General features: G+C 41.4%; 1 protein-coding gene across 1 annotated transcript; it reads left to right on the top strand.

Annotated features, from left to right (window-relative positions):
- Positions 1-148514: 148514 nt before the first annotated feature.
- LOC126121826 (uncharacterized) lies at positions 148515-268596 on the top strand. The gene is made up of 8 exons (XM_049915086.1): positions 148515-149954; positions 152441-152521; positions 154979-155094; positions 157770-157857; positions 166677-166855; positions 187986-188096; positions 238965-239114; positions 267653-268596. The coding sequence occupies exons 1-8, from the start codon at positions 148515-148517 to the stop codon at positions 267834-267836; spliced, it is 2349 nt and encodes a 782-aa protein (XP_049771043.1). The 3' UTR covers positions 267837-268596.
- The last annotated feature ends 845 nt before the right edge of the window (positions 268597-269441 follow it).

Raw genomic sequence — 269441 nt, 5'->3', positions numbered from 1 at the left:
TTCTATGGTTGTCTCTGTCACATTCATTACTATGGAAATGCGATCTTTCTCTGTAATTATTACTACTCTGCCAACGGTTGTCATACGGGTGATGTCTGTTTTGGTCACGATGTGCATTGTAAGAATAGCCTTGTTGTGTCCAGTTATTATTTTTGTCATCGCAGAATTGTGACGGATGTGACATGTAATTGTTGTGTTCCTGTTTTCGCGTCACGCAATTGTCAGTGTCAATTTCTAATTCTTGTAAGAGTCCCTGAAAAGCTTCAATGTCGTCTTTGCAACGTCTTGCCAAAATAATATGTCGTAAATGTTCAGGTAATTTGATTAAGTAAATGCGGATGAGTTCTGAGGGGTTGTATAGGTTTGACAGGTACTGATTCTTGTGCAACAAAATATTTCACAATACTGAAAAATCCAGATTGTTCGAAATGTTTCATCATTATGATGCTATGTTTTACTCGGTCTTGCGTATCTTGAGACCAATATGCTGAGAGGAAGGCATGATAAAATTCTCTCCTTAACTGTGACAATCGTGAATGACCGATCGCATTCTTACAGCTGGTTCAGTCTCTAAATAGCCACACATAAATTCTAATCTGTGCTCTAATGACCAGTTGGAAGGAAAACAATGGGAGAATTGATGGAACCACGCTCGTTGACAGAATTCTTAAATGTTTTGAATTTACGTGTAGTAATGAACAGCTTACAGTCAAAATCATCGTGACAGCGAGTCGCATATTGGTCATTGTTACGTCGTGTCGGCGGTTCCATCTCAAAATTCGGTGCACCTTGCCAATTTCTTTCATAATTTCCGAAATGCCCTGTGTTATTATTTTGTTGCTTTTCCGTATTTCTAAGTCCCTCTTCCCGTGTTGGAGCGCGAGTGTCCTCTGAAATATGTAATTTTTGTATTACTTGTGCCAACTGATCTTGTACTTCCCGGATTTCTCTTTTGTGTTGCGTATTAATTTGATTCTGATTTTGTTTGAATTTCTTAATTTGTTCATACTCTTCTGTTTCAGTGATGGCTACAGGTCTTGTGTTATTCAGATCATCATCTACCTTTGTAGATAAGTTAGTGAACTGATCCGAAAGTTCGGCTACTTTCTCCGATAGTGAACTTATTTCCTCAGTGTGTTTTTCTGAACCAATTTAAAGAGTGTCCATTTGTGTTGAAATCGTATCTACTGTGTCCTTTAAGTTTTCCTGAGTTTTTGCAAGTTGCGTAACCGAATCGGTAGATGAAACTGAGTCCATTTTAGCTTGCAAGGTCTCATGATTTTCATGAGCAATAATTTGCAGTTCCTTTATGGCTGCTTCGTGATTCTGTAAAGCATTTTCATGACGCGAAAAAATGGGTTGGAAATGCTCACAAATTTGTGTTTTTACGTCATTACACACTTTTTGACATTTCGATTCGATTTTATGTAACTCAGTAGTTAAATCTTCACGTGTTTGTTCAAGTGTGGTGTCTAACCTTTGAAGATTTTGTTCCATTGTGTCTAACTTTAGAAGATTTTGTTCCATTGTGTCTAACTTTTGAAGATTTTGCTGTGTTTTTCCCATTTGTTGTATTAATTGTAATTACAATGCACTGGTGTCTGAAACATGTTCCTCAGTGTTTCTCGGCAGTGAATTTGCACCGGCAACATTCACATTTTGACAAGCACGAAATGTGTCTTGACTTATTTGAGAAAACAGTGAGGACCCAAAACCTGAATCAACAGTACTTGCGAGATTGTGTCCTGTCATTTCGGATTCCTGAGGCGAGCTGTTGCCGACCGATAGATTGATAATGCTTCCCTGTTCACTAATTGTTTCACTGTCTACGCCATTATTTGCCGCCCGCTCCATTTCCCTATGCACAATTACCAAATTACCACTTTGAATGTCTGTTAATTCATTACACAGTGGTGCTGATAAGCTACGCTCGTCGTCACTATTATTTCTCAGTTTACTTTGGAGCCTAGTGTTACGTTTTTCACACGCCATTATTGTCACAATATTTCACACGATAACACAGAAAAGCACAATTTGAAGAGCAAAATAAGAAAACACATTAACATAGCACTGAAAATAATATCTAGTTAATTGCAAGCGCAGCTGCGAAATACTTGGTGCAAATCTACGTGCATGCCACAACTGTTTTACTGTACAACAATGAAAAACTACAACTACTAAGGAAATTCTCTCTATGATTACGCACTAGCAATAAACAATAGCTACACTAATTACACAAACTACAAGAAAAAAATCAGAAGATTCCATGAGGTATCCTGGCAGGGTCGCCATATGCAACGTCCCCTTAGAAAAATTAGTGAATTAATGTGCTGATAAATCCCTTACCTTATTTGATTTTCAATCAGCTGAGCAGAACTGAACGTACTCAGACATTTCGCTCTTTACCTATTCTGTGACTTTCAAAAATCCCTGCAAAAGAATGGCCCTGACTAACATTAACCTATACCTTTCACAAATCACTTACCTCACAAAACAAAAATCTTCGTTACTCGAACTACTGCAATACAGCGACCGCCACTACTGCCAGCTAAATAAAAGATTCAAACTACTGAAGGCACTAACTACTGATAGGCATAGTTAGCAAATGAAAGATTTTGATAGAGAACAAACAATGTACACTCCTGGAAATTGAAATAAGAACACCGTGAATTCATTGTCCCAGGAAGGGGAAACTTTATTGACACATTCCTGGGGTCAGATACATCACATGATCACACTGACAGAACCACAGGCACATAGACACAGGCAACAGAGCATGCACAATGTCGGCACTAGTACAGTGTATATCCACCTTTCGCAGCAATGCAGGCTGCTATTCTCCCATGGAGACGGTCGTAGAGATGCTGGATGTAGTCCTGTGGAACGGCTTGCCATGCCATTTCCACCTGGCGCCTCAGTTGGACCAGCGTTCGTGCTGGACGTGCAGACCGCGTGAGACGACGCTTCATCCAGTCCCAAACATGCTCAATGGGGGACAGATCCGGAGATCTTGCTGGCCAGGGTAGTTGACTTACACCTTCTAGAGCACGTTGGGTGGCACGGGATACATGCGGACGTGCAGTGTCCTGTTGGAACAGCAAGTTCCCTTGGCGGTCTAGGAATGGTAGAACGATGGGTTCGATGACGGTTTGGATGTACCGTGCACTATTCAGTGTCCCCTCGACGATCACCAGTGGTGTACGGCCAGTGTAGGAGATCGCTCCCCACACCATGATGCCGGGTGTTGGCCCTGTGTGCCTCGGTCGTATGCAGTCCTGATTGTGGCGCTCACCTGCACGGCGCCAAACACGCATACGACCATCATTGGCACCAAGGCAGAAGCGACTCTCATCGCTGAAGACGACACGTCTCCATTCACGCCTGTCGCGACACCACTGGAGGCGGGCTGCACGATGTTGGGGCGTGAGCGGAAGACGGCCTAACGGTGTGCGGGACCGTAGCCCAGCTTCATGGAGACGGTTGCGAATGGTCCTCGCCGATACCCCAGGAGCAACAGTGTCCCTAATTTGCTGGGAAGTGGCGGTGCGGTCCCCTACGGCACTGCGTAGGATCCTACGGTCTTGGCGTGCATCCGTGTGTCGCTGCGGTCCGGTCCCAGGTCGACGGGCACGTGCACCTTCCGCCGACCACTGGCGACAACATCGATGTACTGTGGAGACCTCACGCCCCACGTGTTGAGCAATTCGGCGGTACGTCCACCCGGCCTCCCGCATGCCCACTATACGCCCTCGCTCAAAGTCCGTCAACTGCACATACGGTTCACGTCCACGCTGTCGCGGCATGCTACCAGTGTTAAAGACTGCGATGGAGCTCCGTATGCCACGGCAAACTGGCTGACACTGACGGCGGCGGTGCACAAATGCTGCGCAGCTAGCGCCATTCGACGGCCAACACCGCGGTTCCTGGTGTGTCCGCTGTGCCGCGCGTGTGGTCATTGCTTGTACAGCCCTCTCGCAGTGTCCGGAGCAAGTATGGAGGGTCTGACACACCGGTGTCAATGTGTTATTTTTTCCATTTCCAGGAGTGTATTTATCTTAATAGTTTTCAAAAGTCATAATATATATAGCAGTTCATGACATCCATTCTTACAAATGTACTGTTTCTGATGGACACACGTCCAGATCATCCGCTCTCAAAAATTCGCCATCTCACTTCCCCACATCCACCACTGCTGGCGGCTCACGTCCAACTGCGCAACGCTACGCGCTGTTAAGAGCCAATAGCCCAACACTACAATAGCCAACAACAATGCAGACCAGCCACAGACTGCACACAGCACAGTCAGTGATTTTCATATAGAGCGCTACGTGGCGTTACCAACAAAAAACCCAAACAGCCTACTTACACTACCAACCGATCCTTTCTTCTAGTCAGGTTGTGCCACAAACTCCTCTTCTGCCCAATTCTATTCAATACCTCCTCATTAGTTATGTGATCTACCCATCTAATCTTCAGTATTCTTCTGTAGCACCACATTTCGAAAGCTTCTTATGACGTCTTATGATGTTGTTCTGAGATCGAAATAACTGTTTGTAGCTCTGTCACAGATGAGGTACGAAGTTATTCTCACGTAAGTTTGGAACTGAGAGCCACTGCCTCTTCCTCTGCCTGTTTAGTACGCAGCTCGTGGTCTCGCGGTCGCGTTCTCGCTTCTCGAGCACGGGGTCCAGGGTTCGATTCCCGGCGGTGTCAGGAGTTTTCACGTGCCTCGAGATGACTGGGTGTTTGTGCTGTCCTCATCGTTTCATTTCATCATCATTCATCAAAGTGGCGAGATTGGACAGAGCAAAAGTTGGGAACTTGTACGGGCGCTGATAACCGCGCAGCTGAGGGCCCCGCAAACCAAACAACATCGTCATCTTCCTCTATAGAGTGCGTCAACATGTTCGTGGTGGAAACGACCAACTGTGATTGCTAATACAGATAATTCGCAATATAGACAATGAGACCAGTTGTAGTCGCTGTGTGAAAGTAATCTCCTCTATCTGCAAACACTAATTTGATAAGTCGATGACACACCAAAGTGGAATTCATTCAGAATCTTTTTTTGGTTGGTATACCACAAAAAAGTTAATCCTCTGTCATTCCAGGAATGACCAGACATGTTACACTATGTTGTCATGATCAAGACATAGTCATAATAGGAGAGTTATGTTTCTACATTCAATTTCTTTCTTGAGTGTTCGGCTGCGGTGGCCGAGCGGTTCTTTGCGCTTCAGTTCGGAACCGCGCGACTGCTACGGTCGCAGGTTCGAATCCTGCCTCGGGCATGGATGTGTGTGATGTCCTTAGGTTAGTTAGGTTTAAGTAGTTCTTAGTTCTAGGGGACTGATGACCTCAGATGTTAAGTCCCATAGAGCTCAGAGCCATTTTTTTTTTCTTGAGCGGGCTAACAATTTGGAAGTGCATCAGTGATGCAGCGGCTTACTTACTTTTCCTACTATGCCATGCGGAGTATTCTAGTATTATTTATGGCGAGGGCGAAGAATGGAAAGTTCCATAGACCAACGCAATACATACAAAAGAAAATAAATGTAAACCTCTGAGGTAGAGATCCATTTCATCGACATAGACATCTAGCAGGATGTGTGAACAAATACTTTGTTCCGACGTCATGAAATACCCCGAAATATATTTCCTATTGACATCAAACTAGCGTGCATTTGGAAAGTATCACTCTTGTGAAACCCAGCTGGCACTTTTATTTGCACGATGTATTGCATACAGGGGCTCTCAAATTGATTTCCGTATTTATAGAGTTCCAAAAAGGCATTTGATATCATTCCGCATAAGCGGCTTACAACCACATTACTTTCCTATGGACTATTGTCTTGATTGTGTGACTGGATTCATGATTTCCAGTCTGAAAGGTCAAAGTTCGCGGTAACTGACGGGATGTCAACTAGTGAAACGGAATCATACATACATACATTAATCCTTGTTCATAAATCATGAATACGACGTTTCGTAATGATGGGGAACGTGTCACTAGTGTGGTTCCGCAAGTGAAGTAATGCAGACCTTCTGCTATTTCTAATATATATAAATCAGTTAGCAGACAATTAGAACATTTCTGTTAGATTTGTGGCAGGTACAAAGTAATGCTGCCATCTAGTAAAGTAGATCTAACGATAGTTCTAAGGGCTACAAATATAAAAAACCAAACTGGTGAACATCACATGCTGTGGCGAAGGTGAAACAAATGTTGCGTTATTGACACAACTCTTAGAAGACCCAAGAAGTCTACTAAGGAGACTGCCAGCGCTACGATTGTTCGATCTCTTCTGGAATATTGCTGAGCACTGTGCGATCGTTACCTGAGGGGATTGACGGAGTAAGTGTTGAGAATGTGGATGATATCCTACATGTACACAATTATTTGGCAAGGTTGCCACCAAAAATGTTTACCTTTACAATCCGCTTAATTATCGTGGTTAAATACATATTTTCTTAAGGCGAGATCTACATCTGCAAAGATACTCCGCAAGCCACCGCATGTTTCTACGTACACTACTGGCCATTAAAACTGCTACACCACGAAGATGACTTGCTAGAGACGCGAAATTTAACCGACAGGAAGAAGATGCTGTGATATGCAAATGATTAGCTTTTCAGAGAATTCACACAAGGTTGGCGCCGGTGGCGACACCTACAACGTGCTGACATGAGGAAAGTTTACAACCTATTTCTCATACACAAACAGTAGTTGACCGGCGTTGCCTGGTGAAACGTTGTTGTGATGCCTCGTGTAAGGAGGAGAAATGCGTACCATCACGTTTCCGACTTTGATAAAGGTCGGATTGTAGCCTATCACGATTGCGGTTTATCGTATAGCGTCATTGCTGCTCGCGTTGGTCGAGATCCAATGACTGTTAGCAGAATATGGAATCGGTGGGTTCAGGAGGGTAATAAGGAACGCCGTGCTGGATCCCAAAGGCCTCGTATCACTAGCAGTCGAGATGACAGGCATCTTATCTGCATGGCTGTACCGGATTGTGCAGCCACGTCTCGATCCCTGAGTCAACAGATGCGGACGTTTGCAAGACAACTGTCTGCACGAACAGTTCGACGACGTTTGCAGCAGCATGTACTATCAGCTCGGAGACCATGGCTGCGGCTACCCTTGACGCTACATCACAGACAGGAGCGCCTGCGATGGTGTACTCGACGACGAACCTGGTCATGATGGTCGCATCTGTGTTTGGCAACATCGCGGTGAACGCACATTTAAAGCGTGTATTCGTCATCGCCATACTAGCGTATCACCGGCATGATGGTATGGGGTGCCATTGGTTACACGTCTCGGTCACCTCTTGTTCACATTGACGGCACTTTGAACAGTGGACGTTACATTTCAGATGTGTTACGACCCGTGGCTCTAACCTTCATTCGATCCCTGCGAAACCCTACATTTTAGCAGGATAATGCACGACCGCATGTTGCAGGTCCTGTACGGGCCTTTCTGGATACTGAAAATGTTCGACTGCTGCCCTGGCCAGCACATTCTCCAGATCTCTTACCAACTGAAAACGTCAGGTCAATGGTGGCCGAGCAACTGGCTCGCCATAATACGCCAGTCACTACTCTTGTGAACTGTGGTATCGTGTTGAAGCTGCATGGACAACTGTACCTGTGCACGGCATCCAAGCTCTGTTTGATTCAGTGCCCAGGCGTATCACGGCCGTTATTACGGCCAGAGGAGGTTGTTCTGGGTACTGATTTCTCAGGATCTAATGCACCCAAATTGCGTGAAAATGTAATCACATGTCAGTTCTAGTATAATACATTTGTCCAATGAATACTCGTTTATCATCTGCATTTCTTCTTGGTATAGCAATTTTCATAGCCAGTAGTATAGATCTAATGCAGGGCGCTTACAGGAAAGAATAGTTTCATGCGGCGTGCGACGGCTAGCTAGTTGAAATATTATGGGGTAGCTACATTTATCATGAATGTGTTCTTTAACTTAATGTTCGTTAAAAATTTGAATGAAACGGCAAACGTAGATGTGACTGCTCATGATATAGCAAAATAGCTCTGGCTGCATTAGTTTATACTACAGTGCTGCCCATTGTGACCGAGCGGTTCTAAGCGCTTCAGTCCGGAACCGCGCTGCTGCTACGGTCGCAGTTTCGAATCCTGCCTCGGCCATGAATGTGTGTGATGTCCTTAGGTTTAAGTTGTTCTAAGTCTAGGGGACTGATGACCTCAGGTGTTTAGCCCCACAGTGCTTAGTGCCATTTGAACTACAGACTTGGGTAGGATAGATCCTTCAAGGCATGAGCTGGCTTTGCAGCGTGGGCCTGCCTAGCCATGGCTTGCGAGCTACGGGCCAACCAGGCTGGACGGCTGACGGGCTGGCCAACCGGCTACAGCCTGGTGCTGAAGCAAGACCGAACTGTGTGGGGCAGCACGGTCGCAGCACATGGCTCTGCCTCTGCCTCCTTTGACGTAAATATGTTTACTTGCTCACCTGGTATCAGTATAAGAGCAGCAAGTAGAAATACACATCAGGCCGTCTGCTGCAGTGGCTCGCTGGTAGAGAGATCTTATTGAAGAAGGTGGATGTTTCATCAGAGAAGCTGCAGAAGATATGGCGTACCACGCACCACTGGAACGAGATGATGGAGGAACTACCTTGAAAGACGCACTACGAACAGAGCTCCTGGCTCAGGCAGGAAGAGAGTGAGCTCACAGGTAGTCTCTAAGAGCAGAGAAAACCCCTTTCTGAACGTGAAGCAGTTGTGGCGGCAAACCAATTTCCCCTGCTCCAGTGAAACAATTCGTCAAAGGCTGAGTGATACTGGACTGCACGCAAGACGATCCGCCATGAAAAAAGAGTCAGCGAAGACAGTGTTTTATACTGGCTGGCATTTGTAGGCCTCCATCTAAGTGCGCCATGGGAAAACATTATTTTCACTGAGAAGAAGGTATTTTCCACCAGTACAGCGGCTCAAGAGTCGTTCACAGGCCGCAAGGGACTCGTCATTGACCTGAATATCTAGCCATGACGAGAAGAAGTGGGCGGCTATCTGTTTCCTCCTGGGGATGGATTTCTGCGAGAGGAGCAGGAATTCTTCACAGGATAGAAAGAACTCTCGACCGCGAAGCCGTTCACCCACATATTGGAAAATATGATGCTTCCGTCAGTGTGAATGCTGTACAGAGAAGGGGACTTGCAAGAGGGCCATTCTCCTGTTCATAAGTCTGCTTTCGTTGAGCAGCAGCTCTCCACAATTGCCGTTAACGTTATGAACTGGCCGCCACGCACTGCTGATATGAGTCTTATGGGAAACATGTTGGCTGAGGGAGCCAGAACGCTGACAAAGAACTGGCCACGAAACCAACCAACTACACCTTACGCTCTTTGGGACTGTGTTCTTGAAGCCTGGGAGGAAGTTGCTTCTTCAGGCTGTTACATGCACCGGCTTATACATACTACGCCAAGACGCATGACGGAAGTCAAAATAATGAGGGATTCTGAAAAAGATATTAGAGTCCTTAAAACATATTGTTATGTCGTCTTTTTCTTCATTTTTCTCATTGAGAGCCACTGGAAGATCACTTTGCAACAGATAAATTAAAATTTGAGTTAGTTTTCCATTGAGTTGCTTTTCTAATTGTAGTGTGCTTGTTTTGACTATACAGTTTGTTAAATATTCTATTTTTATTTCATTTTTATCCTGTCTAGATATTATACCCCCCATGAACCATGGACCTTGCCATTGGTGGGGAGGCTTGCGTGCCTCAGCAATACAGATAGCCATACCGTAGGTGCAACCACAACGGAGGGGTATCTGTTGAGAGGCCAGACAAACGCGTGGTTCCTGAAGAGGGGCAGCAGCCTTTTCAGTAGTTGCAGGGGCAACAGTCTGGATGATTGACTGATCTGGCCTTGTAACAATAACCAAAACGGCCTTGCTGTGCTGGTACTGCGAACGGCTGAAAGCAAGGGGAAACTACAGCCGTAATGAAACTTTCTACAGCCGTAATTTTTCCCGAGGGCATGTAGCTTTACTGCATGGTTAATGACGATGGCGTCCTCTTGGGTAAAATATTCCGGAGGTAAAATAGTCCCCCAGTTGGATCTCCGGGCGGGGACTACTCAAGAGGACGTCGTTATCAGGAGAAAGAAAACTGGCGTTCTACAGATCGGAGCGTGGAATGTCAGATCCCTTAATCGGGCATGTAGTTTAGAAAATTTAAAAAGGGAAATGGATAGGTTAAAGTTAGATGTAGTGGGAATTAGTGAAGTTCGGTGGCAGGAGGAGCAAGACTTTTGGTCAGGCGAATACAGGGTTGTAAATACAAAGTCAAATAGGGGCAATGCAGGAGTAGGTTTAATAATGAATTTAAAAAATAGGAATGCGGGTAAGCTACTACAAACAGCATAGTGAACGCATTATTGTGGCCACGATAGACACGAAGCCCACGCCTACTACAGTAGTACAAGTTTATATGCCAACTAGCTCTGCAGATGACGAAGAAATTGAAGAAATGTATGATGAAATAAAAGAAATTATTCAGATAGTGAAGGGAGACGAAAATTTAATAGTCATGGGTGACTTGAATTCGGTAGTAGGAAAAGGGAGAGAAGGAAACGTAGTAGGTGAATATGGATTGGGGGTAAGAAATGAAAGAGGAAGCCACCTGGTAGAATTTTGTGCAGAGCATAACTTAATCATAGCTAACACTTGGTTCAAGAATCATGAAAGAAGGTTGTATACATGGAAGAACCCTGGAGATACTAAAAGGTATCAGATAGATTATATAATGGTAAGACAGAGATTTAGGAACTAGGTTTTAAATTGTAAGACATTTCCAGGGGCAGACGTGGACTCTGACCACAATCTATTGCTTATGAACTGTAGATTAAAACTGAAGAAAATGCAAAAAGGTGGGAATTTAAGGAGATGGGAACTGGATAAACTGACTAAACCAGAGGTTGTACAGAGTTACAGGGAGAGCATAAGGGAACAATTGACAGGAATGGGGGAAAGAAATACAGTAGAAGAAGAATGGGTAGCTTTGAGGGATGAAGTAGTGAAGGCAGCAGAGGATCAAGTAGGTAAAAAGACGAGGGCTAGTAGAACTCCTTGGGTAACAGAAGAAATATTGAATTTAATTGATGAAAGGAGAAAATATAAAAATGCAGTAAATGAAGCAGACAAAAAGGAATACAAACGTCTCAAAAATGAGATCGAAGGGAAGTGCAAAATGACTAAGCAGGGATGGCTAGAGGACAAATGTAAGGATATAGAGGCTTATCTTACTAGGGGTAAGACAGATACTACCTACAGGAAAATTAAAGAGACCTTTGGAGAAAAGAGAACCGCTTGTATGAATACCAAGAGCTCAGATGGAAACCCAGTTCTAAGCAAAGAAGGGAAAGCAGAGAGGTGGAAGGAGTATATAGAGGGTCTATACAAGGGCGACGTACTTGAGGACAATATTATGGAAATGGAAGAGGATGTAGATGAAGATGAAATGGGAGATATGATACTGCGTGAAGAATTCAATAGAGCACTGAAAGACCCTAGTCCAAACAAGGCCCCAGGAGTAGACAACATACCATTAGAACTCTAACGTGTCAGGCAAATCCAACACCTTCCATGAAAACCCTGACATGATAAGCAAATCCAGTAGTATGTCACATAGCTCCGAATAAATCGCTTCGGTAAATTGTAGTAAGAAGAAGTTAGGAGAGAGTTGCTTCCAAGACGGCGAGGTGAGCGGAGCTGTGCTGGCCGCCGCCCCCTGACGAAAACCGACAAGGTAATGAACGCACACGATGCCGCATAACAGCGCATAAAGCTTCACTCAGAACTGCAGAAGTCTCATCTGTTACACCCCCTTTTTGCTTAATACTAGTGTCGATCGTCAATTAAAGCTCATGGTGTTCACATTTGCCACTTGAATTAAAAATCTGAAACGCGATGATTTTTCTGTTTTATAGTTATTGAGAAGCCACATCAGCCACTGTAATTTACGACAAGTTAGATAAGTAATTAAAGATAATTGAGGGTCACTGTAGACCATTTTGATAGTTTCCTCTCTTGTGAAACTTAATTTAAACCTAGATTATAGATGTGATATGGCATAGGTCATCCTTCGATCCATTGTAGAACTTGGAAACCCACTCAGGGAATATTCGTTCACATTTTTGTTGAACGCAGTTGGTTTTTATCATCCAGTATTAAAACATTTCCTTTTATCAATAGTGCAATTTATAAACAACTAGCTGACCCGGCGAACTTCGTACCGCCTAACAGTCAATGAATGTTGTGTTACCTTTTAGAGAACTAATTTAGGCTTTGATGAACGTAATACAATGATACAAAATAATATTAATATAGATCGAAATATAAAAGTATTTTATTTTGATGAATGATGATGAATACATACAGAATGAGAAAAAAAATTAAAAAAATAATAATAATTAAGTATTTCAAACACATGTCAGAAAAAAAATCATTGAAAACTATGTTGTGCAGGTTGGGATACACACTGACTAATTCATTAATCGGATTTTCATTCAAGCACCTTGTGGTAAACGACATTCTTTGTTTTTTGGTCAGGCGCAAGAACAAATAATGCGGATGGTTTGCCGACACGTGAGCATGCCACATGCCATGTACAATTGACCATGAGAAAAACACGCATTTTCTAGATTGAGGCCACAAATAGTCAAGGACTGGCCCTGTGACTTGTTGATCGTCATGGCGAAGGCAAGACGAATCGGGAATTGAATTCGTTTAAACTCAAAGGTCATATCTGTTGGGATCATCGGAATCCTTGGAATAAGAACTTCCTCATCTTTAAATTTTCCTTTAAGTATCGACGCGTGAATCACATTGCTCATCAGTTTTCTTATCACCAAACGCGTTCCATTGCACAGTTTTGGTTGGTTTAAATTTCTAAGCATGATGACTACCGAGCCAACCTTCAGTTGTAAATTGTGCGGTGGTAAACCAGGCACATCCAAGGAGCTCAAAAATTCAGTTGGATAATTAGTGGCTTCTTCTTCGTTTGTTACACAGTCGATAGATTTGAATGAATACAGAGTACCTACGATTTGATTTTGAATTATAAAATTGAGGTTATCTACATCTTTATTTTTAGCCGCCAAAATTGCTCGCTCACTTAACCATTTAGTATTTTTGTGGTTAGCAATGATATCCGGAAATACTTTGTTGATAAGCTCGTCTGTTTATAAGACGAAATTGCAAAAATTTGGAGGAAATGAAATCAAACCGCTCGATTCGTCAACAGGAACACGGCCATTACCGATAGTCAGCAATTGCTTCGAGAAATCATCAGCAGATAGATCGTTCAACAATGCAACTCTCATATTTACAGACAGTTGAAGTTTGTTTACATATCGCCACAGATTTGATGCTTTGAGGCAAGCGTTTATTTCGTCGGCAGCAGTAGATCTTGGAATTACTGGTAGTGTTTGTCGGAAATCACCAGATAATAAAATCATTGAACCACCAAAACATCTCGAGTCATTGCGCAGATCTTTTAATGTTCGGTCTAGTGCTTCCAATGCGCGTTTGTGCGCCATTGTGCATTCGTCCCATATGATGATTTTTGATGCTACTAAAACTTTGGGCATTGCGGAGTGTTTCGAAATGTTACATGTCGGTTGTTCAGTAGTTTGAAGGTTTAATGGCAATTTTAACGCTGAGTGAGCCGTACGGCATCCGTCTAACAACGTGGCCGCTATTCCAGAAGAAGCAATTGCTACCGCAATTTCGGATCTCGCACGTACAGTGGCCAAAATCAATGACATGAGGAATGTCTTCCCAGTTCCACCGGGGGCATCCAAAAAAAATAAGCCACCATTTCCATCATCAATTGCATTAATCACTGTATCATAGACTTCCTTCTGCTTAGGATTCAACAGTGGTACATTCGTTTGAACTGATTGGATTAGTTCATGTGGATCATATTCACGTTCACGTTCCAATTCTCTATTAAATGCGTCATTCATTCCGCGATCTGGCGCTGGCATTCCTAACCTAACTAACAAACTGCCGTACATGAGGTAACACATATCTTCGATCAAGAGCAAAGCCTGGTTATGCATCTCCTCATTCGCCTCAAGATCGGGATTTCTTGAGCTGACACGAATTCGATATAAAATGTCTTCTGACATGTTATCTTTGTATTTGTTCCACAGGTCACTTGGGTTCGATGGGAAGCATGTCGAGATGATGATAGCAAATAATGTGCGTATCTGACGGAGATGCAGAAATAATTGCTTCAGCGATTGTCGTGTCCCAATGAGTATCGTTTTCAAGCAAATTCAGCTCTTGACATGCTGCACGAAATGTGGGGCACACTATACCATTAACAGTTCGTAGTGATTCAAATGATGTTGGCCCTCGAACATGTACCAGCAACAACCGCAAATAGAAACATTCATCATTCTTCGGATGAACTGTGTAAATACGACCAAGAGCATCAGCAGAACGCATATCTGGATGACCAGGAACTGCATCGCCTTGCTTCCGACGTTGAAATTTCTTCGATGTAGCGTTCCAAGTGTAATAACGTGGCATTTCCGAGTAAAGCAACGTTCGTGCGAACGGATCGTTTTGACAAATCGCAAAGAAACTGGTCAGTGTTGTCGCTGGAGGTGTTTCGGCACGTTGAGCAGCATTCGACGCTGTGAAATATACTCTCTGACCGTTCTCTAGATGCACCCCCAAATGTACAACAGTGGGATAACGTTCGTGAATAGGGAATGAGAATATACGCCAAATTGCTTCATTGCAGTTCACATATCTACCAACTTGATAGCGCGTGATTTCATCGTTGATATTGGATGTTTGGATACCAAAACCGCCATGTCGCTCCCTTTCGTGACATATTTGCAAATGTATTTAATAGATTTGACCGAATTGCAATACTCAACATTACAATGTGCCTTGAATGTTTTGGAAAGAAGTGGCGAATATGGAACAATCCAACTGTTGTCAACTATGAAATCGTTTCCTTTCACTTTAGTTGTGATAGTTCTACCATTATCATCGGGCGATCGACGCCGATACAATGGATAACCATTGTTGCCTGTAATGGTCTCTGCCGTGAATTTTCGCGGATACCGTTTGGAACACTTGCCGTCGACCATGCACGGTGATTGGCGGTTGATAGTGCCACATGGTCCATGAATCATATTCGTGATTACAACATCATGTAGGTCTGGTTCGGTTTCAGGAGCAGGAATCTCCGCACACATGATGTCATCTATTTGATCTGGCCGAATTCTGTCTACTAACCAAATTAGAATGTGAGCACGCGGTAGGCCTCGTTTTTGCCATTCGGCTGAATACATCCAGCATCGAGTAATCCCAAAGACGTGTTGCTTAACAATGTAATTTATTAGTGACCGAATTTTTTGCTTGAAAACCCGTGCGGTGATGTCGTGTCGATCACTTGATGTTTGTCCGGGAAGCAGCAATTGAATAATTTCCATCCATTTCGGATTACATGTAAATGTAATGAATAGATCTGGCCGACCATAATGACGAACATATGTCATTGCATCTTGCGCATATTCATGCATATGACGCGGGCTACCTGTGTATGTCGCTGGTAAAATAGTCAATCGACCAACATTTTCTGAATCTCCTTCTGTGATTATTGCATCGCGTAAATGAATATACTCTTCCGAACGCAATTTAGCTTGATTTAACCGGATGAAAGTCAGGCGCTCCGTTTCGATTTTAACGTACATGTCAACGCAGTATTGTTGAAGCAGTCGACGAAATCGCAACAAATAATTGTCAGAATTTTCACGAATCATCAAACGATATGCGTAATAATTCATCGAACTAACCTTCTTGGTAGTTTCCTCACCTGAAACAAATACAGTAAAAATTGTATTTTAGAACCCCTAATAGGTTAACGACTCTTACAGCTACTCTCTACTAAATTAGGAGTGACAACTTTTTTGTGTACCAAAAGCAAACAGAATAAAATGTATATCAAGTTAAAATGAAAACAATGATATTGATCTTACCATTCAATGGATTAATCATTTTGATATTAAAGTGATATCCATCGTCTCCTTGCCAAAACATCAGCGGGTATTGTAACGCGTCATATGAACGGTGTGTTTCATATATTCTTTGTAGTTGCCCAGTATTGCGTCGTGTAAGCACAATATCACGTGTTTCCAAGTTTTCACCAACAATCAGGATTGCCACTTCATCGATTGTTGGAGCATTAAATGTGCGTTCATGTGTTCCAGCTGGTCTTTTATCTGCTCTAATTACAACTTCATAGTCATCACTTGGCATTCGCTCTAAAGCAGTCTTGAACAGCCTGACCAATGCATGATGTTCATGAAGCATTTGCTGCAAATCTTGGAGAATTGATCTGGCCTTGAATCTGTAAATTCAAAGCCATAGTTATAGTTAGATTTACAAACACTTTATTTTTCAAATAATAACATACCATTTTTATTTTAGAGACAAATACAGAAATCTAACAAACTACATTCCAATTTTTTTTTACAATCATAGAAAATAAAGTTTTTAACGTAAATTACCTTAAATGTCGGATTATATCCGTGTTCTTCGATAATTTCCGCCCCAAATGAAGTCATTTGGAAACAGACATTGTATTTTTGATTGTTCGCTAGAAAATGTCGTGATTCTAGTGTTTCGCCATAAAGCAGGGAACGCAATGGCTCTGGTGGCGGGATCACTAATGGCAATGTCACTTTACCACTAAGGCAGCACAAACCAGGCGTTTCACCAGCAAACTTCAATGTGCCACAATGCTGGCAAACAACGTCCATTGGACCAATGCAAACTAAACGATGCAAGCTGTAGTCGATAGTGCAATCATATCGAAACGCTGCTCGATTCAGATCAATATTTGAACCATTTCTTCTTGCACTTCGAAGATTATTCCTCTGTTCATCTGCACGATAAGCTCGACGATTTCTCGTTTCTAATCTAGCCGTTTCACGGGCTGCCTCTCTTTGCTCTTGTGTTTGAGAAGCACGAATTAAGGCCCTTCTTTGCTCCATCCTAACGCGGCGCTCTTCTCGGGCAATTTCTCGTTCTTCGTCAGATAATTGACTCGCGGTATTCCGTTGCCTAATTGCATTACGGCTCCACTGGGAAAGATTAGATCTTCTAGGACGCGGCATTTCTATTAATAGTAATACTGAATATGCACTCACACAAAACCACATAAACAATCGAGACATAGACAATAGCTTATCAAGAAAAATCATAGACAACCCATGAAACTTTTGTTAACCTGTAGAATAAATCTTTAATTAATTTAATAAATAATTTACACAAATTAATGTCTAAAACAAACAAATATAGCAGTACCTACCTGAACTTTCGAGACATTTTACACAAAATAAATTTCTGAATGCACACATAAATAGTTGTTACAGTATTTGACAGGATTGGACAACAAATGTTTGACATGTAATAAACAAATGAGCATTTATTGAAATGATTAAGTATTCATTACACATTTCTGAACGCATGCGTAATATTTTTCAATCTTTTTAAAAAAAAATCCATAATAGTTTATTCATCCATTTTAAATAGTTTATGAACGCATGCATAAATGTCAATCATTACTTACAGATTTTGACAAAAAAATTTGACAGCTCCGAAACTAAAGAACTTTTAGGGAAAATAACGCATTTTTCAAGTATTCGTCAATTCTTCATTATTTTTAAGATGTATTCTGCTATTCGGGGCGGAGACAAATCCAACAAATCAAAAACCATGAAAACTTTAATTCGTCAATTTTTCATTATTTTTAAGATGTATTCTGCTATTCGGGGTGGAGACAAATCCAACAAATCAAAAACCATGAAAATTTTTATTCGTCAGTTTTTCATTATTTTAAGATGTATTCTGCTATTCAGGGCGGAGACAAATCCAACAAATCAAAAACCATGAAAATTGGTCCAGCAGATCTCGAGTTATAAGTGTTGTAACAAACCCGACTTTGTTTTATATATATAGATGTTTTGTGAGTAGAATAAAATTTCCAATGGTAAACTTAACTGCTTTTTCGACGTTATTTTACCAGCTAACTAAAAATAGGAAAGCCTTGAACCCCTTCCACTAAATTTAGTTAGTATTAAGATTCTTTTACAGGGAGTGCAGTGGAGCTGACGCTGAAATCATTAAGTATTTGGTTATATCATCGCTAGTCTCACTGAACTCTTCTGAACTCTACATGTCATGTGTGGTCTGGCGTCTCCTTACCAGCAACAGGTCCCAGGTTCAAACTAGTCAATTCCCTAAAAAACACGCTCAGAGCGTCGTTGCGCGAAAGTGGTAGGGAGACACGATATAGAACAAACAGACACCACGCAGAATGTTAGAGAACTACTGACGGCCTTGGGAGAGCCAGTCCTGACAAAACTCTACCATCGTTTAATTTCTGCTTTTTTTTTACTGTTCTCTACCATTCCTCTCAAAACATATTAAACCGCGTTCTTTTAATATTCTTAATAACCAGCCCTTCTTTGAACTTTTTCAATATCTTTCGTCAGTCTTACCTCGTACGGCTCCCATACCGCGCAGAAATGCTCACGAAGAGGACAGATAAGTGTATTGTAGATGGTCACTTTAATTGAGTTGTTGCATCATCTACGTATTCTAACAATAAAATGCGTTCTGTGGGTTTCCTTCCCCACAATATTTTCCATGTGGCAGCTCCAATTTAAGTTGTTCATCATCGTAGAGGCTAGATATTTAGTTGAATCGACTACTTTTAAATGTGACTGACTTATAGTGTCAGAAATAGCAGAAGGTCTATAATCCGTTCATCATAAAAATAAATCTTATGTAATCATTAAGTCATGTATTCTTCCGCGTTTGCTTGAATCTCATTGGATTTTGTTTGACGTGGAGCTGAAGCCAGACTATTACCAGTACAGTCAAGTACGATCATAATGATACGTTTTATGCTGTGTTACATGCACATACACTGCGATAATGCGGGACAACAGCTTTACCGGCGCATTAAATTTGGACAGCACTGGCCAGCCAGCGGTTCAATTGACCTGCAATGATTTGGGCCGTTGCAGTTTACACGTAAAACGAGACGATCAAAGAAACGATATAGCTTCGAATGTCATTTAATTTTTAAAGAGGATGAAATAATATTCGGAGAAACTCCAGCACATCCGCTCGCTTCTTAGGTGACCAGACGGAAAGCATAAAATGCACTCGTTCTCATCTGACATAGTATTCTAATTAAAAACAAGAGGGATGAAAATTTCTACTTAAACATAGCATACTGTAGGTATTACACCGTACTGTTGAATATTGAAGCCAGTCATCTGGTAATCTCTTAGCTCCTTCGTTATCCGAATCCGAGAAATATGTTTCAGTTCTAGAAGTGTCACCTCCTACGTTGATAACGAGCCTATCAACAACAGAGTCCAAGAAGCCAACCAGGCGCCGCATTTTCTGTTCTTTTACGACGAGCCGTTCTATATCCCACTAGCGTTCGGCAATGACATGTGAAAAAGCTTCTTGCGTTAGTTCCAGTACGTCTGGCAGATTGACAGTCTTGTTACTTCTCGGGCCAAATACCGCAACTTGGCTCCAGATCAGCTCTGTTGGGTTCATATTGTAAAGGTACAGTAGCAAACGTAAAAATGCAGCATTTGTATGATGTGCTCGATGCTGTGAAAATGATTGTTTTTCGGGTTTTACGATACTCTGTGGTATAAAACTATGGACATAGTCCAAACACAGAGCATCTGGTTTTTCATTTTTGCCTTAAAAATAAGATTTTCGTGTTTTCTTAATTTAAGTAACTTTTATGAACAGTCTTTCATAAAACATCGATAATTAAGAATTTGTATTTGGAATGAAAACAGGAATTTCGCGTCCAATATTTAATTAGAAACAAGAAAATAAAAAAAATGAGGCGTTTTATAATTACTAGATATTATGTATATGAAATTGAACGATGAAAAAAAAGAATGATACTGGTGGTGATTTGATGAATACGTAAATATGGTTACCATGAATTCACGCCACCAACTGCGCTACACAAAAACTCACCATTACAGTGCCAACTGGGACAACTTCAAAGCCGATTATCTCCGTAAATTTGTGAAAAACATTCAGAACAGCATATTTCTCGGCGCTTTTTAACCGTATTTCACACGCTTGTTTCACTACGGAAGAGAAACCAGCCTCAGCCATTTTCATACTGCACATTAACTGCGCGACAATCAGAGCACAACGCTGCTGAGGCTGTGACCATACACGATTTTTGAGATAAAAACTGCATAGCTAAAGCGTGAGTAAGAAAAATGTTGATAGCTGTTAATACATTTGAATATCTTAAAGTTTCATTTAACGTATCTTAGTAATAATATATCTAATACATATGAAGGACCTGTTTCCAAGAGCGTAACAATACCAGTGTACGTGTGCTACGACTTCTGACCAATCATCGCGTTTGTGTTTGTTTACATCAGATTTATTCTTATGATAAACAGATTATATATCACTTTACTTGCAAAATCACATTCATTACTTCCGCTTCACTAGGTGACGTCCCGTCAGTTACTGCGAACTTTGATATTTCAGACAGAATTCAGTCACACAACCGAGACAACAGTCCACAGCAAAGCAAAGTGATTGGAAGCCGCTCACGAGGAATGACATCAAAAGCCTTTTTGGAATTCTATAAATACGGAATTAGTTGAGGACATTGTGCGAAAAATGTGTCAGCTGAGTCTCACAGGAGTGATGCTTTCCAATGCTGTGCTGGTTTTACTTGAATAGGTAATATATTTCGGAGTTTTCCATGACGCTGGAACAAAGTATTTGTTCACGCGGCCTGTTACATGTCGATGTCGGTGAAATGGATCTGTAGCTCAGAGGATTACGTTTATTTTCTTTTGTATGCGTTGCGGTGGTCTGTGGAACTTGACATTTTTCAACCTCACCATAAACACTAGAACACTCCTTGTTGTAACTGACAATTCGAACGTTTTTACAACACAACTTTTATTTACGTGAGTCTACATGAAAATGACTGAATAACAACGAAAAGTCAGTAAGAATTTCCTTCTAGAGGCGACAAAAGATAACTTCTAACTTTCCCACAAGAGTCCGTTGTAACACACGTACACTTAATTCCAAGTCCTACTCGATGGCGAAAATGTAGTCTTCCAAGGAGACGTCCTTGAGGTCGGTATTCGGCTTGAACTGACGTCCGGTGTTTTTTTTTTTTATTTATTGTAATTTCATTCCCCTGCCCCAGGGGAGGGCTGTCAGCGGCACAATCCACTGCTCTTCAGCCGAGTGACATGAACTTAAAATAAGAATAAAATGGTACAGACATAACGCGATAAAGGGAACTTAAAACAGAATAATGGGAGAAAATGGAGGTAAAAAATATAGACTAACAGGGAGACGTTCATGGAGGACAGTAAAAAAAAGTTAAAAAACACAGTTGGCGATTCTTCAAAACTCAGAGAAGACACTGATTGGACATGCACACGTTAAAAGTAGGCCACAGTAGTAAAAACACTCCGGGAAAAACACACTTAAAACCCACTTGGAGCACACACAACGAAGAAGAAAACTGCCAGGCGGGACCTGCCGAGGGAAAGGGCAGAGAGGATGGAAAAAGAGGAGAGAGCAAGGGGCAGCAGGGGAAATGGCGGGATGAAGAGAGGAGGGGCACCCGTGGGACACGAAGAGGCAGGAGACATGTGGGGCGGGAGACGAAGAGGGAGTGCAGAGACACTGAAAAGAGGCACAAGAGATGGAGGGGAGTAGGAGGGGGAAGCCGCTCAGGAGGAGGGAGGGGGAGGATAGGGAGCCCTGAGGAGGAGGCAGGGAGATGGGGTTAGAGTTGGTAGGAAGGGTAGATGTCAGGGCGAAGCTCATCATCTGGGAGGGGTAGACAGTGGAAGTTGCGCTGGGAAAGGAGATGGAGGGTATGGAGATGGAGAGAGGGTGGGACACAATGGTAAAGGTGTGGCAACTGGTTGGGGGTGGAGAGGAAGGGAGACACCAGGGGGTGAGTGCGATCAAGGCAGCGGACAATATATAGTGTGCGGATGTGTTCAAGGAAAAGGAGAAGGTGGGGGAAGGGAATGAGGTCGTAGAGGATGCGCGTGGGGGACGGAAGGCAGATGCGGAAGGCGAGGCGGAGCACATGGCGTTCGAGGATTTGCAGGGCATTATAGAACAGGGGAGGGGCGGAAATCCAAGCTACAATGGCATAACAGAGGATAGGGCAGATCAAGGATTTGTAGGTGTGAAGGATGGTGGAAGGATGCAGACCCCACGTCCGGCTGCACAGGAGTTTCAGGAGGCGGAGGAGGTTGTAAGCTTTGCTTTGGATGGTAAGGAGATGGGGAGTCCAGGTGAGGTGGTGGTCGAGTCTGAGGCCAAGGTATTTGAGGGTAGGAATGAGGTGGATAGGATGGCCATAAATGGTAAGATAGAAATCATGGAGGCGGAAGGAGCAGGTGGTGCAGCCTATGATGATCACCTGGGTCTTGGAGGGATTAACACGGAGGAACCACTGGTTGCAGCAAGCGGTGAATAGGTCAAGGTGTGTTTGGAGGGTACGTTGGGACCACTGAAGGGTAGGATAAAGGGCTAGGAAGGCGGTGTCATCAACAAACTGGAGAAGATGAACAGGAGGGGGAGGTTTGGGCATATCAGCAGTGTACAGGAGATAGAGGAGAGGGGAAAGGACAGAACCTTGGGGCACGCCGGCAGAGGGATAAAAAGCACGGGTATTGGAATTGTGGATAAACACATGTTGTTGTTGTGGTCTTCAGTCCTGAGACTGGTTTGATGCAGCTCTCCATGCTACTCTATCCTGTGCAAGCTTCTTCATCTCCCAGTACCTACTGCAACCTACATCCTTCTGAATCTGCTTACTGTATTCATCTCTTGGTCTCCCCCTACGATTTTTACCCTCCACGCTGCCCTCCAATACTAAATTGGTGATCCCTTGATGCCTCAGAACATGTCCTACCAACCGATCCCTTCTTCTGGTCAAGTTGTGCCACAAACTTCTCTTCTCCCCAATCCTATTCAATACTTCCTCATTAGTTATGTGATCTACCCATCTAATATTCAGCATTTTTCTGTAGCACCACATTTCGAAAGCTTCTATTCTCTTCTTGTCCAAACTATTTACCGTCCATGTTTCACTTCCATACATGGCTACACTCCATACAAATACTTTCAGAAATGACTTCCTGACACTTAAATCTATACTCGATGTTAACAAATTTCTCTTCTTCAGAAACGCTTTCCTTGCCATTGCCAGTCTACATTTTATATCCTCTCTACTTCGACCATCATCAGTTATTTTGCTCCCCAAATAGCAAAACTCCTTTACTACTTTAAGTGTCTCATTTCCTAATCTAATACTCTCAACATCAACCGACTTAATTCGACTACATTCCATTATCCTCGTTTTGCTTTTGTTAATGTTCATCTTATATCCTCCCTTCAAGACACCATACATTCCGTTCAACTGCTCTTCCAAGTCCTTTGCTGTCTCTGACAGAATTACAATGTCATCGGCGAACCTCAACGTTTTTATTTCTTCTCCATGGATTTTAATGCCTACTCCGAATTTTTCTTTTGTTTCCTTTACTGCTTGCTCAATATACAGATTGAATAACATCGGGGAGAGGCTACAACCCTGTCTTACTCCCTTCCCAACCACTGCTTCCCTTTCCTGTCCCTCGACTCTTATAACTGCCATCTGGTTTCTGTACAAATTGTAAATAGCCTTTCGCTCCCTGTATTTTACCCCTGCCACCTTTAGAATTTGAAAGAGAGTATTCCAGTCAACATTGTCAAAAGCTTTCTCTAAGTCTACAAATGCTAGGAATGTAGGTTTGCCTTTCCTTAATCTATTTTCTAAGATAAGTCGTAGTGTCAGTATTGCCTCACGTGTTCCAGTATTTCTACGGAATCCAAACTGATCTTCCCCGAGGTCGGCTTCTACTAGTTTTTCCATTCGTCTGTAAAGAATTCGTGTTAGTATTTTGCAGCTGTGGCTTATTAAACTGATTGTTCGGTAATTTTCACATCTGTCAACACCTGCTTTCTTTGGGATTGGAATTATTATATTCTTCTTGAAGTCTGAGGGTATTTCGCCTGTTTCATACATCTTGCTCACCAGATGGTAGAGTTTTGTCAGGACTGGCTCTCCCAAGGCCGTCAGTAGTTCCAATGGAATGTTGTCTACTCCGGGGGCCTTGTTTCGACTCAGGTCTTTCAGTGCTCTGTCAAACTCTTCACGCAGTATCGTATCTCCCATTTCATCTTCATCTACATCCTCTTCCATTTCCATAATATTGTCCTCAAGTGCATCGCCCTTGTATAGACCGTCTATATACTCCTTCCACCTTTCTGCTTTCCCTTCTTTGCTTAGAACTGGGTTTCCATCTGAGCTCTTGATGTTCATACAAGTGGTTCTCTTATCTCCAAAGGTCTCTTTAATTTTCCTGTAGGCAGTATCTATCTTACCCCTAGTGAGATAAGCGTCTACATCCTTACATTTGTCGTCTAGCCATGCCTGCTTAGCCATTTTGCACTTCCTGTCGATCTCATTTTTGAGACGTTTGTATTCCTTTTTGCCTGCTTCATTTACTGCATTTTTATATTTTCTCCTTTCATCAATTAAATTCAATATTTCTTCTGTTACCAAAGGATTTCTACTAGCCCTCGTCTTTTTACCTACTTGATCCTCTGCTGCCTTCACTACTTCATCCCTCAAAGCTACCCATTCTTCTTCTACTGTATTTCTTTCCCCCATTCCTGTCAATTGTTCCCTTATGCTCTCCCTGAAACTCTGTACAACCTATGGTTCTTTCAGTTTATCCAGGTCCCATCTCCTTAAATTCCCACCTTTTTGCAGTTTCTTCAGTTTTAATCTACAGGTCATAATCAATAGATTGTGGTCAGAGTCCACATCTGCCCCTGGAAATGTCTTACAATTTAAAATCTGGTTCCTAAATCTCTGTCTTACCATTATATAATCTATCTGATACCTTTTAGTATCTCCAGGGTTCTTCCATGTATACAACCTTCTATCATGATTCTTAAACCAAGTGTTAGCTATGATTAAGTTGTGCTCAGTGCAGAATTCTCACATAGGAGGGACAATGGGAGAGGAAGGAAGCAACAAGACGGACGAAGTTGATGGGGAGAGCATAGGTCTGGAGTTTGAAGAGGAGCCCAGGAAACCAGACACGGTCATAGACGTTCTGGAGATCAAGGGAAACAAAGATAGCGGAGCGATGATAGTAAAGTTGGAGGGAAAGAAGATTGGTAAGGTTAAGGAGCTGGTCGTCAGCGGAGAAGGAAGGCCAGAAGCCACATTGGGTAAGAGGAAGGAACCGGTGCTTGTTAAGGTGGCGGTGAATACGGTGAGAGAGGATGGCCTTTAAGACCTTACTGAACACGGAGGAGAGGCAGATGGGACGATAGGAAGAGGTATCAGAGGGGGTTTGTTAGGTTTAGGGAACAGCAGGACACGGGAAGTCTTCCACAGGTCGGGGTAAAATCCAGTGGAGAGGAGGACATTGTACAGGGTAGCAAGGACAGACAGGAAGGATGGAGGGGATTCCTTGAGGTGATCGTAGGTGACGCCATCATGACCAGGGGTGGTGTTGTGTTTGGAACGGAGGACGAGTGCGATGTCTTGTGCGGTGATGGGAGTGTTGATGTCTGAGGGAGGTAACCGATCTAAGTACTGGAAGCTGGGGGCGAGCGGGGTGACAGAGGTGTCAGTGTGGTCAAGGACAGTGGGGAAGAGGGAGTAATCAAAATGGGGATCGTCAGGAATAGAGAAGACCTCAGATAGGTGGGAAGCAAAATGGTTAGCCTTACTAAGGTTGTCAGGAAAGGGTCGATCGTGGATGGGGTAATGCAGGGTGAGATGGCAACCAGTAAGGCGGTGGAAGGCTGACCAGTACTTGGAGTAGTTGACAGGGAGGGTGGAGTTGAGCCATGTGCATGTCTGGCACCAGTCCCAGCGTTTCTTTGCTGTAAGGAGGTTCTGGATATGTCGCTGTAATTGCCGGTGGCAGGTGAGAGTGTCCCGGTCACAGGTGCGGAGGATGGAGTGGTAGAGCCTGCGGGATTCACACAGAAGAAGGACGGCCTCTGGAGGAAGTGTAGGGCAGTGAGGGTGGATGAGTTTGGTAGAGACATGAGCCTTCACAGCGTCAGTGATGGTCTTCTGAAGGAAGGAAGAGTCATGGGTAATGTCATCAGGGTGGTGAAAGGTGAAGGAGTGGCTTTCGACCTCTAAGGCAACGGATTCCCGGTAGGCATCCCAATTGGCATGGTGGTAGTCATGGACAGACTTTGCAGGGGCAGCTGGGCAGGTGGCTGCAGTGGCGGGACGAGTAGAGGAGATGGTGAGAAGGACAGGGAGATGGTGAGAAGGACAGGGAGATGGTCACTACCGACGGGATCGAGGGCATCAACAGCGATGCGACCAAGGAGGTTGGGGGAAGTGAGGATAACATCGGGGGGTGGAGTTACTTTCAGGAAGGGTGTGCTGTGGGAGAGGAACAAGGTCACCATGGAGGGTGGCAGGATCACGGCTATGGATGTTGAGCTCAGCAGCAATCACATTAATGGAGAAGGTACAGTCAACATGGGAAAGGAAGTCAAAGGGAAGAGGAGCTGTGGGGCGGATATACACTCCTGGAAATGGAAAAAAGAACACATTGACACCGGTGTGTCAGACCCACCATACTTGCTCTGGACACTGCGAGAGGGCTGTACAAGCAATGATCACACGCACGTCACAGCGGACACATCAGGAACTGCGGTGTTGGACGTCGAATGGCGCCAGCTGCGCAGCATTTGTGCACCGCCGCCGTCAGTGTCAGCCAGTTTGCCGTGGCATACGGAGCTCCATCGCAGTCTTTAACACTAGTAGCATGCCGCGACAGTGTGGACGTGAACCATATGTGCAGTTGACGGACTTTGAGCGAGGGCGTATAGTGGGCATGCGGGAGGCCGGGTGGACGTACCGCCGAATTGCTCAACACGTGGGGCGTGAGGTCTCCACAGTACATCGATGTTGTCGACAGTGGTCGGCGGAAGGTGCACGTGCCCGTCGACCTGGGACCGGACCGCAGCGACGCACGGATGCACGCCAAGACCGTAGGATCCTACGCAGTGCCGTAGGGGACCGCACCGCCACTTCCCAGCAAATTAGGGACACTGTTGCTCCTGGGGTATCGGCGAGGACCATTCGCAACCGTCTCCACGAAGCTGGGCTACGGTCCCGCACACCGTTAGGCCGTCTTCCGCTCACGCCCCAACATCGTGCAGCCCGCCTCCAGTGGTGTCGCGACAGGCGTGAATGGAGGGACAAATAGAGACGTGTCGTCTTCAGCGATGAGAGTCGCTTCTGCCTTGGTGCCAATGATGGTCGTATGAGTGTTTGGCGCCGTGCAGGTGAGCGCCACAATCAGGACTGCATACGACCGAGGCACACAGGGCCAACACCCGGCATCATGGTGTGGGGAGCGATCTCCTACACTGGCCGTACACCACTGGTGTTCGTCGAGGGGACACTGAATAGTGCACGGTACATCCAAACCGTCATCGAACCCATCGTTCTACCATTCCTAGACCGCCAAGGGAACGTGCTGTTCCAACAGGACAATGCACGTCCGCATGTATCCCGTGCCACCCAACGTGCTCTAGAAGGTGTAAGTCAACTACCCTGGCCAGCAAGATCTCCGGATCTGTCCCCCATTGAGCATGTTTGGGACTGGATGAAGCGTCGTCTCACGCGGTCTGCACGTCCAGCACGAACGCTGGTCCAACTGAGGCGCCAGGTGGAAATGGCATGGCAAGCCGTTCCACAGGACTACATCCAGCATCTCTACGATCGTCTCCATGGGAGAATAGCAGCCTGCATTGCTGCAAAAGGTGGATATACACTGTACTAGTGCCGACATTGTGCATGCTCTGTTGCCTGTGTCTATGTGCCTGTGGTTCTGTCAGTGTGATCATGTGATGTATCTGACCCCAGGAATGTGTCAATAAAGTTTCCCCTTCCTGGGACAATGAATTCACGGTGTTCTTATTTCAATTTCCAGGAGTGTAGATAGTGGCACAAGTGATGGTGAGGCAGGGAAAACTAGGCTGAGGAGAAGGTGTTTGGTTGGGTCATTGAGGAGGGGTTGTGGCCGGACAGGGAGATGCCTGAGGTGGCCTATAGCGACCCCACCTCAGGCTAGGGGAAGGGGATTGTCAGTGCGGTGAAGGAGATAGGGGGAGGTGCGGACAACATGGTGGGGGTGGAGGAAGGTTTCATTAAGGATGAAAGAGTCAACCTGGTGCTGGGAGAGGGTATGCATGAAGAGGTATTTGTTTGCAGGGAGGGAACGAATGTTGAGGTAGAGGAGACGATACTGTTGACGCGCCAGGAGGTGTGAGGTGGGAAGGGTGCGGGAAGGGGAGAGGGGCTTAAACGAGGGTGTCGAGGTGGGTGAAGGTAAAGTGGGCCTGGTTGTGGGAGTAGGTGGCATAGGTGTTTAAGTGGAAAACAGAGTGTGCGGCAAGGGAAATCTTATGGAGTGTGTGGGGGTGCTGGAAGGGGTGGATGTTCTGCAGGACGATGGTGAGGAACCGGATGATGTCTTCTGCTGTAGAGGGAGGGCGGAGGGAATTGTTAGGGTGGATGGGTGGGTCAATGGGGCGAACGGGGACAGTGAGTTCAGGGTTGGTGGCAGGGGGCTTGGCTTTGCATTTGGAGGAATAGGTGGTGTGAGGTTCATTGCAGGTGTTGCAGGAAGGGGGGGAGGCGAGGTTGGGACACTGTTTAAGGAAGTGGGAGGCTTTACAATGGGGGCAGGTGGGTGGGTTCTTGCAGTTTTGGGTGAGGTGGTCATTGTACAGAAGACAGCGCTGGCAGCAGTAGGACTGAGGAGGGGAACAGGACGGGTCAACAGGGTGGTGGCGGTTGAAAATCAGGGCTCCCTGCGTGAGGAGGTGATCGATGGAGGAGGCGGACTCTATAAATATATGCATGAGGAAAGTAGGGCCAGAGGAGTTGTAAATACGGCGGGCAGATCGGACTTCCAGGGCGGGGTGGCCGTTCAGTTCCGCCAACACCTCAGCCTCCATGACCACAGGGCTGAGTTTTGTGATGACGGCAGCGAGGATCGGCGGACGACGAGGCGTTTGGGGCTGACAAGGAGAGGAGGATGTGAGGAATGGGGTGAGGGATGCGTGGGGCCCAAAGGTGATGCGGGGAAGTTGCCAGAGGAGATCAGTATGGAAGGACGGAGAGGGAGACTTGACGCGAACAGAGTCTCTGTGAGGGATAAGTTGGGTGATGGGTGCACTGGGGATGTACTTCCGGATTTCAAGGGTGGTGGTGCGGGCATCCAAGAATTTAGGATCAGGGTTGGCTAGGACGAAGGTATACAGGGAGGGGGGCAGGAGAGGAGGGAGGTGGGGTGGTATCCATAGTGGGGTCAGTGGGAGGTGGGGCGGGCAGTGGCTTTTTGGATGAGGGAGTAGAGGAGAGGTCGTCACTGGGCCGTTTGGAAGATTTTTTGGCAGGTGTTGCCTGGGAGGAGGAATGAGGGACTGGATGGATGGGGAGGTGGTGGGAGGCAGGGCCCTCCTGTGAGGCAGTAGCACCGGATGAGAGAGTAGTGCGCTCTGTGGTGGCGACTGTGGTGCGGCGGGTGGTGACTTGGGCAGGGGAAGCAGTGGCAGTTGCAGGGGGGAGAGGGGGAAAGTAGTCTTGGCAGGCTACAGGAGCGGAAGGGGGTAGGTGGGAGCAGGGGCAGGGGCAGGAGCAGCAGCAGGTGCAGTAGCAGGGGTAGGAGCAGGAATGATGTACAGGTGGGGATACAGTGATGGGGAGGAGAGAGATGGGGAGGAGACTGTGAGTAGGGGAGGTGGATGAGACGGGTTAATCCCAGAGGAAGCACTCCATGACGTTACAGTGGGGGCAGGTGAAGGGGAGGTGTAGATGACGGTGGTAGTTGGGGCGTCCATGATAGCAGGCAGCAGTGAACACCGAAAGACGGCGGCAGCGGCGGCGGCAGAAGAAGCAGCGAGCACCGAGAGACGGCGACCAGGCGGCGGCGGCGGCGGCGGCGGCGGCGGCGGCAAGCACCGGGAGGCAGCGACCAGACGGCGGCGGCGGCGGCGGCGGCGGCGGCGGCGGCGGGTAGCAGTGACGGCGTGCAGACGGGCAACAACACGACAGGCACGGTTGGGGCTCTTCCACATCGAAGATACACCCTGAGAGTAGCCCAGGCAGTGCGAGTCCTCGATGAGGAAGTGAGGGAATCCAACCCTCGAAAAGACGTCCGGTGCTGGTTCTAGCCTTTAAATAGTATTGGTCAGCCAATCAGATGTTGGTGTAGTAACACTACCTGTACTTCCTGCATGGCATCTCGAACTCCCTCTGCAGGAAGTAGTACGCAGAATGTCTGTTTGCAAAACAGCCGATGTTTACCATTGCTTACGCCTTTGGGCATAGGCAACCTCGGTCCTGTGTCACGTTAGATATGTTGCCGGCCCGCAGGGGCTACCTTGGCGACGGTGTAACACTCCTCATGACGTCATTGGAAAAGTAATTAAGCCCCTGTATCGTTGATGCGCTCCTAAATTATTATCATTCAAGAAAGACATTGCCTGTAGAAATGTAACCATCCTGCTACGACTATGATAGGATCCTGAAAACATAGCAGAACCTGTTTTGTGACACTATGATAGTTTTGTTGCTTCCTGGAGTGACAGAGAATTATCTTGCAAGAGTCATTTGATAAATTTATGGTATACCAATCAAAGATTCTGACGGAGTTTCCCTTTGGTGTGTCATCGACTTACCAAAAACATGTTTGCAGATAGGTGACATTGTTTTCACGCAGCAACTATGAGGATTGAATGAAAAGTAATGCCTCCACCTTCATTAATTGGGTTTGGATGCGAATATTTTGATAAATAAAACATAGAAATAATCCTGATCTTTAATTACCAACATTTACTTTTTCACATAATCACCAGTCAATTGGATATATTTCTGCCAACGATGAACGAGTTTTCTGAAGTCGTCACGGAAGAAGTCGACACTCCGTTTCCGCAACCACAGTCTCACAGTTCTCTCAACGTCTTCATCAAAAGCATACTTATGTCCCTGCACATCGTCTCCTGTCACAATTGAATGGAGAAGGGCGTCGCCTTCATTCTCGTAACGCGACAGGAGTTTCTCGCAAATTTCAAGTCTGTGTGCTTTCATTTCAGGAGTCAGCATCCAGAGTACCCATCGTGCACAATCTTCCGATAGCCAAGAAAAACAATAATGTGACCCACACGTTCTTGTGAAATGCCGATTGTGCTTGCAATTTCTCTCTGAGTGATACGACGATCGTCCTGAATCAGTCTGTCAACATTTTGCTTGTAAAACTCGGTGGTTGCTGTCACAGGACGTCCAACTCTTTGTTTGTCACGCAGATCAGATGTTCCCGCCTCAACATCTTTAAACGTACTCCCCAACGACACACAGGACTCACATCAACACAGTCACCATAAACTGCTTCCATTCTCTGATGAATCTCCTTTGGGGTGACACTTTCTGTTGTCAAGACTGCACTTTAATTAAATCGCATCGACCGACCGTCTGCGCAGGGTTTCATACATTACACTGTTACAGCACAACTGTTCAATGCTAAGGCTTCCCGCCAACTGGAGATGTAGAGAAGAGGCTACGGAACAAGCCAGTACCTGCTCCATACCAATGCTGCCATCCGTTGAAAAGTTACGAAGGCGGAGGCATTACTTTTCAGTCAATCCTCGTACTAATGTCGTTGTCCACATTACCAGTTGTCTGTATTAGCCATCTCAGGAGCAACGAGGGGGCTATGAACACTGCAGTTGGTCGCTTGCTCCATGAAAATGTCGACGGACTGTAAAGAGGAAGAGGCAGTAGCTCTCAGTTTCAAACTGGCGTGAGAATAACATTTCATCTCCTCTGTGGCAGAGCTACAAACAGCTACATCGACCTCAGAACGACGTCATTAGAAATTTTGTCGTTCTAAGACGTCTTGCGATGTTCAGTAACCTGAAGATCTACAGGTAAGAAACGTAAAATACTGCGGAACCACTACTGAAAATACACAAATCTGTTATTGAAACATTATTGCATTTACGTTACAGTCCGGTGAAGTTACTTGAATATGACAAAAGACTTCACGTTTCATTATTCGTTGTACATTGTAATAGTACGAGGTGCATTCAAGTTCTAAGGCCTCCGATTTTTTTTCCTCCGGACTGGAAAGAGATAGAAACATGCGCATTGTTTCAAATGAGGCCGCGTTCATTGTCAATACGTCTCAGAGATGGCAGCACCGTACGGCAGATGGAATTTTACCGCCAGCGGCGAGAATGAGAACTGTTTTAAATACTTAAAATGGCGACGTTTTCCTTACTTGAACAGCGTGCAATCATTTGTTTTCTGAATTTGCGTGGTGTTAAACCAATTGAAACTCATCGACAGTTGAAGGAGACATGTGGTGATGGAGATATGGATGTGTCGAAAGTGCGTTCGTGGGTGCAACAGTTTAATGAAGGCAGAACATTGGGTGACAACAAACCGAAACAACCTCGGGCTCGCACAAGCCGGTCTGACGACATGATTGGGAAAGTGGAGAGAATTGTTTTGGGGGATCGCCAAATGACTGTTGAACAGATCGTCTCCAGAGTTGGCATTTCTGTGGGTTCTGTGCACACAGTCCTGCATGACGACCTGAAAATGCGAAAAGTGTCATCCAGGTGGGTTCCACGAATGCTGACGGACGACCACACGGCTGCCCGTGTGACATGTTGCCAAGCAATGTTGACGCGCAACGACAGCATGATTGGGACTTTCTTTTCGTCGGTTGTGACAATGGATGAGACGTGGATGCCATTTTTCAATCCAGAAACAAAGCGCCAGTCAGCTCAATGGAAGCACACAGATTCACCGCCACCAAAAAAATTTCGGGTAACCGCCAGTGCTGAAAAAATGATGGTGTCCATGTTCTGGGACAGCGAGGGCATAATCCTTACCCATTGCGTTCCAAAGGGCACTACGGTAACAAGTGCATCCTACGAAAATGTTTTGAAGAACAAATTCCTTCCTGCACTGCAACAAAAACGTCCGGGAAGGGCTGCATGTGTGCTGTTTCACCAAGACAACGCACCCGCACATCGAGCTAACGTTACGCAACAGTTTCTTCGTGATAACAACTTTGAAGTGATTCCTCATGCTCCCTACTTACCTGACCTGGCTCCTGGTAACTTTTGGCTTTTTCCAACAATGAAAGACACTCTCAGTGGCCGCACATTCACCAGCCGTGCTGCTATTGCCTCAGCGATTTTCCAGTGGTCAAAACAGACTCCTAAAGAAGCCTTCGCCGCTGCCATGGAATCATGGCGTCAGCGTTGTGAAAAATGTGTACGTCTGCAGGGCGATTACGTCGAGAAGTAACGCCAGTTTCATCGATTTCGGGTGAGTAGTTAATTAGAAAAAAAATCGGAGGCCTTAGAACTTGAATGCACCTCGTATAGTGCCTATTAATACTGCTTCTTGTTAGGTTATTGAACAAAACAATGCATGTAGCGATTTTCTGATTTTGATTTAAGTCGCGTTTAAAGAGCACTCGCCAAAACAAAACAAACAAAAGAAAACAAGAACTAACCTTCTTGGTAGTATATCGATAACAGCACATTTTGTGGACATATACAGGCCATAGTTTGAGATAATGTTTGTTATGGCTTACTCACTATTTTTTCCTTCTGAAATTACCATACGGTACTTCAAATCGCCGTCAGGTCGCACTGATTTAGGTTTACCGTGACCTCCTTAAATCTGTTACGGCAAATGCCAGAATTAATCCTTGGATTAGATTAGATTAGATTAATACTAGTTCCATGGATCATGAATACGATATTTCGTAATGATGTGGAACGATTCAAATTTTCCAATACATTACATAATTAAGTTAATTTAACAACATACTTAAGTTAATATAACAACTTTTTCATTTTTTTGTGTTTTTTTATTTTTTTAATATTTTATTTTTAATTTATATCTAAAAATTCCTCTGTGGAGTAGAAGGTGTTGTCATTCAGAAATTCTTTTAATTTCTTCTTAAATACTTGTTGGTTATCTGTCAGACTTTTGATACTATTTGGTAAGTGGCCAAAGACTTTAGTGCCAGTATAATTCACCCCTTTCTGTGCCAAAGTTAGATTTAATCTTGAATAGTGAAGATCATCCTTTCTCCTAGTATTGTAGTTATGCACACTGCTATTACTTTTGAATTGGGTTTGGTTGTTAATAACAAATTTCATAAGAGAGTATATATACTGAGAAGCTACTGTGAATATCCCTAGATCCTTAAATAAATGTCTGCAGGATGATCTTGGGTGCCCGCATCTCGTGGTCGTGCGGTAGCGTTCTCGTTTCCCACGCCCGGGTTCCCGGGTTCGATTCCCGGTGGGGTCAGGGATTTTCTCTGCCTCGTGATGGCTGGATGTTATGTGCTGTCCTTAGGTTAGTTAGGTTTAAGTAGTTCTAAGTTCTAGGGGACTTATGACCACAGCAGTTGAGTCCCATAGTGCTCAGAGCCATTTTGATCTTGGGTAGACTCCAGCTATTATTCTGATTACACGCTTTTGTGCAATAAATACTTTATTCCTCAGTGATGAATTACCCCAAAATATGATGCCATATGAAAGCAACGAGTGAAAATAGGCGTAGTAAGCTAATTTACTAAGATGTTTAGCACCAAAATTTGCAATGACCCTTATTGCATAAGTAGCTGAACTCAAACGTTTCAGTAGATCATCAATGTGTTTCTTCCAATTTAATCTCTCATCAATGGACACACCTAAAAATTTGGAATATTCTACCTTAGCTATATGCTTCTGATTAAGGTCTATATTTATTAAAGGCGTCATACCATTCACTGTACGGAACTGTATGTACTGTGTCTTATCAAAATTCAGTGAGAGTCCATTTACAAGGAACCACTTAGTAATTTTCTGAAAGACAGTATTGACAATTTCATCAGTTAATTCTTGTTTGTCAGGTGTGATTACTATACTTGTATCATCAGCAAAGAGAACTAACTTTGCCTCTTCATGAACATAGAATGGCAAGTCATTAATATATATTAAGAACAACAAAGGGCCCAAGACTGACCCTTGTGGAACCCCATTCTTGATAGTTCCCCAGTTTGAGGAATGTGCTGATCTTTGCATATTATGACAACTACTTATTTCAACTTTCTGCACTCTTCCAGTTAGGTACAAATTAAACCATTTGTGCACTGTCCCATTCATGCCACAATACTTGAGCTTGTCTAGCAGAATTTCATGATTTACACAATCAAAAGCCTTTGAGAGATCACAAAAAATCCCAATGGGTGGTGTTCGGTTATTCAGATCATTCAAAATTTGATTGGTGATTTTCTGTTGAAAAACCTTTCTGGAAACCAAACTGACATTTTGATAGTACTTCATTGTTACAGATATGTGAAGCTACTATTGAATACATTACTTTCTCAAAAATTTTGGATAAAGCTGTTAGAAGGGAGATTGGACGGTAATTTTTGACATCAGATCTATCCCCCTTTTTATGCAAAGGTATAAAAATAGCATATTTCAGTCTATCAGGGAAAATGCCCTGTTCCAGAGAGCTATTACACAGGTGCCTGAGAATCTTACTTATCTGTTGAGAACAAGCTTTTAGTATTTTGCTGGAAATTCCATCAATTCCATGTGAGTTTTTGCTTTTAAGCAAGTTTATTATTTTCCTAATTTCAGAGGGAGAAGTGGGTGAGATTTCAATTGTATCAAATTGGATAGGTATGTCCTCTTCCATTAACAGCCTAGCATCTTCTAATGAACACCTGGATCCTACTATATCCACAACATTTAGAAAATGATTATTAAAAATATTTTCAACTTCTGACTTTTTGTTCGTAAAGTTTTCATTCAATTTGATGGTAATACTGTCTTCCTGTGCTCTTGGTTGACCTGTTTCTCTTTTAATAATATTCCAAATTGTTTTAATTTTATTATCAGAGTTGCTGATTTCAGACATGATACACATACTTCTGGATTTTGTAATAACTTTTCTTAATATAACACAGTAGTTTTTATAATGTTTGAGAGTTTCTGGGTCACTACTCTTTCTTGCTGTCAGATACATTTCCCTTTTCTGGTTACAAGATATTTTTATACCCTTAGTGTGCCATGGTATGTTACAAGGTTTCTTACGAGTATATTTAACTATTTTCTTGGGGAAGCAGTTTCAAATGGGCACAGAGGACATCCTTCCCCACCCTTCCCTGTCGATATTCTACTTCGCGTCTAATCTCGTTGTTGACGCTGAGAGGCACCCACATGCCTTGCTCATACTGTGGCAACAAGCAGTCAGGCCTGCAAGATGAGTGGTCTGCCAAGCGAGTGGATTCATTCTTATCTGTCGAGTAACATGAACTCTAGTACTCACAATAAAGTTACAAATTATCCTCCTGTATGAATAATGCGCAACGGAAACGCACATCTGACAATCAGTAATTTACAGAACTCTGACTGTTCACTATGCACTGGCAATACCACATTTTCTTTTTTTTATTTAACGGCTTTTATCAACACGTGGCCATCGCACTAAATATGAGTGGCGCACACATTATAAATTCTGGATATCATGACAACATACAATTCGAAGGAAAAAGCCACCAATCTTTTTCTTTTCACTATCTTATTTATTCCGATAAATTCTATAACCTAAACACACAAATTCTATAACCTACAACAATAACACATGAGAAATTCTGCCCAGTGGGCATGGCTTTACATTGGTGATTCTCTATCTTATGTTCTCGTAATTATTCAACGCTACAGTGCACTTTCTGGATAGGATGGTGGATCTTTTTGCTATATCTCACACTTCGACTCTCACAACCATCATCATGAAACTTTCCTCCAGACCGAGCGGTACAAAAGGAACACGCATCACCCACTACCTCTGCAACTACCTAGCTACTCTCCCATGCAAACCACACATACCCAAATTACATGACATACACCACACTACAACATGGAATACAACACAATAAATAGTCACAACACTATCACTTTCAGCTTTCCCACTTCAATTAGTATTTATCCCAGTTTCACACGACACTGCCCCACTTCGTAATTCTTCTTTCCTACTATGAACTCTGGAGATATATGCACGTCTTCCTGTGCAATGCAAACCAAGTGGCGTTGCTGGATAGACGGCCGACTCACCTTGCTTCTCTCTCAGAGTATTATAGTTTGAATCAAGCGTCACACGGAAACATAACATGCAAAGTAGTATTAAGAGCATATTCATCACACACGCGATTCCTCAACTGATACCAAGGACGAGTACTTCTCTTTATCCTTTGTCTCATACACAGATTGAGACAAACACAGTACTCACCACGTGGAAGTACTCGTCTCTAATTTCAAGTCCTGCACACGCCATTCCTTAAATATTTCAACTTATAGTACACAAGCTAGTAATTCAGCTTAACTTAAGCACACGGAAGTATTTCAACTTATTGCTACACGTGGTTTCATTGTGACCGTTGGTCACTTCCAAAGATTACTACGATCCCATTAATATTACCTGCCTGACATTTAATTCTCCCCACAAAAGTTCCTGAAATAGAGAAATTATTATTTCAAACTACTCTTAAATATTCCACATGCATACCATGTCTTTCACTCTTTTGTCTTTACGGAGCACACCTAAGACAGGTCTTAACAGCACAAGATCCAGCGGCAGAGTGCCAAAACATGGCCGTTCTTCAGGTCCTCTCGCACCTCTGCCGAAGTGGGGGAGCACCTTGCTACTGTATTGGTCAGCCACATTTCAGGCACTCAAAGCTCAGGCAAATTTCATCTCTTTGGTCCCACCAAAGGTGGCCAAAGGATCGTCTCAAAGATGATCATATATTCACATTCACTATCTGCAGTTAGCAGACGACCATACATTCATTAATTTCACAGATCTCACCAAACTGGATGTAGGGATTTATTTTGTGGGAGTGCACATGTGATCAATTAAATAAATAAATTGTCATTCTTTCCCACACTGGTATCTGGCTTCGCTGTATTAATTGAAATTGAGTTATTTTACAAAAAATGTGTTGTTCTAACAAAAATAATGAAGTATGTTGTACCTATTTTCAATGTCGGGCAGTACTGTACCCTTTCAACGCAATGTTGTGCCATAACCCTCCTTCCTTTCTTTTAACCTCAATATGACTACTGAAGGCAAGTGTTACACGAAGATTGTCATCAAACTTGCCAATTATCAGATACACTATCATTGACTGTAGTAGTGTTATTGTTGTCTTCAGTCCAGAGACTGGTTTGATGCAGCTCTCCATGCCACTCAAGCTTCTCCATCTTCGAGGAGCTACTGCAACCTACATCCTTCTGAATCTGTTTAGTGCATTCATGCCTTGGTCCCCCTCTACGATTTTTACCCTCCGCACTTCCCTCCAATACTAAATTGATGATCCCTTGATGCCTCAAACGTGTCCTACCAACCAATACCTTCTTCTAGTCAAGTTGTGCTACGAATTCCTCTTCTCCCTAATTCTATACAGTACCTCCTAATTAGTTAGTGTTGTGTGTGAATGGTGCCGAAAGTTTAGCAGTTTTCTTTTCTGTTCTGCAAAATTTTTTTACAATCAGACACCCCCATCCCACACAATCACACACACACACACACACACACACACACACACACACACACACATACACAAATGGAGGGGGGAGAGAGAGAGAGAGAGAGAGAGAGAGAGAGAGAGAGAGAGAACTACTATTTTTTGCCATTTTGCCATTTACTACTCTATGCGATTACTCAACGTCATATTCCAGACCATGTATTCTAGTAACATGGTGGCGAGTTGTCTGAGAAATCAAGAATTCTTAGAACTTGTGAGCAAGTTGAAATGTTCATTAAGGGAAGAAAATGTACCAAATCATTTTGTTACAAATCTCACTGAGGTTCTGCTTCAGATTTGCATAAGAAGGTTGAAAAAGTGCAATGAATTGTTGTAATCCTTGTTATTCAGCCATAGCTACCTGCAGTATACTCATTGACGTCGAAAGTATTTGTCATTTTCCGTGGACATCAGGTTCCAGGTTTGTTTCTCACTGTCTGATTATGTAATAGATGCATAAGAGTTAGCCATGTGCCTGTAAATTCATCATTTGCAGAAAAGCGAAGATGGATCTTGCACTTTTTATAAATATAAATATGCATTCATATTTGAACATGTAAGTTTCGTAGATTAGTGTTGAACATTCAGTGGTTTTTTTTTTTACTAATTTCATTCCAAAGTAGTGTTTTGTTGCTATTATCACAGTCTCCTGCTTCAGGTCAACAATGACCATAGCGTGGAGACCACCCACTTTGAAATATGATACGTCAATACTATCAAAGTATACTGATTCACGTGGCAATCTGAAGAATGCTCCTGTGAGTTCTTCTCATATACTTGAAGTTATCTTACGATGTTACAATTATATGGCACCTCACGGAATGGTGATGGATCATAGTAATAATGAAAGGTCGAGGGCAGCCATAGCTTATGGCTTCCAGAACTAAAATGTGCGTTGTAGTTTCTTTTCCCTACTGTTTCTTCTAATGTCATTAGTTTCGTCAGCTGGACTGTAAAAAATCCTACAGCAGGTTTAGGAGCGGCCACTACATATGTTGAGAACTGTATGACACACAGCTTTGTTTCCTATTGTTGCTGCATGTTTCTAAGCGCATAATCCGTTATTTTGGCGTATTCATTCCGAAAATTTCATATGGTCCTTTATTTGCCTGTAAATGTTTGTTTTGTTTTCTTCTGCTATACAATGAACAGAGTTATCCATCAGTATATTTATTGCCTGTGGCTTTACGTTTGCTTCTTTTAGTAGTCTAACAAGAAAAACATTAATATCATATTGAGAACTGTTTGGAACAAACAAGTAACTTTAAAGTTACAAGTGGACTAAATTACGAGCGAGTATGGCTGCCTAATTTAAAGCACCACATGGGACAACTGATGATCTCCAGTCGAATCTGGCCCCAGCTATGGATGGTTTACACCTTATGCACTTCTTTATTACATTATTGAGAGGAAGACATTGCTGGTGTAGCTGTGTTACAAATTATTAAATCTGAACATTATTTATTGGACATTAATAAAATCATCAGTTTCGTATATATCTTGTTTTCATTCATAGCTGAACTCTGAATAACCAAAAGTGACAACTCAGAAATTACTAAGGTAACACTTCCTCTTGCATACAGAAAAAATGGTTCAGTGAAATGTGGAATTTAAACATGAAAGTCTCAGGGAAATATTTTGATGAAACAAAGACTGCAGGCAGAAGCAACCTTTGCAGCCTACTTCTACAAGATATTGTTCACTTAAGACCTTGCTGTTGTACGCTGACACCAACACAGCATCATTGTAATTTGAATATATGCTAGCAACCAATTATAACCAACACTTGTGTACTCACATAATTAATTATGGGAATTACCTCTTTATTACTTGCTTTAATGCAGAATGTAAGTAGCTATTTTTTAAAGAAAAACCACTGCTCTTCCCATTATGCAACTTAGCTGCTGTTTTTTAATTGCTACTTCATATTAACTACTTATGTTTCAAGGAACACTATCTATGTACTAGATAAGTTAAAGTCTAGTTAATATCAATATTACTTTAACCAGAACTTATATTTTGAATCTAAATATTGTGGTACATTATAGAAATTCTTATGCATTATAAGGAATTCCTTCATTCCATCGTTTAGTGTCTTGGATTTTTCAGTAACCTGTCTCATGCTTGCCAGCAGTCAAGGACCTATGCAGTGGAATGTAAAACTCACTTTGTTGATATCAAAATAATTTTTACTTATATTATTGCAGTTGGGTATTTTACAGTTCACACTAAATTCACTTGAACCACAAGTGTGTGTGTATGTGTGTGTGTGTGTGTGTGTGTGTGTGTGTGTGTGTGAGTGTGTGTGTGTAAACTATTCTGGTATGTGATACATATTTTTCTTGGGTATGATCAATATTTGTTTCAGTAAGGATTTCTGTCTCTCTCTCTCTCTCTCTCTCTCTCTCTTCTTGAGACTTCGGTAACAAATGCATGTAGTGTTGTAAACCTCTTAAACAAGAACGTCATTTCTGTTACTGACAGCTTGGGGTTATCAGGTTCAGTGAACAGTGCAATGGAGTATCTGAGACCAGTCTTTAAAAATAACTTCAGTAAAATGGAAACGGCACTCGCGTTTCCCAGAGAAGTAGCATCCATCATAAAATCCTTAAAATCTAAGTATTCCAGTGAGTATGATAACATATCAACAAAGTTAATTAAAGAATGCTCATGCAAGTTGAGTTTTTTCTTAAGTTATTTGTGTAATCATTCTCTTATCAGCAGTACATTTCCAGACTGGCTAAAATATGCTGAAGTTAAGCGTCTTTACAAGAAGGGGGATAAAGAGATACTATCAAACTATCGACCAATATCACTTTTGCCAGCTTTCTCAAAAATATTTGAAAAGGTTGTGTTCAAGTGTCTCCTTAAGCATCTGCCTGCAAATAATATATTGTCCAAGTCATAGTTTGGGTTTCTGAATGGTTCTGATATTGAGAAAGCTATTTACACTTACAGTGAGAATGTACTTAATTCATTAGATAATAAATTAGAGGCTACTGGGATTTTGAGTGACCTGTCAAAAACCTTTGACTGTGTGAACCACAGCATCCTTTTAAGTAACTTTGAATATTATGGTGTCACTGGCAATGCTACGAAATGGTTTGAGTCTTATCTATCTAACAGGAAACAAAGGGTGTCTTTGTGAAATACCTGTGCCAGAAGCAGTTAGTCTTCATCTGACTGGGAATTAATTACATGTTGTGTTCCTCAGGGTTCCATCCTGGATCCATTGCTTTTTTTGTGTACATTGATGACCTTTCATCTGTTACATTGCCAGATTCTAAGTTTGTTTTTTTTGCAGATGATATAAACATTGCAATAAGTAGCAAGTCAAGTACAGATTTAGAAATAGCTGCTAATCAAATTTTCACAGACATTAATAAGTGGTTTAAAGCTAATTCACTGTCATTAAACTTTGAGAAGACCCAATATATGCAGTTCAGAACCTGTAAGAGATTTCCTTCCAGCATGATTATAACATATGAAGACATGTAGATCGAAGAGGTTGACAGTGTTAAATTTCTGGTATTACTACTCGATAGTAAATTCAGTTGGCAGACTGGCTCTGAGCACTATGGGACTTAACATCTATGGTCATCAGTCCCCTAGAACTAAGAACTACTTAAACCTAACTAACCTAAGGATGTCACACAACACCCAGTCATCACGAGGCAGAGAAAATCCCTGGCCCCGCCGGGAATCGAACCCGGGAACCCGGGCACGGGAAGCGAGAACGCTACCACATGACCACGAGCTGCGGACGAAAATTCAGTTGGGAAGGGCATATGGCAGAATTGCTTAAGTGCCTAAACAAGTCTGTATTTGCCATGAGAATGTCAGATGTAGGAGATATAATTATAAAAACTTGCATACTTTGCTTACTTTCATTCTATTATGTCATATGGGATCATATTCTGGGGCAGCTCATCAAACTGAGCAAACGTTTTTAGGGTGCAAAAGTGTGATAGGAATCATTTGTGGTGTAAATTCAAGAACATCTTGTAGAAACCTGTTCAAGGAACTTTGTATTCTAACCACTGCTTCTCAGCATATTTATTCCTTAATGAAATTTGTTGCAAGTAATACATCTCCATTCCCAACCAATAGCTCAATACATAGTATTAATACCAGGAATAAGAACAATCTACATAATGCCCTAAAATCACTTACCTTGATCCAAAAAGGGGTCCAATATTTAGGAATACACATTTTCAATGAATTGCCAGTAACCATTAAAAACTGGGTTTCAGTTAAACCACGATTTAAACAGAGTTTGAAAGACTTTTTGATAGGCAACCCCTTCTACTCCATAGATGAATATATTAACAGAGACTGTTAAGCCAGCTTAAGCAAAAATATCTGTTAGATTTCAGTTTTGACAACACTTGGTCACAACAGTCAAGATTAGGTGTTTTGTGTATGATAAATTTATTAATAGTGCATAACAGTGTTTCATTATGACAGTGTGTTAATTCTGTAAATATTAGCTTTTCCAGTTTACTGCATAGTATTAACCTATTTGTACTATCTCCTGACAAAGGATCGGGGTAGTAAGTATAATATTCAAATGTTTTATGTTTTTATGTTTTACTTACTGACATGTTCCACACCCACGAGAATCATCTCATTTTTTAGGTCTGTGGAACGAAAACTGGATGTAATCTCTCTCTCTCTCTCTCTCTCTCTCTCTCTCTCTCTCTCTCTGTGTGTTTGTGTGTGTGTGTGTGTCTGTCTGTCTGTCTGTCTCTCCCTCAGTCTCTCTGCTATTCACACACACACACACACACACACACACACACACACACACACACACACAAACACACACACGAAATCTATCAGCAGAAATAGAATTTTTCCTGCTTAACACATGCTGGAATAACTAGGATTAGGGTATCTCAGACCAAAAGTTTTGTAAAACCTAGTGCCTTGGCCAAGTAATAGAGGATACTGAGACACATACTAGGGATCTGAGTGAAAAGGAACAGGTGTTGACAATTACGGAAGCAGGCAACAACCTTGCCAAGGACAGAAAATATGATATTAGTGGCCTAGATAAGCTAGATACAGCAACCTCCCAGTCAAATGAGGGCTTTTCTGAGTTTCTGTGCGCGCACGATAGGCCCAGGACAAACGAAGCTGTCAGGTGAGTCATCTGGGTTTCCGGTGACATTTTTGTGTCAGTTGCTGCTATTGGGAGATGGAGATGCACAAGACACAGCATATATCTACATAGGAGGAGAAAGATGGATCAGCTGAGCTGATTAATTAAACCGATCAATTAATTAACTAATCGCCATCTGGGAAGTGCCCCAGCCCTCCTGTCCCATCCCCCACTTCTCCTCCCTGACCACATCTGCAAATTGCCAGCAAAAGGACTCTGTGCTGGAGATGAAGGATCTCAGGATACGAAATTGAAGTCATTGTCAATTATGTAGCAGACATACTGCTTATTTATAAAAATCCATTTTCAGAGGTTGAATCTCTTTATTTGGTGGGAAGAACTCACATCTAGAAACTACATGTCTTAATTATGTAATTACACTGTTGCAGATTGGAGATGTTGTCTTGCTGGGAAATTTTCGTGTGTGTGCTCACCTTGAGGTGCAGGGATCAACTGAGCTGGTGTACAATGCCACCACCAGAGGATGTCCAACACCCACCCCTCGACCCCTCCCCCCCCCCCCCAACACTCCTCCCAGAACAAATTGGCAAGACGAAGACTCACCCTGTGCTGGAGAGGAGAGGAAGGATCTCACAACACGAAATTCGAATCACTGTCATTAATATATGGATATCTACTCTTTATTTAATCAGACTGCGGGAGACAGGTTTCCCCGACTTAGGTAGGGCTCATGTCTGTACCCCACCCCCATCTCCTGTTCCCATGGCGTAATAACTATAAGCACCTACAAATGGCAAGAAGAGCAGTATAGCCACACTTTGGGGGCTCGTGTGTGTGTGTCTATCGTCCAGGTGCTGCGAAGGAGGTCAAAAACCGCCCAATGTCCTAATTACAGGTCATGATACTAAATACCACCGAGCAGAGACGGATATCGGCCTCCCTTGATCTTGTGGCCCAAACAAAGGATCAAATGGCGGCATTTCGTTGATAGGGAAATTCCAGACTCGCTCCTTGTGTCTGCATTTCTCAAGAGGATACTTCCTGCTTGTGTGTGTGAACCAACTTCTCCAAACATGGAGACAGATGTTTTCATCTCTCCTGAAAATACTGTGTCCCTCTTGGCGAATGTCAGGGACAAAGGGAGAGCTGATGCAATTTCGATGTCAAAAATAGAGGGAAATAGTACATTTGGACTACACTATCAAATTAATTGTTTAACAATTACAGGTTGTATACATGGAAAAAGCCTGGAGATACTGACAGGTTTCAGATAGATTATATAATGGTAAGACACAGATTTAGGAACCAGGTTTTAAATTGTAAGACATTTCCAGGGGCAGATGTGGCCTCTGACCACAATCTATTGCTTATGAACTGTAGATTAAAACTGAAGAAACTGCAAAAAGGTGGGAATTTAAGGAGATGGGACCTGCATAAACTGACTAAACCAGAGATTGTACAGAGTTACAGGGAGAGCATAAGGGAACAATTGACAGGAATGGGGGAAAGAAATACAGTAGAAGAAGAATGGGTAGCTTTGAAGGATGAAGTAATGAAGGCAGCAGAGGATCAAGTTGGTAAAAAGACGAGGGCTAGTAGAAATCCGTGGGGGACAGAAGAAATATTGAATTTAATTGACGAAAGGAGAAAACATAAAAATGCAGTAAATAAAGCAGGCAAAAAGGAATACAAACGTCTCAAAAATGAGATCGACAGGAAGTGCAAAATGGCTAAGCAGGCATGGCTAGAGGACAAATATAAGGATGTAGAGGCTTATCTCACTAAGGGTAAGATAGATACTGCCTACAGGAAAATTAAAGAGACCTTTGGAGAAAAGAGAACCACTTTATGAAAATCAAGATCTCAGATGGAAACCCAGTTCTAAGCAAAGAAGGGAAAGCAGAAAGGTGGAAGGAGTATATAGACGGTCTATACAAGGGCGATGTACTTGAGGACAATATTATTTAAACGGAATAAGATGTAGATGAAGATGAAATGGGAGATATGATACTGCGTGAAGAGTTTGACAGAGCACTGAAAGACCTAAGTCGAAACAAGGCCCCGGGAGTAGACAACATTCCATTAGAACTACTGACAGCCTTGGGAGAGCCAGTCCTGACAATACTCTACCATCTGGTGAGCAAGATGTATGAGACCGGCGAAATACCGTCAGACTACAAGAAGAATATAATAATTCAAATCCCAAAGAAAGCAGGTGTTGAACTATCAGTTTAATAAGTCACAGCTGCAAAATAGTAACACGAATTCTTTACAGACGAATGGAAAAACTAGTAGAAGCCAACCTCGGGGAAGATCAGTTTGGATTCCGTAGAAATATGGGAACACGTGAGGCAATACTGACACTACGACTTATTTTAGAAGCTAGATTAAGAAAAGGTAAACCTACGTTTCTAGCATTTGTAGACTTATAGAAAGCTTTTGACAATGTTGACTGGAATACTCTCTTTCAAATTCTAAAGGTGTCAGGTGTAAAATACAGGGAGGGAAAGGCTATTTGCAATTTGTACGGAAACCAGATGGCAGTTATAAGAGTCGAGGGACATGAAAGGAAAGCAGTGGTTGGGAAGGGAGTGAGACAGGGTTGTAGCCTATCCCCGATGTTGTTCAATCTGTATATTGAGCAAGCAGTAAAAGAAACAAAAGAAAAATTCGGAGTAGGTATTAAAATCCATGGAGAAGAAATAAAAACTTTAAGGTTCGCCGATGACATTGTAATTCTGTTAGAGACAGCAAAGGATTTGGAAGAGCAGTTGAACGGAATGGATAGTGTCTTGATAGGAGGATATAAGACGAACATCAACAAAAGTAAAACGAGGATAATGGAATGTAGTCGAATTAAGTCGGGTGATGCTGAGGGAATTAGATTGGGAAATGAGACACTTAAAGTAGTGAAGGAGTTTTGCTATTTGGGGAGCAAAATAACTGATGATGGTCGAAGTAGAGAGGATATAAAATGTAGACTGGCAATGGCAAGGAAAGCGTTTCTGAAGAAGAGAAATTTGTTAACATCAAGTATAGATTTAAGTGTCAGAAAGTCGTTTCTGAAAGTATTTGTATGGAGTGTAGCCATGTATGGAAGTGAAACATGAACGATAAATAATTTAGACAAGAAGAGAATAGAAGCTTTCGAAATGTGGTGCTACAGAAGAATGCTTAAGATTAGATGGGTAGATCACATAACTAATGAGGAGGTATTGAATAGAATTGGGGAGAAGAGGAGTTTGTGGCACAACTTGACCAGAAGAAGGGATCGGTTGGTAGGACATGTTCTGAGGCATCAAGGGATCACAAATTTAGGATTGGAGGGCAGAGTGGAGGGTAAAAATCGTAGAGGGAGACCAAGAGATGAATAAACTAAGCAGATTCAGAAGGATGTAGGGGGAGATGTACTGGGAGATGAAGAAGCTTGCACGGGATGGAGTAGCATGGGGAGCTGCATCAAACCAGTCTCAGGACTGAAGACCACAACAACAACAACAACAGGAGTGAAATAGGTGACCTCAAAGACTCACCACCACCTTACGATGGTTATTCTTCATAATAAAAACATATTTTGAACGTCTGAGTATCACATGCAAACATAATGCTAATCAAGTAATTAAATTTCCGCCACAAATAGATCGTAGCCCTAAATACAAAGGGGTCCAACAAAATCTAACCACTGTTTAAAAGTCCATAACTGGCAAACTAATTGACGGAGCTGTCTCATCTTTGGAAGTTTAATAGTTTGTAGTTCCGGCAATCGCCACAGAAGCGTTGCATTGCGTTGTTTTGTTTTAACAGATGACAGTCACCAGATCGTCAGTGTTTTGTTCTTAGTTGCACCTAGTCACTCGAGTAACCATGGCTGGCGCAAGGCTTACATTCGATGAAAGGAAGTCAGTTTTGAAGTGGTATTTTAAGTATGAAAACATTTATAAGGTTCTTCGTCAATGGCGAAATGAGTATCAAACAGAGGCACTGACACTTTTAACGATTCGTCGCATTCGAGACAAATTTGAAGCCGAAGGCTGTGTTAAAGATGTACACAAACAACGATCTGGACGACCTGTAACAGTAACAAGTCCAGCTAACTCCCGTCGTGTGTTACAACAATTCACTCGCTCACCACAGAAGTCTGTGAGACAGTGTGCCCGTGAAACTGGAGTGAGTGGCGCAAGTGTTTGCGAATTTTGAAGACAGTAAAGTGGAAGAGCTACATCCCACGATTGTTACACGCAATGAACGAGGGCGACCCAGATCGTAGAATGGAGTACTGCGAGTGGTTTACGAACATGGTGCGCAGCGATGAAGAGTTTGCAGAGATGATTGTGTGGTCTGATGAGGCACAGTTCAAGTCAATGGTACAGTAAATCGCCACAATTGCATCTACTGGGCCGTCGAAAATCCGAACGTCCAATGCAGACAAACCCGTGAATTTGCCAGGAGTAAATGTGTGGTGTGGGTTGTCTTACCGGGGCCTTATTGGGCCATTCTTCTTTGACAGCACAGTTGCCGGTGAAGTTATAGCGTCCCCAGCGAAATAATAATTATAAATGACTTAAAAGACAGTATTTATAAAGAAGAGACATTTAAAAATTGGATAATATACATTTTCTCATTTATCCGTATTATAATAATTTCTCTGTGTAAGTTTCGAGGGCAAAGAAATATAACAAAATGATCTAAAGAGACGACAAGATACGCTCTTCTGTTAATTTTTTAGTCATCTTCACTTCTTCTCTTGTCTTGATTGCGTGTAGACGGACATCTTGCGAGTGCTGGCAAATGTAAGCATATTTGTACTAATTAAGCAGATGATATATTGATTTAATATCATTGTTCACTTTTAATTTGTAAGAGATGACCCCGATTTCATGTCCGCCTTCCATGAATTAACCTGCATTCGAGTAATTGACAGTTCAACAATCGCAACGGCCGATGCAGCCAACGACGCCATTACGTGGCGATATTAACTTATAAAAAATGAGCGGAAGCGAAAAACTCGCCCGCTGTTAACATAATATACATTTTTCTCCACAGCCGCCCGACGTTGCAGAAAATACGTAGCTTTAAGATTCTTATTTTCAGTACAACAGCTGAGAGCCAGAGCCAGGACTCCGACTACAATGCAGTGGTTAACGGAGGTAAGAAAAAATACTCTCGCGCGTGTGTGGGCCGCAATTGTAATTAATAACTAAAGATTTTTCGCTTTAAAGTGAACTGACTAGCCGAGGAAATTAATATGAAAAGTTTATTCCATTGTTCAACTTATATGTTCATGCTTTAAGATTCAGTGAGTCTAACGTTCATTAACCTAAAAAATAATTTATACTGAAGATTAAATTGTTAAAAAAGGAGAACTTTACAAAAGCATTTAATTGTAAATCAAAATAAAATGAAATATCATTTTTATTAAGGTCCACCACGTAAGTCGGTAACAATCAACATAATAATAATAATAATAATAATAATAATATACTAAATTACGACGGACGCGAGGTGTACTTTCAGAAGCTTCAGACATCCATTATACCTGCCATCTGAGACTTGTATGGAGACGGAAGAGTTTACTTTCAACAAGATGGTGCCCCAGCCCACTACCAAAATCGTGTTAGGGCGTATCTCGACGAAAATCTGCCAGGAAGATGGATAGGCCGTAGAGGTGCTGTGGAGTATCCGCCACGTTCCCCAGACCTAACTCCTCTGGACTTTTACCTATGGGGAACACTAAACGACGTCGTTTATCGACAAAAGCCACGCACATTTGATGAACTTCGAGAGAATCCATCGTACATTCATGTGCAAATATCCAACTGAGCACGTTGTAGTCAGTAGTCCGTGCTGCAGTTCGGCGGCATAGTTTGTGTGTGGATGTTAATGGTGACCATTTCGAACACCTACAGTGATATCTTTAAGTTGGACTTAAAGCTACACTTTCACCAAAAATGAGTGAACTCCGTCAATTACTTTGCAAGTTATGGACTTTTAAACTGTGGATAATTTTTTTGGACCCCTCTGTAAATCTGAGGTCTTGTAAGCATAGAAATTTGAGAACACAAGCACGTTCCTTCACCGCAACGTTTCCACTGACCATATCTGGTGAAAAGACCAACTGATCACACGCCCTCGCTAGTGCAAAGAGCGCACTGTCAGCTGACTGTCGCGAGCCTCGGACGCGCCGTCCGTCGCCAGCAGGGACATCGCTTCATCTCGCGGGCGCCAGTCAGGAGAGAGCTGCATACGCATCGGCTATGCCGCCAACTGCACACTCATCCTCTGCAACCACACACCAGGTGTACCTAACACTCAGAGGTCAGAGAGAGACTGCCGCCAAGATGTCAGCCGATCAATTTATATGGAGGGAATAATCGTCCAGCGCAAGCACCCGGCATATTGAACCTCACCACGCAACACACACATCCGCTTCTGTCGCCGTTCACCCAACACTCTGGTCACTTCGATAACCCCTACTGCTGCGGGCTAGAGCAGACAGATAGCCACATTCTTTGTACCTAACCGCCAGTCACAGGCTGAACTAATCCACGACTTCCAGTCTCCGACTCCTTGTGACCACTCCTGCCGCCGGCCGCGGCACACTGCGAGAGAAGCAGCAGCTGATTGGATGTATCCATTAGGTCTAAAAAATTCCACCCTGACATAGATTCCCCAGTTTAAAAAAATCCACTTCACCCTATACGAGACAGTGATGTTCTTGACCATACACCTCGAAATTCTCACGTGAAATGTAGCTTTCTCCCTTTTATTCGAGTTATTTTCCAAGGCAGAAGAAATCGGGACATACACGCGTTTTCACATTGCTAAAGTATCGTTACTTGTTGCGAAAATTCTGTAACAGTATGGAAAATGCTGTTTTTTCTACGTATTCACTCATCAGGTAAAAAAGTCAGTTCTTATCTGCCACGTCCTGCATCACAGAACTAAAATATTAAACTGATTTTTGGCTCATGATAGATGCTAACAGAATGCTCTACCTCTGTCACAGGATGCCTCCTCACTTTCGAACTCTCTTGTTGTTGTTGTTGTTGTTGTTGTTGTTGTGGTCTTCAGTCCTGAGACTGATTTGATGCAGCTCTCCATGCTACCCTGTCCTGTGCAAGCTGCTTCATCTCCCAGTACTTACTGCAACCTACATCCTTCTGAATCTGCTTAGTGTATTCACTTCTTGGTCTCCCTCTACGATTTTTACCCTCCACGCTGCCCTACTATGCTAAATTTTGATCCCTTGATGCCTCAGAACTATCAACCGGTCCCTTCTTCTTGTCAAATTTTGCCACAAACTTCTCTTCTCCCCAATTCTATTCGATACCTCCTCATTAGTTATGTGATCTACTCATCTAATCTTCAGCATTCTTCTGTAGCACCACATTTTGAAAGCTTCCATTCTCATCTTGTCCAAACTATTTATCGTCCATGTTTCACTTCGATACATGGCTACACTCCAAACAAATACTTTCAGCAACAACTTCCTGACACTTAAATCTACACTCAATGTTAACAAATTTCTCTTCTTTAGAAACGCTTTCCTTGCCATTGCCAGTCCACATTTTATATCTTCTCTACGTCGACCATCATCAGTTATTTTGCTCCCCAAATAGCAAAACTCCTTTACTATTTTAAGTGTCTCATTTCCTAATCTAATACCCTCAGCATCGCCCGACTTAATTCGACTACATTCCATTATCCTCGTTTTGCTTTTGTTGATGTTCATCTTATATCCTTCCTTCAAGACACTGTCCGTTCCATTCAACTGCTCTTCCAAGTCCTTTGCTGTCTCTGACAAAATTACAATGTCGTCGGCGAACCTCAAAGTTTTAATTTCTTCTCCATGGATTTTAATACCTACTCCGAATTTTTCTTTTGTTTCCTTTACTGCTTGCTCAATATACAGATTGAACAACATCGGGGAGAAGCTACAACCCTGTCTCACTCCCTTCCCAACCTCTGCTTCCCTTTCATGGCCCTCGACTCTTATAATTGCCATCTGGTTTCTGTACAAATCTTAAAGTAAACAAATGTGTCGTCACTTACGACATCTCTCAAGGTATCAGTACAGAGAAGTTGTAAATATCAAGTTTATACTAGTATCACTTTATAAATTCAATAATATAGCTGATTTTGTTAGGATGATCGCATCTCCCTGTGTAGGTGGGAGATTGAAATTTCATTAAAAGATCTCGTCACAAAGAAACAACGCATGATTACCGCTCCAAATCTCGAGTCATGTCCATGGTGCCGTGGACCTCGCTTACACTCGCCAGGTGTCTCGTCATTGATACCAAATTGATAGGCTAATTAATTAAATTGTTCATGAGAGTCACTTTGCCTGGCGAGTAATATCCTTTTTCAGCAGTCGGATTACACTTTGCGCGTCCAACGCGGACCTGGTGAGTGCTGTCTTGTAGAGTGCATCGTCCAAGACACGCTGGCTCCACCCCAGGCGCTATGGTCTGGGATGCAAAAAGTTACAACTCTCGTTTCTGAAGGGGAGCGCTAACCAGCACATGGTACAAGGGTCACTCCAAAAGAAATACACACTATTTTTTTTAAAATCCATCGTTTATTCTAAATGTTTGAAAGTTTTACAGTGTGTAGATACATCCTTTAGGAACAATATTTTCATTGCTCCACATAATTTCCATCCCTCTCAACTGCCTTAGGCCATCTGGGAACCAGCGCCTGTATACCCGCACGATAAAATTCTGGACCAACCTGTTGGAGCCACTGTTTGTCTGCGTGCACAATGGAGTCATCATCTTCAAACCTTGTTCCACGAAGAGAGTCTTTCAGTTTCCCAATGAGATGATATTCACATGGAGCCAGGTCAGGACTGTAAGGCGGGTGTTTCAGTGTTGTCCATCCGAGTTTTGTGATCGCTTCCATGGTTTTTTGACTGACATGTGGCCGTGCATTGTCAGGCAACAGCAAAACATCCTGCTTTTGCCGATGTGGTCGAACACAACTCAGTCGAGCTTGAAGTTTCTTCAGTGTCGTCACATATCATCAGAATTTATGGTGGTTCCACTTGGCATGATGTCCACAAGCAAGAGTCCTTCAGAATCGAAAAACACCGTAGCCATAACTTTTCCAGCAGAAGGTGTGGTTTTGAATTTGTTTTTTCTTGGGTGAATTTGCATGATGTCACTCGATTGATTGCCTCTTCGCCTCTGGTGAAAAATGATGGAGCCATGTTTCATCACCTGTCACAATTCTTCCAAGAAATTCATCTCCACCGTTCTCGTACTGTTCGAAAAGTTCGCTGCATACCGTTTCTCTTGTTTCTTTGTGAGCCACTGTCAACATCCTGGGAACCCACCTGGCAGAAACTTTTTTTAACGCCAACACTTTCAGAATTCTGCAAACACTTCCTTCCCCTATCCGAACGTAGCATGACAATTCGTTCACTGTGATGCGTCTGTCAGCAGTCACCAATTCGTTAACTTTCTGCACATTGTCTGGAGTGTGTGTAGTACGAGGCCCTGCTGCTGCGAGGACAGTCCTCAATATTGCCGTGCCCACTTTCATCACGTAACCTGCTTGCCCACCGACTAACTGCACTGCGATCGACAGCAGCATCTCCATACACCTTTTCAACCTCTTGTGGATGTTTCCCACTGTGTCGTTTTCACAGCACAGGAATTCTATGACAGCACGTAGCTTCTGACGAACGTCAAGTGTAGCAACCATCTTGAAGACATGCTGTGACGGCGCCACTCATGGGAACAGGATGAACTAAGCATGAAAACAAGCGGTAAGGATGTATCTACACACTGTAAAACTTTCACACATGCAGAATGAAAACTGTATTTTTACAAAAATAGTGTGCACTTCTTTTGGAGTGACCCTCGTACTTACAGAATGCCGTGAGACACGTTCTTTTGCCATTCCTGCAACGGGACGGTTATGCGTCGTTCCGACAGGAAAATTCTCGCCCAAACGCTACCTGTGAAAACTCAACGTCCTGTGCAAGACGTGCAGCAACTTTCCTGGCAGCACGACCTCCAAACTAGTCTCCAACAGAGCACGTGCGGGATGTGATGGGCAAGAAGTGACTCGTGCGACTCACCATCCCAGAACTTTTACAGAACTACATGAACAGGTTGAGCTGGCGTGGCATGACGTATCCGAGAACAGTATTCGTCATCTGTAGGATCAACTGGATACCGATGTCAGCAACTGTACCGCCAACCATAGAGGCTACACCACATAGTAAAATGAGTGTTTCTGCATGGCTCGATACAAGGTACCTCAGAATTGCTTGTACTACTAATTGTACTATTGCAACAATAATTCTTGAGTGAACTGGAAATCTATAAAGTGGTGTACTAATTTTTTCCAGCAGTGTAGAAACGAAGAATTTTTCAAAATTATTACGTAAATGAGCAATATTGATGAAAAGTTAGTTCAAACTCCAATGGCTCTTAGTACTATTGGACTTAACATCTGAGGTCATCAGTCCACTAGAACTTAGAACTACTTAAACCTAACTAACCTAAGTACATCACAAACATCCACGCCCAAGGCAGGATTCGAACCTGCGACCGTAGCAGTCGCGTGGTTCCGGACTGAAGCGCCTAGAACCGCTCGGCCACAGCGGCCGGCTATTAAATGTAGTATTGTAGTAAATAAACAAACTGACTTGCTTGTACAGACTAACCTGCACGGTGCTAGGTTGTGAGAAAGGGAGATAAGCCAGATCCTGATCGAATCCGTATGGCAGATTAACTGGTACGCCAGACAGCTTGAAAATGGTTTTTAGGTGGTTTCCCACACTAATTTGGGCAAATACTGGGCTTGTCCCCAAATTACACCTCAAAGAGTACTGTACACAAATAGCTACAATACAATGACACAAGGAACAAAGTTTACACCAGTCACACACAGATGGTGCACACGACTTCCTTCCTTCGGGTCAGCTTGGCAACCAGGCCACAGAGTTAAACAATGGAATAAAATTACCATGTCCTGTAACGAACGGGCGCTCTACTAGACTGGGTAAACGCTGTAGTGTTAATGTTGCACTATTTACCAGTCAGTTAAGTGTTTTAGGCTTCCCTTGCAGACTGAAAGAACAATGAAAAATTTTGTACAAAGATTTTTATACAATGCTAACATTTGTATGGGTTGTCGTTTCTGGTGTAATTATAGGTGCTGATTTTTTCTGGAAATAGTTGAGATCGAAGTTTTGCCTCTTCATTGTGTGATTCACCTAGTTCTGTAATTTAACCGCGGTTCAGCAAAACGAATCTTGTTCCCGTGTAGCCTGGATTCGGCAGTCGGAGTAGCCTACTTTTTCGTCTCGCCGTCCTTCGTCTTCCTTCCACTAGAAATCCGTTTCTAGTGTCATGTAGATAAAGAAATCAGTTGAATGACTTTGTTTTCATAATGACTCGTATAGTTTCCTTTAAAGCGGAGTTTTTACTAGAGAGCGTTAATATACACTCCTGGAAATTGAAATAAGAACACCGTGAATTCATTGTCCCAGGAAGGGGAAACTTTATTGACACATTCCTGGGGTCAGATACATCACATGATCACACTGACAGAACCACAGGCACATAGACACAGGCAACAGAGCATGCACAATGTCGGCACTAGTACAGTGTATATCCACCTTTCGCAGCAATGCAGGCTGCTATTCTCCCATGGAGACGATCGTAGAGATGCTGGATGTAGTCCTGTGGAACGGCTTGCCATGCCATTTCCACCTGGCGCCTCAGTTGGACCAGCATTCGTGCTGGACGTGCAGACCGCGTGAGACGACGCTTCATCCAGTCCCAAACATGCTCAATGGGGGACAGATCCGGAGATCTTGCTGGCCAGGGTAGTTGACTTACACCTTCTAGAGCACGTTGGGTGACACGGGATACATGCGGACGTGCATTGTCCTGCTGGAACAGCAAGTTCCCTTGCCGGTCTAGGAATGGTAGAACGATGGGTTCGATGACGGTTTGGATGTACCGTGCACTATTCAGTGTCCCCTCGACGATCACCAGTGGTGTACGGCCAGTGTAGGAGATCGCTCCCCACACCATGATGCCGGGTGTTGGCCCGGTGTGCCTCGGTCGTATGCAGTCCTGATTGTGGCGCTCACCTGCACGGCGCCAAACACGCATACGACCATCATTGGCACCAAGGCAGAAGCGACTCTCATCGCTGAAGACGACACGTCTCCATTCACGCCTGTCGCGACACCACTGGAGGCGGGCTGCACGATGTTGGGGCGTGAGCGGAAGACGGCCTAACGGTGTGCGGGACCTTAGCCCAGCTTCATGGAGACGGTTGCGAATGGTCCTCGCCGATACCCCAGGAGCAACAGTGTCCCTAATTTGCTGGGAAGTGGCGGTGCGGTCCCCTACGGCACTGCGTAGGACCCTACGGTCTTGGCGTGCATCCGTGCGTCGCTGCGGTCCGGTCCCAGGTCGACGGGCACGTGCACCTTCCGCCGACCACTGGCGACAACATCGATGTACTGTGGAGACCTCACGCCCCACGTGTTGAGCAATTCGGCGGTACGTCCACCCGGCCTCCCGCATGCCCACTATACGCCCTCGCTCAAAGTCCGTCAACTGCACATACGGTTCACGTCCACGCTGTCGCGGCATGCTACCAGTGTTAAAGACTGCGATGGAGCTCCGTATGCCACGGTAAACTGGCTGACACTGACGGCGGCGGTGCACAAATGCTGCGCAGCTAGCGCCATTCGACGGCCAACACCGCGGTTCCTGGTGTGTCCGCTGTGCCGTGCGTGTGATCATTGCTTGTACAGCCCTCTCGCGGTGTCCGGAGCAAGTATGGTGGGTCTGACACACCGGTGTCAATGTGTTCTTTTTTCCATTTCCAGGAGTGTATATGGCTCATTCGCTCAACGTACTTCAGCAATGACTCAAATAGACAAAAAAGCTAGTTAAAAAAAAATGTAACCCAACTCCAAATTTCGTTCATGACTTCAGAGATGTTATGTTTTCTTAGTTCCCATTACTATGTACAGTTTACAGTAAGTGTTTAAATAGTAATGAAATTTGTCATTAAAAAGTTGCTTTTTCTCTCATACTTCCTAAGTACATTACGTATTCCCCTACTGGATACTGACATCGATCATTTCGGTTCCTTCGGTTACTGAATGCAGTAGAGTTATTATAACATTGCACGTATGAAAGTCACGTTTTATGTTTATGCCATCTTCATTACAAAAATATTATCGTATTGAAGAAGAAAAATATTTTTCAGTTCAAACAAGATTATTTCTACATTCTCCCTTTCATATGTAATCAGAATTATAAATTAGTCCAGATGTAATGTTTCCAAGTAGAGAAGGCATTATCATATTTCATCAAAATATATGAGGCATTTGAGATAAAGTTAGTGAGCTGCTTATAAATGTCGATTCTGAAATTATTGGTATATCAGAGCACCACTAAAATAATTTGACAATTCAGAGGCTTCCTTTACCAGGCTACAGTTCAGCAGGCTGTTTCTCATGGAGTTCTTATGGGGGTGGGGGAGTGGCTCTGTACATAAAAACAGTATTCCATTGAGTCCATAGACGTATGACGACACTGCACTGAACAGATATTTGAATGTTGTGCAGCGTTAGTTGAATCTAGTGAACCTAAAATTCTAATTCTAACTCCAACTTCAGAGCATTTCTGCTCAAGCTAGAGAGATTCATTGTTCATTACTAGATGGGCATTCTGTTAGTAAAAGCGTGAATGGCCTTTCAGAAAATGATGCACAAATTTTAACACTAAAAGGCTTTTGTACTCAAACCAATGTCATATTTAATTACAAACTATGTAGGAAAGTTAATCCAACAGTAATAGAGAGTTTTTTCAAACTTGTCAAGGAACAACAGTGGCAGGATGTTTATAGTGTCGATAACATAGATGGTTTCCTTAACACATTTCTCATGCTCTTTGAGAGTTGCTTTCCATTAGAACATTCTAAACGGGGTACTATCACTAATGGGCAGCCTGGGTGGCTGACTAGTGGGATAAGGATATCATGTAGAACAAAGCGGGAATTATATCAAAATGTTAGAAGTGATCACAATCAAGGTACAAACATGGTTCTAATGGTTCTGAGCACTATGGGACTTAACTGCTGAGGTCATCAGTCCCCTAGAACTTAGAACTACTTAAACCTAACTAACCTAAGGACATCACACACAACCATGCCCGAGGCAGGATTCGAACCTGCGACCGAAGCGGTCGCGCGGTTCCAGACTGTAGCGCCTAGAATCGCTCGGCCACTTCGGTCGGCCCAATCAAGCTACAGTAGATCATTTCAAACCGTATTGTAAGGTGCTTAAAAATGTTATTAGGAAGGCAAAGAGTATGTGGTATGCAAATAGAATAGCTAATTCACAGGATAAAATTAAAACCATATGGCCAGTTGTGAAGGAAGTGTATGGTCAGCAGCACAACGTCGACGATATAAAGTCAGTTCGCAGTAAAAATATTTCTCTTACTGATAAATCAGATATGTGTACAGTATTTAACAATCATTTTCTGAGCATTGCTGGTGAATAAAATAAAAATTTAGTTTCTACAGGAAATCATACAACTTTCTTGGCAAATGCCTTTACGAGATTGATGTCTGAAATACTCCTCTGTGATACAGATAAGAGTGAGGTTGAGTAAATAATTAAATCACTGAAGACTACGGACTCTCATGGTTATGATGGAGTGTCTAGCAGAATATTAAAGTACTGTGCTGCACATGTTAGCCCTGTATTTAGCCATATTTGTAATTTTTTTTTAATGGTCAGTTTCCTGAGCGATTAAAGTACTCAGTAGTAAAGGCGCTTTATAAAAATGGAGAAAGGGATAATGTAAATAATTTTAGAGCTATTTCTGTGCCATCAGTGTTTGCAAAAGTTATGGAAAAGGCTGTGTTTGTAAGGATAATTGATCATTTTATATTATACGATTTGCTATCAAATGTACAGTTCGGCTTTAGAAGTCGTTTAACAACTGAAAATGCTATATTCTCTTTCCTCTTTGAGGTACTGGATGGGCTAAACAAAAAGTTTCGAACGCTTGGCGTATTTCTTAAGTAAGGCATTTGATTTTGTTGATCACAAAATATTGCTCCAGAAGTTGGACCATTATGGAATATGGGGAGTAGCTCACAATTGGTTCACCTCTTACTTTAGCAACAGGTAGCAAAAGGTCATTATTCACAGTGTTGATAACGGCTGTTATGTGGGATCTGAGTGGGGTACTATGAAATGGGGGGGGGGGGGAGGTGCCCCGGGGATCAGTGTTGGGGTCACTCCTGTTCCTTATTTATATAAATGATATGCCCTCTAGTATTATGGGTAACTCTAAAATATTTCTGTTTGCTGATGACACTAGCTTGGTAGTAAAGGATGTTGTGTGCAACATTGGCTCGGTTTCAAATAGTGCAGTACATGACCTGAGTTCATGGCTTGTAGAAAATAAATTAACGTTAAATCACAGTAAGACTCAGTTTCTACAGTTTCTAACACACAATTCAACAAAACCTAACGTTTTAATTTTACAGAACTGGAATATGATTAGTGAAACTGAACAGTTCAAATTTCTACGTATTCAGATAGATAGTAAGCTGTCGTGGAAAGCCCACGTTCAGGATCTTGTTCAAAGACTTAATACTGCTATTTTTACTATTCGAACGGTATCAGAAGTGAGTGATACTTCGACACGAAAATTAGTCTACTTTGTTTATTTTAATTCGCTTATGTCTTATGGTATTATATTTTGGGGTAACTCTTCCCATTCTACAAGGATATTTTTGGCTCAGAAACACGCGATTCGGGCAATAAGTGGCGTGAGTTCACGAACCTCTTGTCGACCTCTGTTCACGAGACTGGGTATTTTGACATTGGCCTCTCAATATGTATATTCCTTATTGTCGTTTCTTGTTACGAATATTACTTTATTCCCAGGCAGCTTTCACTCGGTTAATACTCGAAAGAAATCAAACCTGCATTTGGATCGGACTTCCTTAACTCGAGTAAAAAGGTGTGCAGCATACTGCTGCATCCACTTTCAATAAGCTGCCACTCGAATTCAAAAATATTAGCAGTAATCCACGCGCTTTCAAATCGAAACTGAAGAGTTTCCTCATGGTTCACTCCTTCTGTTCTCTCGAGGAGTTCCTTGAAAAATTAAACTGATTGTTATTGTATTGCTGATAGTGTTTACTTAAATTTATGGACCGACTTTTTTCAGGTTCATGAACATTTATTTTTATCTGTTATTACTTTTAGGTTGCAATTTCATGTACTGACACGTTCCATGACCTTGGAGATTTGCTCCTCAGTTTGGTCCTACGGAATTTGACGTGTAAATAAAAATAAAAAAATATTCCGAGTTCATTTTCTCGGTGGATATAGGTTAGCTCTTTTTGATAATTACGAGTTAAATCTTAAGATTATTATTTTACAAATCGCATTTATACATTTCATAATTACATAAAGTTGACTCGCGTTTAGTATCACATTTACAAGTTTGGTAATTACATGAGATTGTCGCCCATTTTGTTAAGCCAGGTCACACACTCAACGAAAGTGTTGCCACTGATTGTGACATACTGCAGTTGTAACGAAATTGCATGTGAGAACTCCAAATTTTCAGTGGAGCAGTTTATGAGACGCAACTTTTGTCTTGCCACAAAAAATTCAATCTGTTCGTACCTTTGTTTGTTACGCCGCTTTCATTGCACAATTTCTTCCTGGTGGCTATGTTTCGAATCACGAGCACTCTGTCATAGTGATAGTGTAAGTAGTTGTTGCTGCACTCCATTCGTGTTTTCTTTTTGTTACTGAAAAAAGTAAAAAAAGTGATCGGCAGGTATTCTTTCGCAGCTTCTGGAACCACAAGAAACAACCTATCTTCCGTTTTTGGTGGCAGTGTGTGTGTGTGTGTGTGTGTGCAAACCCACGCTATAGGCCTCTCCCCCAATCTTGAAATATTTTTGGATGAATAAATAAATAAACTTAGCAAGTAACCAAAAAGGTAAGTCGTATAAACTTCGTATTTTTGAGACAAAGCACTGCATACATTTGTGGATTATATGCGGCAAATAGCCCCCGAGTGTGATGTGGCAGCTGTTAAACTAAAAATTGTTTATTCGAGAAAGCTAGATCGACGAGCACAATAACATTTTAAAATCTTCGTAGTGTGACGTGTCTGCAAGTGATATTTATACATACCAGCTATTGGCTAATTTGCCGCAGCAGGCAGCATTTTCGTCCGCGAGTGTTACGGGTTTTGCAAATGTGTTGGTGGTTCCTGATTTATGTACCTGCGAGAAATCTACTTTCGGATCTAACGTTTGGGTTTCGTCTCCCTTGCATTTAACTTTTGTCATACATTAATACCTGCGCATATGATTTCAGTTGACGCCATGTTGAACGCTATTCAACTACGTAGAATTTGTGTTGTTAGTTTGTGCACAGTAGCTCACGGTGCGACTACATAAAGCCCCACTGCGTGGCGTGACGTTTGTTGGTGTGTGAACCCGGCATTACGTAGGCATTATTATAGGTAATGTATCGTCCATCTTTAATATATAAATATATTTATCACGTATTTGTCAGCACCAGAGGTACAGGGTTGTTTTTGGCACTGCACACCTATTGTTCAAGTTTCCTTTCAGTTAAGTCGAATTGTTTCGTCCAGCCGCCAAAACCACATTGTTGTCAGCGCGTCAGCTAACAGTGCTTGCAGAGCTAGTGCGTCCGTTTGTAAGCCTGCAGTTCTTCCGTCCAATAACCCGTTCTTCAGGAATACGGCGGGTCATCTGTGGCCGAACGACCCGACGAAGACACCAGAACTGGTACAGACATCCGAAATCTTAGTGAGGTAGGTCTGCTACGTGATTACTAGTAGTTTTTTGAAGTGATTGTTCGCCTTCTCACAACGACAGGAATCTCATTAGCGCCCAGGACGCACTTCGTCGTACTACTTTGCTGGTCGTATTAGTGAATTCTGCTCCGTAATTTAAATTATTTAACACTTCAAGTACGATAACCACAAATGCACGTTGCAAATCATGCCGCTGTTCCGATTTATTGTTCCCGTTTTTTAGTTAGTGTTTCTTGCGGAGGCGTAAGAATCGCGTCACATTTTTTCCGCGCACCCTTACATAAATTTAACATAAAAACATAATAAAATAAAACTTTCGTTACATCTTTATTATAAAAATACTGCCGTACGCAGTTTATGACATGAATATATTCAAACCAACAGTTTTAAAGAAAGAGAGGACTTCCCGCATGCCAGTCTTCTTTACGTCATTTTAAGGGTACAAGGAAATCTGAAAGTTCATTTGGGTAATTCGTGGTTCTTTTCAATTTCAGGCGAATTAAAAAATGTTATTTGGACAATTATCTGCTGAATATCACGACTTTTATCAGAATTATGTCATACCTGTGTCTGTAACTACATTCAACAACATCTAAAGGAAGATTTCTACAGTACGTGCTTGGAAGCTGCGTCAAAGTTACAGGGATCACAGTGCATGTTACAGTGGACAATGGGATTACACTACAATAAAAACACCATAAATAGACAAAGGAAAAAAAATACAGTGTAACTAAATTTTGAGTTACTCTGATTTATTTACATGGACAAACTCGACGAAGATTCGGCATTGTGCCTTCCTTCTGTTTTGTCGAAGTCTCGTTTTTTCTCTTTACAAAGTGATATAATTAAAATCGTTTCAGTTTCATTGTTTCTCGTGTATATGCTCTAATATTTATCATTACTATTTACGCTGATGCACGTGTATGTTTGACTTGAGTCAGTTTATCCTTAATTATTCTCATCACTGCACATATTTAAAGAGTTATTGCCATTGCTTTTATGGTAAGTTGCCATCACCAAAGCAAATCTCCAATTCATTTTCCTGCACAATGTGTGTTTAAGTATTCCACCACGATAACATTTTCATATACTGACAGTATACTATATTTGAAATAGCATAATGTAACAAACAGTGCAAGACAAGTATGTATCTGATGTAATTCGTTCAACTTTCATAGGTGATTTTTGTAGTGCACTACATAAATTTGGTAGTCGCCAATCTGTGTGAGGGGAGACAGAATTGGCATTGCTCTGTATAATAAAATATTTTCTACTCTGACCAGAGAAACGAACGTTACCAAATGACTTGTAGCTCAATGTTTTGACGACCTACTGTGTGTATCACTTCTTACTTCACTCATTTCTCACTCTCTCATGATAACCACTGCTACTGCATTGTACGCGGTAATGAGTATCCGCACGCACTTCACTTTTCCACTTTGCATAAGTTTTCACCCACATTTACACATAACTATTTTTCTTGTCAGTGGGGACCTACCACAGAGCTTCTACTTATTTTTTCCTCAATTAATGGGGACGCACACTTGCATCATTGTCTTAAACTCTTTGTTTGTAAATAAAACAACTAATTGCTTTACTACCAGTGAGTTAGCCAGCGTAACATGCATACTTCAAACATTTTTAGCAGAGAAGCGTATGACATTTCTTATACTCGTAGAATATTGCTCTTGCCTCGCAGAGTCCACCAGTACTAAAATTATACGTTTTCCATTAAAGTTTATGCTAATGAGTTCACACATGGATGTTCGTGTTGTAACTGTATATTGCCCAACGTATCATATCCTTCATTACTAAACTTATCTTCTGATGATTTTATTCGGCAAGTTAAATCACTTGCCATTTGTGGTGTTACACGTGTTGTGTTCATAGTGGTCAGTGTCTCCCCTTCTCTACACTAGTCGTGTCTTAACCATGATACTTCTTGTTACATTCGTTTTCTGTAAGGCTTTTGTAACTGTTTGTATATAGTGTGTATTTAGTTAGCTATAAATGTAGCGTCGTCATGGCCGGATCTGTGGGGGGGGGGGGGGGGGGGTCAACAACCGTGGTACCTGTCCCGGGCGGCAATTCCAAAGGGCGCCAAATTCATATTCTTGAAGAAAAAAACCTTATGGCACAAAGCGCCTAGCATCCAGCGCACGTTGGTCTATCGATTATTCATGTGATTTTGAAACGCATCCCTCTTGGATTCTATCGATTATTCATGTGATTTTGAAACGCATCCCTCTTCGATTCTGAACCTTTTTTGAACACATTTTAAGTTGATTTCTGAACGAATGATGAGTTGATTTTTGAGTGGTTTGTAATGTACGTGATGCTTCTGCCAGGGAAATCCCCGTCGCACCTAGAAATAATAAACTTCCCCGTAGACAAAAGGGGACAGGGCTATACGGGTGCCAGTCGCTGTTTGTTTATGTGGTTGGGTGTGCGAATCATCAGCGTTGTTATAATTATTAGCGAAGTCCATAAATTAAGACTACCAGAGTGGAAATAAACGGCTAACAGGAATAACAGGTAAGAAAGATTAGATATTATCTTCCCGGTGTGTCCAAGAAAATGAAAGTTTGACCACTAAGGACCAGTTGTATGGTTCCAGCCTAGCAGCCGCTTAAGTTCATTTCTCAGAATAGCGCGGGAAACGTGTTGTTCGAACACGTAATAACGCCTAACCGGAGAATAAACACGAGATAACTGAACCGGTGATTCTAGCAGGGTTCAAAAATGGTTTGAGCACTATGGGACTTAACTTCTGGGTCATCAGCCCCCTAGAACTTAGAACTACTGAAACCTAACTAACATAAGGACATCACACACATCCATGCCCGAGGCAGGATTCGAACCTGCGACCGTAGCGGTCGCGCGGTTCCGGTTGTAGCGCCTAGAACCGCTCTCCCACTCCGGCCGGCTCTAGCAGGTTTAGTGAAGTTAACCAGAGAATAAGTTTTGACAACGGCAGGAAAAATTACAGAATTAGCGATGACAAAATTGTTTATTAGGACGAGGAAGGAGAAGGAAAGGGGACATCACACAAATTTATGGAACAGTATAACTATTCCAAATTTATATCAAAATTTCGTACTACTGCTTTTCAATCTCATGCATGAGAAACTGGAGCGTATGGATGAAATGTGAAACTATTTCCTAACGTAAAACTTTTTGTTTGAAGTAGGCCTAATAGGGCCATATAGTTCATATGTTTATTAAAAATGATTAATTTTTTATATTGTTTTAATAGCAGTCCTTATGAAGTGCTTGTTTTGCCCGTTTTTTAAATTATGGTCCTTATAAGCCCTTATTTTTTCTGGGCCAAAAGTCGACGAATTTGTCGAAGTTAAAAAAGTGAAAAAAGATTACATGTATAGGTCGTAGGCCAAAGCAGTTATGAAGGCCACCCAGCTGCGTGACGTGTAGGGCGAGAAGGGTTAAGCTATCCCAGCCTCAGACATGTAGAATAGCGAGAGGGTACGATTACACGCAATACTGGCAACTGACACAGATTGCTGTATGTAAACTCATTACTGCAGTGCCGGTAGTGGAGATACTATACGTTGGCAGCAATGGCAAGGGCAGCGGACACTTTAATTGGATAGAACACCTGTGACAAGAAAATATCTGTGACAAAGTAACAATCTGTGATTTATCAGCCATCCCTACTTGTAACAACACGTTCGGTGGAAACACCGCAGGACAGGTGTATTTTTAAAATTATGGTTAAAATGCCTGGAAAGTGCGCGTTTAGCCAACTGTGGTCTCGACAAGATGAATATAAAAAACGGCTAGGGTCATCGAAAGATGTTGACAAAGGAATGAGTAAGATTTGCGTAGTGGACATTGATACAGCGATGATGGAAGAAACGGCATTAAAAGCCCATACGGGAGGTGTTATTTCATGTTATAAGTAACTTCATTAGAATTACTTGACTTGATGACCTCAATTTACTCGAGTAACACACTAAATCGTGAATGAGTTGTTAATACCCTTCATCTCTACCCGCTCGAATAATAATTGTTTAGTATATGAGGAAGCGAGTGTCAGGAAGGCGAGCTATAAATGAAATAAAACAAACTGTGAAAGAGTAGTGCGCTAGCACGATCACTTGAAATTGTGAAAATTACCAGGGAGATGAGGTACTTTCCAATCGAAAGAATAACAATAAAAGTAACAAAGATACAGGCAATTACTTGGGGGCTGCAGTGAACGGCGTTCTACACCCACAAATTATATCCAGCGTGTATACGACCCGGGAGATCCGGGGAAAACCCGTGAATTTTGTAGAATTCCGGGAATTTTTCATTGTTTTTGTTTTCAGTTAAATTTTTGTAATTTTGACTGGTAAGAACCGATACTCTAACAAAGGATATTACTGTATCCCGCTACTGCAAGATAATACTGCAGCAATAAAACATGAATGAGAGAAAAAACGAAAATAAAACTTAACATTGCAAAGGAAATGCGCCATATACAGCTACAAAACACAGCGCTCATGCAAGCGTCTGACAACAGCAAAATGTGTTAAAGGCTTTAGGAAGACTGCAGTGCTTCGTAACAACAAATTGCCTCCGATGAGCGTGACGTCACAACTGTTTACATTAAATTCGTTTTAGCAGTTAGGAGCTAGAGATGGGCAAACTCGTTCATCCTTGGGAACTAGTTCACTGGTGATCGCTCCTTTTTGGGAACCGTTCATTTTTACTCGTTCACCGTTCATTTGTGCTCAGCATACCGTTCTTATGAAAAATTGAAAATTAGTAGCATAGGTGGATGGAAGGCGCCAAGAGGGGGCACTTGCCTCCGCCCTGGCGTACAGTTTTTATTCATAACAGAATTCTCACACACTTATAATTTTCGTGATTCTGCAAAACCTCTCGATTATCCAACTGTAGCGTTATGTAGCTGATCGCAGTGAAATAATGTAAGGTGGCGCACGAAAAGCCGGCCCCGCAATTACGCAGAATTTGTTGACCGCTACCAGCAGAATAGATAAACTTGTAATAATTAGGCAGTGAAGAAATAACAAATAAGCTAATGCAAACAACAATTTCGAAACAACAGGCGATTGGTATGCCACAATGAGCAGTCTAATACTCGTGGCCGATTTTTCGTGCGCCACGCTATACCACTGATATAATATTGTAGAAGTTATTCCGTTGTAAGGCCGTCTGCCTTTCATAACAATGAACGTGCTCTTCAACCTTGGATAAAAAAAAGACGGAAAATAGCCACTCGTGTGTGTCGTGCCGACTTCCTTTGCATGTGTAGTAAAAAAGCCTTCCATTTTTACAAGTATTTCTTCTGGTGTTTATCGAAATAGTGAAGTAAGCTGATATGCCGTTTTGTTACCTGAAAAGATGTATGTATTACATACCACACGTAATTATAAAATACATTTTAATTGCCGCTTATGGACGCTGAATAGAATATGAAAAGAACCAGAAGTTCAGAGTTCAAAAAAGGTATGAAACAGATATAGAATGGGCGTGCGCAGCGAACGAAACGAACAACTCTATACTGAACTAACTATGAGCAGTCGGCAGTGGAACTGCCACGAGAGAACACGCGGAGAAGGACGAGTCCGGCCGATCGAGACCGAGACCGACGGGAACAGGACCTAGGCTGGAACGAGACCGGCCGACGTGGCGATGTCGGAACGAGACCTACCCTTTCTCGTTCCCGGGAACTATAAGTAGAAAACCGCGACCGATGAGAACTATGAAAGACCGTTCCTTAGAATTCGTTCATCGCCCGTTTCGTTCATCTTGATGAACCGTTCCTTTGGACCCGTTAGTTCGCGAACTACCCATCTCTATTACGAGCAGGATCATGCGCATGTGCAGTTGAGTAGTACCTTCTCGCACTTCTGGCTACAGAAATGTGGCTGTTGCCTGCAGCAAGCAGCCAGATGCTTCTGGGAAAAATTTTACTGGAGCGCCCAAGCTGCCAGATTCATGCATTCGCAGCAGACCCAGATCTGTGGGGGGGGGGGGGGGGGGGGCAAATTCATATTCTTGAGGGAGTAAGGCCGAAGGTCTATCGATTATTCACATGGCTTTGAAATGCATCCCTGTCCGTTTTTGAACACATTCTAAGTTGATTTCTGAATGAATCGTTGTGAATGCGTGCATAGCGTTCTTGATGTCTCTGCCAGGGGAATCCTCGTCGCATGTAGAAACAAACTTTCCTACAGACGAAAGGGGCTATACGAGCTGAGCGGAGTAAGGCCGAAAGGATGAATGCCAATCGCTGCCTGATTGTGTGGTTAATTGGGTTTGCGAATGATGAGCATTGTTATAAGTGCTAGCGAAATCCATAGATTCGGACTACAGGAGTGGAAATAAGGAATAACAGGTAAGAAATATTACGTATTACCTTCTCGCTGTATCGAAGAAAATGAAATTTTGACAGATCACTATACTAGTAAGGGCCAGTTGTACAGCCTCCAGCTAGCAGCCGCTTTAAATTCTATTCTGGAAGACGCGCGGAAAACGCGTTGTACGAACATGTAACAATACCTAACCGGAGAATAATCGCGGATAACTAAACCGGTGATTTTTGCAGAGTTGGTGAAGTTTACCTTCGAATAAGCTTTGACATCGGCAGGAATCGTTACAGAATTAGTGATAACAAGACTGTTTGTTAGAACGAGGAAGGAGAAGAAAAGGGGACATCACACAATTTATGGAACAATATGACGATTCCAAGTTTGTATAAAAATTTCGTACTACTACTTTTCGATTTCTGCTTGAGAAACTGGAGCGTATGAATGAAGTTGAAACTGTTTCCTAACGTAAACCTTTTTACTTGTAGTAGGCCTAATTGGCATTTGATGTTGGTACATTGTGAATTGTATTCTGTCGTTACAAAAAAGACCGTTTGTGCCAAAGCAGTCTCGTTTGTTTGGTGTGTGTTACAATTGTTGCAGTATTAGAAAAGCCTATTTTGTTTTATCTAGCAGACAGTGACAAAATAGACGTAATCAGATCAGGAAACTACACCAGTCTTGGTTACTGTTTGCATTAACAGCTTTTTAAGCATTAAACAACGACATTTCGATTTTTAATGTAGCAAAACGTTTGACGAACTTCGATGAGCTAATAGATTCTTTTGCAGAAAGGAAAGCACGCCATGTAAAGCTGTAGCAAGATTAGAGGGAAAAAAAATTTAGGAGCTAAGGATTGAAGAAATGTGTGTTGTCTCGTGTCTTTACTGGGTTTATGTATCCTATATTTAATTTTTTGTCACACAAAGTAGCCAGTTGTTAGCTGATTCGGAATAAACAGTACAAATTTTCTGATGAGGCACACTTACGACCAAATAACATGTCTTACATTTCCTCGAACACATGTTTTATGCATCAGACTTTTCAGAAAGATGTGCGCTACAAAATGAACATATTTTTTAAAATTAGTTTTTTTTAAATTTTTGACGTCCTGTCTCAAACGCTCGTGGGAGTGGTGGGGTATTGCTCCGGTTCGGAAATATCGTAGATCGGGGCTGATGCGCAGAGTGAGGAAGTGGGTAGTCTGCACGTGACCCGTGTTTACATTTAGTGATTTTGTTGTTTCCTCTTCATTTACTGCTCTCACGTCAAGTGAAAACAAAACTTATTTCTGTGGCCGGGAGCTATCAAGAAATTAAAATACATTCACATAATTACGGAAGGCCGAAATGTGTTTTTAGTTGTAGATTTTATTTTATTTCCACCTTTCTGACAGTCAGGCTTTAATTGCCATGCAGAACAATGAAGTTATTTTTGTCGATTTCCTAAAGAAATTTTCTTTTATTTATCTTTTCCGCAGAGGCAGACAACATATTTGAAACGAAGTGTTTAATTCTACACACTGGTCGCTGCATTTCAAGTGCACGTTTTCAACTTCTAGCGTGTTTGGCATTATGCCATGATAAAGAACCAAACATGCGGTAACACAGTACAGGTACTCCAGAAAATTTACATCCCGAAAACCACATTGAAAAGCTTAATATTAGGTCGTGGCCTACTGCACTGGGAATCGGGACAAACGAATGTGTACTTTTAATATGCGCTTTAAATGTGCACATTTTAGTATGGGTCACGAAATTCCGATGCTCTTGGAGTATCCTCTGATGTCATGTTTCTTTTATGACATAATGTAAGATGTTTTAATGTTTTACACGTACGAACATACGGGCTCCCTACGACATCGTAGCTGCGCAAGCGCCGTGACGCCTGTCATCTGGCGCTCTCTGGCAACTGCAAAAACGAACCTATTTCTAACAGGTCGTGGGAAAATATTCCGAATGGTGATTTGTAAAGCGTTACCAGCAAAGTAAATTTCCTTTTACGCAAGTTGAACTATGTGCAAGAATGTACGATGAATTTCTTAAATCACAGAGCGTTTCACTCTCATTTAAAAATCAACTCTTTGATGGCGAGTCATATAGATGAATTCCGAGCCCAGAAGATCAGACATTTATGTCGTTATAAAAATTTTGCTGGCACATTTACGCGATATATCATAAATTATAACACACGCCTAAACGACCAGCATTATATGTGAAAGCTTAGCTTCTCTTGTAGCATATTAATCTTACAGACCAATGCGTTTCGTGTAGCAACACTATGTATATTAATTTGCTATTGGCTGACTACATCACGTGTGCTAAGCTCTGAATACCCGCTGTCATCGGCTGGTGAGATCACGTGACATGAGCTGTGACTGGCTTACAAAAGCGCATCGTAATCTCGATTTCAATGGTTCGGAAAGTAACATGCTGTGTTTGGTGGAATTCGAATTTATACTTTCTTAACACGAAAATATGCAGCTTACATGTTGCTGCACATCAAAGATCTTTCCAAAACGTGTTTTTTCCCCCTATGTTAAGTTTTCTAAAGCTCCGGAAAATTCTACGCCCGTGTATAAAACTATAATCATTCAAAGGACTGATAAGTTACACAGTTTCAAGAGAAAATATACTGTTAACTGACATCTGGGAGAAATTCGGGAATTTTTTTCCCTGGCCGCGTGTACACCCTCTACATCGCAAAACTTGTAAGAGCACAAGGACGTAGAATTCTCATAGCAAGATAATCTCAGCTTAAAAGTGTGAATTACGGACCGAATCATTCAATATGCTGGATAGTTTCTTGGCAGCTATCAAGACCCAGTGAGGATGGATGCGATGTTTATCATATTCTTGACGTCACTACAGCATTGAGTGCAACTATTGTCAGGAAAGATAAGGTGCTTAAAAGTCCTTAATTTTTATTTTGTAAATTCAGTACGAAGCCTGTAGGCATTTGATACTGGTACTAAGGGAATTATATTCTGTCGTGTTATTTATGTAAATGAGGCACATAAAAATGGCCATTTGTGCCAGAACAGCCTCGCTTATTTGGCGTTTGTTACAATTGCTGCAATATTTCAAAGACCTCTTTCATATTATCTAGCAGACAGTGACAAAATAGACGTAATCAAATCGAGAAGCGACATAAGTCTTGGGTACTTTTTTAGTATTACACAATGCCATTTTGATTTTTCACGTAGCAAAACGTTTGACGAACATTGATGAGGTAATAGATCCTTTCGTAGAAAGGACAGCATGGCTTGTAAAGCAGTAGCAAGGTTGGGGAGAAAAAAATGTTTGGAATTTAAAAATTGAAGAAATGTGCACTGTCTGTCTTGTCTCTTGACTTTGCCGGATTTATGTTTCATATATTAAATTTTACTTCACACAAAAGAGAAAGTTATTAGCTAATTGACAGCAAAGACTTTTTATTCTCCCGGTTACAAATAATACCAGCCAGTATTAAGTGATAGTTTTTTTTTTTTTTTAAGGGGGGGTAGGATGTCAGATCAGCCGACTGGGAGCAGGAGAGGCACAGCAGAACGTGCGATAGAAGAATGCTGTGTGAAGAGACTTGACACTGCAGTAAGGCACACTTAAGATCGAATAACATGTCTTACACCTCCTCGAACATACATGTTTTATATATCAAACTCTTCGAATATATTTTCAAAAAATCGATTTTTTTACTGTAGATCCGGGGCTGAGCGTAGTTCGGATTTCGTATGGAGTAGTTCTTTTGTAAACCGTTATGATAAGAGTCTAGTTCGGGTTAATTGTATAATAGCTCATTTGTAAATAGTCACACTTTGTACTTAGTAAATGCAATTAGTTATTTTAAGCATTAACGTAAAAATACTTGTTTTACTGTTGCGTGCCCCCATTATCCCCTTCGCTCGTCTTCATGGGGCCTAACGCGGCCAGTTGTTCAAATGTGTGTGAATTCCTAAGGGACCAACTGCTGAGGTCATCGGTCCCTAGACTTACATACTACTTAAACTAACTTATGCTAAGAACCCATGCCAGAGGGAGGACTCGAACATCCGGTGGCAGTGGCTGCGCAATCCATGACATGCGGCCAGTTGTTGTTTCCGGTGGCGGCATTGGAATGGCACCGTTATTGTCTACCTCTGCGACTATATTCACTGCGTGCTCTGGGTTATGCCATTCCGTCCCCTGGTTATTACGTAAACCCTGTTCTCCTTGCGCAGTTTCTCGACCATGTACTGGACCAGCATTTACTGGTCTGTACTCATTACAGTTCACGTTATTTGGACCGAGCGAGGTGGCGCAGTGGTTAGCACACTGGACTCTCATTCGGGAGGACGACGGTTCAATCCCGTCTCCGGCCATCCTGATTTAGGTTTTCCGTGATTTCCCTAAATCGCTTCAGTCAAATGCCGGGATGGTTCCTTTGAAAGGGCACGGCCGATTTCCTTCCCTCACCCGAGCGTGCGCTCCGTCTCTAATGACCTCGTTGTCGACGGGACGTTAAACACTAATCTCCTCCTCCTCCTCCTCACGTTATTTGATCTCCTGTGGTCTGTGGCATTTTGCCAGTCGTTGTACCTGTCTCTGTTATTCGGATATAGCGAGTTCCGGTGGTCTGGCTCATACTCACGGCCACATCTCTTTTGATAAACATTGTTCCCGCAATATCCGAAACTTCTGTGCCTATTATCCAGCGGTGGCACGTACGGGTGCCAGGAATGGGTGTTGTTGTTACTACCAGGTTGGTTGCTTTGATCATTTCACTGCCCATTCTAATTGACCCCTTGACCTCAGCCATCCTCTTATATGAGAGCTATAGAGTCCACAACCGAAAGAAAGTACTTAAGGTCTGGCTCAGGGATTAGCGGCCAACTTTTCTCGCAAATCTGGAGGCAAATCGATTTATGTATATATTTCTCGAAATATTTTCGCGTCTCCCCTTGTTTAATGTTGAACGATTGCGGCTCGAACACTTCTCATCGTAATTGTTCCTGAACACCGATAGACCAAAATTGTCTGTAAAATCTTCTTCAAACTGATCATATGTTTGGCAGTACGTTACTGAACGCTCTTACAAAAATTATTGGGTAAACCTTTTTTGATCCTGCAGAAAACACCTGAACTGGCAATGCATTAAGAGGCTATCATCTACCTGCTTTAATGGAAGGCAGGATCCTGTTCCCAGTGAGTGTAGTACTGTCCCGCACAGCAATGGGGGTAACCCATTTGGTTTGTCATTGGGGTCGGCGGTTGGTTATACGTTCCGAAACTTCATTCTCAGGCATCGTAAATCTGCTGAGGTGAAAAAGTATTTTCTCATTCTTTCGCTGAATACTCCTGCACGTTTCCCGCGTTAACAGTAGTCGTTTCGTTCGAACTAACTTTGCCAGTGGACAGTTCAGAACGAATTTGTTGACGGCAGCTTTGATGGCCACAACCACTTTGGTAACGATGTTCCTGTCCTTTTCGAACATCAATTTTTCGATTTTCTCTGTATACATCGGATGCTGCGGTACAAACTTTTCCGCGTGTGTGGAGTCATTGTCGAAAACCCCCCTCCTCCCTGGTCGTTCAACTTCTTTACGTCAGTTTCAGCACTTTTTTGTTCTAGTTTCATAAGCCCAGTCTCTTCCGACAGCTTTTTCACTTTGTCGGGGAGTTCGGTGCAAACTGTGGTTGTGAAACGTCTCTCTTTATGAGCTAACTCGTCACGCGCAGTTTGCAAATTGCTTTGCTCGTCTAACCTACATGACTTTTTTGGGTCTTCGAGTAGCTGAAAATTTCTTATCAAAATCTATCGACATATTTGCCGACCTTTGATCAAAATTGTTCAATATATTTGTAAATTTTTGATCAAAATTATTCGACATATATGTACTCGTACATTTTTTATCAAAATTGTTCGATATATTGTAAATCTTTGATGAAGTTTCCAGTCGAAACTCGTATATTTTGGATCAAAATTGTTAAATGTATTTGTAAATCTTTGATGAAGTTTCCAATCGAAATTATTGGACATATCGTTAAAGATATTTGTTAAAAACTGCAGCATGGCGTTCATATTACTTGGTACAGATGAGGTAGTGTTTCTTGTGTTTGTGGTATTCTGTTGCCCATAAACATTTTTTGTTCTCGCTACACTGGACGGAGAAAAATTTCAAGTCAGCTACAATGATTCTTATGAAATTACTGGGTGAAAAAGCACTGTCTGATGACAGTTGTATCGGCAGTTCATGTATTGTCTGCATTGAAATATTTCCTAATGAAATGTTTCCGTCTGTAGTTTTTGTTAAATATAAATCATGGCTATCCTTCATGTCATATTGTTGCTTCGTTGCGTTAGTCATTTCAGTTTGCTCATTCAAATTATTTCCTGTTCCTGGCTACAAAAAATATTTCCATTCATTTCGTTGTTTCCTTTCGATTCCCTTTTGTTTAATATATATATTTCCCTTAGAGTAACTATTGTTTATACTACTGATAGTTGTACACATTTTCATCGAAAATTCTAGTATGCTAACTGCCTGCAACAAGATGGCTGCGCTTCCCTGAGCCCAAATTAGATGGCGCGGAAGTCATTCCCTATTTGAATGTTAGTTTTCGCACAAGTAGTGGTACGAAAAAAATATTAATTTTAAAAAAAAATTGCTTAAAGGAAAGAAAGCAAGGGTCTATTGTGAACCTGGCTAAAGAGTGCTAATGATTACGCTAATTCATAATACTTGAACCTACCTTGACGTCCGCTAATTTCCTCCTTTCCTTCCGGGCTTTTGTTTCCCTCCTTCATTTTGTTATTGTCATTTCCTTGACGAACTGGTATCGTGCGACGAAGAGAATGTACATCGTTATTACACTGTGATCAAAAGTATCGGGACACCTGGCTTAAAATGACTTACAGTTCGTGGCACCTTCCATCGGTAATGTTGTAATTCAGTATGGTGTTGGCCCACCCTTGATGAGAGCTTTCACTCTAGCAGGCATACGTTCAATCAGGTGCTGGAAGATTTCTTTGGGAATGGTAGCCCATTCTTCACGAAGTGCTGCACTGAGGAGAGGTATCGATGTCGGTCGGTGAGGCCTAGCACGAAGTCGGTGTTCCGAAACATCCCAGAGGTGTTCTATAGGGTTCAGATCAGGACTCTGTGCAGGCCAGTCCATTACAGGGATGTTATCGTCGTGTAACCATTCCCGCCACAGGCCGTGCATTATGAGCAGGTGCTCGGTCGTATTGAAAGATGCAATCGCCATCCCCGAATTGCTCTTCAACAGTAGGAAGCAAGGAGGTGCTTAAAACATCAATGTAGGCCTGTGCTGTGATAGTGCCACCCAGAACAACAAGTGATGTAAGCCCCCTCCATGAAAACCACGACCACACCATAACATCACTGCCTGCGACTCATGTATTTACCCTATAAAGGGGAGCATTTATTACAAAGCGTTAATATGGCTTATTCGCTCAACACGCTCCAGCAACGACTCACATAGACAGAAGAAGCCAATTAAAAAAATGGAATGTAGCCCGATCTCCTACTTTCGTTCATGATTTCAGAAATAGTATGTTTTCTTAATTCCTAGACACAGTAGAACATTAGTGCGAAGATAAGATGACTGTAGTAAATATAATACAAATTGTACAAACTTTCTAAAAATGTAAATCAGCACACAATCTGTATCTTGTTGTTACGGCAGCTACTGTACTTTGATTTTAGTAGTATGTATAATAAAGAACAGATTTTATTTTCTTCCCATAGATGATTAATAATGCACAGCCTATTTATTAGAAGTAAAAGAAAAAGGGCTATAATTCAGAGACGAGAAAAGATCATTTTTCAGAAAACATATTTTCGTTATAATTTACATTTCCTTGTTATATTTGGCACCAAAATCATCTGCACAGCTTTGAAGATTTCCTGGCTAGAAACGACATTGGGGAAGACGACGGTTCAATCCCGCGTCCGATCATCCTGATTTAGGTTTTCCGTGATTGCTCTAAATCGCTCCAGGCAAATGTCGGAATGGTTCCTTTGACAGGACACGGCCGACTTTCTTCCCCATCCTTCCCTAAACCGATGAGACCGATGACCTCGCTGTTTGGTCTCTTCCTCGGAAATCAACCCAACCACGGCTAGAAACGAAAGAAAGGAAATAGTGTGAGATACGAGACATCTGTTTTAAACACTCTAGTTCAGAGAGTTCTCCAAGTGTGTGTAGCATTTAGACATCTCTTCAGCCATTCTCTTCAACAATCTCAACATTTCAACATCGAAACCTCTTCATGTGGATATGAATTCTTAAGCATCTCTGGCTTTGGATTTGTATTTTGGCACTCCTTCTTCACGCAGCTGTGCAATATTTTTCACCAAACAGAAAACTCGATGCTACATCTAAATACCTTATATATAAGGTCTTCTTCCAGTGGTCTTATTTCATCATACGCTTGAGCAGTGCAGCCGATGGCCAGTGGCAGAGTATACGTTTTTTTACACAGTGTACACAGCGGTGTAGACTCACAACCCTAGAAATATTATTAATCAGCCAAAGAAAGCTTATCACGAATAATTTTATTTACGTAATTTGAGAGCAGCAAAAGCATTGAAGAAGCAACTAAATTAGTAAGCCTCGAAATTTTTGGGTTCCTTACCCAACCGTCGGCTCTCACTCGCCCTCGGCTGGCAAAAATAGGAAGCCTTCGGTAAAGTAACATATTGTTGCCACGATATGTACGGCCCTGGAGAAAGGCGTGATTATGTGGACATATACACTGACGGAAAAAGAATCGCAACACCAAGGAGGAGGTGTGTGACACGAATGAAAGTTGGTAGGCGTGTTTCCACATCTGAAAGACGATGTCTCAGCGCCACTATGACACAAATCAAGTTTGCTTTAAATACACGCTGTAACGGTCGTGAACGTTAGTTACCTATTAGATTGGACGTGGTGAATTGATACTAGTCAAGAATGCCTCTCAGAGGACAAAGACGCCATTATCAACAGCTTACTGAGTTTGAATGACATCGTGTAATAGGGCTGCGAGGAGCTGAATGTTACTTTTGCGATACTGCAGAAAGATTTGGCAGGAACGTAGCCATTGCACATGATTGCTGACACGGGAATGTACGGTCGCAAGGAGACCGGGCTCCAGACGGCCACGTGGCAATATGAGAGCGATAACTGTCGTGTTCGGCACACGTCTCCGGCGCATCGTACTGCATCTGCAGCCGCAATTTGAGTATCAGGTGGCACCACAGTGACACAACGCACTGTTACGAATCGGCTACTTCAAGGACAGCTCTGTGTCAGATGCCGTGTAGCGTTCATTCCACTGACCCCAAATTACCACCATTTGAGTTGATGAAAGCTGGTTGTGCCTAGGTGTCACTGATGGGCGTGTGTTGGTTAGGAAGAGGTCAGTTGAAGGCCTGCAACCAACCTTTCTGCAGACTTAGACCTGTAGTGGTTATTCCATGAACGCTGACTGCAAGTTTGTACGTCAGTCTGATGATTCGACCTGTTGTGCTGGCATTCATGAACAGCATTTCACGGGATGTTTTCCAACAGGATAACGCTCGTCGACAAACCGCTGTTGTAGCCCGACATGCTTTGCAGAGCGTCGACATGTTGCCTTGGCCTACTTGATCACAAGATCTGTATCCATTCGAGCCCGTATGAGACATTGGCACTTGATCGGACGACAATCCCAGCGACATCCACAAACAGCAATAACCCTCGCTGCATTGACCGACAAGAAACTCCATCCCACAAACTGTCTTCCAACACCTGTAAAACACAATGCATGCACGTTTGGATGCTTGCATTCAACATTCTGACGGTTACACCGGTTATTAATGTATCAGTATTTCACATTTGCATTGGCTTATCTGGCGCTTACATCAGCCTGTGATATTGCAGTGTTAATCACTTAAAATGTTACCTAAGACAAACGTACCAGGTGATCAAAAAGTCAGTATAAATTTGAAAACTGAATAAATCACGGAATAACATAGATAGAGAGGTACAAATTGACACGCATGCTTGGAATGACATGGGGTTTTATTAGAACCAAAAAATACAAAAGTTCTAAAATTGTCCGACAGATGGCGCTTCATCTGATCAGAATAGCAGTAATCAGCATAACAAAGTGAGACAAAGCAAAGATGATGTTCTTTACAGGAAATTCTCAATATGTCCACTATCATTCCTCAACAATAGCTGTAGTCGAGGAATAATGTTGTGAACAGCACTGTAAAGCATGTCCGGAGTTATGGTGAGGCATTGGCGTCGGATGTTGTCTTTCAGCATCCCTAGAGATGTCGGTCGATCACGATACACTTGCGACTTCAGGTAACCCCAAAGCCAATAATCGCACAGACTGAGGTCCGGGGACCTAGGAGGCCAAGCATGACGAAAGTGGCGGCTGAGCACACGATCATCACCAAACGACGGGCGCAAGAGATCTTTCATGCGTCTAGCAATATGGGGTGGAGCACCATCCTGCATAAACATCGTACGTTCCAGCAGGTGTTTATCAGCCAGGCTGGGGATGATGCGATTCTGTAACATATCGGCGTACCTATCACCCGTCACAGTAGCAGTTACAGAACCAGAATCACGCATTTCCTCGAAGAAAAAAAGGCCCGATAACGGTAGATGTGGTAAATCCAACCCATACTGTGACTTTCTCGTCGTGCAATGGAGTTTCCAAGACAGTTCTAGGATTTTAGGTTGCCCAAATTCTGCAGCTGTGGGCATTGACAGACCCTCGGAGCGTGAAATGAGCTTCGCCGGTCCACAACACTTTACTCAACCAATCGTCATCTTCCGCCATCTTTTGATACGCCCACACCGCAAATGCCCACCGCTTCACTAAATCGCCAGGTAACAGGGGTTCATGATGCCGATGGGTTTTGTAAGGATAGCATCGGAGGGTACTCCTCAGTGCCAACCAAACAGTAGTGTATGGAATGCCGGTACGACGTGCGACTGCACGAGCGCTGACTTCCCCGTGCATAGACGAACCCGCTACAGTCTCCATTTCTTCCTGAACTGTCTCAGCAGCATTACGCCTTGTGTTCGGTCGGCCACTACGGGGTCTATCGTCTAAACAACTCGTGGCTTCGAACTTTGAAATCATTCTCACCACAGCTGCATTTGTCAACGGACCTTTACCCGTTCGAATCCCCTTCCTATGGCGATAGGATCGTAACGCTGAACTAGCACATTTCCCATTCTGATAATACAGCTTCACTAAAAGCGCCTTTTCAGGTAGCGTCAACATGTTGCGAGTGCTGGCGCATATGATTCTCTCTCTCATTACAGCTTCTTTTATACACGATTGTCATGCGCAGTCACTGACGTTTTGCTGTCCAGCGCCATCTGTTGGACATTTTGTGAACTTTTTTTTTTTGTTCTAATAAAACCCCATGTCATTCCAAGCATGTGTGTCAATTTTTACCTCTCTATCTACATTATTATTCCGTGGTTTATTAAGTTTTCAAATTTATACTGACTTTTTGATCACCTGGTACTTCCGAAATTTCATTACTCTACATTAATTATTTTTGATGGCGCATTTTTTCTCCTTTCAACGTAATTAGATATATGTTACATTCATTGAACAAAATTTCTGGACAACATGGGGTAGGTCTCTTTGCAATAGCGACCAGCCAGAATAGCCGTGCGTGTTAAACCGGCGCTTTCGGATCAAATCCGTCCGGAGGATTAACGATCAGAGTCGGTGTAGGGATCACACTAGATGTGGTTTCCAGATTGTTTCCCACTAGGTGAACAGCAGGCTGGTACGCAAGTCACGCCTCTGTTACCCAGCATTCGCAAACATCTTGAAAACTTTCGCTTATGAATAAAATTGAATGTAATCAGTTGGGGTACACATGTTCCATCTTGGGGGCTGGTACAGGGGTGTGGACAGCAAGTACATCCCTTAAACTAACCATGCCACATCCGCTCATAACCACGCCGACCCTGCGCCGACGTGGGACAAGGGTACTACTCGCAAGTGTTGGAATAATAAAGCCGAAATTTAAAAAAAAATATTATTGAAATAATATTACAAAGGTTTGTCTCCTGTAACAAAATATGGAGTGATAAATTGTTGTTATCATGTTTATGTCATAGCACACAACTGAAATTTGATAGAAAATGTTTTCAAAGTAATTTCCTGCCGCAGCACCGAATGTGTAGGTCCTGAACTGGATTCTGTGATGAACTGCTGAAGACCACCATAGCCGATTGCACGTATCTGCATCTACGGAGGCTCTGTGCTTGATATCATCCCAGAAGAAATAATCATACAGGTTCAGATCAGGACTGTAAAGGGGCCATTCCATACCATGTCCAGAAACTTGAATGTGAGGATTTACAGTACCCTGGGCTAGCCAGTTATGTTTCTTGACGTCCCCATGGAGATGGAAGTGTTTTACACCACCAAACCTGAACCTTAACGACTGTTGCATTTTCAGTGGGCTCAGTCATATCGTTTGCAAAAGAATATCTACATCTACATGGTTACTCTGCAACTTACACTTAAGTGCCTGGCAGAGGGTTCATCGAACCATTTTCATACTACTTCTATACCATTCCACTCTCGAATGGCGCGTGAGAAAAAGGAACACCTGAATCTTTCCGTTCGAGCTCTGATTTCTTTTATTTTATTACGATGACCATTTCTCCCTACGTAGGTGGGTGTCAACAAAATATTTTCGCATTCGGAAGAGAAAGGTGGTGATTGAAATTTCGTAAACAGATCTCGCCGCAAAGAAAACGGCCTTTGTTTCAATGACTGCCACCCCAACTCGCGTATCATATCAGTGACACTCTCGCCCCTATTGCGCGATAATACGAAACGAGCTGCCCTTCTTTGCACTTTTTCGATGTCCTCCGTCAATCCTACCTGGTAAGGATCCCATACCGCGCAGCAATATTCCAGCAGAGGACGGACAAGTGTAATGTAGGCCGTCTATTTAGTGGGTTTGTCGCATCTTCTAAGTGTTCTGTCAACAAAGCGCAGTCTTCCCCACAATATTATCTATGTGGTCTTTCAAATTTAAGTTGCTCGTAATTGTAATTCCTAGTTATTTAGTCGAATTGACAGCCCTTAGATTTGTGCGATTTATCGTATACCCAAAATATATCGGATTTTTTTTAGTACCCATGAGGATGACCTCGCACTTTCCTTGGTTTAGTGGTAATTGCCACTTTTCGCACCATACAGAAATTCTCTCTAGATCATTCTGTAATTGGATTTGATCGTCTGATGATTTTACTAGACGGTAAATTACAGCGGCATCTGCAAACAATCTAAGGGGGCTGCTCAGATTATCACCTAGATCATTTAGTTAAATCAGGGACAGCAGAGGGCCTATGGCACTACCTTGCGGAACGCCAGATATCCCTACTGTTCTACTCGATGTCTTACCGTCTGTCATTACGAACTGTGACCTCTATGAGAGGAAATCACGAATCCAGTCACACAACTGAGACGATACTCCATATGCACGCGATTTGATTAATAGTCGCTTGTGAGGAACGGTATCAAAAGCCTTCTGGAAATCTAGGAATATGGAATAGATCTGTGATCCCTTCTCGACAGCACTCATTACTTCATAGGAATAAAGAGCTAGCTATGTTGCACAAGAACGATATTTTCTGAATCCGTGTTGGTTATGTATATCGGTGCTCCACATTAGTGTCCTTCAAAGGCTGGTGCAGTTGAATTCTGTAAGGGAAACGGTTAAGCTTATGCTTCGTTATCCTCAGGAAAGGCTGTCGTAAATTCCTAAAGTTGCTGTGCTGAATGTCTTTCCGATGCAGTGGGCTCCTCAATGAATAGGGTTTGCACTCGTTCCACATTCTCCAGGGTTTCAAAAACAGAAAACGTTACACAAAATCCTTGTCAGAGGTTACTTAAATTTTGTCAGCGCATTTGGACTTCCTTTCAGCACTGTAGTTTCGTGGTCAAGTGGTAATGTGTGTGTGTGTGTGTGTGTGTGTGTGTGTGTGTGTGTGTGTGTGTGTGTGTGTGTGTGTGCGTGTGTGTGTGTTGTCCTTAGCGCAAGTTAGATTAGGCAGTGTGTAAGTCTAGGAACCGATGACCTCAGCTGTTTGGTCCCATAGGAACTCCACCACCTCTGAAAGGACCCATGATCACATAAGCGCCCAATAAAGCCTTGAAATGTCGTGTGATGTGGTTGATATCTATGAGGGTAATTATTTTGTTATAGCTGTGCTATTTCTCAACTGTTCCCATCTGCTTGGCCGTACGCAAACAGCCTCTCGGCTTGTTTCCGACATGAGTACTGGACCATTCTGCTGCTTTACGTTGCCGTCAATCACGCAGCCTGCAACACACAAGAAACACACGGCAAACAGTCAAGAGGAACTTTCATTCATCATCGCCATCTACTGTGGCTACGAAGCTTTTCCGGAAGCATGTTCGTATGACCTTTTTTCCTCAATTTCCAGTCAGGAACCCGTCCCTGCAGTTAGTAGGCTTCATTAATGTTCTCTCTGTATAATAGACTGACTCTTCATTCTCTAAGTCTGTTGTGTTTCCCACATTGGCCGATGCTAGTGAAATATCCTGAGTCCGGTTCCTGCTGACGAGTGTCGCGGGGACGGCGTCATCCGCTCGTTGGTGGTACTGCACTCCCCCCAGTACTGTAGGACGGCCCTATTTATGCGGCTTCTTTTGCACACTGCTCTTCTGGAAGGTTCGATGGTGATACGCTGTGCATGACTGATCAAGCGATTAGTGCGTGATGCCAGCCATATGTGGCTCTTCTGGAATGTGCCCTCGTTGCTACGCTGAAAGCTACCGGGAGCTTTAGTCACGTCGGTCGCTGTTGCATGTCACAAGAGCGGCAGAGCTAGCGTCCATTATCGAGTCCAAATACTGGTTCGCCGCTTTTGGCACTGAAACAGCTTGCCCAATGCCTTGACCAATATTTGCTTTCTAAGCTGTATTAATGAACTGGTCGGAATATTTTAACATTCGCGACACCTCCCTTCCCCCAGGGAAAATTTCTTAAGCTCGGACCCCTGAGGTTATAAAATTTTCGTTTCCTACTCACACGTGCCAGTAGACTTTTCCTCTGCTTTATTTCCGAACAGAACATATTTACTTATGATAAAGTTCATCAAAACAAGTTCATCAGTCTACCTGGAAGGTAGTTTCAGCATAATAAAATCTTTTCACATAATACCAACTTCCATGAATGGGATTATTGCTACAAGTACAGAATTAGTTTTCACGCGTATACAGCCTGTAATATAGCAAGACACATTATTTTGAATATAAGTTACAGTTTTACCTAATACAAAACTCATATTAATGAATCATTGATATATTTACGGAGCTACAATTATCATGATTACAACCATGTAATACAAGAGCACACATTATTTTGGGTATAGTTACATTTTCACACAGCAAAAAGCTCATATTACTGGAATCATTTATGTCACCATAGAGTTACAATTTTAATGATTTCACACCACATAATACATTAGCACACATTATTTTGAATATAGGTTACATTTTCACGTAATACAAAATTCACATTGATGGAACCATTGATATAAGTATATAATTACAATTTTCATGTTTACAGGCTATATAAGATTTTGTGTTAGCAGAAGAGCCAACACCGTTTTACGAGTGGAGGCCGAAATGCAAGCGCTTTAGCTCACGCAGGCTGGCGTGAGGAGGGAAGAATTATACTGACGTGAGGTCTGGAACACGACAAGGAATGTGAAGTCAGAAAGCGGACATAATTAGTTTGATACTTAACTTAAATCCATTAATGCTGAACGTCGCTCTTGACGGTACATGATTCACAATATTATATGTTAAGAATACATTCTTGAAGTAATTATAGTAACTGAATATGGCGCCTTGCTAGGTCGTAGCAAATGACGTAGCTGAAGGCTATGCTTAACTGTCGTCTCTGCAAATGAGAGCGTATGTAGACAGTGAACCATCGCTAGCAAAGTCGGCTGTACAACTGGGGCGAGTGCTAGGGAGTCTCTCTAGACTAGACCTGCCGTGTGGCGGCGCTCGGTCTGCAATCACTGATAGTGGCGACACGCGGGTCCGACGTATACTAACGGACCGCGGCCGATTTAAAGGCTACCACCTAGCAAGTGTGGTGTCTGGCGGTGACACCACATAAGACGTATTGTCTATGTATCGTTTGTCATCCTATCTTTTGTCAGCACTCAACTTGGGTGACTATAACATGGGCGTGTCAGCTCCCATCTTTCTGGTAGGTCGTGGCATCTGACTTCTTTCTTTACACAATATTCTGTCGAGAAGGGGAATAAGTTGAACTGCCCTAGTGTACACTCGACTAACTCCTCACCATACTGTTCACATGGAGGAGAATTGTATACCTTACTATGTCCTTAAGAGTGCTGCTAGTCACCACTGTATTAGTAACAACACATTTCTCCTACTTCACAAATCCGTTTGCCACATCTCCTGCAGCATTTATAATAAATATATAAACAACAGGCACAATTACAGCACGGAATTACCGAATCAGCACAGCCCCCAAGGAGTGCTCGCGTGTCGACAAACCTGTGGAGGTCGAACGTTGTTGGTAATCTATTTCATCTTGTAGGTCTTCTGCTTTATGTCCATATCGACCTTGAAGTCATCGAAATGCCTTAATTATATGCTCCATCGGTAAGAGTTTGGGGATCTGGGACACTTCCCGTTTGTCTTCTTCTACTAAGCAACAGTGTATGCCTCTATTTAGATGAGGAACTACGTTGTATTGGTGCGTATGATATGGTCAGACTGCAACATAATCTATGCAGCATATCCCTTACATTTTACTTATAAAGCATAGCTTTGCCGTGCCTCGCACAATGAGATTGGTGGAAGGTAGGTTGTTACACAGTTTAGTCAAACCTTCGTCCTTTAGAGCGACATACGATCATTCGTTGTTTTGTATCTGCATCCAGATACTTCCGTTCGACACTATATATTTAACACTGCTATCTTTTGGAATTTCTCTTACTGATCGCATCAAGTGAGCTTCACATCTTTCGTGATTGTAAGTGGACATCAGTAAGAAATTGTGTTTACATATCTGATGTCTCAGGGTGACCGTTATATTCTGGAGTTGGTCAGTTGACAGCTGGCGCGTACTGACGCTTCTCTTCTTCTATGATCAAAAATTCCTTTTCTGGTGCAGTATAAGTGCATAATCGCTTAGTCTTATTAAATTCAGCTGTTAAGGGCCAAACCTTATATAGAGTACACATCAGGTTCAGTCTTTAAGATCAAATTAATCAAAGTTAAGTCTAAGGCTCATTATTACCAACTATATTACTGTCGACTTACGTACATTCGACACATTACCGAGTACCTGCTAAAAATGTGTCTAAATCTAGCAACTATACCCTTGGTCCTCCGTAAGTTCAATAGGGAATTTTTAATCTGACAAAGCCTCCCTAAGTAGCTCAAGATACTTAACAAACTGAACAGGATTTACCAAGTGTGGCTCTAATAGACTCTTCTGCGCGTTCACTATGGCAGAAATCGACAAGTCATATTCGCTTTCTAATTCACTGAACATGACCATAAGCTGCACTAGTTGCTCTGTTATGTTTATTAGAATCATGGCGTTATGCATCTTCTTGCTCATACTGTTTTCGCGTCCTTTCAAAATCGTGCTCAGCATTCTAATCCCTTTGGCAATAATTTGCTCATTCATGGTTATCGAATTTATCATTTTATTATCTCCGTTAGTGAAGCTCTTACTATAGTTACTTGCTCTTTAGACAGTCGCAACAGTTCTTATACAGTTGCCACAGTTCTCACTGTTGCTCTTCAAACACATCTTTCGCCTTAAAGAATAATGAATCGTCTTCGTGTAGTGTATCTAACAATATCTCACCAGCCTCGCCAATAAAGTTTAATATTCCTCGCTTAGACCATGTTTCTTTCGAATGTCCAAAAGCCCAACTAATTCTTTTGCTTCCGTAATCTTCCCAAAGTGCCATTTTCTAGTCAGCTGCGCGTTTTCGCTCTCACCTGTGCTTACCTTAACCTAATGCAGTTTGGTAAGGCAACGTGTTACTGCCCTGATGGCTATCTGTGGCGTTTGCTCAAAATTCTCACATAGACCTCTTAGGTTGATATAGCTAACACTTCTTCGAGTTGCATAGATTGATTATACCGTGGTTGTCGTAATATAATCACGGTGTAGACTGGCACTGTTGTATTCGTGTATCTTGTGTTGGTGTTCCTCGTTCCGCGAGGTAGGACATCAACATAGGGGTTGTCATCCATAGTGCCAGTCTCCCTGCATCTCTGACAGAAAGAAACTCTCAACCTCCTGACTGTACTCTTATAATTCTTGCTGGTTAAAATTAGGTCACTCTGGTAAACAGCACTTCGTTTCTCTTACAGTAATCCAATATCGAATGTCTCCCTGTTGTTTCTCTTATTGTTCCCTGTACTTCTTTAGTAGCACGTCAATAAAAGCTCTGATTATGATTTATTAACAGTCGGAACATAGCCACGGAATTTTACGTAGTCTATGACAGTTCAGTTTTTTATGATCAAATTAATTGAAGTTCTGTCTAGGGCTCGTCATTATCACCCACATTTATGTTAAACCCATTTGAGAAAGTAGTTCAGTTTTTCCAAAAAAATTCCCATTAAGATTTCGGCGATTGTATTTCGGAAGTATCTGCTGCCTCTTTATGTCTGAGCCCATGTATATTTGACAGGAATTGTACTTTTTTTATCCACTATTGGAATGAAAGTATGGAAAACGTTTAATACATATATTTCCAATTAACACAACATTACAGATCTTTAGAACATCTCTTGCTCACAGCTAGCTTCTTTCATTCATTCAGAAATCCAGTCATAACATAAGCGAAGTAGTAGCAGCAGTAGTAATAATAATAAAGCAAGCACGCATTAAAATCTCTTATTATATTTGAAAAACAAAAACAAAATGGTTCAAATGGCTCTGAGCACTATGGGACTTAACATCTATGGTCATCAGTCCCCTAGAACTTAGAACTACTTAAACCTAACTAACCTAAGGACATCACACAACACCCAGTCATCACGAGGCAAAGAAAATCCCTGACCCCGCCGGGAATCGAACCCGGGCGCGGGAAGCGAGAACGCTACCGCACGACCACGAGCTGCGGACTTATATTTGAAACAGTGTGCCATTGTGATGATAACATTTATATCATTGACATATATTGCTCTCTCTGGTAGGCACTTTATGAACTCTTTACATAAAGTCACACAGTTTTATCAGATTACGAGACGTGAAAAAGAGTCATTTTTCTGTATAGGATGTACGCTACACTCGTTTATGTAGTTATATTTACGAATAATAAAAAGATATGCCAAAGCTACTACAACTTCGGTAATGTTTACACAAAAACTCAGTGTGGACTCGCTTGCTGGAAATAGGATTGTAGCTCAAGGATGTCACATGGACAGTCCTGACCTTCTGCTTTACCTAAGTACAACTGCATCTCACACATGTTGGTACCCGTATGCACTACCTATGTGGGGCAGATGGTTAAACTCTCGCTCTGACAATGTTTTAATTCGGTTAGCGGCATCACCGCATGACTAACACCATCTTCTGTAATCAGCTGTACCTCCCCTTGACTTTCATTGGACGAACTTCCCCAGTGATCCCCACTTTAACAAGTATGCACTTATGGTGTAACATTTCGGCCTTGTCGCTCATTGCTAATCAGAAATCCTATTTCCAGTAGCTGTACCCGCAGTACTCCAACTTCATTCCTGATGAAGGGGTGCAACACTGCCAGGATACTGACTCCCCTCATCTTTATTTCGACCCTTGGCAACCTGGGAACAGGGAACTCCAACCACTCCCCTCTCTGGGAGGTCTGCCACCTCACAGACACACAAAACGAAAACCCAGTCCTAAAATACCTAGCTAACACACAGATGAATACAGAAGTGTAAGACTACAATAACATGAACAAAACGCTCCCTCTGATCCTCACCCTCAACTGGCATGCCAATTACTTAATGTAACTAAATAACACTTTCCCCAACTTAACTTTCAACTGTATACATTCTAACACAAAATGTACATTGTCCTCTCCTACTTCCTTGATCTTAATCCAAAGAGAATCTCCTGTACAGGTCGTGCAAGGTATTCATGTTTCCTCTTCTTTGTACTACCCATAGCTGTACCCTCGTTGGATGACAACACTTAAGTCACTGTTTCTGGGGCACCATGAAATGGCTTCAGATGCCCAAACATGAACGACAATTTATAAGTCGGTAATTGAAGCTTTTCAATAGATGTAGAAGTCGGTAATTGTAGCTTTTCATTTACAGCAATGTTCTTTCAATTACCTGATATGCCCTTTGATATTGTGTTACAAATTTCTTGGCCTCACCTTTTGGAATGTAAAGGTTCGATAATATTACCTACTGACCGACTTTATACTGTGGTAATCTGCCCACACGATTCCCCGCTCGCTCTTGGCGTTCCAGGGCTTTGGTGTTTGCTCACTGAACGTGTTACCAAATTTCCCTCACTGTTTTAGCAAAATCCTTGGTTGACTCCCCATCCTTTCCAAATCTTCACCTTATTTTGGCAAATGGTAACATTTCACATATTGACTCAGTATCCTTCTGACTGCAATGAATTCTCTACAGCCTGCCATTATCCTAAAGTTTGATCCTTGATGTGTAATAATAATTTCTGCTACTTCAAATTTGAGCACCCAGCTGCTGACCAATACTTGTGCTATCGTTGCTGCCTGCTGGTTTGGGATTGCAGTCATTTCCACATCTAGGAAAATGATCAACAACAGTCAGCACAAAACGATTCCCAGCTAGTGTCTTGTTGAATGGCCCAAGGGCATCCAAACCAATCATTTTAAATGGCTCAGTCACTTCCAGTAACCTCTGCAAAAGTATTAACTTATGTCCCATATCTCTGTTGCATGCAATGTGCACAACCCCACATGTACTGATCATTGTACTATAGCCTCCATGCCTGACAATATGTGGTCATGTGCTTCTTTCAGCACTTCATCTTTGGGCTCCGCTAGCACTACTACCCACGGATCCCAAAAAACATGTCACACTCAGTGAATTGCAGCTGCAATGCACACTTTTAACATTTTTTGTCAGCTCATTATGCTGCTTGCCATTGTGCAAGGTTGTGACCCAGTGTTTGTCTCCATGATACTTTTTGGCATGATCTCTTCACTTTCATATCTTCCTCACAAAGCTTGTGTATGATTTCATACTCGAATTTGCTTAACCTCAAAGCCCATTTAATCAGTCTACTAGAAGGGTTCTTAAGGCCCAACCACCATCTTCAGAACCGCATTGTCAGTTTAAACTTCTTCCTATCCAAATAAACATTGGAAAAGCCGGCCGCGGTGGTCTAGCGGTTCTAGGCGCGCAGTCCGGAACCGCGCGACTGCTACGGTCGCAGGTTCGAATCCTGCCTCGGGTATGGCTGTGTGTGATGTCCTTAGGTTAGTTAGGTTTAAGTAGTTCTAAGTTCTAGGGGACTAATGACCACAGTAGTTAAGTCCCATAGTGCTCAGAGCCATTTGATTTTTTAACATTGGAAATATGTGATCTCATATATCACACTAATATCTTTTTCGCTGTTGTGGAGTTGTTCTTATCTGCTCTGTTCAACTGCCTCGAGGCATACTCTACCAGATGCCCCCCTTCGTTTGCTACTTGTCTGAGAACACACCCTATAGCTTGATTGGAAGTGTCAGTTGCCAAGATAAACTCTTTCTTGTGGTCCAGAAAAATTAGTACTGAACTTTGTCAGTCCTCTCTTTAACTCCTCAAACACATCTTAGCGTAACTTTGACCATTTGAACTTAACATCCTTCTTTAACGGTTGCATAAGTGGCCCTCCTACATCTGCAAACCTTTTATGAATTTTCTTTAATAATTTGCTAACCCTAGGAAAGATTGCAACTCCTTGGCATTACTAGGAACTGGACGTTCCCATACTGACTACGTCAACCTCAGATCCATCTCAACATCTTCATTTCTAATAACATGCCCTAAATACATGATTTTTTCCAATATAGAGTGACATTTCTCCATGCTTAATGTTAAATTTGGTGCTCGTAAACTTCCAAAAACCTCTTCCAAACATCGCATATGCTCTGCCACATCCTTTGTGAAAACAGTTATAGCATCTAGTTATGCCATACACTTTTGAAGTTTCATTCCCCTTAACACTACATCCAGCAAATGCTGAAACGTTTCCAGAGCGTTCTCTAACTCTAAATACCTGCAATACTAAAAATGGCCCCAGGGGACCATGAATGCTGTTTCTGGAATGTCCTCCAGGAATACTCCTATCTGATTATTCACATTCCTCAGATCTAATGTACTTTCACTGTCACAAATTGTCAATGGTTTTAGTGATATTCGGGCTGCATATGCATTGGTAACAGTTTCACTGTTCAGTAGTAACTACAGAATCTATATATTTTAGTCCCATCTGGTGACTTCTTTGGTACAACCACCATGGTTGCACTCAATGGGCTAGTACTTTTCAGTATTATCCCATCCGCTAGCTGTCGATCAATGAATTCTTCTAATATTAGTTGCAAATATTCTGGTATGCAGTAAGGTCTGCAATATACTGACAACTCAGTTCCTGTAGAGGTATGATGCTGGTAAAGGTCCTCGAGGAAAAAACAAATCCTCAATTTCAAACAATAATTTCTCCATTTCCAATCTATCTGTACCTCCAAGATGTTCCAACGTTCTACTCAATGCAATTTCATTGGTGGTTCGCACATTACCCAGGTGCACACTGACCGAGTCCTTACTCACATCATCCAGGACATCAAAAAGTAAGGTTTATTTGATGTGTGCCTGGACGCTAGTGGGTCTGGGGCTCAGAGCGGACTGCAGTGGCCACTCAAGACCAACTAGGTGCAGAGTCGAGCAAAGGGCTGGATGTGGGGAAAATCCCAGTACAGGGAATTTTGACAACGTTCGGTCGCTTAATAGGCCAGAAAATGCTCCAACAGATGGCGGAGTATCAGAGAATCTTCAAAATGGCCATGTTACAAACAAATCTATATAAGAAGCACTTCGAAGAAACGGCTCGTGCCGGCCGTTGTGGCCGAGCGGTTCTAGGCGCTTCATTCTGGAACCGCGCGACCGCTACGGTCGCAGGTTCCAATCCTGCCTCGGGCATGGCTGTGTGTGATGTCCTTAGGTTAGTTAGGTTTAAGTAGTTCTAAGTTCTAGGGGACTGATGGCGTCAGATGTTAAGTCCCATAGTGCTCAGAGCCATTTGAACCAAACCGCTCGTGAAACCGTGCACCCAAAACCAAAGGCACTCTAGCAATATGTGGTCAACACATTCGCCATGCGGCCTCCTGGCGCGAAAACCTGAAAGAATTTTTTTACCATCTTAACAGAATAGATACCAATATAAAGTTCACTATGGAGGTAGGAGAAAACGGATGCTTACTTTCCCTCGATTTCCTGATAAAGAAGAAAGCTGATGACACGTTGGGATATTCTGTCTACAGAAAAAAGATGCACTCAGACCTGTACCTAAGCGCCAGTAGGTGCCACCATCCACCACAAGGGAAATCCGAGCTCACCACTTCTTTGTGCGAAGCATGAGACATATACAATAAGGAGAGTCTATCCACTGAATTGCAGCTTCTTCAGGAAACCTTTCGCAGGAACGGCTTCTCAGAGACACAGATAAGACGTGCTCTCCAGCCAAACACGAAGAATAAAGAAGTATCTCTGGAAGAAGACACAAAGCGTCTGGCTTTCCTTCTGTACAGTGGACCACCCAAGGACAAGACTGCCAGTATTTTGAAGAAAAATAGCACCAGAACCATTTTCTGTTCATCGGCTAAAATCAAAATTATACTTGGCACAGTGAAAGACAAATTAGGACTACAAACACCTGGAGGCTATAGCACCATTTGCGAATGTGGCAAACAGGACATCGGCTAGATGCATTGGTGTATTTATAGCGCAGCTCAGAAAATGTAAGAAGCGTTCGCCTCTGCCAGACAGACAAACCTGTAGTTGCAGAGCACAGCCTCTGTGAAAAGTCATATATTTAACTGTGAACAGACCAAGGTGCCGTGCAAAGCTAAAAGGTTGTGGGATTCGATCATCAAAGAACCACTGGAGATGTTGGCCCATGATGATCTTGTCAACTGAGGTAGCGATTTCCTGCTGCTCTCTGCTTGGGATGTGGCAAGAATACGACAAGAGCGCTCTGGTGTGAAGGCGACAAAGGCAGCAGATGGAATAGACAGGCAGCGCCCAGGACCCGATGTCCAGAGTGTCACAGGTTTCCTCGCCTTACCGTCCACGGCTCTCGCCACCACCGTCTACGACGATCTCCTGGAGGTGCATGATTGCGGAAGTCGTTGCAGACTAGGCAGAGGAGCCTGTGGCCCAGCGGCTGTAAAGACACACAATGGACGTGAACCCTACACTTCACCTGAAGATAACGAGTAGGAAACTTGTCGAAACATTGCCTCAGAACGACGCCTTGGCATGGCTATAACCCGGCATCAATGCTTGAACTGACCCCCCCCCCCCTCCGCCCCTCGACTAGCGACAACCTGTGTTTGACACTCTGACATAGTAGAACCTTAATCTCCAATACACACGAAGGAACACAATATACGCTCACTTAATGATGTATGGCACAATGCACACTTACATGTCTTATCATCGTCCATCTTGATTCTGCCCACTGAGTAGCCATATGGCCATATCGATGACAATTAACACAAACTACTGGTACTAACTCCTTGTAAGGTTCAGAAGACTCTAGCAAATTACACTGATCACAACTCAAATGTCGTAAATAATACTCCTTTTTATTAACTTGGAATTGTGAGAGATCAATCACTTCCTCTGCCTGCACAAACAAATGGCTCAAATCCCTGCGCATCGTTCACTTCGACTCCATGCCCTCTACACATAAAACAGGGGGGAAAAATCAATAGTCTGTTCACTCACCCCACTTTACGACAAAACTTAAGTGCTGTGGTGGCAGAGTTGTGTTGTGTGGAGGTGCCTGTGCTGTCACCAGCTGCCAGATAATGTTCACTGATACCAAAATACTTCTGACGCCACTTTGTAGTGACCAGGGGTTAGTGGGGTTGTTACTGTGTAGGGGGAGTTTAGTGACAAGTTCTATAGGCGGTGGTATTGGTCAGGGGTGGCTAGGAATACCCAGCTGCAAGATATACTGTATTTTATTTAGTCTTGAGCTACAATGTTGAAATGTCCCCGGCACCTGGTCTACCAGCGGTACCGTCGATGTCAGGTCATAGCAGTGCGATGGCCATTTGATGACCGTGTCCTGCTTTGCTGAAACTTTGTGTCCAATCAGCAGCGTATACCTATCAATGAGTGAACAGTGCCAGTGATGTGACTGACCGCAGAATTCTCAGGGACGTTCGCCGTTACTGGATTAGAAACTCCCCTGGTGTGGATGAATGGCAGCAGTGCCACCATAACTGTGAACTTCTGTTCTCCGAGGCAGGAGTTCGGTTGCTACCGTCTTAGAACCGTGAACTAGTCTGGTGGAGATGGCTACCCAGTCTAGTATCGTCCGCTGGCTGGCCCATAATGTCGCGGAGCCTTGGCATGGATTCGATGTCGTGGAGAGTGTTGTCATATTACGAATAACTGACCTAGAATCGGAGGGTATTCACGGTGATTAATAGCGCTCTTGTTGTACTGATAGTTTGCTTCTAGGCACATGCAGACCCACCTTCGAGTCTCAGTGGAGTAGAAGTACCCTGGAGGTAGGTCTGTAGTTCCATGGCCTTTCTGTAATGCCACCACGATGGCGCAGCTCGGTCAGGTCGCCTTGTGGTGTACAAGGAAGCTGACTTGTGAATTTACACATCAGTGCCTTCACGCTTGGCTGTTTGCGTCACATACGGTGCCAATGGTGCTGCTCTTACCCATTAACACCCAGAATTAACGACCGTCTTACACCACCACCATTTCAGTGTCCAGCTGCAGAATTATATAGGCGGCTGGCTTGCATACCCCTTGGTTGGTTGTGACAGTCTGTCTGAGGTCGATGACGCTACAAAATATTGCAAAATGTTTTTATAGTTTATGAAATGGGTTACATTGGTATTTAGAGCAGGTGTCTCCAAACATTTTAATCCGCGGGCCACATTGACTCCTCCACGAAGTCATAAGGGCCAAGATCTACCTAGTGGGATTAAAGCACCCTTGCACTCTATGATCACCGTAATGTAAGGCTAAAGGAAAGATGAAATCGCAAAAATCTTAAGGTTGTGGGAATAGCTAGCATTGAAACGAACTACGATTTTTATTTAATTACATAATTTTGATTGGTGGACGTACCTGACCGAAATTCTGGCGTATTTTATTCTGACGAATTTCACCGACAAAAGAGTGTATCACTGCACATTCTATATGTATTTTACAACGTAATCAAACGAAAGTGAAACCTCGCTTAAGAAGCATCTTCCATAATGATTGATTACTAAGGCTAGTCGCCGAAGTGGCGTCCATTTGAAAGACTAGCACCAGACTCGTGAGTAGAATAAAACGCAAAGAATTTTTTTACTTTAAATGTTTTCGCCAAACTAGCCTGCTAAGTTCTTTCTTGTTTTTCCACTATCACACGGATAATGGTCGGTCTGTTTATTGTGGATAGCCACAAGTTTAACCATGACCTTCCGCTTTGTAAAGATAGAGCTCCGACATTGTCGCAGTGTATTGGTCGCGATAGACCTCGAAACTCAATTGTTGGCAGTATAGGTACCACCTCAAATATTTTGCGGGCCGGATACCGGAGATGTCCGGCCAGCTAACGCGGGCCGGTTTCGGCCCGCGGGCTGTAGTTTGGAGACCCCTGATTTAGAGAATACGGATACAGCTACAAAAGGCGTATGTGCGGTAACTAAGTGTACTTACGTCTACATCGACACCTACATGCATACTCCGCAAGCGACCGAACGATGTATGGTGGAGGATCTACCCACTAAATTGCAGCATCTTCGCGAAACGTTAGCAGGAACGGATACTCGTAGATACAGATAAGACATGCTCTCCTGCCGAACAAGAAGAATAAAGAAGACGACCTGGAAGAATACAAAAAGCATCTGACTTTCCTTCTGTACAATGGACCAACCACGGGAAAGATTACCAGACATAGTACTAGTAGTCATTTCCCTTCCTGTTCTACTCGTAAATAGAGCGAAATAGTGCCTCGTGAAAGAGTGTCGTCTTCGCGCTAGCGATTCCGCTTTCAGTTCAGCAAGTATTTCTGTAGTACTTGCTCGCAAATCGAATCTACCAGTAACAAATTTAACAGCAAGCCTCTGAATTCCTTCGATGCCTTCATTTAATGCGACCTGCTGGCGATTCCAAACACCCACGTAATACTAAACAATGTCACACTAATGTTCTGTATGCCGTCTCCTTCATAAATGAGCTACACTTTCCTAATATGGTCCCAATAAAACGATGTTGAGCATTTTACGAATCTGACGTGCACCTACTGTTTTGTATCGCTTTGCAACATTAGGCCTAGCTATTTAATAGATATGTTTGTATCAAGCAAGACTCTTCTAATACTGTATTTGAACATTGCAGAATTGTTTTTCCTAATCATTTGCGGCTGCAATTCATCACACCAACTAGAAATTCTCTCTTAGTCACCTTCTGTCCCCATACAGTCACTCAAGGACGACACCTTTCTGTATACTGTAACCTCTTCCTTCCTAATCGACCTACTAGATTGCGATATCTCACCGTGTTGTATAGACCTAATGAAATTTTGCAGTGAGTAAGGCTGTCGTTACAGGAAGAAAATAACATCGGTTAGTTGGAGGAAAGTGTACAACAGACCCTTTTGCAGGAACAATCTGTTCCAAACTTAAGCTAAATACTGATGATAATTTTGAAATGGGTGGAATATAGTGCAATCGCTCACAAACCGCTGGCCGGAGTGGCCGAGCGGTTAAAGGCGCTACAGTCTGGAACCGCACGACCGCTACGGTCGCAGGTTCGAATCCTGCCTCGGGCATGGGTGTGTGTGATGTCCTTAGGTTAGTTAGGTTTAAGTAGTTCTAAGTTCTAGGGGACTTATGACCACAGCAGTTGAGTCCCATAGTGCTCAGAGCCATTTGAACCTTTTTTGCTCACAAACCACACAGGGGGTGTGGGGAGGGGTACAATGCAATGTTTACTAAAACAATTACTGATAAATACAAAGAAAACACTGATTAGCTAAAAAGGGAACAATTAAACGGTCGCCAGCCCGCTAGGGCAATGAATCTCCAGAATCTTGAGAAAATTAATGGCAAGGAAATTCAAGCGAATAATCACTGGCGTGGCAACAGAAGGATGACACGCTTTTCCACAACGGAACAGTTCACGATAAAATAAATGAATGAGAAAGCAATGAGTTTGTAGTTGCTTATTCTGAAATACTAAATTTTGAAAGTAAAGTGAATGAAGTTACTGGATATGGCTTGACGTAAACTTTGTTATTTAAAAAAATGACTTTCAGTAACCTCAGTGTAACGTAAAGCAAAATTTCGGAAAGAGCGGGCAATTTACTTTTGATTATTGAAAGATTGAACTGAATTTACTTTAAGCAATTGAGCAACTGATTTTACTTTTAAAATAAGAACAATAAAATAGCTACCAAATCAGCAGAAGTCACTCGTTAAGCCGGCCGAGGTGTCCGAGCGGTTCTAGGCGCTACTGTCTGGAACCACGCGACCGTTACGGTCGCAGGTTCGAATCCTGCCTCGGGCATGGATGTGTGTGATGTCCTTAGGTTAGTTAGGTTTAAGTAGTTCTAAGTTATAGGGAACTGATGACCTCCGAAGTTAAGTCCCATAGTTCTCAGAGCCGTTTCCGTTTTTCACTCGCTAAGCTAAATACAGAATAAATAAAATAGCGCACTCTTAGTTTGTGTAGTACCTTGAGTTGTTAGTTTTGACAGTGAAATTTTACGTTAATTTCAAATTGCAAATTAGTTAAGGCCCTATTATGAAATACAAGAATGAATAGTTACTGGTCATTAGCAACGACACAAAACTGGCAGTAAATAGTCAATCAATTTTCATATTCTTACGACACTCGGTGATTGCATGGAAAGGGACCCTCCCTGATAATATGTCTGAAGACAAGGACACCACAGGTGCCCTACAAGTTTTAACTATAGCAAGTTATTATTCAGGTTAGTCATACACTCCTGGAAATTGAAATAAGAACACCGTGAATTCATTGTCCCAGGAAGGGGAAACTTTATTGACACATTCCTGGGGTCAGATACATCACATGATCACACTGACAGAACCACAGGCACATAGACACAGGCAACAGAGCATGCACAATGTCGGCACTAGTACAGTGTATATCCACCTTTCGCAGCAATGCAGGCTGCTATTCTCCCATGGAGACGATCGTAGAGATGCTGGATGTAGTCCTGTGGAACGGCTTGCCATGCCATTTCCACCTGGCGCCTCAGTTGGACCAGCGTTCGTGCTGGACGTGCAGACCGCGTGAGACGACGCTTCATCCAGTCCCAAACATGCTCAATGCGGGACAGATCCGGAGATCTTGCTGGCCAGGGTAGTTGACTTACACCTTCTAGAGCACGTTGGGTGGCACAGGATACATGCGGACGTGCATTGTCCTGTTGGAACAGCAAGTTCCCTTGCCGGTCTAGGAATGGTAGAACGATGGGTTCGATGACGGTTTGGATGTACCGTGCACTATTCAGTGTCCCCTCGACGATCACCAGTGGTGTACGGCCAGTGTAGGAGATCGCTCCTCACACCATGATGCCGGGTGTTGGCCCTGTGTGCCTCGGTCGTATGCAGTCCTGATTGTGGCGCTCACCTGCACGGCGCCAAACACGCATACGACCATCATTGGCACCAAGGCAGAAGCGACTCTCATCGCTGAAGACGACACGTCTCCATTCGTACCTCCATTCACGCCTGTCGCGACACCACTGGAGGCGGGCTGCACGATGTTGGGGCGTGAGCGGAAGACGGCCTAACGGTGTGCGGGACCGTAGCCGAGCTTCATGGAGACGGTTGCGAATGGTCCTCGCCGACACCCCAGGAGCAACAGTGTCCCTAATTTGCTGGGAAGTGGCGGTGCGGTCCCCTACGGCACTGCGTAGGATCCTACGGTCTTGGCGTACATCCGTGCGTCGCTGCGGTCCGGTCCCAGGTCGACGGGCACGTGCACCTTCCGCCGACCACTGGCGACAACATCGATGTACTGTGGAGACCTCACGCCCCACGTGTTGAGCAATTCGGCGGTACGTTCACCCGGCTTCCCGCATGCCCACTATACGCCCTCGCTCAAAGTCCGTCAACTGCACATACGGTTCACGTCCACGCTGTCGCGGCATGCTACCAGTGTTAAAGACTGCGATGGAGCTCCGTATGCCACGGCAAACTGGCTGACACTGACGGCGGCGGTGCACAAATGCTGCGCAGCTAGCGCCATTCGACGGCCAACACCGCGGTTCCTGGTGTGTCCGCTGTGCCGTGCGTGTGATCATTGCTTGTACAGCCCTCTCGCAGTGTCCGGAGCAAGTATGGTGGGTCTGACACACCGGTGTCAATGTGTTCTTTTTTCCATTTCCAGGAGTGTATTTTGTGATAGAAAAGCAACTGGGTAAAGCCATAGAAAAGCAACTGGGTAAAGCCTCTACCTTATTACATCCTTCTGTTAACATTCGTTACGACATTGTAGCTGTGCGAAAGTCGAAGAATGTAGCCGACGACAATGGTGAGCTGCCGCTGTTCCTGCTGCTGCAGTTTGAGAAACCCGAGTCGTCTCTAGAGCCACGGATAACTATGATGCAGGCAATAGTTAGAACTACAGCTTTCTCCGCCTGTCCACTCCTCCCGTGCTCTCAATACTAGGCGGGTTAACGAATCAGGTGCGCCTACACTGGCGCGAGCATAGCTCCACACTGCGTATGCGGGAGCGGCCAACAAACACTCCCGCATTCTTTCATCACCGAAGCTGCTCTGCTTCCTCTCTGCTCGCAACGCGACAGGGACTCCATAAGCAAAGATAAACAACGGCAGAGCTGCTGTCATTTCGTCACTACTATCGATACATTTAAATGAAGTTCCCTTGGCTATTACCCAGCAATTTACAATATTTTCATTATAATTACAATCAATTATATACAGTCAGAAATGAATACGCTATTACATATATTACGTATTAAATATAGTTTCTGTAATAAAGCTTACAGATTCAGAATCAGAAGTGCAGTACAAGTTATCAGCGGATATTAAACAGCGAAAATTTTGGATGGTGCAGAAGGTGGTGTATCTGCATTTTCGACGTTACAACACCACAGCGTCATCACCAAACACCCGTAAATTGTTGTTTACTCAGTCCATAAGATCATTTATGTATAAATGGAATAAGAGCGGCCGTGCCTCACTTCACTGGGGCCGTCCTGACTATACTCTTGTCTCTGATGAATACTCGTTGTCGAGGACTGTATACTGGCTTCTATTACTTGAAAAGTCTTCGAGCCACCCATATATTTGAGAACCTAATACGCATACTTGGACCTTCGTCAACATCTGGAGTGCGGCACCGCAAATCTAGGAATATACCATCTGCCTGTTACTCTCCATCCATTGTTTGCGGGATATCACGTGACAAAAGGACAAGCAGAGCTTCACATAAGCAATGCTTTCTACATTCGTGCTGATTTGCAGCTTTTCCGTCTCAGGGACGGCAGTCCTCGGCCCAGTCATGTTTGTGTCCGTCTGCTGCCAGCCTCAGTGATCTAGTCCGGAACCTTCCATATTATTTACTCTTCATAATCACAGCTTATTATCTGAAAAGCTAAAATAGACCACACAAATCACATTTCCTTGGACAGAAATAAAGTTATACGAGTATATCAACTATTTAGTGTTGAAACTTGTTGTGGTCTTCAATCCAGAGACTGCTTTGATGCAGCTCTCCATGCTACTCTATCCTGTGCAAGCTTCTTCATTTCCCAGTACCTACTGCAACTTATATCCTTCTGAATCTGTTTAGTGCATTCATCTCTTGGTCTCCCTCGACGATTTTTACCCTCCACGCTGCCCTCCAATACTAAATTGGTAATCCTTGATGTCTGAGAATATGTCCCACCAACCGATCCATTCTTCTAGTCAAGTTGTGCCACAAACTTCTCCCCAATTCTATTCAATACCTTCTCATTAGTTATGTGATCTACCCATCTAATTTTCAGCATTCTTCTGTAGCACCACATTTCAAAAGCTTCTATTCTCTTCTTGTCCAAACTATTTATCGTCCATGTTTCACATCCATACATGGCTACACTCCATACAAATACTTTTAGAAACGATTTCCTGACACTTAAATCTATACTCGATGTTAACTAATTTCTCTTCTTCAGAAACGTTTTCCTTGCCATTGCCAATATACATTTTATATCCTCTCTACTTCGACCATCATCAGTTATTTTGCTCCCCAAATAGCAAAACTCTTTTACCACTTTAAGCGTCTCATTTCCTAATCTAATTTCCTCGGCATTACCCGATTTAATTCGACTACATTCCATTATCCTCGTTTTGTTTTTATTGATGTTCGTCTTATATCCTCGTTTGAAGACACTGTCCATTCTGTTCAGCTGCTCTTCCAGGTCCTTTGCTGCCTCTGATAGAATTACAGTGTCATCGGCGAACCTCAAAGTTTTAATTTCTTCTGCATGGATTTTAATTCCTACTCCGAATTTTTCTTTTGTTTCCTTTACTGAGTGCTCAATATACAGATTGAATAGCATCGGGGATAGGCTACAACACTGTCTCACTCCCTTCCCAACCACTGCTTCTCTTTCACGACCATCGACTCTTGTAACTGTCATCTGGTTTCTGTACAAATTGTAAATATCCTTTCGCTCCCTGTATTGTATCCCTGCCACCTTCAGAATTTGAAAGAGAGTATTCCAGTCAGCATTGTCAAAAGCTTTCTCTAAGTCTACAAATGCTAGAAACGTAGGTTTGCCTTTCCTTAATCTATTTTCTAAGATAAGTCGTAGGTTTAGTATTGCCTCACGTGTTTCGACATTTCTACGGAATCCAAACTGATCTTCCCCGAGGTCGGCGTCTGTAAAGAATTCGCGTTAGTATTTTGCAGCCGTGACTTATTAAACTGATAGTTCGGTAATTTTCACATCTGTTAACACCTGCATTCTTTGGGATAGTAATAAAATTATTACATTCTTCATGAAGTCTGAGGGTATTTCGCCTGTCTCTTACATCTTGTTCATAGAGTTTTGTCAGGGCTGTCTCTCCCAAGGCTATCAATAGTTCTAATGGAATGTTGTCTATTCCAGGGGCCTTGTTTCGACTTAATATTTTTAAAATACTACAACTACTTCTACCATTGCAAAACTACAATAAAACCCTTAGCCAGTTACCCAATACTAATACTACCATAAGCTGTACAGAATTTGTTCTCTGTTTGTTCATTAATTTTGGTGCATTTAACTTGCACGTAATTGTTTCCGCTACTGGATCCTCCTTCATAGTACCCCGGTCAACGGCCATTATCTGCTGAATTCCTTGGGCGTCGTGCGGTACGTCAGCAGTTCCCACTATAGGAAGCAATTCCACCCATCACTGTTCCTTCGTCCGCAGCCCGTGGTCGTGCGGTAGCGTTCTCGCTTCCCGCGCCCGGGTTCGATTCCCGGCGGGGTCAGGAATTTTCTCTGATTCGTGATGACTGGATGTTTTGTGATATCCTTAGGTTTAGTAGTTTAGTAGTTAGGTTTAAGTAGTTCTAAGTTCTATTGGACTGATGACCATAGATGTTAAGTCCCATAGTGCTCAGAGCCATTTGAACTGTTCCTTCTTAAAGTCCACACTTCCATGATCACTTGCCCCAACGCAATGTAGATTCTTGGAAGCTATTTCATTCGGTTGTCGCCGACCTGTTATCGTCTCTCCATCTGCTGGGTATGTTGCCTATCCTGGATGGCAGCAGGCTGACTTACTGTTGAATGCCTCGTGAAGTCTTCCTTGGCCTTCCTGGATACTGTCGCTGCAGTATCGTCCAAGATTGGCCAGGTCGACTCGCTCCTTAGTGCTGCTTTGGGATCCAACATCATTAATACCTGATGTCCATTAGCCATCGCATCTTCATAGAACGCGTAGTCTCACAACGTGTGTTCTGGTGAGCCCTCACTGCCGCAGGCGAAGCCATCATTTATTTGTCTTTTTATTTTACTTTGAGGTTTGCCGATGACATTGTAATTCTGTCAGAGACAGCAAAGGACTTGGAAGAGCAGTTGAACGGAATGGATAGTGTCTTGAAAGGAGGATATAAGATGAACATCAACAAAAGCAAAACGAGGATAATGGAATGTAGTCAAATTAAGTCGGGTGATGATGAGGGAATTAGATTAGGAAATGAGAAACTTAAAGTAGTAAAGGAGTTTTGCTATTTAGGGAGTAAAGTAGAGAGGATATAAAATGTAGACTGGCAATGGCAAGGAAAGCGTTTCTCAAGAAGAGGAATTTGTTAACATCGAGTATAGATTTAAGTGTCAGGAAGTCGTTTCTGAAAGTATTTGTATGGAGTGTAGCCATGTATGGAAGTAAAACATGGACGATAACTAGTTTGGACAAGAAGAGAATAGAAGCTTTCGAAATGTGGTGCTACAGAAGAATGCTGAAGATAAGGTGGGTAGATCATGTAACTAATGAGGAGGTATTGAATAGGATTGGGGAGAAGAGAAGTTTGTGGCTCAACTTGACTAGAAGAAGGGATCGGTTGGTAGGACATGTTCTGAGGCATCGAGGGATCACAAATTTAGCATTGGAGGGCAGTGTGGAGGGTAAAAATCGTAGGGGGAGACCAAGAGATGAATACACTAAGCAGATTCAGAAGGATGTAGGTTGCAGTAGGTACTGGGAGATGAAGAAGCTTGCACAGGATAGAGTAGCATGGAGAGCTGCATCAAACCAGTCTCAGGACTGAAGACCACAACAACAACAACAGATATGTAACATACGAACTATGGCCAGTCAGGCATTGTATTAACCCAATCGACTGGTTAAGAAATTTCATTTTTAATTCGTATGTTCTCCTGTCTGTATCTGAAATGCCCCATTCATTTTGCCACAGTTGTAATATGCGATCTTTTATTAGCTTTTTCGAATTGGTCTCAGCTCCAAGCACCTATCGTACTTAAATTTGATTGCCTTTATCCAGTAAAAGGCCTCCCTTTTTCTAACCTTCCAGTTCCAGTGGCCATATTCCTAGAATTACTAACAAAGCATCATTCGGGGCAGTGCAGCAGGCGGCCGTTTATCTTAGCAGCACTCCTCGTTGAACTAATGAGGCTGGCTTCACTAGCTGCAATCTATGGGCACAGACGCTCGCACCACATCCTACGGCTGATGCTAATATAGATTGGTGGTATGCTGTGATTGTTCTCAATGGAAACAGAAATTGACTATTTGCAATTGTTTTAATTTTATTCATCACTATTGTGCCTTTCTGTTTGCTTCCGCTATATGATGTCCAAATCTACAACTTTTGTCCAGTAATACCCCTAGATATCTCGTTACTGCGTTTCTCGAGGTGCGTTGTTATGTGAGATACTAGTGACAATTCAACACTTCGACACCAGTCATCAAGTTCGTGAGGTACAAGTGACAATTTAACACTTCGACACCAGTCATCAAGTTCGTGAAACGCCGCATTACATTTGTCTTCTATAATACACTCCTAGAAATTGAAATAAGAACACCGTGAATTCATTGTCCCAGGAAGGGGAAACTTTATTGACACATTCCTGGGGTCAGATACATCACATGATAACACTGACAGAACCACAGGCACATAGACACAGGCAACAGAGCATGCACAATGTCGGCACTAGTACAGTGTATATCCACCTTTCGCAGCAATGCAGGCTGCTATTCTCCCATGGGGACGATCGTAGAGATGCTGGATGTAGTCCTGTGGAATGGCTTGCCATGCCATTTCCACCTGGCGCCTCAGTTGGACCAGCGTTCGTGCTGGACGTGCAGACCGCGTGAGACGACGCTTCATCCAGTCCCAAACATGCTCAATGGGGAACAGATCCGGAGATCTTGCTGGCCAGGGTAGTTGACTTACACCTTCTAGAGCACGTTGGGTGGCACGGGATACATGCGGACGTGCATTGTCCTGTTGGAACAGCAAGTTCCCTTGCCGGTCTAGGAATGGTAGAACGATGGGTTCGATGACGGTTTGGATGTACCGTGCACTATTCAGTGTCCCCTCGACGATCACCAGTGGTGTACGGCCAGTGTAGGAGATCGCTCCCCACACCATGATGCCGGGTGTTGGCCCTGTGCGCCTCGGTCGTATGCAGTCCTGATTGTGGCGCTCACTTGCACGGCGCCAAACACGCATACGACCATCATTGGCACCAAGGCAGAAGCGACTCTCATCGCTGAAGACGACACGTTTCCATTCGTCCCTCCATTCACGCCTGTCGCGACACCACTGGAGGCGGGCTGCACGATGTTGGAGCGTGAGCGGAAGACGGCCTAACGGTGTGCGGGACCGTAGCCCAGCTTCATGGAGACGGTTGCGAATGGTCCTCGCCGATACCCCAGGAGCAACAGTGTCCCTAATTTGCTGGGAAGTGGCGGTGCGGTCCCCTACGGCACTGCGTAGGATCCTACGGTCTTGGCGTGCATCCGTGCGTCGCTGCGGTCCGGTCCCAGGTCGACGGGCACGTGCACCTTCCGCCGACCACTGGCGACAACATCGATGTACTGTGGAGACCTCACGCCCCACGTGTTGAGCAATTCGGCGGTACGTCCACCCGGCCTCCCGCATGCCCACTATACGCCCTCGCTCAAAGTCCGTCAACTGCACATACGGTTCACGTCCACGCTGTCGCGGCATGCTACCAGTGTTAAAGACTGCGATGGAGCTCCGTATGTCACGGCAAACTGGCTGACACTGACGGCGGCGGTGCACAAATGCTGCGCAGCTAGCGCCATTCGACGTCCAACACCGCGGTTCCTTGTGTGTCCGCTGTGCCGTGCGTGTGATCATTGCTTGTACAGCCCTCTCGCAGTGTCCGGAGCAAGTATGGTGGGTCTGACACACCGGTGTCAATGTGTTCTTTTTTCCATTTCCAGGAGTGTACTTCTGCAGTCACCAGTTACAACGAACAGCACATCATCTGTATATGCTACCAATCCTCTTTTGTTAACGCTATCATGTAACTTCTATAGTACATCCTGAAACTCTTGTCCATACACTGGGCGCTGCGGACAGCCTCTTGTTATTGTCTTCGTTATTTTCTTTCTTGGGCATGTTAAAGAAGCATTTCACCCGCGGCAGTAACCTTTCATGCAATTGTACAGCGCTTCTAGACACTCCAAATCCCTAAGGCGACCAAAGAAATATGGCTACCATAGATTATCGAAAGCGCCAGCAATATCGATCAACATCGCTAGATCGCACGTAGAATGAATATCTGTCGCTAGTGAAATCGCCTTATTAACTGCCTCTTCAGTTGACTTGCCTCTTCTAAACCTGTACTGGTAAGGACTTATCCCGTGTAACAGTCTTATAATCTTTTGCATTATATTTTTCAATGCTGAGAACATTCAAAAGACAAATTTGTATGTATGATTTGGGTGTTGTTGGATCCTCAGCACTTCAGCACTCTTCCACGGTGCAGGGACCCTTCCTTGCAAGTGACATTCGTTGTACAGTTCGCGCAAATAACTAATTGCTCACACAGGGCTTGTATTTCTCCGGCAGGGATCCCGTCCGGTCCTGGAGATTTTTTTCATTTTCAGTCTTAAAATGATTTGCCTAATTTCTTGTTGTGCGAAGGGTTTATTGTTTTTATAGTCTTCCTATAACATTTTTCGTAACCTACGCTGATCTGTCTCGTCTTCCCCATCGTCAGGAAGTAGTGTTCCCATTAGCAGGACAGCTGACTGTTTCATCTTTCTGTTTCAGTCCCGTCTGTCCATTTGGGCGTCGATAAGACTTTCTAAGTTGGCCTCCACGCATTGCTTCCATCGTTCCATTTTTGTTTTCCATAACTTCCTTAAAATGTTGTATAACATACCTGTACCTATGCAACATTCGTACCTTTTCTTCTTCGGTCATGCTGCTCTGATAGCTTCTTAGGTCTTCTTGCTTCACATCTTAATTTCTAAGGCGCCTTGATTCATATGCAAGGTACTCCCTTAGAATGAGCTCTGCTGACAGGTATCGATGTCTCCATTGCTCTGTGTGTGGCCACTGTCAGATCTTGCACTTTAGCAACTACATCATCATCCAGCGATTCCTTCCCGGACACTGAAACACTCTTCTTAGTTCTTCTCAGTTACCATCTTTGATAATGTGTTTGGGCCTTGAATAAACATTTTCTGTGGCGTACTGAATTTCCCTTCCAGTGATGGTACGGTATACGATATTGTGGTCACTCGATGTCATTCCACTCTCTGTCTTCCACCCTTTCACAAGGCGCCCCGCTACCGTATTTGCTAAAGTGACGTCAATAAGGTTGGCGGATCGCGAGGTGCATTCAGTATCTTTAGGTTGAGTTCCGTAATGGCTTCTTCTAGTTGCCTTCCACGGTCTTCCGTCAGGTTGCTACGCCTTCGCATTTGCATCAATGGAGTACACAAGAGGCTAAGCCCGTCCTAGGTGACTTAACATCGTTTAGTCTTAGCAGATACTTCCCCATCTCATCACTAAATTGAAAATACAAGGAGATGCTACTCTTACTCTCCCTTCTGACTAACATTTCCACGCAGATTACGTGTTCTGAACGGTACTGTGATATTCTTGTCACTGTTGTGGCCTTGTTAAATACTATTATTACTGCCATAGGACTTTGACCTTGTATGGTTATCTGGGCTATTATTGGCATGCTGGAGATATCTCCTGCCTTTATATATCGTTCTTGGAGATACATGGTTCTTGGAGGCGCAATTCATCTAACTGCAACTCTTCTGCCACTCTTCTAGCCTCATGCAGTATGCCGACACTTCTCATGGCATTAAGCTACCCTATCTTAATCTTCATTAGGGATGATGAGTTAATATATTCGACAATCTTGCCCTACTCGCCCGTCATCCCATACGACCATGCATTATCACAAAGAACTTGTACAACATATCTAAGGAGAACGATTAACTCCTTCTGCTGCTTCAATAACTTCACCAGTTTTTCCACTTCCGTTTACAGATTCTTCACTTAAAGATGGATTCTATCTACGAAATGAAGTACAGGACAAGTCATATACTCCCCTTCTGGATGCTTATTCCTTACTAGATATCTTAACGCTGTAGTAAGCGTCATCGGTTCTTCCAGCCTACTGAGCTGCACAATATTCTCTATGCTTTCATAAATCTGTCGTGGATCTTTTCCGGTCTGTGTTTTATTGTTTACTTCTTTGTAGTAGATGTTTGTTTCCTGTACGAACTGGCTCTGAGTCTCGCACTGTTTTTTTTTGCATATTCACGTCCTGGATTGCCGAATCTTCCTTTATTTGTGTAGGCAGCGCAGAGTATTCCTCAGGATGTGTGCTGTCACATTCTATGTACAACTGCCCAATTTGTGTCAGCAAATGCTGATCGCTTGTAACATAAGTCACTCCTATATCCGCCTCTAATCTTGCTTCTCTTTTTCACCATACAGTTCTGAATTTTCGCCAAAAACTTCATTCCTGGTTTTTCGTAGGTGCTTGATGATCTACTTCGGTCTATGTCACATGCTCTTTTCTGTGGTACTTACTGCTCACTTCTTGTCAGAAATTCCTCGCTCTTTCGGCGTCCCTCCTCTCCTCGATGGTAATTTATGTGTCTTACATAGACTTGATGGTGTCTTTAGAGTCCTCATTGATTTGTAGTGTTATAGGACGCCTACCCATAATCCGTTCTTAAATTCTGCCTAGGAGGGTTTGATAGTGTGACATTCATCTCTGTTCCCTGTGTACTTTTTACCCCTATATTTAGATGGTAAACATACAGCCGCTTGTTTGATTTTATTGCGGACTTTCCTGATACTGACTTCTTGCCACAATGTCCACAAATTACTACTTGTTTATCACAATGTTTTGCCAGGTGACCAAGTCTTGGCATAAAACGCACCGCCTCACTACTAGGTAGTCTTTCACTGAAACCGAACGAAACCCCAAAGATATACTTTTTATCGCTTCGATACACTTTTTATCGCTTCAAGAGAGCTGTTCTAACCTCACGACTCACTTCAGTAACTTGACGGACCACTTTTTCCATTGGTCATGTCCTGAATCGTGCTGTAAAGCCGTCTTCGAAGCTTTCCTTAGTTCATCTTCAAGGTTCTGCATGCATATTGTATCTTCCGGTGTCTTTGCGTCGGCATCCTGTAGGATGTCTTACAGTATCATTAAAGGTCTCTTTTTCTTAGGCCGTTCACAAATCAGTGTCTTGTGCACCTTTTCCATGTCACTTTATGTAACCATTTTCGGGATGAGTACATTATTCGTTTGCTTAATCTTACTTAATACAATTTTTTTCTTTGGTGGGGTTTATTAAGGTCGTTAGATTTGGTTGCACTACCTTTGCCTTTTCGTTTGTTCTTGACTTGATGAAAAAGGTATTTTGTTGCATTGTTTGCGCTGCTGCGATTTTAGCTGCAGGAAGTTTTGGTTACATCTCTACTAGGTGGCATCGTTAGCAACGCACTTCATATGCTTTCGCTGGGTTTTGTGAAATTTCTCTATTAACTTTCGTTTTCTTTTTATGTTTGTTCCAACCTGTGCTCTATCGCCCATTGCGATATTTTCTCCTTTAATTCCACTTTCAATTAGCTTGCTGTTGCTGCGTAATCTTCTTACCAGAAAATTCATTTTCAATAAATGTCATCAAGTCTTCAAACCGCCGTTGTATATTCAGTGCTTCTCTGATTGTTTCAGTTTCCCCTTCTGCATCATCATTTAAATTAGCTATGTCAGTCACCACCACCATTCCTTTCCGGGTAGCCATCCTGACTGCATCCGTTTATCCATTTGATTTCGATCACGCTGCAGTGCACGGCCTCCCCACGTTATCTGCTCGGCTAACTTGCCAGAAGCAGCGCCGTACGTGTTTGGCGTGGCTCACCTCGCACCGGTCACGGCGGCAGAGCAGTTGCCGCCTGGCGCTACGCTGTGGTCCGCGTGCCTTACCTCAGCTTCCGCAGCGCAAACACCCGACGCGCACTCTGCGCTCTGCGCCAACCGGAGAGCGACGATCCCTTTACGCTGGCGGCGACCGATCCCACATAAAGCTTTTAGATTAGATTAGATTAGATTAGTACTTGTTCCGTAGATCATGAATACGACACTTCGTAATGATGTGGAACGTGTCAGGTTAATAAAAGGTGTCTATACAAGATATTACATTACACAAAATATTACATGACACTTAATATTTTTAATTTTTTGTGGGGGTCGGGGAAATTACCCACTTACTACATACAAAAATTCATCTAAAGAGTAGAAGGAATTGCCATTAAGAAATTCTTACTTTTAAATGCTATATGGCTATCTGTCAGACTTTTGATGCTATTAGGTAAGTGAGCAAAGACTTTTGTGGCAGCGTAATTTACCCCCTTCTGAGCCAAAGTTAGATTTAACCTTGAGTAGTGAAGATCATTATTTCTCCTAGTGTTGTAGCCATGTACACTGCTATTACTTTTGAATTCGTTCGGATTGTTAATAACAAATTTCAAAAGTGAATATATATACATTGTGAGGCTACAGTGAAGATCTCGAGCTCTTTAAAAATGTGTCTGCAGGATGATCTTGTATGAGCTCCAGCAATTATCCTGATTACACGCTTTTGTGCAATCAACACTCTTTTACTCAATGATGAGTTACCCCAGAATATGGTGCCATACGAAAGCAGAGAATGAAAATAGGCGTGGTAAGCTAATTTACTCAGATGTATATCGCCAGAATTTGCAATGACCCTAATAGCATAAGTAGCTGAACTCAAATGTTTCAGCAGATCTTCAATGTGTTTTTTCCAGTTCAACTCCTCATCAGTGCATACACCTATAAATTTAGAATATTCTACCTTAGCTACCACTTTCTGATCGAAGTCAATTTTTATTAATAGTGTCATTCCATTTACTGTGTGGAACTGTATATACTGTGTTTTGTCAAAGTTTAATGAGAGCCCATTTGCAGAGAACCACTTAATGGTTTTTTGAAAAACATCGTTTACAATTTCACCAGTTAATTCTTGTCTGTTGGATGTGATAGCTATACATGTATCATCGGCAAAAAGTACCAGCTTTGCATCTTCGTGAATATAGAATGACAAGTCATTAATATATATTAAGAACAGCAGAGGACCCAAGACCGAACCTTGCGGCACCCCATTCTTGATTGTTCCCCAGTTTAAGAAATCACCAGTTTTTTTTGCATATTATGTGAACTGCTTACTTCAACTTTCTGCACTCTTCCAGTTAGGTGTGATTTAAACCATTTGAGCACTGTCTCATTCTTACCACAGTACTTGAGCTTATCTAGAAGTATTCCATGATTTACACAATCAAAAGCCTTTGATAGATCACAAAAAATCCCAACTGGTGACTTCCGGTTACTCAGAGCATTTAATATTTCATTAGTGAACGTATATATAGCATTTTCCGTTGAAAAACCCATCTGGAAACCAAACTGACATTTTGTTAAAACTTTATTTTTACAAAGGTGTGAAGCTACTCTACAATACATTACTTTTTCAAGAATTTTGGATAAGGCAGTCAGAAGAGAGATTGGGCGGTAGTTGTTAACATCAGATGTATCTCCCTTTTTGTGCAGTGGTTTAACAATGGCATACTTCAGTCTATCTGGAAAAATACCCTGCTTCAGAGAGCTGTTACATATGTGGCTAAGAATCCCACTTATTTCTTGGGAACAAGCTTTTATTATCCTGCTGGAAATGCCATCAATTCCATGTGAGCTTTTATTCTTGAGAGAATTTATTATCTTCCTAATTTCAGAAGGAGAGGTTGGTGGAATTTCAGTTGTATCAAATGGTGTGGGTAAGGCCTCTTCCATTATCTGCCTTGCTTCTTCTAATGAACATTTAGATCCTATTTTCTCTACAACATTTAAAAAATGATTATTCAAAATGTTTCCGACTTCCGGATGTTTTCGAGTGTTTAAGTCACTCGCCCTGCCATGTTTACACTTAATGTCTCTTCGAGAAAACGCGCACTTGGATAATTGACACTTCAACTACTTGCGAGTGCAGGAACCACTTGCCAAAAGCTACACTTGCCACGCAAAACACCGTTTAAACACGGGGCCGACATCTTGTGTAGCGTACTTCGCCATTGCGAAGCGGTTATTGTGCCGAGTTGTATTATGTCGCACATTTACTAATGAGTGACGAAACAGTTCCTGGCCAGTCACGGGCACTTTCCACTCGTTGGAGTAGGGCAACCGATAGTACTTTATGGATTGGAGCAAGGACAATAATAAAAAAAACGTAAATGTCATGTGACTAGGTCCTCCCGTCGGGTAGATAGTTCGCCGGTTGCAATTCTTTCGATTTGACGCCACTTCGTCGACTTGCGCGTCGATGGGGCTGAAATGATGATGATTAGGGCAACACAACGCCCAGTCACTGAGGGGAGAAAATCTCCGAACCAGCCGGGAATCGAACCCGGGCCTCTAGGATTGACATTCTGTCTCGCTGACCGCTCAGCTACCGGCGGTGGACAGGACAATAATAATGACAGTGAATGTTGCGAACAAGAGAACAGAAATAGTTGTCCCACCTTCCTTCTCAGCCAATGAGACGAGTCCACGCATGCTCTGCTGACTGCCCACCTAACGGCCACAGTATTATGCGTGGACTCTACCCCTTCTCCTACCTTCCAAACTTCACAGAAGCTCTCCTGTGAAACTTGCAACACAAGCACTCTGAAAGAAAGGATATTGCACAGACATGGCTTATCCACAGCGTGGGGGACGTTTACAGAATGAAATTTTCATTATGCAGCGGAGTGTGTGATGCTATGAAACTTCCTGGCAGATTAAATCTGTTTTCCAGACCGAGACTCGAACTTGAGACTTTTGTCTTTTGCTGGCAAATGTTCTACTGGTTTACCTACCCAAGCATTATCATTATTTAGTTCCACCAGTACCTTGTCTCCTACCTTCCAAATTGCACAGAAGCTCGCTCGTGAAACTTACAAGACTAGCGCTCCTGGAAGAAAGCATACCTCGGAGACAAGGCTTGGACTGGTCACGAGTCGGGCTTGGGTAGCTCAGTCGGTAGAGCACCTGCCTGCAAAAGGCAGAGGTCCCGAGTTTGGGTCTTGGTCCGGCACACAGATTTAATCAGTCAGGAAGTTTCATATCAGCCCACACTCCAGTGGGGGGTGAAAATTTCAGTCTCTAATTACTGTGGTTAAGCCATGTCTTCGCAATATCCTTTCTTCCAGAAGTGCTAGTCATGCACGTTTCACAGGAGATTTTCTGTGAAGTTTCGAAGGGAAGAGACGGGGGTACTGGCGGAAGTAAGGCTGAGAGAACGGGTCTTCAGTCATGTTTAGGTAGCTCAGTCGGTGGAGCACTTGCCTGTGAAAGGCAAACGTCCTGAGTTCGAGTTTTGGTCTGACACACAGATGTTCCAGGAAGTATCATATCAGCGTACACATAGCTGCAGACTGAAAATTCCATTCTGGATGCCCAAAATACCGCAAAGAGGGACGCAGTCCATTGTGGTTTTGTACTGCACGACGTAGTTTTTGTGTTATATGTTCCACCATTACCACTTGTTGTCACATCCTTTCCGTAATAAATAACTAATCCGTCATTTATATTTTCATGTTAAAAGTGGGCTCAATCAGAAAAAAATAAGAAAGGGATAAAAACTGGTTAGAGCAACTTACAAGTGGTACTGCAGTAACGAAAAATGGGCTAGAAAGGATCTTACTGTGCCTGAAAAGAACTTATGACTGCCAAAAATTATGTAAAACTGAAAAGACTGCCAATACAGCAAAATATTTCTCATAACATTTTTACTCTTTTATGATACAAACCGTGAGGATGGCATTTTCTATGAATTGCAGTCGATGAGCAATCGAGAGGAAACGTAAAGCAAACTATTTTCTGTTAACCGTATATTATATGTTAATATGAAAATAAACTGTCAAAACTTTACTGGCCTCTAGGATATATGTTACATAAGCTGCATATGCAGCTGTAGCAGGAAAATGAAGGGAACCAGAGGAAAAATAATAGTATCAGAGCACGAAAAGGCAAATATGTTCCTCCTGAAAAGATTCTGACCAAAAGGTGGGGAACCGGCTGCCTAAATTCTCATTCCACCTTGTTTACCAAAAATTTTGGCATGAGAACACATTAACGCTTTTTTGTGCTGAAGTGCTGAAAGAGAATAGTAGAGAGACTGTGATGATGGAAGAGAGAGGAGACAGTGCTAGTGGAAGAGAAAGAGAGAGGAGACAGTACGTCAATGCAAGAGAAAGAGATGGCAGCCAAAGAGAGAGGAGGTATTGATGTTGAGTGAGAGACAGTGGCAATAAAAGAGAGAGGGAGAAAGTGAGAAAGGAGACAGTGGAAACGAAAAAGGGATGTGAGTGGAGACCAAATACAGGCTTTGGGGATATGGAACCACTCAGACCGGCGAACTTTGACACTAAGGTATAGGGGAGGGTGCATTTTGGACCGAAATTTTTAACATTTGGGTGTAGGCAAAAAAAAAAAAAAATAGTTGAACACCCGGCCCCTCTCCCTTCCCCCTGATTTTAGCTATCTTAAGTATGGTGAAGACAGTGGCAGTGCAAAGAGAGACAAAAGGAGACAGTGGCAGTGGGATAATGGCAAGGGAGAAAACTGATACGTTACGCAAAAATACAAGTTCGGCTTCAGATGTTTCAAAAAATGAGTTGTAAAATGTGTGTATGTTACATTTAATTTTAGTTTTTAAATACGTTTAATTTACTTTCATTTCACTTTAACCCTCCAGTTACCAAGCTTTTCCACACCTCTATTTTACCAAGCGGGGTATTTGGACTACCCCAAAAGAGTTTTGTGTTTTATTGTAATATTTGTTCTCAGATTTCGTTATTTCCATTGAATGGGTTTATTTAGTATTGATAAACAGCTTTTCAAGTTATTAGAAGTATTTAGGCCTAATCAGATCAGAGATGCAAAGTACAAAAAATTTTTATATCTTTCGCTAAATTCAGTACTCAACGAACAGAAAGTTAATAATATATGTACTTCAACAGTCACTGCAGTAAAATAACACAAGACTTTTTCCAACTTTTCAGTCAAGTACATTTTTGCACTGCATGCACTTCACAGTAACAGCAGGTTTCGTGCACGTTACACAACAGAATCTTGTTTTCCGATCTTCGTTTCTCTTGCAATCTTGACATCGTTGTGGCGTTGGTAACTTGGAACATTGGGTCTGGATCACTGCTGTAGGAATTGCAATACCACAAGCTTTCAGTGCATCTTGTACATCTTTATGAAGACCGTTGATATTTTTGTCTCTTTCTTCCATGTTGCCTTTGCTGGGTCCAAATGCCAGTTCAGTCATGACGAGTTATGTCGGCTTCGGTTATTCTTCTGCCAATCAGGAAATCTTTGAGTGTACAGAATATATGCATTCAGTGCTGCAATATATATCATTTCTATGAAGATTCTTAGTGGCCACTGCCTCGTTCCTCTAACACAACTGTATTGTCATTTTATCCCCATTATCGACAGCACCTTTGGTTTTGTTGTAGTGCAGTATGATTTCGGGTTTGTGTTCACTTTCTTCACCATTCACTTGTCTGTCATTATGCTGAGTAGAGAGTAGTATTACTGCCTTCCCCTTCTTTGGAACATAGGAAACTAGGGTCAAGTCATTTGTGAAACCAAACATTGAAGAGTGAACTTCTCTCTTTCTGTTTGGCAAGAATTACTTCGGAATATCTTTGTTACTGGAACACAAGGTACCAACCAATGTCGTGTTTCGTTTTAATAGTTCAGCAGCCAATGGAAAACTGGTCAAAAAATTATCAGTTGTTACACCATGACCGTTATTCAGAAATGGTTCCATCAGATCCAAAATAACTCTCTGTTCTTGATTCACTTCCCGAGTATTGTCCACCATTCCTGTGTAAATTTGGATCCGTAATAAGCAAGATGTCTTCACTTCAGCACAAATCCAAATTTTAATTCCATACTTGCCAGGCTTGCTCTTCATATAAACTCTAAAAGGGCACTTTCCTCGGGACATTGCTAATCGTTCATCAATAGTCACGTATTCATAAGGATAGAAGTTCTTGCACAAGTTAGATTGAAATTTGTCGAACACTACCCTGATGGCTTGTAGCTTGTACTTGGTTTCTTCAATTCCCTGTGCTCTTGTGTCTCTGTTGTCAGATCGCAAGAATTCCAGTATAGACAAAAATCGGTTTCTTGACATTGCAGCAGAAAAGAATGGTTGCCGAAAAGCAACATTATCTCCCCACAGATCGGAAGCACTTGTGTGATGTCCTACTAGAATTGCTAAAACAGGGTACACTTCAGTTGCATTTATATCTCTCCATGTCGTTTTGTTCGAAGAATGAGCTGCATTCCACAAAGAAATTACTCGTTTGGCTTCCCTGTTCGTTTCTTCTACAATGATGCCCACGATTTCCGGTGAGATAAATAATAAAATGACTCTGTTATTGTTTTGACTGTTTTTCCATCATTCACTGGGCCAGATGTTACGTTCAAAATGTTGCAACGTTGACGGCGCCCACCTTTTGGTGGTTCACTAGAAAATTGTAGTCCACTTCTAGAAACAAACAAATCTCCAGTGCCTTCGTCTTCTTCATCATCATACTCTTCTTCTTCTTCTACTTGTTCACGTGAATGTTTAGTGTCTTCTGATATTTCATCATCAGCTTCATCTGATGCTATGATATGGTCTTTGTGTAGAGGTTCCATATATTCATTCAGTTCATTATCAATGTCCCATTCACTTTCATCGTCACTGACATCATAATTGTATAGAATTTCCATGATCTCTTCGCTAGAAAGTCCTTTGGACATCCTTACTTGCAGATGAAATACTGACTTGTGTAATGTCAGCTCAACAGTGAACGTCAAACTCAACTCAACAGTAGTAACCAGCAACAATAACAAACATTGGATCTATGGCAAAACTCAACAAAGAAGATTAATGACAAATATATTTCCCAAAATCTTTTTTCTAGAAATAAGAAAATAAGACGTTTCAGACCAAGCGGGGTAGTCTCACAATCTAACAACCAATAAATCACTTGAATAACAATGATAAAGCCAAAAAAATTAGACAGTCATGAGTGTGAATTCAACGTCAATCATTTTAGTACAAAGTCATGAAACCACAGTCATGTGGCCCTTCAGATAACATTATTATAGGGAAAAAAATCAACCTGGGGTAGTCAGAATACCCCGCTTGGTAATGCGAGGGTTAAAACAGAAGACTAAATGTTATTCTAATTCTGACGCTGCAATGTGGTGTTATGTCCGCACATGTTCCCTGGCGTGCCCACATACTTCAGAAAATAGACACAGCGCACTCGCATGTAAACCGCCATGAGTCGTGCATGGCAATTATATCATAAGCTACTTGCATATAACAAGATCAGTGGCGCTTTGCAAGGCTTTCGTTCAGGAAATGTTTGGATCACAGCATCAGAGTCGAGCTGCCTCGCCAAGTTATATTCATTTGCCGAGGTTTCCAAATCTGTGAGACGTTGTTGATGCGTAGTTGATCTGAGACAACTTTTAACACGAGACAGAGTGCTGAATGACCTTTCTGCTTCAGCCACAGTCACTGGAAAAATGTAAAAGATGCTACGCTTACGTCAGAAGCAAGTTAAAATTTTAAGCTCGTGCATCTTATTCAAGAGTTCTAATGATTCCAAGGTAATATATTCAATGTTTGAAGTATGGATTAATTTCAAATATTTAATTTCTTCTTCTAAATCTGTTGTGACATCATTATGGTATTCATTGAAAAATAATTTGTGTGACTCAGCGACCTGATCGTCAGTCATCTTTGATTACTTCCATAAAAGCCAAATGTTTCATCTAAAATATTCAGTGTTTCATATCGGATTTTAAAGTTAGGAACAGATTGTCAGTAATGACATAAAATACACTTATCGTGAATAGGATTCCCAGATTCACGTCCGTCACTTCATTCCTGGTTTCATCATGGAATCTTTTTCTCTTCTTAGTGCGCACCTCTGTAAATTCAAGATCTGTATTAATTGCAGTGGCAACAATTTTGGTTCAGGGACAACTGCATCCCAATTTCCGCGAAGATAACTGCAGCATTATTTCGAGCTTCTAGTAATTTGCTTCTGGTTGTTGGTACCAACAACTTTAGCTAACTGGTGCCACGATTGAGCATTTGAATGATCTCACACAATTCAGAACAACCCATATCACAGAACGTGTTCCAGCTGACAAATGTAACTTATTGGGAGTTTCTCCAGCATTGACAGTCTCATCCAAGTGAGCTGTAATTGGTTTTACTGAGTCAAACCGAGCACTCCAACAAGTATCTGACATGGAATATAAAGAACTTCCAAACATTGTTTTAGAATTTCCCATTTTTATAAGGAAGGCGAATCACTCCGAAGACGTACCTGCTCATCACAACTCGCAGCTTCATGTACTCCTCATAAGGCTATGACATACACACAGAGAAAATTTTGCAAGAGGATTTACGCTGTAGAAAATGTGCCTGAGCTCCTTTATAAGACTAATGGTTCAAATGGCTCTGAGCACTATGGGACTTAACATCTGTGGTCATCAGTCCCCTAGAACTTAGAACTACTTAAACCTAACTAACCTAAGGACATCACACACATCCATGCCCGAGGCAGGATTCGAACCTGCGACCGTAGTAGTCGTATAAGACTAATATTAATTCCGTTATCATACCCTTGTCCGCGGCATTCACTGATAGGAACCGAGTGTTTCATAATTGTTGATTGAATTGAATGTGAACAGGAACTCTCGTTTCCTGATTTCAATCTACGATTTTTAAAACATCCCATTTTATTTGTAGTCATCATTTGCCTTCTTTAAGTAAATATAACTCAAAATGAATGTTGTTTGTCCAATATAATATGAATCAGGAGTTACATCAAAAATGGCTCTGAGCACTATGGGACTTAACTTCTAAGGTCATCAGTCCCCTAGAACTTAGAACTACTTAAACCTAACTAACCTAAGGACGTCACACACAGCCATGCCCGAGGCAGGATTCGAACCTGCGACCGTAGCCGTCGCGCGATTCCAGACTGTAGCGCCTAGAGCCGCTCGGCCACCCCGGCCGGCGGAGTTACATCAACAGTAACTAAATAATCCTGATTTTCTCTCTGTTCCAAGATGGCATTCCTGAATTGATGGGCACAGCTGGAAGTAAATTCATTCTGAGTATCACTTGGCAGATGATGCACTTCTAAACGCTTTCCAGCTTCTTGTCGGTCTCTGATTATGCTAATGTGTTTTTCAAGAACTGGATCGTAGTGACTCGAGAGCTCCAGTAATCCGAAGAGATTTTCGTTATTTGCGTCTAAAATTTTCTGAGCTGAAACTCTGAAGGCCAAGCCTCTTTGATCAAGGAAAAAGTCCTCTTGTCACATGAAAGTTCCTATGTAAGTTGGCTTTTCCTATCTAAGTTGTCTATTCTACGGATGAACAAAAGAAGAACATTACCTCTTTACTTCCGAGCATCATCATGTCCATACACTTATTTCGTGTCAATTTCATTTCTTCACTTTACCATTCTGTCAGGACACCTGTGTGCTCGTTTTTCGTGTAAAATCGTCTTATGATGGAATCAGAAGTTCTTTGAATGTTGTTGGCAAATCTACCAAATTATAACAACGTTTCACAGCCGTTGCCGTGTACATTTGTTGGGGAAATGTTTTGGTAGGACCTTCAAAAAAATGGTTCAAATGGCTCTGAGCACTATGGGACTTAACATCTGTGGTCATCAGTCCCCTAGAACTTAGAACTACTTAAACCTAACTAACCTAAGGACATCAAACACATCCATGCCCGAGGCAGGATTGGAACCTGCAACCGTAGCGGTCACGCGGTTCCAGACTGAAGCGCCTAGAACCGCACGGCCACACCGGCCGGCGGTAGGACCTTCAGCAGCATTTAAAGAAAGCGCATATTCGACTACATCACAATGTAGTTTTAGTGCACGATGTCTTAGGATAATATTCGGAAGGACGACGGTTAAACCCCGCGTCCGACCATCCTGATATAGGTTTTCCGTGATTTCCCTAAATTGCTCCAGGCAAATGCCGGGATGATTTCTTTGAAAGGGCACGGCCGACTTCCTTCCCCGTCCTTCCCTAATCCGATGAGACCGATGACCTCGCTGTCTGGTCTCCTTCCCCAAACAACCCAACCCAACCCTTAGGAAAATATTGTACATTTACGATTAAACACGAAACAGAATTGTATGCAATCGGTCTGTATGACTCCTAAAGCAAAAGAACTGAAGTTTAAGCGAAGAGCTAATTGGTTATGTTCGTGCCGATGTGATAATCTTTATTTTATTATAAGATATAATATTTATTTTACAATATCATTCCGACATTCGCAACTTAGCACCCTGTTGTAGGATCGGTACCCTTTAGAGACTTGAGCCTCCGATGATTTTGCCTTCTTCACCCCCCCACCCCCCACCCCCACTCGTCGGGCCTGATGAGAACTGATACGGGATTAGTAGCAACAAACGTCAGCGTTCAACGTGAAAATATCAGTTTCATTTCAGGAATCCTGTAAGCTTTTATTATGCCCCTATCCGTCTTCTCTATTTTTTACAAACATGCAATACGTAACAGTTGATAGATGGTACGGCGGTCAGTAGATGGCACTGTCAACGCCGCTTGGGTATAAATTGACACATGCCCCTGCCAGCACTGCTTGACAGTAGTGCGACTATATTCACATTAAGCATAAACACGATGTAAACACGAACACGATGATTGGCCAGCAGCAGTGTCACATGTGCAGTGGGTGTTGTCGCGCTTTTAGAAGAAAACCTTATGTCTTAGATATCTTATTACCATGTTAGCCTAAATGGAACTTGAGTTATTTTAATGTATTAACAGGCAACAACGTTTTTCTTGATCTTACTATGCCCACAGTCTAACATACCAGTCACGACATTTCGCCTCGATGTTGTTGCCTACTGGGGGTGGAGCGCGCCAAGCGGTCAGTAAGTAAAACTTGAGTTCGGCGCGATCGCGAAAGCGAATAGTAATTTTTTTATTTTCGTTTGTACAATGTTTTTTTTAATACAAACGGAAGCGTCTGTAGCGCAAAAAAATTGCTGTAACAACAAGAATAAGATACCACATCTGTCTTTTTTTAAGGTTTCTTAGGAACCCTGAGAGGTATCTGTCATCATGTTACTAAACTGTATCGTCAGGATTCGCTTGCAAACTACATATGTAAAGACCCTGTTTATCTTTTTCGAACGAAACCAGTTCATGAATGCAGACAATAATAATACGGTGTGGAATGCAGTACCCACACTGTTTGACATACCAAATAAGCCACCTCAACTGACGATGAAGAAGAAACTGCCGCAAAGATCCGACAATCCGTCTAAACCTGTAAAACACTCCTATGCCACAGAAGCAGTCAGTTCAAACTCTCCATACATCGGTGCCAGATTCATCTGAATCGACAACAAAGACCCACTTTGACGATGAAGTGGTTAGATTAATTGCAGTTATTCGTGTCTTGCAAAAGTGTCTGAAGTGTCAAAATGTGCTAGACTTCGGGCAAAACTATTACGGGACAAGAAAAGTACCTATCACTTTAAGTACGCACAGACAGCAACAGAAACTGTTTCAGAAGGATGAAGTGCAGAAGGACAAACAAATTTTGAAGATTATAGGATCCCGATATTTAAAAAAAGATGTTCTCGACTTGTATTTAATCCAGATTAGCATGCCATTGAAGGAGAAACGTGCTGCAAGACGGAATGACGAAAATAAGCTGTTTGCTCTAAATGTGTTGTATTACAGGTTTTGTCAGAATGTTTTATGTTTCCATTAGTGCGTACATTACAGAGGTATGGAAGGCATACAAATAAAATGTAGTATAAGTGCCAATATATTCCACCTTTCTCTGATACTGATAAAACTAGTGAATATGTCATTGGATCAAATGTCTCGAATGGCAAATGTAACATATGACAGTAACTGTAACAATATTATTGGCTTTGAGGACTTGGGGTTTACACACACACACACACACACACACACACACACACTCATACACACCACATTACTCCCACTATTCGGCAGTTGGTTTTCCCACTTAGAATAATATAAAGATGAAGGTCGTACTTACGGTTACAGGCGACAATTACTAAAACACAGTACGCCTATGGAATGACAAATGGGACGTTGATCGTGGTAAGCTAGCTGCAGTTCTATCCAACGTCAAAAGGGTTTCTTCACTAAAGTGTTGTAGCTTGCCACTGGATTCCTGATTTTATCCCTACTTGCTCTTATTTTAGAATCGTTTTTAGAAACACCTATATCGTCTGTTATTACACACACCCTTGGAGGCGAAAGAAAATTCAGATATTTCCTAAATCAGGGGGACCGATGACCGTAGCAGTTTGGTCCCTTTAATCCCACAACCAATCAATCTAAATCAGGTAGGAAAGGGATGCGAAACAACATAAGCTTACGACGCATCTGACGCTCTCCTTTCTCGCCGCTTGGAGTGCTACTGTCGCTCCAGCTGTCAAACGGTAACTATACCTGTATAATTTTTATTTAAAAATTGCTTATAGTCGCAGTCCCTCTAAACACTATTATAGTTGCGGTTTTGATAGTGATGTGAAAACGGCTTACGACGCTGTTTCCTACTTCGTAGTGAAACATGTGCGTGGGACATTGTTAACAAAGGGCAAGAAACGGCTTGTTCTTAATGATTTTCACAAGTTTACAGAGAAAATCAGCTTTGAATTTTCCCGAAAAACTGCAGTACCTACGTAATGTGTGAGGCGTTTTCCCAAATGACTTGCTTGTGACGTCCGCACAGCGCAGGCCAAATGATGTAAACAATGGCGAATAAAATCAAGGGAAACACTTTGAGGATTGTAACCGTTTTTCAGTGTATTACCGGTTCGAATCTCGCCTCCAATTTTTGTTTTTTCGTTGAATTCGAATGCCTAAATCATTTAAATATAAAAATACGTTAAATATATGGTAATTACTACATATCAAATCATCTTTCATGAAAAATGAACGTCTTTTTGTTTCTAATTGCACACACATCAAAAAAAGTTTTGCATCACCTCGATCCGAGAGTTTCGGAACCTGTACAAAAAACTGGAATAGAGATCAACATTTTAAACATCATTTTGCGCTCTTTTGATTGCTCATGGAAACCACACATTGCATGTTGTACCACCATACAGTGAGACCTTCAGATGTGGTGGTCCAGATTGCTGTACACACTGGTACCTCTAATACACAGTAGCACATCCTCTTGCATTGATGCATGCCTGTATTTGTCGTGGCATACTATCCACAAGTTCGTCAAGGCACTGTTGGTCCAGATTGTCCCACTCAATGGCGATTCGGTGTAGATCCCTCAGAGTGGTTGGTGGGTCACATCGTCCATAAACAGCCCTTTTCAATCTATCCCAGGCATGTTCGATGGGGTTAATGTCTGGAGAACATGCTGGCCACTCTAGTCAAGCGATATCATTATCCTGAAGGAAGTCATTCACAATATGTGCACGATGGGGGAGCGAATTGTCGTCCATGAAGACGAATGACTCGCCAATATGCTGCCGACATGGTTGCACTTTTGGTCGGAAGATGGTATTCAAGTATCATGCAGCCATTACAGCGCCTTCCATAACCACCAGTGGCATATGTCGGCCCCACATAATGCCAACCCGAAACAGCAGGGAACCTCCACCTTGCTGCACTCGCTGGACAGTGTGTCTAAGGCATTCAGCCTGACCAGGTTGCCTCCTATCATGTCTCCGACTCTTGTCTGGTTGAAGGCAATTGCAACACTCATTGGTGAAGAGAAAGTGATGCCAATCCTGAGCGGTCAATTCGACATGTTGTTGGGCCCATCTGTATCGCGCTGCATGGTGTCGTGGTTCCAAAGATGGACCTCGCCATGGACGTTGGGAGCGAAGTTGCACATCATGCAGCCTATTGCGCACAATTTTAGTCATAACACGACGTCCTACAGCTGCACGAAAAGCATTATTCAACATGGTGGCGTTGCTGTCTGGGTTCCTCTAAGCCATAATCCGTAGGTAGCGGTCATCCATTGCAGTAGTAGCCCTTGGGCGGCCTGAGTGAGGCATGTCATCGACAGTTCCTGTCTTTCTGTATCTTCTCCATGCCCTAATAACATCGCTTTGGTTCACTCCGAGATGCCTGGACACTTCCCTTGTTACGAGACCTTCCTGGCACAAAGTAAGGATGCGGACACGATTGAACCGCAGTATTGACTGTCTAGGCATGGTTGAACTACAGACAACACGAGCCATGTACATCCTTCCTGGTGGAATGATTGGAACTGATCGGCTGTTGGACCCCGTCCGTCTAATAGGCGCTGCTCATGCGTGGTTGTTAACATCTTTCGGCAGGTTTAGTGACATCTCTGAACAGTCAAAGGAACTGTGTCTGTAATACAATATCCACAGTCAACATCTGTGTTCAGGAGTTCTGGGAACTGGAGTGATGCAAAACTTTTTTTGATGTGTGTACATCACAAGAAAAATTCCAGTTTTCAGTGCAGGTTTAAATTCTTAGTTATCGATCTTTTATTATGGATTGTTGATAAAGATAGTTTAAATTAAGGAAATATAACAATTTAAATTTTTAGGGCAAAAATAAAAAATCAGATACCCTTTATTTGGATTGTGTCCATTGTTACATACCACAGATGTGGTGTCATTCAAGCCAAAGTGGTAGTGTTGTAGGCACATGGAATGCAATAATTTTCACATCGAGCACACCATACTAATGCTGCATTTTACAGTTGCTACCATACCGCTGCAATCTGAATCAAATAGAACTGATATGTATCCACGTCAAGGGATCTATTGCAAAAAAAATAACAATACATTTAAGGTGCCAGACGTACTGGGCTAATGCACGAAGCCTTGTTACACTTCCATGCCAAACACTGGCGGGATACAGAAGCGCATGTTATAAAAGAAATGGAGGAAATGTGGCACTTGGCTGGCTCCAAGGATTCTATTGTTAATCGCCTCATTATCAACGTAGTAAGGACAGTTCAAGTACTGAAATGAATTCCTCGGATTCAGATGTAGGTGTTCAGAGATTGCTGGATGACTGATTAATACAATGATCAGCCAGAACATTGTGACCACCTCCCTAATAGCCTGTATGTCCACCTTTGGCACAAAGAACAAAGGTGGCGCGTCATGGCATGGAAGCAATGAGAGCTTGGTAGGTTGTTGAAGGGAGTCGGCACCACATCTGCACAAACAAGTCACCAAATTCCTTAAAATTCAAGGTAGGAGAAGGGCGATGAGCATCGACATCACGCTTAGTCACATCCCAGATGTGTTCAATCGAGTTCAGATCTGATGAGTTGGAGGGCCAGCATATCAATTGGAACTCGCCACTGTTCTTCGAACCACTCCATCACATTTTTGGCCATGTAATATGGCGCATTATCTTGCTGAAAAATGGCACTGCTGTCGGGAAACATAATTGTCATGGAGGGGTGTGCATGGTTTGCTGCCAGTGTATGATACTCCTTGGGCATCATGGTGCCTTTCACGAGCTCCACTGGACTGATGCCTCTAGGAATGGAGCCGCTGCCAGCTTGTCACTATCCTGCAGTACAGGTGTGAAGGAGCTGTTCCCATGGAACATGACAGATTCGTGCCATGCCATTGGCATGATGAAGAAGGTATCTGGATTCCTCAGACCTTGTAATGCTGTGACACTGTGCCAACATCCACTGCTGATGGTCATGTGTTCATTTCAGTCGTAGTTGCTGATATCGTGGTGTTAACATTGGCACATGCATGGGTCGTCGGGTGCAGAGACCCATTGTTAGGAGTGTTCGGTGCACTGTGCATTCAGACGAACTTTTACTGTGCCCAGCATTAAAGTCTGATGTTCCACCACAATTTGTTGCCTGTCCTGTTTTACCAATCTGCCCAGCCTATGATGTTTGACATCTGTAATGAGGATTGGCAGGCCAAACCCATGACGTCTGGACGTGTTTTCACCTTGGTTTCGCCACGTGTTGAAGACACTCACCACAGCACTTCTAACACCCGACAAGTCTTGCAGTTTCCGAAATGCTCACGCCGAGCCTCCGGATGCTCACAGTCTGCCCTCGGTCAAACTCAGACAGATGGCGCACCTTTCCCTTTGTACATATGGACAGCATGCTCATAGATACTACATGCACCATGGGTGTGTCTGTCATAGTCATTCCTCGCCAGGTAATGCTGCTTTTGAATGGAGGGGTTTATATCGATAGTAGGTCGATGGTCATAAAGTTCTGGCTGATCAGTGTACCTTCAGTGGCTTCAGTATTTAACTAGACAGTGAATTGCCCACAATATGCTTTTACATCACACATAGCCCATGCAGAAAAATTTCCCTGTTCTAAGTTACAAATTATCATTCCTCTTGTTTTTAATTACTATAGTATGTTAGCTAGGCTTACCAAACATCTGGAATTAGCTTGGACAGTTCTGGACTTTTAGTGCTGTTTGGGGTTGCAAAAATGTCCAGGGTTTGTTAATTTTATGACTGACTAAAATTTTTTTAAAATTTTAGACCTATGTGTTTGACAACACCTTTTTAAACATTCTCTTATGGAAGTGCCTGTCTCAGCCGATCTGAGAGCAGGTACTGACGTCAGTGCGGAGGTGTGGCTATGGGTTCCGCCACAACTTCTCACTTTGTCTTTGGCAACACAACAACAGCATGGGTGATTTTTTTTTAAGACCTATATGTTTGACATCACACTTTTTAAACATTCTCTTACAACAATGCCTGTCTCAGCCGATCTGGGAGCAAACACTGACATCTGTGCGGAGGCGTGGCTATGGGTTCCGCACAACTTTTCTCTTTGTCTTTGGCAACACAACCACTGCAGGGGCAATGCATTTATGTTTCCTTGTGTACAGTGGTACGTCTACACAGTTTCGATCATTTTATTTCACTGTTTGTTTTTTGTCTTATCGTTCAGAAATGGACAAAAGGAAATATGTGTTTAATATTAACCTGCAAAAGGAGTAACAAATTTTAAAGTTGAGTAATAACAGAAACAGTGAGCTAAACATAGAAGTGCATTTATTGCTATTGCTTCACTGAACACATGAGGATTGTTTAAAGCAAAAGACAAGTATTAGTGATCTGCAGCATGCTGCTGAAGAGACTGAGGTTTCAAATCACACTGATAGATATGGACTTAGTTTCAAAAACATCAGGCTGCACATCTAAACCGGTTAAAAAGTTATGTGACCCAAAATTTTCGTCTGCTGACTCCAAAATTGTTGCAATTATTGTTGTGTCTAATGAAAAATTCAACTGAATAAATTAAGTTTGTTTCAGTAGACTGTTAAGACTTTTAAGTACACTCCTGGAAATTGAAATAAGAACACCGTGAATTCATTGTCCCAGGAAGGGGAAACTTTATTGACACATTCCTGGGGTCAGATACATCACATGATCACACTGACAGAACCACAGGCACATAGACACAGGCAACAGAGCATGCACAATGTCGGCACTAGTACAGTGTATATCCACCTTTCGCAGCAATGCAGGCTGCTATTCTCCCATGGAGACGATCGTAGAGATGCTGGATGTAGTCCTGTGGAACGGCTTGCCATGCCATTTCCACCTGGCGCCTCAGTTGGACCAGCATTCGTGCTGGACGTGCAGACCGCGTGAGACGACGCTTCATCCAGTCCCAAACATGCTCAATGGGGGACAGATCCGGAGATCTTGCTGGCCAGGGTAGTTGACTTACACCTTCTAGAGCACGTTGGGTGGCACGGGATACATGCGGACGTGCATTGTCCTGTTGGAACAGCAAGTTCCCTTGCCGGTCTAGGAATGGTAGAACGATGGGTTCGATGACGGTTTGGATGTACCGTGCACTATTCAGTGTCCCCTCGACGATCACCAGTGGTGTACGGCCAGTGTAGGAGATCGCTCCCCACACCATGATGCTGGGTGTTGGCCCTGTGTGCCTCGGTTGTATGCAGTCCTGATTGTGGCGCTCACCTGCACGGCGCCAAACACGCATATGACCATCATTGGCACCAAGGCAGAAGCGACTCTCATCGCTGAAGACGACACGTCTCCATTCGTCCCTCCATTCACGGTTGCGAATGGTCCTCGCCGATACCCCAGGAGCAACAGTGTCCCTAATTTGCTGGGAAGTGGCGGTGCGGTCCCCTACGGCACTGCGTAGGATCCTACGGTCTTGGCGTGCATCCGTGCGTCGCTGCGGTCCGGTCCCAGGTCGACGGGCACGTGCACCTTCCGCCGACCACTGGCGACAACATCGATGTACTGTGGAGACCTCACGCCCCACGTGTTGAGCAATTCGGCGGTACGTCCACCCGGCCTCCCGCATGCCCACTATACGCCCTCGCTCAAAGTCTGTCAACTGCACATACGGTTCACGTCCACGCTGTCGCGGCATGCTACCAGTGTTAAAGACTGCGATGGAGCTCCGTATGCCACGGCAAACTGGCTGACACTGACGGCGGCGGTGCACAAATGCTGCGCAGCTAGCGCCATTCGACGGCCAACACCGCGGTTCCTGGTGTGTCCGCTGTGCCGTGCGTGTGATCATTGCTTGTACAGCCCTCTCGCAGTGTCCGGAGCAAGTATGGTGGGTTTGACACACCGGTGTCAATGTGTTCTTTTTTCCATTTCCAGGAGTGTAATTTGGTTTTGGCCAAAAAATATGGTAATATGTCCTGGGTTGGGTCGAAAAAGATATGGTAAGCCTATTGTTAGCTAAGGATGTTCTGTTTTCTGTCTGGTCATCTAAGAAGTGTATTACATCTTTATCTACACATATCTACTTCTACATCTCTACTCTGCAAACCACCGTGAGGCTCTTGGCAGAGAGTATGTCCTGCTGTACCAGTTATAAGGGTTTCTTCCTGTTCCATTCACATATGGAGCGTGGGAAGAATGATGGTTTGAATGCCTCTGTGCATGCAATAATTATCTAATCTTATCCTCACAATCCATATGTGAGTGACATATGGGGGCTGCAGTATGTTCGTAGAGTAATCTTAGTAGATTTTCTCAAGATAGTTTACGTCTGTCTTCAAGAGTCTTCCAGTTCACTTCCTTCGGTTTCTCTGTGACACTCACCCATGCACTAAACAAGCTAGTCGCCATTCATGCGGCTCTTCCCTGTATATGTTCTATATCCTCTGTCAGTCCTATCCCCACACACATGAGCAGTGTTATAGAACCAGTTGCACGAGTGAGTTGTAAGCTATTTCCTTTGTAGATTGCCTGCACGGCCCCAGTATTCTAGCAATAAACCTAGGTCCACCATCTGCCTTACCCATCATTGAACCCCTGTGATCATTCCGTTTCATATCCCCTCAAAGCGTTACACTCAGGTGTTTGTATGAGTTGGCTGATTCCAACAGTGACTCATTGATATTATAGTCATAGGATACTAGGGCTTCATTTTGTGAAGTGCAAAACTATACATTTCTGAACGTTTAGAGGAAGTTGCCATTCTCTGCACCACATTGAAATCTTATCAAGATCTGACTAAAATTTATGCAGCTTCTTTCAGATAGTACTAAATTATAGATAACTGCATCGTCTGTAAAAAGCCTGATTTTACTATTAATATTGTCTGCTATGTCATTAATTTACAGCATGAACGTCAAGAGTCCCAACACACTTCCCTGGGGCACACCCAAAGCTACTACAAAATCTGATGATCACTCTCCTTCCAAGATAACATGCTGTGTCCTCCCTACCAAAAAGTTCTCAATGCAGTCAGAAATTTCACTTGATGCGCCATATGATAGTACTTCTGACAATAAACTTTGGTGTGGTACTGAGTCAAATGCTTTTTGGAAATCAATAAATACTGCATGTACCTGGTTGCCCTGATCCAAAGCTTTCAGTATGTCGTGAGAAAAGTGCAAGTTGGGTTTCACATGGTTGATGTTCTCGAAATCCATTCTGGTTGACACTGAGGAGGACATTCTGTTCAGAATACCTCGTTATATTTGAGCTCAGAATATGTTATAAAAATCTACAACAAATTGATGTCAAGGATAATTTTGTGGAGCACTTCTACTACACTTCCTGTAGACAAATGTGACCTGTGGCTTTTTCCAAGAACTGGATATGGTTTTATATTTGAGGGATCTACGCTAGATTGTAGTAAGAAGAGGGGCTAATTCAGCCGCAAATTCAGTATAGAATCTGACAGGGATTCCATCAGGGCCTGGAGCTTTGTTCAATTTTAACGATTTCAGCTGTCTCAACACAACTGACACTAATACTTATTTCATTCATATTTCAGTGATACGAGGATTAAATTGAGGGAGTTCTCCTGGGTTTTCCTATGTAAAGGAACATTTGCTCTGCTACCCCCAATTTCAATTCCTGTCTCATTCGCTAGGGACTGGACACTTAACCTCTGTGCCAGTAGCAGCCTTTAAATACGACTAGAATTTCATTGGGTTGTGTGTAAGATCACTTAACAATATTCTGCTACGACAGTCATTGAAGGCATAACGCATTGCTCTCTTAACTGCCAAATGTGTTTCATTCAGTATCCCTCCATCTATAACCCTACAACTTGTTTTACACCTTTTACGCAGTAATCTCTGTTCCTGTAGAAGTTTCCTTACAGTTGCTGTATACCTTCGAGGTTCCTTCCCATCATAAATTGTTGCACTGGGTACATATCTATCCAGTGCATTGTCAACTATTCTTTTAAACTTGAGCCAAAGGTCCTCTACGTGCTTCTGGCCTGTGCTGAAAGTTTCTCATGTTCGTCATTGATATGACACTACTGATTTTGTCATGTTCACTGATACCAGCTTCGATGTGGACATTCTCAGAGAAGTCAGGTCTGTATTTTGCTATTGGATTCAATATATTTCCATCGTGATTGGGGTTCTCAACTATTTATTCTAGGCAGTATTCTGAGAGGGCATTTAGTAAAGTTTCAGAGGATGTCTTATCATGCCCACCACTAACAAAACTGTAGTTTTCACAATTAATTGTTGGATGATTTAAGTCCCCACCAATGATTACAGTGTGATTAGGGAACTTATGTACAAATGAACTGACATTTTCTCTAAAGTTTTTGGTTACATCAGGAGATGAGTCTGGTGGGTGATAAAAGGATCCAATTATCATTTTCCATCCACCACTGATACGGAGTCTTACCCAAACGGTCTCATATGCGGCTTCAATTTCTATCTCACTGGATTTAAGCATCTTGTCTACTGCGACAAATACAACACCTCCATTTCCCATATACCTATCCTTTCGATATACACTTAAATTTTCTCCAAAAATCTCACTCCTATTAATTTCAGGTTTCAACCAGTTTTCTGTACCCAGTATTATGTGAGCTTCACTGCTTTTCACGAGTGCTTCAAACCCTCCCACTTCATTGCGAATGCTTTGCCAGTTTGTCATTAGGATTTTAGTACTCTCACATGTGAGAGGCATTTATTTTGACCTTACACTAATACTTGTGGGTTTCATACAGCTATCAGCTTGTCACAGAATCTTCAAAGTCTCTGGTTCAGTCCTTCCACTTGACTCAGGCCACAATCAGTTCTGAGGACAATGCTGCAGTTACTGGAATTCTGTCACATAATATTTCATTCTGTTTACCAATTAAATGACATTTTGAAGATACATTGTTTGTCTAGCCATCTCTTTTTACATCTTAACACCGGCTAGCCAGTGCTGTCCAAGTTAAATGCACCAGTAAAGCTGTTGTCCCACACTATAGCTGTTTCAGTGTACAAGTAAGGCACAGCCTAAAATATATCTTATTATCATACATGACTGTTCTCGAGACAGTTAGACTTCCGCTTCATGTGAAACGAAATCCGATAAGATTCCAGCAAACATGGAATGATTTATTTTTATGATGAATGCATTACAGCCCCCCCCCCCCCACCCACCCACACTGTCCCCTTACCACTCGGCAGCACATGTGCCATGAGCCGGTGGGCAGAGGGATCAAGCTCCATGCCCCACACCTCTAAAAATTTCTTTTGAACAGACTGTACTATGTGGGAACCATAATTCAGTGAGTTGTAGAGAGATGCATGGCCATCATTATGAACTTTGAACTCGGGACTTTTGTCTAGTACCTAGTCCAATTACGGCTCCACGGCCCCTGTTGCTGACAGAGCTGAAGGTGTACAAGACAGTAGACAAAAAATGCGCCAGACAGAGGCTTAAATTTGAGAAAAAGAATATTACAGGCCAGAGCCATTTCTATCATTATGGTAAGACCAGGTGGCCGCCTAGGGTGGCAAAATTTTAGGGGCCGGGATTCGAACCCGGACCCTTCTCTGACGAATGATAAGAAACCAATTGCTTACACCATTGCGCCACTGGAGCAGCCAATAAAAGTTGTAGAAATTTCAACAGCAAATGCAAACAATGTGCAAGAAAGTGGATGCTGGAAAAGATGAGATTTATTTCTCAGTCTAAAAATATTTCAGTTAACAAAATAGCACTACAATTATTCAGTTGATTAGTATGATGCATCAGCATGTCTCCCATCAGTGCAGCATAATTTCTAAATTTAAGGAAAAATTCATTCACACCAGAATATAGTTCCATGCCTTTATTAGTCTGTTTTCTTGCAATTAAATAGAATAAGTAATTGCTGCCAAATTTGGTTGCACTGCTATATTCAGTTGAGTTCTATTTTAAAAGATTCAGCATATTCTTCCTATTTTAGTTATTTTGGGAAATTTCAAAAACTGAGGACTAAAAATAAGATATTGAGGACATTTGTTGTCCTCAATCAGGTTTAAAGGAACTGGGGACAAAGCATGAAAACTGAGGAATGTCCTCAGAAAATGACATCTGGTCACCTTAGTCTAATGGTTATAAATATAATAGGAGATTTGCATTGTTGCGCCATGGATTTTGGTGGTGGTTGAAAGGGTGGGGGGACAAGAATATCAGGGAAACTGTTGGTAATAAAAAATTCTTGCCTAGGGTGGCAATACACTTTGCAGTGTCCCCATTAACAGGCAAGTCTATGGAAGTTGAGTGTATGGCTACACAATTAAAACTGCTAATATTTTAGAAATATTTGCATAGTTTGTCGTGAACAGTTTAATTGGGACCGTAATTTGGTGTGCTGCCAAAGAAACACAAGTGTGTCAGAGAATGGTATTACACTACTGGCCATTAAAATTGCTACACCACGAAGATGACATGCTACAGAGTCGAAATTTAACCGACAGGAAGAAAATGCTGTGATATGCAAATGATTAGCTTTTCAGAGCATTCACACAAGCTTGGCGCTGGTGGCGACACCTACAACATGCTGACATGAGGAAAGTTTCCAACCGATTTCTCATACACAAACAGCAGTTCACCAGCGTTGCCTGGCGAAACATTGTTGCGATGCCTCGTGTAAGGAGGAGAATGCCTACCATCATGTTTCCGACTTTGCTAAAGGTCAGATTGTAGCGTATCGCGATTGCGGTTTATCGCACCGCGACATTGCTGCTCGCGTTGGTCGAGATCCAATGACTGTTAGCAGAAAATGTAATCGGTGGGTTCATGAGGGTAATACGGAATGCCGTGCTGGATCCCAATCGCCTCATATCACTAGCAGTCGAGATGACACTCATCTTATCCGCATGGCTGTAATGGATCGTGCAGCCATGTCTGGATCCCTGAGTCAACAGATGGGGACGTTTGCAAGACAACAACCATCTGCATGAACAGTTCGACGACATTTGCAGCAGCATGGACTATCAGCTTGGAGACCACGGCTGCAGTTACCCTTGATGCTGCATCACAGACAGGAGCACTGCGATGGTGTACTCAGTGACGAACCTGGGTGCACAAATGGCAAAACGTCATTTTTTGGATGAATCCAGGTTCTGTTTACAGCATCATGATGGGCATGGCCGTGTTTGGTGACATCGTGGTGAACGCACATTGGGAGCGTGTATTCATCATTGCCATGCTGGCGTACCACCCAGCGTGATGGTATGGGGTGCCATAGGTTACACGTCTCAGTCACCTCTTGTTCGCATTGACGGCACTTCGAGCAGTGGACATTACATTTCAGATGTGTTAGGACCCGTGGCTCTACCCTTCATTTGATCCCTACGAAACCCTACATTTCAGCAGGATAACGCACAACCGCATGTTGCAGGTCCTGTACGGGCCTTTCTGGATACTGAAAATGTTCAACTGCTGCCCTGGCCAGCACATTCTCCAGATCTCTCACCAATTGAAAACGTCTGGTCAATGGTGGCCAAGCAACTGGCTCATCACAATACACCAGTCACTACTCTTGATGAACTGTGGTATCGTGTTGAAGCCCCATGGGCAGCTGTACCTGTACACGCCATCCAAGCTCTGTTTGACTCAGTTCCCAGGCGTATCAAGGCCGTTATTATGGCCAGAGGTGGTTGTTCTGGGTACTGATTTCTCAGGATCTATGCACCGAAATTGTGTGAAAATGTAATACATGTCAGTTTTAGTATAATATATTTGTCCAGTGAATGCCCGTTTAACATCTGCGTTTCTTCTTGGTGTACCAACCCTTCTGCGATCTTTTAGTCATTTTAAGAATTCTGTTTTCATTACTTGGCAATGAATCATGGTGTGCCAATCACCTCAGAAGATAAGCAGCAGAGTGAATGAAACACATCACTTAATGTAAAAAGCATGGATCATATGCCTATTATGCATCAGATCATGTCACACGACAAGTAACAAAGTACAAGGTCTCTGTCCTGCCAGCTTTGAAGTAACCAAGACTGGGGATGGTGCCTGTAAAATCAAATATGTGACTAGTCATGTGGGTAATCAGAATGTTACAAGACATTTAGGATTGACAAAAACGCGAAAAAATGCTAGCTGTTGACATCTCCAACTGAATTCAGTTCCATGAAGTTCGCAACAAAATAAGAGGACCTTTATCTGCTTCCAATTTCGAGTAAAAATTCGATAATGCACCTGAAAAGGATATTTTTTGTCTGTATTTTAATTTAATGTCATAAGAGCACTTCTCATTTCTTGAATAAACGTTGTCCAACATAATTCTTTTTCTTCTACATCAATTACATATGTTAGAATAGACCCCTGTTATTAAATTATTCATTTAACTTTTATGTTGTATTTCTGTGTATTTTATTGGCAGTGAATTACCTTGGGGAGGGGGGGGGGGGGGAATGAAAGTAAAGTAGGCTTGCATGGCTTGACCTTGTGACTACATTGAGCTAATTCTTTGTAAATAGAGCCGTGCATAGCCTAGATATCTAAAGCATGAGTAATCACAGGTAAAAATGCAACTGGTTTGTTCATATGGGATGCTCTTTAGAAGGGCAACTACACTAGCAATAACCATTAGATCCTATTGCAATTGGACTTGCGTATTTGGGATATGAATTTAATTAATCCTTTTTGAATTGCAACTGTTATTATAATACTTACCATATGCTGTGCTACAGTTCCTTCCAAACCTATTGCATGATAAGCAGTTTGCCTTGGAGCTCCCAGGCCTCCGGTGGTGAATGCTTTCACCGGAGGTGCTGCAACTCTCTTTGCGCCAGGGGGTAGCAGGAGTGATTGAGCACGTGCACACTGTATCTAGCGCACGTGCTGTTATACTTCCGATGTGTATAAAGGTGCTGTCATTTGTGAGTGGAATCAGTTATTGGCGAGAGCAGCATAGCTTTTCTCACCTGATGATGGCAGCCAGGTGGACCGCTGAAATATTGTGCTCAGATGACAGTTTGATTCAGCTAGAAACCCGACAAGAAATTGTAAGGTGTTTTGCAAATGATGGAAAATACCATCCAGTTGATTTTATTGCTGGATGTAGAGATAGTTTTGTGGGAGGAATGTCAGAAGAGTTAAAAATTAAGTTCACTTAAAGAGAACTTGAGTTCAATGCACAGTTATGGGCAAATTTATTGAGTGCTTCATTTACTGCCTGTGAAATGTTTGAGAGTTGTTTCCTAAACTAATTATGGAATGAAGTGAGAAAAATGTGAATTCAGAATGAGTTCCTAAATGGACCAAGTTTCAGACATGGAAGTGAGTCAATACATTATTTTTGTGTGTGTGAACTAGCTGAGATGACACACATAAATCATCCACTGGTAGTGTTGATGGAGATAACAACACTCAAGAGACAATTACTGAAATTTTTACAATGAGATCTTGTCCACATTCCAAAAGATTCCATTTATGAGTTTTTAGATTTTACTGAGAAAATTGAACAGGCATTGAAAATTAAAGGGGACAGTAGACAGGGAAATGGGTAACAGAATGGAAATTATAATAATCACCAAAGTAATTATCATCTCAATAGTAATAATAATCTTCAAAGGGGAAATGGAAATGGGAATTCTCACAGTGAAAATAAAAACCCGAACAAAGACATGAGGGCCAGGAGCTCTATGAAATGAAACGCCAGAGTACAAGGTCAGGAACTGCTGCACGTCAGGCGTGGAGGTGGCGAAATAAACCAGCTATGAAAAGACATTATTTTAAAAATTCTGTGAATATAAAAAAAATTTGGCAAATATGTATAAATGTTGGAGATGGGAAATAATTTTAAGCAGCGCAATCATTAAGAGAGCACAAGAAATATGGCAATATGTGATGAGAGATTTGATAATGAGGATATGGGGCTGAAAATTTTGTGAAAGGAAAGTGAATGAGGAAATGAAAGTATTTTTGTTGGAGGTGGAATATGTGACGAATTCTAGCGAGGCACTAGTCAGTGTCAACAATTACAGTAATGTAGGTGAAAGTAATATAGTAGATGATTTTGTGTTAACAGAAATATGTGAGAATATCTGTGAAGGCAGTGAAGCTGCAGTCTTGTCAGCTGGCGATGAATTTTTTTTGTATATAGGTGGAAGTGGGTGATTTATCATTAAAGGGAAGTAAAGGGCTAGATACCTCAGAGGAGGGAATTTGTGTGTTTACTTCTATTGATGGAAGTGAACCAATGGCTCTTGAGGAAACCATGAATTATGAGTGACTGTGGAACCATGAATGTGAAATTAACGTGTTAGACAGAATCCAAAGTGTCGGAGAAGTCTGAGATGAGAGAAAATTTAAAGGAGAAAGGTTTAGATCTAGGTTTGGCAGAATTCAAGTGTACTGTTAGACCTACGGTGGAGCAATGCAATAGTGGCAATGAAATAAGTCTTAGTGAAGGTTGATGGAGTTATTTAATGTGATTTGTATTATGAATTGATGGATGTAATGAATGTTTTAAGTAATGAAGCTTATGAGTTATGGTGGGTGTTAATGGAGTTAATTGTGATAAAGTTTTTAGTGATCAGTGGAAATAAACGAGGTTTTTTGTAAGGGAGATAAAGTTTTAAGGTGTGTGGCTAATTGTGAGTAAGTTGTAGCTACTGATATTGTTACTTCAGAGGAAGGGAACAGTATATTTGACACTTACGAGGATGATAAGATGAAGGATTTTGAGGGTGCTTTAAAGCCTACAGAGGATTTAGAGGTGGATCAGGAGAATATAGAAAAGGATAATGGGCAAAGCACTTGTTTAGGAGAAGATTTTAGCACCGAATGGTATGTCAAGGAAGAAAATGACTATAAATGATTGGAAATGTTACGGGAAAATTTTGAAGTCATTGCCACCTCACTGGTGGGCACAGGAAAAGTGGATAGTGGTAATAGGTCTTAAGGGGAGGAAAAATGAAACTGAGGCAAAGGAAGTGTTTAATGAATTGTTTGATGGAGATAGAGATTGGGTGTTGGTCTGATGATGTGATTTGTACCATAAATACAGAAGAAAGAGGAAGCGATATTGTGACTGAAGTTTTGAGGAAGTAATCTTAAGAGAGGAGTGAAATTAAATATGTGCAGCTAGTAAGTGAAATGATTGATGTTAATGAAGAAAGGAAATGGGCATTTCTCAAATCTAAAAATGGTGTTCTGGCGGTAACCACAATTATCTGTCTGGCAGTAGTCACAATTGTCTGTAAACATAAGACTACATTGATGAATGACGAAAGAGGCCTCAAATTTGATCTGTTCAGAAAATGTGAGAAAGTGAGACTCAAAAGATAATCACACAGATGAGAAAATGCTATTATAGGCAACAGTGGCAAAGTTTCATCCTGTGAATGAAGAACGGGGTCTGTGTAAATATGTTGTTGTTGTTGTGGTCTTCAGTCCTGAGACTGGTTTGATGCAGCTCTCCATGCTAATCTATCCTGTGCAAGCTCCTTCATCTCCCAGTAACTACTGCAACCTACATCCTTCTGAATCTGCTTAGTGTATTCATCTCTTGGTCTCCCTCGACGATTTTTACCCTCCACGCTATCCTTCAATGCTAAATTTGTGATCCCTTAATGCCTCAGGACATGTCCTACCAACCAATCCCTTCTTATAGTCAAGTTGTGCCACAAACTTCTCTTCTCCTCAATCCTATTTAATACCTCCTCATTAGTTACGTGATCTACCCACCTAATCTTCAACATTCTTCTGTAGCACCACATTTCGAAAGCCTCTATTCTCTTCTTGTCTGAACTATTTATTGTACATGTTTCACTTCCATACATGGCTACACTCCATACAAATACTTCCAGAAACGACTTCCTGACACTTATATCTATACTCGATGTTAACAAATTTCTCTTCTTCAGAAATGCTTTCCTTGCCATTGCCAGTCTACATTTTATATCCTCTCTACTTCAACCATCATCAGTTATTTTGCTCCCCAAATAGCAAAACTCCTTTACTACTTTAAGTGTCTCATTTCCTAATCTAATTCCCTCAGCATCACCCGACTTAATTTGACTACATTCCATTATCCTTGTTTTGCTTTTGTTGATGTTCATCTTATATCCTCCTTTCAAGACACTGTCCATTCCATTCAACTGCTCTTCCAAGTCCTTTGCTGTCTCTGACAGAATTACAATGTCATCGGCGAACCTCAAAGTTTTTATTTCTTCTCCCTGGATTTTAATACCTACTCCAAATTTTTCTTTTTTTCCTTTACTGCTTGCTCAATATACAGATTGAATAACATCGGGGACAGGCTACAACCCTGTCTCACTCCCTTCCCAACCACTGCTTCCCTTTCATGCCCCTCGACTCTTATAACTGCCATCTGGTTTCTGTACAAATTGTAAATAGCCTTTCGCTCCCTGTATTTTACCCCTGCCACCTTTAGAATTTGAAAGAGAGTATTCCAGTCAACATTGTCAAAAGCTTTCTCTAAGTCTACAAATGCTAGGAATGTAGGTTTGCCTTTCCTTAATCTTTCTTCTAAGATAAGTCTAAGGTCAGTATTGCCTCACATGTTCCAACATTTCTATGGAAACCAAACTGATCTTCCGCGAGGTCGGCTTCTACCAGTTTTTCCATTCGTCTGTAAAGAATTTGCATTAGTATTTTGCAGCCGTGACTTATTAAACTGACAGTTCGGTAATTTTCACATCTGTCAACACCTGCTTTCTTTGGGATTGGAATTATTATATTCTTCTTGAAGTCTGAGGGTATTTCGCCTGTCTCGTACATCTTGCTCACCAGATGGTAGAGTTTTGTCAGGACTGGCTCTCCCAAAGCCGTCAGTAGTTCTAATGGAATGTCGTCTACTCCCAGGGCCTTGTTTCGACTCAGGTCTTTCAGTGCTCTGTCAAACTCTTCATGCAGTAAAATATCTCCCATTTCATCTTCATCTCCATCCTCTACCATTTCCATAATATTGTCCCAAGTACATCGCCCTTGTTTAGATCCTCTATATACTCCTTCCACCTTTCTGCTTTCCCCTCTTTGCTTAGAACTGGGTTTCCATCTGAGCTCTTGATATTCATACAAGCGGTTCTCTTTCCTCCAAAGGTCTCTTTAATTTTCCTGTAGGCAGTATCTGTCTTACCCCTAGTGAGATAAGCCTCCATATCCTTACATTTGTCGTCTAGCCATGCCTGCTTAGCCATTTTGCACTTCCTGTCGATCTCATTTTTGAGACGTTTGTATTCCTTTTTGCCTGCTTCATTTACTGCAGTTTTATATTTTCTCCTTTCATCAATTAAATTCAATATTTCTTCTGTTACCCAAGGATTTCGATTAGCCCTCATCTTTTTACCTACTTGATCCTTTGCTGCCTTCACTACTTCATCTCTGAGAGCTACCCATTCTTCTTCTACTGTATTTCTTTCCCCCATTCCTGTCAATAATTCCCTTATGCTCTCCCTGAAACTTTGTACAACCTCTGGTTTAGTCAGTTTATCCAGGTCCCATCTCCTTAAATTCCCATATTTTTGCAATTTCTTCAGTTTTAATCTACAGTTCATAACCAATAGATTGTGGTCAGAGTCCACATCTGCCCCTGGAAATGTCCTACAATTTAAAACCTGGTTCCTAAATCTCTGTCTTACCATTATATAATCTATCTGATACCTTTTAGTATCTCCAGGATTCTTCCATGTGTACAACTTTCTTTTATGATTCTGGAACCAAGTGTTAGCTATGATTAAGTTATGCTCTGTGCAAAATTCTAACAGACAGCTTCCTCTTTCATTTCTTAGCCCCAATCCACATTCACCTACTATGTTTCCTTCTCTCCCTTTTCCTGCTGTCAAATTCCAGTCACCCATGACTATTAAATTTTCGTCTCCCTTCACTACCTGAATAATTTCTTTTATCTCATCATACATTTCTTCAATTTCTTCGTCATATGCAGAGCTAGTTGGCATATAAACTTGTACTACTGTAGTAGGCATGGGCTTCGTATCTATCTTGGCCACAATAATGCGATCACTATGCTGTTTGTAGTAGCTTACTCGCACTCCTATTTTTTTTTTTATTCATTATTAAACCTGCTCCTGCATTACCCCTATTTGATTTTGTATTTATAACCCTGTATTCACCTGACCAGAAGTCTTGTTCCTCCTGCCACCAAACTTCACCTATTCCCACTATATCTAACTTTAACCTATCCATTTCCATTTTTAAATTTTCTAACCTACCTGCCCGATTAAGGGATCTGACATTCCACGCTCCGATCAGTAAAACGCCAGTTTTCTTTCTCGTGATAACAACGTCCTCCTGAGTAGTCCCCGCCCAGAGATCCGAATGGGGGACTATTTTACCTCCGGAATATTTTGCCCAAGAGGACGCCATCATCATTTAACCATACAGTAAAGTTGCATGCCCTCGGGAAAAATTACGGCTGTAGTTTCCCCTTGCTTTCAGCTGTTCGCAGTACCACAACAGCAAGGCCATTTTGGTTAATGTTACAAGGCCAGATCAGTCAATCATCCAGACTGTTGCCCCTGCAACTACTGAAAAGGCTGCTGGCCCTCTTCAGGAACCACACGTTTGTCTGGCCTCTCAACAGATACCCCTCTGCTGTGAATGCACCTACAGTATGGCTATCTGTATCATTGAGGCACGCAAGCCTACGCACCAACGGCAAGGTCCATGGTTCATGGGGGGGAGGGGGGGGATGTAAATATAGGTGTGTATAAATGTGTAATTTTCATGTTTAGTTGATAATAATTTTGGGGGCTAGTTGGTGCAAAGGGTAAACTCAGTGAATTTAAGACATATGTAAGATGTGTGGAGGCACAACGTAGTACAACAAGAGTGTCAACTTTGGCCACATGAGCCTTGATGTGCAGAGGTTGGCAGAACACAATCTCATTATTTACATAAGTGGAAGTATAAATAATACTGTACATAAGATCTGGGGGGGGGGGGGGGGGGGAGATTGCAAGGGCCTATTTAAATGTGTTACTTATAATATTTTGGATAGTTTTTCCTTTGATACATGTACTTTATTTGTGATTTTTTTCACACAAAATATGGTGCATGGAGGTCATCAGGCCTCATTAAAATTGTAATTGTCCATTAGTATAGAAAATGTGGTGTGTGCAAGTATAAGCTATGTTTTGGGCCTATATTTCATTGCATTAATTCTGTAATATGTTATTTTGGATTGGTCTTTTAATATAATTATGTATGTATGATTCTGGGGATAAATGGTATTTTAGTGCAGATAAGAGTGAACATTTGCTGAATTAAAGATCCAGCTATCTGCTGAGTTAAAAATGAAAGTTAAATGGACAGTTTCTGCACAGGGTAGTATTAGTTTTAAATTTTCTTATTATATGGGTAAAATTACAGGGAAATGATAAAATGTTACTTGATTTAAGGTGTCGAACAAATTTCATAGCATGAAAGATATGTTTTTGATGAGGAACATGAACAGAGTATTTGAAATGTTGTGCTGAATCTAGCATTTGGCTTATGCTATAAATCAGTTTTTGCTTAATATCCTGTTTGTGATGAATGTGTCAATTCCACTGGGAGGGTGTTCAGTGCCTGATCTATAGGGATTTGTTAAGTCATATGATTATCTGTAACTACGCCACATCTGGTCTCCTTCCCCAAAACAACTCAACAACTACGCCACATTCGTATTTCGATGGCTATTGTCCTTCAGCACTGATGATGATGTTAGGTGAAGTGCTATGGTGTGGTCAAAGCAAAAAAGTGCTGTCAAATGAATGCAAAAGCACTAAAGACTTTTGAAAAAATAGGGCTGACTCAAAAGATACTTTAAATATATTTATTATGGCACTTAATTAATATCCTGTAATTTTAACAGTTTGCACTAGATTTAGTAAATTTATGCTTACAATAGATGTTATGACATATCCATGGAGTGCATGCTGTTTTATACACCACCAGAAAGATACTTACAGTATTGTTCTTATTCTGTGTCACATAAAATTTAGTATGACTTAATGTGCCAAGTTAGAAAGCTAATGTGACACATTAAGTTTAGGTGTGTAACATTACTTCTACATTTGTAGGTGATCAATATGGCTGCATGGAAGTAGTGTGAGAGCAGGTGAAATAGTTGTACTAGCAGGCCCAGCACTCAAGATATGCAACAGCGTGTATGGATAGGCAAGCGAATCCAGGTGCAAAGGCAACCAGTGTCACTGGAAATGGGTAAATCCCAAAGCTGGGAATTTGGATGGCTGTAATTTGCAAGGCCTTTGTGCATGAGATGCACCAAAAATGGCAGAGTGTCACACAAGCTGAAAGATGACTTCTTGTAACTGTACGAGAATCCATAGTAGTTTACAGTCAAATATTAAAGAAAATCTGAATATATTTGCAGTCTCAGAAAAATGAGATGCATCCAATGACACAACAATACGTTCAATACCTTTAATGCTAGAGAAGTTACTATTTCACACTGAATAAACACTTCCACAATGTACCTCTGAATTAACAACTTTTAAACGCTTCATGTGATTTCAGCAAACAATATCTCAGATGATAGCATTGCACTACAAGTACCATATTTGAAAGCTACGTATCTGTATGTATTTTATGTCTTGATTTATTACATTTTTTAAAATATCTTTTCATGGTGCAAATGGTTGTTAGATTGTTGTATCCTCCACAACTACACAGCAAATGAATACAGCATGAATACCTCAAATTTAGTAATACCCGTATATTTATTTAATGAACAGTTTACTATTTGGCCGGTAACTTGATTTAAATATTATTTACAATTAATAATACAAAATCATGGTGATTCAGGAATTGGTCATTCGCATGTGTTAGCTAACACCACCTTGTGAAAGAGTGTCAAAAGACACTTCTGACAAGCAGGCAAAATAACTATCTAAACAGTATTTAACAACAATCTTTTGCCATTTATCGTCAGTGCACTTGTGCAAGAATGCTGGCTAATTTATTTATGGACAAACCTTTATTTATATTTATTGTGAATGATCTAAATGTGACCAGATGGTTATAACATTTATTTATTTAAATACTATAGTAATATACAGGGTGTCTCACCTACCTCTGCCACTTCAAATATCTTTGGAACAACAATATATATTCAAAAACGGTTTTCACCAGCATGAACATACAGCAGGGGCTTAGGAAATCAAATACTATGCAAAATTTTAAAACGTAAACAAATACTATTTTCAACACAAACTTTTGTATTTTTAAATGGGCACCCCCTGTTATTTTGTATGCAATCAGTAGCACGAAAAATCTCAAAAATGGTGGTGTTGGTTGCATTGCAATATGTCAGTTACATACAAAGAAATTTCAAAGGGAAGTTGACACTTGAAATAAATGAAGTGTGCAGTTAGCACACATCCTGAGACTGAAGTGTGTGATTGACGTACTACGTCAGTGGAGTGTAAATGTATGGTGTGGTATTCTATGACAACACATCATTGGCCCATATTTCATTGATGGCACTACTAATGGGGGTAGTTTAGCCCCTTCTTGAGCTGTACCTTACTTGAATCAGTCCATCTCTTATAAAATGTCAAATAATGTGGTATCAGAATAATGGATGCCTTGCGCATAATGTTTATTGTTGCAAAATGACAACTATAGGTACAATTACTGGTAACACACTTGGTGTCATGTTTCTAAACCTCGTAACTTCTGTAATATGTGGCTTGTAAAGGGTAGCAATGGCATCACAGTTTCTGATGTCATGCTTTGCATGTAGTACTGTGCTCAGAGCATGGGTTGCCTACACTGGCACCTGTATCCTGCCGTAAACATACCAATATCACAATTGCATGCTCTGCCTTCAGTGTACAAGTGTCTCCTAACCTGGTCTGCTGAACTGCTCTCATACTGTAACGTAATTCACATATGCTGCCATATTAAAATCTGTTTTCTTGTGGCTTGTTACATTTGCCATCATCTAGTCGATATGCCGGCCTTCTGTACTGAAGGAAAACTAGATATTATTTTAATTTATGATGAATGTCACAGAAATGCAACCGCAGCTGTGACACTGTTTGCTGAACGCTACCCAGATCAGCAGTGTCCATCATGTCGAACCATTGGCAACATCTGCAAGACACTCACAGAAGCAGGAAGCTGGGCTCCCACAAAACGTCAACGTACAATGCCAGTGTCTGGTAATGGAAACGAAATTGCTGTTCTGGCTACTGTAGCGCACAAACCTCAGGCGGGTGTATGAGAAACTGCACAAGGTGTAGGAATAAGCCACAGTAGTGTGTGTAGAATCTTGCATCAGCATCGATTTCATCCGTTCCATATCTCACTGCGCCAAGAACTGTATGGGAATGACTTTGAATCCTGCATTGCGTTCTGTCATTTTGAACTTCAGCAGTTGCAAGGTAATCCAGTATTCCTAAGCAATACGTTGTTAACAGACAAGGCTTCATTTACAAATTGTGGTAATGTGAATCTGCGGAACAAGCACTACTGGTCCGTGAAAAATCCCCACTGGATTCGCCAAGCTGCTCATCAATGACAGTGGAGTGTCAATGTTTGGGGAGGTATTATTGCTAACTGTACTGTAGATCCCTAACTTTACTGTGGAACATTGAATGGACAGCAATATGCATCATTTCTTCAGCACACACTAGCGCTCCTCATGGAGGATTTAGGATTGCAAACTCGTCTATCAATGTTGTTCCAACATGATGAATGTCCCGCACACAATGCAAAAGTTGCCAGAGACATTCTAGATGCAACATTTCCAAATAGGTGGATGGGGCTGGGAGGTACTGTGCGATGGCCAGCACGGTCCCCTGACTTGACGTCATTAGACTTCTTTTTCTGGGACAGAGTGTATCAAGAACCCCTAACGACATTAGAGGATATGCAACATTGTATTACTGCAGCATGTGCAGCAATATCTGTAGAAACTCTACAATCTGTGCAACACTCTCTCGTTACCCATCTGCAACATGTATTGAGCAAATGGAGGGCACTTTGAACATATGTTGATGTGACACAGTTTCATTGGTCAAGATGGGGTTGTATTATCTATACTAGATGTAATGCACAAGAATACAGTTTCTGTGGGCAACAGGGCACTAGTAAATGTGTTTAGCAAAGTGAATTCAAGTGTGTTATCTCTAACTGTTGGTCTAGTTGTCATTTCATTAGAATTAACATAAAGTTACAATTTGAAAAATGTAACTTTGTATTGAACGTGTTACTTGTTTATTTTTGTGGATTGTGCATACCTTCCCATTGTGTGAGCCCCTGACACAGGCACTCTGGAGTCTCAGAGTATTTGTTTACATTTTAAAAGTTCACATAGTATATAGTTTACTAAACCCCTGTCGTACGTTCATGCTGGTGAAAACCCTTTTTGAATATCTGTTGTCTTTCCAGAGATATCTGAGGTGGCAGAGTTAGGTGAGACATCCTGTATATTGTTGTAATATATTATTTTAGTCCAGGAAGTGGTCAAGATGAATCAAATCGTGTCTTTAGAACTTAAGAACTATGTAATTTTGGTAGGGATTGCCTTGAGCCAATGGAAAAGCAGATGTCATCTCCAGCCATAGAAGCTGCCTTTAATAACTTTTTTTCTTCCACCTGGACCCACTTATTTCCCATTGCTATACACTTCACAGTATTATTTTAATACAAGTGTGTTATTTTACTACTTCCATCATTTGATTGGTCTGAGCATCGTATTGGCATTTGCCAGTTACTGGGGATGTAGGGGCACTTGTTGGAGGTGAAAGGTCTGCCTCCCATCTTATGGTCTCAGGAGCCTCCATCTGCCATTGTATGATGTACACTATTCTCCCCCCACCCTACCCCCCTACTCTCCATCATGCCTACAAAGCATGTTTACAATTTTAAAAAATGTATTACAAAGGCAAATGATGAAATAGCTTTGATTTGCACTGAATATAGTGCATCAGATCGTTAAGAATGAATCATAAACTTTAACAGACTGGAATTTCAAAAACAGTGATTAAATTCTGTTTGAAATGATACCCTCAGCTATAACTGCTATTTTCTGAATCTCTTGACCACTAGGGCACTTTATAGTTCACTCTAACAATGTAGTAATATTATAAATGCTTATACATGAATCCAAATTTCCCAAGTTTGGGAGTTGATCTTCCAGCGTTGTTACTCAGTAGGTGAACATGTCATTGGGAGAGTATGGTGACAGTACTAGTCTCTAGGTACAGGAGGTTATTAACTTTCAGTAGTCAAATGCCTAGAGTGTGAGCCGTGCCAACAGATAGTGCAGAGGGCCCAGCATGTGAGGAAAAGAATATGACACAGACCAGTATATGCATGGAGGTAGGAATTAGCCTGGAATAGTGAAAGCAAGTACAGCCCATAAATCTCAGCCAGGTGATGGAGGGCTGGCCCAGACAGAAGCAAGTGTGCTGATGGCTTGTGCAAAGTTGTGGAATTATGCAAAATGAAATTAACTTATGAACAGAAATAGATTACTTAATCAATACTGTTCATAATATTCACCAGTTAACTCACAATGCCACCCACAGCAGATTACATGATCTAAATGAACAGTTGATAATAATTTGCAATGAGTTAAGTCTGATTAGCTAAAGCAGACAGAAAAACTGAAGGACACTGCTGTCCTGTGTTCTGAAGACTGTATATGTGATGTGATACAGGAAACAGGATGCAGTTTTCATAGAGGGAGGATATGAGCACCCATAAATTCCAAACACACACACACACACACACACACACACACACACACACACACACACACATGGGAAGGGTGGTGCCTCCTGCTGCTCTAAAAATATTGATAAACTGTTCAGTTAATGCATTTAGAAGAGGGCAGCGTGTTAGAGGACAGTATTAAGAGTGGACAAAGCATTGGTATCATTTTTGGATTATGTTTCTGTGAGTTTTGTTTCTTATGACAAGCTGTAATACCATGTGGGTGCATTGTAGAGTCTTCTTCTAGACACACTAGTGCACTGAGAAGTAAAAAACTGTGTAATATTTTGCTGAGCAAATCCAGTCGTTGAATGCTGTATGAACAGTTGACTGTCAGTGGACTGATTCTAGTTGTGGACCCTTGATCACAAGACAGTTGGTTTGATATAGATGGTAACTCTTAGAGAGATGGTTATTTTGAGTGAACTGAGGACTAAAAGTGACTGATAACCATTAACACTTGTATGAAGAACTGCGTGTTAGACAAGTGTACTTGTTGTAGAGTACAGTCTTGGTGGTGGTATTTTTGAATTTTTGGTATGAAAACGTAATATAGTTAATATTCAAACTGCTTTCCTCATTTAAATAGTGAACCTGGACCTGAAGTCTGGAACAAATGTGCAGTAGCTTAACAGTCAACAGAGACTAGGTTTGATCTTCTTGAATGAGTTATGTAGTATGTTTTCCTAGACTAAGTAGTTAATTTTCAGGTTTACTGAGTTTAGTGAGGTATGAGAAAAACTAAACCACACTGCTGCTGTAGGAAACAAATTTTCATAAGTTTTCCAGTAGCATATAATCTTGATCTTGTTGATCCCCACGGCTAACACTAATTTTAACAATAATGAACACCACCTCAAGTGTATTATACCCTATTACTGTGCTACAACAGTTTAATTCTTAGAACATATTCAGGATGTTGAGTTGTGCTCAAGCCATCATATAAATTGTCTGATTGTCATATGTACTGTTAAAGACCAAATCGAGAAACAATGACCACAAACTTTCTGCCAACAGCCTGGTGGAAGTACGGCATTCAGGCATGCACAGTAAACTGCATACATTATACTATAAGTAGTATGCTACGCCTGCTCACCAAACCTCCTTAAGACAATCAACAAAATGTTTGTGATAAATGTTTCTCAACTTGGTCTTTAACATTGCATACGACAACCAGGCCATTTACATCATGACTTCACCATGACTTGGTAGCCTGAAGATATCCTAACAACAAAACTGGTCGTAGTACAATATGTGTCATAATACAGCTGAAATGGCTATCATTCCATTCCAGAGAGCATTTGTTCCAGGTTATGATTTTCATAAGCTTCAAAGGGACAAACTTCATTAGCTATGAAAGATAAAGAGGGGATGAGGCATGACTTTTATGCAGCTAAATATTTTGTTCTGTTTGCTTTGTTACAGAAATTGACAAAATGGCAGAAGCAATTTTGCTCCAGCAAGGGCATACAAGTGAAAAATTGATGGAAGAAGCCTTGCATATCCATAGAATCATTCCACAGAGAAGTATTGATGAGATATACTTATCACTTGAAACTTTCTGTGATGATCCAAAGAGGGTAAAGAGAGTTGTGCTCAAGTTTTTGGGTCATGTAAAGGAAGGCAGTGCCACTGCTGATGATGCCATTGAAGAATTATCTAAGAGACCTAAGGAAATAAACTATAATGATGAGCATAATCAACCATCTACATCAGGGATACCATCAAAAAAGCCTTCTGAAATTCCTGTTACGAGTGATGCAAATGGAGACAATGGGATTAAGCCCCTGACAACTAGAGATATACCAGTGGATGTTGATGTGTCAGCACATAGTGATTCTCTTCCTGCTGAAAGTGACAAATGTGTCATAGCAGATGAAGCATCAACTTCTTTTTCAGATCCTACAGTTCCAGGCTGTGTTGGAAATGGAAATCATAAGAACATGTTTGACAGGATCCTTCAAGCTGACTTAACACTGCCTGGACCATCTACTGCAAACTATGATGATTTACTTGTCCCTCCTCCTCAACTTGATGACAGCGATGTTGTATACACTGATGTTAATGAGGTGGATGGTGAAAAGAAACAAGCATATTACAATACTCTCATGAAAATTTTTCCTGATGCTCAAAAGGATTTTGTGAAAGGCATGTGTGATAAATGTTCACAAGATGCCAACTGGTTAAGTAATGCTACATCAAGTTTATTGGTAAATGGTTACCCAAAAGCTGCAGATAACAGTGAACAGGAAGTGGAGCTAGTAGCAAACCAGGAGCTTTCTGGAAGAATAGAAGAAAATTATTGTGACCTGCTTGCTATAACTCCAGATAACAGTGAACAGGAAGTGGAGCTAGCAGCAAACCAGGAACTCTCTGGAAGAACAGAAGAAAATTATTGTAATCTGCTTGCTATATTTCCAAATGCTGATCCAACTTATATAAGAGAGACCTGTGAACGGATTGCAGATGATGAAGACGCAATGAAAAAATTTGTTAATGACACTTTAGAAAGTGGCAAGTACCCAACACTAGCAGAGTATGAGGAACAAATGAAAGTAGTGGAAATTAGAGAGAAATACCTAAAAAATTTCAAAATTGAAGAGTTTTTGGAAATTTTTCCTGATCCTTTTAAGTACTTTTTTGAAGAAAAAAAGAATGACAAAATTAATTCTGAGTTAAGTTTAAATTATCTGAAATCCCATTATAAGGAAATATGTACAGCAGTTTTGCAAGAATGTTTGATGAAAAATGAATACAGTCTCACTAAATCGTGTGCAGAGTTAGATAAGCACCAAAATTTTACAAAATCATCACATGGTGAACTTGAAATACAGTACAGTGAAAATGATGTGAAGGATATTTCATTTATGCAGGAGGTAAGTGATCTATATTAGTATTAACAATTCCATTTGGTTTTGAAATTTGTGTGCGCATAATCTTAGTTTGGATGTTCTGGCGTATGTGAATTATTTTGTATGATTGAATTATTCCCTTACCTTTTGCCACTCTTATATTATAGTGATGGATATTCCAGGATGGAAAAAATATATAAAAAATGAGGAAAGACAACCACTCACCCATTTCTAATTGATGCATAGCATATAGACACATATAACACTTCAGGATTTGCATGCTTTAGAGTTACTGCTCCTTTTCTGGTTTAAATAACACATGAGTACACAGAGATTAAAAAAAAATCTCATGTGTGGCCACAGCAACACTTACTGTTTGTGGGCTGTTCATCATGCTGACTGGAGTGAGAGGAAATGGTACTAGTGCTTGGCGACTGGAAAGGGGTTAGATTTGTTTGACAAGGGAGATGAAGTGAGTAGGAGGCAGAAGAGGGTAAGAGAGATGGCTCACAGTGACAGTTGTAAAATGGCTGCAAGAGGTGACAATCATAACAACAGAGAGAGAAAGAGAAGGAGGGGGGGAGGGGGAGGAAGGGATATTGCAAAAGAGAGTAGAAGATTTGGACATGGAAGGAATAGTGTGGCAAATGACAGGATAAGGAAGAGTAAAGATAAGGAATGGAAAGTGGACTAGTGAAAGTTTTGGCTTGAGGGAGTTGGAGAATAAATTATATGCTGGTGGGTGCGATGCAAATGGCTCAGTTACTGGAGAAACTGCTGAAATCATTGGGGCTGTGGTTTACTGTGTGCTCTTTATGGTTTGCCACAGTTTGGTAGTGGTCATTCGTGCAGGTGGTTGGCTGGTTAGGTTCCATCCCTTCTTTGAATGCTGGATAGTAATTGCAGCACAGCTAGTATGCAACATGGCTGCCTTCACATTTTGCACTACCTTTTATGTAATGGGAAATGCAGGTGACTTCGACATTACTATGTGCACATGTTGGATGAAGTATACAGTTATAATTGAGGCAATGAGTGGTACGAAGATGGACTAGAATGTTGCCTAGGTTTGGTTGGGTGACAGAATACTGCTTAGGATGGTAGGGCATGATTTTGGAAAGGATACCACTTGTCTCAAGGCACAACAAGAAGTAACTGAAGCTATGGTGATAGGTGGTATAAACTTTCTTAAGGTGCAGGTGATAAGAAAGATACTGGTCACTGACTAGTTACAACAGTGATGAGTTTGGTGGTACAAATGGCACAGAAGAATCTGTTACTGGACTATTTTATAGAATTTTGTCAGACTGTAAAGGCTGACTACGCAACCTGTAAGTACAGTTCAAAACATTACTACTTAATAGGAAATACCAACCACCAGAACTGTTTATAACTTATAGGCACAGTGACAAAAATGTAAATAAAATAGCTAACATATGTACATATTCCAGGCCACTGATGATGCCTTGCAGAAAATAAAGGCGAAACGCGTATGGCACTAAAATTGTGTTTTATTCAGTTGCTGTCAGACGGTCCATAAGTGAAAATTATCAATATACCGTAGTATTACGCGCAACTGAGGAGGACAGGACCACAAAAGTTGAAGATGTCCACATCGTTTTGTCTTTCCCTCTCCTTCCCTCTTTCCTGACGAAGCAACCGTTGGTTGCGAAAGCTTGAAATTTTGTGTGTGTGTTTGGTAAGTCACATCATCTTTGTTTTTATATATCCCAATTTAGGTACACTACAGACGTCTGCTTCACTATGTGAGCATCCGTTTAATAAAGGATTGGACAACATTGGAGGGGAAGGGGCTGAAATCCTTGTCCAGCTGTACAGATTTAGATTTTTCATGATTTCCCCAATTCATTTAATGTGGATGCCAATAGGTTGGTTTCCTTCCCCATAATTGTGTTATCCAATACGCAAGCTTGTGCTCCTTCTCTGCTGACCACATTATTGATGGAAGTTCAAACGATAATATGCTTTGTTTGTTCCTTTAATGCAAATAAGCTGAAATTTACATGTTTTCTATAAACCTCATGGAAAAATAAATGATCTGCTCATTTTAATCATTTACGTGGAGCACACTGTTTTTCTAATGACCTGTGGTAAATTCTAGAAGAGAGAAGATATTTAATGTAGAATTTAATTGTACTCCATCAAGTGTGATGGTCTTTCCTTTATTAAATGACTTTGATTTTAATTTTGCCCTCACTTGATTCAGTACCTGTCACTTTACATCCATTCAGTGCCCAAAAGCAGGAATTAGAATGTGAGCTTACTCGTAAAGTAATTTCAAAAGACAGATTCTGGTGTGCCTTCTGCTTGTAATCTTTCATATTGGTGCTATCATAATCAAGTAGCACATGACTTTGGTCCATTGACTGATTTTTAATAAGAGAAAAAACTACTTTAGATTGTTTGAGAACTCGGCAAGTTAGGAATTTGCTTTTGAATTTGTTGATCCCTCACAAATGGAGAATAATAGAACTTTCTGTTTCTTATAGGTAGCTTTTATTGAAAACAGACAAGATATAGAAACTTATCTTAATGAAAAGGAACTGAAGAGAGTCGAATCACTTAGAAAGGTAAGTAAAGGTTTCACAGTACACTGTATTGACAAGGTTGTTATTACATTTACTTCATTTGAGTCATCTTGTACACCGGAATGGGACATATCATATTGTAGGATGGAAGACACTGACCCACCCCTGACCTCTCCATCCTCCCACTCCTTTCATGCCGATACTATAGAATAGGCAGTTAATTGAGGTTTTATTCTGATAAAAATTTAGAAACATTTCACTCATTGTTATCTTTACAGAAAGTTTAATGATTACTTTTGTGGCAAAAATATATTAGGTATTCATCAAATTATGGAACTTAAAAAACATGCTATCAGATATCCTGTATGTATTCAGTTAGTGCATAAGAACACTATGGCCATATAGGTAACTTACTAGTGCACACTTTGTAAGAAAGTACTCTTGATACATTCTACTTTGTCTGTTGATTTACAGATGCTGCTTTTAGCCTGTGGTCAGTAAATTAACATTCAAAGAACTTTATACAGATTTCCCAATGTGAACATGGGGCTCTAACTTTTAAAGAAAACTTGTTTCAAAAATTCCATACAATAATTGATAAATCTGACTCAGTCCATGAAATCTGTTGTTCATAGTGATTAAATGTTCAGTAATCAGTGCTGATAATACTGATATGTGAGTATGTAAGTGCAGTTGGTGTAAAATGAACATTTATGTATGTCAGACATAATATGAATAAGAAAGAAAGTGAAGCAAACAGCAAATTCCAAATTGGCTATATCGTAGAATAGCTGGATGGCAGAGAAAAGTATTTATGCCTGAAATGAACACAAAAAAATTTCACTAGGTTCATATACACTGATGGAAAAAAATCAACACCAAGAAGGAGTTGTGCTACATAAAAGTTGGTACGAATATTTCAGTATCTGAAAGATGATGTCTATTCAAATTTCACACCAGTCACATAAGAGTAGACCAGTAGCACCACTATGAGGATGCAAATCAGGTTTGCTTTAAATACGTGCTGTAACAGTTGTAAGTGATAATTACTTTTGAGATTGGATGTGGTGAGTTTATATTAGTATAGAATGCCTTCAAGGTGACTAACGCATCATTATTAACACCTCACTGAGTTTGAACAAGGTCATATAAGCTGGATGTTCCTTCTGCAATATTGCAGAAAGACTGTACACGATTACAGGTGGTGGTGGTCATGAAAATATATGGTCACAAGAAGACTGAGCTCCACATGGCACTACAGAGAGGGAAGATCATTTGTTTGGTGTATGGCTCATGGCACATCATACTGTATCTGCAGCAGCAATCTGAGCAGAACTTGGCATCACAGTGACACACTGAACTTTTACAAATCGGTTACTTCAAGAACAGCTCTGAACCGGACACCCTGTGGTGTGCATTCCGCTAATCCCAAACCACAACCATTTGTGGCTTCAGTGGTGTCAAGTGAGAGCTCATTGGAGGGCCGTGTGGAGGTATGAAAGCTGATTCTGCCTCAGTGCCAGTGATAGTCATGTGTTGGTTTGAGGGAGGCCAGTTGAGGGCCTGCAACCAACCTATCTGCATTTTAGACACACTGGTCCTACACCTGGAATTATAGTCTGGGGTGTGATTTCTTATGACTGCAGGACCACTCTTGTGGTTATCCCATGCACCCTGACTGCAAAACTGTATATTTGTCTAGTGATTTGACCTGTTGTGCTGCCTTTCATGAACAGTATTCCAGGGGGTGTTTCCCAACAGAATAAAGCTCATCCACATACTGCTGTGTACAGTGCTGTACAGAGTGTAGACATGTTGCCTTGGCCTGTTCGATCACCAGATGTGTCTCTAATTGAGCACACATGGGACATCTTCGGACAACAACTTCAGCACCATCCACATATAGCATTAACCATCCCTGTATTGACTGACCAAGTGCAACAGATATGAAACTCCCATCCCACAAACTGACATCCAGCACCTGTACAACACCATGCGTGTGCATTTGAATGCTTGCATTCAACATTATGGCAGTTACACTGGTGATTAATGTACCAACATTTCACATTTGAAATGGCTTATTTCACACTTATATTAACTAATGATCTTGCAGTGTTAATCACTTGAATATGTCACCAGACAAAAAGTATTCCTTAAATTTCATTACTCTGCATTATTTTTTGGTATTGTGATTTTTTCATCAGTGTATTATCCTTCTTGTGGCAAGACAAAATGTTATTGTTCTCTCTTGTATGCATACTACATCAATATTCTAATGGATATGGAGTGATCATGTAAGACATCTAACCATAGGCAAAGGTAGGAAAAGAATTTAAAGAATGAGACAGAGTACAAATTTTAATAGAAGGGCTTGTAGCTTTGGAATTTGGTACTGCTTTTTGGAATAAACATTAGACTTCACAATCTTTAATTTAAGCTCTGTATTTGTTTGATTTACATCTTAATAGCACGTTTTCATTGTTGTCTTGGCTTCCATAGGCTAAGGAAAATAATGAATTGCTGGAGTGTGGTTGTTGCTACGATAATGAAGTTTTAGCAGAGGACGTTGTCACCTGTGCTGAAGGTGATATATTCTGCAAAACCTGCTTACAGACGTAAGTACTGACTGAACTGTATACAAAGTCTGTTATAAAATATGTATGTCTTTGTGTAACTCTCTCCGACTATCACTGCAGCTCCCTCCTTCCTCTTTTGCCTTATTTTTTTCCCCATTACTCTATACCAACACTCGTTCCCTTTCTTTCTGCATTCCATCTTTTTTTCACCACAGCTTCTCACTGCCTACACCATTCGTTCTCCCCTCCACCTTCCTCTCTATGCCACATCGCTCTTCTCCTCCCCATCTCTTGCTCTATGCTCTTTTCTCTCTCCCTCCACCTCCCTCTCTACATCATTCCCTCTTTCCCTTTCTGTCTTCACCAATCACTTTTCTTCCATTTTGTCACCATTTGCTCCCTCCTTTAAGCACCTAAACTCACATCCTCTCAAAACATTTTTTTCTATCATTCCCCAGTTTCCTCTAACTCCCATAACATATCCCCCCTATAATTTCTCTTTGTTCACTATTGTATTTGTTTGTATGTCCTTTTTCATCTCTTCCTTGTCAAATGATATCTCTTCTGGAAGTTGATCTTTATCTACTCCCTCCTTTTATTATCTATCTCTCCTATGACTGTTGTTCTCCCTCCCAAGCCCAGTGAGAGAGAAGGGTGAATCTGGTGCTCTATCTCAGGGCCTGTACTGCTGAAGGGGGTCCAGACATAGTGAAATGAGCTCATCTGACATATGTAAGTTTCAGTTTATGGTGAGAAGAATGCTGTCTTTCCTGTCAGAAAGTATTAAGGAAAGGTCACACCAGGCACTTTATTATGGAATGTGGATTTCCTTTGGTTGTCTCATTCTCCCTTCCCTATTATTGAGCTCCTGTTGAAATACAGATGAAGAAAAGCTATTCTTTTTGTGCTGTGCTGACTTCCTTTAACACTGTATCAGTAAGAGTCTTCTCAAGATGGTTGTGGGGCATGTTCTTCTCATTCAGGTAATCAGTATCTCATTCCTAATCTTCTTATGTGACCCACAATATTGGAACATGGAGCTTTTTGGAGCATTTTTGGTTTTACAGAACATCTTGTGTGGTACTGTGTGTACTGCCACATGCCTCAGTGATCGCTAGCGCAGTAGCTTTTTTATTTATCTAATTAGAAGTGAATGTTTTTGCCTTGAGCAAATATTCAAATTTCAAATTAGGCTCATCCCACTGTTAAATCTAGAACCAATGATCACTCATATTTTTCAAGGCTGGCAATGCCTGACCTGAGCTAGTGAGTATAGTGTTAAACAAAAAGGAATGTGTTACAACTCACATGAAAGCTTTGATTCATTACCAGTTTTAGTTTTTGTACAGAATGATAAGATTCCACTTCATTACATTTAATGACATGTCAAGAAGGATCAAGAGAAAACTGCTGCAGTCATGTGTGTACTCATCCATATTCATGACTGTGATTGCTTTCTATTATATTTTCTTGATGCTTCCTTAAATGTAATAAATAAGGCTCTGAATATGATTGGGTTCAAGAATAAAAACTGGCAGTGAATTAATTCTTTCATGTAGTTAGTGATGGATTATGTACTATTATAATATGGTTGGGTTCAAGAATAAAAACTGGCAGTGAATTAATTCTTTCATGTAGTTAGTGATGGATTATGTACTATTTGATTATTCGTTTGTCAAATGATATCCTGGTATCCAAATGAACCAATAGAAATGGCATTAGAAATATTTTGACTTTCAACTAAGCTGTTTGCAAAATGTTCAAGTTTGTTTTCATTACTCCATGCTCACCTACATTATACTTAAGCTAGAAGAAAAGTGGTGTTACGAACACCACCATAACAAGAATTGCTATTAGTAGAAATATAAATATGAAATATGTTACTTTCAAGCTTATCAGAGCAACCTATGTTACAGAATGTTGGCAATAAAATAGCTGATGCAAAATCACCAGAGTATTTTCATCTACACTAGATAATTAAGGCTAAAATTTTTCAGCAGAAATTAACAATCTGATAATGTTAAAGTATGACACACTTCTAATTATCAGACCAAGGTTGACCGGAGATACCAAATTACCAAAAAATGTGGATAATCCAAATCACATGTATTTTTACTGGAAAATATTTACAAAAAATGCTACATGTCACATTTGAAAGCTCGCTCCATCACTTGTTTTCAATTCACTTTTGGGAAGTAGTCATTCTTCTTTTTTATGATTATGATTCTTAGTTTCCAGAGTGTCAAAACATCGATGTAATCAGAGTAATTTTGTCTGTTGTCTTAAATAATAGATCAACAAATTTCTGTGCCTCAGTGTGCATGATGATGGTTTCCTTGATTGCCTCATCATCACTGTCTTCCTCTGTTGAGCATGTTTTGTTCTCTATATCTCTATCCTTCACTTCTCAAGTGATAGTTCATAGGCATAAAAGTTAAGAAAATGTGCAAGCTTTCAGAACCTATGGCTCCTTCTTCTGGCAGAAGAACAGAAGGAGAAGGAGGAGAGATGAAGGAAAAGGGCTGGTGAACTTTAGGAAAAATGGGTCTGGTAAGTCTCCCCTGACCCAAGGTTCTGGTTGAATTTTCCATATCTCACCCATAACTAATAGCTATGTTACCGTGTTATGAAAACTGCAATACAATCATCAGTAAGCTAATAATACAACTAATAAATATTGTTGTGAAATTCTCATGGTTTAAATTTGTTTACAGATATGCTGAAAACCAAATTGGAGATGGAAAAACTGTCTTCACATGTTTAAGTAATTGCACAGCAGAATTCAGTCTCAAGATGTTGCAGGTAATTAATTATAAATGCATCTTGAATAATATTACAGTGAGGTAATCCTATCCCTTATGTAAAAGTGTAATAATTTTCCTTATAATTAATGCGACACGTTAATTTTTTTCCTTGAAATTCTTTGAGGTGGTGATGAGATTGTTTAGCATGTTTACAGTATGAGGATTCCTGTCTTCCATTAAGGGAAACAGCCATCAATTTAGTTGATAATGGACTAGAATTGCTTCCTTTTTTCTTTTTTCATTTCCCTTTATTGGTGTTTAGGTTGGATTTGTGCATTTCAGGATTTCTTCAGTATATAACAACAATTTTAATTACTGGATGGAATGCTATCTAAAATGAAGGAGAGGCAATCACGCAACAGAAAATAATATTTACACTAGCTTTTGAGCTCTTTCTTTAGTTGAAATGCACATATTCAAACACACAACCATAGACCCAAATGTACACACCCTCAGTCAGCGTGAGACTGACAGCAGTTGCCAGGGCAGAAGGAGGTGGGAAAGGTTTAGGAAAGGACACACAAGGTGAGGAGGAAATAGCAGGATAGTGTGAGCCACACCTTTCAACAGATGACTCAGCAGCTGTACAACAAGACAAAAAGAATTTCAGAGGATAGAGCACATAAGAGAGATAGAGAATGGCCGGGGGGGGGGGGGGGGGGGGGTAGAGAGAAAGGGAGAGGGGATGGTGAAGTTTGCAGTTTGCCATTCATGCAAACAGACAGTTGGTTACTTGTCATGCCCACATAGAATGCTGCATAGTAACTGAAGCATAGCTGATATATAACATGCCTGCTTTCATATGTGGCCCTGACTTCTATAGGGTAGGAAATGCCTGTGACTGGACTGTGGTGGGAATGGGTGGGTGTATGGGACAGGTCTTGCACCTGGTTTGACCACAAAGGAACGATGCATGGGGTGCAGGATTGACAGCAGGCTTGGAATAAGGATGAACAAGGATAAAACTTCCTGGCAGATTAAAACTGTGTGCCCGACCGAGACTCGAACTCGGGACCTTTGCCTTTCGTGGGCAAGTGGTAGAGCACTTGCCCGCGAAAGGCAAAGGTCCCGAGTTCGAGTCTCGGTCGGGCACACAGTTTTAATCTGCCAGGAAGTTTCATATCAGCGCACACTCTGCTACAGAGTGAAAATCTCATTCAATGAACAAGGATGTCCTGTAGGTTGTGTGGGCAGCAAAACACAACTTTGAGTGATGTCACTAAGTTTTTGGATAGGGTACCCCTCATCTAAGGGTATGATAGAGGTAGTCAAAGCACTGGTGAAGGATGTTGTAGATCTTTTCAAGACCAGAGTGATATTGGGTTATCAGAGGAGTGCTTTATTTGTGGCTGGTTGACAGGTTTACTAATGTCAGGAGGGGGAGACGACATGGGAGATCTGGTTTTGGATGAGCTGGATAGAATACTGTCTAACATAATAGGCTCTGGTAATGTTATTGGTAGATTTTGAAAAATCTTGCCTACCACTGTGTTGGTGGTAATGCTGTAAGAAAAAGACTTTTGACCTGGAACAATACGAAGATGGCCCGTTGAGTTGAGATCAGGTGAAGCGAGTTTGGGAGTAGGCATTGAGGTTATAGAGGAAAGAACAAAGGTTGCCCATGCTGTGAGACCTTACCATGAAAAAGTCATCAGTGAATCTGAACCAGACAAGGGGTTCATGTGTTGACTGGCTAGGAAGGATTTAGCCAGATGGCTCATAAATCGGTTAGCACAGGATGGTGCCATGCGAGTACCCATTGCAGTACTACAGATTTGGTCTTGAAAATGAACAATTCTGGGTCAGGATGTGGTTGGCAAGGAGGTTAGGAAAAAGGTTATGGGTTAGGTATTAGGAAGAGTCATGGGCATGGGGGTTGTTGGTATATAAGGACATTACATCCACAGTGACCAACAAGGAGCCTGTTAGTAATGGTACAGGGCATGTGGAAAGGCAGAGAGTTTGCAGCTCTGAAAGTGCTCAGCTCTAAAAGCATGTAGAGATAAATGTTCCAAAAACTAATGGATGTAGTGATAATGAGTAGCAGCAATTCCTAACAAGTAACAGTGAAACAAATTCCAGGGGTTCATGGAAAACTGTCAGTACCTTCTGTAATCTTCATGAAGCTGTGTAGCTCAGTGTTTTGCTGTCCCCTGAATGTATATACAAACCACACAACTGATGATAAATTATTTTTATTCTCTGATTTGATTATTGCAGTAACTGAGCTAAAGGGCAGTACAGTTTATAGGCAGAGTGTCCAGCATTTTGCTTGATGAAATATTTCATCAAAATGTACACTAACGAGCCAAAGCATTATTACCACCACCCAGCACGAGATTAAATGCCACCTGGTGGCATTGCCAGCGTGTGATGTTGGAAAGGAAGTAGACGAGTGGTAGAGATGAGTTAAAAAAGAACGACGATACAGGCTGCAAATGGCGGAATCCAATGGCATAAGCAATGTTGACAAACAATAGATAGGAATGAGCATCTCAGAAACAGCACAGCTGTTCACCTGTTCATGTGCTACTGTCATGAGCATATGTGGAAAATGGTTATAGGACATTAAAACCATGAGTTATGGAACAAGGTGTGGAAGTCCATGTCTCATCACAGAAAGCATTGGTTGGAGGCTTGCCTGCTCTGTAAAGCAGGATAAACTGCAGTCTGTGGCAATCCTGATGGCAGGGTACAATCCAGGTATAGGTGTTTCAGCACACATTGTTGAAGATGGGAGTTACAGCAGCTGTCTGTTTTGCATTCTGATGTATTGACATTATCATTCATGATTGCTGTGGACACAGGATCATAGAGAGTGTACCTGTGGATCACTGGAAATGTTGACTGGTCAGATGAATCACGTACCTTGTTACACCAGGATGATGGCAATGTCCATATATGCTGTCATTCAGGTGTACGGCAATCAAAATATGCACCACACCATGAATGCAGGCCAGTAGTGAGCAAGTATTATACTGTTGACCATCTACGTCCATTTACCCTTGATGTCTTCTCCAACAGTGATGATATCTTCCAGCTGGATAACTGTCCTTGTCACACACCAGAATCATGCTACAGTAATCTGAGAAGCATATATTGAGTTCACAGTAATGTCTGTGTCATCAAATTTGCCTGATCTGAACCCAATGTAAAACATCTGAGACGCTACTGGGCACTAGCTCCATGTTCTCAAACTAAGTGACCTGTAATTTACCGGAACTGCATGACCTGTGTGTATACATCTTATTGCCAAACACCTGCGGAAACCTATGAAGGACTTCTTGAATCCATGCCATGCAGAATTGCTGCAGTATTGTGTTCTAGAGATAAACCAACAAGTTATTAAGCAGCTGGTCACAATGTTCTGGTTCATCTGTGTTTGGCTTTACTACTCCGGTAATAGTATGTGTCAAATACAACCATTATATATATATATGTAAGGTACGCATATTCAAGTACAGAGATATGTAAACAGGCAGGATATGGTGCTGCGGTCGGCAACAGGCAGGATATGGTGCTGCGGTCGGCAACACCTATATAAGACAACAACGGTCTGGCCCAGTTGTTAGATTGCTTACTGCTGCTACAATGGCAGGTTATCAAGATTTAAGCATGATCAATGGGACACAGCATCTCCAAAGTAGTGATGAAGTGGGGATTTTTCCCATATGACCATTTCATGAGTGTACCGCGAATATCAGGAATCTTGGTAAAACATCAAATGCCCGGCAATGCTGCAGCCAGAAAAAGTTCCTCCAAGAATGGGACCAACAATGACCGAAGAGAATCATTCAATGTGGCAGAAGTGCAACCCTTTCACAAATTGCTGCAGATTTCAATGCTGGGCCATCAACAAGTGTCAGCGTGCGAACCATTCAACAAAACATCATCAATATGGGCTTTCGGAGTCAAAGGCCCACTCATGATTCTTAATGACTGCACAACACAAAGCTTTACACCTCACCAGGGTCCATTAACACCAACATTGGACTGTTGATGAATGGAAACATGTTGCCTGGTCAGATGAATCTCATTACAAATTGTATTGAGCAGATGAATGTGAAGGGATGTGGAGAAAACCTCATGAATCCATGGACCTTGCATGTCAGCAAGGGACTGTTCAAGCTGGTAGAGGCTCTGTAATAATGTGGGACATGTGCAGTTGAGCTGATATGGGACCCCGGATATGTCTAGATATGACTCTGACCGGTGTCACATATGTAATATCCTGTCTAATCACCTGCATCCATTTATGTCCATTGTGCATTCTGACGGACTTGGGCAATTCCAGCAGGACAATGCGATATCCTACATGTCCAAAATTGCTACAGAGTGGCTCCAGGAACCCTCTTCTGAGTTTAAACACATCCGCTGGCCACCAGACTCTCCAGACTTGAACATTATTGAGGATATCTGGGATGCCTTGCAGTGTGCTGTTCAGAAGAAAAGATTTCCACCTCCTCGTAGTCTTACGGATTTATGGACTGCCCTGCAGGATTTATGGTGTTGATACCCTACAGCACTGCTTTAGACATTAGTCAAGTCCATGCCATGTCATGTTTTTTTTGTATTTTATTTACTTATTGTTGCGTGGGACCACATTAAGAAGATGTCTCCATGGTCATGGAACGAGTCAATACATGAAATTATAACATGATTTAGAAACAGATAAAATGAAATATAAGAAACATTTTCAGGCGACACATCATTAGTTTCAATAAAGAAATCAAGAATGTAACACTGGAATTTGCTTAATTTTTTTACTCTTCCAGGAGCTCCTCGACAGAATAGAAGGAGTGAGCCATGAGGAAACTCTTCAGTTTAGACTTAAAAGAGTTTGGGCTACTGCTAAGATTTTTGAGTTCTTGTGGTAGCTTATTGAAAATGGATGCAGCAGAATACTGCAGTCCTTTCTGCACAAGAGTCAAGGAAGTGCATTCCACATGCAGATTTGATTTCTGCCTAGTATTAACTGAGTGAAAGCTGCTAACTCTTGGGAATAAGCTAATATTGCTAACAGCAAACGACATTAAAGAAAATATATACTGTGAGGGCAATGTCAGAATTCCCAGACTATTGAATAGGGGTCGACAAGAGGTTCTCGAACTTACACCACACATAGCTCGAACAGCCCGTTTATGAGCCAAAAATACCCTTTTTGAATCAGAAGAATTACCCCAAAAAATAATACCATATGACATAAGTGTATGAAAATATGCGAAGTAGACTACTTTTCATGTTGAAATGTCACTTATTTCAGATACTGTTCTAATGGTAAATAAAGCGGCATTTAGTTTCTGAACACGATCCTGAACATGGGCTTTCCACAACAGCTTACTATCTATCCGTACGCCTAGGAACTTGAACTGTTCCGTCTCGCTTATAACATGCCCATTCTGTCTGATTAAAATATCAGTTCTTGTTGAATTGTGAGTTAGAAACTGTAAAAACTGAGTCTTACTGTGATTTAGCATCAAATTATTTTCCACAAGCCACGAACTTATTTCACGAACTACATTATTTGATAATGTTTCAATATTACACACAAGATCCTTCACTACCAAGCTGGTGTCATCAGCAAACAGAAATATTTTTGAATCACCTGTAATACTAGAAGGCATATCATTTATATAAATAAGAAACAGCAGTGGCCCCAGCACCGATCCTTGGGGAACGCCCCATTTAACAGTGCCCCAATTGGGACTGAACATCATCACCACTCTCAATATTGCGGAGAATTACCTTCTGCTTTCTGTTCTTAAAGTAAGACGCGAACCAATTGTAAGCTCCTCCCCTTACTCCATAATGTTCCAACTTCTGCAGTAATATTTTGTGGTCAACACAGTCAAAAGCCTTCGTTAAATCAAAGAAAACACCTAATGTTCACAACCTTTTATTTAATCCATCCAAAACCTCACAGAGAAAAGAGACAACAGCATTTTCAGTTGTTAAGCCATTTCTAAAACCAAACTGTACATTTGACAGCAAATTATGTGAATTTAAATGCTGCAGTAACCTTGTATATACAACCTTCTTGATAACTTTAGCAAACACCGATGGCATAGAAATAGGTCTATAATTATCAACATTATCCCTGTCTCCCTTTTTATAAAGTGGCTTCACTACCGAGTACTTTAATCGGTCAGGAAACCGACCACTCCTAAAGGAAAAGTTACAGATATGGCTAAGTACTGGGCTAACATACATGGAACAATACTTCAGTATTCTGCTAGATACCCCGTCATATCCATGAGAGTTCTTGGTCTTTAGTGATTTAATTATTAACTCAATCTCCCTCTTGTCAGTATCATGGAGGAGCATTTCAGGTAACAGTCTCGGAACACTTTTTTCTACGAGCACTATATGATTCCCTGTTGGGACTAAGTTTCTATTTAGTTCACCTGCTATATTCAGAAAGTGATTATTAAATACTGTACATATATGTGACTTATCAGTAACACGTACATTCCCACTATGCACTGATTCTATATCCTCGACCTGTCTCTGCAGACCAGCCACTTCCTTTACGACTGACCATATGGTTTTAATTTTATCCTGAGACTTAGGTATTCTATCTGCATACCACATACTTTTTGCCTTCCTAATAACTTTTTTAAGCACCTTACAATACTGTTTGTAATGGGCTACTGCATTTAGATTTTGACTGTTTCTAACGTTTTGATATAATTGCCACTTTGTTCTACAAGATATTCTTATACCTTTAGTCAGCCACCCAGGCTGCCTGTTTCTGCTAGTACCCTGTTTTGAACGTTCTAACGGTAAGCAACTTTCAAAGAGCACGAGAAAAGTCTTGAGGAAAGCATTATATTTATCGTCTACTGTATCAGCACTATAAACATCTTGCCACTCTTGTTCCTTGATAAGGTTTACAAAAGTCTCTACAGCAACTGGATCAGCTTTCCTAAAAAGTTGGTAACTATATTTAACTTGTGTTGCAGCACAAAAATCTTTCAGACTTAAAATTTGTGCATCATGATCTGAAAGGCCATTCACCATTTTGCTAACAGAATGCCCTTCTAGTAATGACGAATGAACAAAAATATTGTCTATGGTTGTTCTACTGTTCCCTTGCACTCTCGTTGGAAAGAATATGGTTTGCATAAGATTATATGAATTAAGGAGGTCTACCAGCATCCTTTTCCTTGCACAATCACTTATACAATTTATATTGAAGTCACCACATATAACTAACTTTTTGTATTTCCTATAAAGTGAACCAAGAAACTCCTCTAGCTTTAGCAAAAATGTTGTGAAATCGGAGTCTGGGGATCTATAAATAACAACAGTAAGAAGTTTAGCTCCGCTAAATTTAACCACACCTGCACACATTCAAACACTTCACTTGTGGCACTTCTGCGTGTTCACGGGGGTCCTACACGATATTAGGCAGGTGTACCAGTTTGTTTGGCTCTTCAGCGCGCGCGAGTGTGTGTGTGTGTGTGTGTGTGTGTGTGTGTGTGTGTGTGTGGGCGAGCGAGCGCGTGTTTGTGTCCAGACCAAGCAGCCAATTTATTAAAAAGAAATAGGCCGCTTATGCTGGGCATCTTTGGTGTAATTCATTGAAAGACAAAGACAAAGAAGAAGCTTTTAAAAGACATTATATTTGTTGTTGACTGTAGAGAGTCTTTATTTTCACAACAACATTTTTTGCTGTAAAGCAATTATCAAATGGTGTACTGCAGACTCTAAAGAGCAGAGAACTGTGTGTATGTTTAGAATGGCATCAACATCACATGTATATTATAGTACAATGGTTCTCAAACGTTTTTGGTGGCCAAGGCCTTTTGAAATAGTAAATATTTTATGGAGCCATAAACTCTTGCTCTTGAAACTCTTGCCCTCCAGGAACTAAAGCAGTATGCACAATGCCACCACAAAAAACTCTCATACCTGTTCACCTCCTACTCCCACCTAGGACTAGCACAAAACTCTTGCCCTCCAGAAACCAAAGCAGCATGCCCAGTGCCACTACAAAAAAAAACTCTCCAACCTGTTCACCTCCTACTCCCACCTAGGACTATCATTATCCACAACCTTTACAAGAGCCTCCAGAGCTCCCCCACAACCCCTCATAGCCAACAAACAATGTCTTGCAGATCTACTACCATACAGAATCCAGACTCTAAACTAACCTGAAACACCAATGAAGCTTTCCTCAAAAACCCTTAGTTCCACAGAAATGTTCCATTACAACTCTTGCTCCCAACCTCTTGCCTCATGGCTCATATCCCTGCAGCTTCTTAACTCCATCGACCCTGCCAGAGAGTTTCTTCCATGAGGTACTGCTGCAGTCCACAGTCTGGCCCCAGCAGCTGGAGACAGTAGTCATGTTTGTATGAGTTGTGTTTGGGCAAATGTGTGTATGATTTCTAATTCAGAAAAAATGCCTGTTGGCTGGAAGGTTAAATGTATAGCAGCCTTTTTGTTGTGCCTGTTTGTGAACTCAACATCTCCTCTGTTTGGTGAATGATACTTCATCCTTTTCATAATACTGAAGTTATGTAATAAATTTTTTGTTTGTATGCAGAATACACATCTGCTGCCCTAGCACACATTGAAATCCTTGTGACACAGTACCATAGCACACTGTTACAAGGAGCCAAAAGAAAATGGCACAGCTCATTGATAAAGTGGGGATACAGTTCACCATTTTGTTTTGGCTAACACAACAGATGAAAATGTGTACAGTGTTAACTGCATCATTCAGTGAGTACAGTGGTAATTCTATATCTAAAAGAAGGGTGCACTTCATTCACCTAAGACACACACAAATTTAATTAATTTTTTTTTCAGCGTGTTCTCAAACCTTCAGTTTTTTCAAAAATGTTACAAAGGAAGCAAATGGAAGAGATTAAATCAGCAGCCATTTGTGGCTTAGAAGTATGCCCTTTCTGTGATTTTGCTTCCATTCCTCCAGAAGAAGATAAAGTATTTTGCTGTCTCAATCCAGAATGCATGAAGGAATCTTGCAGGTGAGTGATACTTCACCAGCAGAACTCTGCTACATTATGAAGTCAAACTTAGCACTTCATTTATATATAATTTGTCTTGCACAAACATGTAGAGACTGTGATACAGTTTGCTCCAAATGTTTTGAGAATAAAATTCTACAGCAAGGCAAAAGGGCCTAGACTGATGTGGTTTTCAGTGGGACTTTTGGTGAGGGGTCATGGCTAAAGAATGTGACTTGGCTTAATTATTTCTGGGCAGTGGAAAGTGAGGATTCCATTCACTCATAGTGTGTTTTGGTGATGTGTCAAGATTTAAGATGCAGCTATACACAATCAAATTCTGAGTTCAGCTAAAAGAATGAGGCTCTAAGACGACAGGTCTGGCCCAGGAAGATTTCATAGGGGAAGCCATGTCCCAGCTAAGAATTTACAAGTGGCTCAGGATGTTCCAAGAAGGTCAAGAAAACGATAGTGAGTGCTTGGGACATCTGTCAACATCCCAAATGCATGAAGATATGTAGCTAGTGCAAATATATTTGAATGAGAATCATCACTTGAGTATAAGAATGATAGCAGATGACCACAGTATGCCAAAATCAAATGCTTATAACAGTTTGAGGGATGAGTTATGGACCAGAATGGTAAGTACAAAGATTGTCCCAAAGCTGTGATTGATGAGCAGAAGGAAATTAGTGTGCTGTGAATCAGTGTGCTGTGAACTGTAAGAATGCCATGAAAGTGACCATAATTGTTTTGACAGAATAGTGACAGACGATGAAAGATGGATTTTCAAGTACGTTCCTGAATCAAGGATCATTGGAGGTTTTGGTGTGCTGTAAGGAGTTCCCCAGTGATACTTTCCAGGCTGCCTATGTGGGCTTTGCATAGCAGAAGCAGTGATGCATAGATTGAAGGAATGTACATTGAAGACCTGAATAATTTTGCATGCTAAAAAGCAATAAATATCTGTAAAAAATGTTCTTGGACCTTTTGATACAGCCCCTGTGTGTTCAAAAAAGACACAAAACGTCATTGCTAATGGAAAAAAAAACTGGACATCAGCTGGTCATACAGTGCATAGTAACTAATAAGTATAAACTGGGGAAGGACTTCAGATTGAGATCTCTATAGCGAAATACTCAATACCAAGGGGGTCCCTGGTTCAGCTACAAGTAACATTGAGGCATTTGCTATTATTACTTTTGAATACATTATGGGAAAGGCAGTGATCAATGTCTTACACATATTTACTATTAAAAACAGTCTTGATCACGATTTATTTATCAAGGTTACCGGTTTCGACCACTACTGTGGTCGTGGTCGAAACCGGTCACTACTAGCTAGTAGTGATTCTCCAACAGAAAGAAGTTCCTACTCAATGGTCTGAAGGTGACCACAGTAGTGGTCAAAACCGGCCACCTTGATAAATAAATCGTGATCAAGACTGTTTTTAATAGTACAAATTTGCTATTATTATTTAACAAAGTATGGAGTAGTATATGTTGCTGCAATCCTGGATACATGTACTGTACAACCTGAAACACAACCTTGAATTATGACATTGTACAGTTAATTTCACATATCCTTTCAACTGTGTTTTTGTTAGAAATCAAAGGCAATTAGTTCCAGTGAATGGTTTTATAAATCTGAGGGCAACCTAAAAACTCAGTCACAGCAACTTCTGCTTTTAGTCCATTCATTTCTCATCACACAGGCAATTCTTCTCCTGTTCACCAACCTTATAAGCAAAAAAGCTCACAGAATTTCTTCACAAGAGAATTCAATTTCTGTTTTTGTGTTTTCGAATTAAGTATTCACAGTTATAACAAAACGTATTTGTGCTGTTTACATAGGTATGGAGTATTTCTTCTTGTGTATTAACACAAAATGTAAACCTGACTACTGATGGCAGGAGTGGTTGCTTGAGAATGGAACTTTGATCCCAAAACTAGTCACAAAGAACACAATATAAACAAACATAAAAACAGTATGTAGCTGTGGAATGTCTGTTTCCAAAGCACAGCAGAATTATAATATACCATTATTAGTTACACAGAAATGATATAATGACACTGAATAATGTGTGTAGCTCTCTGTGACTGTTCTTGTATGGTAATTTATGTAGTGAAGTTGTAATGCCATAAAATTGTGGCAATGTGTGAACATCTACAGAGAATCTGTGCTTCATGCAGGGCTGGCAGTTAAGACTCAACATAAACAAAGATACCTAACTGCACATAACTATGCAGAAATAGCCATTACTGAATAAAAAGTTCACACCCCTTATATACACTAGCTGCTGTGTGCGACATCACTGGTGCCTGCACCATTGCCAAACACTGGCATATGTTGACTTGACATTCGATGTGCCTGCTTTAACTGCGTGACTGTTGGATCCCATGCCGTGTTCAGCTGTGGGCCACCGTCTCTATTTAGGGTGTTATTGGTGATTTTTATTTCTATCATTTCTTTAATGACACAATTCCAGAAGCTGCTTGTGCAACCTATGACAGATGTTTCATCAGGTTTTATCTGGTGTCTGTTTTCTAAAGCATGCTCAGCTAAAGCAGATTTCTTGGGGTAGTGTAGGCAATAAAATCCCTAAAGTTCCTTACAGCAGTGTTCCACAGCTCGTACTGTTATCCAACATAAGCTCACAAGGTATCTTGTGGACCCCAGGTGTTCTGAGACCTGCCACATCTCCAACTGGTCTCAGTAATTGACGGATTTTCATTGAAGGCCTAAAGATCAATTTGATCTTTTGTCGTTTCAGAAGGCAACTTATCTTGCCAGGCACAGAGCCACAGAATGGCAAGAAAGCAAGTTTCTTTTCCTGCTCCTTGTTGGTTGTTTTGTTGTGAATCTTGTGTGAATTCACTTCATTTATTGGGTGGGAGTTCCAGTTATAAGCATCTGATATCATTCTTACATGATGCATCAATGTTTGTAAAACAGTGCACTTTTGTGCCGGGTGATGATGGCCGATGGCTTGCAAGTACAGATCGGTGTGGGTGGGTTTTCTATAGACACTGTGGCCCAGGCATCCATTTTGTTTGCAGCAGATGAGAACATCGAGGATGGCAATGCGTTATCTTTTTCTACCTTCACGATAAACTGGATGTTATTGTTAATATCATTTTTGAGGTGTTCCAAGAACTCATCAAGTTTCTCATGCATGTGGGGCCAAATGACAAATGTGTCATCAATGTACTGAAAGAAACAACTCGTCTTGGATGACACTGTACCTATAAGGCAATACCCTCAAAATTCTCCATGAAGAGGTTTGCAACAACTGGTGCCAACAGGCTACCCATTGCAACACCAGCCATCTGATCATAATACTGGCCATTGTACAGAAACTATGAAGACATCAATGTGTGCCTAAATAGCTCAACCACTTCACTTACAAAGAACTGGGATACTAGGTCCAAACAGTCTTCGACAGACACATTCGTAAACATTGCCACCACATCAAAACTGACCATAATGTCACCCTCACTAAGTCGAAGATTATTAATTCAGTTGATAAAATCTGCTGAATTTTTAATATGATACTCACAGAGTTCCACATGTGGAGTGATGTGATCGACCAAGTTTTTCATCAGCTTTTAGTCGGTGAATCAATGGTTATTACAATGAGGCAGAATGGCATCCCGTCCTTGTGGATCTTCAGCAGAGCAAAAGCAGTAGGTGGTTTAGGTGCCTGTGGGAGAAGATGGTTGGTCACAATGTTTCCATCCAAGAGTGCTTGAGAAGTTCAAATGTCTTGCATATTATTCTCAATGTTGGGTTGTGTGGGAGTTTCCAATAAGTATCTTCATCCAGTAGTGTGCAGATCTTCATATCACAGTCTGCATATTCCATAATTACAGCTGCTTTCCTCTTGTCAGCAGGAGGGACCACAATGCTCTCATCATTGCATAGTGCTTGCAGGCCATTGTGCTTAGCTCTGGTCATGTTGGGTGCTAGTAACTTTTCTTTCATATGAATATGACTTGTTCCATTCCATATTTCATCCGCTGTTTCATTTGGGAGGTTGTGGACTGCCTGTTAGACACCACTCATTAAATCACAGATAGGAATGTCCAGCGGCGAAGGGGCAAAATTAAGTAATTTCTGAAGGGCTGACATTGTACCTGTGTCTACCTCCCTCACCGTGAAGTTGATGACAGTCTACCTCCCTCACCACCAAGCTGATGAAAGTGCATTTTGAGGATCTGTGGTCTGCACTGTGTTGTTTCTGCCTCTCTGTAGTTCATTTCTGTAAAGACATTTGTTGGGAAACAGTTGCATCAGCCCATTCCCAGTCCAAGGCTGTGAGTGTCCTTGATGGCTGTAGATGCAAGGCCATAAGAGCACGTCCTTTCGAATCCAGGCACTGAGTGTTATTGTGTATCCTTTCTCACAATAGTGCAAAGTTGGGATAACAAAACATTGTCCTGGAGGTGGTGATGTGATGGGATACCATAGCAAATTGTGGAATAGTTTTCTTGTCACAGCAACGCAGTAAGAAGGCTAGTGAACTCAGTAAATTAGCCTACTTGGTGTGCAAAACTTTTTATTCAATGTTACTGCTGCGAGACTCTGCGTTCTTACAATAGCCATTATTGTTTGATTGCACTGTTGGTGATGGAACACTAATGATACAACCACTAAATATCTAGGTGTATGGAACCAGAACAGTTTAAAGTGGAATCACTGCAGAAAATTTGTTAGAGAAAAAGTTTTTGCCTGATTGTCATTGACTGTAATAATAGCAAGATAATGAAGGAGATAACTTAAGGTATCCTTCTCAAACAGTTCTCGAGTAGTGCATGTTGGTTTGCATAACTTACCATGTAAGATTAACTGAAGATATAGACAAGAATCAAATGAGAGCAACGAATTTTGCCTGAGGTGTGTTTATTAGGAAAAAGTGTGTCATAGGTATGTTCGTAAAGTTCCAGTGGCAGGTGTTATGAAACAGGCATTATGTATCACAGTGTGGGTTACTGTTTCTGCATGTTTATTTCTAGAAGAATCAATTACTACTTCATGCATTAACTTCTTTGTGTTTGTATTTTATTCATCTCATAACATGCATTTACAGATCATACAATCATGCTATACAGGAGACATGTTCTGGCGGTTTCCGGTGATTAAGTGTGGCAGTGTGGTACTGGTGTGCAAGACTCACACTCCCCCTTGGCTGTTGAACTTACCTAGAGTTGCTTCGCCGATCTTCTTTCAGCATAGTCGGCTGCGATATTCTGCCCAGCTTCTTCTCCAAGGAATAGATGCTACTCTGGAGGAATTTTCTATACTTTTAAAGAACTCGTTACACTCGAGAATACTTTGAATTCAATCTCACTATATTTCATAACACATAACAGTTTTCATACACTAAACATTTCCCGTAAGCTCGACACCTTCCGGTCTGACAGAAGCTATTACAATCATCTTTCTACACGTACAGTCAATAAATCTCTCTCAAGTTTAACAAGACAACTGTCCAGACTTTACGGCAGTAAATGAGAGAATGAATGAATAAAGTCTCTTCTTTTCTTTCAACAACCTTCAAATGTTTACACCAACAATATTTTATATCTCACAGAGTATGACACGTTTACTCCATGGGCGGGACGTGTAGCTTCTTTGGCGGGCTTGGCGACTATCTGCTTGTGATCGTCCGTCCGATACACATCTGTCCTGTACACACATAATTGTGGGGCAGTAGATGTAGTTCTACTTTACCACACTTATCTCTAAAATAACGTGGTTCAAGATGGTGAAAATACGAGTGTCTCTAGAATTTATTCCAAAATTCTTGAGGCACTACAACGTCAATTTTAGCTTTATGATATACATGATTACATAATTCCCTAACACTACCTTTTACCAGTACATGTGGATATTGGACATAGTAATATTAGTTAATTGTTTTTCTTATTATGTAACAGTACATTATCTTTATATATGTATACAATATCATACACAATGCTATAACATTAAACAATTACACTATTCAAATGATGACCACAGTAATATTATTAAACTGTTTATCTTATGATGCAACAGTACATTATCTTTATATATGTATACAATATTATACACAAAAATATAATATTAAACAGTCACACTATTCAAATGATGATTTCATTGTTCATAAAGATTCACGCATATGCAACAGGCCTGGATATAGGGGTCAGGGGACAAACCAGGATATGTGCCCTGGGCGGAAATTTCTATTGCGGGAGGGGAGGAAAGACCTTGTTTCACAAAGTGCCTAGCACCCAGCGCACGTTGGTCTGTCGATGATTCATATGATTTTGAAACTCATCCCTGTTGAATAACAGGTAAGACAGATTACGTATTATCTTCTCGGTGTAACCAAGAAAATGAAATTTTGGCAGAAATTTTTTTGCCAGAATGCTACACTGGCAAGGGCCAGTTGTACAGTCTCCGGCTAGCAGCCGCTGAAGTTCTATTCTGGGAGTAGAATGGAAAACACGTTGTATGAACACATAATAACGCCTAACTGGAGAATAAGCGTGGGGTAACTAAACCGGTGATTGTGGCAGAGTTAATCAAGTTAACTGGAGAATAAATTTTAACCCTGGCAGGAATAGTTCGAGAATTAGTGATGACAAGATTGTTTGTTAGCATGAGGAAGGAGAAGAAATGGGGACATCACACAAATTATGGAAGAATATGAAGATTCCTAATTTATATAAAAAATTTGTACTACTACTTTTCAATCTCATGCTTCAGAAGCTAGAGTGTATAATGAAATGTGAAACTATTTTCTAACATGAAACTTTTTGCTTGTAGTAGGCCTAATAGGCATTTGATATTGGTACTTCGTGATTATATTCTGTAGTGTTATAAAAATGACCATTTGTGCCAAAACAGTGGCTGTGTGTGGTACAATTGCTGCAGTATTAGGCAGACCTATTTCGTGTTATCTAGCAGATAGTGACAAAATACACGTAATCAGATTGAGAAAGCACACCAGTCTCGGGTACTATTCATAGGTATTAATAGAGTTTTCAGTATTAGCCAACCAAATCTGGTTTTCAACGACATTTGGTTTTTTCATGTAGCAAAACCTTTAACAAACTTTGATGAGCTAATGGATTCTTTCCAAAAAGGAAAGCACTCCATGTAAAGCTGTACTAAGGTTAGTGAGAAAAGCAATGCTAGGACTTAAAGATTGAAGAAATATGTACTGACTTGCTTGTCTATTGTCTTTATTGGTTTTATGTATTCTGCAATTAATTTTATGTCACACAAAACATTAAGTTATTAGCTAACAGGCAATAAAGAGTGCAAATTTTGTGAAGAGTTCCTGTTCTCCCGGTTACAAATAAACCCATCCAGTATTCATTGTGAGTTTTTTAAAACAGGGGCAGGTTGTCAAACCCGCCGACTGGGAGCAGGAGAGGCACCACAGGACATTTTAATTTCCACTGTCCTTAATACATTTTGTTGGCACCCATTAGAAAACGTTACACGCTTGAGTTCCACGGAGTGAAATACAGTGATGTGCGATAGAAGAATGCTGTGTGAAGAGGTGTGGCACTGCACTTTGACACATTTAAGACCAAACATTTCCTCAAACGCATGTGTTTCACATATCAGACTCTTCAGAAAGCTGTGTGCTACAAAATGGAGATTTTTGAAAAGTCGATTTTTAAAATTTTTGGTGGCCTACCTCAAATGCTCTAGGGAGTAGGGGTGCCACTATCTAGTATTGCCCCGGTTCGGAAATACTGTAGATCCGGGGCTGATCCTCAGAGCAGTATTAAGTTGTAATGTAAAGAGTTATTAATGATTTTAATTAAAGGATGTCTTAATTGTAAGGGTTTATTCATTAGTAAATTATCTTATTTTACGAATCTCAGAGCAGTATTAAGTTGTAATGGGGAGGTGGGTACTCTCACATGACCCTTGTTTACATTTAGTGAGTTTGCTGTTTCCTTTTCGTTTATTGCTCTCACATCAAATGAAAACAAAACGGATTTCTGTGGCTGGGAGCTATCAAGTCAATTAAAATACATTTACATAATTATGGAAGGCTAAAACTACGTTATTAGTTTCAGATTAATTTTATGTCCCCTTTCTGACAGTCAAGCATTAATCGCCTTGCAGAACAATGAAATTATTTTTGTCAATTTGCTAAAGAAATTTGGCTTTAATTAATCTTTTCCACTGAGCCAGCCAATTTATTTGAAACGGAGCATTTAATTCCACACTATTGGCCAGTTTCAACTGTTTGCTGCATTTCAAGTGCACATTGTCATCTTCTGGTACTCCAAGAACATTTACATTCGAATCTAGACATACAAATGAGCACTTTCAGCTGAATTATGCATTTCAGTATGGTGCACGAAATTCCCATGCTCTTGGAGTATCCTCGAATGTTTTGCTTCTTTTATGGCATTACGTAAGATCTTTTAATGTTTTACATGTACGAACATACGGGCTTCCTGCGTAGCTGCGCAATCGCGGTGACGCTTGTTATCTGGCGCTCTCTGCCGACTGCTGAAACGAACCTGTTTCTAACAGGTTGCAGGAAAATATTGCGAATGGTGGGTTGAAAACACTTACTTTCAAAGTAAATTTCCTTTTACGCAAGATGAACTATGTGTGAGGAAGTACAATGAATTTCTTAAATCACAGAGCGTTTGACTCTCATTTAAAAATCAGCTCTTTGAGTACAATGATTTAGAATAATTTCGAGCCCAGATGATTTGACATTTATGTTGTTCTTAAAAATTTTACTGGCACTTTTGTGTGATGTATCATAAAGTGTAACACATGCAAAAAGGGCAACATTATATGTAAAAGATTTTCTTTTCTTGTGGTAACACTACCTATATTAAGTTAAACCATTAACTTTTCCTATTTGTGTGTTTGTGCTACTTAACAGTGATGTTGCTATTGCCTGACTACAACACGTGTCCTATGTTCTGAATATTCGCTGTTATCGGCTGGCCATATCACATGACGTGAGCTATGACTAGCTTACAAAAGTGCATCGCAATCTCGATTTCAATGCTTCGGAAAGTAACATGTGGTGTTTGGTGGAATTCGAATTTATACTTTCGTAATACAAAAATACAGTGTACATGTTGCTGCCTGTCAGACATCTTCCCAAAACGTGTTTTGTTACCTGAGTTTCTTTTGCTAAAGTGCTGGGAAATTCTACACCGGTGTATCAAACCATAATCATTCAAAAGACTGATAACTTTTACAGTTCTGAGGAAAAGTGTGCTCTCAATTAACACGGAAATAGTGTATTTTCACCCAGGAGGAAGGGTACTTTTAACCGGGAATTCTGGGAAAAATCCAGGAATTTTTTTTCCTTGCCCACATATGCACCTTGGCATACTTGAGGACATCAGAAAAGTTGGCTTGCTCAAACGACTGACTGATTATTAAGGACAAAGTGTGTTCTATTATATCATATACAAATTTAATTACTTTGGTGGGTATTTGATCCCACTCTGTAGTTGTTTTTTAAGGACAAAACAGCATTTTTTACATCTTTGGCTGAGATTTTACTAAATAACACAAGGGGGTCACTATTCTGGTCCAGGCCAAAGAAATTCACACTGTTTTGGTAAGTAGTCATGTTTGCATCAGATTTTGTTACATTTAAGAGAACCTTATTAAAACATTGAGCTATTTGAGCAGGGTTTGAAAAGGTGTCATTGTTTTGTTTGATTTTTAAAATTTCCCGGTGGTTAATTGTTGTACCTAACTCCGAATTAATAACTGGCCATGCTGCATTAGACTTATTCATATGTTCTAAAATGAACTTATCATTTGACATTCTTTTGGCAGCTGTAACAGCACTTTTAAATACAACTTTATAATATCTCACATAGTTAAGAAATTCAGGATTTTGATTGTTTCATTTCTTTATGTAGCTCTTGTTTTTGAGCACTAGATACTTTTAAGCGTGGGATAATGCAGTTTAGTTTACATTTAACTTTTTGGTGCCAGATCCTTGGTGGCAGTAAAATTAAAGAAATTCTTATCGACAGTTATCATCCACATTTACATTTACATGAAAGGCTTATTTCAATAGGGTTATCCTCATGTACATACTCACACTAGGCATTTGTAATTTATTTGAATAGTGAGACAGCTCCAGCTTCATCCTGCTGCCAACAGAGTGCACCTCAATGCTGATGCACTAGAGAAAGCAAGCAGGAATTTATTTCAGTAGTGGTACAGGTCCATGTGCTTTTGCGCATTGCAGCGTGTTGCGATTTCTTGTGAAGATGGTGGATTCATGAGAATTATCAAGTGAGTGGTATTTGTTGAGAGGCCAGACAAACATGTGGTTCCTGAAGAGGGGCAGCAGCCTTTTCAGTAATTGTAGGGGCAACAATCTGGATGATTGACTGATCTGCCCTTGTAACACTAACCAAAACGGCCTTGTTGTGCTGGTACTGTGAACGGCTGAAAGAAAGGGGAAACTACAGCTGTAATTTTTCCCGAGGGCATGCAGCTTTACTGTATGGTTAAATGATGATGGCGACCTCTTGGATAAAATATTCTGGAGGTAAAATAGTCCCCCATTTGGATCTCTGGGTGGGGACTACTCAGGAGGACGTTGTTATCAGGAGAAAGGAAACTGGCATTCTATAGACCAGAGCATGGAATGTCAGACCCCTTAATCAGGCAGACAGGTTAAAAAATTTAAAAAGGGAAATGGATACGTTAAAGTTAGATATAGTGGGAATTAGTAAAGTTCAGTGGCAGGAGGAACAAGACTTTTGGTCAGGCGAATACAGGGCTGTAAATACAAAATCAAATAGGGGTAACACAGGAGTACATTTAATAATGAATAAAAAAAAAGGAATGCAGGTAAGCTACTACAAACAGCATATTGAACGCATTATTGCATTATTGTGGCCAAGATAGATACGAAGCCCACGTCTACCACAGTGGAAGTAGTTTATATGCTAACTAGCTCCACAGATGACGAAGAGATTGATGAAATGTATGACGAGATAAAAGAAATTATTCAGATAGTGAAGGGAGACGAAAATTTAAGTGTCATGGGTGACTGGAATTCGATAGTAGGAAAACGAAGAGAAGGAAATGTTGTAGGTGAATATGGAATGGGGGTAAGGAATGAAAGAGGAAGCCACCTGGTAGAATTTTGCACAGAGCGTAACTTAATCATAGCTAACACTTGGTTCAAGAATCATGAATGAAAGTTGTATACATGGAAGAAGCCTGGAGACACTGGAAGGTTTCAGATGGATTATATAATGGTACGACAGAGATTTAGGAACCAGGTTTTAAATTGTAAAACATTTTCAGGGGCAGATGTGGACTCTGACCACAATCTATTGGTTATGAACTGTAGATTAAAACTGAAGAAACTGCAAAAATGTGGGAATTTAAGAAGATGGGACCTGGATAAACTGACAGAACCAGAGTTTGTAGAGAGTGTCAGGGAGAGCATTAGGGAACCATTGACAAGAATGGGTGAAAGAAATACCGTAGAAGAAGAATGGGTAGCTTTGAGAGATGAAATAGTGAAGGCAGCAGAGGATCAAGTAGGTAAAAAGACGAGGGCTAATAGAAATTCTTGGGTAACAGAAGAGATATTGAATTTAATTGATGAAAGGAGAAAATACAAAAATGCAGTAAATGAAGCAGGCAAAAAGGAATACAAACGTCTCAAAAATGAGATCTACAGGAAGTGCAAAATGGCTAAGCAGGGATGGCTAGAGGACAAATGTAAGGTTGTAGAGGCATATATCACTAGGGGTAAGATAGATACTGCTGACAGGAAAATTAAAGAGACCTTTGGAGAAAAGAGAACCACTTGCATGAATATCAAGAGCTCAGATGGAAACCCAGTTCTAAGCAAAGAAGGGAAAGCAGAAAGGTGGAAGGAGTATATAGAGGATCTACACAAGGGTGATGTTCTTGAGGACAATATTATGGAAATGAAAGAGAATGTAGATGAAGATGAAGTGGGAGATATGATACTGTGTGAAGAGTTTTGACAGAGCACTGAAAGACTAAAACTGAAAGAAGGCCCCGGGAGTAGACAAAATTCCATTAGAACTACAGACTGCCTTGGGAGAGCCAGCCCTGACAAAACCTCTACCATCTGGTGAGCAAGATGTATAAGACAAGAGAAATACCCTCATACTTCAAGAAGAATATAATAATTACAATCCCAAAGAAAGCAGGTGTTGACAGATGTGAAAATTACCGAACTATCAGTTTAATAATCCACGGCTGCAAAATACTAACACGAATTCTTTACAGATGAATGGAAAAACTGCTAGAATCCAACCTCGGGGAAGATAAGTTTGGATTCCGTGGAAATGTTGGAACACGTGAGGCAGTACTGACCCTACGACTTATCTTAGAAAATAGATTAAGGAAAGGCAAACCTACATTTCTAGCACTTGTAGAGTTAGAGAAAGCTTTTGATAATGTTGACTGGAACATTCTCTTTCAAATTCTGAAGGTGGCAGGCGTAAAATACAGGGAGCAAAAGGCTATTTACAATTTGTACAGAAACCAGATGACAGTTATAGAGTCGAGGGGCATGAAAGGGAAGCAGTGGTTAGGAAGGGAGTAAGACAGGGTTGTAGCCTATTCCCGATGTTATACAATCTGTATATTGAGGAAGCAATAAAGGAAACAAAAGAAAAATTTGGAGTAGGAATTAAAATCCATGGAGAAGAAAAACAAAACTTTGAGGTTCATCGATGACATTGTAATTCTGTCAGAGACAGCAAAGGACTTGGAAGAGCAGTTGAACAGAATGGACAGTGTCTTGAAAGGAGGATATAAGATTAACATAAACAAAAGCAGAACAAGGATAATGGAATGTAGTCGAATTAAATTGGGTAATTCTTCAGGAATTAGATTAGGAAATGAGACACTTAAAGTAGTAAAGGAGTTTTGCTATTTGGGGAGAAAAATAACTGATGATAGTCGAAATAGAGACGTATAAAATGTAGACTGGCAATGGCCAGGAAAGCGTTTCTGAAGAAGAGAAATTTGTTAACATCGATTATAGATTTAAGTGTCAGGAAGCAATTTCTGAAAGTATTTGTATGGGGTGTAGCCATATATGGAAGAAACATGGATGATAAATAGTTTAGACAAGAAGAGAATAGAAGCTTTCGAAAATGTGGTGCTACAGAAGAATGCTGAAGATTAGATGGGTAGATCACATAACTAATGAGGGGGTATTGAATAGAATTGGGGAGAAGAGAAATTTGTTTCACAACTTGACCAGAAGAAGGGATCGTTTGGTAGGACATATTCTGAGGCATCAAGGGATCATCAATTTAGTATTGGAGGGAACATGGAGGGTAAAAATCGTAGAGGTCAACCAAGAGACGAATACTCTAAGCAGATTCTGAGGAATGTAGGTTGCTGTAGGTACTAGGAGATGAAGAAGCTTGCACAGGATAGAGTAGCATAGAGAGCTGCATCAAACCAGCCTCTGGACTGAAGACCACAACAACACATCAAGTGACTGTTATACAGTTGATGGTTCTCAGAATAGCTGTATTTTATGAATATCGAATACATGTGAATGGTAACTGTGCAGTAGTATGCAAGAAGTTTTTCTTGAATACTTTTGACATTTCTAATGGACGACTCTCTAGGCTTTTAACAAAAAGTAAGGAAGAAGGTACACCACACCTTGATGGAAGGGGCAAACAGAACAGATTCTCTGTACTGGAAGGTCTGATGAATGATGTAAAGGAACACGTCAGAAGCTTTCCAGTTTCAGAGAGCCATTATGCAAGGAAGGATAATTCCCAGAAAAGGTTTTTAAATCCTGAGCTGTGTGTGGCCAAAATGTACAATTTGTACAAAGATAAATGCATATCCCAGAATAAAGAAATTGTGGGGGAGCACAACTATCAAAAAATCTTTAACAAGGACTTCAACCTGTCATTCAACCACCACATAAAGACACTTGGTCTTTTTGTGGCAAATTGAGCTTTGAAATGAATGCTGCTACCAATGCAGAAGAAAAAAGAAAGCTTCAAACTGAAAAGGAGCTTCACCTTAGGAGGGCTGAAGGTGCAAGAACAGCAATGGCTACAGACACAGCATGTAGTAAAGAGGCAGATTCCCAGATGTTCGTTTTCACCATTGACTTGCAAAAAGCACTTGCATTTCGTAAACTGACAACATCGATATTGTACTACAAAAGAAACATGTACGTGTATAATTTTGGATGACACAATTTAACTGACGGCAAAAACCATATGTATTTTTGGGAAGAAACATCTGGATGAGGGGATTCAGAGGAAACTGGTACCTGTTTATTGAAACATATTGAAAAGTGTGTCACTTCTCAAAAACAGGTACTTTGGTACAGCGACATGTGTGGTGTGCAAAATGGGAACATAAACATTTCCCTAACACTATGAAAGTGACACAATCTCCTCAATTTCAAGTCGACATTATTGATTTAAAGGTCACTCATACCTGTCAAATGACAGGGATTTTGTCCAGAAAGAAAAACAATTAAGTAAGAAAGAGTTTCTGTTTTCCCCAGATGATATTTTTGAAACAATTAGGAAAACTAGAAGAAAAAATTAACTTGTATGCACAGAAATGAAGCATTTTGACTTTTTAGCACTGAAACAGTTACAAAATGCAGTGGTAAGAAAGAAGCAAAATGACGAATATGTTCAATGTAATTGGCTGAAATTAAAATGCATGCTTTTTAGAGACAGAAGCCATACAAAATGCTCTACAAGGAAACACTGAATGATGAAATTGACTTCCACGTCCTAAACTTTGCTCCCAAACATTGGAGAGAGAGACCACATGCATATGGTACTATTGCAGTTTCACAACTTTACCCACACGTGAGAAAAGTGCTGAAAAAGAAAAAGCAAAATATGCCTGATTTGCTCCCTTATATTCCAGCTGTCAAACATAGTTACTTCCTTGCTCTACAAACAGAAGACAGAGGTCTGGAACATGAAGAAGAAGAAGACTGCAATCCTTAGTTTTACTGAAGTTAATTGACCTGAACCATATCTGACTGTGTAGTTCAATTATACATGTGAATATAATAAGGAGGTGTACATTAAAACTGTAATATAAATTATCTGCAATAAAAGAGTTAACAGGTTTATATACAATGTTCAGTTTATTTTATTTCAATAGTGGTACAGCTCCATGACCTCCACTTTTCTGCCTATAATGCTGCTGAAATTAATGATCGAAACAAATAGAAAGAAAGGTTCATCTCTATCAGCAAGCCATATACTTGAATATTTCTGGTATCTCAACTGCAGATTTATCAGCACTCATTTAACTTTAGGTCTCTGTATCTCAAAATTAACAAAAATGGACTTGTACCACTATTGCAATAAGCCTCTCACATCATACTCCGCAAGACACCTGATGGTGTATGGTGGAGCGCACTTTCGGTACCACTATCTGACACCACCAACCCAGTTCCACTCGCGAATAGTGCATGGGAAGAATGATTGTCGGTAAGCCTCTGTATTAGCTCTAATTTCTTGAATTTTCTTCTTGTGGTCAATACACGAGATGTGTGTGGGGGGGAAGTAATATGTTGTCTGATGCCTCATGAAAAGTGTTGTCCCAAAAGTTCAGTTGTAAATCTCTCCATGATACACAATGTCTCTCTTATAATGTCTGCCAGTGGAGTTCGTTTAGCATTTCTGTAACACTCTTTTTCCAGGTAAACAATGCCTTGATGATATGCGCCGCTCTTTGTTGGATCTTCTCTATCTTCTCTATCAGTCCTATCTCACAGGGATCCCAGATAGATGAACAATACTCAGAATCTGGCCAACAAGTGTCTTTAAAGTCACTTCTTACTTGGATTAGTTACATTTCGTTAAGAATCTTCTGATGAATCTGAGTCTGGTGTTGCTTTTCCCAGTATCTGTTTTATATGGTCACTCCATTTAAGGTCGCTCTGGATAGTTACACTGAGATATTTTATTGCAGATTCTGTCTCCAGCTGTTTGTCATCAACAGTGTAACTGTACAGCAGTGGATTTCTTTTCCTATGTATGCACAATATGTTACATTTATTTATGTTCAGGACCAACTGCCAGAGAGTGCACCATTCATCAGATCTCTGCAGGTCATTCTGCAAATTCTTACTATCTTCTGCCATTGCTACTTCGGTACAGACAACTGCACATCATCTGCGAGTAGCCTTAAAGAGCATCTGACGCTTTCTACTAGATCATTTATATGTATTGTAAACAGCTATGGTCCCACCACACTTCCCTGTGGTACTCTGGATATTACCTTTACATCTGTTGATTTAGTTCCGTTAAGACCGACGTGTTGAGTTATACCTTCAAGGAAGTCTAGAATCGTGGTCTCTGAGAGAATGAATAGATGATTTTTACCCATTTACTGATTTTACATACAACCAAAATTGCTTCCAAGTCAGTTGACAATGTCTTACTTTCAGAATCATTGAACACTTCTATCACTGCTCTCCTTACGCTCATTTTCGCTTCATTCAGCTTTTTTTTGTCAGCTAGGTTTTTACTTCTCTTGAATCTGAGATGAGATGAAGTGCTCTTTGTTTATGTGGCACTTCTCTAACATGGCTATTAAACCATGGTGGATCTTTCCCATCCCTCAAAACCTTGCTCGGAACATATTTGTCTAGGGCATATTGAACGATACCTTTGAATTTTTTTAATTTGTTCTGCATTTGTTCGTCCTCATCACCGAATATTTGATGTTGATTGCTGAGGTATTCTGAAATTTGTATCCTGTCACCCTTCCTGAGCAAATACAATCTTCCTACCTTTCTTAACATTCCTTGTAGGACCTGTCATCATAGATGCTGTCACAGTCTTATAATCACTGATACCTTCCTCTACGTTAACTAATCCGATAAGTTCAGGTCTGTTTGTTGTCTGGAGGTTTAAGACATCACCCTCACGAGTTGGTTGTCTGACTATCTGCTCAAGATAATTTTCGGACAAGACATTCAGAACAGTGCCACACAATTCCCTGTCTCTAGCACCAGTTTTGATGGCATAACACTCCCAATCTATTCCTGGCAAGTTGAAGTCACCCCCATATTACAACGGCATGGTCAGGAAAATTACTGACAATATTCTGCAAGTTCTGTCTGAAGTGCTCTACGACTACAGATCCTGACACAGGTGGTCTATAAAAGCATCCAGTCACCATTTTTGACCATTCTTTGGTACTCAATTCCACCCAGATTAATTCATGTGCAGGATCTGTGATAACCTCGCTAGATTTTATCGAATTTTTTACTGCAGTAAATACGCCACCACCATTGGCAACTAACCTATTCTTACGATAAACATTCCAACCTGAACTTAGGATTTCATTGTCATTGACATCTGGTTTCAACCAGCTTTCTGCTCCTAATACTATCTGTGCATTATAAACTTCAGTAAGCGATTCTGGGACCTTTCCTGGGACACTTCTGGAGTCATATTAATCTTTTATATTTCTGATCTGGGAGGACCAAGAGTTTCTGAGGTCGCTGTGGCTGATTTATCAGGCAAATCATCATTGATCCCAATGGAGGGATCTCTAACCTAAAAAAGCCCCATGTGCATGCCACTCTTACTCTGCTACCCTAGTAGTGCTTCCTTCATGTAGTGCACACCTGACCTATTAAGGGGAACCCTACAATTCTGCACCCAATAGTGGAGGTCAAGAAATTCACATCCGATACTGTCACAGAGTCGTCTGAACCTCTGGTTCAGACCTTCCACTCTGCACCAAACCAGAGGACCGTGATCAACTCTGGGTACAATGCTACAAATAGACAGCTTAGCCTGCACCCCACGTGCATTGCTAGTTGCCTTCACCAAATCAGCCAATTACCAAAAGGAGCCGAGGCTGGCCTCAGAACCCAAGTGGCAGGCGTCATTCGTGCCGGCGTGTGCCCCTACATGCATCCCATTGCACCCAGTGTGCTCAATAGCCACTGACAGGACCTCCTCTACATCATGGATGAGACCTCACAGGCAAACGTATCAAATGCACATTGGAATTCTTTCCCGCATTGCCTGCTATCTCCCTGAGGGGCTCCACCACCCGCCTAACATTGGAGCTCTCAATGATTAGCATACCCACTCTCTGTACTTGTTTGGACAGGGCAGGAAAATCAACTGCTGGCCCAACAGGTGAGGCATCCCATGCTGACTCAGAGTTATCATCAGCACTGGGTAGCATCTCGTACCTATTGCTAAGACGTAGGGAGCCAGCCGCACGGCCTGCTCCCTCTTTCACCTTCCGCCCAGTGACACGTGAAGCCACCACTGTCTGCCACCCACTCTGGAGTGAGGACAGACCGGTCAGATGTTTCGTATCAGAAGCCGCAGACGTCCGGGTCACCAGGTGATTCCAGTGGCACCAAAGATGTCACAGGTCTCTTCACTGGTGCCCCAATGTCACTGCAGTTTTGAGCATTGGCTAGAAGCTTGTTGATGGTAGCCAACATGTCTTCCAACAGTTTACAGACAGCAGCCAACTCTCCTTGTATCCACTCACAACAAGTACAGTTCGGAGCCATATTGTACTGCGTATAAAATAGATATAAGTTCTCAAATGGCGCTACTGAGTTTGAAATATATACAAAATATACCAAAGGAGAATAAAGTAACACTCAAAGTTGCTATCCAGATGTCTCACTGTAGTTTGAGACAGCAAGCTATTAAACAGAAATAAATTTCTCTACTGAAGTTGATGTATTTACAGATATCTGTTGTTAGAAATCCTGTTTGCCAAAAAGTTACTGCACAAGATAAATATTCAAACTCGAGCACTGATCTAAACTGTGTGCTGTCTACTAGCACAAAATTAAAACTTAGTGGCATAATGGAGTTTCTGGCGACGGGAAAATTTACGGTAGGAAGCCGCCCTACACAAGAATGTTCACAAGACTTACGCTAAAATAAAAACTATGATTAATTTTCTAACCACTAGTCTACACAGTAAATTACACATGTACAGTTCACTTCTTTGCAGAAGCATATGAAAAAAATAAAACAAAGACATAAGCGCTGCTGCTGCGCGTCCTCTCAGCTCAGCTGCTGCTGCTCCCCTGTACCATTTGAAACTTGAAAATGTAGAGGGAGGAGGGATGATGTAGGTATGTACTGTACCTTTGACCACACACTGTGAGGTGGCATGTGAAATACAATTGTTTATGTTGTGTAGACACTTATTCATGAGCCATGACTCATTGTCAGCTGACTGTCCATGACCTCAGCATTGTATTTCTGGAAGAAAGGAGCTTGATGATATATGACCTTAGAGGCTGTAGCTTGGTAGGATGTATTTAAGTGCATTTTGGAACAGCAGATGTCAAGAAACAAGACAATACATTCGGTATGCGGGAAACTGAACATCAAAAATCAGGTCAGAATATCCAACTGGTGAGTGTCACACTGAAACCTGTTCTCAAGTAAAATGCAGTTTATAAACAGACTGTTGTAATAACTTATTGCACCTAAATAATAGATAGAAATACCCATTATTATTTGATTACACTATTGCTGACAGACCTCAGGCAGCATAATGAGACTTATTCTTAGGGTTCAGAGAACTTGCCTCCAAAAAGGATGGAAATAATTGATTACTTCTTCCAAGTAATCTATTGGGTAATGGTGAGAATTGTAAAACTAGCAGAATCTTGCCTAATGCTGAAATATGCATCTAGTTATTCTCCTACAGTATTCATACATGGAGTAAATATGAAGATTAATGATATTGGTACACTATGTACTCCCTGTGCGACAGCATATGCTTACTTGCAGTATGCATATGCACATGTAAAGTCCCTTGCCTCAACTAACAATATTGTAGAGGCAAAAACTATTTATTAACAACAAATGTATATACTGTTATTATTTGTGACATTCTGTGCTGTTTACTTCTGCCCACTTTCCTTACACTTGAGTTATAAATTTGCAACATAATTTACTCCCATTATCCATCTTGGATAATGGATTTACCAAATCTTTTAATTACATGTTAAAGAGTACAATGAAGGAGACATTTGCATAAATGAATTTATGTTATCACCAGTGTAACCATATTGGGCATCAATTTATGTGGTGGTGTCTTATTTTCACCACTTCAAGGAGATGGATTACAGTGATTTGTGTTGACATAGCCAGACACTCTTAAGGAAATCACTACCATGTGTCCTTGGGAACTGTCATAATAATTTTCCTTGCGAGAACACATATTGTTCAAAGCATGAGAAGCTGTGCCAGTATCCAGTAAGGGCATTAATAACAATGCTGCTGAGCACCACAAAATAATAATAATCATCTTCATCCAGTGATTCTGTAGTGTAGTAGTGCCAGATCTGTTGGCAGTGCTCTCTGCAGCTGTAAGTCATATAATGGTGGCAGTAAACACCTCCTCCAAATAAGACATCGTCAGTAATGAGAAGAAAATATGACACAAATTTCACAGCACATAGAAAGAACTGTGTAAAAGAGAGGATAACCTTTTTGAGATTGGTTTTAGGTATGTAAGATTTCGAAGGCTAGCTTCGAATTTGATTGAATGATGTAACGTTGTGAGAGATCTGGAATGTAATTAAAGATACACTCTTACTGCAGTAACATGAAATCTACTGTATGCAATCTTCCTTTTGTTAAAATCATTAAATTTATTGTTTTGAGATAAAGATGATAATTTGAAGTTACCAAAAGGTATGTCCCACTTAGTGTCAGCTTTCATTAATAGTTTTGATACTTAATGGAATCATGAAACATATAACAGTAATGGAAATTCCTGAATGGAGCAATACGTAGAATAAGGAAAAGGCAACCACTCTCCTGTAGTGGATGGATGAGTAGAGCACAGAAACGTTTAACAGAAAACAGTATTCACCCTAGCTTTCAAACACTAGCTCATATTCTGCCTAAAGTACACCCACTCACACACACCAGCACAAACACAAAAACATACACTCCTGTGGCTTCTCAGTTTTGTTGAACATTTCCCAAAGAGTAAATAGAGGTTCTAATCTTAACTGGGTTGTCATCACCATGCTTGATATAATTATTGATGGATACAGTTCATTGCTGATCACTTCTTGCTGATATAAACAATACTAATCTGTCATGTTTCTCATTTACAGAAAATGTAAAGAACTTAATCATATACCTCTGCGATGCGAAGAAGTTGAGAAACCAGAAGAAGTGAAGATAAGAACTTACATAGAAGATAGAATGACAGAGGCTTTGATAAGGTAAGCAAATTAACATTCAAAATAATTTTATGAATTTTAATTTGTTGAGTGTTCTATAACTTAAATCTGAGATTAGAACTACAGATTTTATTTAGTGATTGAGATGCTGAAATAGTGGGGCATTTGAGAATCCAGGATACTGACTCTACATTGGAGAACAGCATACACAACAGCTTACTGTGTTGTAAATATGTGCAACATTCCCTCACTTTTGAGAAAGAAAGTACTCTATGAACAAGAAAGCAGCAATAATATACAAGGTGCAGCAGAATGAGTAGCATGATGTGAGTCATGTAGTAAAATGCACAAAATATGTACACATGTGCTGCATTGAGGAATGAGTGCCGTATGTAAATACGGCCTTGTGAAGTTCAAAGCATTCAGCATTCACCGGTGTGGTGTATTTAAAAAATAAAGAGTCTTCCATCGCAGTTCAGTGACTCTTTCATTGCCATTTTAGTTGGAATAACATGATCAAGTCCCGGATAACTGGATGACTGTACAGAGGATGTAGCAATTCAGGACATCTACAGCTGCATACGTACTCTGCAAGCCACCGCACGGTGTGTGGGTATGCTGTGCCACTACTAGTCGTTTCCTTTCCTGTTCCACTCACAGATAACAGCAAGGAAAAAATGACTGTCTATATGCTCCCATATGTGCCCTCATTTGTCTCATCTTATCTTTAGGATCCCTGTGCATAATGTGTGTTGGCGGCAGTAGGATTGTTCTGTAGTCAGCTTCAAATGCCGGGTCTCTAAAATTTCTCAGTATTGTTCATCAAAATAAACGTCTTCTTCCCCGCAGGGATTCCCACATGAGTTCCCAAAGTGTGTCTGTAACACTTGCATGCTGATCGAACCTACCTGAAACAAATCTAGCAGCTCGCCTCTGAATTGCTTCATTATCTTTTTTCAATCCGACCTGGTGCATATCCCACACACACAAGTAGTACTCAATAATAGGTCACACTAGTGTCCAATATGCTGTCTCCTTTATAGATGAACCAAACTTTCCTAAAATTCTCACAATAAGCCAAAGTCTACAGTTTGCATTCCCTACCACAAACCTCATATGCTCATTCCATTTCATATCACTTTGCAACGTTATGCGCAGATATTTAAACTATGTTATTGGATCAAGCAGGACATTACTAATGCTGTATCCAAACATTACAGGTTTGTTTTTCCTACTCCTCTGCATTAACTTACATTTTTCTACATTTAGAGCTGGCTGCCACTCAACACTCTTAAGTAGAAATTTTGTCTAGGGCTGTCACTGATCTTCGACACCTTTCTGTACACCACAGCATCATCAGCGAACAACTGCGGAATGCTGCCCACCCTGTCCACCAGATCATTTATGTGTATAGAAAATAGTTAGCAATGGTCCTGTAACACTTCCCCAGGACACCCCTGATGTTGCCTCGTCTCTGATGAACACTTGCTATTGAGAACAACATACTGGGTTCTTTTACTTAAGAAGTCTTAGAGCCAGTCACATTTCGAGGAGCCTACTCCGTATGCTCATATCTTTGTTAACAGTCTGCAGTGGGGTGGTGTAGTGTACTCTGTAAAACTGAATTTGGATTCCATCCGGGCCTGGTGACTTGTTTACTTTCAACTCTTTCAGTTGTTCCTCTACATCAGGGATGCTTATTACTATGTCATCCATACAGGGCTCTGTGTGATGGTCAAATGATGGTTTGTTTGTGCGATTCTCCTGCATGAATGGTTTTTTAAAAGTGGAATTTAAAACTTCATCCTTTCTTTTGCTATCTTCTTCTGTGAAACGAGATTGATCAATGAGTGATTGGATGGAAGACTTAGACCCACTAAGTGATTTTACATAGGACCAGAAATTTTTTGGGCTCTCCGCCAGATCTTTAGGAACAGTATGACAGTGGTAGCTGTTGTAGGCTTTGCACATAAATCTTTTCACAGATGCATAAATGTCTCTTAATCTTTGTCATCATCTGCACGCCCTCGTTTGAACCAAAAGTGCAACAGCTTTTGCCTCCTCAGCATTTTTCAGATTTTGTTGTTAAACCATGGTGGGTCTTTTCCGTCCTTAACCCATGTACTAGGCACCTATTTGTCCATATCATGATTTACAGTCTGTTTAAACTTTGTCCATAATTCCACTATGTCCATCACTCTAGGACTAAATGATTGCAATTCACTGCAGAAACACTCCCCTAGCCCTTTTGACTGATTTATTAACTTTCGTAACCGTAGTTGCTGTGATGACATCATGATCTCCCATCTCCATACCGACACCATCAAAAAGGTCTGGCCTGTTTGTATGCGTGTGGGGTGCTCAAGACAGTTTTTGGAAAACATTTTTGAAAGTACTTCACAAGTCTGTCTGGATCCCCTGCAATGAATCCATACATGTCCCAGTCTATATTCGGTAGGATAAAGTCACCATCAGCTAGTACTGCAATGATCTGGGTGTTTATGAACAAATGACCATAGACTTTCCCTGAATGACTCTAGAACTGTCACAGCCGAGTCGGGTCATTGGTAAAAACATCCAACAATTAACTTGGTTTCTCATAGATGTGTTATTGTGACCAGATAAAGTCACTATCACACTCAGTTACAATCTCAATAGATACAATATTTTTGTCGATTGCAATGAACACTTCCCCTCCTATGGCGCCAACTCTTCTGTCTTTGTGATAAACATTCCAAGACTCACTAAATATCTCAGAGCTTTTTACTTTGGGTTTTAGCCAGCTCTCAGTCACAAGAATAATTTGAGGTTGAGAACTTTTCTGGTAAGCAGTAAATTGGAGAACTTTGTTGTGAATACTTTGAAAATTTACTGATAAAATTTTTACAGTCATACTGTCTTTACTCCAAACGTGGTCTGGTTTCTCTCAATGTGTATTGACTGGCAAGTGTTCATGAGAGTGCCTCAAACTACGGCCTGGCCTGTAAAACCCCCATATGCCTCCACAAGTAATCTACTACCCAAGCAGCTGCTTCCTTTGTGTAGTGCACCCCTGATCTATCAAGGGGAGTCCTACAAATCCCCACATGATAACACAGATCCAGTAATCTGCAGCCAAGACCATCACCGAGATGACAAAGCCTTTGGTGAGACCCTCAACTTGGCTCCAAACCAAAGGACCCTGGGTCAACTTCGGGAAAGATGCTGCAGTTTGGAAGCTCTGCTTGCACCCTGTGCGCGAGGCCAGCAGTTTTCACCACCTCTACCAGCTGCCTGTAAGAACTGAGGATGGCCTCAGAAGCTATGTAACAGGCGTCATTGGTGCCAGTGCGAGCCACAACTTTCTAACGACTACAGCCATTACGCTTGACAGCCGCAGACAAGGCCGTCTGCTCATCTTGGATGAGATGCCTTGGCAGACATACCTAGTGCCTCTTGTGCATAGAAGAAAAGTCCAGGGCAAAGAAGGGTGCAGCAGACCTGTGAGTGAATGGAGGATAAGCATCAAGCACTTTTCTGAATCATCTATGGTAACCTCATGGTCTAGCCATACAAACTGCAGAGTGCATGGAAACTAAGCAAACTGGATAAAGTTGCCCTATTAAACTTATTCTTGCACTTCTTGGCTTCTTCCATATTTCTTCTTGTGGGGATACTTGAAGAGTGAAGTGTTTGCTACACATCCTCATACTGTGGTGAACTCAAGGATAGGAAAGGAAACCTGTGGAAGAGACCCCATTGAATGTGCTGAATAAATTGATGTAAGCTTTCATTCGCCACCTGGAGTAACGGGCAGAGAGTTATGGCGACTAGTCAAAACCAGGTAAAAGGGGTATGTAATATTTAATGGCATATGTGTTTCTTTGTTTTCAGTGCGTATTTAAGTAGATGGTCAGTTTGTCCTTTTCATACCCTACTTTTCATTCTGAGGAACCCTGTGTAGTAGATTCTTTTTTTTCCCAAGTCTTTAACAGAGTGTAAAAAATCTTGCAGAATGAGAAAGTTTGGTTTTGAATAGCTTCTCGACAAAAAGTTATGTAAATGATTAAAAATGATATCCTCTCTCTCACATATGAATGCACATGTACAGGAGGGCTTCTCTGTGAAAGCAGAGTGCCTGTTTGAGAGTATGAAAAAAGAATTGATTGTCTTACATCAGCAAGTTTGTGATGCTGTAATGCAATAGCATGAGACGGAGAATGCAGCCCTAACAGAATCTCGTTAACTCAAGTGTTAGAAATGGATACTGCATACTCCTTGCATGTTCAGGATATGGAGTGTGGTCATCAAAAGCAGATGATTATGGCACAAAAGTCATGGAAAAAGAAAAGGATACTAATTGATGAAAAACATTTTGAGACAAATACCCTAAAAGAGGCAGAAGCAATTCAACATAAATCAGATCAGAAGCAGCAGAAAATTAAATTTTTTTGTAATGAAGATCTGTATATAATCAGTGACAGTAAAAAATATAGTATATATTACAGGACCCTACTTGTCAAATTAGTTTACTTTTATATTTCTTACAACAGTGAAAATAAACCATTTTTAACAGTATAATGTAATTTGATAGATAAAATATCGACTCATCAAATGGTGGAAGGAGCCACTGGCTCTGAAAGCTTGCCTAAGTAAAACACTTTTTTATGTGTGTGTTCTCTTGCCACTGCTTGGTGAGAAAAATTTTTATCTGTTCAATATTTCTTACAACACATTTACAGATTTCCTTAGTACTTTGAAAAAAATCAGTCACTAAGGGAGAAGTAATGTAACGTGTCTGTTCAAGTTCTGGCACAGCAGAAATTTTATTTACTGTGTAAAAATTCCGCTGCTTTACAGTAACTCAGTGATTTTAAGGATCTGGTGCCAGAATAATGGAGTTTACTGATGATTCATTTTGTAATACATAAATTGTTTCAAAATGTAAGTTCATACAGCGAAACCCCTCTTTTACGTTTTCGTGGGATCCAGACTTAAAAACAGCGAAATTGAGGAAAATGCAGGGTCGATGAAATCGTTAAAACCCCCAAAATACGAGCAATAACATATCTAATTGGCATATATGATTAAAAATCGCAATCCTCGCCAACAAATTGTATAAAATCTATATAAGTGAAGGAAATTAAATGTACGATACAATGTTTTACAGTAATTTATGGTAATGAATTTCATCATTTCTTAAGAAACAGCAAATAAAAACTCGTCAAAAAATTGAAATTTTCATCTGTGTACTAGGTAATAGAGATATTTTTCGACATGCCACGACTACAAATTACATGTCAAAACACACGTTTTTGAGACATCTTTCCTTTGTGTTCACCCAGAGAAAAGCAAAATTTAATGATCGTGATGAATTAAACGGAAAACTGTGAAGTATGGTGAAAGGTGTCCCAATCTTTAAGAAGTGGGAGCGTGTGTGTCCTTCTGTAGCCAGTGGCATTTTAGTTGAATGAATGCATGAATTGAATGAAATTTTATTGTCGTTTAGCTATTACAGCAATTGACAAAGTCTATGTAAAATACAAGTTACACAGCATATATACATGGGTTGAAGGTCAATATGTCACTATTGGTTTTCCATATAATACAATATTTAAAATCAAATAATATGAAAAGCATTGCCTCATAAATTACTCAGTTAAAGAAATTATGCTGAACTCTCCAAACCGGTACCACTATGATATTTTACAGTCATAAAGTTCCTGAAGTGAGTAGCAAGTATTTGCAGCTAACCAACTGAATAATTTGGCGTTAAATAAATCAAATGGAGCTTGTACCCATTCTAGTGACAGTTTGTTAAACATCTTCATACCCACCACTTCGTAGCTGTTCAGTGACTAGGATAATTTGTACTCTGTAGTAAGGTATGGATGATAGATGGCTACTATTTCTGGTTCCATGAGAGTGTACATCTTTTCTACGCTGGTATTCTGGTAAGTTGCTCTTTATATGCAGTAGGGCAGTGTAAATATACGTTTATAAAAGTTAATATTTCTAAGTTGATAAACAGTGGTTTGCAGTGGGCCAGTCTATCATTGTTATAATTCGAATTACTTTCTTCTGAAGTACGAAAATGTCCTGAAGGTGTGAGCTATTGCCCCATATTAAAGGCCCATAAGATATAATGCTTTGAAGAAAAGCAAAGTAGACTTAAAGACGCGTGCACACTTGGGTTGAAACAGTTTTCCAGCTAAGTGATGTGGACACCATTTGGAAACATGTTTCGAAACATCATACAGTAGCGGTGTCAACACGGGTGAAAGGAAACAAATGTCACCGCTTCAAGGCGCAAAAGTGTGTATGTACGTCGCAAAGTGTCGTCTGTTGTATAGAGTTGTTAGATTTTATGTTTTCTCAAAAAATTTTAAAAATGCAGAGGTCGAGGCTGCAGATCTTATTGTAATCGTTGGTAAGTATACGAAGAAAGCAGTACATGAACAGCAGTAAAACGCGTCAGTCACTCTGCAGAGAACTGCTGCTACATTTGGTAGAACACCGACAAAGACTGCGAAAAGAAAATAAGGTCGTATGCCGTAGCTTACTTTGAAATGTGAAATAAACGCTCTCCCGTTGACAAAAAAAAAAAAAACAAGACTAACAGCAAGTTTGGTTGTAATTGCTTTCCTGAAATTTCAATCGTTTTGTTAAGGAACAGTGATATCGTATTTGCCAGAAATTTAAAATTATTAGATTATATCCAAGTGAAATTACGGAAACTAGAGCAGTCTTCCATATTCAGTTCCCATATGTAGCAAGTATTTCCCGCCAGTTTTTCTATAGTATGTTTCAGCTCACCACAGACAACAACTGTACGCAAACTAACAAATTGATTTCAAACAACTAATCGTATTTTGTCAACCATTACCAACTACCATACAAACACACCATCAAAATAGTATCGAAACCCTTTGATAAACGCAACCTATTATGTAAAACTACCAAAAACACAGAGATGCTTACGACCTCACAAGTTGCGGTAAATAAATAAATAAAAAAACGAATGAACAACGATGACGTCTTTTATTTTGTTTGTGTGAACCTTCGAGAATTAATAATGCAGCGGCACATATGGGGACTAGTGCAGCAGGGGATACAACCCGTCGGCTTTGAACAATGACGTCACAAGTCGCCAGAGAGCATGTATTACAGAGATGAAAGAGCTGAGGAGAATGTTGAGAAACAAAGGAATGCGAGAGAGATAAACATTGATCTTGTCAAAAGCGTAAGTGTTTTTTGACTTAAAAAAAAAAATCTCACGAGATAGAATAAACTGATCCTACTTTATTAAGCAATATCTTGTCAAAAGCCGAGAAGCGATTGTTCTTAATGTTCTAGCTCCCTTCAGTACATAATAAGTGTTTTTTGACTTAAAAAAAAAATCTCACGAGATAGAATAAACTGATCCTACTTTATTAAGCAATATCTTGTCAAAAGCCGAGAAGCGATTGTTCTTAATGTTCTAGCTCCCTTCAGTACGTAATAAGTGTTTTTTGACTTAAAAAAAAAAATCTCACGAGATAGAATAAACTGATCCTACTTTATTAAGCAGCTCCCTTCAGTACCTAATAAGCGTTTTTTGGCTTAAAAAAAAAACTCACGAGATAGAATAAACTGATCCTACTTTATTAAGCAATATCTTGTCAAAAGCTGAGAAGCGATTCTTCTTAGTGTTCTAGCTCCCTTCAGTACGTAATAAGAGTTTTTAGGCTTTTTTTAAAAAAAAAAATCTCACGAGATAGAATAAACTGATCCTACTTCATCAAGCAATCAGTAAAGAAACGATTTTTTGACTTTTTTAAAAAAATAAATCTCACGAGATAGAATAAACTCATCCTACTTTATTAAGCAGCTCCCTTCAGTACCTAATAAGTGTTTCTTGGCTTTTTTTTAAAAAAAATCTCACGAGATAGAATAAACTGATCCTACTTTATTAAGCAATATCTTGTCAAAAGCCGAGAAGCGATTCTTCTTAGTGTTCTAGCTCCCTTCAGTACGTAATAAGAGTTTCTTGGCTTTTAAAAAAAAAAATCTCACGAGATAGAATAAACTGATCCTACTTCATTAAGCAATCATTAAAATGATGCACCCAATATCAAGCGATCGCTTTTAGATTTACATTCAATTATTTTAATGATAGTGCTTATTAGAACACAGAACTGCTTTATTATCTATGCCTCGAAATGAAGACATTACGATCTATGACTAAGGAATGACGTCATTGTTCAAAGCCGACGGGTTGTATCCCCTGCTGCACTAGACCCGCACATATTACAGTTTCCTCGTCTCTAGACATGAAGTGGCAGACAGTGCTAAAACAATACAACAAATAGCGTTGTAGACGAAGCGAATACAGTAAGAAATATTTGCTGCCAGTGTGGACAGAAAAAATCCGGAACATGTGAAACATAGGTTCGTTGGGTCTAGTGCAGCAGGGGATACAACCCGTCGGCTTTGAACAATGACGTCACAAGTCGCCAGAGAGCATGTATTACAGAGATGAAAGAGCTGAGGAGAATGTTGAGAAACAAAGGAATGCGAGATAGATAAACATTGATCTTGTCAAAAGCATAAGTGTTTTTTGACTTTTTAAAAAAAAAATCTCACGAGATAGAATAAACTGATCCTACTTTATTAAGCAATATCTTGTCAAAAGCCGAGAAGCGATTGTTCTTAATGTTCTAGCTCCCTTCAGTACGTAATAAGTGTTTTTTGACTTAAAAAAAAAATCTCACGAGATAGAATAAACTGATCCCACTTTATTAAGCAGCTCCCTTCAGTGCCTAATAAGTGTTTTTTGGCTTTTTTAAAAAAAAATCTCACGAGATAGAATAAACTGATCCTACTTTATTAAGCAATATCTTGTCAAAAGCCGAGAAGCGATTCTTCTTAGTGTTCTAGCTCCCTTCAGTACGTAATAAGAGTTTTTTGGCTTTTTTTTAAAAAAAAAAATCTCACAAGATAGAATAAACTGATCCTACTTCATTAAGCAATCAGTAAAGAAACGATTTTTTGACTCTTTAAAAAAAAAATCTCACGAGATAGAATAAACTGATCCTACTTTATTAAGCAGCTCCCTTCAGTACCTAATAAGTGTTTTTTGGCTTTAAAAAAAAAGAATCTCACGAGATAGAATAAACTGATCCTACTTTATTAAGCAATATCTTGTCAAAAGCCGAGAAGCGATTCTTCTTAGTGTTCTAGCTCCCTTCAGTACGTAATAAGAGTTTTTTGGCCTTTTTTAAAAAAAAAAAATCTCACGAGATAGAATAAACTGATCTTACTTCATTAAGCAATCAGTAAAATGATGCACCCAATATCAAGCGATCGCTTTTAGATTTACATTCAATTATTTTAATGATAGTGCTTATTAGAACACAGAACTGCTTTATTATCTATGCCTCGAAGTGAAGACATTACGATCTATGACTAAGGAATGACGTCATTATTCAAAGCCGACGGGTTGTATCACCACCACCTAGAGACAAGGCCGCGGCGCGAAATTCATAGCAGGTCGTGACGTCACTCCAAGCGGGCCACCATGTTGTGTTTCGAAGCGTTTGTTTATCTACACGTTTGTTGGATCGAGTGCTATATTCGTGCTTAAAACTAGCGATTACAGTGTTTACGTGTAGTGAAGCTACTGTGAACATGGTTTACAAGTGTTGTGTGCCAAGGTGTCGTGGGAATTACGGAACTCGACCGAAAGTAATGTTTTCCTTTCCGAAAGATGCGAATCTGCGTTGGAAATGTCTTTCAGCGATTCATCGGGACAATTTCCAACCCACTGAGCACACGAAGGTATGTAAAAACTATATACCTAGTACAATTATTATTTTTTTCTGGTGGAATATCTTGCATTTTGGATACATTTGACTAAAATTGTGAGCAAAAGTTCGCAGTAAATAGGCCTAGTATTCGTTATCAAGTGGCTTTATTTTGATTTTGAAAACGAAATATAAATTTGTGGCTCGTGTTACTTTTTATTCGTGTTTAAATTTCTCTGCAGTTCGTATTTTGTTACGCATTACCGATACGTTTTATTCTCTGTTTGTGAGTGGGTGTTGTTTTTCACTCTCGCATTAGTTAGCATGAGTGCTAACAAATGTTGAAACTGCTGTTTTCATGTTTCAAAAGCGATCTCTCTGTATGAAGCATATCTGTGTTATTTTTCGATGTGTCAAACAATGGAACAAATTAATCTAGATAAAGGTTAAATTTATTATTGACGTTTTTAGCTTGACACATTGTCTCATTCCAACTGCTGCAAATGTCTGTTGAAGATTTGTAGATTTTCACTGTTGACTTATGCTCAAAATCTGCCATATTTTTACAGGAAAGAAAATTTACATTACAATAACAACGCATAATTGTTTTTGTGAGGTGAGTTAAAAGTGATTGTTTGCTTGGGGAATGTACTCAGCTTTCCTGAGGGAGCTCTATAAACAGTTACACAATATTTATTTAGGATACTGAAGGCAGAGGAATTTAATATTATACACTGTATTAGTGCAGAATTTTTCAAGTGAGTGTAAATAATAGTTGTCTGGTCCAGAAAGAATGTACTTTATCACAGTGCATTTTTCACAAATGTACGTGGTTTTACCATGTATATCGCAATATTATTTACATCCCGCACTCGTACGTTTTCACTGGTTATTGATAAGTCTTATGCAATTACATTACCGGTAAAAAAGAATTATAAACTATAGTTTCTGCTATATCGCGATTGATAAAGTTACTTATTTTAACCATTCGGCAAAGTACTCTCCTCTTATCTTGGTATCATTTGCCAAGATCTCGTTTCGTTATCTCCAGCGGTTTACGAGATATGACAGGCGTTATGAATATTTCATTCCCGCGCGTTGCGATCGGAAGTAAGTTGCTGCAGATGCTCAATTTTTCCGAGATTGGAAGCAGATATTGATCCAAAGTTTTACGAAAATTTCAAAACCTCATCTGTATATCATACTCAGCAATAGAATGTGTAATATGCATCAAACACAAATTCATAGCAACCCCTATTTTTGATGGCAACGTTCTCAAATTTGATACTCATCTGTGAAATACCACAATAGTTATGACCATTATCGAAATGATTGGCACTTCATCATGAAGCTGCCATATAAAGCTAAAAGTATTTCAGAAATTAATTATTTTTTACGGAATAGGTTCTGTAAAACCGTTTGACAAATATTTGCAGGCCGTGCGTCTCGATTCTTTAAACGCAGCGCCAAGCCAACCCTGGCCCGCTTTGCGTGACGTCACAAGAGCGCACCGCGGCCTTCTCTTTAGGTGGTGGTGGTTGTATCCCCTGCTGCACTAGACCCGGTTCGTTTAAGCAGCCGCCAGACAGCTTGAGGCGCATGCCAGGGGCTGAAATCTCATATAAGCAGCGCTTCTTCTCGCCTTTGACTACTTGGAGTGTGGCTGTTTGATGTATATGTATAAGCAGTGGAGCAGCTTTTTGATGTATATGTATAAGCAGTGGAGCAAGCAGTGAGAATCTACCCGGAAAATTTTATCTGGCGCTGCAAAATTCGCGCATGAGCATAACTATCCGAGTTAGAGGCGGAGGCTACACTTCACGCGACTCGTGTTTTGTTTGTGGCGCGTTTTTCAATCGTGTAAAACCATTACAGGACCGCTTTTGGCTATTTCACGTTCACACGTCATTGTTAATAGTAGGGTAAGTAAATCAGATGTTTTCACCACTATGTGCGGGAATCTAACCAGAAATGGGACGAGAAGCGTTTAAACAGTGCAAAGACCAAACACGGAAAACAGGCATACGCACTACCCACTTAGCGCTTGAAAGTAGCAGTTTGGCAGTTACTTAAACTAACCTAATGTTTCCAACAGAAACATATTTACAGTGGCGGTAGCGCTTGGAAGTAGCAGTTTGGCAGTTACTTAAACTAACCTAATGTTTCCAACAGAAACATATTTACAGTGGCGGTGTGGACGCCGCTTCGCTTGAAGACGTCAGTACTGGGCTTTCGGCTATCGACGTTTTGCGAGCGGCTATGCACGGCCCCTCTGTGAGCTTCGGTTATTCACCTCGATTTGGTTGCCAACTGCGCCAGCAGCGCAGGAAGTAAAACTTTTTGAGTTCGGCGCGATCGTGAAAGAAAAAGCGAATAGTATTTGTTTATTTTGGTTTGTATGGTGGTTTTTGCAAACGGGAGCGTGTGTAGCGTGATAAATTGCAGCAACAACAAGCAGTAGACATCTCATCTGTCTATTTGTTTCCTAAGGACCCTAAGAGGTATATACCATCATGTTACTAAACTGTATCGTTAGGATTCACTTGCAGACTTCATGTGTATTAATGATTAATTTTTTCTTTTAGTAGCATAAAATAGCTAGTGAATAGCAAATGAGAAGATCTTATGAAGAAAAAAAAACCTATTTGCTTTTATAATAACGTTAATTTCTGTTCGCTACACTTCGAGCAAAACCAGTTCATGAATGCAGACAATAATAAACTCGTGTGGAATGCGAGAACCCAGAGTATTTGACATCCAAAGTGGCGGATTTAAAAATTTTGCCCCTCTAGGCATACCATATTATATGCCCCCCCCCCAGAAAAAAACATGTTTTGAATAATAACTGTTACCCGATCACTTAACAATTGCCGTTTTGGGTGGGTGCGCTGTGAGCTGTTTCTGTACTCTGCTATTCATTGTTCAGAAGGCCGCGTCAGCGGTCTAGTCGCGCTCACTCAAAATGTAATATGGTTCCTGAACTGTACTTGGTGTACGGCAGCGGATATAACAAACTTAAAACTGCATTGTGTTAACACACTCTTTTGTCGAACGACAACAGAAACGAACACAAGGAAAACAACTTTCCTTTTATAGCAAAAAAATTCAGCAGAGCGTGTAGGAGACAACGGATTTTTGTTACACATTCATATTTAATATGTTCATTTACATGAAACCGTTGAGAATGAAAATAAAAAAGTTGTCTTACGATCTAAAAATTTAAGCCAACGGTCATACATTAGAAATTAATGCGTACTTATACAGAGATGCGTTCAAAATTAAACTGTCGTTTTACGATATAATAACTTGATAGTGTAAAAAACCACATTCGGTATTAATACGTGAATCTATAGGATGGTGTAAGAAACGAAATAAGAGATTACATAACTTTACAGACTAGTGTGGAAAAATTGAATTTGATTTATAATGTAATAGTTAACGTGTAAAGCATTAGGTCCCGTATAGCTAGGTGCTGCATAACAAGCTCACACAATACCTTTAATCTATGTAAGGTATGAACAGTTTTGTACTGCAGCAACTGTTCTCACGATAGCTCTTTCTAACGGTATTAGTAAAGCTTTTACGTAGTTATTGATAGAACCGAACTACATTATTTATTAACACTTTTTCATGTGAGCGTACTCTCCAATAACGTATATTTCCGCGATAGCTATACATTTCAGCAGACGCTAAGAATACGCATCAGTTGTAATATAGTACAGTATCAGTATGACTTGACTGTACAGCGCCGAGCGGCTTGGGTCATTCGGGTATTGTTTAGTATTGTCGAGCGCCTTCGCTGATATCTGCACGTAAACGAGGTTAGTTCCGCGTTCTGCCATTGGCAATTGTCAAATAAACAGGTAATACGTAGTTTGTAAATCCAATGTATGTGCTCTAAGTTGTAATAAAAATCACATTATAATCTTAAATTTTAACACTAATATGGATAAATAAACAAACTAACCAGTCAGCGAAGTTTGCGTCTGGCTTTGATGACAGAAAACTCGTTGATCATATCTGCATAGTTCAGACGGTTATCAGTTGAGGTCGGCTTCGATGTGAAGAATGGACAAGACGTTCAATCTCTCCTCAGATAATGTAGAACGTAGGTACGAGTTCAGTCTTTCAAGTGCCGAAAACGAGCGCTATGCTGAACAATTTCTAAGTGCCATACATAGAAATATTCTAAGAGCAATATCAACATTCAGAAACACGGACTGTAACCTCACTTTTCATAAAAATTTGCTCATTTCGACTGATACATCACTAATCTCAGATGATTTCAAAATATCTGGGAAATGTACACATTCACTGGGAAGGAATGCTCTAAATCTGTGTCATATGACGCTTGGAGTTTTGCTACACGTTCAGCAGTATCGTGAGGTGAACTGCTCTTAAGATCACTGAAAGCTGTGAAGGAGAGTCCAACAGTGTACTATAGATTTCCTTCCTCCTTTTGGCGTACAAGTTGTCGAGTACTGGGAGAAATGTTTCGACACTAAATTTTTCCCTTCCAGCTAGAAACACTTCTTCAGAGTCTGCTTCTTCGTCATCATAAAGTTTGCGTTTTCGTGATATTTTATACGTGCATTCATAGACCATATCAGTCACAATCTCCCTGGATTTACTTTCATAATAGTCGAACATGCCGCGAATAGATGCAGTAAATCCTACAAGTGATTCATATAATTCATGCACTATTTTAGTATGAATGTTTACACTTTGCTATTTCAAATTTACACTTTTAAATCTCTGGAGTATGTCCTTCCAAACTGTTATCACGTATACTGTTTCTAGTCTGCTGAGTTGATTCATTAAAGCTGGAGCCTCATTTCGAACTCAAACGTATTATTGGCAATAGGTGTGAGGTCATTGAAACCGCACTCCCAGTTTTCATATAGACTTACACACGCTTCGTCTCTTGCTGACCAACGTGTTTTTGATAAAAGCTTTTGCACTATATTGAGAACTGAACTCGCTACCTGACAGCAGCTTGAACACTAGTGCCGACTAAATACAAAGAATGTGTTGCACAAGGCACATAATGCGCTTACGGATTTCGTTCTTTAATGCGTGCCTGCAAACCAGTGTAGGTTCCTGACATATTGCTTTGTCATATGACTGGTCTCTACAGTCAGTAATATCAATGGAATTTGTAGACAGGACTTTTAGCATGGCCTCAGCTAAGTTTTCGGACTGTGTCCCGGGTTTGATAAAAACAGAAGGAAACGTTCAATAGGTTCACCATTCTCGTTCACATATTTTAATATGAAAGATAATTGATCAATATATGAAGTGTCCACAGTAGAATCTACTATTATAGAGAAATATTTGGCCTATTTTATTTCACTTATGATAATTCGGAATAGGTGTTACAATCCACGGAGAAGAAATAATAACTTCAAAGTTCGCTGATGACATTGTAATTCTGTCAGAAACAGCAAAGGACTTGGAAGAGCAGGTGAACGGAATGGACAGTGTCTTGAAAGGAGGATATAAGATGAACATCAACAAAAGCAAAACGAGGATAATGGAATGTAGTCGAATTAAGTCGGGTGATGCTGAGGGAATTAGATTAGGAAATGAGACGCTACAAGTAGTAAAGGAGTTTTGCTATTTGGGGGGCAAAATAACTGATGATGGTTGAAGTTGAGAGGATATAAAATGTAGACTGGCAATGGCAAGGAGAGCGTTCCTGAAGAAGAGAAATTTGTTAACATCGAGTATAGACTTCAGTGTCAGAAAGTCTTTTCTGAAAGTATTTGTATGGAGTGTAGCCATGTATGGAAGAAACATGGACGATAAATAGTTGAGACAAGAAGAGAATAGAAGCTTTCGAAATGTGGTGCCACAGAAGAATGCTGAAGATTAGATGGGTAGATCACATAACCAATGAGGAGGTATTGAATAGAACTGGGGAGGAGTTCGTGGCACAACTAGACTAGAAGAAGGGATCGGTTGGTAGGACATGTTCTGAGGCATTAAAGGATCATCAATTTAGTACTGGAGGGCAGCGTGGAGGGTAAAAATCATAGAGGGAGACGAGGAGATGAATACACTAAGCTGATTCAGGAGGATATAGGTTGCTGTAGGTACTGGGAGATGAAGAAGCTTGCACAGGATAGAGTAGCATGGAGAGCTGCTTCAAACCAGCCTCAGGACTGAAGACCACAACAACAACAACAACAACAACATGATAATTCCTTTTATTCGTTCAGAAAGAAGCTCTATTATTTCATCACAGATTGTTGAAGAAAGATAACTTGTATGTCCCTGCTCTGGATTTCCATATCATTCAGTGTGCTCTGCGAGAAAAGGATCAACTCGGCTATAAGTTCAAGAGACATCATAAATTGACCATTATGTAATGAATGGAATCTTTCAACATGTTCACGTATGGTAAATCCACGACTTGTTAGCTTCTTCACTACTGCAAACACCCTTTTCAACACACTGCGCCAGTACATTTTTTCCGTCTCAACATATGACTCGAAATGGTTATCTATTGTTCCAAGGGACTTTTTTCTTGTCAAGAGTGATAACTCTGAATTTTAGATATAATTTTCCAACCTGCAATACCATTAGTAGCAATCGCGGCCTTACCTCCGAACAATTTATATGGTGCACAAAAAACAGCACCGGTGTTACAGGAGTATACTAGAAAATCACGCAAAGTTGATTCACCATTTAAAAGTTTACGGTAAATACATTTTTGTTCAAATAACTGGTTTTATCGCCTATTGATCTTTTTGAATTAGAAAAATCAGAGAATGTCGATTGTTGATTCATTGACACACCATTCTGCAAGATCATCACTAACGAGGTTATTTCTTTTTGTAGTGTCTGACTTGACGGCTTTTCGTGAAACTCGAAATCAGGAACAATTTGCTTTTCTTCGTTTCTAACTTTTGTTTCCACTCTATTTACGCCTTTTACGACAGCTGCATTGTCAGAAATATCATCCGTACTACTTTAACTCGAAGTCGAAGCAGCAACATTTTTTGCGAAAAATTTATCTACTCTGCGAAGTGTTTTTAGGACATCGGCGTCCCGTTCTCGCCTTTCCTTCGATAATTTTCGAATAGCCTCCCCACTTAATTTTGCACGTTTGCTTTTTTCACTGTTAATCATGTTAAGGCACTTACAAAATTGTCAACCAACAGTCAAAAGAAAGGAAGAAAATTGTAAAAAGAAAGAAAGAATGACTGTATCCAGTTCCAATCGTACTACACCGCACATGAGCACAAAGCTTTTTAGTTTAAACATGGAGCAATGAACTGACCAACTCGGATTACTCGATGTAACTGTGTGATGAAAGAATGACAATGCAGAAAAATTTAATTTCATTGTCGCCTGTTTCTCTGGTGTCAGTGAACTTATAAAGCGAATAATTTTTGCAATTTCTTGCATTGAGGTGTGCTGGATAGACTCTTATTCTACTTATTCTTATAACATTTTAGCGGATTCTGTGCGCAAAGAAGACAGATTACAGAGTTTAAGTAGTCTTGTGATTCTTGAAGTTTTCGCGGCGTATTGAATGTTTGATGAGATTTCGGGATTACAGACGGATCATGTTGACTTCTTGCCACGATATTTCGGCTGGCAACCATTCAGTCATCTTCAGGTGAATTTCCGTCACAGTGACGATGGCTGGATGGTTGCCTGCCGAAATATCGTGGCAAGAAGTCAGCATGATCCGGCTGCAATCACAAAATCTCATCGAACTTACGAAGTCTTGTCGGCAGTTGATGTGATGTGTTGTCATTTGTGTGAACACTGCTATTATGTCTACATGCAAATGCACCTTTTGTTCCAATATAAAATAAAAATAACCTTTCCTCTAAGAAAAAAAGGTGAGTTAAGAAGTTTAATATAAAATTTGCAATGCCACGTTCTATTTGCACAGAGTGGGAACTTTGATATCATGCAGACTGCAGCACAATAAGTGAGAGAAACAAAAGTTGGTTTCTTCTTCTTTTTTCGCCAAAAAAAGTAAATAGGTAAATAAATAATACAATTTTTAAACTATTGTGAAGTGTATTTCACACATTATTAGATAGTCTTCTTATTTTCTTTTCTTATAAACGTGTTTAACAATGTAAAACATTCCCAGTATCAACGTGTTTTGTTAAACGGGTGTCATTAAATCAAAGCTCAGATATTGAAGACCATAGAGCTTCCACATTAATTACAGTAATGGAGGGTTGACATGATACTTCCCGTAATTTCTACAATAAATTTAGGTTTTACATACTGAGGTCCACACATGTTACAGTATTTAAGAAACTGCCGATTAGTTTATCACAGCTTTTCAGGGGTCCCGGTATTTTCACGGGGGAAATATGGTAGGGTTAAGTAGAAGCAGACAACATTCTCGCAATAGTAGTTTGAAACATTGTATTGTAGATCGTCGTCCTGACAGGTTACTTCAAAATATTTTGGACAATCATGGAGATGATACCAGTCACCATGTAAACAATGTATATTTCCAAGCTTGTATTGCCGAATTTCGTTCTCAAGGCTTGTTTAAACTAGCAATTTGTTTAATAATATTAAATTTTTGTGCCGTTTGTAAACGCAGTTATTTTAAAACGTAAAAGGTTGAAATGGAGTACAGAGCAAAAAATGCCGCCCCCCTTAAGGCACCGCCCCTAGGCCCGTGCCTTGCGGGCCTATACGTAAATCCGCTAAGCTATATCAGTGATAGATTAATCTGAATCGCCAACACGGACCAGCTTCGACGACAGATTGGTTAGATTCAGTGCAGTTCTTCGTTTCTTGTAATAGCGTGTCAAGTGTCAGTATGTGCAGATCGCTAGACTCCGTGCAAAGCTGTTACAGGACAACAAAAGTGGCTGTCATATTAAGTACAGACAGCAACAGAAACTGCATCAGAAGGATTAAGTGAAAAAGGACAAACAGATTTTGGAGACTATAGGATCCCGATATTAAAAAACAGATGCCCTTGACTTGTTGTTAAGCCAATTAGCATGCCATTGAAGGAGAAACGTGGTGCAAGATGAAAAGACGAAAATAAGCTGTTTGCTCTAAATTTATTATATCACAGCACTCAGGCATACAGGTTTTGTCAGGATATTTCATCCTTTCACCAGTACGTACATGACAGAGGTATGTGGAAGGCGTATAAATAAAATGTGGGATAAGTGATAATATATTCCATGATTTAAAGCAGAAGGTGCAGTATTTCTCCATTACTGATAAACTAGTGAATATGTCATTGGATGAAATGTCTCTAATGGCAAACTTAACGAACGCCCACTATTTGGCAGTTGGTTGCCCTACTTAGAATAATATAAAGATGAAGGTCGTACTTGTGGTAACAGGTGACAATGACTAAAACAGAGTAATCGTATGGAACGACAAATGGAGCGTTGATCCCTTTTGCACATAGAGGTATATGTCTGTTCTTCTTACGTGTGGATCTGTGTGTTTATATTCTTCTCATATCAACGTGGTAAGCAACAGTTCTATCCAATTTCACAATTGTTTCTTCATGAATGTGTTGTAGCTAGTCACTGGATTCATGAATTTTAGACCTAATGGCGTTATTTTAGAATCATTTTTAGAACCATTTCTGTCTTCTGATATTACACTGACTGTTGGAGTCAAATAAGTAATTCAAATATTTCGTAAATCACATAGGAAAGGGATGCAAAACAAAGTACTTACGATGCATCTGACATTCTCCTTTCTCGCCACTTGGAGCGCTAGGGAGCTCCAGATGTAAAAAGGTAACAACTTTTACAGCAGTGAGTTTCGCGACTCTTAAGCGGGTATTAGTCGACGATCTGCCACAAACGGTACTGGTGTAGCGCGACAGCCATCTAGCAGTAGAATGGGTGAAACTAGAAAATTAGTAGGCACATTATCTGCGCGCCAGAATAGAGAGCAGTTCCAAACTGCTGTCAATCTGCGAATGCACACTAGGTAGTGATAACTCGCTCATGCGCAGAAGGGGGTATCACATGTAGTAGGGCAACAAAGATGTCAACCCACCCAGCACTGTTTCCAAATTTATTCAAGATGGCGGATCCAAGATGGCGGCGAAACATATGACAACATCGGAATGACATCAAGGGGGAAGTTCAAATTTTGGTCAATTGGTCAATTGGGCTACCTCCACGAACCTAACCCACTCCCCTCTCTCCCTCCCTGCCCTCCTCCAGAAAATGGCCGGAAGATCAAATTCCAGCAGGACAATGCAACACACCATAGCTACCTCCACCAACCTAAGAAAATGGTGGGAAAATAGGTCCTTGGGCTTCCTCCACTAACCTAAGTCATCCGACTGCCACCTCTTCCTAGGAATTGGCGGGAAAAGGACTCAGCCTGTTCTGGATAGGATGGGTGTAAGTCTTTATTTTGCATGCAGTGTTTATTTAAACAGTTTGAGACAGTAGCTCCATCCAATGACCTGTTACTCAGCACTGCCACCAGAGGGTGCTATTGTCCCATTGCAGTTGGGGGGGGGGGGGGGGGAGGGGAGCGAATGTCGGAAAAGGACTCAGCCTCTACTGGGCTACTGGAGAGAGGAGGGAGTGTACTTTATTTATTTTGTAACCATTCATTTAGTGACAGGTTTCACGTAGTTTATTTATTACACAATTACAAAACACTCACTCTGACGTCTTGGGGTCACAATAAACAGCTTACACATGTGCAAACTCCTCGTAAATCACCGAAATAATGCAGTACACTGATGTACAGACACGCAAAAGAACTCGTAAATTGTCAAAATAATGCATGTATAATGCTCTGCAAATATGCTTGCTAATTGTAAATTACCAAAATAATGAAGTACACAGCATACTCGTAAATCACCAAAATAATGCAGTTCACTGATGTGCAGGCACGTTCACTAATTATAAACTTTGAAAATAATGCATGCAATTTATTTAGGGACAGATTTCATGTAGTTTATTTATTACACTGATACTAAACACTCACCCTATCATGCTTGAGGTCGTAGTAAATAGTCTACAGACCTGCAAACTACTCGTAAATCACCGAAATAATGCATTACACTGATGTGAAGAGATGCAGTCATCTCATAAATAGTCAAAATAATGCATGTGAAAGGCTCTGCAAACACGCTTGCTAATTGTCAACTGTTGAAATCATGTATTGCGCTGCGTGCACACCTGTTCACTAAATAATGCAACAGACACGAAAACAACTCATAAATTGTCAAATGATAATGCATGTGTAATGCTATGCAAACATGCTCACAACACTTAAACCTCATTGCACGTAAAAAACACTCTCGAACTATCATCAACCACGACATATCAGCGAACTGCCCCCTACAGACCTCCAAGGCACGCAACCCGGCCAGTGTGCTCATCCTAGTCCCATATGTGAGACACTTCTGGGCCGCACACGCGTTTACCGTTGCTGGCGCGATACCTCGCTACCTGTCGATACTGATGTCACAGGTCGCACTACAGAAATCTGTTCTAATGTTAACCAGAATAGCACAGGCTGCATTGTTGCTAGCGATCCTAACAGGAGATGCAAGCTGCGTCTAGCTGTGCACAGACGTTTACCTGCCCAGCGAAATGTCAGTGTAGTGACTCACCATTGGATTCGCATCTAAAAGGTTCTCAGTGTTATATGGATGTCACATGGCTATGTAAATAAGAGCCAAGTTGACCTCTCGGAAATCGTAAAGTGTTGCCGAAATAGTTAACAGGTGCTTTTGTAAGTGCTTTCATGATGTCTCAGCTTGTCCACATGGAAATTCTTGTCCTAACAGAACCTGTTTACAAAAGTAGCCCAGAATAACGCCAAATGCATTCCTCCTGATGTTCCTAATGTAGCACCCCGTCCATCACATGCTACCCATCCTGGTAATCGTTAAGTCCTGCTTTCAACAAACATTTCCGAATCACTAACGTTCTCACCACTATGTAGAGGCTCCTATGATCCGGCACAAAGGACGTCTTGTGAATGAATGCGAGGAGAGTTTCAGCGGCAAAACTATTTTGTAGAGATCACCATATTGCACTGACAGTTAAACCCTGCAAACTTGCCTACAGATAGTCAAATACGGAAAGACCCTCACTCAGTTACACTGCTCTGTCACTGTGGGTTGAATCTTGAATATTAGAGTGGGAAACTGATCTCCAATGCAACATATATTACCACATACCGTTCAATGTCATCAACATATAAATCGTATCCTGCACCATACAAAATCGCCACTTTTGCACCATGCATATAGCTATTGACTGCCAGACACTTGTACATATACCGTGAAGATAGACAGCATAAGCACATACCTACATATATCATATACCTACATATATCAAGGTATACTCATCGCTGCACTCGCAAGGTTGGGCAGTCTTCCACTCCCGACGTGTGACCAAAGCGCCCTCAGCAGACTGAAGTCACTCTCAGAACTGTTGTTCAAAGTTGGAGACGACTCCCTTCGGCACAAAGGCATTACTGTTTTGGCCCCGAGATGCTTGCTTGCTTACTTTCCCTACCCATCTCCAGACTCTGGGATTACATATGTAATGTCACATGGTCTGCCAGAATATCATCCAATTTTCGCTTGACACTCATACATATACTGCAAAGACTGTTTGTTGTTCAAAGGCTGGGTCGGTTCCCCTCGGCACAAAGGCGTCACCGTTTCTGGCCCTGACCTCCTTGCTTGCTTGCGTTCTACACCAATCTCCAGATTCTGGGATTACAAGAACACATGTAATTTCACATGGTTTGTCAGAATGTTATACCATTTACGCAATACTTATCGATATCAAGCACACAGCAACATCGCTTGCATAGCAGTAGTATCGCTCATACAGTATAATTCCGAAGATACAGACGAAATTATTTCTCTAGAAACCTGAAACTTTAGCAAGGTGGAACGTGCTGTAAACCACTGACTAACTAGAAGCTTACCCTGCCTGCGAATAGCGAGGTGGAGCGTGCTGTAAACCACTCAGTAACTAGAAATGTACCCCGCCTGCAAAGATCTTTACATGAGAACTCGAAAAAAAAAACAGAGGGAACTGATATTTCCACTCACGAATACTGATGTCAGTGATATTCCAAATCATTCTTATAATTTACAAAGTCAACTAAGGTGTTTCTCATGTCTATAGAATAAACAAACATGTCTTCCACCTGCTAGATGCGCACACCACAATTGATGTTCTCTCAACTAAATAAAAACGGGAGACGTGAAGAAGCAGTCAATCGGACAATTTATAAGGGAGGAAATAATATCCAGCGCAAACACATGCCCATATTGAATTTTCTCAAATTTCTACTTGATCATAAAAGCTGTCCAACACATACTAAGTATTAGTTTGCTATTCGGCTATCTAGAGGACAACACGGTTAAGTCAGCTACATTCCTGCATCCCAACATGCCTCTCCATTCAGCAGCTCCTGCCATTAGCCGGAGACATGAATCATTCCTGCCACAGGTCAGCGGCGCTGCGTGCTAAGCACACATAGAATTATCCTGGGAAACCAGTCACATATATACACTATTGGGCATTAAAATTGCTACACCAAGAAGAAATGCAGATGATAAACGGGTATTGATTGGACAAATATAGTATACTAGAACTTACATGTGATTACATTTACACGAAAATTGAGTGCATAGGCCCTGAGAAATCAGTACCCAGAACAACCATCTCTGGCCGTAATAACGGCCTTGATACACCTGGGCATTGAGTCAAACAGAGCTTGGATGGCATGTACAGGTACAGCTGCCCATGCAGCTTCAACACGATACCACAGTTCATCAAGAGTAGTGACTGGCGTATTGTGACGAGCCAGTTGCTCGGCCACCATTGACCAGACGTTTTCAGGTGGTGAGAGATCTAGAGAATGTGCTGGCCAGGGCAGCAGTCGAACATTTTCTGTATCCAGAAAGGCCCATACAGGACCTGCAACATGCAGTCGTGCATTATCCTGCTGAAATGTAGGGTTTTGCATGAATCGAATGAAGGGCAGAGCCACTGGTCGTAACACATCTGAAATGTAACGTCCACAGTTCAAAGTGCCGTCAAAGCGAACAAGAGGTGACTGAGACGTGTAACCAATGGCACCCCATACCATCACACCGGGTGATACACCAGTACAACGATGACGAATACACGCTTCCAATGTGCGTTCACCGTGATGTCGCCAAACAAGAATGCGACCATCATGATGCTGTAAACAGAACCTGGATTCATCCAAAAAAATGACGTTTTGCCATTCGTGCACCCAGGTTCGTCGTTGAGTACACCATCGCAGGTGCTCCTGTGTGTGATGCAGCGTCAAGGGTAACCGCAACCATGGTCTCCGAGCTGATAGTCCATGCTGCTGCAAATGTCGTCGAACTGTTCGTGCAGATGGTTGTTGTCTTGCAAACGTCCCCATCTGTTGACTCGGGGATCAAGATGTGGCTGCACGATCCGTTACAGCCATGCGGATAAGATGCCTGTCATCTCAACTGCTAGTGATACGAAGCTATTGGGACCCAGCACGGCGTTCCCTATTACCCTCCTAAACCCAACGATTCCGTATTCTGCTAACAGTCATTGGATTTCGGCCAACGCGAGCAGCAATGTCACGATACGATAAACTGCAATCGCGATAGGCTACAATCCGACCTTTATCAAAGTCGGAAATGTTATGGTACACATTTCTCCTCCTTACACGAGGCGTCACAACAACGTTTCACCAGGCAACGCCGGTCAACTGCTGTTTGTGTATGAGAAATCGGTTGGAAACTTTCTTCATGTCACCACGTTGTAGGTGTCGCCACCGGCGCCAACCTTGTGTAAATGCTCTGAAAAGCTAATCATTTGCATATCACAGCATCTTCTTCCTGTCGGTTAAATTTCGCGTCTGTAGCACGTCATCTTCGTGGTGTAGCAATTTTGATGGCCAGTAGTGTATTTTATCACTGTACTTACAGTTAAATATTACGATCATGGTCTCAATTAGACGACATTTGACAATGAGCTAAACATCGGAAATGCACCCTGCTGATGGCTGTGGCTCTGAAAATAGAAATATCTGTACCATTCTTATGACTTGACATACTCTTTCCTTTGCTGTCACAGTATTCCACGTCTTATCCATACATTCCTTACTACTGGACATGTCAGAACACACACACACACACACACACACACACACACACACACACACACAAACACAAACACACACACACCCTTTATAAGCCTGATGTTCTAGGTGAACCCATCATATACCCCCTACTACTAAGTATTATACTTCGCCAATAACTGATTGCTGGTGATACCAAATAATACTTGGAGAAAATCAGCGATGGGAGGACATGTCTCATACGTTTTCCTTGCGATTAGTACTACTGTGTCTTAGAAAGAGAGATGTAATCATCTTACAAACCGCCAGATGTTAAGAAAAACACCATCACAACGACCATATTACTATCATAATTGGTCTTGGTTCTACAGGTGCACACAAGTATCCATGTTAAAAGCTATACCTTCTCTATAAATCGAGGTATGGCATTACCTCCAAATGAAGTGGTTTTTCCAGACAATTACCGCGACACTGAATATAGACGGTGATCCCTGGAGTGTATATTATCAGACCAACAGTGCTGTTAGATGTCCCTGATGGTGTAAGCTCGTGATAAAATTACCGAATACAAAAATATACAGCATACGCGTTGCTGCACATCAAAGATATTTTTTTCCCCTGAGTTTTGTTTTCTGAGGTGCTGGGAAATTCTTACACTATATATATAAGACAAAAACTAATCCGAGGACTGATAAGTTTTACAGTTCCTAGGAAAAGTATACTGTCACTTAAAAAGGAAAAAGTGTATTTTCACCCGGGGAAAGAGTATTTTTAACCGGGAAATCCGAGAAAAAAACCGGGATTTTTTTCCTTGTTCACGTATACACCCTGATGATGGAGCTGCAGACAGATGGAGTACTATGCATTTTATGTAAATCAACTAAGCTATCAATTTTAAAGTATTGTTCTAGTATCTGGGATCACTACCAGGAGGGTATTGGTAAGAGAGAACATTAGGACACGCACTCCTAAGGCTACACGGTTCTACACTTAAAATAGACTATAATGTTAGATTGCTCGAGTTTCCGACTTAACATTTGTGTGAAATGCAGCGCTGTTAATATTCCAATGTAAGAAATATATTTCCAGCGCATGACATACATCCTTCTTGCATATTTCTCTATGATAAACGATGGTAACAAACTGTAAAATGAAGAAAATGACTTCCTTAAAACATTGGCTCTGTGTGATATGCGCACAATATAGTTTTCCAGAGATGTATTGCGTCCACTATTCACATCCGATCACGGTTCAGAAATTATACTATGCCCTCATCGGTCCTATATGAAATGATCGTTAGTTACAGAGAATACCCCTTACATGGATACAGATAAACGCATAGCAGCAGCGTCCGACGTGAAATTACAAGTCATGCCACCACTAACTCTGTAAACAGCATATCTGTCAAGCAGAGTATACACGGGATTGCAGTGTCTCACAAACACATTCCGCTAACTTAGAATCATCTTACTTATTGTGACCCGGGGGGGGTGGAGTACATCGCATAAATCTTCGTTCGTTTAGAGGAATGGGTCGAAACTGGATGGTCAGGTTTCATCACACATGAGATGAAAGTACTTTGATGACCGAGAGGTTTGACGTTAACTATTTCAAGTAGACAGTGCTCTAAATCACATACAGAACACATGGTTGTATACGAACCAAATGCAGGCTATCTCAAGGTATAATCAGACACAGGCTATGTCTAGCAACTGATGCATCCTGACAGAACAGCGGAAAAAATGGTCAAATGACCTGCAACATCATCTCCCTCTTCATAATGCATCATCAGTCTGACATTAAATCGTACCTTGTTACCATCTCAATCGATCTCCCCGTCCACTCTCTGCTATCCTTTAACGCAGATGCATGTAAGTTTAGAGGCAGATGGTTCTCTGTCTTCCTGAAAAGTATCAAATATGGTAATCAACTCGCATGTATCACTGTTATCTCAATAGACATACAGTGGAATGCTGCCTTGACGGAAAAAAAGTTACTGTTTCCCCAGTTCCCTTCGCTTCCATGTCGACGTTTTCTCGGATTCCTCTAGCTTCGCATACTTGTTCCCATGTACAAATTGTTCTGCGCCAACTGGAAGACATGCAAGTACTTCCTTAATTTTCCCACATTTTGGTGTATATTCCCTCAATTTATATGTATTCTCCCATCATTTTTCGCAGTTATATCGATTTTATGTCCGTTCTACCCATGCGATCATGACGTAATCTGTATAAAATATTCTCAGTATTCTTGCCGCGTCAGTTCTAGATAAAATCTCGAGCTTTCGACGATTACCTCCATCGTCATCGTCAGGAGCTGACTGTCTCCACTGTTGCTATGGTAGCCTCTATATAGCCCGAAGACGGCTTCTGATTGGTCGGCGATTACGTGCTGCTGTCTCAGACGGTGTCACTGTGTGCGCCGGTGGCGCCACCGCTTCCGTTTGAACGTAAACCTTGGAAGGAACGTCTCTGCTGCTTCTCTGCATCAAGCGCTCGTTTCCACGCACAGCTCAGATGGTATCCGCTATCGCGGTTAAAGTTCTTTTAGCTCATTCTTATTTCAACAGCCTCCTTAATAACAGAATCCCAGTACGTGGAGGCATGGGACAGAATTTTAGTTTCATCGAACAATATTTTGTGTTTGTTCGTGAGGCTGTGCTCCGCAATTGCCGATTTCTCCAGCTCTCTATTTTTAATATGGCGTTGGTGTTCTGCACAGCGGTCGGAAACGGTACGAATAGTCTGACCTATATAATTGCTTCCACACTCGCAGGGTATATTATAAACTCCAGGGACCCTGAGGCCAAGATTGTCCTTAACAGGGCGCTTCATCTCCTTAATTTTCTTAGGAGGACGAAAAATCGGTCTTATACCACGTCTACGCAGGACTCTTCCTATTTTGCTGGAAATTGCGCCACAAAAAGGAAGAACCGCAATCGGTGTTTCATCCTGTGAGGTTGCAGCATTATCACGTTTCCTTCTTTTGGAGAACGCTGCCTTTATATCGCGTGCACCATAGCCGTTCTTTCGGAACACGTTCTTCAGGTGATTAATCTCGGACCTTAAGTGGTCCTCGTCAGAAACAGTTTTGGCTCTATATACCAACGTGTTCAAAACGGCTCTCTTCTGAGCAGGGTCATGGAAACTCTGTGCGTTCAGGTATAAATCGGTATGCGTCGGCTTACGGTATACAAGAGTCGCCAACCAATCAGAAGCCGACCAATCAGAAGCCGTCTTCGGGCTATATAGAGGCTATCATAGCAGCAGTGGAGACAGTCAGCTCCTGACGATGACGATGGAGGTAATCGTCGAAAGCTCGAGATTTTATCTAGAACTGACGCGGCAAGAATACCGAGAATGTTTTATACATAAGTGCCGCCGCGAAAAACTTCGTTCTCATGACAAAATCTCTCGTTCCATGCTCTGAAATTGCTTGTAAATGTAGCGCAGCTGCCAACACCTAGCGCAAAAGCGATATTTTTCTGATCAGAAGGCATAGTATAGCACTGTAGTCGATTGCATCCAGTCGCCTCCACATTTGCAGAGCGTTTACTCTGTTTTCTGTATGTCTGCGTATATGTATGTGTTGCAGATGGCTCCCAGGACCCGCAGTAGAACCGAGTTAGCATTCGAGTGTCGATCCGCCGCGCATTATATCCGGAGCTATGGTGGCATGCGGATCCACAATATGCCACGCCCGGGATAGGGTTTGAAGGTGTATCCATCATACACAATGTATGGAGCGATGTTCGGATGCAGATCCGTAATATACCTCATCCGAGTTGGCTTTCGAGTGTGGATCTGCCGCACACTGTATTTTCAGACCGATGTTCAGAGATTCCGGCCGATGTTCAGAGGCGGATCCACCACACGTCGCATCTGGGATAGGGCTCGCAGGTGGACCAATCATGTCCAAAGTTGGGCCCACCATTGGGAGGACTGGATCACGGGAGCCATCCGCTTTAATCCCCTATTACATGATGCGCGTAAACTGTACACTTATCCGCCAGTGCCCCAAGTGTGTATATCTGTAACTACAGACTGGTTCACATAGAGCTATTACACCATCCACGCGGGATATGCCTGGCGCACATGTGCAGTAGACAGTGATAACGCGTGAAACGCAGACAGAACTGTCTGATCTCTTGTAAAGTCATTCCTTCTACCGTGTGGAACATGAGGGGGGACCATGTGGCATATTGGAACATCATTCATTCAAATTATTTGACTCAAGAGTTAGTTTTATATTACTACACTCGATTTCACAGGTATACATATTTATACAACATTTTGCACATGGAGGACACACTTGTTTGTGGAACTATTGCCCTGGCAGTGACATTAAATCTTTGGATTAGGGCACAATGACGAAAACAAACCGCCAGACGTCGTTGAGTTCGACCCTGGCTGAAACAAAGGGACAAAGAACTGAGACTCGAAGATCCACATGAATTTCGGAGCTTTGTGAGGATGGACATGGCCAGGTTCGAGAAGCTACTGTCAATGATGGAAGAGGGAATTAGCAAGTGTGACACAGTCATGAGGGAGGCTGTCTCACATTCTTGAAAGTAAGAATTAAATCTTAGGTTTGTACGTGTTGTGATCATACCGCCGGCCAGTATCATACCGCTTCAGTCTGGAACCGCGAAACCGCTACGGTCACAGGTTCGAATCCTGCCTCGGGCATGGATGTGTGTGATCTCCTTAGGTTACTTAGGTTTAAGTAGTTCTAAGTTCTAGGGGCTGATGGCTTCAGATGTTAAGTTCTATAGCGCCCAGAGCCATTGTTGTGATCACACCAGTCTAGATCACAAATAAAATACCGGTAAATGCGCTGTTATGTTGCAGGCTGGTTGTAACATTACGTTTCCTGGCTACTGAGGAATCATTTAAGAGTCTGGAATATAGCATACATGAAAAGTGTTGGCCTCAAAAGTGAGTTTAAATTGATAAGCATTCTTGGTACGTCTCAAGGCTTGTTTTGACACATCCGTGTCTAGATGAGAGCGAATTTGACAGACAAGTTTGCCCTTTTAGGAGGTCCATAACAAGTTTTAGAAAGTTTCATGTCTATTTGAAGAAAGTTGATGCGATCGTCTGCTTCTGAGAGTAATATATCCCTTGGTTAGACTTTCATGAGTAAATTGCTCATTTTAAGCCATTGCCTATGCCAGAGACATGTTTTCTTCTTCTTTGAACATAGTACCAAAGGCAATGCCAGAACTTCTTTTTCTGCGTTCGTAGCCATTCTCACTACAGTCAAAATACTCATGAACATGAACAGCATCTGCTTTAAGGTGAGGTTAAACCAGCTAACACTGTTTGAACGTGTACGGTCTTGCTCGGCAAATCCGTGGCTCGATGAGAGCAATTTTGTCAGACACGTTTGGGGACCTGTAGATGTATCAGCAATAGCAACAAGTAGCCAGATGCCACGTGGAAAATTTTTTCTGGCGCATCCAAGCTGCCAGATTCGTGCATGAACTTAGCAGTCTGTGTTGTAGTGGGCAGGGAGTTAGTCTACACGTAAGCCGTGTTTAAGCCATCTTTATTGCAGAGCAATAATGTTGTTGTTGTGGTCTTCAGTCCTGAGACTGGTTTGATGCAGCTCTCCATGCTACTCTATCCTGTGCAAGCTTCTTCATCTCCCCGTATCTACTGCAACCTACATCCTTCTGAATCTGCTTAGTGTATTCATCTCTTGGTCTCCCTCTACGATTTTTACCCTCCACACTGCCCTCCAATGCTAAATTTGTGATCCCTTGATGCCTCAAAACATGTCCTACCAACCGATCCCTTCTTCTAGTCAAGTTGTGCCACAAACTTCTCTTCTCCCCAATCCTATTCAATACTTCCTCATTAGTTACGTGATCTACCCACTTTATCTTCAGCATTCTTCTGTAGCACCACATTTCGAAAGCTTCTATTCTCTTCTTGTCCAAACTAGTTATCGTCCATGTTTCACATCCATACATGGCTACACTCCATACAAATACTTTCAGAAATGACTTCCTGACACTTAAATCTATACTCGATGTTAACAATTTCCTCTTCTTGAGAAACGCTTTCCTTGCCATTGCCAGTCTACATTTTATATCCTCTCTACTTCGACCATCATCGGTTATTTTACTCCCCAAATAGCAAAACTCCTTTACTACTTTAAGTGTCTCATTTCCTAATCTAATTCCCTCAGCTTCACCTGACTTCATTTGACTACATTCCATTATCCTCGTTTTGCTTTTGTTGATGTTCATCTTATATCCTCCTTTCAAGACACTGTCCATTCCGTTCAACTGCTCTTCCAAGTCCTTTGCTGTCTCTGACAGAATTACAATGTCATCGGCGAACCTCAAAGTTTTTATTTCTTCTCCATGAATTTTAATACCTACTCCGAATTTTTCTTTTGTTTCCTTTACTGCTTGCTCAATATACAGATTGAATAACACCGGGGAGAGGCTACAACCCTGTCTTACTCCTTTCCCAACCACTGCTTCCCTTTCATGCCCCTCGACTCTTATAACTGCCATCTGGTTTCTGTACAAACTGTAAATAGCCTTTCGCTCCCTGTATTTTACCCCTGCCACCTTCAGAATTTGAAAGAGAATGTTCCAGTCAACATTATCAAAAGCTTTCTCTAACTCTACAAGTGCTAGAAATGTAGGTTTGCCTTTCCTTAATCTATTTTCTAAGATAAGTCGTAGGGTCAGTACTGCCTCACGTGTTCCAACATTTCCACGGAATCCAAACTTATCTTCCCCGAGGTTGGATTCTAGCAGTTTTTCCATTCATCTGTAAAGAATTCGTGTTAGTATTTTGCAGCTGTGACTTATTAAACTGATAGTTCGGTAATTTTCACATCTGTCAGCACCTGCTTTCTTTGGGATTGGAATTATTATATTCTTCTTGAAGTCCGAGGGTATTTCTCCTGTCTCATACATCGTGCTCACCAGATGGTAGAGTTTTGTCATGACTGGCTCTCCCGAGGCCATCAGTAGTTCAAATGGAATGTTGTCTACTCCCGGGGCCTTGTTTCGACTCAGGTCATTCAGTGCTCTGTCAAACTCTTCACGCAGTATCTTATCTGCCATTTCGTCTTCATCTACATCCTCTTCCACTTCCATAATATTGTCCTCAAGTACATCACCCTTGTATAAACCCTCTATATACTCCTTCCACCTTTCTGCCTTCCCTTCTTTGCTTAGAACTGGGTTGCCATCTGAGCTCTTGATATTCATACAAGTGGTTCTCTTCTCTCCAAAGGTCTCTTTAATTTTCCTGTAGGCAGTATCTATCTTACCCCTAGTGAGACAAGCCTCTACATCCTTACATTTGTCCTCTAGCCATCCCTGCTTAGCCATTTTGCACTTCCTGTCGATATCATTTTTGAGACGTTTGTATTCCTTTTTGCCTGCTTCATTTACTGCATTTTTATATTTTCTCCTTTCATCAATTAAATTCAATATTTCTTCTGTTACCCAAGGATTTCTATTAGCCCTCGTCTTTTTACCTACTTGATCCTCTGCTGCCTTCACTACTTCATCCCTCAGAGCTACCCATTCTTCTTCTACTGTATTTCTTTCCCCCATTCCTGTCAATTGTTCCCTTATGCTCTCCCTGAAACTCTGTACAACCTCTGGTTCTTTCAGTTTATCCAGGTCCCATCTCCTTAAATTCCCACCTTTTTGCAGTTTCTTCAGTTTCAATCTGCAGTTCATAACCAATAGATTGTGGTCAGAGTCCACATCTGCCCCAGGAAATGTCTTACAATTTAAAACCTGGTTCCTAAATCTCTGTCTTACCATTATATAATCTATCTGATACCTTTTAGTATCTCCAGGATTCTTCCAGGTATACAACCTTCTTTTATGATTCTTGAACCAAGTGTTGGCTATGATTAAGTTATGCTCTGTGCAAAATTCTACAAGGCGGCTTCCTCTTTCATTCCTTCCCCCAAATCCATATTCACCTACTATGTTTCCTTCTCTCCCTTTTCCTACTGACGAATTCCAGTCACCCATGACTATTAAATTTTCGTCTCCCTTCACTACCTGAATAATTTCTTTTATCTCGTCATACATTTCATCTATTTCTTCATCATCTGCAGAGGTAGTTGGCATATAAACTTGTACTACTGTAGTAGGCATGGGCTTTGTGTCTATCTTGGCCACAATAATGCGTTCACTATGCTGTTTGTAGTAGCTAACCCGCACTCCTATTTTTTTATTCATTATTAAACCTACTCCTGCATTACCCCTATTTGATTTTGTATTTATAACCCTGTAATCACCTGACCAAAAGTCTTGTTCCTCCTGCCACCGAACTTCACTAATTCCCACTATATCTAACTTTAACCTATCCATTTCCCTTTTTAAATTTTCTAACCTACCTGCCCGATTAAGGGATCTGACATTCCACGCTCCGATCCGTAGAACGCCAGTTTTCTTTCTCCTGATAACGATGTCCTCCTGAGTAGTCCCCGCCCGGAGATCCGAATGGGGGACTATTTTACCTCCGGAATATTTTACCCAAGAGGACGCCATCATCATTTAATCATACAGTAGAGCTGCATGTCCTCGGGAAAAATTACGGCTGTAGTTTCCCCTTGCTTTCAGCCGTTCGCAGTACCAGCACAGCAAGGCCGTTTTGGTTAATGTTACAAGGCCAGATCAGTCAATCATCCAGACTGTTGCCCCTGCAACTACTGAAAAGGCTGCTGCCCCTCTTCAGGAACCACATGTTTGTCTGACCTCTCAACAGATACCCCTCCGTTGTGGTTGCACCTACGGTACGGCCATCTGTATCGCTGAGGCACCCAAGCCTCCCCACCAACGGCAAGGTCCATGGTTCATGGGGGGGAAAGCAATAATACATACATGAAATGAAATTGGTACATAGGTGTATAGTACCTTACCAGTACTCCCACCACAGTGGGAGCTTACATTGGGCAACACGCCTCAGATGTATATATTACATAACAAAGACAGATAAACATAAACATAACAAATTTACTAAATAAGAGAAGAACAGGAAAGTGGAACAAAGACGTTATTGCTCCTGTGGCAGACCCCAGGAGTCAGGAAGAGAGAAGACAGCACTCTACCCAATGCCAGCCCTGGGCATTTGGCGCTGTGCCATCATACGCTCAAAAATTCTGAGTGATGCACACTACTTCATCAGCACCTTGGACGAGGTGATGGAGAATTCCTGCACCTTGAAGCCCAGCTTCAGGAGGTCGCTCGCAGACTGTGGGGACCACGTTCCCCTCCAATTCAAGGTGGCCGATGAATAGGTGACACTCTGGACACCGGGACGCAGGTCGAGAATGGCACGCCTGATGGACGGCGTGTTGTACTTCGCTTCCTTCGGCTGGTGGCACCAATCAAGCTGGAGGTGGTCGCTAACTATCTGGGTGTCGACTATGTGGGCCTGGCCATCTTAGACTGCAATGATGTCAGGCTTGCGGAGTCCTTCCAGTGTTTGAAGGTGGGCCTCCATCAAGACGTCAAATCCCCTTTGCACGAGTCATGCTCAAGGTACTTCACAACAGCATCATGAAGTTTCATGTGGGACTGGTGCATTTGTCGGCAAACTTGAATTACATGGTTGGCGATCCTGATGGCTCAGCAGCCCACGCGGCATTGGTTGTCAGCCATGCACCGGCAACTGCGCTGCACCTTGGAGGCGCTGCACCTTGGAGGGCAAGGCATTGATGCAGGCAAAGATGGCATTGACAATGTCACGCTGAGAGAGGAGACTACTGGTGTCGGCGACCCTCTGGTGCTTCCCTGTGACAGCGGCAGACTCGGAGATGGCCACATCGTCGAAGGCGACGTGTAGGCAGGCCACTCACATGTCCCCGACCTGCTCCGACATCGTGAGCAGATTACGTTCCCACGTAAAGTGCCACTCAAGCCCACGACCTCGCTCTGCACCTCACGCAGGCCCACATCATCCGCAGCTGGCACCATCTTCTGCAGCATCAGGAGTTGGGCCCGCTGTAGGGTAGGGCCCATCCATCGGGCTGATGGAATGCCAAGGCCCCCATGGGCTACAGGAGAGTGGAATCAGCCCAAGGGAGTGTCCGACGGGTGGCGGAACCATCTCCTGATGGCTGCTTGCACTGCGGAGCCTGAGTGATGATGTCCAACTGTTCCTGCAGATGGCGGCAAGGATGGAACAAGCATTGACCAGAATAGGAGAACTGCAGCCCCAGGTAGCGTAAGGTCTCAGCCACATGTAGGACCGGCATGGTGGCATTGCCGGCTGTTAAGGCGATGGAGTCATTCGCCTTCACCTTCTTCTTGTGGCCGGTGGCCACTAAGGTGTGGGTGAAATACTTTTGCACGTTGATGTGCAATGGCTGCCGTGGCTGTATTGATGAGGGACTGCAGGCCTCTCTTCGTCGATGCGAACAGTAGGACATCATTACTGAAGGCTGCAGCATTGACTCTGAGACCTAAAATTTGGGCTTCTGTGTGGGAAGGCAAGATGTTGACAATTATATTGATTGCCTTGTTGAAAAGGAGGGGAGAGAGAGAGTCCCCTTGACAGCTGCACGACCACACTAATGCCGCCGCCACCACCCATTATCACCGTCGTGCTGCCCCAGGAGCAACTTTTCACATAGTCAGCAAATTCACTTGGGAGGCTATGCACTTTTAGCAGGGTACATACGGCAACATGGTCTAGTGAGTAGAATGCCTTAGACATGTCGAGAGACGCAGTCAAGACGGAACGGCAGGAGCAAACTTCGTCGACGAGAGCCTGGCCCAAGATAAACATATTTTCCAACATCGCAAGGGAAGAAGGTCTGCTGACCTTCACTCACAGCACACAGACACATCAGGCACGAGGCCAGAACCTTACGGAAGGTCCTCACAAGCACCGAGTAGACGGTGAGGGGACAAAAGTCAGTGGTGGTGCTGGTGCAGCCGTTTTGGTCAGTAAGGTGGTCCGGATGTGGAGGAGTTGAGGAGGAGGTGCTCGCGCAAGGAGGAGGAGGTTCATGATCTTCACCACCACATTGCATGGCAGGCGGCGCAGCTTGGCAGGAGTTAGGCCATCCGGGCCCAGCACAGAGGTCCTGGGTGGCAGGGAAGTGCAGTCCCTCCTTCTTCTGCTGTGACCGGCCTCCACAGGCAGTCAAAGTCTACAGGGTGTGAGAGCAACAGCAGGTGGTCACTGATGGCTCCAGTGGTGGATGGCGTCTGCTGTTGAATGAGGTCGGCCCAGAAGTTGTGCAGACCGGGGATGTCAGGTGGCACCTGCAGCAGGGTGCCATCCAGGAGACCCCACACATAATGTGTGTGGGACAGCTGGAAGGCCTCCTGGGTATGTGTGAACTCCCACCGGTGCTGCTTCCACCGGCACTGAGGCGGTTGCTGCCACTTAGGTTGCAGGCGTGGTGTGGACCTGTGAAGCTCCCTCTCCTTGGAGCAGATAGTGGTGAGGTCATCTGGGAGCATGTCCAAGATGGTGGCGGACTGTGTCCCCGGCCCCAAACTGATGATGCAGTCCAGAGCCAAGAAGCGCTGTGCGGATGCAGGAAGCCCTGCGAGGTGCTCCCAGATGGCCACATCAAGACTGGCATCTGGCAGTGGTGTCCCCAGTGGTGTCGTGCTGTCCCCTCAGCCTCAGGCGGCAACGACCTCGCCGGCCCCGGGCTGGACACTGGTCCCTCCTTGTCCCTCTCCTGTGGGATGGCCAGAAACTCCTGCACACACTGGTGGTGTACAGGCTTGCTTCTCTGTCCCTTGATGGTGTCGAGTGTCCTGTCGGAAAAACATGGAGGAGCTCCTGGTTGGCAAAGAAGAACCAGCAGTCCCTCCATTGGAAGAGCGAGTGAGAAGGCCTCCTCCTACGTCTACCTCATGAGTTTGCAGTCCATGTTGATGACGCTGTTGGTTGTTACCTGGTGTTGTCAGCAGTGGTGGACTCCCAAGCCAGACTTGGTGGTGAAGGTGTGGGCGCATTTAGGGCATTCGTGTGCTGCGCCTTATACAGGACCCTCAGCACGGAGGGTTGGCTGGATAGGCGCTGGGGTAGCAGGGTTGGCGAGAGGGCCAATTCCCCTCTTTTCTGTTTGACTGCCCCCAACTAGAAAGGGTATAATGCGGGGGGGGGGGGGGGCTGGTAACCTCCCCGAAGTTCACTTAATGTCATCTTCTTCCACATCTGGCATTATGCCATAATAAAGAACCAAACATGTGATAATACAGTACTGGTACTCCAAGAAAATTTGCATCCCAAAAACCGCACTGAAAGGTTCAATAGCAGGTTGGGGCCTACTTCATTGTGAATCTGGACATACAAATGTGCACTTAAGCCAAAGTATGCATTTTAGAATGGTTTACAAAATTCTGATGCTCTTCGAGTATCCTATTTCTTTTATGATGTCATGTAAGGTCTCTTAATACTCATACGGGCTTCCCATATCATCGTAGCTGCCCACGCTCAATAATGCCTGCTTTCTGGCGCTCTCTGGCAACTGCTGAAATGAAGCTGTTTCTAACAGGTCACAAGAAAATATTGTGAATGGTGCTTTGAAAAGTGTTAGTTTCAAAGTAAATTTCCTTTTGCGCAAGATGAGTTAGTTATGTGTGCGAATGCGCAATGAATTTCTTAACTCACAGAGCATTCTCATTTAAAACTTAACACATTGAGGAGCGGCCACTTGAAGAATTTCAAGGCCAGAAGACCAAACATTAATGTCATTATTTCAAATTTTACTGTCACATTTGTGTGGTATCTCTTACAGTGTAACACATGCAAAAAGACAATATTATATGTGAAAACGTAGCTTTCCTTGTAGCTTATTAATTTTTAAGACCAATATTATATGCGAAAGCTTAACTTTTCTTGTAGCTACACTATGTATATTAATTTAAACCATTAACTTTTCCTATTTGTTGTGTTCACACTACTTAACAGTGATGTTGCATTTGGCTGACTACATCACGGGTCCTATGTTCTGAATATCGGCTTTTGTTGTCTGATGAGATCACGTGACATAAGTTATGCTTGGTTTACAAAAGCACATTTCAGTCTAGAATGCAGTGCTTTGGAAACTGACATGATGGTGTGTTTGGTAGAATTCTAATCTGTACTTTCGTGATACGAATACAAAAACATGCAGCATATCATAATATGAAAATATGCAGCGTAAATGTTGCTGCACATCACAGATCTTTCCAAAACTTTTTTTAATGATTTTTTTCGTTCTCTGTAGTTCCATGCTGGTGTATAATACCCTTACCATCAGAGGATTGATATTTTTATAGCTCCAAGGGAAAGTATACTGTCACTTATCGTGGAAAAACAGTATTTTTTTCACCTTGGAAGAAGTGTATTTACACATGGGAAAAAAGTGCATTTTTCACCAGGAAATCTGGAAATTCTTCTCTCTCTCTCTCTCTCTCTCTCTCTCTCTCTCTCTCTCTCTTTTTCTCCCTTGTCCATATATACGCCCTGCTTTAATTATCCCCAGTTTTTTGGATAATACCGTTGGATAATGTTTCAATAACTGTGTGAGTTTTTGCCACTGTTTATCATTGAGATAACTTGATTCAGTGACCTTTGCACCTATGTTTTTTCCTATGGAGTTGACCTCACTTCTACCATTTTTACTTATACATTGGAATTTTTCCCGAGTATAATCATTGGCTATGTACAATAGTTGGGGTTTCATGTAAGTTACCTTATGTCTTCTACAAACTGTCCGTGTAAGTGACCATACAGCTCGAGAAAGGTCGATCTTTGCTCCCCTTTCTCTTAAAAGTTCCCAGCATAGGATACACGAAACCACTAAATTTTTCACAATGGGGAATGAGCAGCTTATCACTTCATTTCCAATTTGAATGACAGCCTGTACCTGACTGAATTCACTGCATACGTCCACGTATGGCTTCTACAATTTTGAACTGGTAATTTTGGCAACTTATTCAGCTGATTAATGCACTTGAATAGGTCGTAATCCATAATGGATACACTGGCATCAGTATCAATAATTACATCCTCAGGCATGCTGTGAAGGTTTACTTCAATTGTGGCTTGTACCAACTCAGGATTTTGCTGGCTGCACTTTCTCGGATCAGCACAGAGTTGTTCTTTCAGTTCCAACCCTTGTTGTATCTGAATATGGATACATTTACGAACCGATACCTCCCTCCCCCTGTGCAGAAGGCATACATTGGTCGTGTGGAGTTTAATGCTTGTGATGTACTTTGTTGTGGGTCATCTACCATTGCCACTCTTCTGACATTATGAGATTGTCGCATATGATGTGGCACCTCATTCTATGGTTGTTGCCATTGGGATCATCAATTAGGAGCTGGCATTAGTATAACATTAATGTTATTCACAGGATAGCTCCTGGCCTGTGGTGTTTCATTTGAATGGCAGGTTGCTGGCCCTGTCTTTTGTCCTAGTTCATTCATCTCCTCATATTCTTGGGTTGATTCTCTTTCTATTAAAATTGTTGCTCCTGTTCTTAAACGGATTCCCACTGGAATTTTTGTTATTATTACTTCTGTAATTTCCTTGACACCCTAGCCTGTTTGTGGTGGTTGCCACTGGCCCAGGTACAGAAGTCTGTCTCTTTGTTTTCTGGTTTTCCCTGGGCTGTTTCCATTTTAATTTCTATTTTTATTATATTTATTATTACGGGCCACTGTTCCCTGTCTCATTTTGCTTTGCATCCTCCTGTATGAGGTCAAATGAGTCAGCAGTGGCCATAAACTGTTCCAGGTCCATATCAAGGACATGGAAAAGTTTTTCCCTAATAGCAATTGGTAGTCTGCCTTTCAGTATTCACAGTATGTGTCTTGGAGACATTGGCTCATCCCGGTATCAAGTCTTATTTAAGTATATTTCAAATTATTTGCACAGGTTTCCCTGTCTAGGATTGAATGGTTTGGGACTGTCAACCTGCTTCCTCAAGCATTCTTGAACTCACTTGAACCAGAAGTGTGATAGAATAACTTTTTAAATTCTGAAAAGATCTGATAGGTGTCAGCAATTTCCATTGCCCACAATGCTGCATCGCCAGTTATGAAGGAAATCACAAACTGAACCAACTGAATGATATGCCTCTATCACCAAGAAGCAGGCAGTACATCCTAAAACTCTTAATGAACTCTTCTGAGACTGTGTGGAACTGTCTGTATTTTATAAGCAACTTTTCATGCTTTATATGCGTCAAGGTCACTCCATCGTCAGCGGCTGTCACACCAACAAAGCAATCATCACTGCTCGGGCTGTATCTGCCAGCTTGATTGCAGTTTAAAATCTCTCAATGTTCACTGTTGATGAGGCTGTTACCATAGTGATAACTAGTAGTTGGGATTTCATTAGGTTCTCTAAATAGGTCCTCGTTGGTCTCACGTCGTACCATAAACATTTGTTTCAAACACATCCTGTGACAGTTGTGCATTAATGTCACATTTCATGCAATTTGGTACAATGTTCAAACATTTTAGTGTAGAGATAACTTCAGTTTCTATTTTCTTGTCTAGATTACTGGACAAATCATTCACAGTACTACTTTTAATCTGTTTACTTGAATTCCCAGATCACTCACTTTACTAGGGAAATACTTATTTGAGTAACTAATTCTCTCATTTGCGATTAGTACGCTATCTGTTTCCTCATTTATGTGGTCCATGATATACATATCACAAATGTCGAGAATCTTATTTAGTTATTTGGTTGGCTTATTATCTCTTTCGAATTTGCATATTCTTTCTCTTTCTTCTCACTCCATTTCCTTTACTCTTTCCCTTTCTTCACGTTCCTTTTCTTAGTCCTTTCTCTTTCTTCTCATTCCTATTCCTTTATACTCCCTCCCAAGTCTAGCTTCTGTAGCAACAGAGGAAGGAAATTGTTTGCTGTCGCCTTAAGTAACAGCACCTTTTCTGTCGGTACAGCTTGTGCAGTATTAGTAGCATCGTCAGCTGATCTGGTGCATGTCTGTTGATCCAGTGTTCCTACACTAGAACCAGAGATCTGATTACCTATCTCAGTTTCCAAAGTCTGGAATTCTGAGCTATTATTCTCTGTTTTGACATGTCATTTGTTAACTCTAACTCTATCACATTATCTGCCTCTAACATTTCTTTTCTCTTAAACCTACCCATGTTGGCTATGCAAGTACACAATGAACAGTACACAAACAAAAATACAATACACAAGAAATATCGACACACTGAAAACAGCACAATAATCTAAATAAAAAAATCACTACCTGTACTAATCCAGGGTGTATACGGGGACAAGGAAAAAAAATTCCCGGATTATTCCCGGATTTCTCCCGGATACCCTGTTTAAAAAATATGCTTTTTCCCGGGCGAAAATACACTTTTTCGGTGCTAAGTGACAGTAGGCTTTCCGTAGATTTTCCCTCGGAACTGTAAAACTTATCAATCCTTTGAGTGGTTAACGTTTTATACAATCGCGTAGAACTTCCCGGAAAAAAAAAGACGAGGCAGAGAAGTTTTGGAGAGACTTTTAATAAAGGAGAGGAGAGAAGTTCTGAAAAGACCTTTGATTTGCAGCAACATATACGCTGCATATTTTCGTATTACGAAAGTATAAATTCGAATTGCACCAAACACAGCGCATTAGTTTCCGGAGCGTTGAAACCGAGGTTGCCACGTCCTTTTGTAAGCGAGTCATATCTCAAGCCACGAGATCTCGCCAGCCGTTGACAGCAGCTATTCAGAGCATAGGACACGTGTTATAGTCAGCCAATAGCAAGATCACTGGTTACATAGCGCGAACACACAAGAGGAAAGAAAAGTTTACGGTTTACATTAATGTACACAGTACCGTATATCTACAAGAAAAGCTAAGCTTTCACAAATAATGTTAGTCTCTAAGATTAACACGCTACAACATAATCTAAGCTTTCACACGTAATATTGATCTTTTTTTGCGTGTGTTATATTTTAAGACATCACACAAATGCGTCAGTAAATTTAAAAATGTCTCGGCTCCAAATTCTTGTAAGTGGCTGGTCCTCAAACTGTTCAGTTTCGAACGCTCTGTGATTTAGATATCCATCCCACTTTCTCACACGTAACATAATTCATCTTGCGTAAAAAGAAATTTACTTTGAAAGTAACGCTTTTCTAACTACCGTTCGCAATACTATGCGGAGACTGTTAGAAATGAATCGGTAATTGTAAAAACAACACATGTACACTTTTTGGCAAAAATTAGATATATGCAGAGAAGCCTTCAGGAGACTTAGATGCAGCGTCTATGCAAAAATCACACTTGTCCTACACAATTTAATGCTTTTACAGGCATACAGTTTTTCGTGTTCATTGCAGTAACAACATGAGTCCAGGACTTACGTTATTATTGCAAGAAATGGCAGATGGCAGCAACAAACGAACATACTCGGATCTTTTTCCATGTAGTGAATAGAATGCATGCCAGATGACAGCATATCTGACGCCTGTGATCTTATTACCTGTGTGCATTGTTGTAGCAGCTGCGTATACATTGCCGTTTAGTTTTCTTTATGGAACACGTTTCTTTGGATTATCTATGCACAATGTCGAAGAAGAGAGGTGCGCAACCTGAACTATATAAAAGAAATGTCATAAAAGCTGCCAGAACGAAGGGAATTGGTTACGTGAATCACAGTGGAAGAGAAATTAATGCTGTAAAAATAGGACCTGACTGTGGGTGAGTTCAAAGGCTATGTGAATTAATCTCCTGTCTATGTATTTTTCACTTCTTAGAGGTTCCCATCTGTTCTAAGTTTTATGGTACGTAAATATCATATGGATAATTTACTCTATCAATAAAAAATAACTGATCTTACGTAAATAATTTTTTTTGCAACTCTTTTACAATTCCTGACATTGGTGTTCATGTATTAATATGTTTCAGATGTAAGAAACTGTGTTCCAAGAGGATCTCTGAACATGAACAGATATATATGTTCACTAAATTTCACGATTTTGAAAGTAAGAACACACAAGATGGTTACCTTGCAGGGCTGATCGAAAAAGCAGTCGTGGTACGCAGAAGACCCCGGAAAAGTGATGGCCAGCCTAAGCCAAGAGCACTAAATTATCGATATCACGTGGAAACTGGAGATGCTGGGCGGGTCGAAGTGTGCAAAAAGACATTTTGTAGCCTTTTTGGCATTACAAATGAACGTGTGCGACGAATTTGTAACTGTGTGAAAAATAATGTTCGCCCATGTGACAGTAGAGGATGTACTGCTTCAACCAATGCAACACCACAGGAAGTCCTATCGATAATTGAGGAGCATATTAAAACATTCCCTACGAAAATCTCACATTATTCAAGCAAAGAAATGTATTACTTAAATCCTGAATTATCTGTAAAAAGTATGTACGAACTGTTCATGAAGTTATATCCTCATACCAGAGTGTTATATGGAATTTAGTTAAGGGTTTTCAATGAGCGTTTTAACTTACGCTTTGGGCGACCGCAAATCGATACTTGCTGCTCTTGTGAGTCACTTTCAGTGAAGATTAAGAGTCCATCATTGAACGATACTGCAAAGCGTGTGGCTGTAGCGGAACTCATGGTACATAAAAGAAGAAGCAAAAAATTCTATTTAAAGATGGATGCTGTTAAGGAGAAGTGTGCATAAAATGAGCATGTGGTAGCATTGTGTTTCGATTATATGCGAAATCTGCAGTTGCCTAAGCTCCCAGTACAGGAAGCTTTTTATTTACGGCAAATTAACGTTAATGCATTCTGTATTACAGACCTAAAGAGCAACAAATCCAAGGTACTGCCCACGAAGGGCCTAACGAAGTATGCTCGTTTTTGGTTGATTACATCAACACAGATATATCTGATAGTGTTACTGAATTATACCTGATCTCGGATGGGTGCCCTGCGCAAAATAAGAACAACATAGTGGTTTGGGTAATGAACTGCCTTGTAAGTTCTGGCAGATTTAAAGATGTATTCCAGTATTTTCCTGTGCGTGGCCATTCATTTTTACCATGTGATCGTACATTTGCTTCCATAAAGAGGGTGATAAGAAGAAAAGACAGAATATATTCTTTGTATGAGTATGTTCAATGTATGGTGACATCGTCCAAAAAAAAAATTTTAATGTAAAGCTTGTTACCTCGGAAGAGATTTTGGGTTACAAAAAATGGTGGCCCAAATTTTATAAGCGATCCTGTTTGTCTGACGACAGTTATGGGACAAGACAGAATATATTCTTTGTATGAGTATGTTCAATGTATGGTGACATCGTCCAAAAAACAAGATATTAATGTAAAGCTTGTTACCTCGGAAGAGATTTTGGGTTACAAAAAATGGTGGCCCAAATTTTATAAGCGATCCTGTTTGTCTGACGACAGTTATGGGACGAATGTAGACAAAAGCAGTAAAGTGAAATTCGCAGTGTCCTCATTTATGAGCTTCTATCACAGTGAAATGCTTCCAGGTAAAGTTGACTGTTACTATCATATTGATGGTCTCGTAAAACACCGCTTTTCATTGCGACATTCATTACAGACAGAACCAAAGTTGCCTGCAGAAATTGCATATAATAACAAAGTTGCAATCGATGTCAAAAAATTGAAAGATGTGGGACAATTAATGCAATATATTCCTGATGAGCACAAAGCCTTTTATCTGGAATTGACTGAGTGGCCTTCCGTGGACACTCCTGAAGATGATTCATAATACATTTTTGGTATAAAATAACCTATATAGTGTAGTGTTAATCCTTCATTGTCCTGTTAAGTGAAATAAGAAATTTAATTCCTAATGTCACGACTTACATCGTCATATCTTTAGTTTTTAAATACAGTGTGTGCACACATTAACAATATTTTTCAATTTCTCTGTAAAAAAATATTAGACAATGCACAAGTAATATTGTATATTAAATTTATACAATAAAGTAATTTTTGATAACATAAACAAATGTTGATGTTAAAATGTCAGTCCTAAATGTTCATCCTGCAATAACAACATAAGTCCGTACAATTAAAAAAAATCGTTCATGCAAAGGTATTACATTTAAAGTACTTTGTTTTATTGTTAACGCTTACCTAACATACACAGTCAATATTAAAGTTAATGGATTTATCCTTGTGTCCATTATTTAGCCTGTATACAGTTTTTTGCTTCTCCTGAAAAATTTACTTTTTTGGACTAACGTTGTTTTTACAATTACTGATTCAAATAGGTTAGATTTACCAGTTCCAGAGAGCGCCAGAAAACAGGCATTATTGTACGTGTGCAACTGCAGTGGTGTAGGAAGCCCGCATGTTCGTGTGTATAAAGCACTAAGAGAGCTTACATTACACCATAAAAGAAACAGTGCATCAGAGGATACTCCAAAGAGCATCGGAATTTCGTAAACAATTCTAAAATGCATAATTCGGCTTGAAGTGCAAATTGGCTTTTTCCAGATTCTAAATGAAGTAGGTCCCATCTGATATTAAGCTTTTCAGTGTGGTTTTTGGGATGCAAATTTTCTTGGAGTACCAGTACTCTACGATCTCATTTTTGGTTCTTTATTGTGGCATAATGCTATATATGGCAGAAGATGATAACGTGCACTTGAAATTCAGCGAACAGTTGGAACTAGCCAATACTGTAGAATGAAACACTTCGTTTCAAATAAAATGATTGCCTCAACGGAAAGATTAATAAAGCCAAATTTTATTTAGCAAACTTGCAAATCTAACTTCACTGTTCTGCAACGCGATTAATGCTTGACTGTTACTAACTCGGAAATAAAATAAAATCAGAAAACTGAAATTAGTAATATATTTTTGCCCTCCGTAATTATGTGAATGTATTTTAATTCACTTGATAGCTCCCGGCCACAGAAATCCGTTTTGTTTTCATTTGACGTGGGAGTTGTACACGAAGAGAAGCAGCGAAATCACTTAACGTAAACATGGATCACGTGGAGGTTAACCCCCTCCCCACTACAACTCAGACAACTCTGAAAGCGTTAATCTGGCAGCTAGGGCGCGCGAGAAAAATTTTTCTCGTTTGCACCTGGCTGCTTGCTGCTACTACCGATACAGCTAACAGCCAAACTTCAAGTAGCGGGAGAAGGTACTGCTTAATAGGCGAGTCAAATGCGCATGCGCAACAGACCGCTGGCAATTGGTCAAACGAACTTAATGTGAACAGTTGTGACGTCATGCTCATAGCAAGCAGTTTATTCAATAAACTGCTTTATTGTTACGAAGAATTACAGTCTGCGCCCTACGGCATTTGACATATTTTTGCTATTTGCAGACGCTTGTGCGTGCACGGTTTTTTGTTGTTGTAAATCGCACATTTCCTTTGCCATTAAAGTTTTATTTTTTCCCCTCTCGTTTATATTTTATTTTGCAGTATCATTCTCCAGTAGCAGGATATAATAACATTCTTTGCTAGAGAATCTATCCTGCAGTCAAAGCTGAAAGCTAAAACAATGAAAAATTCCCGGAATTCCGAAAAATTCCCGGGTTTTTCCCGGTTTTCTCCCGGATGAAAAAATTCCCGGGTTTTTCCCGGATTTCCCGGTTGTCCCGGGTCGTATACACCCTGTAATCCCTACTCTTTGATGAAACTTTCCCACACAGCACTGCAAATTGTGTAGCAACAAGAAGCAATTTTGAAAATGCACAAATAAAATTTCACTTGTTGCATGCCCCCAAAGACACTCATTACCTTTATCCTTGAAGCTTTGAGTTGCATGGCACCAAATAATTACCTTGGATGCTATGCAGTTTTATAATGTTGCTCAGAATCTTACTAGCAAAAGCTTTTTCAGCCTAGGGTTTCTGATCAATTTGTACTCTCATTGTTGTAGTCAGTGGTATACCTAAAAGAAAATAAGAAAATACATCATAAATTACAATAAAATACACATGATGTGTGTGTGTGTGTGTGTGTGTGTGTGTGTGTGTGTGTGTGTTGGTAATAATAAATCGTAAGATTGTGAAGGCTTTCTATATTCTAGTGCTTGATAGATAAATCACTTTGGACTATCTGGATAAATGTAAAATAATTTAGGAACAACTTGCTGTGAAGCACCTTAGATTATACTTTTAGAAATATCTCAGGATTGTAATGGGAATGTTTTTTTTTCACATGATTAATAATTTATACTTTCGTAGGTTCACATGGAGAAACACCTTTTGTATGGTACACTTATTATTAATTCAAAGCTGAGCTCTTTTTTAGTTGTGAAATTCTCATCACTTGAACAAAAGATAGACGTGACGTGACAGTTACAAGAATCTGTCTTGATATTGATACCACTCTTTGCAAAATGAATGAAATTACTTGACTTTATTCTGTTGTTTGAGAAATTAATTGTAACCCATCTCCTTTTTGCTTTACACCACATAATATTGGGGTAATTTGAAAAAGAATCTGCTGTCTTGCCAATGTCAGCCAACAATACTAATTACAATTCGTGCTTTACTGCACGTTATTATCTCTGAAAAATGTACCATTAATTTTTCATACACGTAGGAATGGTAACGTTACTGAAATAAGTCATTTGCTTATCAGTAACCACATATATTTACCAGAAATATGTTACAAGATATGTACGTTTCTATCCGCATCTTTCTCATGGGAAGATTCAGATCAGAGTAAATAATTATGAAAAGCTATTTCTGTTAATTTCATTGTTCTCAGTGTCTTTCATACTAAACATAGATTATCATGAAATATCAATACTGCTTTTTATTTACATCACAATGAGATAATTAATATTTTTACGTAACCTTTTGTACACTGAATAACAATTCATTTTATTACTTCAATATTTCATGTCAACCATTAATTTTTTTCTCATTTCCTGAGGACCAGTACAGCACTTCAGTACAGACAGATGCAAAGAACAGGAACATTCATGACATGAGCAACAAAAGGAAATGATACACAATAACAAACAGAGGTGTAGAACATGACCAGGCTAAATAAAAAGTTATCTTCCACCACAAACACTTGACAGTATTTGCATCCTCTACACTGAAAATTCCCCTATTCCCCAGAGTCAGCCCAACTGCACACAATAACACATGCACATACATAACTGATGGCAACGGCGTTGCTGCGGTGGTAGTGTAATTTCTCATCATATCGCCAAAGTAAAGGTCTGTCAGCTTGGCTAACACTTGGATAAGTGACCATCTGGATTGCCGAGCACTGTCACCAAGCGGGTTGCATTCAGTCCTTGTGAGACAAATTGAGGAGCTGCTCGACTGAGAAGTAGCGACTCCAGTCTGATAAACCTCACAATGGCTGGGAGAGCAGTGTGCTGACCACATAACGACATACCTCTCCATATCCCCATCCAGTGATACCTATGGGCTGTTGGCCCCCTGTCCAAGGCCTGTTTGGATGGAGTTCAGAGGTCATACATACCTGATATCAAACTACATACATTATCTGATCAAAATGTCTGGACACCTATTAGTTGGCATTAATTTGGGGTGTGCCCATCCTTCACTTTTATATAGCTTGATCTCTGCTGAAAACACATGCAATGAGGTATTTGAATGTCTATGGAGGAATGGCAGCCCATGCTTCTTTGAGAGCAGAAATGAGAGAAGTTAGTGGTGTTGAAAGTTGGAGTCTGGAGCAAAGCTGGCATTCTAACTCACCCCCAAAGGAGATCCATTGGTTTCAGTTCAGGACTTTTGTTACTAACCATTACCTCACAGATGCTGTTTTATGACACAGTGCATTGTCATACTGATACAAACAATCATTGTCTCCAAATTTTTTCCTACTGTATGCAATAGACAGTGCTGTAAAAGAAGGGTCACAACCTTACCACACTATGCTGTTAGCAGTACATGTGAAAGCAAATAATGTTTTCCAGGCAGTCACCAAACTTAAATGTATCCATCACAGTGGCAAAGGTTATAGTGTGATTCATCACACCAAATTCGTGTTATCCACTGTCAAGTGGCATCACTCTTTATCTCATCTCAAGTGTCACTTTGCTTTGACTTAATAAATGTGTGGCTTATGATGAGCTGCTCAACCATTATACTCCATTCTTTCTAACTTCTAAACGTAGTCAGTGTGCTACCTGGATTGCTATTGCACATTGGAACTTCAGAGTGATCCCTTCTGCTGATTTCATGCAAATTTTTACAACTACACTCCTTAGCGGTTGACAGTACCTGTCTGCCTGTACATGAGGTCTGCCTGGTTTTGGTTTAAATATGTTCCTTTGTATTTGCAGTCCACAAACACATCACAAACAGTCTACTTAGACAGCTTTAGAAGGGTGGAAATGTTCCAAATGAATTTGTTGCTCAGTCAACCATTGTCTAGTCCACATTCGGAGTCACTGACTCTCCAGATTGACCCATTCTGCTGTTACTGGTTCTCTGCTGACAACACAACAATCCCAACCTCTTTTTATACTTGCAGGTCCACCTGTTGTGACTTCTAGTGGTCAGTCCTGCATAACACAAGGATGTCCAGATATGTTTGATCATATAGTGCACGGACACCACAACACAAACAAAAGATTACTGAAAAACACACAGTAACAGTTGGCAACATGGTATACTGTAAACATACAAACCAAAATACAGTAAAAGTGAAGTGTTCAATTGAAATGTGTTAAAATTGGACATCCTGGTGTATGCAGGCCAACAAAGTACAACTCCAGGACAACACATATCCAGTAATGAGATCACAAAACATAGTAGAACCGAATAGTAACTTAATCTTACAAGACTTGTACTCCAAAAAGTCATGCCACAGAACAAACAATCTTTCATTTGATTGCTTAGATGGACTACATCTCAAAGAATAGAGAAACGACTAAGGAATGATGGAAAAAGTAGAAAGTGACAAACAATTTGATTTGGTAATCTTAGAGTCCAGGGTACAAGACAGTGACCCTGGATGTTCTAAGTGCTGCTAGATGTATTCTCCATTTTTAGTCCTCACTTGCAAGAAAACTGTTTATCTATCACAGCAGTTTTGTTGATTTTGCATACAGGAGTCATTTCTTTAAACATTCACTTTAATAGGTCTGATGACTCCCTTAATGTGAGTGTGTCAGTGGGTTGGCACTACATACAGTCAAGAAAGATACTGACCTAATTTTTTTTTTCATTCATATTCCAGACTGATTATGCAAAATTTTAGCAAAATCCTTGACAATGAGCTGGGGCTTATTTTGAATATTTCATTAAACTATCATGGAGTATTCAAATTACAATTTTTTGGAACATATAACTCATAAACTTAGACTTAAAAATTGTATATTTTATTTACAAGTTGTGTAGATTTTTGACAATTCTGTACAAAACAGCAAATCTGCAAAGATTTCTTCTTGAAAGATGCTTATCTCTTTGTACATAATAGATATTACTTCGATCAAGCACTGTACGCCATTAAGGAGCGCCTACTTTTTTCACAATTGCAGTTTTAGGAATTGATCAATTAAAGACTTAGTATCTTATTATGTTTGTACTTCATGATATTTGAACGCCTGCAACATGTTTTCTTCTACCCTCATATCTGATGTTTTAACTCCACATCACGTTTCATTGCTGTTTTAGGTCGTCAAGTTACTTGGTAACTTCCATCTAGCGCAATTCATGATGTGTTTTTATATATTTTACTGACTAATATATTTTATGTTTGTTTATGTTTAATGCTCTGCTATCTCCTGAACACAGGTATCATTATTGACAAGAACTAGTACTCATACAGAGGCAAAATTTGAGTCCTCAGAAATCAAAATATATTTGTTTTTAAAACAACAACATGGAAAGACTCACCACAAGAGGAGGTGTCAGGTAGCATTCAGGAACAATGAAAAAGAATGCTAGGAAATATTCAGCATCCAGACAGTTCTCAGAAGAAGAAACACACACATTCACACAAGCACAACTCACACACACATGTCCACTTTTTTCATTGTAACTGTCTGTGACTCAACACCTGCCATATGTGGTGACTGTCAACCTATCCTTTCCGTTTTGTTGTTATTCCATTCTGGACTTTTCATTTGTTGTCAAAATATTCTTTTACAGAACATGTTGGAGATGTGGAAAAAAATTTATCAAAATTGATGGTTGCAATAAAATGACATGCACCTGTGGGGCTCTAATGTGCTACATTTGTCGCAAACCTGTAAATGGTTATGATCATTTTAATGAAGAAGGTGGTACAAACTATCATAAGTAAGTATATTATGTTATGTTGAATTTCTTATCATAAAAGGGAATAATTATATGGATAGTTTAGCAAATGCCTCAGACTTATTTATAAATTATTTTTGGTACTTGTTCCATAAATTCATCAGGCAAGTATTTTCAGTCAATTATCTTTCTGGCAGGTACTCTGCAATGCCTACATTCCAGTCCTTCCTAAGTGTATCTATTTTCTGCCTTCCTAATGGTTTCCATGCTCACACTTTTAGAGGTATTAACTAATGTCCAATATCCTTGATATCAATTTGTTGCAGAATCTTACAACATATTCTGATCGCAAGTGTAATTGGGTAGGTATCTTGAACAGAATGGCCTCCTCCATGTAAATCAGTATGAATTCCAAACATGTCAATCATGTTAAGCCAGACTTCCAAAAAGCATTTGCCTCAGTGTGATTATATGAGATACCAAGCAGACTTTGTGACTGGATTGAAAATTTATCAATTGGGAGGATGTGGCATTTTACCATGGATTGGGAGTTATCAACAGATGTAAAAGTAACTTGAGATGCACCTGAGGGAAGTGTGTTGAGATCTTTGATGCCAGATATTTATGACCTTACACACAATATTAATAGTAACCTCAGACCTTCTGCAGATGATACTGAAGCGGGAATGTGTGGTATCTCCGCTTACACTCACTCATGTGCAGTGAACCGGCTTTATCGCCGCGCCCACGCACTATGCTCAAGGGAGAGGCTTGGTGACAAAAAATGACTAAAGCAGTTTTGGGACAGGACACATTTATTCTTCCTGGTGTTACAATAAATGACAAATACCATTCGTCGCTAATGTCCGTCCATACAGGTGCGTTGCACTGGCGGCACGGCTCGATCACCGATCCCGGAGGGTATACACTCCAGTGATGAGCCGTGGTGCGACTGCATGGACAGAGCGAGACAAAAGGCCGCGTCACTGAATGTTCTGCTCCTGGCGCGACCGGAGGCGCCGTAATGTCTGTGAAGGAGCGAAAGACACTTGAACAGTATGGTGCACAGTGCAGGACGGCGACTGCGTTTATGACCCCGCATATGCATTTACAGCGGAGTCACATTGACTTGAGGCACGTGGTCCATGGCAGGAGAACTGAGAGACGTGTGTCGCGTCGCGTGGACTAGCTCGCACTGTCCGCCTGCTTTTGTCCCCGTGTGGTCCGGTGTGTCACGCACCGTTGCCGAAATTCGGTGTAACAGTACAGCTGCCCCTACTTGTGTCGGCAGTGCCATAGTTCAGCCCTTCATGCGTTGGACGGTGCTGCTGCCACACAGATCCCCCCTTGGAGAGCGGAGCTCCGTAGCTGCGAAAACGCAGTGATCGTTCGGTGGCGCGCGTGTGTTTAAAGTTCGCGCACTGCGTGATGGCAGTGCGGCAGCATTGGTGGGGGTCGGTCGGTGTTGGAAGGGTGGCGGCCCGTGACGTCAGCGCACCGGACCGGTGAGCGTTCGCAGGCGTGTCCTTGCGCTGTCGGCTAATGACAGCGGCAACAGGCACTGGCTGCAACTGTCCGTAGTAATGCGCATGAAGGCACGCATTGCAGGTCATTGGTGGTGACCTCTCGAAGGCACTTGCGCGAGTGCGGTACTGTCTGAACTTGAACGCAGGTCCGGGAGCTGCTACGGACAAGCCGGGCGGTGTGGAGCGCGATGTCCGGAGCTCGACGGCGAAGCGAATGCGGTACACTGGCGCGGATGCCGATCTGGCCTCAACGCCCGACGCGGCGGAGGCAAAGCGATGCTCACGCGGGTCCAGGAGCTGTGACAAATGCAGGAGACGGTGTCCGGGGCTTGACTGGAGTTACCAGCCGAAGGCACTTGCAGCTGGAGGCCGGATTTCTACAGCGGACGGCGGCTCATGGGCGCCGGATTCTGATGGCGTTGGGCGGCTCGGGCACGTGATTGCCGGTTTGGGTGTCATGGCATGCTTGCGATGCAGCACGGCCGTTTGAATCGGACGTGGTGGCTGGTGCGCATGACGTAGTCCGCTGGCAGTTGTGGTGGGGGCGACCGGTGCGCCTGTGGTGGGTGCGGTCCAGGTGGCCGTGCCAGCTGCCTGGGCGTGGCGGTGGGAGGCGCACATGGCGGTGCGAGGACAGCAGGCTGCAGCTGTGCGTCACCGGCAACTATGGGTGTGGGTTCCGTCTGACCGCTGGCAGAGGGAGTGTCGTCCGTGATCAGATGTTCTGCCGGGTCGAAGAAATGCGTGGCTGATGGAGCGGGCAAGACGTAGGCTGGTTTGACGCGGTCGACAGACACAGTCGACAGCTTCCCGTTGCACTCGATGACCAGCGTTTTGTCTCCTCGGGCGATCACATGGTGCGGTCCACTGTAGGGCGGTCGGAGAGGTGGCTGTACTGCGTCGGTACGCAACATGACGTGCGTGCAGTGCTACAGGTCGGCATGGACGAATATCTTCCTGGTGCTGTGCCGTGTCGGTGCGTACACTTGGAGGCCGGCCATGTGTGTGCACAGACGTTCTGCCACAGTGGGTGCCACAGTGTCATGTGGGAGTCTTACATCTTCGACAAAATCGCCCGGGATTGTCAGAGATTGCCCGTAAACGAGGTCGGCAGGTGACGCGCCGATCTCCTCCTTCGGCGTTACTCGTAGGCCGAGCAGCACCAGTGGGAGCGCCTCTGGCCATGAGGTGTTGTGGCAGGTTAGAGCGGCTTTCAGAGTCCTGTGGAACCATTCGACCATGCCATTCGATGTCGGATGGTAGCTGGTTGTCCTATGTAACCGGGTGCCACACAGTCTGGCGACGTGCATAAACAACGCGCAGTCAGACAGGCGGCCGCGGTCAGTTGTCACGTGTGTCACCCAGGTGTCGACGAATGCGGTGGCGACGGTCTCGGCTGTGATGTCCGCGACGGGCGTTGCTTCCGGCCAGCGAGTGAAGCAGTCCACCATAGTTAGGAGGTACCGCTTGCCTTGTGAGAGAGGAAACAGGCTGACGAGGTCCACATGAACGTGCGCAAATCGGCGTGTCGCGTCCAGGAAGGTGCCCACGGGTGTGTGGGTGTGCCTCCCGACTTTGGTGCGCTGACATGCGGTGCAAGTGCGCGCCCATTCGCGACTGTCCTTCCGAAGCCCGTGCCAGACGAAACGCGCGGCCACGAGTGTCGCAGTGGTGTTGGTGCCGGGGTGTGACAGTCCGTGGGCACGGTTGAAGGCACTGCGCCGGAATTTCTCTGGGAGGAACAGTCGGTGCATGCCGGTAGAGATGTCACACCAAATCATCTGTGCGGAACCGGGGACAGGCACCAGCTCTAGTTGAAGGCCGCTGGAAGTGTCGTGACGGAAGCGGTGCAGTTCTTCATCACTCTCCTGTACTTGGGCCACGTCCTCAAAGTTCACAGGGGGTAAAATAACGGCACACGCTCGGGACAAACAGTCGGCGACGATATTTTCTATCCCCGAAATGTGTCGGATGTCTGTCGTGAATTGCGACAGGTACTCCAACTGCTGGAGTTGGCGCGGTGAACACTTAGTGTGGTTGTTCTCGAACGTGTGGGTAATGGGTTTGTGGTCGGTGAAAATGACAAATTGTCGGGCTTCTATGGACGGTCGGAAGTATTTCACCGCCGCGTACACCGCAAGCAACTCTCGGTCATAAACGCTCCAAGCACGTTGCGTATCGGAAAGCTTTTTAGAGAAAAAAACCAAGAGGCTGCCAACTCCTGCCGACGTGCTGTTGTAACGCCGCACTGATGGCGGCCTGGCTGGCGTCCACGACTACAGCTAAGTCAGCGTCATGTACCGGGTGCGCGAGCAGCGTCGCTTCCACAAGATTCCTTTTTTAGTCCGTGAAGCTCTGCTCCATTGCGTCTGTCCAATTCACGAGGCTCTTTCCTTTTGAGGTAGGACCATGTAACGCCTTAGTCAGCGGCTCTTGCACGGCTGTGGCGTTGGGCAGGTGTCGACGATAAAAGTTCAACATGCCGAGGTAACGTCGTAATTCTTTGTGCGTCTGCGGACACGGCATGTTCAGTATTGCTTTCACTTTCTCCGGTAGTGGTGTCGATCCGGTGGGCGTAATTAAATGGCCAAGGAACTCGATTTCCGTCACACCGAACTCGCATTTAGTGGGGTTAATAACGATGTCGGCTTCACTCGGGCGCTGAAAGATGGTTGTTAAGTGGCAGCGTTGGAATCCGGGCGACTTGGAATACACCAGGATGTCGTCGAGGTACCCGAAACAAAATGGCAAGCCTCACAAGACGCCGTCCAGGAACCACTGCCAAGTCTGGGCAGCATTCCGAAGACCGAAAGTCATAAACAGGCTTTCGAAAAGCCCAAATGGCTGTTTTTTCAATGTCTTCGGGCGCCACCGGAATTTGGGTGTACGCCTTTGCGCAATCTATCTTGCTGAACACCGCGCAGCCCGCCAAGGCGTAGCTGAAGTCTTGAAGGTGTGGGACTGGGTATCGGTCCGGCACAGAATTTGGGTGTACGCCTTTGCGCAATCTATCTTGCTGAACACCGCGCAGCCCGCCAAGGCGTAGCTGAAGTCTTGAAGGTGTGGGACTGGGTATTGGTCCGGCACCGTTCATGAATTAAAGGCGCGATAGTCCCCACACGGGCACCATGAATTGTATTTTTTGGGCACTAAATGCAACGCCGATGACCATGGGCTGCTTGATAGTCGCACAATGCCTTGCCGCAGCATGGCCTCAAACTCTGCCTTTGCTGCTGCAAGTCTGTCAGGCGTGAGTCGACATGGGCGACACGATGTTGGGGGTCCGGGTGTGGTTATTATGTGATGAAATGTCAAATGTTTGATGTCTCTCGGTGCACCGGCTGGGCGGGTGAGGTCGGGGAATTGTTCAAGGATGTCATCGTATGGTCCAGGGCACTTCATGGGTTTAACACTGTAGTATGCAGCCTGCCAGCACTGTCCCGCTATCTTTAAATTTGTTGTCACGTCGATGAGCTGGCCGTTTGCGATGTCAGTTAGCAGCCCGTACTGGCCAAGAAAGTCTGCGCCCAGGATCGGCTCATTGACATCGGCCACAGTAAAAGTCCACGAGAACGTACGACGCAGACCTAGAACTATATTGCAGCTGTGTGTGCCGTAAGTTTTAATAGCGAAATTGTTCGCCTCTGTAAGGCAGAGTGCCTCGTGTCCCCTGTGGTCTTGTAACATAGAACGGGGGAATATCGAGAGGTCCGAACCCATGTCGACGAGTTACCTCATGCCTGCCCCCCGTTCCACAACAAACAGACGCTTCGAAATCACACTGCAGCCGAATGCGCCTAGGTCTGGTCGCAGCTGGCGTTTGGGTGTGAGCAAGGAGTGCGGCACCTGGTTGCTTCATTGCCGAAGCAGGCGTGGTACCAGCAGTAGCTGCTTTGTGCGTGCTCTGACGTCTGCAGGGTACTGTTGGTGCAGCTGTTGCCAGCTGCGCAAGCCGCGCCGTCTGTCGCCCGGTCTGCTGCCGCTGTGGCGCGTGCTGCCCTCTTGCTGTGAGTGCGCCAACCGGTCAACTTGGCGTCAAAAGAGCTGCTACCTGTGCAGTCAAGTTTTGCACTAGATGGTGCAGGTCTGCATCCTATGCGGGTGCGGGAGGCACGTGCCGCCACGGAGGTGGGGGGACGGAGTCGTAAGACGCCGCAGCCGCGGTGCTAGGCGCCGTTGTCAGAGCGTCATGCACCCTGTCGGCCAAGCTAGCGACAGCGTCCAGCTGCATCTCCGTCTGTGCGGCTATCACTGCCTGCACCTGAGCTGGGAGGTTGCGCACCCAGATAGTGCGTAACAGCGAATCTGGCACCATATCGGACTGCGAGGGCCTCCGATCGCCGCATTCCTCTTGCCGCAGCAGTTGGTGCGCTCGTTGTTCCTCGGATGACGAAATCCACCAGATCAGCTCTTCCTTGAGCAGTTTGTAGCTTGACTGCATCGGCGGGGCGGTGATTATATCCCGCACTTAGGCCGCTTAGTTCTGGTCCAGCTGGCTCACTACGTGCCCAAATTTCGCCAGGTCGCAGGTCACGTGGTTGCTCATAAATACCACCTCCATTGGCTGAACCACATTACAGGGTCGTGTGGCCAAAAGGGAGGCAGCCTGATCAATGCCCGTCCAGCGCTTGTCAGCGTTCCAGCGGTCGTAGGAGGCGTCGGTGTGGCGGGGATTTGTGCGCCAACATTGTCCTGAGTTGTTTGTGGCTGCACGGCGTCCGCGCGTGTAGTCCGTGCTTGTAGCTCACTCTCTAGCCTCGTGTTGCGTGCGAGCAGTTCTTCAACAGTCTTTTGCAACTCCTCTAATGTCTGCATCTTAGTTCAGAGTCGAATCCTCGTACTAGAGGAAAGTACACAGTGAAAATAACACGACAAGGGAAACACACGAAAAAAGAATAACACTAAGCAGTCCGCGATCAAAACATACGCGCACAAAAACAATACAAAAAAAAGAGTTAGTTTAAAAAAAATTTTACTACAGAGCACTGTTCGGCGCGGGCATATACGCGCAAGCCTACTCGTGGTTCCACGTCTCTCGTACCGACGAACGTTCCTCACCACGTTTGTGTTTTTTCGCCTCAGATCACGTCGGGGTCACCAGTGAAGCGGGAATGTGTGGTATCTCCGCTTACACTCACTCATGTGCAGTGAACCGGCGCTATCGCTGCGCCCACGCACTATGCTCAAGGGAGAGGCTTGGTGACAAAAAACGACTAAAGCAGTTTTGGGACAGGACACATTTATTCTTCCTGGCGTTACAATAAATGACAAATACCATTCATCGCTAATGTCCATCCATACAGGAGCGTTGCACTGGTGGCACGGCTCGATCACCGATCCCAGAGGGTATACACTCCAGTGATGAGCTGTGGTGCGACTGTATGGACCGAGCGAGACAAAAGGCCGCGTCACTGAATGTTCTGCTCCTGGCGCGACCAGAGCAGGGTGTATACGACCCGGGACAACCGGGAGATCTGGGAAAAATCCGGGAATTTTTTCATCCAGGAGAAAACCGGGAAAAACCCGGGAATTTTTTAGAATTCTGGGAATTTTTCGTTGTTTTAGTTTTGAGTTAAATTTTTGTAATCTTGACGGGTAAGAATCGATATTCTAGCAAAGGATATTACTGTATCCCGCTACTGCAGAATAATACTACAACAATAAAACGTGAACGAGAAAAAAATATGAAAATAAAACATAAATTGCAAAGGAAATGTGCCATATACACCAATAAAACACAGTGCTCATACAAGCGTTTTCCAATGGCAAAATGTGTCAAAGGCTTTAGGAAGACTACGCAATGCTTCATAACAACAAAATGCCTCAGATGAGTGTGATGTCACAACTGTTTAAATTAGATTCTTTATAGCAGTTACCAGCGGGCTCATGCGCATGCGCAGTTGAGTGACATATGAGTTGTACCTTCTTCCCCTTCTGGCTACAGAAATGTGGCTGTTGGCTGTGTAAGCAGTCTCAGCAAGCAGCTAGATGCTACCGGGAAAAATTTTACTGTCGCGCCCAAGCTGCCAGATCCACGCATGCGTAGCATGGAGGGAGGGCAAACCGATTTATCTGACCCGGATGACAATTGGGTGGGTGGGGGGGGGGGGGGGGGGGCAAATTCATATTCTTGAGAATAAAAAAACCTTGTTTCACAAAGCTCCTAGCATCCAGCGCACGTTGGACTATCTATTACTCATACGAGTTTGAAACGCATCCTTGTTGGTTTTTTAACACACTCTGTAAATTGATTTCTGAATGATTCATAAGTTAATTTTTGAATGCGTGCATAGTGTAGGTGATGTCTGTCAGGTTGAATCCTCGCCGCAACTAGAAATAAACTTACCTGCAGGCAAAAGGGGACGGGTTATGCGAGCTGAGTGGAGTAAAGCCGAACCACAGTCTGATTATGTGGTTGACTGGATTTGCGAATGATCAGCGTTGTTATAATTACTATTGAAATCCATAGATTCAGACTACCAGAGAGGAAATAAATGACTGACAGGAATAATGGGCAAGATAGATTACTTATTGTCTTCTCAGTGTATCCAAGAAAATGAAATTTTGTCAGAAAATTTTTGGCCAGACCGATACATTAGTAAGGGCCAGTTGTACAGTCCCCGTCTAGCAGCCGCTTAACTTCTATTCTGGAAGTAGCGCGGAAAGTGGTTTGTATGAACATAACAACGCCTAACCGGAGAATAATCAGGGCTAACTAAACCGGTGATTCTGGCAGGGTTAGTGAAGTTAACCGGCAAATAAATCTTGACAAAGACAGGAATAGTTCCAGAATTAGTCATGACGAGACTGTTTGTTAGAACGAGGAAGGAGAAGAAATGGGGACATCACACCAATTAGGGAAGAACATGACGATTCCAAATTTATATAAAAACTTGTTCTACTACTTTTCGATCTCATGCTCGAGAAACTGGAGCGTATGAATGAAATGTGAAACTATTGCCTAACATTAAGCTATTTGCTTGTAGTAGGCCTAATAGGCATTGTATGTTGGTCTTGGTGAGTTATATTCTGTCGTGTTATAAGAATGACCATTTGTGCCAAAACAGTCTCGTTTATTTGGTATGTGTTACAATTTCTGCAGTGTTAGAAAGGCCTATTTTGTTTTATCTACCAAACAATGACAAAATAGACGTAATCAGACCGAGAAACCACACCAGTCTTTGGTACTATTTGTATTAACAGCTTACGCAGTATTAGACAACGATATTTCGATTTTTCATGAAGCCAAACGTTTGACGAACTTTGATGAGGTAACAGATTCTTTCGCATAAAGGAAAGCACGCCATGTAAAGCTGTAGCAAGATTAGGGAGCAAACAATGCTAGGAGCTAAGGATTGAAGAAATGTGTACTGTCTTGCTTGTCTGTTGTCTTTACTGATTTATGTATCCTATATTTAATTTTATATCACCCAAAACAGAAAGTCATTAGCTAACAGGCAATAAAGAGTGCAAATTTTCTGAAGAGTTCTTGTTCTCCCGGTTACAAATAATCCCATCTAGTATCAATATGAGGGGCAGGATGTCAAACCGTGCGACTGGGAGCAGGAGAAGTCCCACAGGACATTTCAATTCCCACTGTCCTTAATATAGTTTGATGGCATCCAGTACAAAATATACACGATTCAATTCCACGGAGCGAAATACAGTGACGTGCGATAGAAGAATGCTGCATGTAGAGGGGTGGCACTGCACTCTGGCACACTTAAGACCAAATAACATGTCTTACGTTTCCTCAAATATATATGTTTTATGTATCAGACTCTTCAGAAAGATGTGTGCTACAAAATGAACATATTTAAATTTTTGACGTCGTATCTCAAATGCTCGAGGGGCAGGGGCGTGGGGCACTACTATCTTAGTATTGCCCCAGTTCGGAAATATTGTAGATCCGAGGCTGATGCGCAGAGTAGTCTGAGTTACATTGGGCAAGTGTGTAGTCTCCACAGGACCCGTGTTTACTTTTAGTGATTTTGCTGTTTCCTCTTCATTTACTGCTCTCATGTCAAATGAAAACAAAATGGATTTCTGTGGCCAGAAGCTATCAAGTGAATTAAAATACAGTCATGTAATTACAGAAGGCTAATACACGTTATTAGTTCCATATTTTATTTTATTTCCACTTTTCTGACAGTCATGCATTAATCGCCTTGTAGAGCAATGAAGTTAGTTTTGTCGGTTTGCAGCAGAAATTTGACTTTTATCAACTTTTTACACTGAGGCAGTCAATATATTCAAAACGAAATGTTTGATTCCTCACTATTGGAAAATTTCAACTGTTCGCTGCATTTCAGGTGCACATTTTCATCTTCTAGCACGTATGGCGTTATGTCCCAATAAAGAATCAAAAATTAGTTAATAAAGTACTGGTACTCGAAGAAAATTTACATCCCGAAACCCACACTGAAAAGCTTAATATCAGGTCGAGGCCTACTTCATTGGGAATCTAGATATACGAATGTGCTCTTTAAGTATGCACTTTAAATGTCCCATTTTAGTATGTTTCATGAAATTCCGATGCTCTTGGAGTATCCTCTGACGTTTTTTTTTTCTTTTATGACATAATGTAAGATCTTTTAATCTTTTACATGTACGAACATACAGGCTTCCTGCGTCGTAGCAGCTGCCAAAGTGCTGTGATGCCAGTTATCTGTTGCTCACTGATGACTACTGAAACGAACCTATTTCTAACAGGTCGCAGGAAAATATTGCGAATGGTCGTTTGAAAAGCGTTACTTTCAAAGTAAATTTCTTTTTTTGCAAGTTGAACTACGTGTGAGAATGTACGATGAATTTCTTAAATCACAGAGTATATTTAAAAAGAAAGATGATGAGACTTACCCAACAAAAGCGCTGGCAGGTCGATAGACACACAAATAAACACAAACATACACACAAAACTCTAGCTTTCGCAACCAACGGTTGCCTCGTCAGGAAAGACGAGGCAACCGTTGGTTGCGAAAGCTAGAGTTTTGTGTGTATGTTTGTGTTTATTTGTGTGTCTATCGACCTGCCAGCGCTTTTGTTGGGTAAGTCTCATCATCTTTCTTTTTAAATATATTTTTCCCACGTGGAATGTTTCCCTCTATTATATTTAAATCACAGAGTGTTTGATGACGAGCCATTTAGCAGTATTTCCAGCCCAGGAGATCAGACATTCATATCGTCATTATGAGCAAATTGATGTAGTGCTACGGGAAGCTGTCTCTCCTCTGTGGTAGCTAATTTATTTGTGGAAAACTTTGAGGACAGGTCACTGGACTAGTCTAAAATTTTTAATGGCACATTTGTGTGATATACCTTAAAGTGTAACAAGTGCAAAAAATATCAACATTATATGTGAAAGCTTTGCTTTTCTTGTAGCAACACTATGTACATTAATTTAAAACATTAACTTTTCCTGTATGTGTATCCGCGCTACTTAACAGTGATGTTTCTATTAGCTGACTACATCACGTGTCCTGCGGTCTAAATATCCGCTGTCATCGGCTGGCGGGATCACGTGACATGAGCTACGAGTGGCTTACAAAAGCGCATCGCAATCTCGATTACATGGTTCGGAAAGTAACATGTGGTGTTCGGTGGAATTCGAATTTATACTTTCATAATACGAAATATGCGTACATGTTACTGCACAACAAAAATCTTTCCAAAAGGGGTTTTCTTCCCTGAGTTTCGTTTTCTAAAGTGCCGGGAAATTCTACGCCGTGTATAAAAACATAACCATTCAAAGGATTGATAAGTTTTACAGTTCCGAGGGAATATATACTGTCACTTAATAACACGGAAAAAGTATGTTTTCATCCGGGAGAAAGTGAATTTTTAAGCGGGAACTCCGGGAATATTTTTTCCTTGTCCACGTATACACCCTGCGGAGGTGCCGTAACGTTTGCGAATGAGTGAAAGACACTTTAACAGTATGGTGCACACTGCGGGACGGCGACTGCGTTTACGACCATGCGTACGCAGCTATGGCGGAGTCACATTGACTCGACGCACGTGGTCTGCGGCGGGAGAACTGAGAGATGTGTGTCGCGTCGCGTCAACTAGCTCGCACTGTCCACCTGCTTTTGTTCCCGTGTGGTCCGGTGTGCCACGCACCATTGCCGAAATTCGGCGTAACGGTACAGCTGCTCCTACTTGTGTCGGCAGTGCCGTAGTTCAGCCCTTCGTGCGTTGGACGGTGCTGCCGCCACAATACAGTTATCTGTAATGATGCACTGTGTGAAAAAAGCTACATAAACATTCAGTCAGATACTAATAAGGACCGAGCGAGGTGGCGCAGTGGCTAGCACACTGGACTCGCATTCAGGAGGACGACAGTTCAATCCCGCGTCCCACCATCCTGATTTAGGTTTTCCGTTATTTCCCTAAATCGCTCCAGGCAAATGCCGGGATGGTTCCTTTCAAAGGGCACAGCCAACTTCCTTCTCTAATTCGATGAGACCGATGACCTCACTGTTTGGTCTCCTCCTTCAAACAACCGAACCGAACCGAACTAATAAGGTTTCAGATTGGCAATTTTATTTAAATCTTCAGAAATTACACACATTATAAAACAAATTAACTTAGTATCCTATGACTACAGTATATATGTCACAGTTGTAATCATTTAACTCTTACAAGTACCTACCTGTAACAATTAAACAATAGAAACTTCAGATAGGAACATCAACAATGTAGGAAAAGACCGATTGCTACTTATTGTAGAGAAGACTCAACAGTTTGCAGACAGGCACAATTAAAAGTGTCTTTTAATAGTGCCTGTCTGTAACTTGACTTGTGTTCTTTACAGTAGGTTGCAACCTGTCTTTTGCTACATTGTTGTGTGTAGAGATAATAGATAAAAAAATCACATAGACACAGTTGTAGGTAAAGCAAATGGCAGACCTTGGTTAATTGGTAGAATACTATGGAAATCTAATATCTGTCTACAAGGGAGATTGTTTACATTGTGTGAGGCCCATACCAATAGTACTACTGGGAATAGGACAGCACAAACAATCACAGGTTTGTTTGGCCCATGTGGGAGCATCATAGAGATTCCCAAACAAACTGCCCTGGAAAATGCTGGAATATACTGCAAACTATCCTGTGAAAGCCTGCTTAGTAAATTTCAAAAGCCAACTTCAAGCAATGAATCCTGGAACTGACTAAAATTCCTTATGTATCACTCCCTTAGGAATTCTGAAGAAAAGATATGTTCTCCATAATGGAATGAAATTTGAAAAAGGCCAAATAAATAAGTGTTACAATGGAAAGTATCATTTTCAGCATACTTCACAGTGGTTTGCAGTATAGATGTATATGTTGCTTCTATTTCCATCATTTGCTCAATTGGGTTTCAGTAGATGCCCAGTGATGCAGTAAAACAACTGCTGCAATGTATCTAGTAAATTTGCTCTAGTAATAATCTTGTAAATTGTTTATGTAACACTCTGATATTAATTCAACTGGCCAATTGTAACTTGAGTAACAGCTCTGAGTTTAATGTATTTTACTGTAGGTCAGTTTGGAGTGCTATGAGCAGGCAGCTCTGCTGGTACCAAATAATGAACTTCTTCTTGCTGGGTGGGAGACAGAACATTGTATGAGAGCAGGGTGAAAAATCCTTGACTCTGCAGGGAGGTGTGACTGATATCAATAGAATGTTCATTTTGTTGTATAGGCACACTTTGTACAATAACGTATGTCAACTGTTAAATCATCAACAGAACTGTTTTGTTCATACTGACCTTACCTATGAATTGATAAGATGGAGTACTGTGTCCACATAAAATGCATTGCTTTTAGTGGTTTGTAACCACATTAAAAGTTGGAAAAGGCTTATAAAGGCTGCCCATTTTCATGTTCAACATTTGGTTGGCATGTATCTGAATTGAGAAGGGGCTGTACTTTTCTGGAATACAATATAAGTGAAGGACCTCCCAAAGCTTCCACCCAAATGAAATCTTGCAAAAAGTCCCCATTGTGGTGTGTGAAAACCTATGATAATTGCATATGAAATAGCTGATCTTTAGGCAAATAAAAATAAATAATAATTCTGTGAATTACTGTGAGAAAGCTTTTTGTAAGTTGAGCATTATGATTGTTGAATGCTGACTAAAAGCTAATTTGAAAACACTTTTATTTGGACTGTTTTATAAACACCAACTGGTTCTGTGCACAGGTTTGTACATGTGGGTCCATCAGTTAATACCAGAAACAAAACAGTGGGTGAGCACTGCTGCCCTTGTACCAAAAGAAGGAAAGTATATTTTGGCCTGTGCTCTATAGCATGCTAAAGAAATTATTCCCATTGATTACTTTGTAAAGAAGAATGTATCTGTATTGTGAAGGAAAAATCCTCTTTAATCAGGAGAATGAAGGGTGCTTTGCTTTTATACAAGTCCCATGCAGCACATCTATTGGAGTACCCGCCGAAATAGCAAACAAAAATAAACTGTCGTACAAGACTGTGCTAAAAAAGGGGGAAGCTGGTGAAAATGTTAGTACTAAAAAACAGAAGTAAAGTCACACTAGGTATTGGGAATGAAAATGGAATGCTGTATGACGAAAAAAGATCCTGATTACACCTTAGCAATCTAAGGGTGGCAGCACAATTGACACTGTAGCTAACTTCTTACAAAATGCTTTCCCAAGTCACAACAGTTGTACAGTTGAAAAAGTGGAAATGAAATGATTAAATAATAGCTTTAAAACTGGTGTTTGTTTTGACTTAAAAGATAAAATAATGAACAAGTATATATGGCTCAAGGACAATGTGGTAAAACGTGTTTTATTCTGGAGGATGTTCAGACAGTGCTGCAGTGAGATAAACTCGCCCAAGACCAAGAATATTCCAGTTGAAAAGAAAATATCACCACTAAAAAAAATGCAACTGTAGTTAAAGCCAGTGCAAATGTGCAGTGCCTTACAACAAAAACTTGTACATTATCATTGTTTGTTGAGGAAGTGAGGAGGAGGAGGAGGATATTAGTGTTTAACGTCCCGTCGACAACGTGGTCATTAGAGACGGAGCGCAAGCTCGGGTGAGGGAAGGATGGGGAAGGAAATCGGCCGTGCCCTTTCAAAGGAACCATCCCGATATTTGCCTGAAGCGATTTAGGGAAATCACGGAAAACCTAAATCAGGACGGCCGGAGACGGGATTGAACCGTCGTCCTCCCGAATGCGAGGCCAGTGTGCTAACCACTGCGCCACCTCGCTCGGTCGAGGAAGTGAGACTTGATGTATTGTGTATATGTGGACATTGGATAGTCCTACCAGTAACAGAATATTGTGGATATATAGAATATCTGGAAATAGTGAATGTGTAATGTAGAGGAACTTTTACTCATGGTGGTGCATCTGGGTATATAAATAGTGAGCTTAGTAGAAGTACTACTACTACTACTACTACTAGTAGTAGTAGTAGTAGTAGTAGTAGTAGAAGTACTACTACTACTACTAGTAGTAGTAGTAGTAGTAGTAGTAGTAGTAGAAGTACTACTACTACTACTAGTAGTAGTAGTAGTAGTAGTAGTAGTAGTAGTAGTAGTGGTCATAGAAGTTTATTGTCTCGTAACATACAATTTCAAACCATTGACTTAAAAGTACAGGAGGCTCATCAAAACACAAAAACTGGTTTACAATTTTCCTTATAATACCAATAACATAATATACAGTACTGAATAATTAATTAATTAAGTAATTAATAATTTTTCTTCAAAAGTAACAAACTTTTAAGATTAACAGTCCTAAGTACTTACTCTCTCCTGCTGAAATTTTCAGTTGTCATGTATGAATTCTTCTTCTGAATAGTAACATTTCTGGACTAGTTTCTCATATAAGGATTTTTTCAGTATTTCTAAATTTATGCTGAGCAATTCTCTTCCTTTCACTTTGTTATAAATTTTTGTACCCATATAATGTGGAGTTTGAGTGTAAAGTTTTAAATGGCGGGTGGGCAGCATAAAATTATTTTGGTTTCTGGTGTTGTAATCATGTTGAAAATGATTTCCTACAAATAAATCAGAGTTACTGTGTACAAAGATAATCAGCTCATATATGTATAGTGATGGGACACTTAGTATTCTCAGATTTTTTAGGAGTGGGCGACATGAGTTTCTTCACCCTACATTGTGTATATTTCTAACGATGGTTTTCTGAAGTTTTAGTATTTGACACATACGGTTTGGGTTACCCAAAATACAATTCCATACCTTATTACTGACTCAAAGTAGCTGTGATAGACTACTTTTCTTATCCCCATACTGGTAGCATTGTACAATATTCTCATTGCATATGCTAGGCTATTTACTTTATTTGCAAGGCAATGTATGTGTGACCCCCATGATAGATTTTTATTTAGTTGCATTCCTAGGAATTTCACACAGCTAGCTTCCTGCAAATCCTCATTTCTGTTACTTACCTGAATAACATTTAATTTTGCTTGTTTTGTTTTAAATTGCATTAACTGAGTCTTTTCCATGTTAAATTTAACCCATTTAAATCAAACCAGGTATCTAAATTCTCTAAAGTATATAATACAGTTTGTGGAATTTGATCTGTAATGTTACTTTCAATGATTAAAGACATGTTATCTGTAAATAAAATTGAGTGACACTCAGTATTAAGTGACAGATCATTTATGTAAAACAAAAAAAGAGTGGGACCTAAGACAGAACATTGGGGTACTCCATGTGAAATGGTTTTCCATTTTGAAGTATAAGTTCCTCTCTCTGTGATGTTACAACCACTCTTTGTCTTCGGTTGGTTGTTGTTGTTGTTGTGGTCTTCAGTCCTGAGACTGGTTTGATGCAGCTCTCCATGCTACTCTATCCTGTGCAAGCTTCTTCATCTCCCAGTACCTACTGCAACCTACATCCTTCTGAATCTGCTTAGTGTATTCATCTCTTGGTCTCCCCCTACGATTTTTACCCTCCACGCTGCCCTCCAATACTAAATTGGTGATCCCTTGATGCCTCAGAACATGTCCTACCAAACGATCCCTTCTTCTGGTCAAGTTGTGCCACAAACTCCTCTTCTCCCCAATCCTATTCAGTACCTCCTCATTAGTTATGTGATCTACCCATCTAATCTTCAGCATTCTTCTGTAGCACCACATTTCGAAAGCTTCTATTCTCTTCTTGTCCAAACTATTTATCGTCCATGTTTCACTTCCATACATGGCTACACTCCATACAAATACTTTCAGAAATGACTTCCTGACACTTAAATCTATACTCGATGTTAACAAATTTCTCTTCTTCAGAAATGCTTTCCTTGCCATTGCCAGTCTACATTTTATATCCTCTCTACTTCGACCATCATCAGTTATTTTGCTCCCCAAATAGCAAAACTCCTTTACTACTTTAAGTGTCTCATTTCCTAATCTAATACCCTCAACATCACCCGACTTAATTCGCCTACATTCCATTATCCTCGTTTTGCTTTTGTTGATGTTCATCTTATATCCTCCCTTCAAGACACCATCCATTCCGTTCAACTGCTCTTCCAAGTCCTTTGCTGTCTCTGACAGAATTACAATGTCATCGGCGAACCTCAAAGTTTTTATTTCTTCCCCATGGATTTTAATATCTACTCCGAATTTTTCTTTTGTTTCCTTTACTGCTTGCTCAATATACAGATTGAATAACATCGGGGAGAGGCTACAACCCTGTCTTACTCCCTTCCCAACCACTGCTTCCCTTTCATGTCCCTCGACTCTTATAACTGCCATCTGCTTTCTGTACAAATTGTAAATAGTCTTTCGCTCCCTGTATTTTACCCCTGTCACATTTAGAATTTGAAAGAGAGTATTCCAGTCAACATTGTCAAAAGCTTTCTCTAAGTCTACAAATGTTAGAAACGTAGGTTTGCCTTTCCTTAATCTTTCTTCTAAGATAAGTCGTAAGGTCAGTATTGCCTCACGTGTTCCAGTATTTCTACGGAATCCAAACTGATCTTCCCCGAGGTCGGCTTCTACTAGTTTGTCTATTCGTCTGTAAAGAATTCGTGTTAGTATTTTGCAGCTGTGGCTTATTAAACTGATTGTTCGGTAATTCTCACATCTGTCAACACCTGCTTTCTTTGGGATTGGAATTATTATATTCTTCTTGAAGTCTGAGGGTATTTCGCCTGTTTCATACATCTTGCTCACCAGATGGTAGAGTTTTGTCAGGACTGGCTCTCCCAAGGCCGTCAGTAGTTCCAATGGAATGTTGTCTACTCCAGGGGCCTTGTTTCGACTCAGGTCTTTCAGTGCTCTGTCAAACTCTTCACGCAGTATCGTATCTCCCATTTCATCTTCCTCTACATCCTCTTCCATTTCCATAATATTGTCCTCAAGTACATCACCCTTGTATAGACCCTCTATATACTCCTTCCACCTTTCTGCTTTCCCTTCTTTGCTTAGAACTGGGTTTCCATCTGAGCTCTTGATGTTCATACAAGTGGTTCTCTTAACTCCAAAGGTCTCTTTAATTTTCCTGTAGGCAGTATCTATCTTACCCCTAGTGAGATAAGCCTCTACATCCTTACATTTGTCCTCTAGCTATCCCTGCTTAGCCATTTTGCACTTACTGTTGATCTCATTTTTGAGACGTTTGTATTCCTTTTTGCCTGCTTCATTTACTGCATTTTTATATTTTCTCCTTTCATCAATTAAATTCAATATTTCTTCTGTTACCCAAGGATTTCTACTAGCCCTCGTCTTTTTACCTACTTGATCCTCTGCTGCCTTCACTACTTCATCCCTCAAAGCTACCCATTCTTCTTCTACTGTATTTCTTTCTCCCATTCCTGTCAATTGTTCCCTTATGCTCTCCCTGAAACTCTGTACAACCTCTGGTTCTTTCAGTTTATCCAGGTCCCATCTCCTTAAATTCCCACCTTTTTGCAGTTTCTTCAGTTTTAATCTACAGGTCATAACCAATAGATTGTGGTCAGAGTCCACATCTGCCCCTGGAAATGTCTTACAATTTAAAACCTGGTTCCTAAATCTCTGTCTTACCATTATATAATCTATCTGATACCTTTTAGTATCTCCAGGGTTCTTCCATGTATACAACCTGGTTAGGTAGGACTTAATCCATTCTAATACTGTGCCCCTAATTCCATACTTTTAAAGTTTACAGTATAGCAAGGAGTGATTCACTCTATTGAAGGCCTTGGATAGGTCACAAAAAATTCCTGTGGCATGCAGTGAGTTTCTGGAGACAAGCTAATTTTATCAATAAAAATTATTTATAGCAGATATTGTGGTTTTGCCTTTTTGAAATCCATATGTGATTTTTTTAGATTATTTTAAATTTTTCTATGAAATTTTGAATTTGTATGGTGACTATCATCTCAAATATTTTTGACAGTGATGGAAGAAGAGACACTGGACGATAGTTTCCCATGTGTTCTTTTGTGCCTTTTTTGAATAGTGCCTTAACTACTGTGTATTTCAGTGTGCCTGGAAAATAACCTTCTTGAAGGGACTGGTTAACTATTGTAGTTAGTGGCTACACAGTTATTTTGGAGACTGTTTTTAACACTTTTGTTAGTATCCCATCCCATCTTGCTGATGTTTTACTTTTTAGTGACAGCATCACATTTTCTATATCTTTTCCAGTAGTTTTTGTAAATGTATTGAAAAATTCACCATCAAGTTTCTCACCATTGAATAAATTTACCATGTCTGGATACTCTGCTAGATTGAAATTAGATTTGTTTATATTTATAAAGAATTCGTTAAACAATACAGAAATTTGAGCAGGATTTACAACAGTTTTAGCCTCTACCTTGATTTCAGAAATATCTTAGTGCAAACAAAATTGACATAAATGACTTCTGTGTGGACTTGGATCTAGAACTGATTGCTTGGGGGCCACCAGATGTTAACTTAATTATTATTTCTGTGTACTTTTCTTCAAATGACAATTTTGAGAACATCAGCAAACTGGAAAGCTGTCTGTGTGTGACAACGAGACAGCTTTTATGAAGTTGGTAAGCACCTATGGACTCTTTTTAGCTAGTTATCTACCAACAAGAGGAGATGTCTGTCTTGATACTATTGCCAGAAACCTAAATAGCTGGGAATACAAAGTAAGTGTGGTTGACCCTATGCTTACAGATCATAGTGCAGTAATCATGAAGCTATGGACAAACTCAATAAGCACACAGCAAATTCCCAACTAGCATTCAAATTATGTCCTTGGATATAGAATTATTACAAAGAAAAGTTTATATGAATTCAAAACTGCAGTGTTTTCTACAGATTGGTATCAGATGTCTGAAGAATTGGTTCCAAATGATACGTTCAGTGTCATGTTCCAGACCCTTAAAACCAAATTGATAAAAATTTTCCACTAAAACCCAAAAAATGCCCAGTTGCTAAATCAAAATACAAACAGAATACTGTCAAAGTATAGAGCTGGTGTAGTGCTAGATTAGCTAAAATAAAATGCATTGTACAGCTACTAAATGATGAAGTCAAAGCCACTAAAGATATTGGCATTAAGGATGTACAGAAAAGAAGTAGAGAAAGCAAATAAAGAAAGCAATTCCTGGTTTGTTGAAGAAGCTCACAATCATTGCAAGGCAGTGTACAATCTGATCAGTGAAAATACGGAAAAGCTCATTTCATGCTTTAATTCTTGCAGTCCAGGTGAATTTAATGGCTATTTTATAAACCTTGTGGGAAGCTCAGTAGGTGAAATTCCTGACTGGAGCAAATTCTGCAGTTGATGTGAAATTTGGAAATAAATGCAGCATGGTAATGTGGAAGAGACTGTATTCAAAGGCAAATAAAAATAGTAAAAAATTACAAACACTCAGGGAACCCTCATGTTTACGTCCTGCACTACATTAAAACTGTAATCTGTGAAACTGCTCTACCAGTGACAGTAGTAGTAAATAAATGCCTCCGTGCTAGGGATTACCTGACTTAAAAAAAGTAGAAAAAACAGTAAGAGTTTACAGGAAATGGAATCCACTTCAGTTGTCAAGCTACAGGCCTATATCTATAATACCAGTGCTTGCTAAGGTGATGGCATCTGTAGTAAAAGATTAGCTATTAAGTTGTTTTAAAGGAAATAACCTCTTTTATGATATGCAGCACAGCTTTTGGAAGATAGTCAACTACAACAGTAGCAGTAGACTTAATTACAAATCAGGGTTTTGAAGACTAGGTGTCCTACAATACTGGTAATTATTGAGGATGTAGTTGCTTTCAGGTATCCAGGAAGTATGGTAAGTTAACCTAGAAAGAAAACATCAAGGATGAAATTTCAGAGAGAATAGAGGGCCTGGAAAATTGTTAAGAACTTTTTTATTGTGTATCAGGCAAAATTAGAAATTGGGAAATACCTGCAAAAGCAAAAATTATCATGCACAAGTCGTATTATTTGTTAGTTTTGACCTACACTTCAGAATATTGGCCTTGTATAAAGGAAGATCTAAGCAGAATACAAGTAACAGAGATATGCTGACTATGAGGAATCCTGGGTAAGAAGAGAAGGGACAGGATAAGGTATGAAACAACACAATACACCCTTTAGATCAGTCCCCTAAAAGAAATTATGTAGAGAAATAGGTTTAAATGGTTTGGACATTGTAATAGGAGTTAGAGAGGGGCACTTCATGGTGTTCAATACTGCCCAAGATAGCTTTTCTGTATGCCACCTGACCCACATTAAACAAAATACAATATGTAATGAAACATCTTTTGCTTCATAATTTGTGATTAGATGCTAATGCACACATTATATACACAATGCAATATAACTAATTAACTTACAGGCCTTCAGATTAACAGTAATTACCAGAATCTGTAATTACCAGTATTGCATTATTTTGGAATCAGCTATTTGATAAAAGTTATGGGACAACTAATTATGTAACTGTTGAGACAAAAAGTGAAGATGTCATGATAACATAAGAATCAAATTCCAACTTCGAAATAATTAGCAAATTAATCACTAAAATTTGATTATTTCGTGTAAAGACAAATTAACAATTTTAATTGTTTCACAACCAGATGTAATTAAACTCAAGTAGGGCCTTAGGGAAATGTGTTAGTAAAGATGCCAAACTCAGAATGCCTGCAATTAAATTGTAATTACACCTTCTAGAATTTTGCAATGTAAACGGATGACCTCTTTGAGATTCTGACAGAACAATGTTTATGTATAAAATGTTAAGCTTGTAATCTTATTCCCCAGTCTTTTAAATTCTCCAATTTATGTTAGCACAAATAGTTATTCAGTAATTAATAAGAAACCTGTAATTTTGTGTCAAGTATTGTTAATCACATTTCATCACTTTATTTTTATCTCAAAATCTAAAAACCAATACTTGAAACTATATTTATTATAAATTAACATTGGTTTTCTTCAAAATTGTTTTGACACCGATAAAAAAAAAAAAAAAGGTTCAAATGTGTGTGAAATCTTATGGGACTTAACTGCTAAGGTCATCAGTCCCTAAGCTTACACAATACTTATCCTAAATTATCCTAAGGACAAACACACACACCCATGCTCGACGGAGGACTCGGAACCTCTGCTGGGACCAGCCGCACAGTCCATGACTGCAGTGCCTTAGACCGCTTGGCTAATCCTGTGTGGCTGACACTGATAAGCCAAAGCATTATGACCACAGTCCACAGTGGTGTTGTGGGCATGTGACACAGTAACAAAAGTATGTAAGTGGAGCAGACACAAATGGGGAATCACCCTAGCGAAGATATAAATTTACAGGCTGAAAATGGAGAAAACCATTGAGATAAGCAACTTTGACAAAGAACTGATTATTATTACACAGTGCCTGGGAATTAGTATCTCAAAAATGGCGCAGCTGGTTGAATGTTCATGTGTTATGGTCGTGACCATCTATGGAAAGAGGTAGAGGAACAATGAAAGTACTACTAGGCGCTACATGGATGGATGTTCACAACTCTATATGGAATGTGGGGTTCAGAGGCTTGTCTGCCCTGAAAAGTAGGATAGATGGCGATCTGTGGCATATCAGTTGAAAGAGCACCATACTGGTGCACGGACAATTGTTTAGGAGCACACTGTTCATACTACATTGAGCTCCTCAGCAGACCACCCCTATATGTTCATGTTTACCATTGACATTGTCATTTATGATTGCAGTGGGCATGGGACCATTGGGATTCGACTGTCAATCAATGGAAATCTTCAGGTGAGTCACATTTCTGCTACACTAGGTCAATGGTCATCTCCACAAATGACATCATTGAGGTGGACGGCAGCTTGAAACATGCAGTGCGTCATGGACGCAGGCTGGTGGGACTAGTATTATACCATGGGTGACATTCTCCTGCAATTGCTTGGTAATAATCAAAGACATGTTGACAGCTGTGAACCACCTGCATCCCTTCATGCTTAATGTCTTCCCTGACAGAGATGTCATCATTCAACAATATAATTGTCCACATCGCTGAGCTTGAACCATGCTACAGTGGTTTGAGAAGTGTCATAGTGAACTCAAGTTGATGTCTCAGTGACCATATTTGCCTGATGAAGTCCTATGGAACCTATCTGAGTCACTAAAGACAACTAACAAACTATTAAGCAGGGTGTCATAATGTTTTGACTGACCAGTGTATTTTGTAATGAAACTTTCTAATTATAATTCAGTAAATCTATTTTGTAAACAGTGAGACCAAAAGGGCATGTATTGTCAAGAAAGTATATCAGCTGGGCTGCATGTTAAACCAAAAGAGAAAGAAATGCAGGTTGTGTTGTTGTTCTGTGATGGAAGGTCTGTGTGTGACAATGCTGTTTTGTAAAATGTTTGACTGTCAAAACAAAGATTTTCTGGAACTGACTTTAATTTGAAATACGAGAACCTCACATATTGACTTCTCAGGACTATCTGAAAATGGATTAAGCACCCTAATGTACAGTTTGTGCAACATGTTGGAGATTTCCATTATAAAAGCTAAGTAGTCAGCCTTTTAAAGTTTATTTAAATTGGTACCACCTTGTTATCAAGTTACTCAATAAGTGTTGTGAAGTTTAATTAATTAATCAGAAGATGGCTATGTTAGAATATGTCAAAAGAATGGCACAAAATAGACTTCCAAGATGAACCCTACAGTGTACAGAATGTGGACAAAGACCCATTGGAAGTCAACAAACAAGATGGAGAGAACAGGTGAATTATGTGATCTGAAGAGTAGTGGGAGAAATGCTGAATGGTAGACTGTGGGAGAAAAGAGAAACATGGAAGAGGCTGGTTGAACAACCTCCATAAGCAGAAACATTTCAGGAAGATGATGAGGAAGAAGAAGAAGAAGATTGCAGAACTTGGATTTCTCCTTGCAAAGCAAGATCATACTCAGACAGACACTGAGAAATTTAATATAAGAAACTTTGAGAAGGTTACACAGAAGAGTGAAACTAAGTACCATTATTTTTTTCAAATATTATGATGAATGCAGATTTATAATCATTGCCTCTCCATTTGTGCCTTGTCATGTGCAGTTTATGTCAATGCTTATCACTAACATCTTTTGAAAAATGTTAATTATTTGACTTTATTAAATCATAAAATAAATGGAATAAGTCAAAACCTGCATGAAAAAGGCAAAGTCAGTTGCCAATGACATACACCTAAACAGCCATGATCACTTCGTTTTGGAGTGCTCAACAGGTTCTTCTTGTTGATTATCCTGGGCAAAGGTTAGAATGATCTGTCTTGAATATTATGGTGTTGAGTGTAATGCGCCTGCCAACAAAGGAGCTTTTGCAATAGGTAAGTTGTGAGATTTGAGTATATCCCAAATTATATAGCATGAGCACTTAAGTGTGTGGAGTAGCTTTGCACTGATTCTGTATAACGTGCATTTTTGTTCATATGATACACACTGTTAATATTGCAGTGTGGGGTGATATCACATAACTACCACAATAATCTGAACTTTGAAATAAGTCAAGAAGTTGCTGAGGCACAAATTAGTAGTTATTGATTGATAGTTTATCTTATTGTAACATTAAGTTATTCCATCACTGTCCCTTTACACTCCAAAAGCAGAAATGATTAACTGGCTTTCATGAAGACATATTCTATTTCATGAAGTTACTTGCAGAGCAGAACTTGCCTTCCTTAATAAAAGTAACAAGGAAAGATTCCAAACTGTACAATTCATACTTTCCTTTCTAAAAATGGGCAAGCAAATTCTTAGATAAAATTATAAACCGTCAAACTCATTTGAGCTAAGTGAAAGAAAAATATTATATTCATACTGAATGATGCAATTAAAATATTGGAGAAAGATTTTGTGCAGTCGATAAAGAATACTTGGCTACATTACAACCATGATCAGAATTACAAAGATCTTCTAGTGGAACAAATTACTGACACAATGCCTTGACATTAATAGGAGTGGAGTAGTCCCACGTGACAGATGGCACTTGCTACTCTAATACTGTTTAAACGGGCAATAATATGGTGGTGGGGGGCACATAACCTCCTGAGTACTGTTCCCCTTACGCAGCTTCTTTCTTTCACTGCTACCATCTCCAGCTACACACTTTATAGACATATTGACATGTTAACCTATATCTTAAAGAGATATATGGCTAGAATAGTATAGAGTCCAATGATGAGGCTATGGCAGTGTTGAATGGGTATTTAGCCGAATCATGTATTTGGATGGAATCCAGTCACTGGGAAAACAGCGGACATCATGTACAATGATGTAAAGAGAGACTGCATCAATAAAAGAAAACTATTTTCATGCATAAAACAGAGTATCACTTTTACATCAAGAAATTTTCATATTGCCGTATTCAGGAAAAACTGTACATGAATTTTTAACCTTAAGCTACCCTGGTGGGCAACACATTTTGTACCAAATTGAGGAGATAAATTATGTTTTTGATACCATCCATTATGAATATACAAGGCTTTATTAATGTGGTAATCTGTGTGTGTTGTTCTGAATATCTGATCTGCTCGTATAACAATTTTCGATACTCATTTACGCAAATACTGGGTTGGTCCCCAATCATTACTGCACACAACTTCCCTCCCTCAGGATGACTGGTGACAGGAAGGGCATCTATGCAAAATTTAAAATAAAACAGGTTTGCCAAATCGTGAAATGAGCAGACCCCTAATGATCGGATAAATGCTAGCAAAGAGCGTATTCTGAATATCTCATCTGCAAATGAACACTTTTCCCTCTTAGCCAAACATATGCCTAAACTCTGTCTTTCGAAATTACATTACTAACGGAGCTCTCAGCACAGTTTTTAGTATTAATCATAACACGAATGCAGAAATGACGAATGTAGAAATAAATGAGTGCTCAGTTTAAAACTGATTTAATTCACTTGATAGAGGAATTGCTTACTGACGTAATTGGGTACCCATTAGATACTGTAATGAAAGAAAACACCTCTGGATCACTATATTTATTATTGTGATTACTGATATGAGATGGAACAGGTCATCTTCAGATCAAAAGCAAGTATGACAAAGCACATTTAATCTGGATGGCTGAGGATAGAATATTAAATTACAACTCTAGGTGCACATATTGAATATGCGCCCACCAGGGACAACATCTTAGTGAAATGATGAACTGTGCAACACATTTGGGAATAAAGTGGTGGTCATTCTGATCTGTAAGAGGTAACAGGGTCGACATACAGAAATATAAACCTATATCAGTGGTACCAGAGTTGTTTGCTTCAGTCCAAAGATGTATGGTGCAGCTCTCCATGCTAGTATATCTTGTGCAAGCCTCTTTATCTCTGCATACTTACTGCACCCTCCATCCATTTGAACCTGCTTGCTGCATAGTTCCCTCAGGATGTGTCCTATCAACCAGCCCCTTCTTTTAGTCAAGTTTCACCATGAATATATTTTCTCCCTGGTTTGATTCAGTACCTCATCATTAGTTATGTGATCTACACATCTAATCTTCAACAGTCTTCTGATCACCACATTTCAAAAGTTTGTTTTCTTCCTGTCTGAACTATCTGTTTCCCAAGTTTCACTTTCATACAAGGATGCACTCAAGACAAAATATCTCCAGAAATGATTTTCTAACATATAAATTTGTATCAAATGTTAAAAAATTTCTCTTTCTCAGTAATGCTTTTCTTGCTGTTGCTAGTCTATGTTTTACATCTTCTCAGCTGAAAATGGCTGAAACAATTTTGCTGCCCAAATAGGCATTTTTATTCTACTTCCTTCAGGATTGCCTGACTCAGTTTGACTACATTTCATTATCTTTACAGTGAACATACAGTGCGTAGTGGGGCGATCACTCTGTTGCAGAAATAATTCAAAAGGCAAGATTGCTTAAATACTGTTTACTGGATAACCGGTTTCAACACACTAAAGGTACCATCATCGGATCTGTGAAGATATAACTGTACAGGTTTAAGGGAGGGCTTACATGAGTTACACTATATACATTACTATTAGTACAGTACCACATACCTGAATGTAGCTCAACATTAATGAACCATTTGGATATAACGATACGTGAGGCAGACCAGCTGACATAAAAAAATAATAAAAAACAACTGCTTTCATGGTCATTCTTTTCCATCAGATATGTAAAACCGAAGTAACAAGATAAAACTATTTGGTACATGACCGCTGCTCGACTAACAATGGTTGGCATCACACTGCCCTATTCCGTGCCAGTTTACCTGCTGCGATGATTCTAGTGGTTCACAACCGGCCACTAGATAGTGCTGTCCAAGCAGTGCACACAGAGTCCTACGGTATAACCACTCATTACTACTACAATACAACTTTACTATTACTGCTAATCAAATACCCATGCAAAGAACACTTTCACATACACTTACTGTACATACTATACATGCTATAAACAGACTATACATACTATAAAGTACATCAATTACAGAGTAAAAAAGGCATTATCCCTATTAGCATCATACAGAACTACATATTATAATTTACCCTTATTCATATATGGAAGTCAGGAATGTACACATAGTAAGCTGTTCATAACATGACTTAGATACAATGTGACGAGTGACTAAAACCTGTATGCTGGGCTTTACCTGCCTGGGCACTGAGGTCTTAGGTATCATAAATTCTAAAAAAGTACTAACATGCTATAAAAGGCTCTCACCATCTATACACTCATTATGAACGTAGTATGGACTGACTATGAAAACCTGCATAGCCAAGTCAGAAACAAACCGAGGGGGCAGACATGCACACCAAGATGCACAGCCACTCCACGTGCGCTCCCAACTCGGTCCATCCATTCAACATACCGAATGGGGAATAATGGAAAACATATTACTATGATACCAAGAAAACCCCATTCTGGCTGGCCATACACAAATATATCTGAAGAATATAGAAAATGTGATGAAGACACATTTCGCAGGCAATGGTAATCGTCAAGCAAAGATTTACTGGCCAGGCTTACCAACTACACATCAAACCTCATAACAAGCATTTAGCATAACATGGTAGGCCATGCCCTGCGAAAAAAAGTCGTTTATTGGTCATGTTTTTTAGGCATCTTAAAACTTACTTTTCTGGTGTGTTCAGTCACAGATCAAGCACTGGTTGCTGTTATTAACTTATTCCAATAAAACCATTGTTCATTGACATTAAGTGTGTGGTGTGTGACATGGTAGAAATGATGTTTGTAATTTTATAATGAACTTGTTTATTGCATTTTTTTATAATTAGCTTTCATATAATATTGTGCTACTGTGTGAAAAATATTAAGAAAAGGATACTGATCACAATTGAAGAGCCACGATTGACTCAGAAGTTCAGTATTGCAGAAACATGTATAGTGTATTATAATAGGAACAAGAACTGTACATGTGAGGAAATTGTTTTATTGTAAAAAGCATGACAGTGATTTTATTTGAACTCATGATGTTTTCTAATTGCAGTAATTTTTAAAAATTGTCAATCCTTGTTCTATTGTATAATGTGTGTTAAAGGTTAAAGTTTGTTGTCAGCAAAAATGCTCTGATGTTTCCAGTTACTGATTTATTTTCTTCTTTCTTCTCCCTTAAAGGTGTCCACTGTTCAGTAAAAATGATGACCTGCATGTCAAAGCTGTTGAAGAAGCTGCAACAAAGGCTAGAAATGAGACTCTAGCTAAGAATCCCAATATTCAACTGAAACATGATCCAACACTCATACTTCCAGAACGGACTCAAGAAGATGTTCCTGGTCAACCTAATGTTCATTTTATGTAGTGTGATGAAAGATAATGAAAGATTTGCTCCACCAGCTCATCTGATATTCTGCTCACCAGATTTTCTTCATTTACAACTTCTACTAGGTGGTATAGAAGAGCTGAATAGGCTTGGATAATGTGTCAAGTCAGTAGCTCCAGGACTTGACAAATGGCCAGAAGTGTAAGGAAATTAGGACTGGACTGCGGCAATGTGTCAGTATGCGAGGGCAGGGATGGCAGGACATGGCAGAGGCAGCACCAGCAGCAGAGGTGCATGCAATGGCAGCAGCAGAGGCAGAGGCATTGGTGGAGCAGACGCGACAGCACACCTTGAACGGGCCAGGGCGGCAGCACTGGGATGAAGGTAATGAGCTAGAGCTGCAGCAAGGGCACGAAGACAACAGGCCAGAGCAGAAGCAGTGGGACAGAGCCAGCAAACCATGGGTCAGCATGAGATTAACAGGCTGGGCCAGCAGCTGCCACTGACAGAGGATCAGCTTGTAGGTCAGCAGAAAGACTCACTAATGGATTGTCCAGTGACTGTTGCCCACTGGTTAGATTGAATTCCACACCAACTGGAAATACCAGTGGCTCAGGATCAACAGAGACTGCAAGAACCTTTGCCACAGTAGAGAAGACAAAGTGTCTTTTTAATAATTGAAATAATTTGAAAAAAAAAGTGCCAATAACATTAAGTTTTCATCATGTAGTGTTACTGATCAGGATCCTATCTTTTGGGCATCTGTGTCTTACTATAAGTTATATGTGTTAAGACTATCTGGAATAAAATTATGTAAATGAATGGGTGTTTTACTGATTAAACCAGGTTACAATTTAATCATAAATGTGTTTGCAGTGTGGAGATAATGCATCAGTTACAGGCTGAATTGGATCTGAGTCAACTGTATTGTATACTGTCAATAACAGCTGTCGGTAAAACCCATATATGCACAAATATTTAACATTTTTTCCTTTACATTTCTGTCTGTGAATGTACAACAAAACAATTTTAAACTATATGGTTTGTGATAGTCAGTCTCTCTCTCTCTCTCTCTCTCTCTCTCTCTCTCTCTCTCTCTCTCTCTCTCTCTCTCTCTCTCTCTCTCTCTCTCTCTCTCTCGCAATGTGTATGCACGTGCATGCATGTAACAGTATATTTGTTATGTCAATGGTATGATGCAGATGTCTGTTTTGTTCATTCTGGTTGGGATTGGGTTGATCTGGGGGAAGAGACTAAACAGCGTGGTCATTGGTCTCATCAGATTAGTATTGTCTCTCACATCCTTCATAGAGTCAGGATACCAAATGAAGCACAAAACATCTGTGGTATTTGTTGATCTAACTGCCGCCTTTGACACTGTGGGGAGGGAAGGCCTTATCTACCAATTTCTCCGCATCATTCCCTGCAGAGCAATGGCTTGACTGATCAACAGCATGCTAAGTGATCGTAAGTTCCAGGTAATCACTGGAAGCAACATAAGTTAGGAGAGGAAGCTGAACAACGGATTGCCTCAAGGATCAGTTCTGTCACCCTTACAGTTCAACCTATATCTATCTGATCTACCTGACACTTTGTCCAGAAAATACTGCTATGCCGATGACCTGGCTCTAGCCGTAAAACATC

Source organism: Schistocerca cancellata, chromosome 1 (genome assembly GCF_023864275.1).
Source record: "Schistocerca cancellata isolate TAMUIC-IGC-003103 chromosome 1, iqSchCanc2.1, whole genome shotgun sequence".
Taxonomy (NCBI): domain Eukaryota; kingdom Metazoa; phylum Arthropoda; class Insecta; order Orthoptera; family Acrididae; genus Schistocerca; species Schistocerca cancellata.
The sequence above is the reverse complement of the archived record's forward strand: the minus strand, read 5'-3'. Positions and strand labels throughout refer to the sequence as shown.

Coding starts and splice junctions, on each gene's coding strand:
- LOC126121826 (XM_049915086.1), top strand. CDS start 148,515: ATGGCAGAAGCAATTTTGCTCCAGCAAGGGCATACAAGTGAAAAATTG. Junction 152,522..154,978: donor GAGTCGAATCACTTAGAAAG/GTAAGTAAAGGT, acceptor TGGCTTCCATAG/GCTAAGGAAAATAATGAATT. Junction 188,097..238,964: donor ATGACAGAGGCTTTGATAAG/GTAAGCAAATTA, acceptor ATTCTTTTACAG/AACATGTTGGAGATGTGGAA.